The sequence below is a fragment of the Choloepus didactylus genome, chromosome 3 (assembly GCF_015220235.1).
Source record: "Choloepus didactylus isolate mChoDid1 chromosome 3, mChoDid1.pri, whole genome shotgun sequence".
Classification (NCBI taxonomy): domain Eukaryota; kingdom Metazoa; phylum Chordata; class Mammalia; order Pilosa; family Megalonychidae; genus Choloepus; species Choloepus didactylus.
In genome coordinates this window covers 221,256,189-221,544,546 of record NC_051309.1, presented here as the reverse complement: position 1 = coordinate 221,544,546, position 288,358 = coordinate 221,256,189, and the positions used below count along the sequence as shown (strand labels likewise).

Here is a 288,358-nt window from a genome sequence, read left to right as displayed (position 1 = left end):
AAAAGTTGCTTCTTGGAAAAGATCAATAAAATCAACAAAACTTTTGCTAGACTGAAGCTTTCTGTAATGGGCTTCCTAGAGTAATTGTTTTAGAAAAAGATAAAAAGATGAAAAAAAAAAAAAAAAAAGAAGGGCCCTCCTTGCAGATCTAATGGGCTATTGAAATGCTAAGAGATAAGGAGATTAGGGCCATTAAGGAACAATCACGAAAGCATAGAAACCGCCTCTTCAGACAAGGAAACTCGCCCTCTGGATTTGCATATGAGCCTGACTCTGTTTGAGCCCTGCCCTTCTCCATTCCGTGTTCACCAGAACTCCAAAAAGTCTCTGTTTTTATTTTTGGGCTTTTTTTTTTGCTGTTTTTGCTAGCCCTATCTCCTCTTCACTGGGCTAACTGCTCCTGGATTCTCCAGTGTCTGGTCTCAGTCTGTCTCTGTTTGGAGTTTGGATCAGCAATCTGAGGTTTCAATAAGAGCCGCAACTGCAGTTCTCCCTCCTTGTTCCCAGCACTGACGGCCCCTCCTCCCACGGGACTGAGCCTGGCAAGGAGGGGCACGGGTCCCCTGGCCACGAGAACTTACAGATTTTGCTTTTCTCAGCAGTTCCACGTGTTCATGAGTGTTGTATGAAGGATGCCCAAAGTCAAATTGCTCTGCGGTGTCCCATCCACACAGTTCCTGGGTTTCTGCCTACTGCCCTGGAGGAGTAACTAAAACCTACACCTCACCACTCTGCCATCTTGCCCCACCCCTCTGATAGAATGAAAAAGGAAAAAAGCAAGCAGTGTACCCAAATAAACAAAATCAGAAAAAAAGGTGGGGATTACTATTAACCCCATGGAAATTAAAACAATTGTAAGAGAATAGAATAAACAACTATATTCCAACAATTTAGATAATCTGGATGAAATGGACATATTCCTAGAAACACACAAACTACCTACACTGACTCAAGAATAAACAGAAGATCTAAACAGGCCAATAGAAGTAAAGAGATTGAATCATTAATCAAAAGCCTCCAAACAAAGAAAAGAACAGAGTAGATGGCTTCAATGGGGAAAATTTCTAAACATGACAAGAAGAATTAATCCCAATCCTGCTCAGACTCTTCCAAAAAATTGAAAAGGAGGGAACACTTCCTAATTCATTCTATGAGGGTAACACCACCCTAATATAAAAGCCAGATGAAGATACTAAAAGAAAAGAAAATTACAGACTAATATCCCTAATTAATAAACAAAATGCAAGCAAACCAAATTTAAGAGCACATTAAAATAATTACACACCATAATCAAGTGGGATTTGTCCCAGAAATCAAGAGTGGTTCAACATAAGAAAATCAATTAATGTAATTAATAGAATGAAGGAAAAAAAACATGACTATCTCAATTGAAACAGATAAGGTGTTTGACAAGTCTATCAATTTTTATCAATGAAATAGAGAATAAAAAGTGAATAGAAAGAATCAACAACATCAAAAGTTTATTCTTGGAAAAGATCAATAAAATCAACAAAACTTTTGCTAGACTGAAAAAGGAAAAAAGCAAGCAGACACAAATAAAGAAACTAGGAATAGAAAGAAAATTCCTCAACGTGATAAAGAGAACATATGAAAAATCCACAGCTAACATCACATTCAATGGTGAAAGACTGAAAACCTGCCTCCTAAGATCAGGAAAAAGACATGGATGAACACTGTCACCACTTTTACTCAGTATTGAGTTGGAAGTTCTAGCCATGGCAATTAAGCAAGGAAAAGAAACAAAAGGCATCAACATTGGAAAGGAAGAAGTCAAACTTTCTCTATTTACAGATGACATAATCCTATATATAGAAAACCCTGAAAAATCCACAAGAAATCTACAATAGGGCTAATAAATGAATTCATTAAAGTGAGGGGGGGTACAAAATCAACAACAAAAAAATCAGTAGTTCTATAAACCAGTAATGAATGATCAGAAGAAGAAATCAAGAAAAACATTTAATTTACAATAGCAACTAAAAAAATCAAATATCTAGAAATACATTCAACCAAGGATGTAAAGGAATTGTACAGGGAAAACTACAAAGCATTACTTAAATAACAGAAAATCTAAATGTTCATGGAAAGGTTAAATACTGTCAGGATGTCAATTCTGTCCAGCACAATGTACAGATTCAATGACATCTTAATAAAAATTCCAATAGCCTTCTATACACAAATGGAGAATCCAGTCATCAAATTAATATATAAGGATAGGTACCCTGAATAGCCAAAGCCATCTTGAAAAAGAAGAATGAACTTTAAGGACACACATTTCCCACATTTTAAACTTATTACAAAGCTAGACTCATCAAAACAGCATGGGACTGATAAGAGTATAGACATATGGTATCAAATTGAGATTTCAGTAATGAAACCTTCATCAAAACAGCATGGGACTGATAAGAGTATAGACATATGGTATCAAACTGAGATTTCAGTAATGAAACATCACATCTATGACCAACTGAATTTTTTTACAGATGAAACTTCTTTTTTAGAGCAGTTTTATTGAGATATATTCACACACCACATAATCCATTCAATTATACAATCAATGATTCACAAAATCATCATATAGCTGTGCATTCATTGCCAAAATCAACTTTAAAACATTTTCATTACTCCAAAATAAAAAAAAAAAAAAATGAAATGAAAAAGAACACCCCAAACATCCCATACATCTTGTCTCCCTCTATTATTTATATACTTTTTGGTCTTTATTTTATTACTTATATGCCCATACACTGGATAAAGGGAGTGCCAGTAAAAAGGTTTTCACAAGCACATGGCCACACAACAAAAGCTATATACTTATACAAGCATCATCAAGAATCAAGTCTACTAGATAGTAGTTCAACAGATTGAGGTATTTCTTTCTAGCTATTCTAATACACTAGAAACTAAAAAGGAGTATCTATATAATGCATAAGAATAGCCTCCAGAATGACCTCTTGACTGTACTTGAAATCTCTTAGCCACTGCAACTTGTTTCATTTCTTTTCCCCCTTTTAGTAAAGAAGGCTTTCTCAATCCCATGATGCCAGGGCCAGGCTCATCCCTGGGAGTCATGTCCCATGTTGCCAGGGAGATTTACACCCCTGGGAGTCACATCCCATGTAGGGGGGAGGGCAGTGAGTTTATTTGCAGAGTTACTTAGAGAGAGAGGTCAAATCTGAGCAACAAATAAGGTTCTCTGCAGTGACTCTTAGGGTTAACTATGAGTAGGCTTGGTTTCTCCTTTGCAGGAATAATTTTCATAAGGGCAGACCACAAGATCAAGGGCTTGGCTTATTAAATTTGGAGTCCCTAATGCTTGAGAGGATATCAGGAATTCCAGAGGTGGGGAAGCTTAATATTTCCACATTTTCCCCCAGTCCCTCAAGAGGACTTTGAAAATACTTTTTTATTTTCTGTATGGCCAATTGAATTTTGACCAGGATTCTAATCTAACCAATGGGGGAAAAACAGTCTCTTCAACAAACAGCACTGGGAAAACTGGATAACTATATGCGAAAGAATGAAGCGGGGCCACTATTTCACACCATATACAAAAATTAACTCAAAATGGATCAATGACCTAGATATAAGAACCAAAATTAAAAACTCCTAGAACAAAACATAAAGAAGCATCTTTAGGACTTTGTGCTGGGCAATGGTTTCTTACACTTTACACCAAAACACAAACAATAAAAGGAAAAATAGATAAAAGGGACCTCATCAAAGTGAAAAATTTTGTGCATCAAATGACTTTATCATGAAAGTAAAAAGACAACCTATAGAATGGGATAAAAATGGAATTTTTGGAAACCATATATCTGATATGGGTTTAATATCCAGAACATTAACCAAATTAAAAAATGGGCAAAGGACTTGAATAGACATTTATCCAAAGAAGAAATGATAAAGGGAAATAATCACATGAAAATGCTCGACATCATAGCTGGCAGGGAAATGCAAGTCAAAGCCACACTGAGATACCAATACACACCCACTAGAATTGCTTCTTTTAAAAACAAACAAACAGAAAATAAAAAGTGTTGTGTGGGAGAGGATGTGGAGAAATAGGATCATTCATTCCTTGTTGGTAGGAATGTAAAATGGAGCAGCTGCTGTGGAAAACACTTTGAGTGTTCTTCAGACAGCACAGTACACAATTACTATATAGTCTGGCAATCCCACGTATCACTTCCAGGTGTTTAACCCCCCAAATTGGAAGCACACAGATATTCACAATGGCATTACTCACAATTATCAAAAGATGGAAGCAACCCAAGTGTCCAACAGATGAATAGATAAACAAAATGCAGTATATGCATACAATGGAATATTATTCAGCCATAAAAAGGAATGAAGTTCTAATATGTGCAATAACATGGATGAACCTTGAAGACATCATGTTGAATGATATAAGTTAGATGCAAAAGGACAAATATCATATGATCTCACTGATACGAAATAATTAGGAGAAGCAAATTCATAGAGTCAGAAACTAGAACACTGTTACAGGGGCCAGCGTGGGTGTAGGGAATGGGGAGTTAATGCTTAACTGGAACAAAGTTTCTGTGTGGGGTGTTGGAAGAGTTTTTTAATGGATGTTGGTGATGGATGTACAGTGTTGTGAATGTAATTTATATCAGTCAATTATATATTTGAATCTGATTAAAAGGGAACATTTTTTGTTGTATATATGTTATTAGAATAAAAATTTTAAAAGTAAACAATAGGACTGTACTAAACAGTAAACCCTAATTAAACTATTTCTGTATTTAATAGTATAATACTAATATAGTGTTTCATCAATTTTAAGAAAGGCACCACACCAACGCAAAGTGTTAATAAGGAAAATGTATTTGTGAGGGTGGTGTGTGGGAACTCTGTATTTTCTGCATGATTTTTCTATAAACCCACAACTTTCTCAAAAAATCACTGAAACGCCCAGTGATTGGTTGAATAAATTCTGTTGTATTAATAATAATGTAATAAATTCTGTTATATCCACATGTTGGAGGACTAAAAAGCTATTTAAAAAACCTTAGGAAGATCTCTATGATCTGATATGAAAGAATGCTGAGATATATAGTTAAGTGAAAAAAGAACATGCAAAAAAATTGTGTTGTATGCCACTTCATTTTTAAGAAAGGAGTAACAGGAAAACATACCTATATCTTTATATTTTTTAATTCTTGTTTTGAAATAATTTATATTTTGTCCATTTATTTTGGTAAAGGGACACTCAGAAAGTATAAACCAGAGACTAATGAAAATGGTTATCTTTAAGAGGTGGAGTGGAGTGTGTGTGGGGAGAAAACAGGGTGGTATATAGGGGAGGGAGAGATAACTTCTCTGGATATACCTTTTGATATAGTTTTAATTTTTAAAATCATATTGTTTTCCTACAAATTAAAAAAATTAACATTAATTCAGCAAGTACAGGAAAAAAAAAAGTCCTAAAACTGATTGAAAACAGAAATAAAGAGACCTGACTGTACTTCAAGCACACTGAAGGGTGTATTAGTAAAGTTACTATTAAAGTCAGCTTTGAACACAGTGCTTGGTCTATACATGTACATTCATCTAAAGGAAAAAAAAAAAAACAATTGCAAAGAAATCTTGAACTGTCATAGATTTTTTTTGTATTTGTTTTTATTATTGTTATTGCCATTATTATTTGTTGTTTTGTTTGGATACAACCATATAAAATATTTTATCTGTATTTTAGGCTTGATCAAATGAGTAAATAGATTGTATGTGTGTGTGAGCTAGGATTCTCACTGTAAAGAAGGGTGGGTACAGATATGAAATAAAAAAAGGCAAGAACATCCCTGAGGAGCTGGACTGGATTTGAGGTGTCAGTAAAAGCACATGATTTCAAAAATGTGTATTTACCAGTTCTTTCTCCTACAGGAACTTAAAGCGAAAGCAAGCTAATAGCAGTAACCACACCTAGCACCTAGATTTTAGTTTCTAAATCATTCCTCAGTTAAAGGAACATGGGATCCTTGGAAAATGGGGGATTTTAGATGCAGTGAAGATGTAAGACGAGCCTTTAATATCTTGTATTGCCAAAAATGTAGGAAAGAGCTAAAAAAAAAATGATGGGGCATGTCAAAAAGACACAGGAGACAGCTTGAACAGATTCGACTCGTCAAATCTGGGACAATCTGACTACTCAAATAAATAAGTGTAGCACCCAGTGAATGAAAAGCAAGGAATTCAGTGGACGCCACCTCCACGTGGTGGCACTGGGATTGATGGGGAGCAGGATATTTACGCGGTCTCGAAATATTCTTTGAAAATTACTTAACAGTTACAAATGGAGAAGAGACAATATAACTATACGGGAGAGAAAGCACTGATCAAAATTATCATCAATAAGGGGCAAATAGACTTAGTGTCTCTGGATGTGATACCCTGAGAAAGACACAACATCGCTAATGGAGTCTTCCAGGCAAAAATGCATGACCTGAATCTAATTATGTTGAACCATCAGGAAATCCAAAATGAGGGACGTTCTGTAAAATAACTGGCCTTGCCCTCTTCAACAATGTCAATGTCATGAAAGACAGTGAAAGGCCAAGCAACTGTACAGATTAAAGTAGACTAAAGTGACATGGTTGGTAAGTGTAAGATGTGATCCTGAATTGAATCCTGGATGGTGAAAATGCCATAAAGGACATTATTAAAATAATTGAAGACATTTGAATATGAACTGTGGATTAGACAAAAGCATGGAATCAATGCTAAATTTCCTGAATTTGATAACTGTTTAAGAGACTGTCCATGTTCATAACAAATACTCTTTGAACTAATCAGGGGAAGCATGCACAATTTATAAAACCTGCACACAAATGGTTCAGAAAAATCAATACTTATGTGCACATACGTAAGTAGATGGATAGAGATCACAAATGTGGCAAACATTAAAAATTGTTAACTCTGGGTACAGAGCATAGAGAGGTTCTTAGTACCAGTCTTCTAACTTCTATAAATTTGAAGCTATTTCAAAATAAAGTTAGAAGTGAATCCAAATATTCTTTGTGGTGAGTTGCCTGTGGGACAATGCAAATACTGGGTTATTTTTTCCCTGTGGGAACTATTATTTTGTATAATTTCATCTAGTATTTATCATCTGCCCTGTGCCAGGAACTGTGCTAAGTTCCCAGGTCTTTGATCTGCCCTGTTCCTTCACATTTTCTTTTGTCCACTGGAGTTAAAATGGCATTGAACCATTTTTATCTCCTTTTGGGAGTCAAGCTCTCTCCAAGTCCCATTCTCCTCATCTGTGCAATGTGGACAATGAAACTGATGTCCCAGTATTAATCATTCTAAGTATCTCCCCCAAGTTCCTCTAACTCTTGTTTTCTTCTTCTCTGTGCTCTACTCCCTCCCTAAGCTGTACCCAAAGGGCTGTATTCCAGATGTTTCCACGTTAGACCACAGAGGCACAATATGGCCCTGCCTTTCCTGAACGCACCTGGAATCCATTCAAAGAGGTGTACATTGGCAGAAGTCCGCTTCTTACCTCCCCAACCATTGTCCCTTTGGCTCTGGAAATGCCCTAACACCTTTGCAGGTCGGGATCCATAACAATCTCCTAACCACAGGCCAGACATGCTAGTTTTGAACATTGGCACTTTCCATTTCTATTCATCAGTGTTTGCATATGGTTTAGCGAAACCATTACTCAGACGTCACGTTGGACGTTACACCTCTCTCCGTCCACTACAGGGCCGGGCCTGAGCATTGGGAGTTCCTCCATAAGCCTGAGGCTTGTAAAGAAAATAATAAAATGAGACTAAAGCACCGATCAGCAAAAAGCAATTGGAATATTTAATTTTCTTTATTTTTAGTTAAACGGTTAGTCACTGTTTCTGATTAAGAACTTCTGAACAGGAAAAAGGACCTTTAAAAAGAAACATGTTGTATGTTGGCAGAAAATCTTAATTATTAGAATATAAACCCTTGTCAAAAGGAGCAGAAGGCCTGATGTGAGAAAGAGGCCAGGCCGAATGCAGTAACTCACCCTGGAACTCTTTGTCTTGTTCTCTCTGCTCAGTCCGGGGAACAGGGCCTGGAACCTCCTTCTCATATAAATTAGCTGGCTCTGTTGTGTCTAAGGAAAGGCCTATTTGTTTTCCTAGACTGAAGCCAACCCTGAGCTTCATGAAGGCCTTGTGCAAAGGCACAGGGAAGGAGACGACAGGGGTATCTGAGAATCAAGTGATTTTCTCTTATGGATTTGGGAAATGACACCAGATGGAGGACATCTGACCAGCTTGTGGGAATCATGGGGAAAACTTGGTGCTTGGAGTATGCTATTTTCACTCAGGCATCCTTCATTTTTTTTTTTTTTTTTTGTTTTTTTAATATATATATATTTTAATTCAACTTTATTGAGATATATTCACAAACCATACAATCATCTGCAGTGTACAATCAGTTGTTCACAGTACCATTATATAGTTGTGCATTCATCACCACAATCAATTTTTGAACATTTTCATTAAAGTAGAACACCCAAAACATCCCATACCCCTCCCATCCCTCCCTATTATTCATTTACCCTTTTTCCTCGTTTTTCTACTCATCTGTCCCTACAGTGGATAAAGGGAGTAGGAGCCAGAAGTTTTTCACAATCACATGATCACACGATGTAAGCTATATAGTTATATGATTGTCTTCAAGAATCAAGGCTACTGGGTTGTAGTTCAACAGTTTCAGGTGTTTCTTTCTAGCTATTCTAATACACTAAAAACTAAAAAGGGATATCTATATAATGCATAAGAATAACTTCCAGAATGACCTCTTAACTTTGAAATATCTCAGTCACTGAAACTTTATTTTGTTTAATTTCTCTTCCCTCTTTTGGTCCAAAAGTCTTTCTCAAACAATGTACTTTTTTTTTTTTTTAAATTAAATTCAGTTTTATTGAAATATATACACATACCATACAATCATCCATGGTGTACAATCAGCTGTTCGCAGTACCATTATATAGTCATGCATCCATTACCTCAATCTATTTCTGAACATTTTCCTTACATCAGAAAGAATCAGAATCAGAATAAAAAAATAAAAGTGAAGAAGAATACCCAAATCATCCCTCCCATCCCACCCTATTTTTCATTCAGTTTTTGTCCTGATTTTTCTACTCATCCATCCATACACTGGATAAAGGGAGTGCGATCCACAAGCTTTTCACAATCCCACTGTCACCCCTTGTAATCTATATTATTATACACTCGTCTTCAAGAGTCCAGGCTACTGGGCTGGAGTTTGGTAGTTTCAGGTCTTTACTTCCAGCTATTCTAATAGATTAAAACCTAAGAGGTGTTATCTATATAGTGCATAAGAATGTCCACCAGAGTGACCTCTCGACTCCATTTGAAATCTCTCAGCCAACGAAACTTTATTTCATTTTATTTTGCATCCCCATTTTGGTCAAGAAGATATTCTCAATCCCATGACGCTGGGTCCAGATTCATCCCCGGGAGTCAAATCCCACGTTGCCAGGGAGATTTACACCCCTGGGAGTCAGATCCCACATAGCGGGGAGGACAGTGAGATCACCTGCCGAGGTGGCTTAGCTAGAGAGAGAGACAGCCACATCTGAGCAACAAAGAGGCACTCAGGGGGAGACTCTTAGGCACAATTATAAGGCATCCTTCATTTTTTCCAACACTTACTGAAAACCTTCCATATTTCAGATAGGATGTTAGGGGCTGGTGATACTGGGATTGAATAAGGCCAAGGAGATTCCAGATAACTATAGCACAGTATAGCAGGAGCTGTTTTTGAAGTTCCCTGGGAAGATAGGAGAGAGGGAAATTCATTTTGTTTTGACTGTGGTTGTGGGGAAGGCAGAGGAAGTCTTTACAATGGAGGTGATATTTGTGCTGGATCTAAAAGAATGAGCAGAAGTTTGTAGGGCAACAAGGAGGAAGACAGATATTTCAAGCAAGGAAAAAAGTTTTAAAGGTCTGAAAAACTAAAGTATACAAACATGTATGCTGGAGCTTAGGAGTCCATGTAGAGAAAGAACCAGGATAATACAAGAAGGGTGGATTAAAGTGTGATTCTGGAGGGCCTAGTGCACTGCATTAAGGAATTCAGTGATTCTACCTAGGGGTGATAGGAAACCCAAAGTGTTTTAAGTGGTAGAGCTATATGGTCACTAAAGCAGCTATGTAGAGGTGGATTAAAGAGACTGTTAAAAGGTTATATCAATAGTCAAGGTGAGAGGGGGTGAGGCTTTTATTTTTAAATTCATTTTTATTGAGATACAGTCACATGCCATACAATCATCCACAGTGTACAATCAGTTGTTCACAGTACAATCATATAGTTGTGCATTGAACATTTGCATTGCTCCAAAAAAGATAAAAATAAAAATAAAAGTATAAAAGAACACCCAAATCATTCCATCCCCCCATCCCACCCTATTTTTCATTTAATTTTTGTCCCTGTTTTTCTACTCATCTGTCCATATGTTGAATAAAGGGAGTGTGAGCCACAAGGTTTTCACAATCATATAGTCACACCATGTAAGCTACATAGTTACACAATTGTCCTCAAGAATTAAGGCTACTGGGTTGCACTTCAACCATTTCAGGTATTTCCTTCTAGTTATTCCAATACACGGAAGACTAAAAAGGAATATCTATATAGTGCTTAAGAATGCCCTCCAGAGTGACCTCTCAACTCCATTCGAAATCTCTCAGCCACTGAAACGTTATTTTGTTTAATTTTGCTTCCCCCTTTTAGTCAAGAAAATTTTCTCAATCCCACGAGGGGTGAGGTTTTGAGTGAGTGCTGCAGTCCTAAGAGGGACAGAGGTAAATGAGTTCGGAAGGCAAGTCTGGGAATGAATTGTATGTTGAAGATTAAGGATAAAGAGTTAAGATGTTAGCATTTCTTCCTTTTCAAAATCTTGCCATGTGCTCCTCTTCTTTCTCCTCCTTTCCCTTCTACTTCTTCCTCTTCCTGTTTTCCTCTACAATATTCCCTAGAAGTTTCCTGAGAAATGGGCCATGTTCATGAAGAAGCATAGATTTCCAATCTTATTCAAGGTCCAATGATGCCTAATTCACCCTCATTTTCCTCAGATGTCTGAAAGCTCTCAGGATGATGGAGAACTGCTTTGCCCAGTTCTATTGGAATCCAACTTACAAAGAACCTATACCTCATCTGCATGTAGGCTGGTGATGTAGCTAAAATTTATTGGCCAACAAGCAGAATTTTCCAAAGGGTCCTTTTTGCTAGTGCAGATGGCACATATTGAGTCTAGCACATATGAGATGGCGTATGCTCTCTGTGGGCCGAGGTGGGTTGTGTTCACACTTAGGGAGCTCTAATAGCATATACTTCCCATGTGTCAACCTAGTTGGTTCCCTTACACCATTTTCACTTTCTCTGAGAAGATTAGAGCTTGCTATATGACATGAGAGGCTCTTTTTCTATAAGTGACTACTGAGGTGACTGGGTTGAGCAGAGGGTGGAGGCCTAGAATTCTCTTACAAAACTGCAAATAGCAGTTTTGGTTCTAGTAACAGGTTTTGCAACAACAATGACAACATAAAGCACCTGAGTTGGGGGTGAACCATTCATTACTAGTTAATATGCATCATAAAGCAGTCAAAGCAGGATAGCTTAAATGCCACCTAACCCATTAAGCCAGAGCTAGCATTTTGCAAGCAATATGATTAAAGTAAATGTAGAGGGCGTACTGATTTCTCAAACAGAATTAGAAGCTGGTGATGGGTGAGGTATGTGTGGGGGACCAGTATTTTGGAAGTGTGTTTGAGTTGGGGTTGTTTAGGCAAAAACCAATCATAGCCTGAAGTGGAGGACCCTCCCCCTGTCCCGGACCAGGCAAAGGACAGAACTCACCCTCCCCTTGAGCCCAGGCAGAACCAGCAAACACTGAGGTCAGAAAACACTACTCCCTTCCTTGTAGCCAGCAGAAGCACAGAAACCCAGAGAAGGAAATGACTTGACATTCAAGGCATGCAACAGTTTATAAAATTTACAATTCCCATGAAGGGATTGGCCAAGGCAACGTCAACTCTTACCCAACAAAATTCATTCAGCACCTACTATGTGGAAGTGACTGTTCTAGGTGTAGGGATTCTGAGATATACCTGACAGAAAAATATTTAGGGTTCCTCTGGTGGATGTGCAGGTCTTGCCTTGCTTGGGGACACTCAACTGAGAGGCTGAGTGGGAAATTGCTTTCAGCCTTAGCAACGCTTGCCAACTCCTGTGCCTGAGAAGCTGTGACCACTGGGCTGGGGTTGGGTTGCATTTTCTTTCTCATGAAGGTTTCTTATGAACCCACAGCAGTCATGCAGAAGGACTCTGCTCCCATGAAGAGGTCTCTGCTCTCAAGAAGGGGGAGAGGACATTCAATAGTTAAACCTCTTATGAAAAGAAAATTTCATAATACGTGCAGTCAGAGACCCCTCTGGTGCCCGTGTCATTCCTACCCCTATGGTGCACCTCCAATTTCAGCTTGTAGCTGTGGTGGTCAATTCCAATTGAGCCTAGACTCTCTTGGAACTGTGACTTCTGCCTTCTGCCCAGAACTTTCTTGCGTGCCTCCTGGGATCCCCTTAGCCAGCGATGGGCCAGAAGTGAGAGGCAATTAATGTTTCTGAGAACAACTCTCAACTTACAGGGGATGCAAGGAATGGGTGGGCAAATGCTCTGACCTCCCAGCCTGTTAGGTGGGCAGTACTGGGCAGCATTCTGGGCTCTTTTCAGGAGTCCAAGTGGAATCCAGTCCTGTTTTGCTTACAGCAGGGACCACAATAAGACATTCTCATTTGGCATCTTCTCTTTGCCTTCTTCCTCACTTTTTCTTCCTGGGATTATTTCCTCAACAAACCACCTACACCCAAGTTCTTGCCTCGGTTTCAAGCTTTCTGAAGGAAATGAACAGGTAGAGCTACAACATGATGAGGAGTTGGGAGTAGGCTACTTTAACCAGAGAGGCTCCCCTGAGCTGATATGGGAACTGGGATCCTCACTAACCTCCTCAATGAAGACCGGCTCAAGCTGTCATCAGAGCTCCAGGTGTTTTGTCTTGAGGAGACAATTGTGATGGTGACTGTTGGGTTTGGGTTAATGACACTCTCCAGTCCCCACTGAATACCAGTGTCACCCAGTGGACAGTGGGTGTCTCTGGGGACTGTTGCTCTGGCCAGTGATGACCTGTGCTTACCTGATTGGAGAACTTCAGCTTTCCCTCCATACCAAGTTGCTAGAGTGCATATTCCAAAGGACAGGCACATGTCTGACACATGGCTTTATAATTCACATCCAGGATCTGGAGCATCTTAGGATAAGAAACACTGGAAAGGTTGAATCTGAGCTGGCCTTGAAGGCAAGGATGGATGATTTACATAGAAGGAAAATCGAGACATCAGGTAAGCTGGAAACTTAGTCACTGATATAGAGGCAGGAAATACCATGTGTGAATGTGCCCAGAGATGAACCAGCTATCAACTCCAGGCCTTCCCCCTTGTTAGGATGGTGCAGGGTTATTTCATGGAAAGCCTGGGGAAAGATGACCTAACAACAGAAATATCCTTTACTTCTGCAGTTCTTAACCCTTTGTGGTCAATGAAGTCACTGTTTCCAGGGCTTGTCCACCCTGACGCCTGAAGGCCTGACTCTGCGGTTTCAGCAGACTTTAGCAAGGCCAGAACACTTAATCTGCCCCAAATAGGGGCATAAAATCAGCTGGGGCCAGTTTTCACACCACACTTTCCCATGCCCTGGAACAGACAGGCCTTTGGAAACAGTTTCAGGGATTTAAAATTAATTTTCCATCCTGCTGTTCTTCTCTGTTTTTGTTCCAATATGCTCACCCTGGCATCTTTCTGGTGACCTTGCTTAGGGCTTCCGTCCTGGGGTTTTGGAGTCTATGATGAACGACCTCTACTCAGACAAATCAAAATAGGTACATTTGTAAGGTCAGTCTGGTACAAATGCAGCTCATTTTGCACAGTAAGTTATTTCCCACAAATTGCCTGTAAACTGCTTCTCTTGGCTTATTTTTTGTAGGAGGGAGGCACAATCTGCCAAACTACCCATCTGATTGTTGGCCATTTGGTTCTATGGCCCCCAAACCTTACAAATGTCAATTTCCCTGTCCTGCTGCCCCGTTTAGGGACATATGCAAACGTATAAACCTATCATTGGAACTTACCATTGAAAGATTCATTTGTGAATGACAAATCCTCTAATAATCATAAAACAGCCCCCATATCCTCTGTTTTGTGAGCTCCCCTGCCATTTCCTCAGGATACAGCATGACTGTAAGCGGCTGCCTTTGCCCAGTGTCAACCCTGTTTTCCAACATCTGACCTTCCTTTCTGGCAGCCTCAGAGCCAGGTTCCTTGCTGCAGTTTCTTCTTGCTGGAGCATTGCCTGGTGTTTGGAGTTTTGCACAATTTTCATAAAGCAGACTCATTTAAATTGTGACATATTTGCTTTGGCTTAATGGTCCTCTAGTAAATTCTTGACCATTGGAGGGAGGTCAACGTTCTAAGTTTGGGGGAGCTCATTTGTTCAATTTTGCCTCCGTGCTTCTTTTTCTTTATTATATTTTAAAATTGTTTTTTAATATAAAAGAACCACATAGTCAAGGGAAAACAAAACAAAACAAAACTACTTACTACCCAGAGGTAACCACTGGTAAATCTCTTATAAATCCTTCCAGGAATGAAATAAATAATTAAACATGTATATATCCAGTATAAATTGGATTTTATTATATATTCTCTCTGAAATTTGCTTCCCCCCCCCCATTAAAAGTTCATCTTTTCATCTTAGTGGAGGTAAACTACTGAACTTTGTTCCTGCTTTCTTTTCCCATTCCTGTCTCTCGTGAAAATCTCATGAGGCCACAGGGCATAAAATGTGTGTGGAATTAAGAGAGAGCCGACCAGCAGTCAGGATTTAGAAAGAACCGAGTTAAATTTCTCAGCCAAGAGGCTGAGGTTGGGGAAAGTGTTTGGAATTAAGATGTGTTTTGGAGGGACTGAATAAGGATGAGAGAGTGCTGACAATACTCAAGATTGGTCAAGTGGGCACTGAGTGCAATGTCCTGTTTCAATTCTTTTCTTCCCATTAAAGAGTGTCAAAGTTATATCTATGCAGTAGTAGTGTTTACGTGGTACAAGATTAGGCAGTGGATCAAAATATATGAAATATTTTTATTGTCATGATTTCATGTTATTCTGAAAAACACACAGTTTTCAGAAAATGTTTGTCCAATGCCTCACATATATTGTGCACCATGTGTGCGTGATCCTAAATGCCGCCAGTGGATAGCCTCAGTCTCATTTTGCAGTAAAAAGGAATGTGGCACAGAGAGGTTAAGTGACTTGCCCAAAGTCTTGAACCCAGCACGTGGCAGACCCTCTCTCCAAACACAAACCTGCCCCGTTCCTGGGTCCACACATCTCATTGGTTCCCATACCAGCAACATTCTTTTCAGTTAAAAAAAATCTTTGCTAGGGAGAAAAGAAGGTTACTAAAATAAGAAAAACACCATTAGAAAGAAAGGTCAGCTGCACTTCTAAGGTTTTAACTGGGAATAAAGCTCAGTCATGCTGCCTGCTGCCTTTTAAGGACCAGAACCCACCTGAAGCTAGAGACCCTGCAGTAAGAGCCTATTACCCCAGAGAAGCGATGCCTAGAAGCCAGGAAACAAGCTTTGATGCTTGGAGTTTCAGCCTCTCTGTGAAGTTTTGTTTGTTTTGTTTTTTTCTTTTGGTGGGAGATGCTTGTGACATGTTTAAGATTAAAACGGAGGTTGATGAACACAAAAAGAGTTTTATCTTCACAGTCTTGGCGTCTTGACAGTTCCCCCTGCCTGATTTTGATTTATCTGATTCCAGTGTGTGCTTAGCATTTAACTGTTTTGAGTTGTTTGTCAAAGGAACGCGGCCATATTTTAATTTCTAAGGGACAATATATTCCTTTAATGTTATAACTCAAGAAAGAGACCAAGGGATTTTTTTCTCAAAAAAAAAAAAAAAAAAAGTAGTACTTGCATATGCACAAAATCTGTGTGGGCAGGTTGGTTATATGCAAACTGGTTCAGCTTTGGGCTGAGACCAAGTGTCTACCTTTTGGCCAAGGAACAGCTCTCTTTGCTAGAGTGCCGGTGGAATGACAGGGAGCTGTGACAGTCCCTGGTGGTATGCAAACTTCTGAGATCACGGGAGTCCAGTGAAAGCAAAGCAGGTGTCAGGCTGGAGAGCGGATGTGGGCTGACATATCTCAGCAACCCCCAGCCGCTCCAGCACAACAACGGTCAAGCCCAGCAGTGAATAACCTAATCAAGCCGATAAAGAAAACAGAAGCCCTCTGCCCTGTTTGATTTCTTCCCATAATGATATGAAGTGCAGTTTAATGAAGTCAAAGGGTCCCAGCTTCTTGGTGTGGCTAGGACTTTGGAGGCAATGCTGTTGGGTGAGCCTGCGATGGTCATCTACCAGCCAACGGACCCCTTGCAAGCTCAACTCTAGCTGGGGTTTTCTGGGGCAGTTTTCTGGTTGCTGCAGCCCCGCCTGCATTTTGTCTACATAAATTAGACCTTGTGCAGCATATTGGCCTGTCAGGGGACTAGGAAGAAACTGTATATTGTTTCTGGCATCCCTGAGCCCTTCTGCCCCTGACATCTGCTGTGCCTGTGACAGGGAATACATTCTTGACTCATTATCCGAGCAAGTGGAATCCCACCCTGACAGGACCATTAATCAGAATCAAGCAGTCCAGCAAATAAAAAAGAGAGAGAGCGGGCGAGCGGGCGAGTGAGAGAGAGACTAAAGGAAAGAAAAGAGACACTTTCTAACTTTGGCTTTAGTGTCACTCGGGGGTCTGGACAACTAGCAATCTATCTTTCCGAGTGACAGTCCTGATGGATGGCATTATTTATGCTTTTGTGTATTAAAAGACAGCTCTGGCACCGGCTTGTCATTTTCACAGAGGTTTACGAAAAGTCAAAATTTAATTTGGAGGAAAAAGAGGGCAGAGATCAGGGGAGGCTGGTGAGTTGACAGTCTGCAAAGACAAGAAAAGGAACAGAGGGTGTTGGAGTCCGCTGATCCGGTGGACAGAGGTGGACGGCGGTGGGCGCTCCAGCGTGTGTAAGGCGTGTGTAGGTGAAGTCCAGCAAGGCTGCTGTGTCTGTGGAATGGGTCCCTGGGGCTTCGAAATTATATCTGGCATGTGTTGATCATTTTATTACATGACTGTTTGGTCTTTTACTATGAAAAGATACAGATGGGAAATATACTTGAATGCCTGGGAATGTGTTTTTACATGTTCACCTGGAGAAACTTTAAATAGTTATTTTTATCATTAACACATTTCCTGAAATTGGAACTTTATAAGCATAACTGTTGATACTGTTACGGAGTAGTAAAAATCAAGTACTGGATAGCTGGTACAGGTGATTGACTTAACTGCACTGAGTAAGCCACCATGGTGGGTATGGGTGTGCATGGGTGTGAGTATGAGTGTTGGGTGGAGAAGGGAAAGCCATCGAAATGGATAGAGGGTAACTAACTCTGTCACACAAACCCTCAGTGTCAACCCTATGGCCTAGCATGGGACACAGGAAGGAAAAGGATGAAGGACATAACTAAGAAATTACAGCGGTGCATATTTGTAACCTTCATTTATAACTCTAGGCTCTGGGATGATCTTACATTTGACTATTTCCACAAATATCTGCTTTTGAACTCACCAGCCAAAGTGCATCATTTGCTTTAAATAAATGATGTAAGCAAACTTCCACATCCTTGATTTGTTCTCTTTTCTGTCCTTGCCTTGCTGGCATCTTTATCCCTTCTCCCCAAGGATGCCATGCCCCAGGGATGCTATGGGAGCTCTGCTGACATCCCCTGATGAGGCAGCACAGCCCAGCACTGGGCTTATGGGCCATGGAAGGGACTAGCCCGCAGGGCAAGCAGACCCAGCACCAACTCCCAGCTTAACCATCAGTGGCTCTTTCTCTACATCTCCCTCCCTTCCTTGGTCCAACTTGTCAGCCCTGCTTGTATCAGAATCTCCCAAGGATCTGGAGGATCATGGGAGGTTAGGGGATCACTGATACTACCTAAGAATATACAGCTGGTGTGACAGTAGAAGGCAAAGTATTTTGTAAGTTAGACTATTTCAAGTTGGGACCCTCACAGATCCTAATAATAACAATGTTACCATAACAACAGCCTCCAATAGTTAGGAAGGGTCAAGTATTCCTTTTCCAAATAAGCAGGCTGGTCAGAGATACCAAATTCTGGTGTTTGGATTAACAGGCCTTAAACCAACAGTTGGGCAGTCAAGGAGTTCTCCTGGGAGAAGGAGTTGTGTTTTGTGGCAAGGTTTTAGACTTCCTGAGCCACCCTGTCTGTTGGCACTGTCGTTAGAAAATTCTGGGTTCTCATGCCAACTTCACTTTTTAGCCTTTCATGTCTTAGTGTCCTTACCAATAAAATAGTCAATAAAATAATTGCTGCTTTGGGTTGTGAAGACTGACTGTGATAACATAAATTATATAACAACAATGCTGGCACATAGTAGATGCTCAAGGAATGTCTCAAATTTAAAGAATCTGTGGACCTAAAAGGAACACAGTTCTCTTCCATGGTTTTCACCAATGTCTTTAGTTCCCTGTATCTAACTGGGAAAGCATGCCTTTGAAAGAATTGCCTGACTTGAAGAAGGAGCTTGCATTCATCATTATTAAATGTCATATACAGTTATTGACTATCTCAATTTGAAACTAGAAAAATCAAGGATTGGGAGAGCTGGTGAAAAAAGAATGATCTGGTGCCTGGTGGTCAGATTAAAAATTAAATACAAAATGTAGGCTTCCTAAATGTTTTCTCTGTCAGAAAATACCTGATTATGCCATATTTTAGGTCGTACTGAGCAAGACGGTGTGAGGACAACACAAAGCGATAGACTGTGGGGCATGTTCCCCAGTGACCTCGTGGGTGCTCTAATGTCTTGCTTTTCCAGGAAAGAGGCCACTCTCTGAAATCCCTGCAGAAGTTTGGTGCTGGCTATTCTGGGCACAGCAGGGATTTCCCCATCACTGGTATGAACAGTTGCTTTAAGCACACAGGGAAGAGACATAAACTTACACTCAGTGATATGACTTTAAGGCAAGTCAATTAACATTGATGGGCCCCACTTTCCTCATTAGTAACATGGGCAGGTTAATATTTTCTTTAATGGGTCATTAAGTTATGGCTATTGCATGTAGAGTGCCCAGCCCAGCATAGCACTTGGATCCTGGGGCTGGGTCGTCAATAAATGGGTTTACTATTATTGTCATACTCTGCAGATTTTCACAAATGGTTTGGGAAGTGACCCAGGAAAGAATCCTTATGCAGTAACCCTCCCCAACCATAAGTGTCCCTTAAGAAAAGCCTACTATAAAAAGTTTTACCTCTATATATTTTTCCTCAAACTGAGTATTTCGGTTTGAGTATTCTAAAATTTATAGACACTCCCAATGATCATAGCTAAGAAAAGAGGAAACTGGATATTAGGAAAGGAGGGAGAGTATGCAGTGGAAGGAATAGATAATATGAAGAATAGGCATAGAGATTTCCGCAATGCTGCTTTAAGAGAAGAAAAGGCAATGGAAATAAATTCAACCTGGCCTTTGGGACAGCCTTCTTGCACCCACAGTAAGGTGGAAGCTGAGATTGGTTGTGAAGGGAGGGGCAGAGCTGGGTCAGTATGTTCTGCTGTGTTTCGCTATGCTCTGATGGAAACTACGAAGGCTGGATGGAGCAAGGGTCCCGCCTATGAGGAAGTGGGTTAAGAAAGCCTCACTTTTCCCAGCGAAGGAGTCCTCAAGTCCTCCTTCATCTCTAAGTCCATGGTGAGACCCAGGAGAAGGTTAGGACCCAGAAGGAGGGAGTCAAAAACTCCGAGTCATCATAGACAAGGCTCTGAACATCTGGATGGAGAAGCAGCCGCAGGGGGTACATCCTCTTTGTATTCATCTTATCCACTAATTAAAAGACATTTGTATGCTTCTCACAGGAAACATTCCAGTGGGGTGGGGGAGGGAGGGAGAGTAAATGGAAATCAAATACTGAGTAGCCAGTAGCAATAATTAAAGATCTGCAAATTGTTTTTGATAGTCTCTTTAGTGCATTGTCTTCATTATTTTAGCAAACCTAAAAATACACTTAAACGCTCCTATTTATTCTCCTTGTCCCACCCACCCTATTTTTCTCATAACCTTTTAAGCTTCTTATTAGCAAATTCTGCTACAGTGGGGATATTATGACTTTGGGAGGAAATGCTACAGACATTTGCCCCATTTTTCTTTTTCTTTTTTTTTTTTTCCTAGATGGAGTAGATAGGTTACTTTCTGCTTTGAATAGGTGACAGGACTCCCAGTGAATGGACAGATGTGTCCCCAGCTGGCCCTGAATTCCTAACCTGGTTCTTCTCTGGGCTAGTCCAGCCACCTTAGGCAAATTGTTTAACCCTGCCAAGCCATGGTCACTGGTCTAAAAATCCAGTATGTTGTTTTCACGATATATTGAAAAATGCCTGCAAAGTTCTAAGCCCAATGTTTGGCCCTTCCTAGGTGCTTGCTTTATGAATGGTTTCAGTTCTTATTATCACATTCCTATGAGAACAGTGATCAGGTACAAAGGGGAAGTCTCCAGCTGGCACATGTTATTTGTTGGAGAGTGGAGAACTGGAGTTAGAGAATTCCATGTGGAATTGGAATATCAAGCAAACCGTCTCAGGAAGACATTCTACCACAATTTATTTCCATACAACAGGTTATCTCTCTACTTGGTGCCAGAGACACCAGTGAACAGCCTGTTGGGGAGTCACAGACATATGCTCAGTGGCCATCCCTGATCTCTTGTCTACCCCCCACTCTCACCCCACCTCCTCTTCTGTCATATGACAATGTTTCAGTCTGCTTCCATTTCATAACCTGGGGAAGATTTAAGTCTAATGAAAAGAACTGACCAGACCTTAAACCCAGAAACTGGTAACAAGTAGCCCCAGATGCTAATCAAGGCAAGAATTCTCAGTAGCAGGGACCCCTCTCCCTGGGGTAGCTAAATACCACACTCAAACAGCATAGATATTTCTTTCTTCTCTGATGTGAAGTAGGTCATGAGGATTTGCCATCTAACAGCACCAACTGGAGCAGTTTTGCCCTCCTGGAGAGACCAGCCACAATGGAACTTCTTCCCCTCCTCTTTTGGACCCTTTGTACTGTGTAAGTGATACAGCAGTCATTTGCTAACAGTTTCTATTGTGCCCTGAGCCTGCATTCCCATGATACACTGTGTAGCAACTTACTCCTCAAGACCCAGTCTTCACTGGAGAATATAAACACATACACATATAATTCCATTGAGCTAGGCTCAGAAGTGAGTCTGCAAAGAAACCTGCAAAGAAACACCCTCTAAGAAACCCCTTGGGCCTGTTAGCTGCCTCAATATGGCCTCCTTTGGACAGCTAGGAGTGGTGGGGTCATTTGCTACCTTGAGAAAGGAATACTTTCTTGCTTTCAGCTCAGAAATTGTAAGCCCTGGCTATCTTTCTAGGACAAATCTCTGTTAGGCAGGCAGTTTGCCTCAGGTCCCTGAAGTTCATTTGGTGGACTCAGCTGTTTGTGGAACCCAAGGGAGTTATTCATTAACATCAGTAAGAAATGCTTGGCTAACATCTGGCTTGTTGGGGGCTGGGCTTGGTTAACTCTACTTGGAACAACACCAGTATTAGTTCTGCTTGGATTAACTCCAGCACTAATGATGACATAAGACTCTTACTTCATTAGCCTGATGAAGGGAAAATCTTGCATGATCAGCCAGAGCCAAGGAATAGCACCCAGCTCCAAGATGCAGGAGCTGAGCCTAATGAGTGACACAAGCTAACTGGACAAAGGAAACAACCCAAGTATAGAGGCTGGGGCTGAAATGGTGTATTGCAAAGGGCACCTTGACTGAGACAGATGCAGTGGGAATACCTAAGAATTTGAGAAGTTATAGGGGTTGGAGGCACCCTGACCCGAGTCTTATTTCTCAAAGATGGTTGAAACAGACAGAGAGCTACTTTGGTTTTTATATCTCAAATGTTCAAATGCCTACTGGCCTGGGCTCAGGGAATAAAAACATCAGCAGTTTGATTCAGAATCCTTCTCCCCATATCCAAACCCACCACTGGCTTCAAACACATTCATACTTGTAGACACCCAGACTTCAAATATTACTAAGCATGTGCAGAATGTCTTCCTAGGGACCACCAGGATTACAGCAGTGGGTGAGGTAGACATGACCCCCACCCTCACGGAACTCATCCTGCAGTCTTGGGGTGGGGGTGGTACCACGTGAGCAGAAAATTGAAGATACTGAAATACTGCAGATGCAATGGCACTTCACTCAGACTTGGGCAGGAAAAAGAGAGGCAACCAGGAAAATCCCTGAGCCTGGATGAATCAGAATTATTTGAGGGAAGAATATTGCAGCAGGTAAATAAAATAGCTATTCAAAATTCTTTGGGAACTTCTGGGGAAGATGGCAGAGAAGGGAGCTCCAGGATTCAGTCCTCCCATGAGAGCAACTGTTACACAGGCAGGAACTATCTGAAACAACTATTTTGAAACCCAAAGGCCATAAGAACACTGTGCAGCATCCAGGGAAGAATGGGAGGAAAAGGCAGATAAATTAAGGTAAAGAACTAAAAATTGCTCTCTCTGCATGGTGGCTACCAGCACCCATCCTTCACTCTTGCAGCAGCCCACCATGGGGAACACTCCCAGGCCAGCAGCTGGTAACAGAAAGGGACATAAAAATCCTCTTCACCAAGAACAGGGGTGTGCATGGTTGATTGCTGATCTCAGCCTTTGATTATTGAATTCGGATCACTGGTCCCTGGCTCTGAGGGCAGCTACTGTTTCAACCCTCCCTGGACAGGAGCAGAGGTGGTAGAGATTTAAAGATGCAGTGCTTCCTCAGGGCTGCAGGGAACACTTAGCTGAAGGGCTGCATTTGCTGGGCAGGCCAGGGAAGCTCAGCTTTGGGGAGCTTTTTGGAGAAGCTTTTGGCTCCCTTCCTGGTCCTCTCCCCAGGGTACTTTGGAGCTGGTCTGTGCCCCCTTTGTGGGTCCCTGGCCCTGTTTTGGCTGGGAAAGACCAAATTGAGAAAGTCCTCTCTGGGGTAGCCTCCTCCTAGAATTTGCCCTTCAGGCGAAAGCAGCATGAGCCAACGAAAGGAGTGTAGAAAAACTATAGAAGTGGACAGTCTCTGGTACAAAGGCCTACAGATTCAAACACCCAGGAGAAGGAGGTCTGTCTCTAGGGAGACAGAGGGGACAACCAAACTTCTGTAAACAGGGGAACTCCAAAACTACTAACCAGCTCAGGACAAGACAGATGCCCAGAAAGACAGGGAAAACCCTGCACATTGCATGTGTCTTGGACGGACCTACCTGATAGGAGCGCTGAATCTCAAAATAGTTTCTGGTTATCACCAGTTGGTTACAAAACCAAGAAACAAGCATCCCAGGGAGTAAATCCCAGAGTTAACATTTAAAAATGTTAAAATGACAGTGCAACAAAAGAGTACAAAGCAAAAAAAAGAAACAGGAAATGATGGTCCATCTAAATGGAAGAATAAAGGTACAGAAAACCCAACAAACAAGATGAGAATGTGGACATACAGAACAAAGCCTTTAAAAATGATCTTAAAAATGCTCAAGGCAATGAAGGAAAGTACAAAGAAATAAATAAAGGATATCAGGAAAATAATGAATGAGCAATATGAGAGTCTTAGTAAAGAGACTTTACTAAGTCTTTTAAAATGGAACCAAACAGAACTACTGGAGTTGAAGATCACAATAACTGAAATGAAAAATGCCCAGGAGGTTTCAAGAACAGATTGGAACTAAGAGAAAACAATACACTTGAAATGAGCCAGGCTGAGGAACAGAAATGAAAAAGAAATATTAAAAGTGCAAATAGCCTGTGACCGCTATTGAACATCAAGCACACCAATATAAGTGTTAAGGGAGTCCAAGAAAGAGAAGAAAGGGACAAAGGGGCATAAGGAATAGTGAAGGAAATCATGACAGACAATCCCCCAAACTTAGCAAAAAATGAGAATATGCACATCCAAGAAGCTCAGAGAACTAAACAGGATAAACATGAAGAAAAATACACCCAATCATATATTGATCACACTATCAGATGCAAAGGACAAGGAGAGAGTTCTGAAAGCTGTAAGAAAAAAACAAAATGTTATGTACAGGGAAGTCCCAATTATATTATGTGCTGATTTCTCATCAGAAACCATGGAGTCAAGAAGGCAGTGGGCTGAAATACTTAAAATGCTGAAGGAAAACAACTTCCAGCCAAGAATTTTATATCCAGTGAGACTCTCCTTCAAAAATGAGGGAAAGATTAAGACATTCTCAAAAAAAAAAAGCTGAGGGAGTTCATCACCTCTAGACTGGCCCTTCAAGCAATGGCTAAAGGGTGTTTTTCAGACTGAAATCAAAGGACACTGGACAGTGGTTCAAAGCAGCATAAAGAAATAAAGACCTGTGGGAAAGGTAACCATTTGGGTAATTATAAATACCAGTATTGTTTGGTATATACATCCACTTCTTACTTCCTTCAGGTGCTAAAATATAAATGCATAAAAAGTAATGATAAAGCTAAGTTTGGGGACGTAAAGTGTACAAAGATGTAAGTAGTAATAAGTATAGAAAATGGTGAGGGACAGAGGGGTATAGTTATATTTGCATGCTATTGAAGTGAAGTTGGTATCAAACCAAATATAATTGTTACATATTTAGAATGTTAAATTTTAACCACATGGTAACCACAAGGAAAATAGATGAAAAATAAATCCAGATAGAAGTGAGAAGGCACTCAATATGGTACAACACAAAAAAACTTAAATATAAAAGCAGACTTTAATGGACATGAGGAAACAAGAGGTATAAGAATTGCAAAGTCTAAATAATCAAATAGCAGAAAAAAGTCCTGTATTATCAGTAGTGACTTTAAATGTGAAGATTAGGCTCTTCAGTCAAAAGACAGAGATTGGTAGAATGGATAAAAGAGCATGACCCAACTATATGTTGTCCACAGGAGACTCACCTTAAAGTCAAAAAGGCAAGTAGGTTGATGGTGAAAGTGTGGAAGGAAATATACCATGCAATTTGTAACCAAAATAGAATTGGGTGGCTATAATAATATCAGATAAAATAGACTTTAAGTCAAAAACAGTTATATGGTACAAAAATGGTCATTATATACTGATAAAGGGGAAAATTCAACAGGAAGATGGGACAATTAAAAATATATATGCACCTAATAGCAGAGTCCTAATATATATGAAGAAAATGCTGACAGATTTGAAGGGAGAAATTGACGGTTACACAGTGATAGTAGGAGACTGACACACCACATCACTGTCAATAATGGGTATAGTTAGAAGAGCAATAAGGAAGTGCAGGACTTGAATAATGCATTAAACCAACCAGACCTAGTATATAGAATACTGCATCCAAAAGAGAATACACATTCTTCTCTAGTGTACATGGCTCAGTCTCCAGGATAGACCATGTTGCCCACAAAACAAGTCTCAAAAAATTCAAAAATATTGAAATGATCAAAGTATATCCTCCAACCATAGTGGAAGTCAATAACAGGGAGAAAGGAAAAATGCACAAATGTACAAATATGTGGAAATTAAACAATACATTCTTGAGCAACCAATGGGTTAAGGAGAAAGTCAGGAGTGAAATTAGGAAAACTCTTGAGGTGAATGGAAACGAAAATACAATATACTAAAACTTTTGAGATGCAGTGAAGGCAGTACTGAGATGGAAATTTATAGCTGTCAATTAGTACATTAAAAAGAATAAAGACTTCAAATCAGAGACCTAATTTCAAAACTGGAAGAACTAGAAAAAGAATAGCATACTATACCCAAAGTGAGCAGAAGGATGAAAATAACAAAGATTACAGTACAGATAAATGAAAAAGAAAACAAAAGAAAAAGGGAGAGAATCAACAAAACCAAAAATTGGGCTTTTGAAAAGATCAAATAAAATTGATAAATCTTTAGCTCAACAGACAAAGAAAAAAAAAGTAGGATGCAAACAACAAAAATCAGAAATGAATATAAGACATTACTACTGACCCCACAGAAATAAAAAATGATTACAAGGTTATACTATGAACAGCTGTATGCCAATAAATCAGATAACCTAAATGAAATGGACAAATTCTTAGAAACACACACTATCTACATTGACTCAAGAAGAAACAGAACATCTCAACAAACCAATTACTAGTTAAGAGATTGAATCAATAACCAAAAACCTCCCAGCAAAGAATAGCACGGGACCAGATAGCTTCACAGGACATTCTACCAAACATTCCAAGAGGAAGTAATACCAACCCTGCTCAAACTCTTCCAAAAAATTGAAGAAGAGGGGACACTCTTTAATGCATTCTATGAGGCCAACATCACCCTCATATCAAAGCTGGATAAAGATACCCCAAGAAAAGAAAACTACAGAACAATATCTCTTGTGAATATTAGATGCAGAAATCTTCAGAAAAATACTAACAAACTGAATCCAACAGCATATTAAGCAAATTATACACCATGATCAAGTGGGATTTATCCCTGGTATGCAAGGTTGGTTCAACATAAGAAAATCAATTAATGTAATACATCACATAAACAAAACGAAGAGAAAAAACACAAGATCATCTCAATTGATGCAGAAAAGACATTTGACATAACACAGCACCCTTTTTTGATAAAAACAATGAGAAAATTAGGAATAGACAGAAACTTCCTCAACATGATAAATGTTATATATGAAAAGCCCACAGCTAATGTCCTTCATAAGGGTGAAAGACTGAAAGCTCTGCCTCTAAGATCAGGAACAACACAGGGATGCCCACTGTCACCACTGTTATTCAAAATTGTTCGTGGAAGTTCTTTGCAGAGCAAATAGGCAAGAAAAAGATATAAAAGGCATCCATATTGGAAAGGAAGAAATAAAACTTTCCCTATTTGCAGATGATATGATCCTCTATACAGAAACCCTGTAAATCCACAACAAACTCCTCGAATTAATAAATGAACTCAGCAAAGTGGCAGGTACATAATCAACACCTAAAATCAGTAGTGCTTCTATACACAAACAATGAACAACCAGGAGAAGAAATCTAGAAAAAAATTTCACTCACGATAGCAATTAAAAGAATCAAATATCTAAGAATACATCTAACCAAGGATGTAAAATACTTGGGCACAGAAAACTATAAAATATTGTGAAAAGTAATTAAAGGAGACCTAAATAAATGAAGGATATTCTGTGTTCATGGATTAAAGACTAAATTTTGTTAAGATGTCAATACTACCCCAAGCAATTTATAGATTCAATGCAATACCAATCAAAATTCAAATTATCTTCTTTTCAGAAATGGAAAAGTCAGTCATCAAATTTATATGGAAAGGCAAGTGACCCCAAATAGCTAAAGCCATCTTGAAAAAGAAGAACAAAGTTGCAAGACTCACACTTCCTGATCTTAAAACTTATTACAAAGCCACAGTAATCAAAACAGCATGGTATAGGCATAAGGAAACACATATAGACCAATGGAATAGATTGAGAGCTCAGCAATCAACCCTCACATATATGGCCAAATTATTGTTGACAAGGTGGCAAAGTCCACTCCATTGGGAAAGAATACTCTGTTCAACAAATGGTGCTGGGAAAACTGGATGGATCTACATTTGCAATAAAAAGAAGGAACCCTACCTCACACCATATCCAAAATCAACTGAAAATGAGTCAAAGACCTTAGTATCAGAGCTGGAACTATCAAACTCCTAGAAGAAAACATAGAAAAGCATCTTCAGGACCTTCTATTAGGCAATGATTTCTTAGACTTTACACTCAAAGCACAAGCAACAAAAGAAAAAATAGATAAATAGGATCTCATGAAAATCAAAAAGTTTTGCTCCTCAAAGGATTTTGTGGTAAAAATAAAATAAACTACTCAAAGGAGAAAATATTTGGAAACCACATATTCATTAAAGCGTTAACAGCCAGAATATATAATGAAATCCTTCAACTCAACAACAAAAAGACAAACAATCCAATTAAAAATGGGCAAAAATGTGAACAGACATTTCTCCAAAGATAAACAAATTGCCAAAAGCACATGAAAAGATGCTGAACATCATTAGCCATCAGGAAAATGCAAATCAAAACAACAGTGAGGTAGCATTTCACACCCATTCAAATGGCTGCTATTAAAAAAAAAAATTCTGGAGAGGATGTGGTAAAATAGGAACACTCATTCATTGCTGGTGGCAATGTAAAATGGTGCAGCTGCTGTGAAAGACACTTTGGTGGTTCCTCAGAAAGCTAAATATAGGATTACCATATGACCTGACAATCCCAGTATTCAGTAGATTATCCAAAATAATTGAAGGCAGGGACTCAAACTGATATTTTCACACTGATGTCCATAGCAGAATTAGTCCCAATGCTAAAAAGAAGCCAACAACCTAAGTGTCCATCAATTAATGAGTAGATAAACAAAATGTGGTATATTCATACAATGGAATATTATTCAGCCATAAAGAGAAATGAATTCCTGACATAACTGGCAATGTGGATGAACCTTGAAGATATCAGGTTGAGTGAAATAAGCCAAACACAAAATTACAAATACTGTATGATCTCACTGATTTGAAATATTTAGAATAAGCAAACTCATGGAGTTAGAAACTAGAATATAGAGTACCAGGGAATGTGATGGGGCTAGGGAACGGGTGGTTAAGGCCTAAAATGTACAAGGTTTCTATTTGAAATGATGGAAATGTTTTGGTGATGGATGGTGGTGATAGTAGCATGACATTGTGAACGAAATTAACAGCAGTGCAATATATAATCAAATATGTTTGAAAGGGATAAGGTTAGATTGTATATATGGTAACAGAATAAAAATTTAAAAAAATAAAATTCTTTGGAAGAGTGAGCCTGTGTGGCAGAGGAGATGAGAGAACTTTAGTGAGTCTAGAAACAGAAATGGAAATGGTAGGAGGGAGGCTGAAGAAACAGGTAGGAACCTCTTCCAAACCCACTGGCTGTATAGTGAGTTTATCAGCCCCTGGGTCTCAGATGGCACCTTTTAACTCCCTAACTTGGGTGAGAAATTCACTTCAGACTATGGTGAAGTCCTGCCAGCCAAGATTTCTTCCTTCTAAGATTTAAGATATCTCAGTAAACTGTGGCTCTGTGGTTTGAGTTCAGGTTCTTTGGTACTTTCTTTCTTCCCCAGCCTGGGAATGACAAATGCTGAGAACGACAATTGTTGTTTCTGCTGTTGTTCTGACCCAGACATGGCCAGGACACCCATCGATGGCCACCAGTGCGAGAAGACGCCAGCCTGGGGAACACTCCCAGAGCAGGAGTCCCTGGGAAGAAACCAAGGGACCCACTTCAAACAAGAAACCCCTTCCTGGGGTTTGGCTGCCCAGAGTTGTCCAATAATCAGCTCCAACATAATAAAGTTTTATTCATCTCAACTGTTTGCATAACACTTAAGTCAGAGCTGCATGTTTACGCAAATGTAATTGGGCTGCTTTTTAAGCTATGGAAAGAGTCAACAAACATGCTATGACTATCTTGTCTGACTCCATTAAATGCTTCCAGCGCCTCAGAAGGTTCTTTCCCCTTTTGTTTACATATTGTGTTAAGGGAGTGAGTGGTGTTAAATGAATCAAATAGCTCTACCAGTTCAGCATCAGCTCCAGATCTTTAGCAGCCAGCAGATTTCATTAGTGTGGTGAGAGGCTGCAGTCTTATTCCAAAACCAGATATCTAGTTTAGGCAGGATTTGAAGACTACAATTTAATTTCCCTGAACAAACAGAAAGCAGTTTGCTAGTGAAACTTAGTTGAGTTTATTACAGTTGACAATATTAAAATTAAAAGAAAGAATTGTGTTCTTGGCTGGTTCTGCTTTTCACTGACCTGACGAAATAGAAAAGGACAGCAGGCAAAGGCTGGTGGTTTTGCTGTGTTTTTTTTCTTTGTGGCAGAGAGCTGAGGTTTGAGGCCCAACATGATCTGTTTTGTTCCTCCTGCCCTGGGGAGCAGGTAGCCAGAGAGCAAATTCTGGGGCTCCCTGCTCTCCCATTTTACCTGCCCCTTCTTTGCTGATAGTCACTAAATGGGAACTTTTGACTGCCCTGCACCAATCTCTGGTAACAAAAGCAAAAGCCATAAATGATCAGTGAGGTCTCTGCAAATGCAAAATTTAATGAAGACATCAAATGGAAGGATAGTGAGTCCAGTTTTAAATCTGTAAGAAAAATATGTTTCATGAGGTCTGGTTTAGGACGTGAATGGATCTGTTTAGATTTGCATCGGGGGCAAGAGGTTTGAAGGAAGTAATCATTTGTGATTAAGAAAAACAAGGTCAATTCTGAGTTCCCCCTTTAAAGAAGGCCATCTCAGATATCAGTTGGATTTCATAGGATCTTGGAGCCAGTACTGCTCACAAGGGGATAAATGTTGATTGAGTGTCTATATAATAAGTGAATTATATACATCATCTCATATAGTTCTCAAACTCTATGAAGTAGACTGTGTCCCTTCTTAGAGAAGAGGAAAATGGGACTCAAAGATTAAGTTGCCTAAAGACACAGCTAGATATTGGAGTTTAGATGCAATTTGTTTTTGCTTGCAACATTTGTATCCTTTCCACTATACCCCCCAAAAGAACGCAAGAACATGTGATGAGGTTTAATAGATATTTTATTTTATTTTATTTGTATTCTGTGTAAGACCTCCTTTTTTATTTTCTGAGGAGAGACAAAGTCAGAAGGCTGAACACTATGGTCTCTCCTGCCGGGTTGTTCAAAGTGAGTAGATATTCACTCTAGTGGGTTGAACAGTGTCTCCCCTATTTCTCAACCCAAATTCATGTCCACATGGAATCCCAGAATGTGAACTTATGTGGAAATAAGTTCTTGGCAGATAGAGCTAGTAAAGGATCTCAAGATGATATCATCCTGGATTTAGGGTAGGCTAAATCCAGTGACTATTGTCCTGATGAGAACAGGAGAGGACACACAGAGAGAGGAAATGCCATGCAAGGTGGAGGTGGAGACTGGAGTGACACAGCTACAAGCCAAAGGATGCCAGGATGGCCAGCAGCCACCAGAAGCTGGGGGAGAGTCAGGGGATGGTTTGTCCTTCAGAACCTCCAGGAAGAACCAACCTGCTGAACAGCTTAGTGTTGGGCTTCTGGTCTGCTGAACTGTGAGAAAATAGGTCTATGTTGCTTTAAGCTACCAAGTTTGGGGTCACTGAAGGCAGTCCTAGGAAACTAATACATGCTCCCACGGCCCAACGGGCTCACTAAAGATGTTGCTGATACCTAGAGTGACCCTCCCTAATTCCAGATACAGCATTGATTACCCCCTTTCCCAAAGAGAATACACACACACTTGCAACCCCAAAGAAGGTCTAAGCAATTCACTCAGAGACTGCACAGAGTTGGACCAGACACTAAATTGAGCTTCTACGACCTTGTCTATCTTGTTGCTTCAGTGTGGGAAACTGCGAGCTTCACTCCCAGATCAGCAGGTGTCACAGATGAGTGCTCCTTAAGCATTCAACTGAATGCTCCCTCTTCTCTACAGAGAATGTGTCCTCTCCTTGTTTTTTAAGTTTTACCCTCCCAACAAATCCTTTCTGCCCCCCTCATTTTTTTTCTGATATATTACCCCCTCCAGAAATCATCGAGTCCTGTTATTTTCTGTATAAATTGCATGTCTCTGGTGTTTATTTTGAGTACAATGTTTTCCCTCTTCTATGCAGTGTTTCCTGCTTAAAGATGGGAAACATGAGCTTCTTTAGCAGATAGGAGTGGAGATGGGGTGCGTTGACACACTGAGGGACTTTTTCTCTCTAGGTTGTTCAAATATCTAAAAAATCAGTCACATCTCATTCCGCAAGGATGAGTTTATTGCCAAAAAACTACATTGTGTCTGCATAAAGTAACAGTTTTCTTTCTATTAACATAACTTTGACCTTATTATGCTGAAAGAACAATTATCTGCCAACCCCTACCCTACCCACTCCCCTCTCATTATGGATTACAAGTTAAAATCCTTTCCATTAAATTGGCAATCACTTCTCCCAAATTCCTGGATTTCTCCCCTGACTGCAAAAGAGGATATCGAGAAGGGGTTAGGGTGGAATTATCATAATCATTTATATTCATAACTGAGAAAACCCTGGTGGCTACATACTGGTCTACTAACTGTCTCAACTTTCAAATTAACCTGGAATTATAGTCTTCATACTTGGTTTTCCATTTTCATTTCAAAGTAGAACTCGATTTGGATTTTTTTCTGAGCCTACTGGCCTAAGTCTGATGTCATTTTGACCCGGCCTGTTGGATGGTTCCTCCATGTAGATGAGGGTTAGATCCTCCAGGGTTTGCCTCTAGGTTCTGGATTCAAGTGCTGATGTAATCCATTTCTGCTTGTCCTGCCTTATCCACTCCTTCTGCCGCAATTCCTTATAGCTCAGCAGATCTCTTTCTGCTTGAACTGCTTCACTGAAATGATTTATAATCTTCTGTCTCAAGAATTCTGTTTGATCCTCTCAGATCCCAGGAGCAATGGAGCACATTTGTGCCTGACAGTGGTGAACACCCTCACTCTCTCAGTTTTCTTTCATTCTTGTCAGTGAGATGTTGGATTCCAACATGGAAAATCAGAGCCTGGGGTCCCTTACCTAAGGGGCTGTGATGAACTATATCCCTGCCTTCTCTGACCCAACCCATCCTTGTTTGCCCTGGCAGAGCCATGAAAATTCCATGCAGTAAAACTATCAGGGCACTATCAAATATTGCTGTACTAAACAAAAATGTTCCTGTGTCCCCTATGATAAACAGCAAGAAAGATTAATAAAAGAAGCAACTAGTATTTTAAAGAACATTTCCATATTCCCTAAAATCATCTTTGTCCCCTGCGCCAAAAAGTTAGAAAAATATCTAGCTCATGCAAATTGACTGAGTCCCAGAAAAAAACCTTGGCTATGGAGGAACTATTATTGCAGAGATTAAGTTCTCTAAGATCAGGAATAAAGAAGAAGCACAATCCAGCCACCATAATTTTGTCCTGGGAGTCAGGACATAATTTGACATTTTCTTGTGGCAAATAGATAGGAGCTCGAGCTTGCTTCATATAGACTAACCCTGGCTTCCCTTCGGTAGGTTACTGAAGTTTCAATCTGCAGACATGGTTATGAATCATATCCTTGTGACTTATTGAATGTGTGTGTGTGTGTGATCTCAGGCACCTCAACATATTTAAACCTCAGCATCTTCATCAGTAGAATGGGGATATTTGTCCTTATTCAGTTTAATCCAATGAAATAATGTATTTAGAAAGCACTTTTAGAAATGACAATGCACTATATAAATTGAAGGTCATGTTATAAAGGTGACTGAAAACCCATTATCCTGCTCTCATGACAGCCAAAATAATCTGGGACCAGCTATCAGATACAGACATAAATATGTATCTATACTTAGATACGTATCAGATAGAGACCTCTCCCCCAGTTCTCAGCCCAGAGAGTATGACAGAGTGGAAATGGGATGGGGATAGAAAGACACATCTTGGATTTGTTTTCTCTTGTGTATCTCACAATTTGAGTGGTGTATGAGTCAAGATGGGTTAACTGTTGTAATAACCATTTAACAAATACCAGTGGCATCATACAACCAAGGAATCTTTCTCTATCATGTCATAATCCAAAATGGTTTGGAGAGAGGGCAGGAGGCTGCACCACACACATTCAGGGGCCAAGTCTCCTGCCATTATGTGCCTCTGCCATTCTTTAGCCTCAGGATCTTCTACTTGATTCTCTTCATCCAGCTTGCTGACAAGGAAAAGGAAAGAGTGCCTGGAGGACTGTTGAGAGGTTTTAGATGCCTACTTGGAAGTGGTGTCCATTACTCCTAGCCCATCCCATTGTCTGAGCTTAGATACATGGACTCACCTAACCTTAAGTCAAATGGGAAAAGTAGCCTAGCAGTGTCCCAAGTTGGGGAGGAGAAATATGCTGTTGACAAGCCCTAGAAATCTCTCCTCTAGTTTGACTTAGAGACATTTAAACTAGGATCGATTTTCTTGGGTTCACAACTACAGACAATAGGCTAAGTCTAAAAGATATTAGGCATTAAAGCAAATATGTGTGTGTATGTGTGAATGTGCACACATGTTCCATACCCTGTGGATGGGTGAGATTGTCAAGATTTGTGTTTAGGTCAGTTGTTTAAAATTTAATTGCATTTCTAAATCAAAACCACAATGAGATATTATCTCACACCTATAAGAATGGCCACCATTAAACAAACAGAAAACTACAAATGTTGGAGAGGATGTGGAGAAATAGGAACACTTATTCACTGCTGGTGGGAATGTAAAATGATGCAGCTAGTGTGGAAGACAGTTTGGTGGTTCCTTAGAGAACTAAATATTGAGTTGCCCCAAGACCCAGCAATTCTGCTACTCAATATATACTCAGAAGATCTGAAAGCAGGGGCATGAACAGACATTTGCACACCATTGTTCATAGTGGCATTATTTACAATTGCCAAAAGATGGAAGCAGCCCAAGTGTCCATCAACAGATGAATGGATAAACAAAATGTGGTATATGCATACAATGTGGTATATACATATGAAGGAATGTTATGCAGCAGTAAGAAGGAATGAGGTCCTGAAGCATGTGACAACATGGATGAAACTTGAGGACATAACGCTGAGTGAAAGCAGCCAGACACAAAAGGACAATTATTGTATGATTTCACTAATATGAACTGACTAGAATTCAGAGTCTTAAGAAGTAGATTATAGAGATAGACAGAAGCTAGAGAAGGGGGAGCAGTTACCTAATATGCACGGAATTGTTAATGAGGTTGAAGTTAAATGTTTGGGAATGGATAGAAGTGATGGTAGCTTGTTATTGGGATTATAAATAATAGTGCTATATTGTAAGTGAATTTGGTTGCAAGTGGTTGTTTAGTGTCATGTATGTCACTGATTAACAGTACAAATATAAATAAGTTCCTGTATGAACTACTACAAATGTATGACCCTTGCACAAAGAGTTAATAATAGGGGGGCATATGGGGGAAAATTACCTATTACTAGCTATGGACTATAGTTGACAGTAATACCTTGATATCCTTTCATCAGCAGTAACAGGAATACCACGCCAATACTAGGGGTCAATAATGGGGGAGGATAAGGGATATGGGATGTTTTTGGTTTTCTTTTTTTTGTATCTGTCTGGTATTTTTCTTTTTGGAGCAATGAAAATGGTCTAAAACTGAGTGTGATGATGGTGGCATAACTAAGTGATGATAGTATGAGATATTGTTTGTATGCTTTGGATGGAATATATGGTGTGTGAATATATCTCAATAAAATCTTCAGATTAAAAAATTTAATTGCATTTCTTACAAAAACAGGGGCAGCAGTAAAGTGGTTTCAGTATATGGCTTAGTGGCAGACAGTTTGGGTTCAAAGTCCAACACCAATAGCTAGCTGAATGACTTTGACAAAGTTTCCTAACCTACTGGTTTTCAGACATTTTTGACTGTGCACATATATACACATACAATTATATCTATCTATCTATCTATCTATGCATATATTCATATGTATGTGTGTAGACATACAATGTATGTGTGCGCACTATATACATACTGGCTGCTTGGAACTGACTAAATGGATTTAGAATCAGAAATGGTTCAGGACATTCGGTTTGAAAATCATTGACTTATTCTCTCATAGTCTCAGTTTTCTCATCTAAAAAATGGACTTGTAAGGATTAAACAATCGAGTGCTCATAAACGATTTCACCCAGTGATCATTTCATATGTGTTGACAACTATGATTGTTATCGTTGTTGTTTCTGTCATCATTACTTTTTTATATCATTTCAAACTATACTTTGCCAACATTCTTACAACTACTAAGAGGTAGAGGTGAAATTCAAGCAAGAAATTGCTGTACTCTTTCCATTTCAGTACAGTGGAATCATTTCATTATTCCTTCTTTCCTCACTTCATTCAACAAAATAGGAAGCATTTATTTAGTGTAAATTATGTACCAGGCACTGGGACAGCACTGGAATATAAGGATAAATAAATCATGGCTGCCATCCTTAAGAAGCTTGGATATCTAGACCTGTGCTGTTCAATACAGTAGTCACCAGCCATATGCAGCTATTTACATTTACATTTAAATTTAAATTAATTAAAATAAAATGAAATTAATAATTCAGTCCCTCAGACTCTGGGAGTTAAATTTGAGAGCACAGATTATCAGGAGATAGAAAGAGGGTAGAGATTGGGAAAGTGACATTTAAGGAATATAGAATGTTCAATAAGGTTAATTGTAAAGGTTCAGAAATGGGTAGCAAAATACTGTATGATGGTAGCACAATACTACAAATGTAAGTAACAAAGCTAAGTGTGAGTGTGGTTGAAGGAGGAAGGCTAAGGTCATGTATCTCACCAGAAGGAAAGCTAGAGGATAAAAAACTGGGACTGTATAACTTAGTGAAACCTAGAGTGGGTGATGATGGTGGTTAATTGTACAAATACAGGAAAGTTCTTACATGAACTAGGACAAATGTATGTCACTATTACAAGGTGTATGGGAAAAATAATTAATGCAAACTAAAGTCTATAGTTAACAGTAACATAACATTCCTTCATTGATGGTAACAAAGGCGCTATACCAAAGCTAAATATCAATAGTAGGGAATGTAAGGGCTATAGGATTTTTTGGGGGAGGGGGAAGAAATGAGAACGTTCTCATATTGGATGTGGTGGTGAATGTATAACTATATGATTATACCAGGAGCCACTAATTGTATACTTAGAATGGATTGTATGGTGTGTGAATAGAACTGATTAAAAAAAAAAGAATTCAGTCCCTCAGTCACACTGTCACATTTCAAGTGTTCAACAACCACATGTGGCTGGTGGCTACTGTATTTGGCAGCACCGCTCTAGAACATTTCTATCATCACAGAACTTTCTAGGGTATTAAAAAAAAAGCCTTGATAAGATGGACACCCATTACTCAAATTTGGAGGATGAAGAGATAGAGAACTCACATGGAATGGTTTTCATCTTCTAAGGAGACATGAGGACTTCAGAAAAATTTCTCAAACATGACATTTCAGAAATGCCAACCACTAACTAACTAGCTAAATGTTACTTTCAATCTGACTTGTTCTCATCTACCTGGGCAGGCATTACTGCTGCCTTCTTTTCTGCTCTTTGCTGGGGGGAAGCCTACCTAACAATATCTGAGCAGCTATTTGATGGAACCATATTTGTGATAAAACAGAAGGGACTTGCCTAGATTCCAAACACAGACTTCAGTGCCAGCAGGAGTTGGTGCCTCTTCTGGCCCTGCCCAGTTGCTGGCCATAATAAATTCTTGTCCCTGGATCTATGAAAGTCAGACCCAGGGGTAGCTTGGGAGCATCTCCTCCACTGAATTGGAGGTTGGGGAGAGTCTGCATATTTAATTCTGGTGCGGTCCTGGGTGAACCTAGTCCTGGAGGCTTGTGGAGCTTGAAGCATGGCCTTCCTGCCCCTCACTCTGTGTTTACAGCATAACAGGTCCTGGTGGCCTCCTTGGTCCCTGATGATGTAGAAGGGGCACTTCCCAAATCTGGGTTCACTGCATGGCGCAGCCAATAGAAGTCACACTGAACCAGGCTGAGAAGGAAAAGAGGGTTTATTTATGCCAGTGGGAGACAGGGGGAGCTTTTCCAAATCTGCCTCCCTGAAGTGTTTCTTCAATTGGTTTTTATGCAGGTTCAGAGACAGAGAGAGATAATCATTTAATTAACATGCAACAAGAGTGACAGAGGAAAGACTTATCTATATCTGTAAAGTTTGGGGCAATCTCCCAGTGATTCTTTAATTGGCTAAACCCATTAGAGACAAAGAGAGTTAATCATTTTAGTTAACATGTAACAGATATCTGGTTAACCTCAGTAATTTAGTTATTTCCTGTTTTCGTCAGGAACTAGGTAACACCTGTGAAAGGTGCAAGCTTTGCGTTTACATATTTTTGCAGACTTTATGTCTTGCTCTTTTGTGAGACTAGAGGTTTTCACCCCCTGCCTACTTCTCATTTCAAGATTGCATTTAAAAGCTGCTTTAGGTTACATTTTAAGGTTAATTTACAATGTTCTGCTTGCTTACAGTTTTAGCTTATATTTTAAAAGTCACTTTGACAATGAGGAGGATGCCTGCCTGCTCAGCTGAGACTTTGGTCTTCCGCCTCATAACTGCCATTCCCTCCCTTGAGGACTTAGGTTCCACTTTGTGTCTTCACTGGACCCCACTTTTACTGGAACCTTTCTCCCTGGACATGTGGTCCTGACGGCTCCCCAACACCTAGAGCTGCTGAAGCCTGGAAGCCTCTGTCCTGTAATGCTGTGCATCCCCCCTTAACAGTCAGGGAAGAGTTGACTGGATTTAGACTTGATGACTTGACCTGGATGGGATTCACTGTATGCAATATAATGACAAAAGCAAGGATTTGGAAACTGGCCGGGATTCAAAATCACCATCATTTCCTAACGACGGGCTTGAATAAGTTGCTCATTCACTCCCAACATCAGGTCATAAGATCTGTAAAACAAAGATCAAAATATGCATGTGAGTTTGCTAGGATTTAATGAGATAAAATGGATGTGAAAGGACTACACAGAGTTAATGTAGTTTTCTTTTCCCCTCTCCCCTGCTTTCTCTCCTAGAGGCCTACCCATGCTGGCCTTGGCTGTCTCCTCCCCTGAATCAGCCATCCCCACATGCCCTGTGGCCGAGGCCTTGCAGGCACATCCAGAGGCAGTGACGCAAGGCCCCATCTAAGCGGGGGCTGGGGCTGTGTTCTCTGGTGGGGTGGGGTGGAAGCCTTGATCTGGGGAAGGACAGATGGTGGTTGTCTGTATTTAGTACTAAAGGATAACAGCCTTTCCCTTCTGAAGGCATCTTCAGTGGGACCAGGGATCTTGTGTCCTGGGGAAGCAGATCATGGGAAATGAACAGTTCTACTTTATACAATTGGTCTGTTTATTTCCAGCTCAGTGGAGAACAGATCTTTCACATGGGAATGAGGGGCCTAAGGAATTCCCTCCTGCGGAGGAAATAGGATAAAATTGGCAGCTGCCTTCGCAGGGACACAATCCCCCATGCAGGCTTCAACACCTAAGCTTTTTCCTGCATTATGATCTCCACTCACGCTGCTCCTCCAGTCAGGAACATTTTCCTTCCATCCAATCATTGTTTGACAAGTCCTACTCAACATTCCTCTCTCAACTACTAGCACAGCCATCCTGGACACTTCAAAATAAACCTTGCCCCCTGACCATTTCTCTCATTGCACACACTATCTTCATAACATTTATTAAAATATGGAATTGCCATATGTGTTCACTTGCACTATTATATGTTTAATATTTCTCTCTCACCCTGAACTGTAAGCTCCATGGGGATGAGACCATGCTTGATTTTTTTCTCTCCTGCATCTACAGTGTCCAGCCCAGGAACATTATCCCAGGTCTCATGGCATGCCAGTCTTGAAGAGCCAGGAGTGGTCCAAGTGCCCATTGCTTCTCCTTTCCTTCTACCCACAATCTGAACCCTGAGAAAAGATGCAAAAAAATCTTAGACAGAAAGGGCTGGCTGGGTTTGAAGACTGAATGGATGTAGCTGTTTATAGACAAATCTAAAGAAAGGGGATTTCAGGGGGTATAGAATTAATATACCCATGATGAGCTGGGAGGGAAAGTGAGATTAAGAGAGGTGGTGCAGTCACACATCAGGGGGCATGTCAGGGCCAGTGTGTTGAGGGACCTGCTCAATTGGCCTGTGTTTATTAGTGGGGGTCACATCCCTCCAGGCTCAGCCTCTTCGCTGAAACGTGTGAATGACAGCGTGCCTGGTTCAGTCAATCTTTGTTGAATGAATGGCCAAGTTCAAATGGCCTAGAATTAAACTAAAAATAACTATGCAAAAGAAAAAAAAATCCCACCAGGTTAGCTAGGGCAGAACAGAGATTTCACTGTCTTTGATACAAATAGGAGAACTTAGCCTTGGACCACCAGCTTGCTTTCTGAGGAATGGTAGTCTACATGTTCTCTAGTCCTTTCCAACCAAGAATCTACGACTCTTCCAACTATACCCCACATTCATTATAAATATTGCTTCAGTGAGAAAAGGATTCTGAGTTCCAACTTAGGAAGTCTGGATGCATTCCCTCCGTCTTGAACAGAGGAACTGATGGGAGCTACTGCCAAGATCAGTGGCTCCATTTGGGCATAGCCCTGACCCAATCACTCCCTGTGTATTCTGAGGGATAAAGACAGAATTCTGTAGGGGTTGAGGAGGGGTGTAGATGGGAGGGTAAAAGGCAGCTCCAAAGATGAACTCTGCGACTACTTTCCTTCTGAAGAAACAATTGTTTGGTGTTTGCATGTCTGGGATGCTCTTGAGACCCAGGGAAGCAAACATTTCCCCCTTATCCTTTAAGATCTAGTTCAATTCCCTGCCACTTCCTCCTTGATGGTTTTTCTGACCACTCCTAAGCAAGATGTCCTCTCTCTCCTTTGACTTCTCAGCACTTGTGGCACATCGTGTTCTTTCACTGGATCTTAGTTCCACATAACTAAGCTCTTGCCCAGTTGAATTATATTGTCAAGCCTAAAGTGTCATCATTTCCTGGGCCAGAGTGTGTGCCTTTGGAGGCAGGTGCCAAGGCTCTCCAGTAAAGATGCTGTGGGAGACAGAATAAGGGCCCCTGATAATGTCCAGGTCCTAATTTCTGTGAATATGCATTCCCCCATGGCAAAAAAGGATTTTACAGACGTAATTGGGTTAATGAACTTGAGATGGAGAGATTATTCTGGATTATCCAGAGCATCCCAATGAAATCACAGGGTCCTTAGTTAGGAGAGGGAATGTGACTAAAGAAGCAGAGGTTAGAGTGATGTGCTTTAAAGATCTCCATGAGCCAAGGAACGCAGGTGGCCCCGAGAAGCTGGAGAAGGAAACAGATTCTCCCCAGGAGCCTCCGATTGTAGCTCATAAAACCCATTAGGACTACTGACCTCCAGGACCCTATGACAAAAAATTTGCCTTGTTTTAAGTCACTAAGTTTGTGTTCACTCCTTACAGCAGCAAAAGGAAACTAATACAGCCGCATTCAGCAAACACACGGCTGCCCGCATGGAAGCTTTGTGGGACATTCTGCAGGCTGATATAATTTTAACCCTATTTGGAAAACAATGAAATGGCCATGGAAACTTTATGTTCTCTATTAGAAAAATGTGGTTATTTAAGGGGAGCCCCAAAGGCTAACTAAAAATGCAGCCCCCATCCTGGACTAAAAACTATGCAAAGCATGTAGCCCTTGCCATGCAACTGGCTGGAGGAGTACGTTCTGCAGTGGCATGGAGCAGTTTACAAAAAGAGTCTATCTAGCTGTCACACATCTAGGAAGAGGCTGTAGTTTATAATTTAGGTTAAAGTGGGCAAAGTCTCTGCCACTGACATAGCAAGGTTTGTTCCAGCCAAATGTAGCAGCCTCTCCTTTCCTGCTGGACACTCTCCAGAATTTTGATGGAGGCAATCTTGTTATCCCTGTGGAAGTCAAAAGCCAGACTGCCAGAGTGGTGAAGGAATCCAGTGTGCCTGGCTCACGGGTGACATGGTGGTAGTTAAGCAGATTTCCTCCAAGCCAAGGAAGCACAACCCTGCCAGGGAAATCAAATTAAAACAGGAAGGTGGAGAAATGGACTTCATTAAAAGCATACCTGCCACACTATTTCTTCAAGCCAATTTGGCATGGAAACTTGCCTCTACAGCTTTTAATAGGTGTGAACTGATGTTTTATTTAACTGCCCACCTTCTCCTGGCTCCTGAGTCTGCCTAGAAAAATAAAGGTTATAAAATTTATTTCTGATTTCGCTGGCCATGAGTCTAAGCTATTCCCAGAGCTACAGCTTCAGGAAGACATTAGGAAGAATCCTAATTTTACAGAATTAGTTACTTCATTCAGAAACTTCTGAGTCCCTCTGAGTCACATTTGGGAACATCCGAGCTCTGTCTTTTTTTGGGGGAGTGGGGGCAGCTGCTTTGGTTCTTACAGTATTCTTGATTTTTCCCAGTGGTTATTAATCAATTTAAATTTTCTTATTTTTGTTGAGAACGTGTATATAATTTATATCTTTCTATTAAACTTTTATTTTCATCTTATTTTAAAATCTGCTAGTACAGTGTCAAATGATGGGATTTTTTTTTAAAAAAAGTCTTCTGATTTTCGTTAAATCTGTGGATATATCCCCTTTCTCTCTTCCAGTTTTGTATATTTGCATTTTCTTTTTTATTTCCTGACAAATAAGCTAGTGGTTTCTCTATTTTACTGTTGGGATTTTACAAAACTCTAATTCCTTGAGTTTTGTTTCTATCCATGTGAATTCATTTCATACATTTTCCTCAGATTTGTTTACTTGTTCCTCTAACATTTAAAATTAAATGCTGATTACTTTATGTATACCGGTTTTTGTTTAGTAATAAGTTGTTAAGACTATGAATCTTCCTCTGAATACAATTTTGTTTGCATTAAGTTTATGAGGGTTTACTTTATTGTTACTTATTACATTTTCATTATTATTTTCACATTCTTTCTCCTGAAGTTTTTAGTAGAGTTTAAAATGTTTCAGTTTGTGAATTATTTGTACATCTACCATTTATTTCTAGTTTTGTTGCACTGTGGTCAAAAAAGGCACTGAGGAATTTATTTAAATTTTCATTGAATTTTACAATGTCCACTTTTAAAAATATTGTAGCATTTGCACCTAAAGAGTAGGTATATTTTTCTTTATTAGATATAGTTTCAAATATAGTGTTTGAAATGACATAATATGCATCATAAACTGTATTGATTATATCATTCATTTATAGGTACGTCCTATTTAAAATATTAGAGGCTTTTCATATTTGATTTCAGAAAGTATTTAAGTTTTCCACTTCTAACGTGATTCTGTACTTTTTTTTATTTTACTTTATACAGTTTAATTTTATTCTATTTGACATACACAAACAGAGGAGGGTTATATAGTCACTGAGTGTTATAGGATCTTCATAAAATATGACTCAGTCACATTTAATTCTTTAATTTTGATTTTGATTTTGCAAGTCATGAATATTGGAACCTTGGATTCCTTCTGTTTTAGTTGTATATAGTTTTATTTTACTTTTCATTAATCTGGTATATATTTGCTCATCATTTTAGTTTCAGCCATAATAAATATCTTCTTTATAGGTATGTTTTTTTGTAGACTGAAGTTACATCTGGTGTCTAACTCCAATCTGAGACTTTTCTTAAGAATCGGTAAACTTATTGATTTAAATTTGTAGTTATAATAGATATATTTGATGTCATTCTGTTTTCTTATGTTTTTTTTTGTTTGTTATGCTTTCTTTCCTCTTTTCTTTTTATTTTTCCCGTCACCACTTGGTCTCTATATGCTGATATATCTATTGCTATTTGTTAGTATTACTTATTGGGTAAGTTATTTGAGAACTGTACACTATTTCTTCTGGTTGTATCTGACATATTTAACTAATATGCCAAGATTTATCAGTGCTATGTAATCAAATTTGTACAGTAAATAATAGTAATTGATTTTTGCCCATTTGAGATGAAGAAATCACATCCTTTAGATGTCACTGTGTATTGTTTTGTCATTATGGTTTTATCTTATTACTACTTTAAATTATTAAATTATGGTTCAGTTATTATTTTCTATATACATAAATTATATTTTAAGAATTAAATAATTACAGTCTTTTCTTTAACATAATTAACAAAATACTTAGCCTCAACTTTGTGTTTCTGTAGATTGAATGCTTGCCATTAGCTTTTCCCAACTACTCTTTATTCATGATCTCTTTCTTTTGATTAATATCTTAGTTGGTGTGATGGTTAGGTTCATGTATCAGCTTGGCCAGGTGATGGTGTCCAGTCGTCTGCAAGGACGTTTCATGGTTGGTTAATAAACCAGAAGGCTGGTTTATTACATCATCAGTCAATTGATTGCATCTGTGGCTGATTGCATCTATGATCAACTAAGGGAGTGTCTTCCTCAATGAGAGAATTCAATCAGCTGGATTTAATCCAATCAGTTGGAGACTTTTAAGGGAGAAGAGAGAACTTTCATTTCTTCTTCAGCCAGCCAGCCTCTCCTGGGGAGTTCACCGAAGACCTACATTGGAGTTGCCAGCTCGCTGCCTGCCGTACAGAATTTGGACTTGAGCATCCCCACAGTTACATGAGACACTTTTGTAAAATCTCATATTTATAGGTATCTCCTGTTGGTTCTGTTTCCCTAGAGAACCCTGACTAATATAGTTGGTTAGACTTTATCTTCAAGTACGTTTTTCAGGGAGTGCAATGCTTCTATCTTTTGCTTTGTCTTTCTGTTGTCAACACACATGAATAGAAATTGGTTGAATATAAAAATTTTTGGTTCACATTCCCCCACCCCCACTTAAAACTCTATAGACATAGTGCCATTGTCTTCTGGAAAAAATTTTTTTGATGTTTGGTTTTGAGATCAGCCTGATTGTTTTTCTTTGTGTGTTACTTTTGCCTGACTGCCTGTAGCATTTATTCTTTTACTTTTGAAATTCAGAAGAATCATTAGATATGTTTTGGTGTTCACTGATTTTGATGAATTATCGTAAGTTCTTTCAGTCTGTATATTGAAGTATTTACTAACTTTAGGAAACATTTTGTGGTATGGTGAATTACATACCCCAAGGAAAGACAAGTTCTTCATACTAATCTGCATGCCTGTTGGTGTGAATTTATTTGTACATAGGACCTTTTGAAGATGTTATTTTTGTTAAAGTGTGGCCATCTGAACCAGGATTGGTCTTAAATCATATTACGGGAGGCCCTATAAAGACAAGAAAACAGAAGTCAGGGAAAGCCACAATGAGGAGCCAGAAGCCAAAAGTCAGTGAAACCAGAAGAGTGGACATAAGGAGAGAGATATCAAAATGGGCAAGAAGCAGAGACACAAGTCAAGGAATCTCAAAGATTGCAGGGAGCCATCATCAGAGTGCTACCGACTCTGGAAGGAAACAAGGCTGCTCAAGACCTTGATTAGGAACTTCTATCCTCTCAAACTGTGAGATCATAAATGCTTGCTTTTTAAGTCAACCCATTGTATGTTATCTGTCATAGCAGTCAGGAAACGAAGACAGTTTTCTTCTTTTGTGTCACTGAATACTGTTTCTGTCCCATTTGTTTTGTTTTCTTTTTCACTTATCACCCAGATACATGATTTCTGCTAATGATCTTTTTTCAGGTGTTTTGTGCTTTTTCTTTATATCCTACATGCCTTTTTTTGCCAGCCTGCTCTCCATGCCCTGATTCTATTGTTTTATTGTTAATTCTCATCTTTGATGCATCTAATACCATTTAAATACAATGGCATTGTTGTATTAAATTATTTTATTATTTATGGCAGCTCTCTCTCTTAAAAAACTCAGGCTACTTACTAATTATCCCCCTTTTACAATCTCTGTCATAGAGTCTATTTTCTTCAATTTCCTTGAGAATGTGATGCAGTCTAAACTTTACTTACCTTTTTAATTAAATCTTATTCCAAATGATGAATTTCATCTAAAATTTATAACCCATATTCATTTTTATTTTCCATGTATATATTTATCACATCTGGTCTTTTATGTTGGTCTCCCATGTTTGCTTGTTTGTTGTTTTCCCATTCATTATTTTTTAAATAGGGGAACTCTTCTAGGCTTGCAATTTGCCTCATTGAAGTGGGTTCTTCTTGCTTCTGTTTTCAATTTACTTTTACACCATTTTAATTCCCACTTTAAACTTTATTTGGAGAACTGGATGATGGGTTGAAACAATTAGTTCAGTTGTTCAGTGTTCGATGGGGTGGGGAGCTCAAGCCATGGACAGCCAAGGAACTTGGTGTGACGATCGTCTCTCTATAGTAGTTGAAACAACTATGTTAGAGCTGCTTTTGACTCAAACCATGATTCTCCATATTAGGAAGGGTTTGTCTTTGAAGTAGAGTCAGCCCACACCATCATTAGGAAGTCACGTTAGGGAGTAAAAATGCAGCGTAACTATTCAATCTTCCTTTTAACCTAGCTGTTGGCATTACAGATTACATTTGACCTCAGTGAGGACAGAAAATCAAAGGAGGGTGTTTGATTTTTTGCTTATGGCCTGTTCGTATGCCTGGCTTTCATTTTAATAAATTTGGGATTAGAGTCTTTTAAAAATTATTATATAGAATTCATTCACTTTCTCATAACACTGCATAGATCTCTTGGGAAGGGGGGGTGGGTCATTTGTCCTTGATGACTCATTTCAATTTGGACCAACTTGCATTGTATCTTACATTATTTCTTGGGGCTCACATTATAACCTAAGGATCATTCCCTGGGCTCAGCAGTGTTAAAGTATTTCTCCCTATGTTGCTTCTTTTTGGCTCTTTGGGTTAGTGTGTGGAAGGGTAATTTTGTAAGCCGTCACGTATATTACAATACTTTCCAAAAGTTCCCACAGGATTCTGCTCATTACTTTGCTAAGCAGCTATTAACACAGTAATCTCTAGTGCCCTCTCTTTTTCCTGATTTAATATCATGCTTTTTCCTTTTCCTAGAACAACCCCCTTCTCCTCCCTGCCCATCTGAATTTTACGTATCTCACCAGACCCTAAAAGATTCGCACCTACTCCTTGAAATATTTCATGAATATCATATCCATCCTAACCCTTCTTTCTCTAACATTTTATATAATTATTCTGCATACCATTTAACACTTGGATTATACAAAGATGTAATATTTTTCTATGTGCCCTATACTAGATTTTTAATGGCTTTGCATAATGTTTTGCACATAATAGGTTGTCCATAAATTTTTGATGGTTTACAACAACTGGTTTTTAAACAGGAGAAAGAAAACCTGTCTTTTCAGCTCCCACCCCAATAATGACCTCTGCCCAACCCCTTCCTGGTCTGACCACCTGAGAGTCTACAAAATAGTCTTCGTTACTCCAAAGTTTATTTGGTTTTTAAAATTTCTCTAAAATCTCAATTTAAAGGGTCATCGGTAGGCCAACTGTTTAAATATCTTCACCAGCAGTGTAAACAGTGAATCAGATTACCTATTCACTCAGGAGCCCTTTAATTCCTTCTCTGCCTTCATCACTCCCTCCCCCTTTTATCGTTTGCACTCATTTTATCCCTGTAGCGACAAAAGTTAAATGAGACTGAAAAAAATGCACCTGATTAAGGCAGACGAATGGAGCTCAGGGAACTGTCTTCCTAAGCCCAATCAAGTCTTTAAAACAGATCAATTTCATTTTCCATGGATGCCTTGTCACCTGAAGTATGAGTGTCTTTTAAAACCTCATTTGGTTGTGCTTTCTGGTTAAGCTTTAGGTTGCTAGTGCCAGATAGGGAACAGTGGAGAAGAAGGAAGAAGAAGCAAGTTTGTTAGAATATTAAGATTTTCCTGATTTCCTGAACGCCCCTGAAGAAACTCTTGGTAAATCTTTTCCACCGGGTCCTCGAAGGAGGTGACAAGTCATAGCACAATTGATCAGAGGGAGTATGGAGCTGATGAACCTAATTGAGTACTTGATTTGCAACACACACACACACACACACACACACTCACACACACAACAACAGTATAAACCAACTTCGCATTGAGCACTTAAACTTCATTGGCCTGTTGGGTTTGGATCAATTTCTTGAAATTGCTGCTGCTTTGGGGTCTCTTTGGAAAGTTCAGGCACCTGCTCCTCCTGGACAGAAAATCTTTCTGAATTTATACTCCACCTATTTTATCCCTGCCTGTCCCTGTCAAAGACCTGTATTAGGGCCTGGCACTCTTTCAAAAATAGCATGCTTATATTTTGAGCACTTTTTTTTTCAGATGAGGCAAAGAGAATGTGACTGCAAACTGTGGCTGATGGTGTCCATAGGTGGAGGTAAGGCCTGGAGCTTTTGGTAGTATAGCCAGCAGAGAATATCAAAGCCTTATTGGCAATCTCTGTACATGGAAAAACTGCAGGCTTAGTGTCAACCAGTCACAAAACATATACAGATTGTCTAGATGTTTGATTATGTGCTGGAGGAGAGAGGATATATACAAATAAATGGGATACACAGATAGCAGGTCGAAATGAGGTATGACCCATTATATACTTAAGTAACCATGAGTAAATATATGTTCTGGGGGAGAAAACATGTGAAACAAATAGAAACACAGAAAAGTCTTGTTGTTCTTGGTCAATGGCTAGAAGTTTCTGACTTATCATCAGTGGCAGCCCCTCCAGTGGAAAGTGTCACTCACCCTCAGGGGGCTCTGGAGAGATGACAAGGAAGGCTGAAGCTCCCAAGTGACTGATTTCATGAGAAAAAAAGCTGATAATGGCTATTTCAGTGTCAACATTTTATCCTTCCAAGGGAAACTGGTGCCAAGTATCCCGGGCAGGTATAGGTCACTGGGGCTGGTAGGTGATATGTCAGAAGACAGGAAAAAAAAAATCAGATTTCAGCAATTTGGAGCAATAAAGTGTTGCCTCTGCTAATTCCAAAAGAGTGAGTCAAATAGGTCATGTCACAATTACACCCTGGATCTTTGACAATAGCATCAGGGTTACATTAGGTGCTGGTATGTTATTAGAAGACTAGAGGAACTCATCTGAGATTTAGTAGGTGGGTTAGAGGCACTGACTTATAGTGTTCCCATCCTTATGGCTTGATGTCATTGTTACTTCTGTGAATTCTACCCTGTATTGCCAACTACATCATTAATACTCATAATCTCCTCTTTTCCTTTTTCTTCTTTTACCCTTGGATCCATTTGTTTAGAGCAGCAATCTCAGACTATGGTTCCCAGACCATCACCCACAGAAATCACCTGGGAACTTATTGAAAAGCAAATTATCTGGCCCCATCTCAGACCTCTGAGGTGGGAACCCAGCAATCTGTGTTTCAACAAGCCGGGAGATTCTGATGCATGCTAAAGTTTGGAAAACCACAGGCTGGGAAATGAGATTATCCCAGGCAGTGGCAGGTGAGAAGTCTTTGGAAAGTAAGTAGGCCTGAAGGAGAAGATGACAATAAATATTTATCAATTGTCTTTCTTAAGCTCCCTGTGCTAAAGACAGCTAGTTGCCTTAGAAATATTTGTTCTAATTTTTTATCTATATAAGGAAATTTGACATTTTGCTAGGTACATTGTTCCCTAACTGCAGACTAAATTTTTTGGCTTCCCTTGCCGGTATGCATGGCCAATGGGGTGTAAATGGGTTTGTTGCATAGAAAATGTGTTTCTAACTCTGTCCATTGTGCTACTTGGAAATAAATGTGATGGCTGGAATTATGGCAAACTTTCTGGACCAGTGGGTGACATGCTCTGGGTTGGTAGAGCTAGAAGTAGGTAGGAGCTTGATTCCATCCTGACAACTTTGGAACGATCTACTTCCAACTTCTACCTTATTTGAATTATTTATTTTGGGGTCCTTGTTACTTGCAGACAAACCAAATCCTAAATAATGTAATCCTTATTGAATCTGCAAAAACAATATCCCTTCTTGTACTTTTACTTCCCCAGTCCTTAAAAGGAAGGTGATTCCATAGTATTCTGCTAGTTGCCTCATAAAAATTCAGAGCAGTTGGTAGAAAATTGTCTAATTCATCCACATAGTTTGGATTTAGCTTATTGACTGTTAAATGGAGCAGTCTGTAAAAGGTAAAAATAATTTTCTCACAAGTTACTTTTCATACTGCAATGCAGCACAGGTTGCCTTGATGTCTCTGGGAATACCTGGCCTCTTCAGAAGGGATGAGGGTTTTTTTTACCTGTTTTACAGGTGAACACATTGCGCCTAAGGTCAGTGAAGCCACTTTAGTAGATCATGCAATTATCCTGTGAGCTCCTGGAGGCAAAGGACTGGGTATTATTAATACCTGTGGACAATACTCAGACCACAGTAAAGCGTTAATGCATTTTATTGAGTGGGTTGATTAAATGAGGGAGAATCTAGACCAAATGCAGCTGCTTCCTACCCCAGTGGATCCACTTTAGTGAGATAAATCAAGTGGAAATGAATTCTGCGTATTCGGTGATTTTCTGGACTGAGTTTCAGCTTTAACTTAATTTTAATTTGGGGTACTAGAGAAAGTGTAGGGATAAAAGAATAATAGGAAATGTAGAATCTCCAAGAAGGAGTATATTGTAATTTTGTTATTGTGTCAGTTGAAGTTCTCTTTTACAGCCTTAGTTTTGCTTGTGGTAAGCTCTGAAGTGATTTAAGAAAATTTAATCTAAATTTTCTTTGTTTGGCCAGATTCTACTCCCTGTTTATTGTGAGCTGGGTCTCATCGTTAACTCCAAGTTTGCCCCAGTGTTTGTGGAGTTCTGTCTTTAGTGTATTCCTCCCCACACACCCTACTGGCTCTCTAGCATGATTTTTCCTTCATTTGAAGACTCCATTATTAAGACACCTCAATCACCTCACACCCCAAATTTTTAGTACTAATTGATGGTCTAGCTGGGAGGTATCTGGTTTTAAATGCTGGCTTTGTTACCTACTAGCTGTGTGACTTTGGGCAGGGTATTTGACCTCCCTGGATCTCATTTCTTCACCTTTAATATGAGAATAATGATATCTAATTCACAGGATGGTGTGACCATAAAATGACCCATTGGGAAATCTGCTGGTTCCTTAATGCAATCAAACCATGAGTTTTCAAGTTTGACAATTTAGGGCAACACTCTGGGCAGAGAAAGGCTGGGAATGAGAATCTAATTTGTGTCTCTGGAGAGTTACCTTCTTCTTGAGGATTTATCATTAATTTCTACTCCCCATGCCCACTGGTCACTTTTAATGCTTCAGTCTGCGTTCATAGGCTGAAATATACGTAAATGACCAAAAAGAAAAGAAAAAAAGAGATGTGGGGAAATAAGCATAGAGAGTAACATTCAATTAGCTCATAAGGTCTGGCTCATTCATTTTTATTCTTATGCTCATTCAATAAATATTTATTCTGCGTCAATTGGTTGTCAGACACGGTGCTAAGCCCTTGGGTATGGAATTACACAGATGTATGAATCTCTGACCCAATGAAGCTTACAGCCAAGTACTTCCCTGCCTCAATTCCATCCTGTCCTTTGCAGATCTCCTGCAGACCAATGAAGCTTACAGCAAATCCCTGCCTCAATTCCATCCTGTCCTTTGCAGATCTCCTGCTACCCCAAAGCATGTTAAAAGTAAGAGAACGAGGGGCAGGGAAAGTAAACTTTCCTCTCTAAGCTACTTTCAGACTGGTTCTGGTTTCCTTTCTAAAACTTACCCCTCCCCTAGATGCTTGGCATTAAGAACATAATGCTTAAGTTGTAGTTTCTATATAGGATGATGGAAAAGTTTTGGTGATGGATGGTGGTGATGGTAGATCATAACTAACAGCACTGAATTACATATTTGAATGCGATTAAAAGTGGAAATTTTTGATTGAATATGGTTTACAAGATAAAACTAAAAAAACCATAGGACTGGACAACATGAACAGTGAACCCTAATGGAAACCATGGACTATAGTTTACAATTATAATACTCTATTATTTCATCAATTATAAAAAAAATGAACTACACCAATGCAAAATGTTAATAATAGGGGGGATTATAAGGGGTTTCTGTCTTTTCTGCATGATTTTTCTGTAAACTTACAACTTCTCTAACAATAAAAAAACTTCATGGCTGTCAGGGTCATGAGTACAGTATGTTCCCAGTAAAATTTACAGAGGCTGAAAATAAATTCTTGATGAAATCTCCTGTTTTATTGAAAACATATGGTATGGAATTATTTGTTTTTAAGGTTTTAAAATCGTTTTTTTTAGACATCTCAAAATGTGACAAATAGTAGAGTGCAAATTTTCTGTAATATAGAAGAGCAGTGCCAAGCCTCTGTTTCTAGTAATGGCAGAGTGTCTCCTAGTGGACCAACTGTCCCACAAATAGCAACTATGAATTTTGGAAAAAATGTTTAAAAAATAAAGCTATCCACATGCACTGAAGCATGAACAAAATAGATAGAAACCAGAGTGGGGTTCTAAATTATCCTACCAAATCTAAAAGAACTAAACAGATACATCATCTGATGTCCATGGCAGAAAAATAAGTTGGAGTTTGAGTTCTATCAAGTTAACTGCTTACTAAGACAATCTCTGCAACACATCAATCACAATATCCAGACTACAATCTAGAATCACTAAATATGTGAAGATAGGAAAATATGAGCTGCACTCAAGAGAAAAATCAGTCAATAGAGATGAACACCAAGGTGACCAGAAGTTGGAAAATGTAGAAGCAGATTTTAAAGCAGCTGTGCTCAGGGCTATGAGTGAAAGTATGTTTGCAATAAGTGAACAGGTAGAGAATCTCAGTAGAGAAACAGAAACTAGAAAAAGACACAAATGTTATTATCCAAGTAAAAAATTAATATCTGACACAAAAAATTCAGTGGATAGCAATGAGCATACCCAATACCTGGATCTTGGTTTCTAAATACCGTCCTCTCCACGAAGAAACCCAAAGGATCCCAGAGAATCAGGGCTGTTTCTAGGGCTGGTATAGGCAAATACAAGATGAGCTTGGAGAATCTCATAGTACTAGAAAATAAAGGAATGTTCCCAATGACCAAAGCAGGAACAATTTGAGGAGAAAAATAAAGTGGCATTGAATTATAACCTACAATATAAAATAAATAGCATGAGTCCATACCAATATAATAGATGATTGACTAAATAAATAATAAGGTAGAAGAGACAAATCTTCCTTACAGAAGAATTCCAAATAATATTTGTAGATAATATTCCATCCTGGAGTATGGGAAAAATAACTTTGTGGTGGAAAAACCTGGCAAACACTACACGAATCCAGTGATGAACTATAGCATCACCAATGAGCTGTATACCATGAACCTCTGATGTGATGTAATGAGAAGGGCATTTCACCTCTATTGTTTTCTTTCCAAAACCCATCACCTCAATCAAATCATGAGAAAAATAGCAGACAAACCCCAGTTGGGGAACATTCTACAGGCCAACACTCCTAAAGACTGGCAAGGTCATTGACAACAAAGACAGATGAAGAAATTGTCACAGACCTGATGAGGTTAGGGAGTTAAAACAATTAAATTTAATGCAGTGCCCTAGACTGGATCCTGGAACAGAATGAGGATACTAATGGAAAACTTGGTGAAATCCAAATAATACCTGTAGTTTAGTTGACAGTAGTATACAAATGTCAGTTTCTCGGTTTTGACAAGCAGAACACTGGGGGAAATTGGTTGAGAGCCATTGTACAGAGGGAAACTTTCTGTACCACCTTTGCAAATTTTCTGTATTTCTAAAATTATTCCAAAATAAAAGTCAATGAGAAAAAATTCCCTGGAGAGGCATAACAACAGATTGGAGATGAAAGAAGTATCAGTGCATTTGAAGATAGATGAATAGGAATATCCAATCTGAAGAATAAAGTGGAAAAAAATCAACGGAACCTTAGTGATGCACAAACTAATATTTTAAAAGTCTACATAATTGAAATACTAGAAGGGGAACAGAGAGAGTTTGGGGCAGGAAAAAATATTTGAAGAATTAAAGGCCAAAAATTCAACGAATTTTTTAGAAGACATAAATTTACAAGTTCAAGCTCAGTGAACCCCAAGGAGGATAAATACCAAAACAAAAACAAACAAAAAACCCTACACTTTATGGCTGAACTTCTAACAACCAAAGGAAGAGAAAATATTGATGCGTAGTAACATTGCTGGATTATATTAATGTATTATTTTTTTTGGAAATCCCACTGTGGTATTGGAGTAGAAGAGAAAAGAGAGAGAACACAAAATTACTAAGTACATTAACTCAGGCTGTGTCTCTATTGGTATTTGCATATTTACACTTTGTTCTTTCTTGGCCTCCGGTTTACAGCATGCCTCGGAGAAAAAGCTAATTTGCTGCGTAGCAGTAGGTGGTCTATGCTTTCATCAAGTATCCTGAATAAGGTAGGGAAAAAAATCAGAATTCAAAGATGGAAGTTCTCCCATCCCATCTCTCAAGGCTGAGGTCAATGTCCAGGTGTTTTACTGGAGCACTGGAAACCTTCAGCTTATCAGGAGGATTTCATCAGAGCCCTGGGAATTTCTGGAGTGTCTGACAAGCTAACTTCTTTGGAGGCGAACCAGGAAATGTGGGCCCTGGCCATGCTCACTCTTTCCCCAAATCTTAAACCCCTATATTGATATACTAGTCCTTGAGAAATAAAGGGAATCACAGTTCTTATCACTCCACCTTTCCAATATTCTATCTCTAAATGCATTATTTTTCTAGTACTCCTTTCTTCCCATGTCTCCAGAACTGTGAGGCAATAAGTTTCTGTTGTTTCAAGCCACCCAGTGTATGGCACTTTGTTATAGCAAATCTAGGAAACTAACATATGTGCTTAATAACTAATAATAGGGAAGAGGACTGAGAAGGCTGTAAGGGGCAGGGTGGGGTCTAGTACTTAGGGTGAGCCTGGCAGGGTGCAGCAGATCTGGGAGTGTAAACAAAGGGCAAGTGGGATAACCGGAAGGCAATCCTCCCCAGGATGCTGTTCTGTTAAACAAGCAAGGCTTACAGGACGTTGCCGGAGCCTGCTTACCACCACTGGGTATTAGGCCCAAAGCTCCACTTCTTTGAATGTGTATATTATGAATTCCATCCCCCATTCCTGTAAATGACAGATGTGTCAGCTTCTGTGGGTGCCGGCAGTCAGTCTGTGAGGAGGAGAGGAGACCTTTCACCAAGCGGGCACACCCTGCAAGGCTTACATTCACCTCTCCGGGCAGAAAACTTTCCCATCAGATGCTTTCTTCTCTTCCCCCTTGTCTACCACTCCCCTCTCCTGCCCAATCCCTATCTTCCACCTCCCAGACCTGAATGAATGCTTCTTTCAGCAAAGGGATTTTTCCACCTGGTTGACTTGATGAAAGGTTTATGAGTTAATGTTATGTGAAAAAAGAACAAAGTGAAGTTCAGTGTGTGCATGTGTGTGTGTGTGTGTGTGTGTGCATGTGTGTGAGTGTTTGCAGGGGCAGAGGTTGCAGCGGCTAAAAAGAGCTGCTGAAAACTTTATTACAAACTAAGAGACGTTGGAAGCAATAAATCACTCATGCGTCTGCCACGAGGCAACAGATGACAGGGCTGCTTTCAGAAAGAATTGGACACGCATGCATCTCCTCTTTTAACAGTCAGGGGGCCAGGTTCTCCTTGAAGCAGGTCTGAGCACTGGTATAGACCTTTTCCTCTTTCTACTTTTCTTAATTCAAGAATAAGTAAAATTACAAGAAAAGTGTGGATTAAAAGAAAAAAGCTGTTAAATGCACGGAAGGTGGGACTGTTAGAAGGTTAAGAAATTAGACAGCTGATGCAAGCTTCCCAAGTCAGTGTTTTTCAGTTTGTCTGTGTGTGTGTGTGTGTGTGTGTGTGTGTGTGTGTGCACCTCTTGTTCTCAGTCTTCAGGTTTTTTCAATGGGGAAACCAAAAATTCATTGCCCTTATATAGTTCCAGATCCCTTCCAAAAAATGCCTGGCTTTCTAATACTCTTCACCCAGGCCTTGAAATTGCCTATAGTATGTTAAAGAGAATACACCCTGCCTTTTCCTTACCTGCCCTCTCACCTCTTGACGCTGTCCCACCGCTTTGCTTCAGTCTTCCACAGAGACCAATCCCAGGAAAGATTCATTCAGCTCATCCTAGAAGATCATCAGGACCAGTCAGGTTATATTCGGTGCTCCTGTGTACCTCATTCTCCACCAAGTGTCGAAACCTCCCTGGCCATTCCCTGGCACCAAGAATGTAATCCTATACATTGGCTCTGGGCATGGCCTAATCTGCCTTGGGCAGAAATCTACCCTGCTCAACCCCTCCACATCCTAGTGAAGTTTGTCATCAGCAAACCCCTTCTGTGTTCACACTCTTCTCTGTGTTTTCTTGTCTTCATGCTCTAACTCAAATCTGCTTCCCATCAGGACCCCCTGCAGTGCTCTCAGGTGGGGGCTGGGTTTTCTCACAGCCGAGCTTTGAGGTGGAGAACTGTTGACCTTGCCTTCTTCCTCCCCTTCCCAGCTTTCAGGTCATTATTCTTACCTGCTCTTTGAAGTCCACACCTTTCTCCTTTCAGTTACAAACTGCCCTCCTGGATTCTCATTTTCATTTGCTGAAGATTTTAGCACTTTCTTCTCCACCCCCCTCCCACTTCCCCACCCTCAATATCCCTGTTTTCATTCTTGGTGACCTCAACATTGAGGTGGGAAAATTCATCCAATACCTGGGCTCTCAGTTCCTTAACCTCTTTCTCAATAATAACAAATTCTTTTACTTCACTTTAGCCACACACTTCCTTGGTCATAGGTTAGTCTTGATCATCACCAATAAAGTACCACCCCACAATTTTGATTTCTAGTGTCGCTCTCTCTGACTCCCTCTTCCTAACATAATTGCTCTTTCTTCAAGGCAAACTCCTCCAGAAAAAAGTCTTTGACTTAACAAAGATCACCAATTCTTCAACCCTGGTACATTTTCACTATTCTATGTCATACAACCCCAACAACAACTCCATCTCATTCTTTACCCACGTTAGAGGGTCTATCGCTACAGTTACTTCCTTGCATACACCTTCAACTCCCCTGGACAAAACCCCAACCCTGAGTCAATCCCCCTCTCCACCTACTGAAAACACTTTTGATATTGGATGTACTCTTTTTTTGATGTTGAATGGGCCTGAGATTTTTTTTGGCTAAGTTTCTGTAAAGGAAAGGGAAACAGAAAGCTATTGAAGTTTTGGGAATAGGAAAGTGGATCTTTTTCTCACTTAGCTTCTACCAGGTATATTTAAGGAAGTAGGAAAGACTTCAGGGAAAGACCTTCCTTTGGATTTAAGTGTCGCTGAAATATATCAGCTAAAGAAGAGACATAGCTGTAATTGAGAGAAAAGACTATGCTTGGACAAAAGGCTGGGCTAACTCAAGTACTGTCGAGAAAATTTTATTTTTTTTTTATCATTAAAGAGAGAAATATATGTTCATTGAAGAGAAATTGGAAAATAAAGAAAAATATAGAAAAGGTACTAAAAATCATCCATAATTCCATCACTCAGAGATAACCATTGTGTCTCTACAACATGAATTTATATATGCTCACTTATAAATATATATAGTTGTGCTATCATTGAGATTATCTCTGTGACAGTATTATAAAAGTCTAACCAGTTTGTGTCACCATTTTTCTGATGCTCTCTGGAGACATAAAAATTGTAAATCACTCTTAGGTGCCCACGGTGAGTGATTTTAGCTGAAAATCTTAAAGGCTGCAATACAGGGTTTGGTTTGGGAATTTGAAAATGTCATTTGGAGTGACCCAGCCAACCTCAAGGAGAGATGTTTGCAAGGAAATAACCCATCAGTCAAGGAGAAAGTTTACATTCCTGGAAATGGTTCATTCTCCTTATGAAGGGAAATTATTATTGTTATTCTTAACTATCAACCCCGACACTCCCTATAATTATTACAGCATCAACTTGTGCACTACTTAGGGAAAGCATGACTTAGAGACCCTCGGTTTTCAGCCTCACTAAAAGCTAAGTGCAAACCCAGCCTTTTACCAGTTCTTTGTCTTATAGAGCCAATGCGTCTTCTGCTCCTCCCCTGCCTCACTAAAGTAACGTACGACAGCTTCCAAATTGTGTTTGCACATTATATCTCATTTAATTCTCATTGCAGTGCTTTCAATTATGCATTACTTATCCTGGTTTCTGTCTGATAGGATTGCCTGAGAAGATATGCTATATTAAGGGTAAGGGTGAGTCAGTGGCCTTCTTTCATGTCAAGGAAAGCTCCCACCTCCAGTATTATTAAGAATAAAAACAAAATAACAAAAAACAAAGTTCTCAGGCATTGTGGTATATCACCTAGAATTAGGTAGGGTAGGAAGCAGGCTTACTCCCTTCAAGCTTTATCCTTGGCCCTCTGCCAGCTCTCCCTTCCTACCAATTCTCCAACAGAGTCAAGAAGAGCTCTTTTAACCAAAATCTCCACTGTCACTTCACTCCCAACTCCCCGTGCCCTGTGATTAGCAGCAGAGTGAACTGCCAAGCAGAGCTTTTTGCAATCAGCAGACAAAGCCCCTCTCTGATGTTCTTCCTGACAGGCTCTGGTGCCAGCGCTAGCTCTGCCTCCATTTGCCCTGTACCTGATCTATGGGGCGCTGTGCTCCATGATGCATTTTGCAACATAAGCTATTCTCCTGCTCCATGAAGCAAAGCAAAGAATTAAAGACAAGCCTGAAATTAGAGCTACCACAGCACTGGGATACAGAGAATAATAAAATCATAGTTTTTTTTTTTTTTAGCTAGAAGGCGCCATTGAGATCTTTCAACTGCTGATTTTACATGATGGGGACTTGGGGGGCTGGATGGAAGAAGGGGAATGGGGGGGGGAGCTTAGAGCTGGAAATGTCCAGGGTTGGCCTTGATGCTAAGTTTTAGACCATGGAATGGGTGACCAGTAGGCAGAATAAGAGAGGAAGTGTGCTAAGTTTTACTTAGAGTTTTCTAGCTAAAATCTGAGTCTTAAGTTCCCTGTGAAGGTGCTGTGACTTTGAAATGCTATAAATATTTTAGAACTAGAGTCTGAGTCACTCTGTTCCTTGCCCATCACAGACCACTTGGCCACGTGTGTTCATTTAGATCTGGGTAGAAAAGATAAATTTCCCTGAATGTCATAGCATAGCAAACCTGGTTTATTTATTTGTGTTTTTAAGTGAGGCTGGGAAAGAAAGGAAAATACCCTGAGAATGTCTTCAGATATCTGCAAAGACAGTGAGAAAAAAAAATCTGAAGATCATTTTCCCCCTAAAATAAGTCACTTTCAAGGAATGTGAGTTGCAGTGACAGTGGCAACTTTCTTCCAAGATTCCAACTCTCTCTGTGAATGGGGGCCCCCTCTGAGACACCTTACTACCACCTGAGGATTTTATTCCTTTTCTTTTCCTGCTTCTTGAAAAATCAATTGATCACCAAGCTTTAAGAGGCATTAGGACAGTAAGAACCCATAGGGAGTTGTCGAAGCCCTGATTACTTTGCAAACTTCTCTATTTATGTACATTTTTCCCAAGTCCACATGATCCTCAAAGCTATAAACCATAAGCCTAGATGGCAGGGGTGAAGGAGCTCTAGCTCAGACCTCCCTCCTTCTTTCCTTCATTGCGTAGATGTGGAAACTGAGTCTCAGAGACAGCTTTCGAACCCAGGCCAAAGTCCATGCTCCTCACCGCTCCATACCTGCCCTCAAAACACCTGTCTTTAAGGAACTCACAGTTTAATAAGTTAGACTGACACATAAACATGCTATTAGCCCAGGCCTATGTGTAATGCCAAAACAGGTATGCCTTGGGCAATGTGTTAGGGGACTAGGATGATGAACGACCACTGCTGCCTGCGAAAGCCACATGCTCAAAGAAATCCTAAAAGTCACCGTCATTGGGCTCTCTCCCTCCATAGGGAGACAGTATGTAGTGATGGAAAGAAAAATCAGACTAGAAAACCAAAGATCCATGTTCCAGATTCCACTTGCCAGAGCCGGGTAGTTCAAGGCAGGGCCGGGGCCAAGCCTCCATCACCAGCTGGAGGTGGCTTGTTCCCTCACTCCTGGCCCACTGACAGGTCCCCTGATTCTGCAGCCTGATTTCAGGAAGTTGCTCTCAGCTTTCCCTTCTCTCGGGGTAATGAGCTTCAGCCTCACGCGCTTGCTAACACTAACAAACGAGGCCAATGGTGGCTCCGCTGCGATCACCTTTCAATAGCGGGTTGACAAGGAGAACAATGCATTTGTTTGCCTCCATCGAGTCTTCCGGGAGCAGCTGTCATCGTGGCAGTGAGTGTCAAAGAGGTTTCAGGCCTCCTGAGACTGTCAGGATAGCGGAGAGGAGAAAGGCGAGTTCTAACCTGCTGACACGTCCCCGGGTGAAACTTGCAACCACCTTTTCCTTTTCTGAGTTTCAACAGTAATCAACTTTGTTCTAGTTAAAGAGGCTCTTAATTATAACAACTGCACACTGCCAATTAGTGGTGTGTTTTTTTTCCCCTGTAGGAGTGTCACCACCCTATGCAACTATATACATTCATGGCTGCACAATGGAGCGGCAGTACCTATCTGCTTTCTATGTACAGAAATATACATTTGCACCTAAATAGAGCTGTCCTTCTCACCTTCCTCTCCCTGATGATAGTTTCTGGGTTAGACTTGTGCCACTTGGAAGATTCATTCCAGTGGTTTGGAAGGTAGTAAGCATCACGACGTACTTAATGCCAAGCCTCTATTAGCTGGATGACCAGGTGGAAGGGCCAGTGGGGGTCTCAATTATTAGGAAATGCACCCCAAAGCACTGGACTTAACCCACTGACATTAGCAGGCCTCTGCATCTCTCAAGTGGTGGGAACTCTAGGAAGTATGCAAAGCTCTGCAGACAATCCCTGGCAGCGATCTATTCAGGTGAAATTTCAACCCTAGTATTTTATTTATTGGACCACTGCTTAAAGCGGACTCTCTTGTCCTAGGGTCCCTGTTGCCTTGCCATGCTCTGAAGCTCTGAAATGACTGTGATTTTATTCAGCGAGTTGGATATGGTGCCAGGGTCCCAGCTTTCAGACACCATTTCTGTCAGATTCCTATATGAGCTACTTCATTGCAAGACCATTAACTTGAATGTTTCACAATTCCTATCCAGTTGGATGTGACGGTTATAACTCAGGGATGAATTGTTTTAAAAAGAGTGAAATTTAAACCCAGATAAAACACACCCTGAAGTCATTTAATTTAACCCCACACTTTCCCTCCCATCTGCCTTCATAAAAGTCACCAACAAAAACAAGTATTTTTGTTTTGTTTTGTTTTGTTTTGTTTTTGCCCCAGGTTTGATTGAAAGGCATCTCAATATCCATGGATAAGAGATATTGCACTCTAGAAAGAAGAAAAAAAAAAATGCTGTGAGGATTTATGGGAAAGAACTCTTAAAGACTAAATTCTTAAATGACTAAAGAAAAGTCATTTCTATGACCCGACCCCTGCATTTTGCTCAGGATTCTTTTTGGGTGGCATTTAACATGCATTCCACAGTTCAATCTAGAGATTATTTACCCTGCAGGGGAGCCCTAATAACTGTAGCTATTGTGGTTCCATTAGTCAAGAATGAAACTGTCCAAATTTTATCTCTTCTAATAAAACAGTGGGTTTCAAAATCCCTCTCATTTTCCTCCCTCCACCTCACCAAAGAGAGGACTGCCCAAGTAGCATTTTATGTTGTAAGAACCGGAAATTGCAAAACTCCCTACCTCCAGCAACTGAGACACCGGCCAATGGTTCTTTGTTGACTATTTTTTTGAAACAGCATTCAGTTGAGAAGCAGTATACTGGCTCTGTCACCAACTCACTGCAGTGAAGGTATTACGTGAGTTGATATTTAAGTGTTTCCCACCACAAAATTCCAGTACTTCCACCCTCTGACTGGGACGACCCAACCCTTCCTTTAAACTCAATTTCATCTCCTCCATTAAGGTGTTCCAGTGGCGTGTTCCCTTCTCATATAAGGCCCCTTTGTCCCTCCTCTTTGACACATTATTTTCTCCCTTGCCTTATTTGTGAGCATGCGTGTGTGTCTGCCCTACCAGAAGATAAACCCATTGGCCTTGTCACCTAATGGCTCTTCTGAACATGATTTTGAGTGTACGATTTCAAGACTGATCTGATGAAGATGTGGCGTCTGAGGTTCTCTGGCCACTGTCACTCTTACTCTTCACTGTCAGTCTCAATCCATTCTGTTGTCCAAATGATAGCAGCATCTTTCACTATCTCCAGCTTACCACATTTGCATTCATTTATAAAACTGATTGGAAAATGACCGTCAGCAAATCTGAGATTCTAGAATGACTAGTATCATGAACTCAACTGGTACTGCATGTTGACACTGCAGCCATTTTTTGGGGGGAAGGGAAATTATGTAGAAAGAAATAAATTCCATTTATTAAACCTCACAAAAAAATGTCTTGTCATGGGAGTGCAACAGGATTGCATGATGACTTGGAGGCAGGTATGAAAATAATTAGGATTTATGTCTTCTCGGGACTCCAACTTAACTCTCAATAGATCAAGATAAAATTCAAGAAAATCAACTAAAAGAGAGTCCAGTGTATAATGACTTCTGAAAGAAAAAGATATCTGTTTTGCCTTTTGGAACTGCCACCTTCCCCTGGGCCTGATTGGCCACATGGAACCTGGTGGGTGTTTTAACTCCAATGACCTTTTACAAAACCCCAAATTTGCTGTTGGGGGCTTGGAGGTTTGTGCCTGCAGAGAAGCAGATAAACTGAAGTTGTGTTGTGATTTCTAAAATGAGGCCATATTCCTCTGTAGAAAATCTTCACAGTACTTTGCTAGTTGGGATTACTTTTCTTTTTGCAAATGAAATGCCAGTAGATCGGCTGAGAAATCTTGAGGAACAATATCCCCAACCCTACAGAAAAGGGGTTGGAAATCTTTTTCTGTAAAGGACCAGACAGCAAATAATTCAGGCTTTGTGTGCCCACAGTCTCTGTCACATCTACTCAGCTCTGCCAGTGTAGTGTGAAAGCAGCCACAGACCGTATGCAAACAAATGAGCATGGCGGTATTCCAATAAAACTTTATTTACGGACACCGAAATTTGAATTTCATAAAATTTTCATGTGTTGCAATATATTCTTCTGATATTTTTCCAAACCATTTTCAGATGTAAGAGCAATTCTTTGGTTGTTGGCTTTATGAAAAGCAGGCGGCAGGCCTGGTTTGGCCCACGGGCCATAGTTTGCCCATCCCTGCTAAAGAAGAAAACTATTTATTATGGAAATCTGTTTCTCCAAGTACTGGGTGCTTATACAGGCCTCTTCCTGACAGCCGAATTAGGGTGTCTCTTCAAATCTGTGAAATGAAATAAATGGGGGCAGGCCCTCTTACCATCTAGACTGCAGTGTGTGTATACTGGTGTCATTTCACGTATCAGATTCCTGCACAGAAAACACTGTCATGCTATTAATAATCTTTGGAGGAAAACCTTGAAACTTGGCTCACGGAGGGCATGTTGCAAATGGGCTCTAATAGCTTTTATTTCTCATTCTTGTCACCTCAGATCTAATCAACTGTTTTGTCATTTTTAATTCCTATTTGGCAGGATTCTCCTACTTCCCTGGCCTTTTAAATTAAGGTTTAGAGTGAGCCAGGCCCTGGGGCTTTTGGGACTGGGGAGCTGAGGCTTGGTGGATGGTGACCTTCAACCTGGATGGATGTAAGAGTGCGGGAAGGTTCCGGAAGTTTCCTAGAGACCCGAATGAATCCCACTCCCACCCTCCACCTCTCTTCTGGGGCTCCCTCAGGTCTGAAATTCCTTCCTGTAGTGACAGGATCTTTCATTCCTCACTTAGGAATACTGTTTAAAGCTCCTATCGTTCTGTGGTGAACTGTGTCGTCTAGGAAGACGACTGAGGGCTGAACGGGAGGCCTCTAAATGATGTGGCTTTTCCCCATGCAGAGCAACTGAGCTCTAATCCAGCTCCTCCCGACTGGAACATCCAAGTCCATCAGGCCCTGAGCCAGCAAAGGGCCCCCTTGTGACTAGAACCTACTTTCCTTGAAAGGCAGTGAAAAATTGTGAATGGTGAAAAAGAATCCATAAAATAAAAATATAATTAAAATAAAATAGGGACAATTAAAAGTAATTGATAAAGCAACTTAATAAGAATGAAGCACTTGTTGGTATTTATTGTATCCCAGGCATGATGCTGATAAGCATTAGCTCATTTAATATTTACAGTAAGTCAAGGATTTTTGTTTGTTTTGTAGGTCAGGAAAAAGAAAGTCAGAAGGCAGTTTCTCCAAGTCCACAGTTGGTGAGTGGCAAAACCTACAAATGCAGATAAAGCTTGCTTTAGAGTCTGTGATCTTAGCTCCCCATTAACTGGCTGTGCTCCCTTGCTGAATCATTTTATCTCTCTGATTCTCATTTCCTTTAGCTCTGAAATAAAGCTTTGGACAACAAAATCTCTAACCTCACTTCTAAGTCAATATTCTGATTCTGTTATTTTTCTCCCTCCACTTTCAGGAGGGAGGTGACAAAATTAACACTTACGTTCGTATGATGGCTTAGTAAAAAACAAAAATTAAATACCCCAGCTTTATCTTGAAGTCAGTATTATTTAGAACAATCTCTCTACTATCCCTTTTTTTTGTATACAAATCTACAATATAGTCAATCAATAATAATAAGTGTTCATACTCTGCTACACAGAGACAAAATAGGAAACTGGTCCTGATCTTTGCTCACGACCAAGCTTGTAATCTAGCTGAGTAAGAATATTACTCAGAGCTAAGAACTTTTCAATCAAAAATTCAAGATTCTGAATTATTTAAAAAAGCATTATGCTTATTACACCATATTTATTAAGACATAAAAATAGATGCTAGGAAGATTTTTCAGCCAGGGTTGAAGCTCTAGGCACTTAGAAGTTTGGTAGAAACTTGTTTGATTCATGATTTAAACATGGAATATTTCTATTTAATTCTATAACCTAAAGAAGCCAGTTAACTAAAGCTCCCCATTCCTGGAATGTTCCAATAGTGTCAGAGATCAAGGGTATGACAAAATCCAAAGCTCTCCCCTGAACATTTCCAATTTTAAGGATAAGAGACTGGAGCCACTTCTTTCTAGACAGTTACAACCAGAAATCTAGAATTTATTCCAGCAGGGAAATGGGGAATAAGAGGAAGGTGAGACCTCTAAATCAAACCCTGTGATGTTAGCCAGTCAGCTCACAGGGAGAAGCCAACACCCAACCTCCCATAAGACAAAAGCAATGGCGTTTAAAAAAAAAAAAAAAAAAAAAGTCAGGAGTAAGTAGCTGGCGAAGGCAGCTTTCCTTCCATATCTTACAGGCCCTAGTAGAATGACTTGCTCCCAACTTCATTTACATGCCTCATTTTGGTCTTTTTCAAATACTGAGTTTCAAAATATTCTTCAAGAGAAAGCCACGCGAGGACCTTTAAGTTGGGGTTCACAATGATGCATGCCCAGATGCTTTTATTGCAGAACAGAAATATAGGCTTTTTCCCTCTCCTCATTTCCCTCCACCTAAGTATCTCTTTATTCATTACTTTAATTACCTAATCATAAATTTCTTTAGGGGGTTACTTAGAAAATTAGCATCAAAGCTTGGCAGTAAATTCAGGGGCTTTTGGAGACATTCCAAGCTGTTTCACCTGTGATTAATTAGATGGTTTTTTTTTTTTTTTTTTCCTTTAAGTGCCAGAAGGCTGTTGAGGTCTTTAAGCAGTTACATGACTGCTGGCAGTACTGCAATTATGATTGATGCACGCGTCTGGAGTCTGAGGCTGCAGCCCCACTTTTGTTGGTGGTGCGTATGTGTGCGCTCATGGGTGTGTACGTGTGTGAGAGAGAGACAGAGGGACAGAGGCAGACTTGGAAGGCTGAGCTTGGAAAAACTCCAAGGGTTTTGAGAGCACAATGAGGTGCTTCTTAAATATTCTTGTAAGTGCACGTCTAGAAACTCCAGGCCAGCATCTCCTATCAAAATATCTCAGCAATTTCAGAAATGTTGGTTTAGGTGGCCTCTTTGTCTCTATTAGTCACTGAGGTCCTTTGTGGAGTTGTTGCATAAGCTCTTTGTGGGATGCATTGAGAAACGCATTTTCCACAATCCTCTTTCGATATATAGGGCAGAGCAGTGAAACTTGTTGTCAGAGAGCCCTGTTTCTAATATTACACCCCTGTGAAAATCAACGGAGGAGAAAGTGGTCCCTCTGGTTAATTCATCAGGTTTAAAATTATCCCAAAGTACTGGCATAAAGTCAAAGCAACCTCTTGGCATATTTGGAAAAGAAGTTTAATGCTTCTAGTCACAAAGTATATGCTATCAAAGATGCAATATGGAAATTTGGGATTGTTTTAGTGTGTGTCAGTTTATCAGTTTTTCTGCATGTGAAAGAAGATGGAAAGATATCCCTCAAACCATCTGACACAGTCTTGGTAGCAGATAGTTCAAAGTTCTTGCCAACTTTTGCCGAAGTCTGTATAAACTCAGAAACGCCTAAGCCGTTAGAATTGAGGTTATCGTCATCTAGCATGACATCCGTGGCAATGTTTAAACAAGTTAAATTTCTGGTGCTAACCTATCCTCTTGGGATGAAAAGGAATGTTCCCATGGTTTGGTTATAGAGGTCAGTGTGGCCCAGAATGAGGCTTGGCAAATACTTTCCGTGGGGGGCTGGAGAATTAACATTTTAGGCTCACAGGTGTGGAAGCAACTCTGGACAATGGACAAATGAGTGGAAAGGGCTGTGGTTCGATACAAATGGTTTGCTGACCCCCGGCCCAGAGCACTGCCTCAAGGCCCTCCATGTCCATAGCATCTCCTTGAAATATGTGCTTCTTTCCTGTTTCCAGGGCATTTCCCATAATACTGAGCCCACTGGGGCTCAGAGAGCAGAGGTGGGCTCTTGGTTCATTAGAAATGTTGCTGTAGGAGTAGTGTTAGATCTCTAAACTTCAAAGATTCCTCCAGCTCTCCACTCCCCAGGGAGAGCCCAGCCTACTCTCTCCTGAACACTACCTTCCTTTCTTCACCGCTCATGTTGGTTGTTTAAGGTCTAGCACTCCTAAATGGACAGATGGCTCCGGCTGCGGTGCAGCTGCACACGCGGCTCATCAAAGTCATCTTTACCAGCTCCGGTACCTAACTGCCTGCACCTTCCTGCCACTGCATGGAGGGCTCTAATGACCGAGCAAAGGGCCCTCTGTCCCCTGCCTAATTGGCTGAAATGCAGGAGCTAATGTAGGTTGAGAGACCAATTAACTGGGCTTGTTTCTACCAATGCTGCATCTCAACATCAATTATGCTAAACAACACGCTGTATTAAGACATTTCCCTGCCACTATCATTTGCTATGGGACATCTCAGAGCAGGGCGGAGAGGAACTGCTTTTGACTGTCTGCCTGAAGAATCTGTCTCTCTCTGTCATCTCCCGTCCCCTCCCCTCCGCTCTCCACTCCCCCCTCCCCTCCTCATTTCCCCTTCCTCTCTTCTCCTCCCCTCCCCTCCCCATTTCCCCCTCCCCTACTCTCTCTCTCCCTGTGATCACTACAGAGGACTGGCATTTGGGAGCACAGTTTCAGAACTAGGAAAACCACAAAGCAGAGAAATAACTGACAATATTTGATTACCTGATTTGGACCTCAGACCCAGTTTCTAGAACTTGGGATTAAGGTCCAAGAAGCAGGAGAATAGGTTGGAAGGAATGCTGGACTTCCTTCTGTGTGATCTGCCTATTCCATTAAGAAATGGAAAATAACATGGGAGGTTCAAAGCATAAATTCCCCCAAATTAAAAAAAAAAAATCAATAACTAGGAGCATAGCTTTTGGGGGGACCTGATATATCCAAACCGGCAAAGTGGGGATAACTGTATTTTCCTCTACATGTTTAGCTAGTTTTGAATTCCGTTCCTTCCTCATTTCATCTCAGGTTTCTCCCTTGGAATGTACTTCTTGACTTTTACATCAACAGCACGTTGGCCTGTAAGCTGCCCAATTCATTTTTTTAAGCAGTTTTATTGAGATGTATTCACGCACCATACAATCCATCCAATGTGCATAATCTGTGGCTCTCGGTATAATCACAGAGCTGTGCTTTCATCACCACAATCGATTTGAAAACATTCTCGTTGCTCCCAAAAGAAAAAACCCATATGCCTTATTCCCCCCTATTATTGACATTTATTGGTGTGATACCTTTGTTACAATTGATGGAAGAATATTACAGTACTATTGTTAACTGTAGTCCATAGTTTGCATTAGGAGTATTTTTCCCATATATCACCCTATTATTAACACCTTGTAATAGTGACATACATTTGTCCTAGTTCATGAAAAAACATTCTTATAACCACAGTCATCATCTACATCAGGTTAACAGTCCCATGTTTTATCCTCCAGCTTTCCTTCTAGTGACATACACGACCCTAAACTTCCCCTTTCAACCACATTCATACACATAATTCAGTGCTGTTAATGACTACCACCACCTCTATCCATTGAAAAACATTTACAATCAACCTAATTAAAAATTCTGCATGAATTAAGCATCAGCTCCCCATTCTCTACCCCTATTTTATCTCCTGGTAACCTATATTCTAGATTCTAACACTATGAGTTTGCTAATTCTAATTATTTCAAATCAGTGAGATCTTACAATATTTGTTCTTTTGTATCTGGCATTTTTTTTCACTCAACATAATGTCCTCCAGATTCATCCATGTTGAAACATTCATCAGGACTCCATTCCTTTTTATAGCTGCATAATATTCCATCATATATATACACCACATTTTGTTATCCATTCATTGGGTGATGGACACCTGGGTTACTTCCATCTTTTGGCAATTGTGAATAATGATGCCATGGACATCAGTGTGCAAATGTCTGTTCACATCCCTGCTTTAAGTTATTCTGTGGATATACCTAGTGGCAGGATTGCTGGACTAAATGGCAATTCTATACTTAGCTTTCTGAGGAACCATCAAACCATCTTCCACAGTGGCTGTACCATTTTACATTCCCACCAGCAGTAAATGAGTGTTCCTATTTCTCTACATACTCTTCAATACTGGTAATTTCCTGTTTTTTAAATAGTGGTCATACTAGCAGGTGTGAGATAGTCTCTCATTATGGTTTTGATTTGCATTTCCCTAATAGCTAGTGATGTTGAACATCTTTTCATGTGATTTTTAGCCATTTGTATTTCCTCTTCGGAAAAATGTTTACTCAGGGCTTTTGCCCATTTTTTAATTGGGTTGTTTGTCTTTATATTGTTGAGTTGTAGGATTTCTTCATATATTCTGGATATTGAACCCTTATCAGATATATGGTTTCCATATATTTTCTCCCATTGAATAGGCTGCCTTTTTGCTTTCTTGACAAAGTTCCTTAAAGCACAAAAATATTTAATTTTGAGAAGGTCCCATTTATCTAATTTTTCTTTCATTGCTTGTGCATTTGATGTGCAGTCTAAGAAACAATTACCTACCACGAGCTCTTGAAGATGCTTCCCTAAATTTTCTTCTAGGAGTTGTTTTATGATCCTGGCTCTTACTTTTAGGTCTTTGAGCCACTTTGAGTTAATTTTTATATAAGGTGTGAGATAGGGGTCCTCTTTCATTCTTTTGGATATGGATATTGAGTTCTAGCAGTTGTTGAAGAGACCATTCTGTCCCAGTTGGCAGCCTTGTCAAATATCGATTGACCGTAGATGTGGAAGTACATTTCTGAACTCCAAATTCAATTCCATTGGTCAATATATGTATCTTTATGCCAGTACTGTGCTGTTTTGACCACTATAGTTTTGTAGTATATTTTAAAGTCAGGAAGTATGAGTCCTCTAACTTCTTTCTTGTTTTTCAAGATGTTTTTGGCTATTCGGGGATGTTTACCCTTCCAAATAAATTTGTAATTTGCTTTTCCATTTCTGCAAAGTAGGCTATTGGAATTTTGATTGGGATTGTATTGAATCTGTATATTAATTTGGGTAGAATTAACATCTTAATGATATTTAGTCTTCCAATCCATGAACACAGAATGTACTTCCATTTATTTAGGTCTTCTTTGATTACTTTTAGCAATGATTGGTAGTTTTCTGTGTACAGGTCCTTTACATCCTTTGTTAGATTTATTCCTAGATATTTGATTCTTTTAGTTGCTATTGTAAATGGATTTTTTTCCCTTGATTTCCTCCTCAGATTGCTTGTTATTAGTGTATAGAAATATTACTGATATTTGCATGTTGATTTGTAACCTGCCCCTTTGATGAACTCCTTTATTAGCTCTAGTAGCTTTGTTGTTGATTTTTCAGGACTTTCTATAATAGGATCATGTCACTGCAAACACCGAGGGTTTTACTTCTGCCTTTACAATTTGGATGCCTTTTATTTCTTTTGGTTGCTACCTGCTCTAACTAGAACTTCTAGCACAATGTTGAATAACAGGAGTGACAGTGGGCATCCTTGTCTTGTTCCAGATCTTAGAGGGAAAGCTTTCCATCTTTCACCATTGAGTATAATGTTAGATGTGGATTTTTTATATATGCCCTTTATCATGTTGAGTAAGTTTCCTGCTACTCCTATCTTTCAAAGTGTTTATATCAAGAAAGCATACAGGATTTTGCCTTTCTATCAGTCAAGATGGTCAACTGTTTTTCCCCTTCAATTTGTTAATGTGGTGTGTTACATTAATTGATTTTCTTCTGTTGAACCACTCTTGAATATGTGGGATAAAACCTATCTGATCATGGTGTATAATTCTTTCAATGTGCTGTTGGATTCGATTTGCAAGTATGTTGTTGAGGATTTTTGCATCTATATTTGTTAGAGAAATTGGTTTATAATTTTCTTTTCTTGTAGTATCTCTAACAGGCTTTGGTATTAGGGTGATGTTGGCTTCATAGAATGAATTAGGTAGTGTTACCTCCTCTTCAGTTATTTGGAAGAGTTTGAGCAGGAATAGTATTAATTCTTCTTTGAATGATTGGTAGAATTCACTTGTGAAGCCATCTAGTCCTGGGCTTTCCTTTGTTAGGAGGTTCTCAATGACTGATTCAATCTCTTTTTTGTTTGTAATTGGAATGTAGTAGTCTTCTATTTCTTCTAGACTCAGTGTAGTTTGTTTGTGTGTTTCTAGGAATTTGTCCATTTCATCTAAGTTGTCTAATTTGTTGGCATACAATTGCCCACAGCACCCTCTAATGATCCTTTTTATTTCTGTGGGGTCAGTAGCAATGCCCCTGTCCAGTTTGAATGTATTACATTCCCCAAAATGCCATTATCTTTGATGCGATCTTGTGTGGGCAAATGTATTAGTGTTGATTAGATTGTAAGTCTTTGATTGAGTGTTTCCATGGAGATGTGACCCACCCAACTGTAGGTGATAACTCTTATGGATGATTTCCATGGAGGCATGGCCCTGCCCATTCAGCTTGGGCCTTGGTTAATTTACTAGAGCACTATATAAGCTCAGACAGAAGGAGCAAGCTTGCTACAGCCAAGAGGGACACTTTGAAGAATGCACAGGAGCTGAGAGAGGAGCTGGAACTTGAGACATTTTGATTATGGGTGTTGAAAGCAGAGTTTTGCTGACGCTTTGGAGGTACTAGCCCAGAGTTTGCCCCAAGAAGCTGCAGCCTAGTGAGGAACATCCTGGGAGAAGGCCATTTTGAAACCAGAACTCCAGAGCAGGCACCAGCCATGTGCCTTCCCAGCTAAAAGAGATTTTCCAGATGCCATTGGCCATCCTCCAGTAAAGGTACCCGATTGTTGATGCATTACCTTGGACGCTTTATGGTCTTAAGACTGTAACTGTGTAACCAAATAAAATCCCTTTTATAAAAGCCAATCCATTTATGGTATTTTGCAAAAAAGCAGCAATAGCAAAAAAGAACAACCCCCTTTCAGTTCTGATTTTGTTTATTTGCATCTTCTCTCTTTTTTCCTTTGCCAGTCTAGCTAAGAGTTTGTCAATTTTAATGATCGTCTCAAAGAAAACAAGTTTGGTTGTATTGATTCTCTCTGTTGCTTTTTATTCTCAATTTCATTTATTTCTGCTCTAATTTTTATTGTAGCTTTCCTTCTGCTTGCTTTGGGATTAGTTTGCTGTTCTCTTTCTAGTTCCTCCAGGTGTGCAGTTAAGTCTTTGACTTTTGCTCTTCCTTATTTTTTAATGTAGGCATTTAGGGCTATAAATTTCCCTCTCAGCACTGCCTTCACCATATCCCATAAGTTTTGATATGTTGTGTCCTTTTTCATTCATCTCCAGATAACAATTTCTTCTTTAACCCACTGATTGTTTAAGAGTTTGTAGTTTAGCCTTCATATATTTGTGAATTTTCTGATTCTTTACCTGTTATTGATTTCCACCTTCATTCCATTATGGTCAGAGACAGTGCTTTGTATAATATCAATCTTTTAAAATTTATTGAGACTTGTTTTGTGACCAAACCTAAGGTCTATTCTGGAGAATGATCCATGAACACTTTAGAACAGTGTTTATCCTCCTGTTGTGGGGTACAATGTTCTGTACATGTCTATTCTAGTTCATTTATCATATTATTCAAATTCTCTGTTTCCTTATTGATCCTCTGTCTAGATGTTGTATCTATTGATGATACAACAGTGGCGTTTTGAAGTCTCTAACTATTGCTGTAGAGACATCTATTTCTCTTTTCAGTTTTGCTAGTGTTTGTCTCATGTATTTTGAGACAACTTGGTTAGGTTTATAAATATTTATGATTATTATTTCTTCTTGGTGAATTGCCCCTTTTATTAATATATGGTATCCTTCTTTGTCTCTTATAACAGTTTTATATTTAAAGTCTATTTTGTGTGACATTTGTATAGCTACACCATCTCTTTTTTGTTTACTCTTGCATGGAATATCTTTTTCCATCCTTTCACTTTCAACCTATTTTTGTCCTTGGGTTTAAGGTGAGTCTCTTGTAGACAGCATATAGATGGATCATAATTTTTCATCCATTCTGCCAAACTGTGTCTTTTGATTGAGGAGTTTACTCCATTAACATGTGTATTTGTATACTTCATAAGGGTTAAGAAATTTTGGGCCATTACTTCCTCAAATAGTCTTTCTGCCTCTTTTCCCTTCTCTTCTCCTTCTGGGACATCCATGATTCATATGTTTGTGTGCTTTGTGTGGTCATTTAAATCCCCAAGACCTTGCTTGACTTTTTTCTATTCTTTTCGCTATCTATTCTTCTGTTGATAAGATTTCAACTGTCCTGTTTTTTAGCTTTCTGATTCCTTCTTCTGCCTGTTCAAGTCTGATGTTTCATGCCTCCAGTGTATTATGATCTCTTCTATTTTGTCTTTCGTTCCCATCATTTCTGATTTTTTTTAATGTTTTCAGTATATTTCTGCTAATCCAGTGTCTTCTTAATAGCCTTGATCTCTTTAGCCGTATTTTCCTTCATCTTCTTGAATTGATTTAGGAGATTTGTTTGAACATCTTTGATTAGTTGTTCCAAATTCTTTGTCTCCCCTGGAGTTTTAATTTGTTCCTTTGGGCATATCTTCATATTTCCTGGTATTTACTCTGCAGGTCACTTTCTCTCTTTTGCTTAGGGTTTTCTGATTGATTGGCTTTGTGCTAAGACACTTCTTTGACACTTGATTCAACTTGTTATAGCTCTTTAGATAGTTCATGTTTAACTGATCTGATTTTTTCGGCTCTTATTCATCTGATTCTTGCCCTGAACATAAAGAGCAATTTTTGAGACTGTACTATTTGTGCATTTGTTTCACCCTCAGGAGAAAGCTTTCTTTCCCTTGTTCTATCTCCAGGAATGTTGATCTGTTTTATTTGGTTTTATTTTTGCCTCTATAATTTTTTAATCTTCCTTTCATTTTCTCTATCTGCTTTTGCCTGGAGGGTCACCACAGAGAGGAATTTCTAAGTCAGCATTTCCCAATCAAAACAGGGCTGTGAACCCACAAAAGGTTTGTAGATCAGTTCCACCATGCCCTAGGGAAGTATGACCCCAAACTTCTCTTTGACGGCTTCCTGTATGTGTGCTTTCTTGTCTGCCGAGCAGATGGCACTCTTCAGCCAACTCTTCCCTGCAGTCCTAAGGTGTTACTGTGCCTTTAAGTCTCAACTGACTCTGTCTCTGCTAAAGGTGTGGTTGAAACAGAGGCTGCCACCACTTTTGTCTTGGGGGGGTGCATTTGTAACCCTAGCACAGAACTGGGTCCCAGCATCCTGAATTCACTAATCAAAAGCTGCTACTCATGCTCAGCCATGCCTCCCTGCATCCCCTGTTGTTGGAGAAAAGGACTTTTATTTCTAGCCAGGGACTGCCTCCCAGGTAGACCTGCTATGAGAGTGGGGGATGGGCACCAGCCTCCCCAGTGTGGAGAGTTTTACTCATAGCTCCTCACCACAATTTATCAGTCTCTTGCTCTTACTGTTCCTTGGATGATGTATAGTTTTCTTCTCTTCTCCAGAGCCCCTGAAAAGTGGTTCAGACAGTTCCTGGCTGTTTACTAGGTGCCTTGGAGGAAAAACAGAGCTCTGAAGCCCCCTACTCCACCATTTTACCTGAAAGACCCCCAGTTCATTTTAATGCATCCTGATTATGCAGCTCCTGTGTACTGAATATACTGAGGAATCCAACAAAATTTAAGGCACAATATAGTTAATAAGACTGGACTAATTCAGTCATCCACTCATTTAGTCAATCATTCACCCATTTAACAGGCATTTGCTATCATCCATTATATTTCCAGCACTCTGCTTTACTAAAAGCACTATTCCTGCCCATCTAGGTTTGGTGCTAGAGGGGATAGTAATGCTGTGTGAGATGTGCTATTTATGACTGCAAGAGGACACATGCTAAGGGAACACAAAATATACATAAAAGACTAGAGAACAAAAAAATTATGTAATCATATTAAAGCACTAGCGTGTAGGTTTGAATTTGTGAGTGCCATGCCCTCTCCCATTCCCCACAGTGCTTATTTCAAACTTCTACCACTCTCTTTAAAATTTTTGGACTACACTAATTTTGCCTTCCACCTAAGAGAAAACCGAGAATACCATGCTTGATCTCCTTCAATTTTCAGCCATCAAATCAAAATCTATTCTAGTTTGCTAATGCTGCCAGAATGCAAAACACCAGAGATGGATTGGGTTTTATAAACGGGGGTTTATTTGGTTACACGGTTACAGTTTTAAGGCCATAAAGTATCCAAGGTAAGTCATCAGCAATCAGGTACCTTCACTGGAGGATGGCCAATGGTGTCCGGAAAACCTCTTTTAGCTGGGAAGGCACGTGGCTGGCATCTGCTCCAAAGTTCTGGTTTCAAAATGGCTTTCTCCCAGGACGTTCCTCTCTAGGCTGCAGTTCCTCAAAAATGTCACTCTTAGTTGCACTTGGGATATTTGTCCTCTCTCAGCTTCTCCAGAGCAAGAGTCTGCTTTTAATGGCCATTTTCAAACTGTGTCTCATCTGCAGCTCCTGTTTTTTCTTCAAAGTGTCCCTCTTGGCTGTAGCTCCTCTTCAAAATGTCACTCACAGCTGCACTGAGTTCCCTCTGTCCGTCAGCTCATTTATATGGCTCCAGTGACTCAATCTGGAGCCACTCACCTCTATCCTTCCAGTCTTACAGGAGAAGCTGTTCCTCCCCTTGTTTAAGGCATTTTCCCACATAGGTCCTTACTGCATCTGTGATTCCCCTTCTCCTTCCCAAACTTGCAACTATTCTACCTGTATTGTTTCCATGTTCATGTCATAAACTCACAATCAAGTCTCTTGTCCACCTTAAGAATAAAATCTTCCCCTGACCATGCACCACCCCCTCACCCCCCCACCCCAGCCCCGCCTTATTTTCTTACCTTCCCAGCCAGCCCTGTTTCACTTATCTCCATCTTCTACTCACTTGCTCTAGAAACAGCTGAGGTCTGGCTCCTTATCCTCCCCCACCCCCACCCCCCATTCCACAGAAACTGCTCTTGCACAAGGTCTTGACAGCTAAAACTAAGGCACTTTTTGATTTCACCTTTATTGACCTTGACCCAATATTTTACATTACTGAACACCCCCTTCTCTAACTCTCTTCACTTCTCTCCTAACTTTCCTCCTATCTCACTGAACTCTTCTTCTCCTATCCTTTGCTGAATTCTTTCTCTGCCTGCCCCTTAAACATTTTGTTTCCTATGTATGTTTCCTCCTTCATGCTCTTTTCACTTTATACTGCCCCTGGGTGATCCCTTCAAATCACCTGGTGTCAACTTTCCACCCCCTGTTGACTTGTGAAAAGCATCCTAGCCCACACTGTTCTTCAGACCCTCAGACCCATCTACCTGCCTCTAAAGCATTTCAATTTGATTTAAGCTTAAATCATCATTTTCCCACCAAAACTTTTGTCTTCCTTCTGTACACCTTGTCTGGATGAATGGCAATAGCATCTGAAACTGGGATGTCATCATCTCCTCTCCTCTTTTCCTGACCCCAATACCCAGTCATTCACTAAGTCCTGTCAACTCTATCCCTCGAACACGCAATAGGTCTTTCCTCTCCTCTCCTTTCCCACTGCTCCTGCCTCAGTTCAGGTCACATTATTCTTTATTTGGACAAGGTCAATTAGATAACTATCTGATTTCCTTGCCTCTTATATTGTTTCTGGCAATGAAATTCCAGACCCCCTCTTTTTGTCCCTTGCTCCTCACCCAGTGCACTGTGGTGACAAATGTTTAATGACCCACTCTAAGGAAAATAAAAATAAAAATAAATAAATAAATAAATAAAAACAAGAACAAAGAACACCCAGCCCTTATTTGTAGAGTTTGCTGATTTCCATGGTGTAAATATTCCCACCATGGCCAATTTCAAACTATCAATGTGATGTCACTGGAGTTCAGCAGAGTTGTGCACAGTTGGCTCTCCCAAGCTCCTCAAGCATCCTAGGGCTTCAACTAGAGAAATCTACCTTTTCCTGTTACATACGTCATGTCCTAAGTTGCAGCTTATGAAAAGTATAATCAATTGGTCATGGCTGTTTAGCAGGCTTCCAGCTATTATCCATTAGTGATGTCTGCCATGGAAATAAGCCATTGAAGTGGCTGCTGGGCTGCACATTTGCTATAGCTTCTCTAAGTGCTCATTTGAAGAAAAGATTCTTTAAGCAACTAGAAAATATAGAAGAAAGGACCTGTTAGCCTAGAATACAAGGTTCCCTATATCTGGCCTTGCCAATTTCTTCAGCCCCATCTCTTGCTATGTTCCCAGTACCCCAAGGCTTATTTGTACTAGAAATTTGAGGCTCACTGAATATATATGCTTTTTCGCAACTCTATGTCTATACTTGCCCTCATAACTGCTTTGAGGTGTGCCCTTTCACTGTTTTTCCCATCTGGAAGATGTCTACTGTATCAGTAATTGTCTCCAGGAAAAATTTTCCAGATCCACCGAGATTCTCTAAGCAAATGTTCCTTTTAGGAAGGCTTCTTTCCCCCTTAGCTCACCAAACTCTTCCCTAACCTACTCAAAGCCATAGAACCTGAAAGTTAAGAAAGAGGATGCAACATTGTGATAGTTCAGTAGTTTTATCACAAATGCCATGCAATTTGAAAGCATTACTAGGTCTTCTACACAAATGTGTCTGGCTTAAGAATGCCTGGCTGCTCTCGTGGAAACCTTGAGAAGACCTTTTAGCTCCACAAAAGGAGGACACTGGTCTCTGAACACACATGCATATGTAGCAGGACTAAGTGCTGTGCTGTTTCTCTCTTCTGATCAGGAGAGATGTCTATTCTGACATCTCAATCCCTTCTTGTCTGCATGTGCTGGGTTCTGCCAACGGTGGTGAGAGCTAAAGCCCCTACCTAGAGCTCGGGAACCTCCCTTTCCCTCCACAGGGCCCAGGGGAGGTGATAATTGGTAATAAAGTTTGCTTTTGCTTTACACAAATCTGGCAAGTCTGTATTCTCTGCCTAAGGGCACATTTGGAAGAAAAGAATGTGCTCTTAGTTCCATCTTCCGAACTGGAAGATTATTAATTTTTAACCAGAACGTATCATTTATGATCTTCATCTGTAAAATGGCAGTGTTCTTACTTTTTATGGTTGCCATGTGGAAAAATGAGACAATGTCTGTAAGTACTGTCCAAAAATTGGTAGGCAGCAACTGCTTTAAAATGGCAGTTGTAATAATGGGTATAATTAACATTATTATCTTTCAAGATTCAACTCAAATGAAAAATGCCTCCTCCTTTTGTACAACTTCAAAACCCTGTACAAGATCTCTCCATAACTATTATTATTTGAAGTATTAACATTTTTCTAGAGCCTTCTACTTGCCAAAAATGGTGCTAAGTATCCCATGTATAATCTTATTTCATCCTCATTTCAACTATGTGAAGTAAAAGATACTAAGGTCACCCAGTGAATAGGTGGCAAATGTAGAATTTGTGGGGAGAAAGCCAACCATATCCATTACCCATGCTTTTAAGCACCATACATTGCTGCACCCCCTTTTCGTTATGCTTGCCATGCATAAGTCCGCTTCTCCATTATGAGCTAGGAGCTAGGTGATATGAGATCTCTTTTCCCCCTTTATAGTTTTAGCACCTAGGATAAAGCCTGGCATCTTTCAGGGCTCAAAAAAAAAAAAAAAAAAAATGGGTGAGGGAAAAAGTAGACATTTTGTTACAAAGCCAACAAAATTCACATATTGTGTGTTTGCATCTTTATAAAGGATTGATGCCTTCCTCACCTGGTGCCCTTCCCCTCTCTACACAGTCCCGGTTTTTTTCATGGACCCCAATGCAGAGGAAAGAGAACAAGAATTGTGGTCTGGGAAGATGTAAGCCACGTTTCCCTGCCCCTCTCTGGTCAAGAGCAGGGAGCCTTCTGAGAAAACCCCTGGAATCAGCAGAGACCTGGATGGAAGAGGCAGTGCCTGGCTGAAACCCAGTGCACACTGATGAGATGTCGGGGCTCTGTAAATGGCAGATGGGGTGGATCAGCACATGCAATACCCGCTGTTCCACACAGATGACAGGAAGGCATGATATAGGGCTGCTTCGCTCATGGGCTGACCTGCAGCCACCTGCATGGCTGCCCCTGCTTCAACAGCAGCACAGATGGAACTTTTCCATAACTGTGACAGAATGGATTACTCTTCTTTTGCACAAGAATGTGTGTCATTGTCAACATCAAAAACTTCCCTGCTTTGCTCTGGCAGCACCTGCCTTTTTGATTGGATGCCTCTTGAACAACTTACTCACACAAAGCATTTAAATCTGTCTGACTTCAAAAAGTAAGGTGAGACAAGCCACATCGAGTGGTAGAGCACACACCTAACATGATTATGTCTCTTCTTCCGGATGATAATAGAATTATGCAAAAGCGGCCTTGACCTAGTAAAGATTTTCTTGGCAGAATCAAATCTCTGCTCTCCCCTAACTCACAACCTCTCCTCTTCTCCTTATGGCTTTCTAGTCATTTTTCATCCCATTGAGCAAATTCAAGAGTTTCTTGTGCTTAATGTGCAGCAAAACGATGAGAAATGTGGCCAAATTCTTCTAGTAGGTAATTAATGGTGAAAAAACCTCCACCTTCATTTATTAATTCTTTCTGCAATGTTTGTTGATTATCTCCAGTGAGACTGCAGTCAGCATGGGTAGGGAGCTACATTTAACTTACAGGAGTGAGACTTTACAGCTGTCTTCAGACTCCCCTCTTTCTCCACTTCTCTGAGGAGTCTGGATCCTGGGGAAAATAGGACCTGCCAGTGGGCAAGAGTGACAGTCATAGCCATACTCAGTCATAGCTAATTGACAGGGACCAATGTGGAGCCCTTGGAGTGAAGATCCAGAAGATCGTTTCTGAGAACTACTTAGCTCCACTTGGGGAGTGCCCTTTACCTCTGTGCGCATCCTAGATGAAACTCATCTACACCTCACATGCACCTTGTAAGGGAGGAATTGCTGACATCCTTTCTCAGATGGGGATAATGAGATTCAGAGAGATTAGGGTACCTCTCCAAATTCATGCCTGATCAAACAGCACAGCCAGCACTGGAGCCAGGCCTCTCTGCCTCTAAACCCAGTTGTTTTTTCTTCATCCTACGTTTCACACATGGCAGGTGCTTGGACTTTCCTGCCACCCACATAGGAAGACAACATTGTCCTAATGGGGGTAGATTGTGTTATTTGGTTTTGGAGTTATTCATTATTCAGCAGACAAGAACAAAATGAGAAGGAGGTGAGGAGGGAACTTGGGAAATGTTGGGATGACTTAAGAAAGTAGTGAATTCTATTAACTGTGGAACTTTTAGTACTCTACTCTAAATGCAGGGATTAAGAAAGCATATACATTCTGAAGAATACTTCCACAAAAACAATCCTTTTCAGATATTTTGGAGTACCAACCCCTCCGCAGCAGGCTAGGAAGATTTCTTCTGAGTCTCAGATCAAAACTCCATGCATGAAAATGCCCAAACACAAAGCATCTTTGATACAAATAAAATAATGAGCTGTCATTATTTTGAACTGCTTCTGCTCATATCTTTGGCGGGACCAAATTTCAGGACACACGTTCTGACAAAGGCTTTCTAAATTTATTTGTGAATCGCTCAAGTGAGATTTTTTTTTATAAAACTATGAAGTGTGTTCCTTTGGTATGAAATATGCTTATTATTCATTTATTCAACTAATATTTATTCAGCAAGTAACATGTGTGAAGCACTACCCTAAGTGCTGAAAATACAGTAGTGAATGAGACAAACAAGTCTTATGAGGATTCCATCCCAGACGAGTGACACACAATAAACAAGTAAACAAATAACACAACAAGATGATTCCAGATAGGAGGAAGTGCAAAAAATAAAACAGGGCAATGGGTTAAAGAGCCATTGAAAGAGGATTCCACATCAGGGGTAAGAGTGGTCAGGGATATTTATGTTGGAGTGTGAACAATCTTGCATCATCCATTCCAATATCTGAGGGAAGAACTTTCCAGGCATTAGAAAATTTGGTGAAAAAGCTCTAAGTGACAGAGAAGATGAGATCAGGGAGTGGAGGTGTGGAGGCAGCTGATATAAGCTCTTAAATTCATTCTAAACGGGAAAAAATAGAAGAGATTCCAGGACTTATGGGGTTGCAGTAGGCATATGGTTTCCTTTTTTGTTTGTCTGATTGTTTTTGGTAATAAAGAGCCCCTCTTCTGTATGCAGAATGGGGCACAGGAGAGTAAGAGTGCAAAGAGGGAGATCTGTCAGGAGGCCAAGGAGATAGCACAATTATGAATGGAGTGGTAGCAATACAGTGGAAGATGAGTAGTTGAAAGCTGGATGTGTTTTTGAGATAGAAACAATAGTGCTGGCTAATGGATTGGATAGGATAAAGCCTTCACCCTTTGGCCTAAACAATTGGGTACAGGTGGGTAGAATTAACTAAGATGTAGAAAAAATGGAGGAGGGGAAGGTTGGGGCCAAGGAGAAGGTGAAGTCAGTAGTTCTGTCTTGGCCGTGTTACATTTAACATGCCTATTAAACATCCTGGTATTGAAGTTAGACATGTGGAACTCAGGGGGCATGTAAAGGTTGGAGATAGGAATTTTGGAGTCATCAGCACATAGACGATATTTGAAGTCATGAACTCAGATGAGATCTCCAAGGAAGATGATAAACATAGAGAAAAGAAGACAGCTTAGGTCTGAGCTCTAGAACATCCCAAGACTAGAGGGCAGACAATGGGCTCTATCCAATGTACCTGGGAAAGAGTGGCCAGAGGGAAAGGAAGAAAATCAGGAGAGTGAAGTGCATGAAAGTGAAGTAAAGAAGGTGTTTTAAGAAGAAGATAATGATCATCTGTGTAAAATGCAGCTAAGAGGTCAAGTAAAATGAGAACATAAAGTTAACCCTTTTACTGGGCCCCATGGAGCTCCTTGATGACCTTGACAAGAACTGTTTCTATGAAGTGATCTGGATAGAAAGAGCAAGTGGAATGGGTTGAAGAAAGAATGGGGGTAAGAAAATAAATCAGCTTCTAACAATAACTTTGGTTGGAAAAAATATTATAAGAGCTCCCCTCAAAACTCTTAGCCACATGATCAATGCATATCACATGTCTCTGTTGGAAAATAGTAGGGACTTCCAGGAAAGCCTCTCAAGAGAACTGGTCTGGTCTCTAACAGAATGGCAAGTTTTGCTCTAAATGAATTAAGAGTTGCCCACTTTTGGATGGCAAGCTTCTTAGATTTCACCTATATGGCAGTACTGGTTTATTAACTTAGTTGAATGTTGGTTGGAAAACAGTCACTGCCTTGAGTAAATCTGGCTCCTTTTCTACTATAGTAAGTGACTCAGTCTTTCAGTCCTATCCAGACCTCAGCAACTAACAATATAACCACTGACACATAAAGGGGAGGGAACGCTGCTCCAAGACCCTGCTCCCACTATACAGACAGCATCCACTCAGATTTTCCAGTGTCTCCGCCCTGCAGGTTTCATAGAGCATAGCTGCTTACATCCATGATTTAAATGCGGGTGGCAATCAACTCTGCACTGAATAATTCTGTGGAGAGACAAATCCGTTTCAGTGTAGGTTTCTTTGTGGGTATCTATCAAAGGAGATTTCTAAATCAAATCTCTGCACAGATTCCACGAGAGTCAGTTTCTTTGCCTTCTCTGGATCCAGCCATTAGTCCCTCGGTGAAAACTCAAGGCTTATTGAATATGTGTTTCCTAGTTTCACTACCAAAGTAAAGCTTATTTTAAGGCTATTACAGAACCCAGGATAACAGAAATCCAGTGATTGAGTCAGCTGAGAGAGTATTTGCTTGTATTTATTTGTAATTTATGAGATTAGTGTGGCTTTGAGGCACCTCACAGCACATATTGCTGTCTCTCCAATACCTGTGCATTCTATTGCCATTTGCCAGTAGAGTTAACATCAGGTGGGAGCAGATTTCGATCATTCCTCTATGCAGCACTGTGCATATCCCATTGCCTGACTCTCCGAGTCAGCTGACCTTTATTTGCAGGCTCTTTACTTCTAGCTGATTCAAGCACCAAACAAAGGTAAAATTCACATGCAAAATCAATCGACCACTCAGGAGAATTGTTAAAATGTTAAGCTGATTGGTCCGTCTGTTAAAAATAAAGGAACTTTTCTGCTCTGCCAAAAGACAGCCAGATTTAGGCTGACAGCATGAGCTTGGCCTTTCTCGGCTTGCAAACCCACTAGTTGGTCCTCCATTACCAACTCAGCTCAAGGCCATGTGGAGAGATCGACAAGCTGGGAGGTGTCAGAGATCTCTGTAGGAGAAACAGTAAGATTTATTTGGTTGTGTGATAAATTATCTTAGGACTCCTTGTAAGGAAGGTAAAAGAAGGACTTCAACAATATGAGTTATATACATATAGAAGTATAGAACCAAGTAATGACTTCTATGGTATAAACTGTATGTGTTGTGGGAATGGAGACACCACACAACTACCTCTGCCAACGTAAGAATGGCAAGAGTTTCTTTTCCTTCCCAAGTTTCCCAAACTGTCACTCCTCAGGATGCCAGGCAGTTTTGAAATTCCAAATAACTGGGTTCAGTGGAATTCACCAATATCATCACTGTGTTATACATTTAGCTGGTCCCTACAGAGCATTGCTTGTGGCCAAAGTTTATCAAGGTTACTTATGAAAACAGCTCATTTGGTTTTTAGCCAGAATTAATGAGAACTTCGACTTCTGTCACAATGGCTGGTAGGTGCTCTGAGGGCCCTTTCACTCTAGAAAAACTATGTCCTGCATAGGAAATGTGCTTTGAGGCATTGCTGGCTGCACAAGAGGTGGAGAGGTTCTTTATGGACCACACATACCCCAAGCAGACAGAGTAACAAACAAATACAAATCTATATTCCATGTCAGATAGGCAGCAGGATCAGGGTCGAAATGGTGGACAAGCTACAAGAGACACAGTTGACCTAGGACAGGTGACTATTACAAAGCTACCTTTAGGATATCAAGCATTTGGGAGGTCAAAAGCTGAGCCCGGGGTCCTACACTGAATGTGACTCTTCTGTGTGTTTGTGTGTGTGTGTGTGTATGTGTGTGTGTGTGTGTGTTTGTGTGTGTGTGTTGCAAGGTGATGGAGCGGTGATGATATTGAAGTGGTTCCATGTCTGTAGTGCCCTCTGACTGTTGACAGAAGCAGAAGCAAATCCTTTCTGTAGGGAAGTTTCCCAGCTAGATCCACATGATTCCTCAGATTAAGATAAAGAATAAACTCAAAATAAAAGACCGTCAGGTCAAGAGAATGTAAGCAATAGTGAAAGTCAGCAGAAAAAAAGAGCAAAGCTATTTAGATCTCCAAGCATTGAAATATTGAAAATAGTGTTTTATGTATAAATTTCTTTAAAATGATGCAATTTGAAATGTGCACATTCAGAAATACAACATCAGGATTAATTGTGCATATTTGAACAAGAATACAAGTGGAATGTCTAGAAAGTAAACATTTAATTATTGGGTTAAAAATGCCAGAAGTATTAAATAGCAGATTAAAGACAGCTGAAGTGACAACTAGTAAAATGGAAGATAGATTTAAAAAAAAAACAAAAAACTACTACTCAGAATGCTTCACAGAATGGCAAAGAGTATGGAAAAGGTGAGAGTGACGTTAATACAATAGAAGATACATCTAAAATATTACAACTGGAATGCCAGAGATAGATAATAACGTGGAAAAGGGTTACTCTTTAAAGAACAATAGCTGCAAATTTCCAATGGAAAATGTAAATCGGTGGGCATTTTTAGATTTTGGAGGCAACATATGCTACATTTGAGTGTGCTATTCTGACCTATCTACAGAGTCACCTATAAGTTTGTCACTTTCAGGTGGAGACCAGAATGATAGAATATTCTGCAGTAATTCAATTTATGATCTAGTAGATACAATGATATCCAAAATGTCCACATAAAATAGAGATGTTGCAAGGAGCCCATGGTAAGCACAAGTAAGAGAATCAAAGCAAACCTCTATGATTTGTAGTAAAGCTATGTTTTTTGCAGATGACTATTCTCCTTTTGATAAACTGTTTCTTGCTTGTTACTGGGCCTTGGTAGAATATCTAACTGTGGGACTTCAGGTGACCATGGGACCTGAGTTCCCCATCATGAAGTGGGTATTGTTATGTTCCCTTGGTCATACGTTTGCTTGTGTACAGCAGCAATCGAACATAAAGTAGAAATGGTAATTGTACCAGAAGGCAAAATTAAGCTGCATGAGCAGGTTGCACAGACTCTCTCAACCCTAATTCCTGTTGCATTGCATCCTCCCATTCTCCTGGCATTCTTTTGAGGAGTTGACTGAAAAAGAAAAATCTCCATTTGGTTTACATGTGCGTCTGCATGACAGCTTGGTACCCCAAAACTATGCAGATACAGTATTTCATCTCCACTGCCATCAAAGGATGCTGGTGAAGGAAATTCCTCCCAGTAGACAGAACTTCAAGCAGCACATTTGGTTTTTCACTTTGTCTGAATTGAGTGATGGTCAGAAAGAAGGATCCAAAATGACTTACTGGTGGTTGCTAACATTCAGCTGGATTGTGAAGGATTTGGAAGGAGCAAGATTTGGGGATTACTGACAAAGCAGTCTGGGGATGAGGACTGTGGATGGACCTCTCAGAAAAGTCACATGTGAATGCTCACCAAAGGGCATCCACTGCAGAGAAGACTCATATTAATCAGATGGAAAAATGCCTTACTATGTGGATATCAGCCAGCCTCTTTCCCCAGCTGTCCAAATGTTTGCTCAGTGGTCCCAGAGTCAAAGTGGTCTTGGTGGCAGGGATGGAGGCTCAACAATATGGACTTCCTTTTTCCAAGGCTGACTTGGCTAACACTACCTCTAAGTGGTTAATCTACCAAGAGCAGAAATGGATACAGAGACACTGATATGGAAAATTTCCCAGGGAGAATAGTAAACCACCTGCTGGCATGTTGATTTCTTTGGATCTCTTTCATCATGGAGGGAGGAGAGATTCATTCTCCGTGGAATAAACATATATTATTAGAAATGGATTTTCTTTCTTGCTGATAATACTTCCGCCATTCTGTGAGTCCATCTTTGGTGTGCCGGTTTGGATGTATTATGTCCCCCAAAATGCCATGTTCTTTGATGCAGTCTTGTGGGGGGAGACATATTAGTGTTGATTAGGTTGAAATACTTTGATTGGGTTTTTCTATGGAGATGTGACTCAATCAACTGTGGGTGAGACCTCTGATTGGATAATTTCCATGGAGGTGTTACCCTACCCATTCAGGGTGGGTCTTAATTGAAACGCTGGAGTACTATAAAAGTGTTCACAGACAGAAGGAGGTGCTGCAGCCAAGAGAGACACTTTGAAGAATGCACAGTAGCTGAGTGTGAATCTAGAACACAACCTGGGATCAGCAAATGCCAGCCATGTGCCTTCCCAGCTAACAGAGGTTTTCCGGATGCCATTGGCCTTCCTTCGGTGAAGGTGTACTTGTGTTGATGCCTTCACTTGGGCATTGTCATGGCCTTCAGACTGTAACTTTGTAACCAAATAAACCCCCTTTATAAAAGCCAATCCATTTCTAGTATTTTGCATAATCTCAGCATTAGCAAACCAGAATATATGGACTCACAGAATGCCTTATCCATCTTCATGTTATTCAGCACAACATTGGCTTTTGATCAATGAACTCATTTCACAGTAAAAGAAGTACATCAATGAGTACATTCCCATGAATTTAACTGGTGATGATACAAATTCCATTGCTTGGAGACAACTGGACTAATTTAAGTTGAAATGTCTTATTAAAGTCTTAGTTCAGTCTCAGGAAGAAGACTCCTTGAAAAAATGGGGCCCCATATTACAGTACATATATATAAAGAATGTATATGAAGGAATGCATATGAAGTATATAAAGAATCAGAGTCCATTATGTGGTGTTATATTCTCCATGGAAAGAATACTTATGCCCAAGAATCAAGGGGTAGAAATGGGAGTGGCATCTTTCACTATTTTATCTAATAACCTACTAATAGAATTTTTTCTTCTTGTAGGAATTTCTAGTTTTGCTGGTTAGTAGGTCTTCTTTCTCAAGGAGAGAATGCTCTTATTATGGGGCACAGCAATGTTTCCACTGAATTGGAAAATATGACTTGGCCATTTTGGGATCTTTATCCAGTTCACCAACAGGCAGAACAAACGGTTACTCTAAGTAATGCATTGATTGTTCTAATAACCAATGGAAATTTGGGCTGCTGCTACCCAATGGGGACAAGGAAGACTATATGTGGAATCCAGGGAATTCTCTGGGGTTCCCTTAACATTTCCATGTCCAATTAGAGCATTCCAAAAATATGCAGGATTGCTGAGGATACAGACCCTTTAGGAATGAAGTTTTGAGTCACTCCACCATGTAAGGAATCTTGACTAGCTGAGGTTCTGGGTCAAGAAAAGAGAAATATGGAATGGGTAGTGGCAAAGGGAAGTCATAGTTTTCAAGTATGACCTTCAGACTCAATACAAAAATGAGGACCCTTGTAGCTTTGCATGTTTTTATTTTGCTTGTTGTGATGGTTGGGTTCATGTGTCAACTTGGCCAGGTGATGGTACCCAGGTATCTGACCAAGCAAACACTGGCCTAACCATTGCTGTGAGGACATTTGTGGCTGCTTGATAAACCAGAAGGCTGGTTTGTTAAATCATCAGTCAATTGGCTGCACCTGTCACTGATGATGTCAAAGAAGGGTGTGTCTTCCACAATGAGAGAATGCAGTCAGCTGTATTTAATCCCATCAGTTGAAGACTTAAGCAAGACAGAGGAACTTCACTTCTTCTTCAGCTGACCAGTGAAGCATTTCCTGAGGAGTTTTTTGAAGTTACCAGTTCATTTCCTGAGAAGTTCATAGAACACGTTCATAAAAGTTGCTAGTTCGCTGCCTGAGAGTTCATTGAACATCTTCATTGGAGTTGCCAGTTTGCTTCCTGCCCTATGGAATTTGGAATCATGCATACCCAGTTGCATGAGACACTTTTATAAATCTTATGTTTATAGATATCTCTAGTTTACTCTGTTTCCCTAGAGAACCCTAAATAATACACTTGTATATGCTCCTTTGTGTATATTCAGAGGCTAACATTTTCTTCTCTCTCCTCTCCATTACTTTTAATGTAAGTTGTTTGATACTTACTTTATTGTTTAGTCTTTAGGTAAACTATACAATAGAGAAAATATTTAGGATTCTGAATTTAAAAGTAACTAATATAGCCATTGACAGATACAATAACTGCTGTGACTATGTCTCTTCTCTTCTGTAGGAATGGGTGAGAATATCTTTATACTGATGAGGGGACTCTGTGGTGCACACCTTCCAGCAAGTTTCACCATCTCCCCTGCAAATGACTTTCCAAAGAGGTTGTTTATGGCACCCCAGAGGGGAGACTTCCTAGAGAATTTTATGAGCTCCTCAGTGTGTGGTATCCCAGTGAGTTTGGCTGGCACCCCAGTGGGTAGATTCTTAGAGAATTACACCTCACCCAAGTAGGGGCTGTGCCTTTTTTCTCTGGATGCTATTGAGATCTTCTATTTTATTTTAGTTTGAAAAATTTTACTACTATGTGCTTAGGAGTTCTTTTCTTTTTATTTATCAATATTGAGGTTTAAAGAGATTCTTGAATGTATGGGTTTATGTTTAAGAGAATTCTTGGACAGTATATCCTCAAATATTTTTTCCGCCCCTTGCTTTCTCTCATGTATATGGGACTTCAGTTATAGATTAGACCTTATCACCATGTCTCATGCATTTCTTATACAAATTTATGTTTATTTTCATGGTTTTTCTTCTCCATGCTTCACTCTGGATTTTTTATACTAATCTATTTTTTCACTCACTAATCTTGCTTTCTTCTCTGCCCAAAACCATCTATTGCATATATAATTTTGTTTATTGTGTATTGTAATTTTTTTGATAAATTGTCATTTTCTGGTAAATTTCCCCATTGTGTAATTCAGTGTCTTGAAGATATTAATGACAGTTACTTTAATGTCCATGTCTTACATGTGAAACCTAGGTCATTTGTGAGTCATCTCCATTTTCTATTTCTTTTATTCTAGTTTTTGGTCATCTGAGTCTATCTGCAGTTATTCCTGGTATTTTTTTTATTAAATCCTAGATATTATATATGAAATGTACGGAGATTAACTTCCAGCAGAGAAGATTTATTTCTTTACTTGTTGGCAGTTATAGTAGGGTTCGATCACCTTGATACAATCAGGGAATGGGATGAATTCAAGTTGAATTTCAGGCTTTGTGAAAACTATCCTATTTCTTAATTGATTTACCACTAAGGTAGGGCCTTTCAAGGATCTCAGTCGAAAGCAAGGAGTGTCTACTTGAGTCCATCCTTCTTGCCATGCCTTGAATGCCAATTTTCATTTTCCTAGTACCTTGAGACCGCCAAAAACCCTGCTTAGCTTTTCTTATCTAATCCTTTCTTCTTGTCTTCTCAGCCTCTCCCATGAAAATATTAGGAATGAACAAATGTCTCAAGGGAAAAACAGCTTAGAAAGTCATGCTCTTTTTCTAAGTTCCCTTTTATCCAAAACCTGGCCTCTGCAAGTCCTGATGAACTTAGCCCTCAACTCCATTGTTTCCCCCCAGTACAATGAATCTGCTGAAAGTTCTGAAGCTTAAAATCAACTTGAACTCTCGGCGTCACTCATTAAATGGCCACTGCTTTGAGGGTAAAGCAGCAAAGAATTGTGAGTGTCCCTCAATATTATCCTTTTCTCTTGGACCTTAGCCTTTCAAGTTCTCACTGACTTAGGTGCTCTCTGATTACTACAAATAAATATTTTTTAATTTTTAATTTTTTTTAAAGTTTTTAATTTTTTTCTTGGAGTGAGGGTTGGTGTTCCACAGTTACTCTAGCATAGCTGTAAGAAAAAAATAAAAAGAAAAATGTATAATATATATCATGTTCTGAATTGTGTCCTCCAAAAAGAGAGGTTGATGTCCTAACCACCCATCACCTGTACCTATGAATGTGACCTTGCTGGGAAACACTGTCTTTGCCAACAAAATCAAGCTAGGATGAAGTCCTATTGGATGAGGGTGGTTCCTAAATCCAGTGACTGTGTTCTCGTACAAAGAGGAAAATCTTTTTATTACAATTTTATGGAGATACACTATATATATATATACCATATAATCCATCCAAAGTATACAATCAATGGCACACAGTATCATCATATAGTTGTGCATTCATTGCCACAATTTTTGAGCATTTTCATTACTCCAAAATAAAAAAAAAATTAAAAAATATAAGAAGATAAAAAAATAAAAGTAATAAAAAAGAACACTCAAACCACCCCATACTGCTTAGCCCCCATTATATATATATTTCTTTTTGTTATTTTATTGCTCACCTGCCCATACACTGGTTAAAGGGAGTGTCAGTCACCAGTTTTTCACTATCACATGGTCATATGATAAAAGCTATATATTTATACAATTATAATCAAGAATCAAGGATACTGGATTACCATTCAACATATTTAGGCATTTCCTTCTAGCTATTCTAATACACTAGAAATTAAAAAGGAATATCTATATAATGCATAGGAGTAACCTTCAGATTGACCTCTTGACTCTGTTTGAGATCTCTTAGCCACTGAAGCTATATTTATTGTTTCATTTCTCTTCCCCTTTTTGGTCCAGAAGCCTTTCTCAATTCCATGATGCTGGGTCCAGGCTCATCCCCAGGAGTCATGCCCCACATTTCCAGAGAGATTTACACTAAGTCATGTTCCATGTAGGGGGAGGGCAATGAGTTTGCCTGCAGAGTTGACTTAGAGAAAGAATCTACTTCTGAACAGCAAAAGAGGTTCTCTGGGGGAGAATCTCAGGCACAATTATAAGTAGGGTTAGTCTCTCCTTTGCAGGAATAAGTTTCATAAGGGAAAGCCCCAAAATCAAGGGCTTGACTTATTAAATTGGGAGTCCCTAATGCTTGTGAGAATATCAGGAATTCCCCAGGTGAGGAAGTTTAATATTTCAACATTTTTTCCCAGTCCCTTAAGGGGACTTCAGAAATACTTTTTTGTTTTTCTGCCCAAAGTTAAAAGGAAGAAATTTAAACACAGAGTCACAGAGGTGACAGAGACACAGGGAAGAAGGTCATGTGAGAATGGAGGCAGATAAAGTGAGGTGCAGCTATACTCCAAGGAACCTCGAAGATTGTGGACAATCACCAGAAGCTAGGAAGAGGGAAGGAAGGAGTCTTCTCTGAGCCATCAGGGAGAGGTAACGTGGCCCTGCTGACACCTTGACTTTGGACTTCTGAATGCAGAACTGCGAAAGAATAAATTTCTGTAATTATGTCCCCTAGTGTTCCGGTTTGCTAATGCTGCCGTTTTACAAATGCTGCCATTTTGCAAAACACCAGAAATGTATTGGCTTTTATAAAGAGGGTTTATTTGGTTACACAGTTACAGTCTTAAGGCCATAAAGTGTCCAAGGTAAGGCATCAACAAAGGGTACCTTCACTGGAGAAAGGCCATTGGCATCCAGAAAACCTCTGTTAGCTGGGAAGGCATGTGGCTGGCATCCGCTTGCTCCCAGGTTTCATTTCAAAATGGCATTCTCCAAAATGTTGCTCTTGGGTGTTTTGTGCTCTCTTAGCTGCAGCTCCTCTTCAAAATGTCACTCTCAGTTGTTCTGAGGTCCCTCTGTTTGTGATCTCTTTTTATAGGACTCCGGTGAACTAATCAAGACTCACCCTGAATGGGCAGGGCCACATTTCCATGGAAACATTCAATCAAGAGGTCACACCCTAATCAAAGGTGTCACTCACAGTTGGGTGGGTCACATCTCCATGGAAACACTCAATCAGAAGTTTCCAACCTAATCAACACTAATAAGTCTGCCCCCATAAGACTGTGTTAAAGAATATGACTTTTTTCTGGGGGACATAATATATAGAAACCAGCACACTCCAGTCTGTGGCAATTTGTTATGACAGCCCTGGGAAACCAATATATTAATATAAAAACCAGAATGCCCAGTTGCTCTTAAAACAAACACTGAGTGGTGCTAAAGCTTATGTTTAGTATAGAAAAGGAGAGCAAAAGAATAAAATGAGAACATAGAGTCAGAGAAGTCAGAGGAAAACTAGAAGATGTCAAGGGAAGATAGTGTTTCCCAATGGAGAGGATAATTGTGCTGATTTCTGCTGGGGGTTCATATCAGACTAGCACTAAATATTCTACTGCATTTAGTGACCTCAATATAATTGATCAGAGAGCAAGATTAATTAACATGTAGAATAATGGGGTTCACAGCCAGATTGGGGTGGTTTAAATAGAGAATCAGAGATGTGGAAGTAAAGTAGGGAAATGTAGACAACTAGCAAAAGTCTCACTGTGGTGTGCAGGTAAGAGAAGGATTGTATTAGGGAAAAGATGTGCAACTGAAGAATAAATTTAAGATGAGAGATGAATGACCCTTCTTTACTACATTCTTCTCAGCCCATTAGCTGGCCTTTTCCCACTATCTTGCAAGAAGAAATGCTGCTAAGTTATTTGCTTAAGAGCAAGAAAGAGTAAAAGAGATGGTGAGTATTGCCAGATCTAAGAAAAAAAGGAAACAAGGCTTGCTGGGCTATCAAGAGGCTAATTTAGGTTGCTAGAGAAGAGTAAATTAAAGCAGAGGAAAAATTAACTCCAACCATTTCCCTGACCCTAGGAGTGACTGTATTCTATGAAATCAACACCCATCCCCTCCTTCCCCCCACCCCCAAGTATCAGCAGTTAGAAGACAGCTGCCTTGTTTTCCCCTTTCAAAAACAAGAGGAGGGCTGGGACATTTTCCCCAAAGCTTCAGGGATCTGTTAACTGGCTCCCCAGTAAAATTAGAAAGCAGCCTTCCTGATAATGATTGTAGATGGCAAAGCCCATCAGGTTTACCTTGTGACATCCCCAGGGGACTCGCAGTAAGTTTAGCCTGAACTCAGCATCAGCTGCTCAGGTTCCTTTCTTCTCAGCGCGCAATGGCTGGACTCACCCTGTAGTCTTTCAAACCTAATTAGTGTTTGGGCTGTCTCTCCCTCCTCCACTCACTCCCCACCCCATGCCCCGCAGCTTCCATTCCTCTTACCACCACCCTCCCTTACTTTCCAGCACTCCCTAAGCATACAAGTCTAGAGCTATGAGGAAGGTACTTTCAGAGGCTGGGATCTTCTGTTTCTTTGGCATGGAACAAACAATTCTTAAGCTTTCAACTGTGGATTATCTCTCCTCCCAGAAAACATACAACAACTTCATTGGACTCCAACCCCCCTTAACTTTGTTAGAGTCTGAAGTAACTTCAGAATTTTATGGTTAACTAAAGGTGTTTGGTATGTACTGTAGGTCTTAAAAGAAGTTAAATGCCAAATAGCTAAATGCTAGGGAAGGTAGTTTACATTAAAACCAAGCCTCTGGAATTTTTTATTTTTCTGGAAAAACGGGTGTGTGTGTGTGTGTGTGTTTATTCCGTGAAAGCAGTGCTTCTTAAACTTTAATGTGCATATGGGTCTTATTAAAATGCAGATTCTGATTCAGAAAGTCTGGGATGAGGTCTACTTTCAGGCGATGCAGATGCTGCTAGCTTTTGGACCACATTTGAAGTAGCAAATCTTAAAGAGATTTTTACATATTCTCCTCCAACTTTTTCATTTTATCCTATTTGCCCTACTCCTCAACTGGGTTCAAATACTTTCCTACTAGGCTGAACAAAACAATTCATTTGATATGGGGTGTTTTCCCTATTTCTCAAAATAACAAAGCTTAGTTATTGAGTAAAGCAGACCCTTGATTTGTGTTCTGTTTTTCTCTTCCAGCCAAGTACATTGGGTAATACCAAGGATGATGCAAAATCTCATTAGATTTGTCAGTTTATTATTCTTTCTCTAATTTAGTAAATTGAACAACTTACTCTTTAGTTTTTAATTTTTCATGTATTTCTTCATATGTATATAGTTATGAAGTATATTCATTTATTTGTACTGATTTATATGTATACCACAAATTGTAACATATATTATTTCCATTTTCATTCAGATTTTATAATATGCATTATAATTTTTAAAATTTGATCCATGATTGATTTTGTTTTTGTGATCCTTTTTATTTTTGTTCATTTCCAAATATGTTGACATGCTTTGTTTGGTGAAGTCTGAGTATTTTTTTTTTTTTTGGTACTTTTAATTTTATTGCAATGAGTTGTTATGGTATCATTGATTTGTTCACACTTGCCTTGTTGCCTACTGCTTGGGCAATTAAAACATACACATGGGCTGATATAATTTGTGTGCAGTAGAGAATGTGTACTTGCTGCTTGTTGGGTTAGTGTTATATGTATATAACCATTAGATCAGGCTGGTTAACTGTGTAGTTCATATTATTCTATGCAATTGCTAACTTCTGTGTTTGCTGTATCAGTTTCTGAGAAAAGTATATTCAAATCCCTCATAAGATTTATAATTTTGAATTCCTTGATTTTTCTTTGCAATTTTGCCAGTTTGGGTTTTATATATTTTAAGACCATGTTGTAGAATGCAGCTAAGTTCAGAATTGTTATAATTTATGCTAGTAAAGATTAATATTATGATTACAAAGTTATATTATTTTCCTCAGTAACTTTTTGTCCTAAAATCTATTTTATCTGATGTTAATAGTGCCAGACAAGATTTCTTTTGCTCCCCATTTGCCTAGTATGTCTGTCTCTTTATTTTCTTTCAGTTCCAAATTTTGTAAATCATTATTTTCAGTTTGTCTACTATAAATAGCATGTAACTATTTCTTAAATATAATCGGAACATCTCTGTCCTTAACAATATTGATCCACTTACATTTATTGTAATAACACATATTTGCATTTATTACCATTTTGTTTCATGTTACACATATCATTATTTTAATTTTCTTTTCTAAAATAAATCTTGGCTTCTCATGGACTGATTAAATATTTTCAAATACCAGTTTTGTTTTCCTTTACTAATTAGTTTCCCTCAAATAATTTGGAAGTCATATTCTTTTTAGTTTGGACATTATTCTCCAAAAATTTTTACATGCATAACAGATTTAACAAATGTTAAAATTAATCAGCATCTCTACCCTCCTCCTGAACAATATTATAATGTTAGATACTTTTATTTGATAATCCTTCTTTCATATTCCCATTAATACTTCCTAATGTTAGTTCCAATTTGTTTTCACACCTTCTCAAATTATTGCTATTATTATACTCAATAATTTCCAGTTGTTTTCTTATCATTGCTCCTTGTAAATTTCTCCATTTCTTAGGGTTCGTTCTCTTATTACTGAAATATATCATTTACTAGTTCTTCAGTAAATGAAATGCTCTCAATGAAATGCTCTTAATCTTTGTTCACCTGAAATGATCTTTATTTTTGTCTTCCATTCTTGAAGGATAATTTAAATAATAATATGCCCATTTTTAAATCCTATGTTGTTTTTCCCTCAGGATTTTGTTGTTATAGTTCATTATCTTCTTACTTAATTTATCAGTGGTAATTCATTTTAGGAAATCTGGTTTTCTCTCAAGGTATGGATATATCCGGATATATATTTATTTTTATTTATCCTGCTGATTACTAATTGGGCTTCATTGTTAAATCTCAGGATTATGATCTTTTACCAATTTTAATAATTTTAAAGCATTGTTTTTTGCTCCTTCCCCATTTCTGTAACTTGAATTATTTGTGTGTTGGACTTTTTTCATTCCTTCCTCCAAATCCCCTAACCTCTATTCTGCATATTCTATTTGTATGTCTTTCCATTCTGCATTTTAGGTAAATTCCTCAACTCTGAAATATCTAATTTATTTTTGAACTTATCAAATTGGCTATTTCTGAATGTTTTGATTCTCTTTCAAATCTGTGTGTTCATTTCTCAGAGTGTCTTCTATTTTACTATAACTTCTATTCCTATTTTAACCTTTTTCATCATTTTAAACATCTATTTTATGGCCTTTTCTAGGTTGCTCTAATATCTAAAGTCTAGGGTCATGCTTATCTTAGTTGATCTGCCTGCTTTTTGTTAAAATAATATCGTCATACCATTACTATTTTTTTTTTATTGTGGGCTCATTGTCAGGTTTTTGTTTTCATAAGTTTTTACTCTTTTTTTTTCCTATTTCATTTCCTATTTGATTCATGACTTTATGGTAAAAATAAAATTCCTGCAAACAATTGATCATATTTTCTAGCAGTTACCTATCTTAGTGATTTGGAAACAGATTTTTTTTCCCCATTACTTAATCAGTTTTAAATTACTGCTATATTTGAGGTATAAATTTGGATTCTACACGGGCACATATCAATCATTTTCTCCTGATTGATATTGTTCTCTACACAGATTCCTTAGAAAAGATAAATCTTTTTGCTATGTTCCTGGGCAAGTAGGAAGAGTCTGTCTATTGCTTCTTATACAGCTGGGCTGGCTTTTCCTAGGTCTGGTTAAATTGTCTCTCAGGTCTCATCTATATCTACTAGGTCCACTTGGCATTATATCCCAGCCACTGACTAAATGGTACTATACATGAGTCCTATATCTCTTTCATATACCCTCTGTGGCTATGACTTCCCTATTGCTTCTGGCTGGGAGTTTCCATTTCTTTCAAGAATTGCTATATATTATTTTTGTTGTTATAGTTTACCTAGTATTTCTTGAGTGTGTTTTAAAGGAAGAGGATCCATTTGAACTCAGTCATATTGCTGAAACAATAAATGCCAGAAAGACCACATTACAGATAAATCATGTCACTCCATTACTTTTGTTAAAGAGTTTCTTATTGTTCTTAGAATAAAATATAATCTATTTCTGTGGTCTAAACAGCATTTCTCAATCAGGTCTTGCCTATCTTTTCAATCTCAGTTCATATACTACTTCTTTTTTTTAATTCACTAATCTTTATCTCTACTGGCTTCCTTTTTATTTCTTGAATATGCTACATTCCCTTTCCTACAACAATTTTTCCATAGGATCTTTTCCACTATTCCATGTCCCTGATCACCACACTGCCATTAGTCTCTACCACATCACTGTACTTGTTTCCTTCACAGTATTTGACACAATTTGTAATTATCTTGTTCATTTATCTATTCATGAATGTTCTGCTTCCTCAATTCGAGTGTACATTCCACAGGGGCAGAAACTATGAGGCATCTAGCATAATGCCTGACACAGTAACTAGTGAGAAACAAGTGTTGATAAAGCTGGAAGTGATATTCAAAATCTTCCAGGTCAAATTTTTCCCTTTACAACCACTAAAATGACTTGAGAAAGTAGCTGAGGAAGAATAAAGATCTTGATCAAGATCACAAATATTTAATGAGATATCGAAAGCAGGTACTCAGGTATCCTGATATACTTGCCCTATGTTCTTTCTGGTGACCACTCTGGAGGTTATAGATGATGAATGTCAGGGATTTGGGGAGTCCATGGAAAGGTTATACAGAACTTCATGACCTCTCTCCCACTTATGAATTGAATTTTGTGTAGTACATGCAAACATAATTTTCTGGGGGGTGGGGGTAGATCTGTAGCTTTCATCCAATTTGCAAAAGAGTCAGTCTTACTTCCAGGGAAGATGGTGGAGTAGAGACCTCCAAGACTCAGTCCTTCTGCCAAAACAACTATAAATGGGCAGGAATTGTTTTGAACAACTATTTTGAAACTCCAGAAGCCAGAAGAACACTGTATACCATCCAGGGAAGAATGGAAGGAAGAGACTGAAAATTTATATGTGCAACAAATAAACAAAGAAACAGTAAATGATGGCCTATCCAAAGGAAGAGGATAAAAATCCAGAACACACCAAAGAAGATGAGAGTGTGGACATACTGATGAAGCAGAGCCCTAAAATATATGATTCAAACACTGACATATTTGAAGGGAGAGACTGACAAATCTACATTAATAGTAAGAGATTTTAAGGCACCACTCTCAGTTATGGATAGAACATTAACTAAGAAGATCAATAAGGAACTTGAATGATATACTAAAACAACTAGACCAAAAAGACATATGTAGAAAACTGCACCCAATGATGAAAGAATTCACATTCTTCTCAAGTGCACATGGATCATTCTCCAGGATAGACCATACGGTGAATCACAAAACAAGTCTCAATAAATTCAAAAATATTGAAATCAAACATATTCTCTAAACACAATGGAATGAAGCTAGAAATCAATAACAGAGGGAAAAAGGAAAAGTTAACAAATATATGGAAATTAAGCAACCTACTTTTAAGCCATCAATTGACTAAAAAGGAAATAAGATGAGAAATTAGGAAATATCTTGAAGTGAATGAAAATGAAAATATAATATACCCCAAATTTATGGGAGGCAGCAAAGGCAATACTGAGAGGGAAATTTATAGCTATAAATGCTTACATTAAAAAAGAAGAAAATATTCAAATCAGAGACCTAACCTCAAATGGGAAGAGCTAGAAAAAGAAGAGCAAGCTAAACCCAAAGCAAGCAGAAGGAAAGAAATAACAAAGATTAGAGTGGAAATAAATGAAATAGAAAACAAAAAAACAATAGAATCAACCAAACCAACAGTTGTTGCTTTGAAAAGATCAACTGTCAACAAAACTTTACCTAGAATGACAAAGACAAAAGACAGAGGATAAAAATAATGAAAATCATAAATGAAAAGGGACTATTATTACTGACCCCACTGAAATAAAAAGGACTATAAGAGGGTACTATGAACAACAGTATGCCAATAAATTAGATAACATAAATGAAGTAAAAAGTTTCTTAGAAATGCACAAACTACCTAAAGACTCAAGAAGAAACAGAAGATCTCCCTACTAGAATAGAAATAGAGATTGAATCAGTAACCAGAAACATTTCAACAAAGAGAAGCCCGGGACCAGAGGGCTTCACAGGGGAAGTCTACCAAACTTTCTAAGAAAAATTAATTCCAATTCTGCACAAAATTCTTCCAAAATATCAAAGAGGAAAGAATACTCCTTAACTCATTCTAGGAGGCCAACATCACCCTCAGGCCAAAGCTGGATAAAGATGTCACATGAAAAGAAAACTACAGACCAGTATCTCTTACAAATATAGATGCAAAAATCTTCAAAAAATATTAGCAAACTGAATCCAATAGCATATGAAAAGAATTAAACACTATGATCAAGTGGAATTTATCTCTGATATGCAAGGTTGATTCAATGTAAGAAAATCAATTAATGTAATAGACCACGTCAACAGAATGAAGGAAAAAAATGCATGACCATCTCAATCAATGTAGAATGCCTTCGACAAAACACAGCACCATTTCTTGATAAAAACACTTAGAACTCTAGGAATAGAAGGACACTTCCTGATTATGATCAAAGGCATATATGAAACACCCAGAGCTAACATCCTACTTAATGGTGAAACACTGAAATCTTTCCCTCTGAGATCAGGAACAAGGCATGGATGCCCACTGTCACCACTGTTAATCAATATTGTACTGGTAGTTCTTGCCAGAGCAATTAGGCAAGGAAAAAAAAGGCATCTAAATTGGAAAGGAAGAAGTAAAACTTTCCCTATTTGCAGATGATATGATCCTATATACAGAAAATCCTGAATAAAAAAGCACAACAAATATCCTAGAACTAATAAATGAATTCAGCAAAGTGGCAGGGAACAAGATCAACACCGAAAATCAGTAGCATTTATATACACAAACAGTGAACATTTGGGAGAAGAAATCAAGAAATGAATATCATTTGCAAAACCAGGTAAAATAATAGAATATCTAAGAATAAATCTAACCAAGGATGTAAAGGAGTTGTATACAGAAAACACTGCTATGAGAAATTAAAGAAGACCTAAATAAATGGAAGGTTATTCTGTGTTCATGGATTGAAAGACTAAATTTCATTAAGATGTCAACATTAAAAGCAATTTATAGATTCAATCAACCTCATCAAAATTCCAACAACCTTCTTTGCAGAAATGGAAAAGCCAAATAATCAAATTTATATGAAAGGGCAAGGGGCCCCAAATAGCTAAAGTCATATTAGAGAAAAGAATGAAGATGGAGGACTCACACTTCCTTATCTTAAAACTTATTACACAACCACAGTAATCAAAATAGCATGGTAGTGGCACAAGGACAGACTATAGACCAATGGAATAGAATTGAGAACTCAGAAATCAGCCCTAACTTTTATGACCAACTGATTTTTGACAAGGTGGCAAAGACCACTCAATTGGGAAAGAATAAGCTCTTTAACAAATGGTACTGGGAAAGTTAGATCTCCATTTGCAAAAAAAAGAAGGAGGAACCCTACCTCACACCCCCAAATCAACTCAAAATATATCAAAGACCTAAATATAAGAGTTAGCACTGTTAAACACCTAGAAGAAAATGTAGGGAAGCGTCTTCAGGATTTGTGCTGTGCAATGATTTCTTAGACTTTACACCTGAAGCACAAACAGCAAAAGAAAAAAATAGATAAATGGGGCCTCATCAAAATTAAAAGAACCTTCAACTTAATACAAAAAGACAAACAACCCAATTAAAAAATGGGCAAAAGAATTGAACAGACATCACTCCAAAGATACACAAATGGCCAGAAAGCACGTGAAAAGATGCTCAACATCATTAGCCATCAGGGAAATGCAAATCAAAACCACAATGAGATACCATTTCACATCAATTAGAGTAGCTGCTATTTAAAAATACAGAAAATAATAAGTGTTGGAGAAGATGCGGAGAAATAGGAAAACTCATTCATTGCTGGTGGCAAAGTAAAATTTTGCAGCCACTGTGGAAGACAGTTTGTTGATTCCTCAGAAAGCTAAGTATACAACGCCCATATGACCTGGCAATCTTATTACTAGGTACCCAAGAGAATTTAAAACAAGGGCTCAAACACATATTTGCACAGTGATTTTCATAGTGGCATTATTCACAATTGCCAAAAGATGCGAACAACCCAAGTGTCCATCAATCAATGAATGGATAAATAAAATGTGGTATATATACACACAATGGAAAGCTATTCAGTTGTAAAAAGTATTGAAGTCCTGATACATGTGATAATATGGATGACCCTTAAAGACATCATGTTGAGTGAAATAAGCCAGACACAAAAGGACAAATATTGTATGATCTCACTGTTTTGAAAAAAATTGTAATAAGCAAATTAATGGAGTCAGAATCTAAAATATAGGTGCTCAGGGGATGGGGTGGGGATAGGGAATGGGAAGTTAAGGTTTAAAATGTACAAGACTCCTATTTGGAATGATAGAAATGTTTTGGTAATGGATGGGGTGATGGTAGCACAACATTGGGAATGTAATGTACAATACTGAAGTATATACCCTGAAAATGATTTAAAAGGGTAATGTCTGATTGTAAATATGGTAACAGAATAAAAATTTTAAAAATCTGTGGAACTACATACAAAAAGTGAACTTTAAGTTAAACCAAAGACTTTAATTAATAGTACATTTATTAAAATATGCTATTATCAATTATAATAAATGTTCCACACCAATGCAAGGTGTCAGTGGTGGGTGGAGTATGGGAATCATGTATTTTATGCATGATGGTTCTGTGACCCCACAGCTTCTCTAATAAAGGAAAAGTCAAAGACTCAAAACATCTTAAAAACTACTGGCCTGCATATTGTTTGTGACATGTTCAGTTCATTGTATGTTTTTTCTTGTTCTTCATACCTGTTCTTCTGTTAATAAGTATTGAACAATTGCTTTGAATTAAACATCCACTATATTGCTAAAAATCTGGTGTTATGACTCACAATAAAATTTTCCTGTCTATAGGTGATGGGTTTGTTCTAGAATTATGAAATCCCTTTACATATGAGTTTGGGGGTATGCTTCCAATTTCATTTATCAAGACTGGTAATATGAATGGCCAGGCATTGGCTATAGTTGTATACACTCCAACATTCCTTTAGCCAAATTTCTGGTACCCATTCCTCTAAAATATTTTCAAACAGAGTATTTTTCATTCAGATTGCTCTGCTCTGTTGGGAACAAGATCATCCATGGTCTAAGTTTTTACTCTGGAGAATTAAGTTGAGATGCTAAGCAGCTTGGTCAATATGTGTAAAGCAGTAGATTTTGAATATCTATAAGGCTAACACATATTCTCTTTCTCAGGAATATTTTCTTTGTTTCTACCAAGCCTGCAATGTGTGTCAGTTGTACCAAAATGGGAAAGGAGGAATGATACAAAATAGTGATGACTCCTGATCTGTCTTTGGAGTACACTTTTGGTGGTGCATCCTCCCTTCTCTGGGGATGGTGCCTCCACTCAGAGGCACTCCAAGGCTCAGCCATCAGTAGCTGGATTGGGATGGTCAAAGTTGAGCCCATCACATAATTTCTTCTATAAATTAGGATTTGAGGTTCGGAGACAGCCAGTTAAACCTCTGGTGTACCTATAACTTACCTATAAATTTGGAATTCCAGGAAGAAATATAATGAATCTATTGAAAAACAAAAATCAAATCTGTAAAGAGAGAGAAGGATGAAGAGTAACTGGGTCAGCTGAAAATTTAATAAATATGTATACACACACACATACACACAAATAAAAAAGATGTCCATAGTCTCATCCTCAACAGTTGAGTTGATTCCATTACAACAAAACTTAACTAATGCAAGGTGTAATTTCCTGTGGGTGTTTTTGCTTTTCTTTTAGTTTTGTTTCATTTCATTCATTTGGGTATTTGGAAATATAATGTCTATGAGTGCTGGAGTCAAACAAGACAGGTTTAAATGTTGACTATCACTTACTAACTATGTGCATTATTTGAGACATACTTAAACAAAAATTTATTTGTCAAAATTCAAATTTAACTGTGTGCCCTCTTTTTATCTGGTAACTCTATGGTAGTTTCTTCCTTTGTAAAATGGGGATAATAATACCAAATCAGTAAAAATGGTGTTAAAAATGTCAAGGATATTATAAAATCATGTGAAACAATTTATGAGAAACATGACTTATTATTTTCTTTCCTCTTCCTTTCTACCTAGGTTATATCTACAGCACAAGAAGACCTTTTCTTAACGAGCTCATCACAATGAGATGACCATTTGGCAGTAAATATTCCCTGGAAGTGCTGAGCTTTTGATGATTATGTTAACAGAGCAAACCCTAGGTAAAGTCACTTAATTGAAGATGAAGTTGTATATCAGTAGATTGGTTTATTTTGGAACTTGGAGTATAGGAAAATGTTTTATATTCTTATGTGATGTCTCTATTCTTGAATTAGGGAATTTGGAAGACTATATATCAATCATAGATTTCAACCTATCTTCACCCAGGCACCATGTCTCAGAATACTCTAATACTCATTCATATTAAATACCTATGATGTGCCAGGCATACCCCAGTGTCCTAATTACACACACACACATTTTCCAGTTCAAACCAGCATCTTTCCATCTGGCATTTTCACTTCCTACACAAAGAAAGAAAAAAAGGCCAAGCATGAGGGAAAAAAGAGGGCAATATATCCTAGTTTACTATTTGCCTGCTTCAGGACCAAGAATGCAAGTTTGGGGGCTTTTCACTTTTTATCTCCTGTCTCTAAGTCCCTCTCATTTTTATCTTGATTACTTATAATCCCTGATCTGGGCTACCCAGCCATTGCTGAAGAACTTCTTTGACACAGCTCAGAGTAATATGTTCTCTACTCAATGGAAACAGACCAATCAACTTTCCTTGTAGAGGCATTTATCACATATTTCTTTATTTATATTGCCAGATCCTGTGGAATTTGATTGGACTTTCATCTCTTCCCAAACAGTGAGGGCTTGCTGATTAAGCAGTAAGGAGTGGGCACAAAAATGGCATGCTTCCATTTTTATTTTCCTTGTTCAAATTCACCATCTCCAGAGATGCCTTGTAAATAGCAAGTGAGGAGCTTGTGGAGAACATCGACAGGGCTATTTTGGCTTTGAAGATGCAGAGGTATTCTCCCGTGTGGCTTCCTTCGTATTTTCCCTCCTGCTGTCATCTGGATATATCTGGAATGATAGCTTACTACTCTGATTCAACGCTGTTTGCTTCGATAAAGAAAAGCTGCTAGTACTCAACTCTAAAGGCGGCATTCCTGAATGTGACGGTGAGGTTGTATTCTTGGTACCTGGGTCCATTGTGGGAGAATTTAAGTCTGGAGATTTTTGTTGTGTCACAGACTCTAGGTTTATAAACTCATACAGATTTTGAGATGTGGCATCTTTTTTGTAAAAAGAAGTGCTGTAAGGAATGGCACAAAACACAAGATCTGAGGGCAGCAGTTTGAAATCTTTGGGTGGCCGGGTAATCACAAACCTGTAAGGGAAGCCAAAGATGAGTTCTGAGACTGCACAGTAGGGACAGTGTGGTTACAGGCAATAGCCTAAATGACAAGTCATTTTTCTGGTCAAGGAAGAAATGCTTTTGTTTTGTTTTGCCTTGATGGTTTCTGATTAGTAGGAAATATCTCTCTATTTACTAGCGATGGAGCTCACCGAATGGCATGGTACAAGAGAAAAAGTCCTAGGGCCAGAATTAGGAGATCAGCTTTCACCCTTGCTTCTAATACCAACCACCTCTCAGCTTAAGCAAATTCTCTCCCTTCTCTGGGTCTCAGTCTCATTTTTTTTAATAGGAGAGGGGTCGGGCTGTGGTTTGGACTAATTGAACATTAATGGTTTTTCTTGACTCTGGGTTTCTGGGTTTATTTGCTTTTAATCATCATCACACTAACAAATTTAATTGTCAAAATGACACTTAGTCAAGCTTTGCTAAAACCATAAGATTAAAAGCCACTCTGTCCTGGCTTGGGCATAAACCAAGACTTTGGCCACCTGTTTTCATACAGAAGATGGCCTGGACAAAAAAGAGAAACTTTTTTTTTTTTTTAACCAAAGTTCTATCTGACTGTTAAGCAAATAATAAATGTCAATGAGTTTTAAACCAGACCAAGAGCCTGGACCTGCATGGAAAGGTTTTGGAAGGAAACAGGGTGACGTACTATAATATCAGGTTCATAACAAATCCTCTACACATGTGGGTTAAATTAATTCATACTCCAGTGTTCATGTCAGAACTCTGAGGCAGGATAACTTTTCATTACTTTCCTCTTACCTCTCTTCACTGCTGCTCCGAAATACCCATTTCCATGCAACACTGACCCTCCTCCTTGGAATCATCTTCTCATGTTTGTTATCTTCCTACTGAGTCCTCTGCAACCCCTATTCCTTTTTAAACAAGATATACTACTAATGCCACATGCACCCTTTCAAGCAGAGATCTCCTTTGGCTCGTTACCTTTCCTTGAGGGTGCATTTTCTCCCAAACCCCCCTGTCACACAGAGCTAGTCTTCTGGGAGGGAGGGGACAGGGTGGAGTTAGTCTCGCTTCCCAGTGCTGTCTCCAGAACCCCATTCCTCGCCCACCCTCTTGTGGCTAATGCTCTACAACCTCACCACGCTGCTTCCAGCTTCCTGGGTGTCATATGATGGAGATTTAGACCTCCATGGTGATTTGGGCCTTTATTACAGAGAAACACTAGTGGCACCGTCAGCTCAGGCACCTGCACTGTTCCTGTGGCTTGTGTCTCCAGCAGCCAGAGGTAGTTCCTTGACTTCCACCCCCAGTGATCTTTATCTCTAAACTGCTTCCCTGGCTGTGTTCAGCATGTTCTCATTTCCCCACACAGTCCCACCTCTAAAATCTCAAACTTCAACAAACCACTTTCTAACCCCGACTTCCCATCATTCTTTCTCCCTCGTTCCCTTACTCTGAAGACACCAACTTTTTAACTTCATCAAGACTTACAGCCCTTTGTCCTTTTGCTTAGTAGTTGACTATCACTTCTACAAGTGAGTTTTCTGTTCCTCTCAGCAGTTAATCTAAACTTTTATCTCGTTCTCAACTCCCTATAATAGTTCTTTCATCTTCTCTCTCAGCAATGGCTATGTCTGTACTTTGCTGAGAAATCCAATTGCTAAATAAAAGTTTCCTAACCACAGTCCTCACCTATAGATGAATCTGCCTTTGCACTCGTTCTTTTCCTCCTTTTCTCCCATGAGTGGAAAAAACATCTTTTCTTCTCTTGAAGTCCACTTTACTTTCAGTAGTTTGGCTTCCTTACCCCTTTTCCTGACACCTACTCCATCTATCTATTTCCACTCAGTTATTTTAAATTCTACTTCCTTTCCTGAATCCTGTCCCTTCCCACTGAAAATCTGAGTTTGGGCCTTGGTTACTGTGGTTGTCTGTAGATTACACCCTCTATCTTCTCTTCCTGCTCACCACACGTTTCCTCTGTCTTCCTCTCTGCTGTCAAAATGATCTTTCTGTAGGTTGAAATCTGAATGTACCACTCCCCTGATTTATATATGCAAAACAAAGTGGCTGGAAAAGACTCACTCAATGAATACTTACCCAAAAAGTTCTGCAAAAAACAAGTAAATATCTCTAATGAGGACAGTGGCTATCAGCTTTTGAGAGTTGCATAGAACTGAGTGAGAGGAAAGCTACAAAAGAATCCTGATCTAAAAATCTGGGTCTACATTTCATTTTTCTTTGGAGACAGAACCTGCAATCTTCTTGAATGGCCAATATTAATTGGACCCTAATAACATGTCTCATGTTATTTAATTTCCATTCTTCTTTATTTCTATACCTTTATCCATTTCCCCTGCACTCCTCCTTACAACTGTGGATCCGGTGCTTGGACTTATCTTACACAGTGAATAAAGAAGCTTTTGTTCTTATATTTGGATGGGTGCATAGCACTTTCCAAACTAGCATACTTCCCTTTTGTGTTCTGGGTTGCGTTCCTCCTTATCGATCATGCGGTATAAACCAACGCACAGGATTCCGAAATTATCTAATGAGCCACAGAACACTTGCCCAAAGTTGTCTCTTGGCTGGGGAGAGAAGAGAGAAATATATAGCAGCTGGACACCCACATCAAGCAATATCAAGCACTACTGCAGTGTCATTTGCTTTTCCTTCTAGTAGACATTTGGAAGTTCTGAAAGCTGTTTTGTAATATCTTCACGGTGACAGAACCAAGTAGCCTGGTAATTAGGTTTATGATTAGTTTTGAGACTCTAATCCCAGTGATTTTTACAATCATTATGGTCCTTTCAAGAGCTTCAGGTGGGTGTGGCAGGGCAGATTCTTTCTCTTATTGCCACTGTTGTTTGGGTCACCGTTAACAACAGGTTGGAAAATTCAGTTAAGATGCTTAATGAGTTGGGATATTAAGTGATCTCCAGAGAGTCATCTTCACACTCAACTCGAAAACAGATCACAGTCCTGAGGGGTCCTCTTGGCCTTGCTCTCAGGCCATAGCCAACAGGGTCATTGCTGATAGACAACAGGTTCACAGGAACCAGCAAGTCTGTTCAGTTCTGTGATTCATTAGGGTAGAGAGCAAAGTGAGGACAGACATAAGTGGAGAGAGGAAGGAGAGATGAGATGTATTGGTCTTCATAGGCAAGTCCACTATCACCTCCAGTACCAATAGGAAGTCACCAGCAGCAGTTTCCTGGGCTCCTCATCACTCACAAGTCAACCTAGCTGAGGAATCGAGGGCCACAGAAATGCAACAACTGGACCAGACTGAACGTTGTTTGTACCTAGACTCCAAGTGCACAGAACATAGGACTTGCCCCTTTGGGCAACATGTGTAAATACTTGCTTCTCTGAGCCTCTGCTTGTTGATCTATTAAAAGGAACTAGTAATGGTGTCTACCATGCAAGTCACAGATTAAGTAAAAAAAAAAAAAAAAAAAGAAAGAAAGGAAGCAGAATAGGTGCAGGGAAAGTACTCAGTAATATTAGCTACTACAATTATTATTAATACCCTCTTGTCAAGGTGCAAATTCTTTGGGCCTCTCTGAGGCTTCCTGCAGACTTGGATCTTATTATCTGTAGGATAGGGATAACAGCAGCTGCTTTATCTACTTCCTGGGATTGTTGTTAAAAAAAATAAATACATCTCATGGAAAAACGCAATGCAAATTACAAAGTACTAGAGGAAAGTACGTTATTATTAATTGTGTTGTTTTATTATTACTGTTATTATTATTTCTGTGCTATTGGCCATCTAGGAACCCAAATAGGGTAGATCATTTGCAAAAACTCAAGAGAGGTAAGGAAATAGGAAACTCACTTGAATGTCTGATAAAATTGTTTGGGTTAAGGACAGAAGCCCCAGCTTACACCGCGATCTTCCATGAAAGATTGCTGAGTAGTTGTTGGCCACCCCACAGCTCTTATTCTTATCCAAATGCTGTTCCAAGTGAGAACTTATCTCTCCTGTCACCAGCATCTGTAGTAATTCCAGGACACGGTAGTTGTAAAAGGCCTGGAAAGCAATGACAAGCCACGTGAAAAGTTAGAAGAGCAGAAGGTAAACTCTGGAGGTGTGTAGACCTTGAAAACCAGGGAGCGTCCCTGTCGTCTGATGGCGCAGTGTTTCTCATGGTTATTACCATAATCAGCAAAGAGCTGGTGGTTTGCATACAGTGCTAAGTTAGGTAAACTGCAAAGAAAACAACTCTGACCCAATTTCTGCTTCTTCTGAGATTAGACTGTAGGACAAGAAAATGAAAAAGAAAATATGTAATGATAGTGACCAAGGATACCTACCTTCCAAAAATGATCAGAGGAGCATGTCAGATCACAGATGTCTTAATAATTATCAAAATCTGTTTTAAATAATGTGTTTAATAAGGCGTCTCTGGATTTTCCCCTGGGGGGCTATTGATATTATCACATGCACTTGAGTATTCTTGGTATGAATCTACTCATACATTCTGTTTAGTTGTGACCTGCTTGAGGAAAATATTAACTTAGATCAGATTAATATTTGAATCTTCCATCACACACTTCACAAACAGAAGGTGCTAGATAAATAAATGAATGGAATTTTAGAATCTTTGGTGTCAAAGTGAAATCAGAGGTGGACACGTGGGCCAACTTCTTGTTTTGAAATGAGCTTGAGCCTGGACAGTCTTAGCAATTTTTAAACTCCAAGTCCCCATTCAGACTAGACATCAGCATATGTGTAAATACAATTGCAATATTTTATTCCTCATTAGGTTTTCTTAAATCTATTTAATATGTAATATTTTAACATTTCCATCCTATGTTCAGTCTAATTTATAGACTTTTACTCCAGTAGAAATGAGAATGTATATGTTTATAATTATCTACATAAAATCAACAATTCCCTTATAATAACTATTAGGAAAGATTTCAATTGTTATTATTCTAGAAATTTTATCCTTCACTTTCTCCACTCCCAATTCAGAGGCTCATCTTCTGAATCCTGGATTATTAGAACGACCTCTTTACTCGTCTCTCTGCCTTGATTTTCTTCTCATTTCCAAACCCTTTTCCACAGTGCTCCCAGAGTGACTCTCTGGAACACCAATCAGATCATGCCATCCATGTTCTTGTACCGTTAGTGCTGTACCCCTGTTGTCAAGCCGAGTCCGGCCTCCTTACCATGACCCTCAGAGTCTGACACACCCTCTTTTCTGGGCTCATCTTCTCTATGATCTAGTCACTCCAGCACACACTGGGCTGCCCAAAGATGCTCAACCTACACTTTCATTCCTTCACACCTAACCTTGCATATTACATGAACTCTTCCCTTGCCTCCTCTTCATCAGAATGAAGTTTTCCTTTCTTTGTAATCCCATGGCCTCCAACTTTTACTCCACTTCATTCTTCTGTATTTTATAGTTTGTTTTTTTGCATGAAATACACCTAAATTTGAATCTTGGACAGTTGCTTCCTACCTGAGTGCCTTTGAGCAATTCCTGTATTCTTTTTCGGCAATGGTTTTATAATCTTTCAAGCTGACATAATAATCTCCACCTTCTAGCATTGTTTGCAGGATTCAATGAGATATACAACACACATCATAAAATTCCCATCCGTTTAGCATCTGTTGTCATGAAACTGGACCACCTGGAGTGATTTTAATGAGTGACCTTCTGGGAACCAGCCCTACCAAATCAGAATTTGTGGATAGGACTGGGAATGGGAATTTAAAAGCTACCCCGGTGAATCTGATAACATGGTCCTCAGATCACAATCTGAGCCACACTTCCTTACATTAGGTGCTACTTCAAAGAATGGACTTTATCCATTTAATAGTCATGTCCTTAATAGTGCTTTGAACAGAGCAGGTGTTCAAAATTTGTAAGAATATTGACTGCAACAGATAGTTGATTTTAAACAAGTAAACAAGTATTGTCAGTAAATTGTAGAGGCCATTAGGAAAAGTTAACCTAAGAAATAATATGATCTCTATGAAGTCAGAGAAAATGAAGCAAAAAGAATTTTTACAATAATTTTCAGTCTAAAAAATGACTTTAAGTGCCTTTTCTGCTCTAATTTCCAGACTGAAAGCATCTCATTGGTGATGCTTCCCTCCTTTATTTCTTCTTCATCCTATCTTACCACCACCCAGAAGGGTATTTATGAAACTTCTCCCTTGAAACCCAGGAGGGAATGGAGGATGTAAACCTAGGTTGAGCCACAATTCGTTTAAGAACATGTGGCCATAGCAGAGAGGGAGCAAACACAATGCTGCTAGAATAAGTCTTCACTGATTAAAGAAAAGGTGTAAATTCCAGGGTTATCCTGATGTCAATGGCTCTAGGGAATCATGTGCTTTACATATTTAAGTAAGAGACTTAGCTCTTGAATATATCATTGCTTCAGTTTTGACATCAAAAGGATTGCAATTCTAATTTGGGATATAATGGGATCTGCATGTCACCCTTGCTCTGTGAGTTCATCTATTCTTATTAGTCTAGGTTCCATGGTGTTGGCCTTGTTGGACAGCTAGTCTGCCTCCCTACCTCCTTCTTTCCTTCCTTCCTTCCTTCCTTCCTTCCTTCCTTCCTTCCTTCCTTCCTTCCTTTTTTCCTTCTTTTCCTTTTTTCTCTTTTTCAAGAGCATCTGCAAGCTAAATAGTACTTGAAATATATCAGGACTTCTGAACTTGGATGATGATTCTAATATAATTATGTTTACTGGAATTCAGATTTTTAATGATACAAAATTTCACAGCCCAGAGTGTTTTAACTTGTGGCTGCAATGAATTGGAGTCTCTCTCCTAAGCTGGCACATTACCTAACAGTGTAGATACTAACATCCTAGACACTTGCTGCTTTTTGTTATGAGATTCAGAAAAGGCCTTAAAACCAATATTCTTTGAGAAATACTTTTAATTCAGAATGAAGCTAAATGGAAGGAAAACTGCAACTAACCAGCTTCACGTCCTTGAGAATGCCGCATAACTCCTATGGGCCTCAATTTCCTTATAAGTAAGGAGAATGAAGGGATGGGTCTCAGGATCGCTGAGATCAAGTCTGGTTCTGAAATGCCATAATTTTAAAGCCTTATGGGGGTCCTACTTAGGGTCCATGTCCCTGTCCATATTTTAATTTTTTACAGCATTAAACTTAGAGAGGAAGGATTGGGCATGAATCTGAATTATAACTTCGGGTCATGCATCTCCAGCTGGAATAATAGCATGCCAGGGGGTAGTTGAAGCATAGTGTCAACCGTATCAGGAGGTTTGGGGAGGGGGACCCCATATCACAGGGTGGAACACAAAATTTGCAAGAAAATTTAAACAACATCTTAGAGCTCACAGCAGGTGGCTGCCTTTGGGAAGGGTCCTTTGATGCAAAAGCTCAGAAGCTCTCTTAAGGCCTCTGAGTGTGTACATGAGAAGAAGGGGGGTTCTCAAATATTAGGATGAAAATATAGTTCTCCAAGAATGGACTTGTTCTGTTTCAGTTGAAACTGCTGAGGCAGTAGCCCCTTTCCCTGAGGAAGTCTGTTCTGAAGGCATCTGTCCTTCTATATAGCATGAGTGTCAGGGAAACAAACATTTTGATTCCAATTAAAACCTCTGACCATGCCAGGCAAACATTAAACTAATGGACAACAGGAAGCAGATCTCCTGGTGCATTAAGTTGGGCTGCAGGTTGGAAGAGCCAAACCTTGAAGATGTTCCCTGGGCAGGGAAATAATGGGGCAAACAGGGTGTGCAGATGGGGTGAGTGCTGACTGCTGCCTCTGCATGGGATCCTGGCTGGAAATGGTAACTCTGTTTCAGAATAGAGAAAGGGATTCTGTGTATTTTATTTTATGCTTTTCTGTTGGTCATGTACTCTAACTTCTAGGAGATGGTCTTCAAATACTTCTTAGCAATACAAATCTCTCTTCAAATCAAGTCTTACCCAACAGCTCGTACATGGCACTAGGAAAGCAGAGCTGCTCTGATGAAGGGGGAGGTCTACATGGTGGTGATGGTGGGTTGATGGGCTGGAGTGGGGGGGCAGGGCAGGTCCTTTTTCCCTCACCCTGACCAAACCCCAGCAATCCTTCAGCCTTCTGAAAGAAGGGTCCTCTAAGCAGAACTTGAAAAACAGGGCATAATACCCCAATGATGACAGATAGATTCCTGGAGGGGCAGTTGATTGTCATTGTGCACCTGACTCTGGAATGATATAAATTTGGGTCAGAAAATGAACTCGCCATTTATAAATGGTGTTAACTTAGGGGTATTATTTACCCCTCATAATGCATTGAATGGTAACCCCCAGAATTCATGTCCACCCAAGACCTGCGAATACAACCTCATTTGGAAACAGGGTCTTTACGGATGCGATCAAGTTAAGAGCATGTACTGGGTTAGGGTGGTCCCCAAATCCAATGACTTATAACTAGAGGAGAGGAAACACAGGGGGAAGATTGCCCTGTGATGATGGAGGCAGAGACACCAGCAATGCAGCAACACGTCAAGGAACGCCAAGGATTGCTGGCGATCACCAGAGGCCAGAAAGAGGCAAAGGAGAACGCTTCTCTAGAGACTTCAGAGGGAGCGTGACCCTGCTGACACTTCGATTTCAGACTTCTAGCCTCCAGAACGGTGAGAGAATACAGTCTGCTATTTTAAGCCACCCAGTTTGGTGCCTGGGGAAACTAACACACCCTCTCAGCCTCAGTTTATTCATCTGTGCAATGAGGCTAATAGCATTCCCCTAACTGGGTTGAACATAGAATTAAACAAGGCAATGAAGGTGATGCAAAGGGTCCTTGGCACAATGTATGAGCTTGAGAGATGCTGTTATTATTGTTCCCATCACTGACATGGTGAACGATAACCATGCACCCCATAACTGTATCCAGACTTTAGTGGAAAATCAAAACCTTTTCCTTCCTCTCACACCCTTCAGCAAAGAGATGGTCCAATAAGTATGGAGAATAAAATGGTGTGCTCAAGAACATATTCTAGAGCCCCCAGAGTGGCCCAAAGTATTTCTAGTGAAATACGATCAATGCTGTCTTCCTCTCTGAGGCTGTTGCTTGCATTTCATGATCAGGAGGTATGATCAGGAAGCCAGCCAACACCAAGTGGTATCCAGAAGAGAAGAGGCAATGGAATTGGAGGCTTAAGTCTGACCCTGGAGTAAAAAGTCACTTATTCCTTTCTATGTGGCTGGTAAATGGGAAGTCACCCTAATCTTAGAAGGCCAAGTAGAACCAGAGGTACCAGGTAAATGTGTGGAAAGCATTCACAGATTATTTTCAATAGTCTAGTTCAGCTTATCATGGCCAGAGAAAAGATTTGGGGATGAAGCTCTACATACTGTTGAAATGTGCTCATGTTTCCATGCTATCTGCCATTTAGAATTTAAGAGCTGGGCCAAGGCCACCTGGTAGAGGGATTTAGAGATTCAAGACCAAGTCGGCCACCGTAACATAAAGGATGCCTTCCATCCTATTCAGTTGACCAAGGATTCCTGAAGGGTAAGCTGGGGGTCTATTGTGGCTGTGGCCTCATGGGCTACCATATATCAGGCTGCAGTATGTGACCTTCTCTTTCTTCCACAAACTTTACCACGGGCCTCAGAATAGACTCCTAAGACTTTACATAGCTCAGTTCATTTTCCAGCATGACCAGGTCTTCTTCCACTGAGTGAAGCCCATCAATGCATATCTGAAGGTATCCTGGGAGAAAGTGACCCCATTCAAAGGCTGCCCAAGGTCACACTCATTTAGTGAGCGATGACAATTATCTCGGGGCCCGGGCGCCAATGCCCAGTGCAGGACTCCTTTTTGCCAAATTCATGTTTCCCATGCTGGCATAGATTGGGTGCTCATTTAGCCCTTCGCTGCCCATCCTGTTCTTTTGATCTAATCTAAATAGAATTTCCCTGACTTTGTTCCTACCTGTGTGGGCCACTGAAGTTTAAGTTAAGGCCCTGGCTTGATCTAATGCACGAAGCTGCCTGCCATCTAAGAATCTCTGAAGAGAACCACAGGCCCATCTAAATGTATCCTGCAGACATGTTAAGTCCTGTAAAGTTACCTTCTGCCTGGCTTTTCAGTTATTCATTAAAGGCTAGTTAATTGACAAATTGGAGTCAGACAGTGATACAACACTTTCTGATGACAGAAACACTTTCCCAGAAGAATAAACTGACCACTCCTTCCAGTGCCTGTCTACCTGGCTTAGTCAAGGCTGAAGGCTGCTTCACCCCTTAGGAAATTAAGAGTCTTCTTACTCATTGAATGTTAAACTATCACCAAAGTAGTGTCGTGCCCAAGAGAATGCAATGGGGTTTGCGAGATCCTGCCCATGATTTAGGGAAGGAGAGCCCAGGACAACATGATCCCCACAGGATCCAATGGCATTGTCACCAGGGGGTGCATGTGCCCCTGCCACACTCACCTAGAAGTGCAAACCATGCCTTTGAGGCACCCCAGCATTCAGGAATGATGCCTCGTCTATGTGGAATTCCAGAAAGCAAGAATTTATCACACTCTGCTCAGAGCCTGTGCATTTAAGCATCTGCTCATGTAGGAGGCTGCAGAGTAGCAGCTTGCATGGATTTTCTTCGGAGGAGAGTTTCAGTCATTCACAAATGGCTATGCACAGATTTTGAGAAAATTTTAGCTGAATTCCAGTTCCTTGAATGCAGCAGGTATGGTCCCACCTCACTGCCTCTGCCCATCTTCCCTCCACCTGGAATGCTTCTTCCCCAGAGATCTGCATGTGGACTCTCTCCTCTCAGATTCCACCTCAGAGCTGCCTTTCTCCATCTACCCCTTTCCCAAACCCAGCATTTCCTATCTCTGCATTTCCTTGGTCCTTCTGTGACATACCTTCTATGTTCCTTATTTGTAATGTCTGTGTTGGTCTCTGTTCCGATTTGCTAATGCTGCCATTATGCAAAATACTGGAAATGGATAGGCTTTTATAAAGGGGGTTTTTTTGGTTACAAAGTTGCAGTCTCAAGGCCATAAAGTGTCCAAGGCAAGTCATCAACCATTGGGTACCTTCACTGGAGGATGGCCAATGGCATCCAGAAAACCTCTGGATGGGAAGATACGTGGCTGGCGACTGCTCCAGAGTTCTGGTTTCAAAATGACTTTCTCCCAGGATGTTCTTCTCTAGGCTGCAGCTTCTCTCCAAAATGTCACTCTCAATTGCTCTTGGGGTGTTTGTCCTCTCTTAGCTTCTCTGGAGCAAAAATCTGCCTTCAAAGGCCGTCTCCAAAATGTCTCTGTAAATGGCAGTTCCTCTCTCAGCTCCTGTGTATTCTTCAGTGTCCCTCTTGACTGTAGCAAGCTTGCTCCTTCTGTCTGAGCTTATATAGTGCTCCAGTAAACTAAACAAGGCCCATGCTGAATGAGTGGGACCACACCTCCATGGAAGTCATCCAATGAAAGATCTCACCAACAGTTGAGTTATCACATCTCCATAACATCCAATCAAAAGTCTCCAACCCAATCAACACCAATTGGTTTCCTGCCAACACAAGACTGCATCAAAGATAATGGCATTCTGGGTGACATAATACATCCAAACCAGCACAGCCTCCTCCCCTGGAATAAACACATGGGTGGACATTTTTGTCTCTTTCATCACTGCTGTGGCCCCATCACCTAGAACAGTGCCCAACAGAGTGGGTCTCAATGAGTATTTGTTCAGGAAATTCATTCGGGGTGCTTGTAGGGTATCGCTTAGTGGCTGAGGAGGTGCTAAGAGCTAAAGAACCATGTTGTCAAAAGTGCATCCCAAGGGAGGAGGATATGGAGGGAGTTTGACTAAGCCCTGAATGAAACTCACACCACCAAAGGCCATTTTTTCTTCTTGAAACCCCTACCTTTGGTCAGATTAATATCTTCTTGAATCAATTGTGTCCCTTTGTGGCTGATTTCTGACTGAGCCATTGCAGAGATTTTATAGAGTAGAGAAAGAAGTATCCCCTAAGCTCTGACACCAAGATGGCCTGGCTGTTGACATCGACTCGAAGTTAAAAGCTTGGCACTTTGTCGTTGACTCACTCCTTCCTGCAGGGACCAACTGTTTCAGCTCTAAGCACCTCAAATTTTTGATCTTGAAAATGTGAAGATTTTGCTGCCCTTTCCAAGTAGTGGTGAAAAAAGATGAAGTAATATATGTGGAAAATCAAAGAGAACTTAGAACTGTGAGATGCCACACCACCTTCCCCTCCACTCTCGCCTCAGCAAGGGAAGCTTGGCCTTTGGGGCTCCTCAGCTCGGTTGCACTTACCGTGGCCAGGAGGGAATCCAAGAAGGTGCCAGAAAAGACAGCACCTGTGGAAAAGGAAGTGCTGAGATGCAGATTTGTTCCTGAGAGGCCCCCTTCCATTCCACCAAGCTGTTCAATAAAGTGGACGTTGGAAGGATTTTCTGCAAGGCAAAAGAGGCAAAAAGGGGAGGCAGGCAGACAAGCTTAAGAAAAAGGAAACTGCCATACAAGGTAGCAAAGGGTTTGGTGCCAACTTTGGGCCTCTGTGGGCTCTTCCTCTATTTAGTACATCTATTTCCTTTCCAAGTATCTTCCTCCCCTAAAGATGTGTCTGTCTTGGTTACCTTTCATCATCAGGGGACATCCTATGCCTCAAGCTAGGTTTCTGCAGAGAACTATTCTGATTATCACCCTTCTGTAATTTATCTTCCAAACCAGAACACTTTTGGAAGGAAAAGAGGGCACTGTCAATAATTGCACTGAGATAAGAAGCATAAATAGGGACATATGGTCACCCCAGGTACAGTCTTTTTTTCTTAATACTAGACCATAGACGACTTGGTATTTACCTGGGTCCAGAATGAGTTAGAAGAGTACTGCTCAAAATTTAATGTGTGTATGAAATCACCTGGAGATCTTGTTCCAGATTCGGTTTCCCAAGGTCTGGGGTGAAGTCTGAGATTCTACATTTCCAACAGGCTACCAAGTGACGCCGATGCTTCTGATTGCATAGACCACACTGAGAGGCAAGGGCTTATAGAACAGGTCTAATTGAGGACAGGACAGCAGTGGCCAAATTAGCCATCAGCACTGGCCCCAGCCTGCAACTCAGATCTCTGTTGGCAGCCTCTTAAGTGAATAAAACTGGTCATTGTGGGGAGTGGGAGAAGAAACGCTGACTGACTGCTTTTACTCCAAGACCATGTCTTCAAAGATAGAGAGGACATCTTCCACCATAGCAAAGGGCAAACATACTTACTTCCTATTATAAAATATTCTGGCTCCCTAAACCAGTTCCTCTCCCATAAAACAACCCACTGTGGGTGCAGGTATCACCCTGTCGAAACTGTGGCTCAGTCAACCAGCATAAAAGTGATGATTTTCTGTCTACTGTTACTGCTGTGAGTAATAAATAAACTTCTGCTTATTTGTCTATGACCCAGTGTGGATCTTGTGTTTTCTGCCAGCACCCATCAAACTGGAGCAGGCTAACTTATTAGTTTGCAAGGAGGGTAAAATCTCAGCTCCTTCAGAATCCATGACAGTCACGTTACAGATCAGAACAAATCTACAAGGCATACAGTCCAGAACATTGCTTGCTAAGATTGGATTACTCCCTAATTAGGTAAGTTTTGGGGGAAGTGACATACTGGTGGTATTAGCAAGCCATGTTCTCCCAAGAAGAGCAGTATCTTTATAAAAGATGGGCAAGGTATGACTAATGTCAACCCACACTCCTATGCACACCTACTATGTCCCTCTCCTTGCACTGCACCCCTCCACAGACACACACATCCCATGAGCCTTTGTCCAAATCTTGCTGTGTCATCCCCAACCAGCACCTTTGTTTCTCCTAGTCATTTTCCCACAGGCCACTGCACATTCTGTACCAAAGTGCTGGCTGTCAGCCTGCAGCTCCCCTTTCAACATGACCCTTTCTAGCCAGCCAAAGAGCAAGAAATTGAGTGAGCGAGCAGGTGACTTGTTAGGCTAATTTGACAGAGGCTGCCTGGTGCTGGAAGTTCGTTAGTCAGCAAAGCCTTTAAGTCCCCGGAGAGAGATCAGATGCACTTCTGGGCCAGAGAGAAGCTGTCTGATCACCTCCCAAACTCTCCATTGTACGGTCTTATTCCAATCAACTTGCTTAGTGTAGATAGGCCTCAGAGTTGGAGATGGTTAAGAAGGGGAGAAAGATACAAATACAATAAAAATAAAGATCCAGCCAACAGCTTCAAGGTGGTTACAAATAAGCTGTCATGTACTGATCTGGATCAAGGAATCTGAGGTCTTCCAGGCTGCATTCAAAGAGCCTCTGCTCCAGGACCCAGCATGACAAGACTGTCTACCATGCTCAGCACTGTCACTCCCAGATCACGAGGGGTTACCACCTTGTCACCTAGTGGTTCCTCTCTAAGCTCTTGCTTTATTTCTAGGGTGAAAAGATCTGTTTATTTACGTTAGTATATAAGTCCCACTCAGCTTAGACACTCTAAATCAAAACTGCTCCTGAGCATGCTGCTATACTGTGCAGTCAGGTCAACGTATTCTCCCAGGATCCACTTTAGAGGTCATCGTTGAGTTGGCTCAATCTGTGTAAAGGGCACTGTCTCCCTCTTCTTTGGTCTTTTCTCCCTTTTCTCACCAATTACTATTTCAGTAACTAAATCCCAGAGAATCAATACACCCCTAAGATGCACACAGACCCCCTGCCCTGCTTTGTGCACCTGGGGCTCCTCCTATCTAGGAAAGCTTCAGACAAGCTCATTTTCCATCGGGCACTGGTGAGAGATGACAGCTTATTGTGTTATTTCTCCAGGAGGTTATTTCCATTTTAGAAGAGGGTCACTCAGGACTGGGACAAAGATGAGGCAAGGGAGATGAGTGGGACAAAAAATTTAAGGACCCCGGGAATTCTCATTAAATTTCCTCACTCTAGCCCCATCCCTGATATCACCACAGGAAAGGAAGGTGCCTGTCCTAAAATCTCCTGATAGGAGAGAGAACTTGGTGCAGGGAGACCCTTTCTAGTCTTTAAATCCATGCCCCCCCTGCCCCCATGAGAGATTCCCTCTGGATCAGACTGAGCTGGTTGTTGGTTTCTGTCTCCCTGTTCTGGCAGTTGGAGGAGTGGAGAAGGCACATGTTATTCTTGTTTCCTGATACCCAGTGTAACAGACTCTGCTGGGCGATGCCACCTATCAGGGACAAGCCCAGTGTCACATCCAGGCCAAGCACTTAACGCTCTCTGGGCTCTCTCTAGTTCCTTAGTGCTTTGACTGTGGGGTCTAAAAAAATAAAACCTTGGGACGTCAATTATGCATCACAAAGAATTCTCTATTGAATTTTGTCTTCGAAACACAACTTACTCAGTTCAGTTAGTATGGGGATCCTTCGGTATTTTGACTTCCCATGACTGTCAGTTGAGTTCTGTGTAATCCCCTCTGTAGGGACAGACAACAACAAAGAAGGAAAGAGATGACAAATGCAAACAGAGTGGCTTGCAAAACTTGACTAGGACATAAAAAACATCATGTAACTTGGTGCTTTATCTTAGCAATGTTAACTCTTATGCCTAGATCCCAAAACCTTTTCTATTTTTTTTTTGGGGGGGGGTGGTGAAAAATATTTGAGCTTTTGTCAATGTTTCCTTTTGAGAAGTATGTGTCTGGGTAGGAGGGGGAATGTGTGTGTGTGTGTATTTTCTAGAAGACCCCTCAAATGAAGTAATAAAAAGGCAAAGCTCTCCCAAGAGTAGCTTACTGACATTATTACTAAAATATGGTTATTCCCCTGGAGTGGTAGGGTTGGGTAATGGTTTGGTCGGGCAGTGACTGGAACCACGTCGATTTACTTGCAGAACTTTAAGGAACCTGTAAATGAGTAAGTGGGGTTGCTCCATGAGTGCTTTGGTGACGTTCCCACTGGCTCCTGCCTCCTGGTGCTTCTTGTCTCTTCCGACTGCTCTTGGGGCTGATTCCCTGCTCCCGTTTTCTTTCTTCTCAACGAGACTGTCTGCCTCTGTCTCTCTGATTAGAACCTTCCCCTACCCTGGATGCCTTGGGAATTCTTTAAAGCCTGTGATGGGTTGTCACTTGGGGCCCTTGACCGCTGTGCTCAATTTATAGGCAAACTTTCCTCTTGCCTCAGGAGATAAGGCATCTCGACTCCAAAGGAGAGCTCACACACAGGGCTAGCCTGGAACCCAGCTTTCTGACGTGGTGAACAAGGAAGGGTCAAAAAAAAGTGTAACACCACAATGTTGGTCCCCAGGTGAAACAAAAAATAAAGAAAAGGGAAGAGAGAGGTGCAAAGCTAGGGTCCATTAAAAAAAAAAAATGAAAACAGTTAGTAATTAGGCTTTAAAACTGTGGGTTACTGTTCTTGAACTTTTCTGTGAATGCTATGTAATGGGAAAAATATCGGGAAAGTTAAAATTTGACTTGTAATTTCAAATTCTCTGCTGCCTTTGAAGAGGGTGTGTTCTTTGGAGGGTCCTTTGTTTACTGAGCTAGAAAATTGGTAGAAGAGTTGGGGGAGAGTATAGAGTGAATGGAAATGATCAATGTGGATAAAACAGCCCAAGAGAGGCAAAGGGAGGGAGATGGGTGATCTGGACACTGAGGTGGGAAGTGGAGAACAAAGAAAGTCCAAAGAAAGTCCAAAGGGTTGGTTTGTTATTTATTTATTTATTTTTGGAGGATAACACCATGTGCTAGGATGTTTAATACTTCCTCCATCTCCCCCATGAAATACTCAGTAAAATAGCCACTTAATCAAGAGTAGAGCTGAACCCATTTCTAATACTCACTAAAATTCTGGGTCGTGCTTTAAGGTGGATACAGGATCAAAAGAAGCAGCTCCATGTGAAAAGCCCAACACCTCTGGTTTACAGACAGAACGAGCAGAGACCTTAGGAATTTAGTAAATTCCGTTTTAGATGCTGAAAGGGAAGCCCAGAGGGCTAATCCAAATTCAGGCAGCTCTTTCAGAGGTAGGATTGCATCAAAGGTTGACAATCAGATCTCCAGATTCACCAGAATACCTTATACTGTTTTTATCCTAAAAATATCTCTGGAAATTCCACAATGTGGGAAGAAGTTAAGGGATTGAGCTTCCCTTTGCTCCTGGAATTGTGCGAGATGCTTTGTGTGCCCTTCCTGCCTGCCTGCCTGCTTTCCACAGGTATTTTCACTTCCACCTCCATTCCCTGTTCCTATTGCATACCCTGATGCATGCCACGTGTTACAAATACAGAAGAATTCCAGGTAACGATGGGTACTAAGGAAATAAACAAACCTTTATGGGTCGCGGTTGAGTGAGGGAGGTGGAGTTAGATAGGATTCGGAGGGAGGGATCCCTGACAAAGGAACACAGTGCAGAGTGATAACTCAAATCCACCTAGGTGGGTTGAACAGGATAAGAACCTCAACATAAGAAAAACCCCGTATAACAGGATGCAAAAACTCAGACTCCTCACTGGTCTGCAAACCCGACATGGTTTTTCTATAGTTACCTTGGGTCATCATTATAGTGTTTAAAAAAATAGAGAACTGATATTATCCGATAAATATTCGTGGAAGATCTTTCTGGCGGCCATGAGCCGTAGACACGGTAGGGACCTAAGAATGATATAATTGTCACATCAAATTTGTGAATTAAGTAGGTACATCACCTTTGAAGAGGAGGAAACTGAGGCCCAGGATTGACATACCTTGCCCAAAATCGTATGCATAGAATTTCGTCCCCAAATCAGCACCAGCTTCAAAGCTCTTTTCAGTGCACCTCTTTTGCAGCCCTATTAAAATACACAAATTCAATTTATTGGCATTTTCAGTGAATTAATGAGATCAGTTTCCCTCAAAAAGGAAATGCCTCAAATTGGAAACCCTGCTTTGAACCCCACTATCTGCTTCCAGTTCCCTGCTAATAAAGGACTTAAAAAATCCTGAGAGTTCAAGGCAAATGTTCTAATTGTATATAGGCGCCTCGACGTCAGCTGAAAGGACTGCTTAAATATCTGCTTTTGACACTGGCTGAAGGACAGCCGCTGAATTTCTGCCTGTGCTCTATCTTTCCTTGTGGAGCAACGGTTAATTTGAATATGTGTCAGATCCTAGCCTGGATATATTTTACTAATGTCAATATTTTTGCTTTTTAATAGTACACAGTACTATACCTGAAATCTTCCAGGCTGGCAGGGTGCTATTACAAAAGATTGCATAATTGTAGATTACTACTGTACATTTAAATTTCAGTAGCATATTAAGTTGTCAGACTTAATTACTGTTATATGTTTAGATTATGCCACCAATTATTTAGTTCGGTACCTAGGTTTGCCAACCTGTTCTCCTTGTGTCTTGACAGGGCAGTAATTAGAGCATTACTGAAAAATCTAAAATTTTCCGTGGAGATGTCCGGGAGGTCTGGGTTTCACACTGATCCTTTGGAGAGCCTTCACTCTGCTGCTCCACATCCCCACATTGCATGGAATGGCTGCATAGTCCTAGAAGGTCCTAGATGTATGTCAGTTCATTACGGCCATGAAGATATGGGAAAGTCCACTGATCCCATAGAAACCTCACCTTTATTCCAGGGCAACATTTCCTAATCTCAGTTCTAGTGATATTTTGTTCTAGATCCTTCCCACTGGAGCTACCCTGTGATGTCCTGGGCTTTGTCAGATATTTAGCAGCATCCCTGGACTCTACCCACTGGTGGCACAGCCCCAGCTGTGACGACCAGATCTGTCTCCAGACATTGCCAAGTGATCCCTGGTGGGCAAGTTGAGAATAGCTGTTCTAGGGGAGGAGAAAGAAATATGCTCATTGGTTAGTTTTGCTTTGGTGCTTAGTGCAGAAGATGTGCCCTACTTCCCAGTAAAATTCCTTTATTCATATTTTCAATTCCCAGAGTGGAGTGTTCCCATTTTCACTTCCTATGTATGGCGTGAGAGGAGTGACATGAAATGGAAAGAATGATTAAGGGAACCAAATAGGCTTCTTGGAGAACTCCAGGTAAATGCCTATGGTGGTTTTGCTGAGTTATGTTCCTGAGGGATGGTCAAATGTCTCCTATAAAGGGGCTTAAAACATGAACATGGCTTTACAGATGCTACAGGACCAGATGAGCCAACCTGACGACCTTCACTAAGTGGGTCTTCAGAGCTTGTCTCGACCTGGATTTCTACATCACCCAAGGCCTGTGATGACATCCATACAAGGAATGGTACAAGGCTTACACAGTAAGGTTTTCCCTAAACTGTCTTCTTTGTCTTTGGGGAGAGTACCTATTCATAGCAATTAAAATCCTTTTACATTCCTTCAGTTCCTCTTCCTTCTTTCAACCCGTTTCCTTCTCTCCTTTACCTCCTTCTACCAAACTAATGAGCTGCTTGGGACAATCTTCAGCCTGTAACAGAGGACCTTGCACGTCATACAAAATCAACATATTTTGTTGAATGAATGAATAAATAAATGAAAGCGTGAAAATCACTGAATATATAGGAAGCAAGAATTGGAATCCTAGGCTTCTATCTTTCTAGCCTATAGAGAAGGTGAGATTTTAAAAAAATTTAATAGGAAGGACAACTCACACAAACCATTAATTGCATGGCTTATGGTGTTGCTAGTTTATCCCAGGCTCATATCATGTAGGCATTTTATTGATGATATTGCCTATAAACTGAATACTTCTTTTCCTTTTTTTTTTTTTTTGTCCACATACAGAGCGGAAAGCGTGTGTGTGTGTGCGTGCGCGCACACGCACACACACACCAATTTGTGTAGATCCGAGGAGTGGCTCCAATTGCTAAGCTAAGGATTTATGAGGCAGAATTACCACACTGTTTGGACTTTCAGATTTGCTAAGCAGAGCTATGGTTCACACCTCCTTAAAATGGCTTTTTGGGGCACTCTGTATCCACTAAGTACTTTATTGTTAGTTCTGTCTTGCAAAGAAACACTGAAAAGCTGGGTGCCGAGTCGAAGTTAGGTTGCTTAGTCAAGATGTGTCAGATAGCTGGCTCAGTCCACCCAGTAGAGATTAGATAGATTATCGGTTTATTCCCTTGTCCCAAGGACCTTTTATTTTCCTTACCTATCAACAGTGCCTAGCAGTCAGAGAGAGTGATTTTGGTTGCCCTATTTGACTCATGAAAGTATTTAAGTGACAGTCATCATCACAGAAAACTGACAGGCAACTCCTTTGATGTCTGACCTCTCCAAGCTCCATCTAAAGTGGGATAGTTGTAGTCTGCAATTCCCTAAGGGAAGTGGCTGGGTCCAGGGGATTCCAATCATGGTTTACTTTTATGTCTTCAATTGAAAATTAGCTTTAGATACATAATATCCTTCAATAATAGTACCTCCACATTAAGTTGAGTGGCTAGTATTCAAAGTGTAAAGATAGGCCAATATATAAGCCTATTCTCACTTTGGGGATAAGGGAAAGGCACAATTTTGTGGGCACATTTATCTCAGTCACACTTTGAACTATGGACAAACTCCTCTGGAGTCCAGCTTGTTGGCTTATTTGTTTCAATTCAGTAGGGATTTATTAAGCATCTACTAAGTGACAGTAATTGTACCAGGCACCGAGAGAAACGACAAAGGTGAAAAAGACATGATCTCCAGCTTGGAGAGATACCAGCTTCTCTTTCACCAACTCTTTCCAACCTGAAGCTGAAATATGACATTTTTAGTATAGAAATTGGAAGGGACCTTAGAGATAATTTCCTCAAAATTCATATACTGAAATCACCCTGAATATTAAAAGAGAATTATACTTCATTCTCTCAATCATGAAACTAAGAATAGCAACCTGAATGTCTATATGATCCAATAGAATTGATTAAAAATATCTCTTATTGGTTATAATAATGATATCACTTGCTCTGTTCACCAATGTTTAGTAACCACAATAATAATAGCTTTTACAATTCTGTGATTTTTCCTAAAATAGGAAAACAATATTATGTTGTTCCATTTGAAGATGGGTGTCATTCTTTATTGGACTTAGAATTCCAGAGGACTTAACAGTAGGCTACTCCTGTTATGGGATCCTCAAAGCTGAAGAGATCTAGGAGGACATGTGGCACAACCTCTCCTCCTCTCCACAATCTAAGAGCATCAGAGAAGAGCCCGTCCTCCTTCCTTATTCCTCTTCCCGCCAGCGTGGCTGAGCTTACATGGCTCCGAGGGTGTCTGTGCCAAGCAGCTGATCCGCAGGGACCCGATGTTGAGGGTGGCCATGATGGTCTCTGTGTCCACCAGCGTCTGGCTGCTCGAGGGCTTGGATGGGGAGGACAGGACGGCACACATTGAGCATTCCTCTATGTTGACCGCATGGAGATCTCCGGTAAAGAGTGCAGATCCCTAGCGAGAGGAAGCGAGACAGCGGAGGGAAAGCATTATCAGATGGAGGGATTTTATCTCACACCCCAGGGTGTTGGCTCTTTGTTGGGGATGGGATTTGACCCCAAACCTTCACTGACTTGATTTTTTTTGTTTGTTTATCTTTTTTTTTAATTTTTTTATTACACTTTTATTCTGTTCCTGTATATATAATCTAACAATTCCCCTTTTAATCACACTCAGATACATATTTCAGTGCTGTTAATTACATACACAATGTTGTGCCACCATCACCACTATCCATCACCAAAACTTTCTGGTATCAGACACATTTAGCCTTATCTGTCATGCATCTCTTAGTGTGAGTAAGTTCCACAGACCCTTTCCTGAGAGTAAGTTTGGATGACACAAAGGGAAGTGGGGAGGAAGGAGCGTAAGTCCATTTAGATGACTCAAGTGAGAGAAGAGAAATGGAGAACGGGTAACAGTGGCAAGGAATAAGTTCAGAAAAAGAGAGGTTATGGATGTACAGGCATATTTTGCATCCTCACAATTTTGCTAATGGTTGTCCCCACTTTTGCTCCTTGGATGAACCAACAAAGTGGCAGTCGCTTCTTTCCTTTGGCAGAGATACAGCATTAGATATGGTCCCACCTTCAGGAAACTTAGGACTTGATATTGGTAATTCCCAAGACCAGCAGGATCTGGTCATTTTCTTTTCCTTTCTACGGACTAAGCAAAAGCAGGTGATGGGGAAAGGTGCAGGGAACTTTATAGTGGCAAAAAAAAAAAAAAAAATAGCAAATGAAATTTGACTGCTTCTTGAGAGAGCCATTCTTGAAGTTTGAAAAATATTCCCCAAATAGCGCCAGCACTACTTCATGAGAAAGCAAATGCTGTGGTGCATTTCACAGTGCCCATAATGGGCTTTTCTTCCAGGCAAATGGTGGCATATAGACCAGTTAAGGTTCAGGGAAATATATAATTTCAATTGCGATACCACATAAGCATAATGGATCCCTTGTTCAAAAATGTAAGCCCAATTCCTCCTCCTCATGTATCAACAAGGGATCATGTGGGATCATGTAGGATCATGTGCTCTAGTAGAAAAGGCAAGAAAGAGCACAAATCTGGCCAATGTTAGCCTAGATTCATCCTCAAAGCCAGAATCAGACTCAGAAATACTGCAGAGAATCTCGTATTTGTACAAGGTCATAAAACATGGTGATTTGAGAATAGACTCGGGAGCCACCATGCTTGGACTTAAATCTTAGTTCTGTTGCTTTCTGGCTGGGTGATCTCGGGCAGGTTACTATCTCCATGTCTAAATCTTAACTTTTTAAATACCTACCCCATGGGCTTATTTCGAGGGTTAAATGGGTCACTCTATATAAAATGCTTAGACTAGTTTCCAATATGCAGTAAGCACTATATAACAGCAAGCTCTCTTGATTATAGTTATTATTACTATTTTTACAAGTACTGTTACTTTCATTATCATTTTAAATGTGTGCTATCTCTTAGGCGACACTTACAGGCAGAATGTATATCTGCGGAAAATTCCGGAGAAATTGCCATTCTCTCTGCAGATAATCCAGAGATCCAATGAACACGATGTCCTTCAGCTCCTTCAGGGTGTAGTTGCTAGCTCTCAAGGGCATTACAAAATTCCGAAGCCCCATCAGGGTCGAGTGAGCATCTCCAAAGACACACGCTACGATGTGATTCCGAAACTCGTGTTTCGTCTTGTCAGTTCGTTTCTAAGCATAAACATGCCAGAATCAGGTCATTTTCAGAAATAAGATTAGGTTCCTCAATGAGGACTCCCTCCTCCTACCCCATCTCTTCCAAGTATATCCAAAGCTGTCCCTTCGTAAGGTTCATAGGATTTTGTAATTTGCTTATAAAAATGGAACTTATACATAAGTGAGGTGATTAGACTGTTTATCTTTTTGTGGAGTTCCTTGTTACACTTTATTTTTTTAGTTTTCTGTTAGTCTGGAATGCATCAGTTAAAACTCAGGTCAACATCACTTCTCTGGGTCTGAAATCACTGGACAAAATGGAGGAAATCTCTCTTATTTTCATTATATGCTTTTAGTCTTACATGTAGTATAAAAAGATTCATTGAAAACTTGAGACAGTCCAAATTCTGGTAAGCTTAAGTCTCCCAGTAAGCCCTGAATTTTACATCAAGTTGGACAACAGGCACTGAACCATATGAAATTGTTATTTTTGTGGGTTGCAGAGGATTGAATATTGGCAATTTCATATGGTTCACACCAACACGTTGAACTGCTATAGTAGACTCTTTCTAGAATCAAGGAAACTCATCATGCAAAGTGTCCAAAGTAAGTGTCAAGGCTGTAAAAATTTCATTTGATCCCCAGTGTTTGAAGGTCTTATACTGACTATTAGTAGTGTTGTCAATGGTAAACATCTCCCCAATATTTCCAAGTTGTAAACAAAATAATATACACCCCAAATGTTTAGATTAGGTTTCTCCCACATTCATGGGGACTTATAAAAGTAATATTCCTGTAGGAAATTTATTTTAAGCCTGTATCTAATTTCTTTCAGGGAATGAGCTGGTATCTCATTTTATGATAATGGGGCATATTAGAAAAATACTGGTCTTGGAATCAATTTTATATTCTGGTTCTATCAATTGTCAAATATATGATTTTGAATAAATTACTTAACACCTCTGTGACCCTCAATTGCTTTATGTTTAAAATGGTTAAAAAAAAAACATAACAAAAGGTAATTTCATTGTTGAAATTCAGTAATACTTCGAAAGTACACTTGTTCAATAACTATTAATAACTTCTAACAAAATCTGAATCTTATCAAACTTCCTAGGCTTCCAAAGGAGACGTGCAAGCTGGTAGAGAAGAAGGAAAATGTATTGAAAAGCATTTCACGTTTGAGTGTGTTCTATGTTCCTGGCACACAAAGACTCAAGACATTTCAAATGGGTATTTCATTCTTTCTTAGGTCGGTCCTTTGCTTGTGTCTAGGAAGCATGGGGTGGATGAAATCTAACAGGATAGATGGTAACATCAGCCTCCTAAACAATTAGTTTGTCAAATTAGCACAGACTGGGAAATACTCTTTCCAAGGGAGCTTTCTCTGGGAGGGGAAATAAAGCTACTTGTCTGGAGGGCCTCTCTAGGAAGTGATTTGAATCTTAACCAAATCTATTAAATAATTGTCTCCAGCTAATCTGATTAGTTTTAACTTGAATAATGAAGCCTCTAAAGGTATTTAGTGTAGCATGCCTGAAGTCCAACAATTGCTCTTCTGAGTAGAACTAAACAATTAGAAGCAAGATACATGGCATAGTCCATTAATGGGTACAGCTAGAGAGGCAATTTCTCCAAGAAACTGGCACAAAACATTCTCCCAATTGAAAAAGATAGTGGTGGTGGAGGGAGTTGAGAGGAGGATGTACTATTTATTCTAAGCAACTAAACCAAGAGCAAAGGTTCCCCAGATTTTTCAATCTGGCCATTTCTCCTATAAGGCTACAAGTTGGAAAACCCTTAGAATTTTTAAAACTAGAAGGCCTTTCTAAAGACTCAGTCAGCATTTTGAACTATATTCCACATCAAGGATCATAAGGGAAATATCTATCATAGCAACTTGTCTGTGCGCATAATAAATATGGCCTAATGAAATGTCTGATATTTCTCTTCCTTGATCTCTCGGATGCTTCAATGTGCAACCGACTTCCCAACCTTTCCAAAGCTTTGCCTCCCACTGAAAACATGTTTGGCTTCCTGCTCAACGGATGTTTATTTTACTTAGTTTAGAATAAGCCATATTTGCTAAAATGGTGAGTTTTAGCAACCCTAATAGTCTTTCAGTTGATATGACAGCTCTGACAACTTTGTGCTTCTGATCAAATGATTGATCGTGCTTTTACAAAATTTGGAATGTATTCTGTCAGGACACTGGCACTGAGCCTCAAGGATGTTGTTTGTGTGTGTGTGTGTGTGTGTGTGTGTATGTGTGTGTGTAACAGAAAAAGTGAATTAAACTACTTTTGGAAAGCAAGAAATATATATTTATAGAATTATCAATTAAACATAGGTGAAAAAACAATATAGGGTACATACAAAATACAAGCAATCATTTTATTAGTTAAATTTAATAGCTACTGCCAGTAAGATAGACCCCTAAGATTATACTTGAGTTTCCAGCTCTGGAAAATGAAAATAGATGGGGATGCAGAAAGACAGTGCCAAAGGCTTTTTACATTTTAGTTTCAGGCACTTCAGTGAGCTGAGTTGATTTGTCAGTCCTTGAGAAGGCAGACACAGAACTCAGGTACTTGTACCTACAATGAGATATTTATTTACCTACAGGTTGCCTGTAGAAGTCCTGGTCTTGGCTACTGTGAAATACGAGTACAGCTATTTGGAATAAAAACCACTCTGGAAAAATCTACGCTTTGAAACCAATAAGTTAGGGTATTGCTTATTTACATTAAAAAGGAAAGACGGCAAAGTTCTTATAAACTGTAGGTTTCCCTGGTGCATTTAAATTAATTAGATTTACTAGTAAAACAGCAGAGTTTCAGGAGAATATTATTCTGAGTAACTGAGTCAGCTAAACTGTTAATGGAGGAAAGAAGTAGCCCAAGGCACCTAATTGTTTTAACCTCAGCATATTACCTACAAAGTCCTTGTCAAGTGTCACATCTGCTACCCTGCATATCATTCACTGTGCTGGTGAGGCATGTTTTTCCTTCAAAATTCACAGTTCACCAAAGACAAAGGGCAGGTGCTCACGACTAGGGGGAGGTCGTCCTTGACCCCAAGAGAACCTTAATTTTATCTGAGATTTGATGCAAAATCGCTTACCAGAATCACCTTTTCCAAAGACACGGATTTGCACCAGTGATATGTCCCGCTGCTATCGAGTTGGTCAGTCTCTTCTCTCTCATCCGGTAAAGCCCTAAACAGGGAGAATGGAGAGTTAGTCTGAGAACATTTGGGGCTCCAGTGGGACAAGATCGTGAGGCTCTTTATAGCCTTGGGTCCAAAGTGGAGAGTAACCTAGTTAGGAAAATCACCTCAGGTCTGTGAGACTCCAGAATAAATGTTTATGTCCGATGAACACCAAGAGCTAAATGTTCACACCATATCACAGCTGAAGACATAGTAAACACTTGTGGCACAAACCCCATCAGTTGCTCTTTTTTACCTTAGATTAGATGCATTTTGAGGGTAGTTATGTATGCTCTTAAATTTGCCACCGTCACGAGGTCACCATTGCTCGGGGAAGATCATGAAAGGTTTTGGGCAGCTTTGTACAGAATTTAAAAGGCTGTGGGAGTTGGAATCATGGGAGACATGTCTCTCCTTAGACTGCTTTCCTCACCTCTTCTTTCTTTCTTCTCTTTGTGTATGGAAAGATCCTTACTTATTAAAGGCATTCTTGCATTCTTTGCAGTTTCTATCACTGGCCTGCATTTGACTGTACTTTGCTTTATCTTGTTCTAGGTCTTCACAAAGCCCCCATTTGATCACCCCACACTGCAGCAACATACAATGCTTGCAGTATAATATATTTAGTTACTGAAAAGAATTAGACGGTCTTTTGAAAAATCCCATCACATCCTAGGGAAGTCATATTTACTTGTTAGAAAGTCAAGGAAACCCTTCTAGAATTACAGATAGTGTAGGGTTGGAAAGGACCTATAAAACCCAGGAGAATTCTGTAGCTGAGGCTACAGAAACAAACAAACAAAAAAACTTCAAAATCCTGATAGCTTAACACAACACAGGTTATTTCTCACCTATCCTACTTATTTTACTCAGGAGAGCAGGTGGCACTGCTCCCACAGCCACTCAGAGCCTTAAGCTGACAGAAGCTTAACCATTTTATGGCCACAAAACCTGGAGCTTGTGTCTTCCTCAATCATCAAGGCAGGGGAAGAGAAAGAGACCAGAGAATCAAGCCCAGCCTTTTAACCACCTTGGCCCGGCACGACACACCTCATTTCTGCTCACATTTCATTGACTAGAACTAGTCACATCCCTGATAATTTTAAGGGGTTGGGGAACATGGAAAGCAATTGAATTATATGATAAGCTTTTCTGTCTCTGGTAGACTTTAAAGATCACCTCCCTCATTTTATAGAGAAAAAAAAAAAAAAGCCAAAGAGCTAACAAACTGTGAAGCTGACACTTGAACATAATGCTAAGGCTGAGATTACTGGTGCTTGCAATAGCCGGTTCTTTTTTCCTTGCTGAGTACATGAGCAGGTAGATAGAGCCACAACTACTTCTGTCCAGTGAACTGTGAGAAACGATGGTTGCAGTGGTGAGAAGTCCCTGAGGACATGAGTGACTATGTGGAGGAGAACACACTTGCCTCTGTGATCCATGTTGGATGTGGACCATGAATGAGAAATAAACTTTGTTGTGTTAAGCCTGAGATTTCAGGCTTCTTACCACAGCATAAGCCCATCCTGTCTTGACCAACACAAATAACATTTTCCAAAATACATGTTCCACAGAATACTAGTAACTGGAGGAGTCCTGAGGAAATGTTTTCTGTAGTCAACTAAAAGCATTTGAGAAAAATGCCCGCTCTTGGAGAGTCACACAGCACTGTAGCATATGAAAGTTTCTAAAAGGTCGTGCACGAAAGAAAACCTTGAAAATTGAATAATCCAATATTTCCTAGACTTATTTGAGCACAAAACTTCTACTACTTATCTAGCTAGTTACTTAAAATTATCTGTTACTATCCCTTGAAACGCCTTTTGGGACATACTGTGTTCTGTCACACTTTAAGGTTAGCCCTGGTAATCGTGGCTCATGAAAACACTCTCCTGTGAGTATTTGCCGTATGTCCTGGGAGAAATACAAACCTATTGCTCTCTCATGCTGACAGGTTAGGGGTTTTCTGGATGAATTAATATAGTTTGTTGTATAACACGTGGCTCAAAGACACAGACTCCAACATAATGACAAGCAGTTGTGCTCTCCTCCACCAGCTTAGCTTCTAAAATGTTGTCCTAATGATTTACCAGACAAAGGAACTTACTCAAACTTAGATTGGAGTGTCAGACCTAAACTAATGGCATAGACCCTCACAAACTGAGGTGGAGGGATGAGGCACCAGAGGAGGGGCTGGAAAAGCAGAGAGAATGATTGCTCAGACTGGCAAAGACACAGAGCATTCCTTTATTCTCCCTCCACTTAAGACCTACCCAGAAACTTGGTGGGTTCTAGCCACTCACCCAGACAGAAGATGTTGAATGTCAGCCATGGGTTCAGCTTGACTAACATAGGTTACATTCTCCACTCAAATTAACACACTTTTTGGTGGTTTAAATACCCATGAGTCATGAACCCCAACTCTGAGAGTTCCAGAGGCTCCCTTAATAGTATAAGGCAGGACCATGGTGATGGCTTTATGCCAAGCTTATTAAAGACCCTCTCCAGGGAATGTACCTGGGGTCTGAGTCTGGTTTTGATTTTTATCAGGATTTAGAGAACAGTCTATTTTACTTATTCATAGAACCCTTCTCTCCACGTTTAGCTTCCTTTGTATTTCTCAAAATACAAAGGGTTAGGGTTAGGGTTATTATCTAAATAATACTACCTAAATAATAATAGGGTTAGGGTTATTACCTAAAGGCCCTAAGAAGCCTTTGTATTTCTCAAAATATATAAAATGTATGCATGTGTTTATATATGTATACATATATATGTGTATATATGTGTGTTTTTCCTTTTTTTTTTGCACCCAAGTTGGTGTCTTTCATGGACACCTTGAAAGTAATTTGGAAGTAGCCACCTTACCTTTAGAGAATGGCTTCCTGCCCTCTTGCTTCAGCTTGCATGTCTATGGCTAGTAGTGACTTTTCTTCAGGTCACTTTCTTTAGCTTTTTCCCGCCTCCCTCCTTCTCCCCTTCCCTACAGTGATGAATGAAGAGTTCTTGGTTTGGTGATTAAATAATGCTCTTTTGGCAAATGGAAGCTGATCTTCTCACAAGCACATTTTAACTTGACTCAGAATAGCAAATCAATCACTGTACACATTTCTATCGTAATAAAAAGCATGATCTATGCAACCAGCTGTCACAGACCACATCTTTCTTCATCCTGATGTTGTGGAAAACAGAAATGCCTTAGAGGAAACACCTGTTGGAGACCCGCACAAAAGAAAAGGCTTGGAGGAGACCCACTTCATCATAAAGGCATCCATCTGGTGTCCTCGCCAAAGCAAGACCTAATGCAGTTTAGATCATCATCCCTTAAATAAAGCTCCCTTCTGCCATATGCTTTGCAAATGACATGATCCATGCAGAAATATATGCTCCAAAAGATACACATAAATCATCCTTGAGAATGCTCAGAACTAGCAGTCTTAGATCTGGGAGCCAAGGAACAGAGCGTCAAGGCTGATGGTGTTGGAGAAAAAAGGGAACCAGGGCATCATCCAGGACATTCAGGGCAAAGAGATGCCACACCCTGACCACAGGGGCAGTCTCTTGGGTGAGGGAGTTTTGTGTGTGGGAGAGGCTGTCAAGAATTGTGGTGAGACTTATTGGGATAGCATCCAGAGGGCATGTTTGGAATGACGGTGGGGTGGTTGGTTCACTGGGTCATGAGATATACTTCCTATTGCCAAAGCAACAGTGTGGTACTCCTGCCTGGGAGCCTCCAGGGAGGCACTGAATCTTGAAATGTCTTCAGTCCGGTTTCTCCAACTTCCTTCCTCCTTTGGAAGTTGATAGGTAGAGTGTGCTGGATGAGAGCAGTTTTGGCAGCCAGTCTGCTTGTGGGTGTACAGAGCAGCACCTTTCTTTTCTGATGACTGCCATTCTTCTGGCTGCTTTGACCTGTCTTGAAGCCAATGTCTTCTGAACAAGTGCTTGATCACACTATAGCCAAGGAGCCAAGGAAGGCAGGCTTTCCTCTCTGCTCTTTGGAATCACTCTGCAGAGAATTTGTATTCTCCCATGTGTATAGCAATTTATCCTATATAAATTCCATTACTTAAGGGAAAATATAACTGAAGGACCCTGTGCCTTTGATTTCCAGTGGTGGTGCCTGATGAAAGCAAGACCTAACCATGTAGGAAAACCTCCATTAAGAACATAAATTAGGTTTCATAGTGTCAGGCCAAGAAGCATGGTTTCCAAGACCATACGTATGTTGCTATTTTTGATTTCATCTTAAAGACTTAACCCAAATTGATCTTGATGGTGATCTTCCAATGGATGAGATTGTCCACCATTCACAATATCTATTAGAAAGCTCAGAAAGCACCTACATTTCTTCTCTTCTTCACATCTCCATTTTTGGATGTGTTAAGGAATCCTGGCCTTGGGTCCATTCCATTTGAAACCTCTTTAAGACTCTGTAGGAGGCTTGTAAGTTTTTAGCACAGTGCTGTCTGGTCTGATGCAGGAAAATATATTTTTTGCTCAAGACTTGAGTTAAATGGAAATGAGTTTCATAATGTCCCAGGCTGAGTGTTGGGAAGGAAACGAGAAATGTGTCTGTGTCTAGGTGTTTCAGTGTCCTTCTAGGTGTGATCTTTGGAAAATCCATTGCCACTGTCTCTTGAAGGTAGTTCCCACCAAAAATGGAGGGAAAGCCCTCAGTCCCTGGCTGCTTTGGTGATGCCAACAATTCTGTACCTTAAAGGCTATAGCCACTTTCCTTCCAGTAATTTTATACGTAGCACCAAGGCATTTAAATCCATACCTGACCTCAAAATACTCATTTATTGTCAATTCTGATTATCCTGTTATGTGTTTGGGATAAAGACTATCACCCTGATATTTGGAATATGGTAGCAGGTTGCATAATCAGTGCTTCTTTACTCTATCCTGCTTCACATTGAGTCTCCTCTGTCTCTCTGTCTCTCACACACAAATGAGTGTGCGTGCATGCATATGCACACACATACATGCATACAGACTAGACATATACTACGGTCAAATCTCAGAATATGAGCCTAATGTTTATCACCACATTGTGATTTCATTTCCATAGGTTTCACCTGGTTGCCATTTACTCATTACATTATTTTTACCTTAGAGGGAAATTTCAGGTCTAATCAAATGGATGCTTTTTTACAGTCCACTTCCTCCTAGGACCTTGTGTCTGAGCCAGCTGTGAGGCTTCCTGTGATGTGGGAAATGTTCAGGACCAAGCAATCCAGCAACCAGTGGAAGAATCTCAGGATGGTTAAGAGCGCAATTCACATTCCCTGTTGGAAGGGCCTCTGTGCTCACTTCCTTCCCCCTCCCACCCCTGCATTAAAAACATGTACCAGGCTCTGCACCTTCCCTGTAGCTTGACTGGATATCCTTTCTGATACTCATTTACTGGATAAAACTTGCCATGAAATCTCAGGGGACATAACAAAAGTCGACAGCAGCTGACTATCTCCAATGCACCCTGTCCTCTTAGCTGTTCTTCTGGAAAAATCTTAGGAAACTATTTGGGAAGGAGAGAAATAATGAATCCATTTGTCTGCTAGCTAGAGTGACCAAGCATCCTGGTTTGTCGAGGACTGGAGTTCCAGTGCCAAGACTGGTCACTCCACTGCCAGTATGGGGACAATTCTCCTTGCTAATTTAGAAAGCTCCTGGGGGAGGGAAGAAGAAGGAATGAATAACAAAACACCTGAAACACTATGTCCAGAAAACCTTCTACACCTCTATGTTTAAAGATGAGTTTGGTTGATGTTCAATGGAAGAAAGGATACTTGGGTGGCCATAGCCCAACTATTGCATATTGGGTTCTAGTAAATTATATTTTCCAACCTTGCTCTGGGGTTCCTGGTATCTCCTGATTCTTTCGTATAAATAAAGTCTTCATAAAGTTAGTGTGGAATTATAAACTCTAATAGTAAAGACTGTAGGTATGATAAAAGCCATCTGCAAATGACATTTTAAAAAGGAGATGCATTAAAATTCAGGACACCATTGTACTCGGTGTAATCTTATTTCAGCCTACATTAGAAGAATGTAAACTGTGTTCTAAGGTAAACCAAATCAGAGTGTTCTATTCGCCTTTAACTGCTGCTTTACAGATGGTTTATATCAAATCCATGGCCTCTGTTTCCAATGTTTATGATTTAAAATCTTCGCAAAGACATTTTCCACTCTCTTGCTTAGAAGTTAGATCTGAGGTCAGAGTGGCCCCAGCCCAGGTGAAGGTGAGAAGAAGATGGTATTTCTATTAGATAAACTTATCTGCATCTGAGCTCACATTTGAGCATTTCCCTGCTAAGCTTTGCTTTATTTGTGATGAGTAGAAACCGACAGCTTTTCTGCAGAGCATTCTCTTATGAAAACACGGATGAAGGCATCTCAGAACTTAAATTGTTACCAGACGGAAGATCAAGAGCAAAGATAAAAAAGACAATTCCCTTCCACCTCACCCTTCCTCGGCCCATGATCCATTTTAGTCCCTCTATATTTAAGGGCATTGCATTTGAGATTTCCTACCATGTGCATACAAATGCAACATGATCCAGAGATGCGTTTGATAAAGCCCTAGGCTGTGCACTGGCAGAAGAGCCTGTGGCTTGAAGCAGCCTCAAATCCCAGAGCAACAATCGTCTCAGCCAATCTTTTCAGCAGCTCACTTTCAAGAGGTTGTATTTTTAGGTGCTCTTTCCAGCACCTGCCCCCTCTCCTTGCAGCACTTTCTAAATATCAAAATGTCAAAGTAAACAGACAGCTTGGTCTAAGTGAAAGTGTTTTTTAATCCCCGCAGACAGTTCTGAGACACAGTTTTTCTGTCCAATGGACAATTAAGTCAGTTACTCTGATACTTTAAATCCTAAAATACATTACTGTGAACAAATAAAAATTCAAGGAAATGGCTTTTTTTTTTCTTTTTACTTCTTTGATGATGTATGGAGGTGTGAAGTAGGAGCAAGAAATTACTGAAAACTGCCTCACTTTTCATTGTATTGATGCATTTCCGAAGGTTTTATGGGATTGAGACTGGGTCAGAGATTAATGTGACATAAATGCTTTCCTTATGCAGTGAGGTGAGAGGCTTGGCTTCAGCAATTACTAACAATAATATCTCCCCCAAAGAAATTAGGATTGGGCAAAAATCGCATCCATCAGCATGTTGCATGTATGTGTGTGTGGATGAGGGTAGGGGTTCAAATTAGAAGGTATAAACTGTGTAGAGGGAATTAAAATAATTCCAGGGTACAGGCAAACGATTGCATGTTTTCCCTAGACATAGAAAGTTATTTGTGAAGTCTTCTTATCCATATGTCTTAGTTTCTCTGAAATCCCTGTGGCTGAATATCTACATGATGACAATTATTAGTGTCCTGGTGAGATCAGATTTGGAAGAACATTTGAAAAATCTAATGATGTGCTGAGGGCCACAGACTTTTAGAAGCCCCGCACATCTGGAAGCCATCACTGGAAGAAAGCCTGTTCAAGAAAGGCCTCTGCGTGTTGTTTTCCTTAGCCCCACCGACCTGTCAAGAAGCGGTGGGGGTAATGGAGATGGAGGCCATGAAGTCCCGGCTCTCCGTCTGCCCTATGTGTTCCATGATGGCTATTTTTAAAGAGTGGTGTGCCTTGATTAAAGGTGAAAAAGAATTAGGGGTCTCTGGTGGGAGGGAAAAGGTTGCAGTTAGTATGCTTTAGCAGGAAGAATGGTTCAAGTTCGGTTGTATTAGGGATGAAAGGGAAGGTCAGGGTTTTTCCTGGGAGAGGAGTCAGGGTGAGATCTCCTTAACAAGGCCAGGTGATCATGAGCACATGTTTACTTAGATATTCCCTAAGCCTTAGCGTTTTTCATTAAAATGAATGAGAACAAAGGGGACAAAGAAGTAGAATATTCCCCTTGCTCTGTTTACCTCTAGACTGAAGATAAGTTTCTGTGGATCATCAAGTCCTCAACTTTCCTTACCATATAGGTGGCACGCCTATCTGGTTTCCTTGAAACTGGGGCTCATTGCAAGAGAAACCACCTGGGTGCCCACCTCTTCCTCCTCCTACTTACCCTCCAGGGGGAGCTTAAGGAGGTCACTTACTTCCTTTGCATTGTTGTTTACTCAGTTATAGACATTTAGATGAGAGAGAAAAAACTTGCTACACACTGTCTGGGAGCTTTCCCATAATTTAAAAATCACCACCAAAACTGAACGCAACTTTTGACAATAAAATTCCTTCTGCAGTCTAACCCGAAGGCCTGCTGCACCATGCCTGCTGATGAATGGGTTTTAACTCGGAACTTTCTTGCCATGTCTCACAGCAGGGACTAGGCTGCCCGATGGACCACCATTAGCCATCCCACAGGCAGAAACGCATGCAGCGTCCTCCTCACTGCTCTTGTGAACCAAATGGAAGATCCAGAATAGTGCATTGTCAAAATTTGGAGCCCAGCAGCTCTGGCTAGTATGGATTAGAATAAACTGACAGCTGTATAGACTATCAATATCAAATAAATAATATTAGTCTTTCTGGTGATCAATTCCTTGACTATTTTGCAAGTAAAATGCTTTCTTATCATCCCTGTCTCTTCCATATCAAAATCTCCATGGATATAGATTCCCAGTAGTGTCAGAGTCTCTTTACTCTGTGAAAGAGTGAAGAACTCGCTTGTTTTGTGAAATTTTCTCCCAGTCTCTTCCATTTGACTATCGTAGAGCAACTGACCCTTTTTCATTCAGGTTCTAGGGCAACAGTCTAACAGTAAGCACACCAAATTTCAGGTTTCTTAATGATACTCTTATTCTACTCTGTTATCCCTTTATCTTCTGTATTATTTTTTGGTTTCAGTGGAAAATTGAAGTTAGGTAATTGTAGTTCAATTGCTCTTTATGTGGGCATTTTCCATCCACTCCTGCTATTCCTAGCTTTCCAACACCTCTTTAAACTAAAACTGTTAGGAATAGTGTGGAACATGATCATTGCCTTTGTCAAATTATCATAAAGCTAATCTTTACCTGTTATTTCCAGACATCTGATACTGGTCAACTTAACTCTCTAGAACAGGGTCAATACTTTTTTCTGTAACGGACAGTTATTTCCAGATAGTTAAGATTTGTGAGACAAGAGGCATGATTGAGGATATTATGTAGGTGCTTAGATAACAAGAAAGAAAATACATTGTAACAATTTTTTATGACAACTAACAAAATATTTATAGTAATAAAGCATTTTGTTGTAATATAGGTTTACTAATGAAAATGAAAGAACTTTTTATTTTACAGGATAGCATTTTGCTTAGTTGGCATTCAAGGTTAGTGTTTTTATCATCAAAAACAATTGTAAATTTCATATGTTAATGCTAATCTGTGATGATATTTAACATGCTTCATCTTTGAAAATATCTTTTCACACAGGTAGACATTGCCAAATACTAACAGCACTCCATGAGCATATGATTCTAATTGACAGTATTTATCCCTTAGAAGACATTTATGGAATTCTAATAGATTATATCTTGATAGTTACCATTTTAGCATGTCATTCAATTGTTGATTAATCACTTCTAATTTAAGGTTGGGTGAAAGCTCCCCAATTGCATAGAAATTTCCTTGCATCAAGGTCCAAACAAATGCTGCTGGAATTGTAGTTTGAGATCAGAAAATATATCCACTTATATCCATTCAAATGTCTATGGAAATAGAGATCTTACTTCTTGTTTTAACTTTTTTGACAGCATGAGAAGTGTATACAGAAGCGTGACATTGTATGCTATTCGCACAATATTGTCATTGTAATGACTATGCAGTAGAGTAAATTCACACATTAGCATGATTTTGCCTTTTAATTTTATGTTGAATTCATTAAGAGAAATTATCAAACCTGCAGCAAATGTTCAATAATAACGGTTGAGGGCAGTTGTTCTCATTCAGAAAAATTTCAATCTTGACCTTGAGCTCAAAAATGTCAAGAAAACTTTACCACTTCTAAGCTCTCAAACTTCTAAGTGGTAGGGCAAGTCAGGATATTCAGTTTCTATTTCTTAAAGAAATTCATAGAACTAAATATGGTGAAGTCCACAAGATCAAATGAACTGCTCTGTTGACACTGCTAGTCCAATAACTCATCATAGATTTAAACATTTTCCACAAAGTATCTGCTGATGAAAAACACAACAAATAACCATAATCTCTAAGCCTCTTGGATTTCCAATGCTTTGTAAATTTTCCAACTGGTCCTTTTTCTTCTCCACACATATTTTAAAGACCATCAGTTGTAATACATCTTAGAAGATTCCACTTCAGAATCTATTGAATTAGTGTTTTCTCAACTCTTTGAAAATATTCTCATCTGTAGTTCTGTACAGACTATTTACAGAGGCTGGTTATACTCCAAAACTCAGCATTGACTTCCCAAATAAGTAACAACTGATCAGGATCAGTAACATCTATTGACTCATTAAGAGCCAATAGAGACCATACAAAATCATTTTTTGTTTTAATTGACTATTGGTATTGCTCCCAGTGTCCTCAAATCTTCAAGCAACTGTTTTCATTGAAAGGCTACTAGTATTAAACAATTTTGTTTTCCTCTGGGCACATTTCTCTGGCTGCTGTAATCAAACACAATTCAATTAACTCATCATCATGAAATGGCTTTATTTGTTTGACTAACAAATGAGTCACTCAGAAACACATTTTGGTTTCAAATTCTGCTGTTATGAGGTATCCTTTATAAATTTTATAATTTTTATGACCATTACTTGACTGTGAGAAATGCTTAGTCTGATAATGTTAATGTATATTACATCCTTTGAGCACATCTATGCTATCATGGCAGAATAAACACAATGCTTTGCCATTGCAAGCCATACAAAAACAGGTGGTGGGCCAGATTTGGCCTGTAGTCCACAGTTTTATGACCCCTTATCTAGTACACAGCCAAGGGCCTGACACCATTATAAAAGAGCATTTGAGCAGTCCTAGTACCTATAACAAAATCCTCTTGACACTTTTGAATGGTACATTTTTGTACACATCATATATAATTCTAAACATTTGATTTTCTGATTTGCAAGTTAAAAGTGGCAAATTATAGTTGAAGAGAGGAACTGCTGGAAAGAGACAGTTTTACATCAGTTTAAGGGACTCTTGGGTAGACTCTTGAGATGTAAACTGCTAGAGTGTTGGAATTATTTCACAGCATACACACAGAGCCTCATGGAAAAGGCAGAGGTCTTATTGGTTCAAGACATTTAAGGAAATCTCTGCAATCATTAGTTTATTCCAAAGCTAAGTGAGCAGAGAATTTCTTGGTAATACATGACATGAGCTGATTTCCAGAGTTGCCACATTATATAATTAAAAATTTCTCATCTTCAACAAGAAATTATGAGACATGCAAAGAAACAAGAATGTACAATCCATATGCAGGGGAAAAATCAGACAATAAAAATTGTCCCAGAGGAAGACTACACATTGGATTACTAGACAAAACTTTTAAAACAGATGATATAAATATATTTAAAGAACTAAGGGAAGCCATATATAAAGAACTGAAAGAAGAAAATTATGAGAAAATTTCACCAAATGAAACATATCAATGAAGAGACAATATAAAAAAACTAAATGAAAATTCTGGAGTTGAAAAATACAACTGAAATTAAAAATTCACTAAGAGGCTCAACAGCAGATTTGAGCTGACAGAAGTAAAAACAAAACAAAACAAAACAAAACAAAAAAACAGCAAATTTGATTATAGGTCCATGGAGATTATCCAGTCCAAGTAACAGAAAGGAAAAAAGAATGAAGAGAAATGAGCAAATGCTCACAGACCATTAAGTATACCATCATACGATAATGGAAGTACCAGAAAGATCAGGGTAAGAGGATCCCTTGTGCATGATGAGCTTCTTCTCTCTCGCTGATTCCAAGAGTCTCTGTATTTGACATTCAACAGTTTGATTATGATGTGTTTAGTTGTGAGCCCTTTCAGATGATCCTACTTGGAGTTTGTTGAGCTTTTTGGATGTGTAGATTAAGGTTTTTTACTAAATTTGGAAAAATCTTAGCCATGATTTATTCAAATATTCTTTCTTTCCCTTTCTCCTTTTCCTGTCTTGTGGAACTCCTAGATGTGTCACTTACAGATGTGTACTACAAGAAATACTAAAGGGAGTCCATCACGATGTGAACAATAACTCAAATCCACATGAAGAAATAAAGAGCACCAGTAAAGGCAATTACATAGATAAATACAAAATAGAGCATATATGTATTTTTGTTTCTAATTCTAGTCTTCTCTTACTTAAAAGGAAAATGTATGAAATACTAATTATAAAGCTATGTTGATGTATTTATAATGTATAAAGATGCAATTTGTGTTACAGCAATACCACAAAGGGGGGAAGAGGAACTGGAACCATACAGAAACAAAGTTTTTATACACTGTTGAAAATAAGTTGGTATTAACCAAGACTATATTGTTATAAGTTAAGATGTTAATTGTAATATACAGGGAAGAAAATAACTTACAAATAATAAAATAAATAACAAGGGAATTAAAATAGTGTTCTAGAAAATATCAATTTAATACAAAAGAAGGCAGTAAAGGAGTAGAGAAACAAAAAAAGCTGAGATGTATAGAAAACAAAATAGCAAACGGCAGACTTCAATAGATAACTATGAATAATTACATTAAATTGAAATGGATTATACTCTAATCAAAGGCAGAGATTGGAAGAATGGTTACAAATATATATCCTGTTTACAGGTTAGATTCAAAGACACAAATAGGTTGAAAGTAAAAGGATGAAAAATGATATACCATGCAAAGAGCAATAAAAGTAGAAATGGAATGGTGATGCTAAAAGCAGACAAAATATACTTTAAGATCAAAATTATTCCTAGAGACAAGAATGGCATTTTATAATAATAAAAAGGTCACTCTTTCAGGAAGATGTGTGTAAACAAATATGCACCAAATGGCACAGCCCCAAATACAAGAGGCAATACTGACAGAACTAAAGGAAGAAACTGACAGTTTAACAACAACAGTTTGGTGCTTCAAAACCTCAATTCCAATAATGGATAGAACAACTAAGTACGAGATCAGTATGTAAATAGAAGACTTGAAAAACACTTATAACTGGACCTAGCAAACAACTTTAGAACACTTCTGCCCCAAACAACAGAAAACACATTCATCTCAAGCACAATGAAACATTCTTGTGGATAGACCATAAGCTTGGCCATAAAACAAACCTCAATATATTTAAAAGGATTGAAATTCTTCAGAGTTTGTTCTCTAACCACAATCAACAACAAAAAAGAAATTTGGGAAATGCACAAATATGTGGAAACTAAATAGAACATTCTAAATAACCAATGGGTCAAAGAAGAAAACCCAAGAGAAGTTAGAAAATATGATGATATTAATGAAAATAAAAACACAACATATCAAAACCCATACAATGTGGGGGGACTTCTGGGGAAGACATTGGAGTAGGGAGCTCTAGGATTCAGTCTTCCCAACAAAACAGCTATTAAACATGCAGGACCTGTCTGAAACAACTATTTTGGAACTCCTGAGGCCAGAAGAACACTGTACAGCTTCCAGAGAAGAGCAGGAGGAAAAGGCTGATTGATTATGGTGCTAAAATGCAAATGCATAAAAAACAATGATAAATATATGTTTTTTATTACATGGAAATACAATATACAAAGATACAAGTGGTAACAAGTACAGAAACTGGTGGGGGGACAGAGAGGTATAGGAGAGGTATAAGTTAAGTTGGTATCAAAAAATATGATTGTGGTTTAATTAAGAGGTTAAATTTTAACCCCATGGAAATCACAAGGAAACAGATGAAAAATATACCCATATAAATGTGAGAAGGCACAATATGGTACAACACACACACAAAATAACTAAAAAAGCTTTAATGGAAGTTAGGGGCAAAAAAAGGCATAAGACTTTAAAAGGCTAAATAGGAAAATGGCAGAAGAAAGTCCTGTGTTACTAGTGGTGACTTTAAATGTAAATGGATTAAACTCTCCAGTTAAAAGTCAGAAAACAGCAGAATGGATATAAAAGCATGACCCAATTGTATGCTGTCTGCAAGAGACTCACCTTAAAGTCAAAGACACAATAAGGTTGAGGGTGAAAGAGTGGGAGAAAATATACCATGCAAGTAGTAACCAAAAGAGAGCTGGAGTGGCTATGCCAATATCAGACAAAATAGACTTTAAGTTACAAGGAACAGAGATAGTCATTATATATTGATAAAAGAGAACAATTCAACAGGAAGATGTAACAATTATAAATATATAAGTACCTAATAGCAGAGCCCCAAAATATATGAAGTAAATACTGACAGATTTGAAGGGATAAATTAATGGTTCCACATTAAGAGTAGGAGACTTTATAACACCACTCTCAGTGGATAGGACATCAAGTAAGAAGACCAATAAGGAAACACATGATTTGAATGATGCACAAAACCTATGTATCTAACAAAGATATATAGAACACCGTACCAATGAAAACAGAATGCACGTTCTTCTCAAGTGCACATGGATCATTCTCCAAAATGGACCATATGTTGGGTCACAAAACAAGTTTCAGTAAATTCAAAAATATTAAAAGCATACAATATATGTCCTCTGACCACAATGGAATGAAGTTAGAAATCAATAACAGAGGGAGAAAGAGAAAGTTCCCAAGTATGTGGAAATTAAACAATGTACTAAAATAACCAATGGGAATCAGCAGTGAAACTAGGAAATCTCTTGAGGCTAATGAAAATGAAAACACTATGTACCAAAACTTATGTATTGTAGGGAAGGCAGTGCTGAGAGGGAAATTTATAGCTCTAATTGCTTACATTAAAATAGAATAAAGACTTCAAATCAGTGACCTACCTCAAAACTAGAAGACCCAGAAAAAGAAGAGAAAACTATACCCAAAGTGAGCAGAAGGAAGGAAACAACAAAGATTAGTGAGGAGATAAATGAAATAGAAAACAAAAAAAGCTAGTAGAGAGAATCAGCAAAACAAAAGTTAGTTATTTGAAAAGCTGACAAAGAACAAGAAAGAGAAGATACAAGTAATGAAAAACAGAAATGGAAAACCCACTGAAATAAAAGGGATTATAAGATGATACTATGAACAACTGTATGGCAATAAATTAGATAACCTAGATCAAGTCAACAAATTTTTAGAAACACACAAGCTACCCACAATGACTGAAGAAGAAATAGAAGCTCCCAACAAACCATTTACCAATAAAGAGATTGAATCAGTTATCAAAAACCTACCAACATAGAAAAGCCCAGGACAGGAAGGCTTCACAGTGGAATTCTACCGAACAATTCAAGAAGACATAGCTCCAATTCTGCTCAAACTCCTCTGAAAAAATTGAAGAGGAAGGGACACTCCTTAGTTCATTCTACAAGACCAACATCACTCTCATACCAAAGACAGACAAAGATGCCACAAGAAAAGAAAACTACAGACCAATATCTCTTATGAATATACATGCAGAAATCCTTGACAAAATACCAGCACACTGAATCCAAAAGCATATAAAAAGAATTATACACTATGTTCAAGTGGGATTTATCACCAGTATGCCAGGTGGTTCAACATAAGAAAATCAATTAATATAATACACCACATAAAGAGAATGAAGGAAAAAAAATGATCATTTCAATTGATGCAGAGAAGAAACTTGACAAAATCCAGCATTCTTTCTTGATAAAAACACTTTGAACACTGGGAATAGAAGGAAACTTCCTTAACATGGTTAAAGGCATACATGAAAAACCCACAGCAAACATCATAGTCAATGTTGAAAGACTGAAATCTCTGCCTCTAAGATCAGGAATAAGACAAGGATACCCACTGTCACCACTGTTATTCAACATCGTACTGGAACTTATTGCCAGAGCAATTAGGCAAGAGAAAGAAATAAAGGCATTCAAATTGGAAAGGAAGAAGTAAAATTTCCCTATTTACAGATGATATGCTCCTATATGCAGAAAATCCTTAAAATACCACAACTCAGCTCCTAGAACTCATAAATGAATTCAACAAAGTGGTGAGGAACAAAAGCAACACCCAAATATCAACTCAAAATGGATCAAAGACCTAAATATAAGAGCAAGAGCTCTCAAATTCCTAGAAAAAAAACAGAGGGAAGCATCTTCAGGACCCTGGGTTAAGCTGCAGTTTCTTATGTCCGAAGCACATGCAACAAAAGAAAAAAAATAGATAAATGGGACCTCATCAGAATTAAACTTTTGCACCTCAGAGGACTTTATCATGCAAGTATAACAACTGACACAATGGGAGAGATATTTGGAAACCACATATCCGATAAAATATTAATATCCAGAATATAAAAAGAAATCTTTCAACACAACAACAAAAAGACAAACAACCTTATTAAAATATAGGCAGAAGACTTGAACATACATCTCTCCAAAAATACACAAATTGCCAGAAAGCACATGAAAAGATGCTCAAAATCATTAGCCATCAGGGAAATGCAAATCAAAACCACAATGAGATACCATTTCCCTACCCATTAGAGTGGCTGTTATTTAAAAAAAGAAACTAGAAACAAAAAACAGAAAATAACAAGTTTGGAGAGGATGTGGAGAAATAGGAACACTGATTCATTGCCGGTGGCAATGTAAAATGCTGCAGCTACTGTGGAAGGCTGTTTGGCGATTCCTCAGAAAGTTAAGTATAGAACTCCCATATGATTTGGCAATCTCATTACTAGGATATACCCAAAAGAAATGAAAGTAGGAACTCAAACAGATAATTGCACACCAATGTTCATTGTGGCATTATTCACAATTGCCAAAAGACAGAAACAACCCAAACGTCCATCAACCAATGAATGCCTAAAGAAAATGTAGTATATACATATAATGGAATATTATTCAGCCACAAAAAAGAATCAAATCCTGATGCATGTGACAACATGAACCCTGAAGACATCTTATTGAGTGAAATAAGCCAGACACAAGAGGACAAATATTGTATCATCTCATTTTTTTGAAACAATTAGAATAAGCGATCTCATAAAGTCAGAATCTAGAATACAGGTTACCAGGGGACAGCATAGGGATAGGGAACTGAAAGTTAAGGCTTAAAGTGTATAGCGTTCCTATTTGGAATGATGGAAGTGTTTTGATAATGGATGGTGGTGATGGTAGCACAACAGTGTGAATACAATTAACTGCATTGATACGGGACATCTATGGAAAACCAACAACTAACATCATATTTAATGAAAAAGGACTGAAGCCTCCCCCGCTACAATAAGGTATAAGAGAAAGATGTCCACTCTCATAAATTCTGTTCAACATTATACTAGGGTTCTAGCCAGGGCAATTAAGCAAGTAAATGAAAAGAAAAAGAAAAAGAAAAACTCATTCATATAGGAAAGGAAAAAGTAAAACTTCATATGCAATGATCTTGCACATGAAAAATCCCAAGGAATTCACAGAAATTCTATTAGAACCAATAAACGAATTCAGTAAAGTTGCACAATGTAAGATCAATATACAAAATAAACTGTGTTCCTATACACTAGCAGTGAGCAATCTAAAAATGAAATTAAGAAAACAACTGCATATACAATGGCATCATAAAGGATTAAAATACTTGGAAAAAAATTTAACAAAAGAAGTACAAGACTTATACACTATGAAACACTGTTGAAAGAAATATAAATAAGATCTAAATAAATGGAAAGATATCCCTTAATCATGGATTGGAAGGCTTAATACTGTTAAGCTGGCAATGCTCTCCAAATTGATCTAAAGCTTCAACTCAACCTCAATCAAAATCTCAGCTTTTTTTTTTTCCGTAGAAATTGACAAGCTTATCCTAAAATTCATATGGAAAGTCAAAGCACCTACAATGGGTACCATGCACAAAAATCTGAATTTGACCCTTATGGAACATCTATACTAAAATTTACTCAAAACAGATACAAATCCTAAATGTAAGAGCTAAAACTATGAAACTCTTAGAAGATGCAAATCTTTGAAACCTTAGATTAGGCAATGGTTTCTTATATATAACACCAAAAAGTACAGACAACAAAAGAACAATTAGATAACTTCAACACTGTGAAAATTAACACTTTTATGCTTCATAGGACCCCATCAGAAAAGTGAAAAGACAGTCCATGCAATGTGAGAAAATATTTGCAAATCATATATTTGATAAAGGACCTTATCGGTAATATAAAGAAATCTTACAACTGAACAATAAAAAAGACAAATTAAAAGATGGGCAAAATATCTGAATAGAAAATATACAAATAGCTAACACTCTCATGCAAATAAAAACAAAATGAGATTCCTCTTCGCATCCACTAGAATAGCTATAATCAAGGAAACAGATAAGTGTCAGCAAGGATGTGGAACCATTGGGACACTCATAGATTGCTAGTGGGATTGTAAAGCAGTGTAATCACTTTGCAGACAGTTTGGCAGTTCCTCAAAATGCTAAACATATAGTTACCACAAGGCTCAGCAATTATATTCCTAGGTATATCCAAGAAAATTGAAAACATGTGTCCACACAAAAGCCTGAACACAAATATTCATAGTAGCATTATCCATAATATCCAAAAATTGAAAATAACTCAAAAATTTATCAACTCATGAATGGATAAACAAAATGTGGTATGTCCATGCAATGGAATATTACTTGGCAATAAAAAGGAATGAAATGCCGATACATGCTACAATATGGATGGGCCTTGAAAATATTATGCTAAGTGAAAGGAGACAGACAGAAAAGGCTACATATTATATGATTCCCTTTTTATGAAATGTCCAGAACAGGAAAATTCATATAAACTAGATTAGTGGTAACGGAGGCTATTTGGAGGGACAAATGGTGAGTGACTGCTAATGAGCATGGAATTTCTTTTGAGGGTGGTGATGAAATGTTCTGAATTTAAGCACAATTTTGTGAATACACTAAAAAACATTGAATTATACATTTTAAAATAGTGAATATTAAGTAATCTCAATAAAGCTGTTATTTAAAAATAAAAAAAGGCAGCCACCAGAAGGCATAAAGCATAATAGTATTCTACAATTTATTTTCCCATAGAATCAAATTCCTCTCTGGAGTTCTACTGAATATAAGTGCACTGTGTTCTATACCACTACATAACCCCTGACATTCATTATAATAATTGAGCAATCTAGCAGAGGTTAAATTACAGTTGATGTGTTCTTCATAAAGAGTGAGGAAAGTGTAAACTATGTTTCTAAGGTGTTTTCCATTTAAATTATGAAAAAATAGACATTTAGATAAATAAATGCCAAAGTTACTCAGAAAGCTTTTTCCAAGGTTTCTGATTTTTTGAGGTTGAAATGTATCTTGTAATTATTCTGAGTATCTCATAAAACATTGACATTTATGGAAGACTAGGGACTATTGGAATTTCCTTTCTAAGGTTTGCAGGAAGAGAACTTTCATCTGTTAGACTGAGCTCCATGAGACCAGGGATTATGTGTGCAGTGTGTAGTACAGTGTCTGGCACACTGGAGGCATGATGGATATTTGTTGACTTCCGTATTAGAGTCTGAATAACTGATGTAAACCATTAATTGTATCCTTAAACCTGGAAAAATGCATTACTACACATGGCAAGGAACATAAACAGCCTAGTCCATCTACCCTGCTACTAAAAAATTCAAGCTCAAAAATAAAATTCAATTTGATTATAGCTTTTAGCTTCTGTGATTATGGGAAAATTCTTATCTGTTTGTAGGTACATAGTTGTTACCGTGTTGCTCTGCACTGCCTCAAAAGAACTTGGAAATGAGAGGTGAGAATTAAGGTAGTGAAATGCATATTATAAATTTCACTGGATGCACAGGAGTATAAACAAAGAGGTTATTTATAGCCTCAAGATTTCAGAAAAAAGATACCCATGCTAGGAGGTGATACATCTATTTTTTTGTTTTAATTTTTGATGTACATACAATCACAGTACATCTATTTATTTTTGTGACTTGATAGCTCATTTCTTTTATGGCTGAGTAAAATTCCATTGTATTGATGTACTACAGTTTGTTACCTATTCACCTACTAAAGGATATCTTCTTGACCCCAGTGTTTGGTTATAATGAATAAGCTGCAAATAAATGTTCCTGTGTAGGTTTTTATGTGGGCATAATGTTTTCAAATCATTTTGGTAAATAACTAGGAGTACAATTGTTGGATTGCTTTGTAAGATTGTTTAGCATTTAAGAAATCGACAAAATATCTTACAAACTGGCTGCATCATTTTGCATTCCCACCATCAAAGAGTGATAATTGTTTTTGCTTTGAATCCTTGCCAGCAATTGGTATTATTGCCAGTTATTTGGATTTTAGGCACACAAATAAGTGTAAGTGGTATCCCATTGTTTATTTGCTACCAGCCTGTGACTTGTCTTTTCATTATCTTAACAATGTCTTTGCAGAGCAGGAGTTTCTAATTTTAATAAATTCTAACTTATCAATTATATCATTTTCTTTCTTTCATAGGTTGTGCTTTTGGTATTTGTTCTAGTTTGCTAAGGCTGCCAGAAAGCAAAACACCAGAAATGGATTGGCTTTTATGTAAGAGGGTTTATTTGGTTACAAAGTTACAGTCTTAAGGCCATAAAATGTCCATCAACAAAGGGTACCTTCACTGGAGGATGGCCAATCATGTCTGGAAGATCTCTATTAGCTGGGAAGGCACATGGCTGGCATCTGCTCCAGAGTTCTGGTTTCAAAATGGCTTTCTCCCAGGACGTTCCTCTTTAGGCTGCAGTTCCTCAAAAATGTCACTCTCAGTTGTTCTTGGAATGTTAGTCCTCTCTTAGCTTCTCCAGAGCAAGAGTCTGCTTTCAATGGCTGTCTTCAAACTGTCTCTCATCTGCAGCTACTCTCTCAGCTTCTATGCATTCTTCAAAGTGTCCCTCTTGGCTGTAGCAAGCTCGCTGCATCTGTCTGAGCATATATAGTGCTCTAGTAAACTAATCAAGGCCCATGCTGAATAGGTGGGGTCACACCTCCATGGAAATTATCCAACCAGAGTTATCACCCACAGTTAGGTGGGGCACATTTCCACGGAAACAACCTAATCCAAAAGTTCCAAATTAATCCCCACTAATATGACTGCCCCACAAGATTGCATCAAAGAATATGGCTTTTTCTGGGGGATGTAATACATTCAAACCAGCACAATATTTTATCTAAAAACTCATCACCAAACACAAGGTCACTATAATTTCTATGTTATAGTCTTAGATTTATAGTTTTGAATTTTACATTTTGATCTATAATCCTATTAATTTGAATTAATTTTTTGAAAGGTATAACATCCATGTTTAGGTTTTGTTTTTTTTTTTTTTTTCCATATGGATCTCCAATGGTGCCCTAACCACTTGTAGAAAGGTTATCTTTTCTTCATTGAATTGCCATTGCAATTCAAACATCAGTTGACTAGATTTTTGTGGATCTATTTCTGAGTTCTGTATTATGTTCCATTGATTGATGTGTCTAATTGTCTAATTGTTCACCACTAATATAATATTTTGACTACTGTAGTTTTATATTGTCTTGAAATCAAGGAGTCTGAGTCATCCAACTTTATTTTTCATTTCCAGTAGTGCATTGGCTATCTAGGTCTTTTGCCTGTCTATAAAACTTTATTGATTTGTCAATATCAACAAAATTGGTAGCTGGTGTTTGATTGGCAGTGCATATATTTATAAGTCAAGTGAGGAAATTTTGACATCTTAACAATATTGAGTTTTCCAATTCATTAACATGGAATATCTCTCCATTTATTCAGATCTTTAATTTCTTTCATCAGAGTTTTATAATTTTATGCATATAGATGCTGAACATATTTTGTAAGAATTATACCTAAGAATTTTTTTTTGATGCTATTGTAAATTGTTTTTTAAAATTTCAAATCACAACTGTTAATTTCTGGTGTATAGGAGAGCAATGACTTTTGTATATTAACCTTGCTTCCTACAACCTTGCTATAATGGCTTATTACTTACAGGAGTTTTGTCATTTTGGGTGGGGGGATTTCTACATAGACAATAATGTCTTCTGTGAACAAATACAATTTTATTTCTTTGCCAATCTGTATAAATTTTCTATTCCTTTTCTTGTCATATTGTGCTCATTAAGACTTTCAATATGATGTTGAATTGGAGTGTTGAGGTAGGACATCTTTGCCTTGTTTCTTATCTTAGGGGGAAAGCATCCACTTACTGACCATTAATTATGATATGACCTGTAGATTTTTTGGTAGATATTCTTTATTGAGTTAAGGAAATTTGTCTACTCCAAGTTTGCTGAGTTTTTAGTCATGAATAGATGCTGAGTTTTGTTAAATGTTTTTTTGGCATCAATTGATATGATCATAGGATTTACCTTCTTTAGCTTGTTGATATGGTGGATTACATTGATTTTTTTGAATGTTGAACCAATCATACATACCTGGAATAAATCCCCTTGGTTGAGTTGTGTAATTCTTTTTATACATTGTTGGATTCAGTTTGCTAAAATTGATCATCTATTTCTCTTTGTGTGACTTTTTGGTAGTTTGTGTCTTTAAAGGAATTCATCCATTTATCTAAGTTATCAAATTTCTTTGCATAGAGTGCTTCCTAGAATTATCTTATTATCCTTTAATATACATGGGATCAATAGTGATGACCCCTCTTTTAGTTAGCCTGACCAGAAGTTTATCAATTTTATTCATCTTTTCAAAGAAGAGATTTGGGCTTTGTTAATTTCTCTACAGCTTACATTCTCAATTTCAATGATTTTTGTTCCAATTTTTATTATTTTCTTTTCCTCTGCTTCCTTTAGGTTTATATTGCTCTTCTTTTCCTAGTTTCCTATGATGGAAACTTAGGTTACTGATTTTAGATTCTCCTTCTTTACTAACATGCATTTAATGCTATAAATTTCCCTGTAAGTACTGATTTCAATGCATTCCACAAATTTTGATAAGTTGTATTTTAATATTTTAGTTGAAAATATTTCTTTTTTCTTGAAACTTTTTTAACCCATGTGTCATTTAGAAATGTGTTAATTTCCAAAGATTTGGGGGGTTTTCAGCAATATTTCACTTTTTAATTTCTAGTTTAACTTCATTGTGTTCCCAAAGCACACTTTTTAGGGTTTCAATTCTTTTAAAACTGTTCATGTGTGTTTTGTGGCCCAGAATGTAGTCTATCTTGGTGAATATTCATGCAAACTTGAGAGAATGTGTATCTGCTGTCACTGGATAAAGTATCTTTAAATATTAATTAGATCAAGTTGTTTAATAGTGCTGCTCAGGTCAACTATATCCTTACTGATTTTCTGCCTGCTTATTCTGTCAATTACAGAAAGAGAATGTTGAAATTTTCTACTATAATAATGGATTGTGTCTATTTCTTTTTGTAATCATATCCATTTTGCCTCATGTATTTTTATTCTCTGTTGTTAGGTGCATATATGTTAAAGAATGTTATGTCTTCTTGGATAATTGACCCCTTAGCCAGGATGTAATGCCTTTCCTTTCCCTGAAATTTCTCATGTTCTGAAGTCTGCTTCCTCTTAAATTAACATAGCTACTGCAGCTTTCTTTGGTTAGTGTTACCATGGTATATCTTTCTCCATCCCTTTTCTTGTAACCTGAGACTTAATAGTTAAAGTGGGCTTCTTGCACACAGAATGTAGTTGGTTCCTGTTTTCTTTTTATATCCACTCTGACAATCTCTGTCTTTCAATTGGTGTATTAAGACCATACACATATAAAGTAAATATTAACATAGTTGTATTAACATCCACCATATTTGTAACTATTTTCTATTTGTTGCACTTGATCTTTGTTTCATCCCCCCCTCCCCTTTATTTCTGCCTTCTCTGGTTTTAAACAAACATTTATATATTCTATTTTGTCTTCTCTCCTAGCATAATAATGATGACAGTTTTAAAAAGTTTATAGTGGTTGCCCTAGAGTTGGTAATATATGTTTATGACTAATCTAAATCCACTTTCAAATAACAATAAGCATCCTTCATGGACAGTGCAGTTACCTTCTAAAAGTTTTCCTAATTCCTCCCTCCCATTACTGATGATATTGCTGCCATTCATTTTAGTTATCCACATGCCATAATCACCCAACACATTGTTACTATTATTATTTAAAACAGTTATATTTTAGATCAAACAATAATAATAAATGGTTTTATTTTACCTTCATTTAATCCTTCTCTGATGCTCTTGCTTTATTTATTTAGATCCAAGTTTCTGATCTATAGCATTTTTCTTCTCCCTGAAGCATTTCTTTGAATATTTCTTAGAGGGAAAGTCTGTTGGTGATGAATTCCCTGTTTTTACTTGTCTGAGAAAGTCTTCATTTCTCCTTCACTTGTAAAGGATAATTTCACTGTATAGGATTCTAGGTTGGTGGTCTTATTTCTCCCAACACTTTGAATATTTTATTCCACTCCTCTTGCTTACATTGTCTCTGAGTAGAAGTCAGAGACTTCTTATACTTGTTCCTTTACTCATATGGTGGAATTTTTTTCTGGCTTCTTTCAAGACTTTCTCCTGGTCTTTCAATTTGAAGTTTGAATACTCTATGCCTCGGTGTAGTTTTTTTATTGTTTATTTGTTTGGTGTTTTCTGAGCTTCCTGGATCTATGATTTGGTGTCTGTCATTAATTTTGTCAGGTTCTCTGCCATTATTACTTCAAATACTTTTTCTGCTTTGTTCTCCCTTTCTTCTCTTTTGGACATTATAATTATGCATATAACACATCTTTTGAATTGTTCCATATTACTGGATATTCCATTCTTTCTCTTCTTTTTCCTCTTTCATATCAGTTTGGAAAATTTCTAGTGACATATTTTCAAGCTCCCTTTTTCTTGCTCAACTCCTCCCAGTCTTCATGTGAGCCATAAAAAATGCATTTTTCACTTTTATTTCTAGCATTTGTTTTTGATTGTTTCTAGAGTTTCCATCTCTCCACTCATATTACCTATGTGCTCTCATTTTTTGTCTACTTTTTCCTTTAGAACCCTTAACATATTAATCATACTTATTTTAAATTTCCTGTGTTTATTCCAAAGGTAGTATCACATCTGAGTCTGGTGCTGATGCTTCCTTTGTCTCTTCATACTGTGTTTTTTTCTTGTTTGTTTCTTTTTTGCCTTTAAGCATGCCTTATAATTTTTTGTTAAGAATTATACATTGTGGAGGGATGCCATCAACATAGTGACATAAACAACCAGAGAAAACCTCTCCCTAGAGATTCAGTGAAAAAAGGACAATTCCCACTTGTTCAGAATCCTGGAAGAAGGTATAATCTGGAGAAGGAACCCACAAAGGCTCAATCAAAGAAAGAAAATATCAAGTACAAAACCTCCATTCTGGACCAGCTTGTCCTCTCCCCTTCCCCTCATTTGGTCCCATGCACCTCAGGAAATGCCCAGACACAGCAGCCAGGATCCCTCCAACCTCCCCCTGGGGAAACAGACTGTAAAATCTCTCACTGCAGTGAGACAGATCCCCACCTATATCGAGACACAGAGATCCAAGCCCACAGGGGCCCACAGCAGGACTCAAACCACTGGGGAGGGTAAAATACAAAAAGGCAGCAAGGAAGAGCTTCCAACATGGAGGATCAGGGAGGGAACTACAAAATCTTCCCTAAAAGCTGCAAGAAGCCAGGCAAAAACTGCCTGAATCACTGTTTGGGGACCCAGAGGACAAAGGAGGACATTTCAAGGCCCAGGTCAGTGAGGGACAAAGAATCAGAAAATGTGGACAGAGACTGTGTTTCCAGCCCTGGGTCCTGGTGCCCTTCTCCCACCCTTAGAGAAATAGCAGCTGGAGGCCTGATCCTTGCCTGGGGGTGGGCTGCAGATTGGGGAAGCTGGGGGTGTCCTCCACTGCGAGTAAAGTGGGGGACACAGCTCCACATTGGGCCAGATTTGGCTGGCAAAGAGAGGGCACAGGAACCCCAGTTTCTACCCCACCTGGTCAGATGCTCCCTGGGGTCCAGGAGGTAATTCAGCCCAACTCAGTCAGGCACAGCTGGGGCTCCAGGAGGTGAACAGCTTCTGAGGACAAATAAGTCACTGAACAGTGACATCTGCTGGGCAGACTGGAAAGTGCAGGGGAACTGCAGGGTTTTTCAGAGCCTCTCCAGACCCTATCCCAGACCCATTGGAGCTAGTCTACAACCATTCTTGGGTAACTGGCCCTGTTTTGGCTGATAACTGTGGATGAACAAACTGTCAAAACAGTGCCCTAATGCAAACCCAGATGATAACTAAACCCTAGACAAGAGAGATAAACTGACCTTCTGAATAGATTCATCAAGATATTCAGATGACCAGAAATCAGCAAAAAAATCACAAGGCATACTAAAACTCAAGAAGAAATGGCTTAGTCAGAAGAACAGATCAAAAAGTTGGAAGAAATACAGAATCAGGGAAAACAAGGATGTTCAAACAAATCTCCTGAATCAATTTGAATAAATAAAGGAAAAAGAGATAAAGGATATTAACCAGACACTAGAAGAGCATAAAGAAAAATTTGAAAGAATACATAGAAAACTAACAGGTACTGTGGAAATAAAAGACACTGTAGATGAAATTAAAAATATGCTGGAGACATACAACAGAAGATTTGAAGAGGCAGAAGAAATAATCATCAAGTTAGAAGACATATAAATCAAATTTGAACATACAAAAGGACGAATGCAGAAAAAGATGGAAAAATTTGAGCAAGGTCTCAGGGAAATGATTGACAACACAAAGCCCACAAATATGCACATCATGGGTGTCCCAGAAGGAGAAGAGAAGGGAAAAGGGCCAGGAAGAATATTTGAAAAAATAATGGCTGAAAACTTTCCAGCCCTTATCAAAGACATAACTATGCAAATATAAGAAGCCCAACATACTCCAAACAGAATAAATACAAATAGATGCACTCCAAGACACATAGTAGTCAGACTGTCAAATGCTGAAGAGAAGGAGAAAATTCTGAAAGCAGCAAGAGAAGTGATTCACCACATACAAGGGAAGCCAAACAAGACTAGTTCTGATTTCTCATCAGACTCCATGGAAGGAAGAAGTCAGTAGTATGATATATTTAAGATATTGAAGGAGAAAAATTGCCGGCCAAGAATTGTCTATCTGGCAAAGCTGTTCTTCAGACATGAGGGAGAGTTTAAAATATTCACTGATAAGCAGAAGCAGAGAGAGTTTGTTAATAAGAGACCAGCCCTGCAAGAACTACTAAAAAGAGTCCTAACAGATGAAAAGAAAAGACAGGAGAGAGAGGTCTGGAGGAGGGTAGAGAATTGAAGAAGTTCAGTAAGGGTAACTTAAAGGACAAAAAGAAAGAGAAAAAATAGATCTGACAAATAAAAATCAAAGTATAGGATGGTTGAATCAAGAACTGCCTTTAGAGTAATAACTAATAATTAAATTTCCTAATCAAAAGACACTGACTGGCAGAATGGATTAAAAATATGATCCTTCTCAATGCTATTTGCAGGAGACTCATATTAAACCTAAAGATGCAAATAGGTTGAAAGTGAAAGGAGGGAAAAGATATTCCACACAAGTACTCATCAAAAGAAAGCTGGGGTAGCTATACTAATATTAGACAAAATAGACTTTAAATGCAAAAATGTTATAAGAGATAAAGAAGGACACTATATAGTAATAAAAGGGGGCAATTCAACAAGAAGAAGTAACAGTCATAAATATCTATGCTCCTAATCAAGGTGAGCCAAAGTACATGAGTCAAACACTAGCAAACCAAAGGGAGTAATAGAAAACTCGACCACATTACTGGGAGACTTCAAGACATCACTCTCTCCAAGAGATAGAACAACTAAATAGAGTATCAATAAAGAAACAGAGAACCTAAATAATATGATAAATGAACTAGACCTAACTAGAACACTGCATCCCAAAACAGCAGGACACACATTCTTCTTAAGTGCCCATGGAACATTCTCAGGATAGACCATATGCTGGGGTACAAAATAGGTCTTAATAATTTTAAAAATATTGAAATTATACAAAGTACTTTCTCTGATCATAATGGAATGAAGCTGGAAATCAATAACTGAGAACCAGAAAATATACAAATATATAGAGGTTAAACAACATGCTCTTAAACAATCAGTGAGTCACAGAAGAAATTGCAAGAGAAATCAGTAAGTATCTCGAGATGAATGAGAATGACAACACAATGTATCAAAACTTACATGATGCAGTGAAGACAGTGCTGACAGGGAAATTTATAGCCCAAATGTCAACATTAAAAAGGAGGAAAGAGCTAAAATCAATGACCTAACTGAACAACTGAAGAAATGGGAGAAAGAACAGCAAACTAATCCCAAAATAAGCAGAAGGGAAGAAATACCAAAGATTAGAGCAGAAATTAATGAAATGGAGAATGTTTGAGATCAATAAAATCGATAAGCCCTTAGCTAGACTGACAAAGACAAATAGTAAAAGAAGAGAAAAGGTGCAAATAAATAAAATCAGAAATGAAAGGGGGGCATTACCACAGATCCCAAAGAAATTTAAAAAAGAATCATAAATGGTTACTATGAACAACTGTAGGCCAATAATCTACACAACTTAGAGTGAAATGGGCAACTTCCTACAAACACACTAACAGCCTATACTGACTCGAGAAGAAATAGAAGACCTCAACAAACAAATCACAAGTAAAGAGATCAAATCAGTCATCAAAAACCTACAATCAAAAAAGGCTCAGGACCTGAATGATTCACAGGCAAGTTTTACCAAGCATTCCAGGAAGAACTAATACCATTCCTACTCAAACACTTCCAAAAAATTCAAGAAGAGGGAACACTACCTAACTCATTCTATGAAGCAAAATTACCCTAATACTAAAGCCAGATAAAGATACTATAAGAAAAGAAAACTTCAGATTAATTTCTCTAATAAATATAGATGCAAAAATCTTTGACAAAATACTCAAAAATAGAATCCAACAGCATATTAAAAAAAATTAGAAACCATGATCAAGTGGATTTAATTCTTGGTATGCAAAGGTGGTTCATTACAAGAAAATCAGTTAATGTAATACACCACATTGACAAATTAAAAGGGAAAACCCACATGATCATTTCAATTGATGCAGAAAAGGCATTTGACAAAATGCAGCATCCGTTCATGATAAAACACTTCAAAAGGTAGGAATTTAACTTCCTCAACATAATAAAGGGAACATATGAAAAACCCACAGCTAACATCATGCTCAATGGGAGAGACCGAAAGCTTTCCTTCTAAGATGGGGAATAAGACAAGGATGCCCACTGTCACCACTGCTATTCAATATTGTGCTGGAAGTTCTGGCTAAAGCAATGAGGCAAGAAAAAGAAATGAAAGGCATTCACATTAGAAAGCAATAAGTAAAACTGTCACTATTTGTAGATGACATGATCCCATATTTAGAAAATCCAGAAAAAAATGAAGGTAAAATTACTTGAGCTAATAAGTGAGTTCAGCAAAGTGGTGAGATACATACAAGACTAACCAAAAATCAGTAATGATTCTATATTCTAATAATGACCTATCCAAGGAGGTAATCAAGAAAAAAATTCCATTTACAATAGCACCTAAAAGAAGCAAATATCTAGGAATAAACCTAACCAAGGATATAAAGGACTTTTACACAGAAAACTATAAAACATTGCTAAGAGAAATCAAAGAAGACCTGAATAAATGAAAAAGACATTTCGTGTTCATGGATTGGAAGGCTAAATGTCATTAAGATGGAAATTCTACCCAAACTGATCTACAGAATCAATGTAATGCCAACCAAAATTCCAACAAATTACTTTGCAGATATGGAGAAGCTAATTATCAATTTTATTTGGAATGGTCAGGGGCCTTGAATAGGCAAAAACATCTTGAAAAAGAATGAAGTGGGAGGTGTCTCACATCCTGACTTTAAAGCATATTATAAAGTCACAGTGGTCTAAATAGCATGGTATTGGCATAAAAATAGACATATTGATGAATGGAATCAAATTGAGTATTCAGAAGTAGAAGCTCAGATCTATGGTCAATTGATTTTTGATCAGGTTCCCAAGTGCACTCAACTGGGACAGAACAGTTTCTTCAATAAATGGGGCTGGGAGAACTGGATATCCATATCAAAAAGAATGAAAGAGGACCCCAATCTCACACCCTATACAAAAATTAACTCAGAATGGATCAAAGACTTAAGTATAAGAACCAGTAACATAAAACTAGAAGAAAATGTAGGGAAACATCTTCAAGACCTACCTTTAGGCAGTAATTTCTTAGACTTTACACCCAAAGCACAAGCAACAAAACAAAAAATAGATAAAAGGGAACTCATCAAAACTGAATAATCAGTGTTTCAAAGGACTTTCTCAAAGGGGTGAAAAGGCAACTGACTCAATGGGAAAAAACTATTTGGAAACCACATATCTGATAAGGGTTTGATATCCAGTATATATAAAGAAATCCTACAAGTCAACAACAAAAAGACAAACAACCCAATTAAAAATTGAGCAAAGGACATGAATAGGCATTTCTCCAAAAAAGGAAATACAGATTGCTACGAGGCACATAAAATGATGCTCAGCTTCATTAGCTATTAGGGAAATGCAAATCAAACCCACAGTGAGATACCATCTCACACCTACAAGAAAGGCCGCTATCAAACAAACAGGCAATTATAAGTGTTAAGATGTGGAGAAATTGGAACACTTATTCACTGCTGGTGGAATGTAAAATGGAGAAGCCACTATGGAGGACAATTTGGCAGTTCCTCAGGAGCTAATTATAGAATAGCCTTATGACCCAGCAATCTTGCTACTTGGTATATACCCAGAAGATCTGAAAGCAGGGACATGAACAGACATTTGCACACCGATGTTCATAGCAGCATTGTTCACAATTGCCAAAAGACGGAAACAACCCAAGTGTCCATCAACAGATGAATGGATAAACAAAATGTGGTATACACATATGATGGAATACCATTCAGCTGTAATAAGGAATGAAGTCCTGAAGCATGTGACAACTTCGATGAACCTTGAGGACATTATATTAATTGAAATAAGTCAGACATAAAGGACAAATATTTTATGATCTCACTGATATGAAATAATTATAATATGTAATCTCATAGGCATAAAATACAGAATATAGGTTACAAGGGTATAGAATGGGGAGTGGTTGCTTAGTATGTGCAGAATGTTTAACTAGGCTGAACTTAAGCATTTGGAAATAGTCAGAGGTGATGGTAGCACATTATTTTGACAATAATTAACAGTGCTCAGTGGTGTGTGAGTTTGGTGGAAAGGGAAGTTTAGAGTCATCTATGCCACCAGAAGGAAAGTTGGAGGTTAAAACATGGGAATGTGTAACAGTGAAACTTGTGGACACTGTCCAGATTTAACTGTACAAATATAAAATGTTCTTTGATGAACTACAGCAGATGTTTGACAGTATTATAAGGAGTCAGTAATAAAGGGTGTGCCAGTTTGAATGTATTATGTCCCCCTAAATGCCATTATCTTTGATGTAATCTTGTGTGGGTGGAAATAACAGTGCTAATTAGATTGTAATTCTTTGAGTGTTTCCATTGAGATGCACCCCACCCAACTGTGGGTGATGACTCTGATTCTATAATTTCCACAGAGGTGTTGGCCTGCCCATTGGGTGGGACTGAATTAAATTACTGGAGCACTATATAAGATCAGACAGAAGGAGCAAGCTGCTACAGCCAAGAGGGGCGCTTTGAAGAAAGCAAAGGAGCTGCAGTTTGAAGACAGCCATTGAAAGCAGACTCTTGCTCCAGAGAAGCTGAGAGAGGACAAATATTCCAAGTGCAACTAAGAGTGACATTTTTGAGGACTAAGAGTGACATTTTTGAGGATCTGCAGCCTAGAGAGGAATGTCCTGGGAGAAAGCCATTTTGAAACCAGAACTTTGGAGCAGATGCCAGCCACGTGCCTTCCCAGCTAACAAAGGTTTTCCAGACACCATTGGCCATCCTCCAGTGAAGGTACCCAACTGTCGATGCATTACCTTGGACAATTTATGGCCTTGAGACTGTAACTGTGTAACCAAATAAACCCCCTTTTATAAAAGCCAATCCATTTCTGGTGTTTTGCATTCTGGCAGCATTAGCAAACTAGAACAGAGGGGTATATGGAAAAATGTACCTATCACAAACTATGGACTATACTTAAAAGTAATATTTTAATACTCTTTCATCAACAGCAACAAATGTACCATAGCAATACTATGAGTCAATAATATGGTAGGATAAGGAGTCTGGGAGGATTAGGGTTTTCTTTTATATTTTTCTTTCTTTTCTGGAATAACGAAAATGTTCTAAATTTGATCATGGGGCTGTTTGCACAACTATGTGATGATACTGTGAGCCAGTGACTATATACTTCAGATGTTTTCTATGCTGTGTGAATATCTCAATAAAATTGCATTAAAATTATATGTGACATATTGGATAATATCAAGTGAGGTAACTAAGCCTTTAGTGTGAGCTTTTATCTTAATCTGGCTAGGAGTTGTGATGTGTTTAGTGCTTGCTGTAGCTATAGTTTCCACAAGCTTCAAATTTCTCTAGTGTCCGCGTTTTTGTCTCCTCTCATATCTTTGGGTTTCCCTAAGAACTCCTTCTTAAGTAGTCTCTTCCTTCAGTACTGGTCTGTAATCCACTCATTATACTGGAGCTCTGAATGGGTGCTGGGAAAGTGTCAGGGGAGGAAGCATTCTATACTCTTATAATTAAATTTTGGTGTTTTAGTGGACCTATGCCTTAGGTCTATGTCTTTACAAGTATATCTTAGGTTTTTCCACCACTCAGGTGAGATAGGATAGAGTGGGAGAAAGGCCCTTCCCCCAAGTGGGATAAGGTAAAGTCTTTTCACTGGGAGAGTAGGTCTTTATTATGGAGAACACTCCAGGTGTGTTTCAAAATGGTTACTTTCCCCTGACCTGCCAGAGCCAATGGAGGGGATTTTTGCAACTCTTCATTGGGAGAACCTGATGGGGTTCCTGGAGGTAAAACCCCCAAATGTGGGAGTGTACTTCTAAGCTTGCAGCACCCAGGGGGTTCTCACTGTCTCGCTAGTGGGTGTGCAGCTTCCAGCAATGCATCAAAATTACCATTTTAGTGTTTCTACCAGTGTGTGGCCCCTGGGCCTCCACTCCAGGTCAGGGGACCTCTGCTGTTACTTTCTGGGTTTGTTCGTTCTCTCTCGAGGTTTTGGAGGGATGGTTGGCCCTGCAACCTCAGTTCTCTCATGCACCAAGAAAAATCTTTGATTTTCCATTTCTTCAGTTGTTTCTTGTTGCATGGACTAGAGTGATGACCTCCAAGCTCTTTACATGTCAGAGCTGAAACTGGAAATTTGGCAATGGCTTTCCTTCTTCTCTGTACTACATGTTTCAGAGACTGGGTCTTCCAGGCAACTTGGTTTTCAGATACGGTTCACATCTCGGCACATGCCGTCCACCTATTTTACCTGGGAACTCCTCTTTCAGTAATTAAATACACTTTCTTTATGGGTTGTTATGATGTGATTTACGACATGAGTGTAATTGTCAGAATTACTGTGGGTAATTAAAATATGAAGTGAATGCTGCTAGAGGCTTCAGTCACTCTCAGTGCCCTCATTAAAAACCCAGAGCTGACCAAATTATAAAAAGACTGGTTTGCACAAGTTCCTGGCAAAACCTAATTATGAAACTTATCCTTATTCTATCAGAGCTCACTCCATTAGTCATGCAAATTCTGAAAATGATTAAGTTATTTTACGTGCTGGAATTGTGGAGTTAATAACAAAGAGGTGGGCAGCAGTAATTTTTAGATATTACTATGAAACTTCATTATATCAGGCTGCTCTGGGTCAAATGTGCATCTCTCCTGACCCCACTCCCTGACATACTACACACACACACACACACACACACACATCGTTAAGATAGTTTAATGAATGGTTTAATGGTTTTAATGAAAATATGGTGCCTTTTCAATGAGAACTAAATTGAGGACAAGGAGGATTTATAAACTCTGCATGAAGTATCATTTTGGAACCAGTGAGAGAAAGAGGTGTGTGCTTACCCTGAGCAGAATCCTTGACAAAGCACCTAAAGAAAAAATTAGTTATTATGAGGCTGTTTCAAGATATGGCAGCTGGAACAGGAGCAAGTATGAACGTAAAGCTCAAAGGAGTTTTAGGGGATTGTGTGTCATCTTGTCCCCAATTTTACAGAGAGGAAATTTAGCCTAGAGAAATCATGTGACTGCCAGTTAAGTAAGAGAATTGGCTCAAACTTGGCACCACGCTGTGATAGAAGGAGTGATGGGGAAATCAGTGAGCATCAGGGTTTTCTCAGGATGGGACTGGATGAGAAAGTACTGAAGGCAGGTCCAGATGTCATTTCCAAGATATAGAAAAAAAAAAGTATTTCGTTGGTTGTTTAGCATGGCGAATCATGGCCTCATCTGAGAGAAGACAGCCACTACGCGGACGCAAAGACACCGGGATGTGATTTCAAAGGAGGCTAAGAACTTTGAAGAGTCGACCAGTGTATCTCTGGGGAAGCAAAATCAAGTAAATACAATTTAAATGCAAAAGTATGAAAGAAGGAAGAGAAAAAGAGGAATGCATTCTTTATAGATAGATGCAACATTTACAGGTTACAGCTGAGGTACCTTTTAGCCTATTTGGCTCATCGTTGCCAGTTTTGTGGGGGAAGGGCAACTTCTGCAAATATTCCTGTTGGGATTGGGGGAAAAAGTGCAAAAGTGAGAGAGAGAATAAGAATGAGAGAAAAGGGGGTTTGGGGGAGGAAAGAAGAGAGAGACAAAATTAACATTTCTTATGGGATACAGAAATTCCAGCCCTGCATAACTGATCAACTGCCTTGACCAAGTCATTCTCTATCTGAAATTTGCTTTTTTAGACACTCTCTTGGGTTAAAGGCAATAAGCTTTCTGTGCTGCCAAAGTGAGACCTCAAAGGAAAGACAGCAAAGCCGCGAACTTTGCCTGGAATAGAGCCGTCCTCCTCAGTGCTGCCTGCATCCGGTGTGTCTGGTGAATGTCTCCATTTATGTGAGTTTATCCAGAAGGCATCCTCACTCACATGCAACAAATGACCAAACAGAAACTCCTATGGAAGGTTCCTGGGAAGGTGAAACAAGAGAAGAAGAGACAGGAGACATGGAAGCCAGAGGTACACCATGAGGGTGTGGGTTTGGCTCTGGGAAGGATGCCGAAGCTCGGGTGATGGTGTACAGATCGCCCCCCATGAAGGTAACAGTTTTAAGAGACAGCAGAGGGAGGACTTGATATTAAGGGATCTGGGGTTGAGGGCAAGGGTAATAGTGAGGGATAAACTCACAAAAATGCACAGCTTTATAGGACCAAAGACAAAGAGTCTGGTTGCAGCTTGGTGCTTCAAATATCTACCTTTGACAGATGTAGGGACCATTAAATTGTAAAAGTGTGTGTAATATATGATTTGACTTTCCACAGAAACACCATGTGGTAAACAGGAAAAATATTACTCGCACTTTCTGATGATGATAAATTGTGACATGCCTCAAGTTAGTGAGCAATGAATTTGGATTCCAGGCTCCCAGACTTTGTGGTCTGGTCCATTATTGGTTCCTCTACGATATGCTGGTACTTTAAGAAAATACTCAAAATGGATATAGTGGTGGGTAGGGAAGGTAAAAAAAGAACACTAGCCCATCCCTCCTCCTTGCTCTTAAAAAGTTGGTTGGCTTTTCAGTGGGTCAGTTTTCTCTCCTCAGAGGGTGGCGGCAAAGCCTGGGGACTCTGCCGAGGAGCTCGTGCAAGCTCCCTGGCCCAGCAGGGGACAGTACACAGCTTCAAAGGCACATTTCACTTCCACGTGTGCATGGCCTTGGGGACCTGCATTCCTGCCACCTGCATGAGGTGCTGAAAACCTCCATGGGGCTCCTTTTCTTCCTTTCATGTCACCTCCAAGGACTCAGAGCAACAGTTCAGATTGCACAGACTTCTTTGTGCTCCCCCACAGGATGCTGTGCATTAGTCATTCACTCAAATAACATTAAATCTTTTGGTGTGTCTCTCTTCTACCTTTATTTTTTTTTTTTTTTTCTTTTCAAATTCCTCAGTCTTTGAGGAAGAAACTTACATGATGCATTCGCCCCCAAACATAGAGGGGCCTCGGCAAGAGGCACTCAGAGAAAATGAGTCTGAAATCCGCGTGTGTTTTTCACTGGAGCCAAGTACAGCTGCCTCATCTCTTGCTTCTTGCAACCCAAACAGGGCGGTTGCCAGTCAGGGATTCCAACCAGCTGGTGGAATTGGCCTGAACAATCTGACAAAAGGGATCCCTCTGCTCCACAACAGCAACCCCACCTCTTCCTCTCTCCTTTTTGCTTGAGAACGTGCAGTTTTGCACTTGTCCTTCATACAAATAACTAGAGGGTGGGAATTATTCAGAAAGCTCATGTTCGACACCCCATCTGTTCATTCTTGACAGCAATATATAATGTAAGGCTATAAAAACTTGAAAAATAATGCAACATAAAAAGGGATTGACTCTGCTCCAAGAGGCCATAAATGGTAACAAATACCACTGGATGATTTATTTCATGCTGTAATCTTTACAGTAAGTCATCTTTCAGACATTTCCTTGTGACAGGTTTTAATAATATTAATGCCCAGAGCAATCCAAATCATCGCCGATAGACGTATTTATCAAGCTGCCAATCCGAGTAAATGAAATTCTATAAGCAATAATGTAACATGTTTAAAGGGAGCTAATAAAACAAGTCAGCAGAGAAATATGACTTCAAAGTATTCTCTTCCTCTAATCCACTCCTGGATGGTCCACAGCCAAAATGCAAATCTTTCCGTACTTGATTTATTGCTCCAAAAATACCAGTGACCTTTTCTGAAGCTTCTGTATATTCCCTCGGCCACACATTCATAAAGCCTGCAGTGCATCCTGCCAGAGCAGCTGAAAACTGGGGTGCGCAGAATTTATTGTTATGTTTGTCTTGTTTTTACACAGGTATTTGATTGGTGGTTGCAGTGAATGACACCTAAGCTTTCAAGTCTTATTAAAATGTAACAAATATCTGAGCCATAAAAAAACAAGTGTACAATCTTGAGAAAATGACCGGAGTGCTGAGTGAAGTCCTGATGACTTACCCATTACCAGGTAAATTTCATTTGCTGGAAAGTCTGCTTGCATTTCCCTTCAGTCGGGCTTGCTTTGCTTTTTAATAAGTATTTGTTATTCATGCAGATCACAGTAGGCCAGCTGTTGAGGCACTTGGCATTTCAAATGCAGCTCAGCTTCTGCCTCCTGCAGGAAGCCTTCCTTATTAATTTCACTAATTTTCTGACCCTTAGCACAACACCTTACCCAACATGATTTCCCAAGTAATGAATCCAAGAAAGCCCATCAAAGGCACTCACCAAATATTAGATGGAAAAATACAGCACATTTATTTATTCCACTCAGAATTATTAGAAGGAATTATGCAGAGCATTTAATTATCCCACTCATTCTACAATTAATTGCTGGCTCATTTTCTTTCTTGTATATCTGACATATGTTTTTGAGGTTGGATTTATCATTTAGTGGGCACCCCAAATGTCTGCTAAAACATGTGTACCCTGTAGGGGCATGTGCTGGTTTGAAGCTGTTATGGACCCCAGAAGAGCCATGATCTTTTATTCCAATCCTGTGGCATGGGACTTTTGATTGAATGTTTCCATAGAGACGTGACCCACCCAACTGTAGGTGGGACCTTTTGATTAAATTATTTCCATGGAGGTGCCAACCTGCCCATTCAGGGTGGGTCTTGATTAGTTTACTGGAGTTCTTTAAGAGAGCTCACAGAGAGAAGGAGCTGAGAGAATCTGAGAGAGACATTTTGGAGAGAAGATAAGGGATGTATTCCAGAGTTTGCCCCTGAGAGAAGCTAAGAGCCAACACAGACAGAGACACTTAGAGATGCTAGGAGATGCAGACAGAAGGATGTTTGGAGATGCTAAGAGTTGAAGCCCAGAGTTTGCCCCAGAGAAGCTAAGAGAGGACCCATAGATGCTTAGATGCACAGGAGCTGAGAGAGAGAAGCTAAGGCAGACAGAAGCCCAGAGACATTTTGGAGAAAGCCATTTTGAAACCAGAACCTGGGAGCAAAGGACCAGCAGACACCAGCCACGTGCCTTCCTAGCTAGCTGACAGAGGTGTTCTGGACATCACTGGCTTCTCTTCAGTGAAGGTATTCTCTTGTTTATGCCTTGGTTTGGACACTTTTATGGCCTTAGGACTGTAACTTTGTAACCTAGTAAACCCCCTTTATAAAAGCCAAACCAATTCTAGTATTTTGCGTAATGACAGCTTTAGCAAACTGGAATAGGGCATGATTATATATATATATATATATATATATATATATATATATATATATATTTAAAAGTATTTAAAAGTATTTATTCTTTATGATTGTGGGTCTTGCTGTTATTTAGTATTTAGAGTGGATCCTTTGCTCCCTTGAGAACTATCTCCTTCCTTACCCTCAGGGTTTGGCCCCAATGGCCAGATTTGCTCCCTAGGCCTCCACTTCCCTGGATATGACTGGACGAGTCAGGGAAACCTTACTCAAGCTGAGCCAAATAGACACTGTCCTCTATAGTGAGAAACGGTGATATGGGGACGCAGGCCACCTATCTTATGGTACTGGAGCTGGTGTGTGGCTTTAGGATGGAGCTGCCATCTCCCGCTGCCCAGCCCAGGGGATGGAACCAGGACCAGAGTCCACAGTGCAGCTGAGAGAGTGGGGCCATGGCATGGGCAAATTGCCCCTCCTTGGTCCCAATCCCCGCTAAAAGGAATGACACTTTTCATCTTTTACTTTGTGTTACAGGTTGCATTGTGTTCTCCAAAAAACATATGCTGAAGTTCTAACCCCCATTTCCTCAGAATGTGACCTCATTTGAAAACAGGGTCATTGCCAATAGAAGTAGGTGGAGAAGGGGACCCCCTAAATCCAGTGTGACCAGCGTGGGACAAGACGGACATGAGGAGACAAGGGCACAGACTGAGTTAAGCTGCCACGGGTCAAAGAATGCCCAAGGCCACCAGAAGCTAGGAGAAGGCAAGGAAAGGTTCCTCCTTGGAAGCTTCCAGGGACACGTGGCTCCCAGCTGATGACACCCAGTTCAGATTTCTGGCCTCCAGGACCATGAGAGAAAGAACATTTCTGCTTGTTATAAGCCACCCACTGTGTGGTGCTTTGTTCCAGCAGCCCTAGAAAATGAATACAGTCTGCTTGCTCCACGATTCCTTATTAGAAGTTTTCTTTTTTTTCTTTACTTTAAATGAGTTTCCATGTGGGTTTCCATTACTTGCAACCAATCAGGCATTAATTATATTTTGGTGATAAATCAGCTTTATGAAAGGCCATGTGACAGACATATTTTTGCTTGAAAGGGGGTCATTCCTCATAAAACGAGAAGCCTGGGACCTTTTTGGATGTTAATGAGAGCCTTTTGTATCTTGGTCATCTGGGGTATTGTGATTTGGGTCTTGGAGTAGCCTGGGAATGTAGGAAGAATTTTCTAGGCAAATATGGGAAGGGGAACACATTCAAGGCATACGCAGAGGCTAACGCATGCAAAGAAGCAGAGTGTGTATTGGGGGCGGTGAGATGATCCAATGCCATTTGAGTCCGGAGGACGTGGTGGGAGGCATGGCTGTGATAAAGGACTGTGATAAGGTTTTGATTTCATTCCTAAGAGCACTGAAAAGCCACAGTAAGGGAGTAATATTGTCAAATTTTCATTTTTAATATACCGCTCAAGAAGGGATAAAAGCTGACGTTGGAGAGTCCAATTTGGAGGTTATTGCACAGCAGTGTTCTAGAAAGAGAAGCTGGTGACTTGGATTGGGATTAGAAATGAAGATGGAGAGGGCAGGAAGACCCAAGAGATATTCAGGGGTAAAGCAGAGAAAGCAGGAGGATTGATTGAATTTCACTGGATTCTTTTAACCCTTGCCAAGGCTGCTAGCTCAGGCATTAGCAGTTTCATAGAATGGCTAGGTTCACTGTTTTGCTTTTCATTTTTGCTGCTTTAGAGTTCCTGAGTACAGTTTATAATAGAGGTTGGGTGGAAATCAGGTCCTTTCAGGAAAGTTTTAATTTTTTGGTTTTATTCCTTAACTTGGTATTGTGAAAGCAACTTTTCCTATGTTTCGATTTCTTTTCTTCCCTTCTCATACCCTTTCTATTTCAGTGACACCCACTCCTGCCATTCAAATCTAGTGATTCTCAGTGCAGAAGCAAACTGTCCAGGGGTGGCCTTACGTCAAGGTTAAGGTACAGTTTGAATAAGCCTTCTGTTCCCTGACATTTTTATATCCATGATTACGTACCTCTTCTCCCAATTTTGATTACTGTTTTATTCCTTCTCTATTCTTCTGTTTGTTTTTGGTTGATTCTTATGCAAGATTCAGTGGCTGAAGTAGTAAAATGAAGGAGCATAGATGAGGGGTCAGGGGAAGAAGGAAGAGAATCTGGGGCAGCTCCACAGATCTGGAGGTGCAGTGAAAATGTCTGGTGAATAAAGAGTGATTCATTAGGAACTACTTTTCTTTAACCACAGTCACCCCCCAAAAGAAGTTTCTAGATGAGAAGGTAGACCTTGAAAGACCCTCTTGAAGGAGGAATGTAATCAGGGTAGATAGAGATGATCAGTTTGTGAAGACTCTAAAACAGCGTTTCTTCTTTGTTTTTCTTCCTGGGTCCACTTAACCCTAAACATTTAGAGAAGTCACCTGACACAGGCCTTTGACTTTGGAAATCAGATTAAAGTCCAAGTCACCAGGATGGTTTCTGCCTGTTTTGTTCTTTACTTGCGTTCACCCAAATCCCTACAGATTAGGGCAAAGGAAACAACAGAAAAGAAAAGCAGAATTCACATAGAGAGTTAAGAATTTATGCTATTGGGTTTGCTGGTTTCTGTTTTCTTTTACCCCAGCCCAGAGCTTGTTCCTGGTTGAGCTTAAGGGATACGAGATGGAAATCAATTACTTTGGGCTGGGTGTGGGGGGCTGTGGGCAAAGAGGTGCTGAGAAATATTCCTGAAAGACTGAGCTCACAGGCCAAGCAGATCCTGGGCATGATCCTTTCCAGATCTCTTTCACCTCTGAGTCATATCTATGCGTCTTAAAACTGGTTTTTGGTGCTGATGCACAGAAGAGTTTCTTAAACGAGTAAGACAGAAATCAAGCGAAAGAAAAGGGAACCCATTATCCAGGGTCCTGGCAGCTGAAAACCTACTCTGTGGGCAAATGCTTCTTTAAGCCAAGGATATTGAAGAGGCCCAAGAATGTACAAATTTACAAGAACACTCAGATTCACCCCAAAAAGGACGAAATCCAGGAACCATGTTTGGCTGGTTTTAAAATCAACCAGAATATTGCAGTTGAAGGAAAACCTACAAACCTGGCCAATCAGTAATGATCATATTTTTAATAATTTACTTTAAGAACTAGTAATTTTAATGTGTTCTTTATTGTAATAAATGCAGATATAAATGTATCAATCATAGTGAGTGCATTCAATAAATAAAAACTGATCCATTTTATGTTGGAAGATTATTTGCCTTGCTTTCAATAACTGAGAAGAATCAGATACCATGACAAAGTCATGCCACCGGATTAAGGCACTACTTTGTATCAAACTCTTTTAAGTTTGCCAATCTTGTATTAGCTGTAATATGTACTGATATATATGATTTATATACACATATATAAAGATATCTATGTGACATAAAGATACACACACTCACACACAAACATACATATGATTATTTTACTGATACTTATATGGCAAAACAAAAATCTTTTCCAAAAGACAAATTTATTTGAAGTGTTTGCCTTTGTAATTCTAAAAAGTATGTAATAAAAGTCTTCCATTATCTGACCTCACCACTTTAGGAGAATTTTGAGACTGAAAATTGCAGCTTATTTCACACTCAGCAATTTCTTTATGATTTTTTAACTAGCTTTGCCCCACTGGCACCTTAAAAGCAGATGAGCTATTGTAATAACACCGACATTTGATTATGAGGACACCGGAAAGCTGAGAGGCGGCCTTGGCTGCGCTGATGCCGGATCGGGGGTGGGGTCTACAGCCTCCGGAGGGGGCGTGGCCTTGGATGATAGGCCGGCCTGGGAGAAGGTCCAGCAGGTCTGACACCCCAGGGACAGCATGTGGCTTCTCGCCTTCTTGTCTGAGGACAGGGCTGTGCTCCCACTGTAATCCCGGGAATAGAGGAAACTCCGGGTTTTAAAATGAAAATAAATTAAAGGGCTATTTCGTATCATTACGTGAAGATTCCCCATAGGGTCCCATAGAAAAAGCTACTCCCGTAGAGCACAACGCAGAATAACATTAAGAAAAAAGATTTCATTTCCATGTGTTTTAAGGAACATGACTATTGTTTAAAGAGAGGCTTGTAAATTTTTTAAAAAATGGTGACTACTAGGCTTTTCCTGAGTCTTTGAGGAGAACAGAGTAGGTTTCTAGGGAGCCAGGTTATTTAGTTTACTTTTTAGCACTATCTGCAGCTATATTTCAGAGTGAAATAAGTAAAATATCTGTTCCATTTCATTTGGTAGCAGCAAAGATCTCAGGGAAAAAAAATAAATAAGAAATATGTGATCCCCATGGTGTAATCCCGGGGTATAGAAACTCACTTCTCTTAAATACCTCCCTGTAGCATAATTGACTTTTCATGTGCATTTTAATAATGATATTTCAGCAGGCTGCAAGAGAATTTTTTTCTTTGGTTGTTGTTGTAAATTATGGTTTGGGAAAAAAAAAATGTTATAAATCTAATTACATTTTCACTTATATTAACAAGTCAGCACAATCTACCAGCATGTTTACCAAGCAATTCCAATATTTACAGCTGACCTAATTGGTTGTGGGGTGGAAGCAATGAACAATATTTTATTGTCCTGATAGCTGCACATGTGCTGAAGACAGCTGCTGAGTTGTAAAGCTACCCAGCAACTCTGAAGTTTTGTCTGCCTTGTGTTTGCCTTCTTTGCTCGGCTATAGGACAGGATAGGGAAGGGAAACAGGGGGGCAAAAGGGAAGTGGGATCTGGAGAGAGGAAGGGAGGAGTTTGTTAAAGGTATGTTTTCTTAACCCTCTCTTGGTAAGAAAGATTTTTCCAATTGTTTCAGTTTGCTAAAGCTGCCAAAATGCAAAATACCAGAAATGGATTGACTTTTATAAAGGGGGTTTATTAGGTTACAAATTTATAGTTCTAAGGCCATATAAGTTTCCAAATTAAGGCATCAACAAGAATATACCTTCTCTGAATGAAGGCTGGTGGCATCTGGGGTTCCTCTGTCACGTGGGAAGGCACATGTGACATCTGCTGATCCTTCTCGCCCCGGGTTCTGGTTTCAATATGGCTTTCTCCAAAATGTCTCTGGATGTTGTCTCTCTAAGTGTTTCTGAGTTCTCTTCAAAATGTCTCTGCCTTTTATCCTCTCATAGAGAATGCCAGTAAGCTAATGAAGACCCACCTTGAATGGGCAGGATCACATCTCCATGGAAATAATCTAATCAAAAGGTCCCATCCACAATTAAGTCTGTACCCACAAGATTGGATTAAAAGAACATGGCTTTTGTGGGGTACATAACAGAATCAAACCAGCACAACAATTATTTAGGGACCATTATCGACTCAAAAATAACCTGTTCTTGGCAGCTTAGAGGCAAAGGTATAGATAATTGCATGAAAGCCAGTAATATATTTGGAAAATACTCTTACATTTAATGCTAAGCTGAGGAGGACTTTCACTGTCAGAACCAGCAAGGTCTTTAGGAGAAAAGCATAGGTCTCACCTAAGCCCCAAATCCTTATATTCTCTTATTCTTAGAGAAAGGGCTAGGGAAAAACAAAACAAAAAATACTTCTTTCTAGTGCAGAGCTAAGGGTCTTACCAGGCAAAGACCACATTGCTTCTTGGGGAGTCTGGAACTGTATCCACCTCTCATGTCACTAAAGTTGAGCAGCCAAGGGCTGCAGCTTTGCCACTCCTCAGATTTGACTTGAAATGGCTTTCATCTCTAAGTCCTCTCTTCTTTCCTACTCCATAGCATCAGTTAATACAAATATAGAATGCTAATAAAATTTTATCAGAAAGCTGCTTTGTGGGTGACTCTACAGATCAATGCTTCAATTATTTTGAGGGACAGTCCTGTTGTCTGTGTAGAAATAATTGCATTGAGTGCTTCCTCTGGGCTAAGCATGATGCTAAGGTCTTTGATCCCTGATGAAAGACTACTCATGGAAGAGTTAATATTTTAAGGTTCAAATTGTAGATGTCATTGGGGCTAGGAAGTAGGTGGGGACTCTGAGCCCCTAAGAAAGGGGACAGAGAGCACAGAATTAAAGTCTGCAGCATTTGCTCCTTCATGAATTTCCCTAGAAACTTTATGTCTTTTCCCTAAACTTGAATAGAGTTTTTACTTAGAAACAGTGACTAAGTTTCCCTCATCTTCACCTTGTCTTATCGAGTTGGTCATTTATATATGAATGTAAACACGCAAGCTCTCTCTCATCCCTGACTTTGAGGCAATCATAAGTGAGATGAAAAATGAAAACATGGAAATACTAATTACTCAGTGTAAGTAAATATGCACAGTCAGTAAATGATCAGTCATCTCACTTTATTTTCATCCCCTTTCTTACCATCAAGCCAAATCTATGGAAATATATATATCCACAATTCCTAGGATTAGTTGACTTCATTTCTCTTAAGACCTGTCCTTGGATTCATAAAGTAGTTTAAGAAATGCCTTTGCTTCTCCTTTACTGTACTGTTAAGCTAGTCAGAGACAGGGTGAAGAAAACAAGAATAATGGGAGAGATACATTGACATTCCTACAGCCCTTCTCTGATGTTTTTATGAAGCCTGAGTCTATTTTTTTTTCAGTTTTATTGAGATATATTCACATACCATATAATCATCCATAACTGTTCATAGTACCATCATATAGTAATGCCTTCATCACCCCAAATTATTTTCCTTATACCAGAAAGAATAAGAATAAAAAATAAAAGTAAAATAGAACACCTAAATCATCCCCCCCCATCCCACTCCGTTTTTCATTTCATTTTTGTCCCATTTTTCTACGCATCCATATATACACTGGATAAAGGGAGTGTGATCCACAAGGTTTTCACAATCACACTGTCACCCATTGTAAGCTACATTGTTATACAATCGTCTTCAAGAGTCAAGGCTACTGGGTTGGAGTTTGATAGTTTCAAGTATTTACTTCTGGCTATTCCAATACATTAAAACCTAAAAAGTGTTATCTATATAGTGCATAAGAATGTCCACCAGAATGACCTCGTGACTTCATTTGAAATCTCTCAGCCACTGAAGCTTTATTTTGTTTCACATCCCCGTTTTGGTAAAGAAGATGTTCTCAATCCCACAATGCTGGGTCCAGATTCATTCCCAGAAGCCATATCATGCATTGCCAGGGAGATTTATACCCCTGGGAGTCAGATCCCACGTAGGGGGAGGGCAGTGAGTTCATCTGCCTAGGTGGTGGCTTAGCTACAGAGAGAGGCCCACATCTGAGCAACAAAGAGGCACTCAGGGGGAGACTCACAGATACAATTATAAGCAGGTTTAGCCTCTCCTTTGCAGTAACAAGCTTTATAGGGGCAAGCCCCAAGATAGAGGGCTCGGCATACCAAACCATCAGTCCTCAGTGTTTGTGAGAACATCAGCAACAATCCAGGTGAGGAAGTCCAACACTTCTGCATTTTCCCCCAGCTCCTCAGAGGGGCCCTGCATATATATTTTTATTCTCTGCCCAAATTATTATTGGGATGTGTCACTATTTCACTCTAACCTGTACCAACCTACCATATCTCACTTCCTATTCAAAGTTTCATGTAATTATGGTATTTGAACAAATTGACTGTAGAAGTTATATTCTTTAGAAAATATAGATGCTGCACCAAAAAAATGTTTCTTCCCTTGGTCTCACATGGAAGTTGAAGTTTTAACACACAGTCAGTTTCAACCTTTACCCTTTGGCCTGATTTGCCCTAGTCTTAACCAGATCTGCTTCACTTATATCTCTAATTGAAGTCTGGGATCTTTTTCAGCTTTTTTTTTTTTTTTAACAGTTGTTGTATGCGCTAATACTGACATTCATATCTTCCGAGCTCTAGCTCTGAGTTTCAGGTGTCTCATGGATACCCAATATTTGAGTCTATTTTGTCTTCTATTTTTAAGCAACAATAATACAAATATTATTTGTTAATTTAAAGAAGTCATTCATCTGATACATACTTGATGGATTATTACTCTATATGTGGTATTTTGCAGGGTTGTGGCACATCACTTCTCCAAAATCTCATTTTTGCCTCTAGATATAGATAAGAGCCGAAAAACAAACAGGTACCTAGAGAACCTAGAGGAAAGCACCCATTCATTCTTTCTAAATTATTATTCCTCTATTCTTTGCAACCCAAATTCTTTCATCTGTCTTGAGAACACAGGCTCATTATAATTAAAAAATACATATTTCAATAGAGTCAGAAAATCAAATACAGATTACCAGTGCCAGTAAACGTTATGTCATTTGGGACGATGGAAAAGTTCTGTTAACGGATGGTTAACAAACAGTGGTGATGGAAGCACGACATTGTGAATGTAATTATCACCACTCAGTTGTATATTTGAAAGTGGTTACAAATGGGGAATTTTAGTTTGTATATGTTACCAGAATAAAAAAACAATAGAACTGTACAACACAAAGAGTGAACCCTAATGTAAATTATGGACTACAGCTAATAGTATAATTATAATAACATTATTTTATCAATTGTAACAAAGGTACCACACTAATATAAAATGTTAATAATAAGGAAAAGTACATGTATGTGGGGGAATTTGGGGAACTTTGTACTTTCTGTATGATTTTTCAGTCAGCATACAACTTTTCTAATTAAAAAATGGAAAATACAAAAAAATAAAAATATGCTCTGTATCTCTATCTCTGTCTATGTCTGTCTCTATATCTATCTCTATTCCTATCTTTATAATTAGGTAGGGATACATTTTGTCTTATTGTTTACTTTGGTCTTTGTACTGCAATTTGATGAAGATACTTATCAAACATCATGAAAGATAACACACCACTACTAAGTGAGTCTTGTGAATCCAAGTGACACCATCAATTAAAATGAGGAAAGCATCTTTAGGGTTCTGAAATCTTGGATAGGAAAACATAGGACTAGGAACAAAAGTGCTATGTGCACTCTTGAAAAGAGGAAGAACTGGAAGATGGCATGCTGGCCATGTAGTATTAGTTAGGTCAATGAGTACTTCTAGAAAACAATTTGATATGCTTCAGTAAGAGTAGACTCAATAAGCATATATGATTGAAAGAAGCAAACGGTGCTTTGCATTTGCCAGTTATGGACTACGTCATATTCAAATAGGACATTCTAAGCTTGCCTAGAAGGAAAGCAGTTTTAAAAGCTTAATATAAAAAAAGAGAAAGGAATGCCTGCTCAGATGTTATCATAAGACCAGTTTCTGTAGAAAGCTCAGCTATGACATGGAAAGGACATGGATATGACATATCCAATCCTCTGCCTCTGGAGGGATCTGGAAGTGGGTGAATTCAGACAGTAGGAGTTCAGACATCACTGAGGCTAAGAGGCAATGCAACTGAGAGTGAAATGGAAGAGGACAGTGTGCATGTGTGGTGGAGGGCACTGTACCTGCAAGTGAGGGGCCACAGGGACCAACACCTCAGGAGCCAGGCCGGGATATATAGTAGGTAGGGCTGTGAGTGGGTGCGCCAGAAAAGAAGCCAACACTGTCTCCCATTTGGAGGGATTTCCCCAGGTCCTCTGGGTCAATCACTTCTTATTCCAACAAGCTTTTAGTCTGGCAGAGGATATCCTGGCAGTCTTTCCAGATAGACTGTGATTTACTCAGAAACTGAAGATTGCCAGAGGTGCTGGAAGGCCCTGGGAATCAGCCCAGGAAGAAACTGGAATTGCCATGGAAGAGAACATTCTGGAGAGACAAGCTATATATAAGTGGACTTGGAAATGGCAAAGTGATGGCACCAGGGGTAGATCTTCAGTAAAACCTTGCAGATAATGGCACTGATGGTCTATGGTCAGTGGGAGGTAGGCAGTGAACAAACCTTGGAAAGTCTTGAACTGCACACCTCCTCCCTCCAAATGTGAAATAAACTGGGAAAGCATGGACATCTAAGAGCCAGAGAGATCGGACACAGGAAGAATAATAGTATCAGCATGAACCATTTTCCCTTGCTGTTCTTTTACTGTGTGTTAGGCATAGCATAAGAACTTAGTATGTTTCTTCTCATTCCATTCTCACTACATTTCAATTATGTAGGTGTGCTGGTTTGGATGTATTATGTCCCTCCAAATGCCATTATCTTTGACGCAGTCTTGTGTGGGCAACTGTTGATTGGGTTGGTGACTTTTGATTGGATGTATCTGTGGAGATGTGATCACTCAACTGTGGGCGAGATCTTTCATTGGATGATTTCCATGGAGGTGTGGCCCCGCCCATTCAGCATGGGCCTTAATTAGTTTGCTGGAGCACTATCCAAGCTCAGACAGAAGGAGTGAGCTTGCTACAGCCAAGAGGGACACTTTGAAAAATGCACAGGAGCTGAGAGAGGAGCTTCAGCTTACAGAGACATTTTGGAGACAGCCTTTGAAAGCAGACTTTTGCTCCAGAGAAGCTATGAGAGGACAAATGCCCCAAGAGCAACTAAGAGTGACATTTTTGAGGAGCTGAAGCCTAGGGAGGAACGTCCTGGGAGAAAGCCATTTTGAAACTAGAACTCTGGAGCAAATGGCAGCCAAGTGCCTTCCCAGCTAACAGAGGTTTTCTGGACACCATTGGCCATCCCCAGTGAAGGTACCCAATTGTCATTGCATTACCTTGGACACTTTATGGCCTTAAGACTGTAACTGTGTAACCAAATAAACCCCCTTTTATAAAAGCCAATCCGTTTCTGGTGTTTTGCATTCTGGCAGCATTAGCAAACTAGAACAGTAGGTTTCACCATTGTCTCCAATCTACAGATGAGGAAACTGAAGCTTAAAGTAAAGAAAGATGGTGATATAGGGCTCATGCCTGCTAGAAGGGTTGCTGGTCAGGGCTGATATTTTTGGTCCCCATGGCCTTTAAAGAGCTGAGGCTGAGTTGGACATGGGAAAAGAGAGAAAAAATAACAACAGGTAGAGTGTGGAGATGAGGTTGATATTATGATATCATTATGAGCATCACTAAGACATAGTGGGAAAGGAAGTTATGGAGAAAAGCATTTAGAGTTCAATACAGTCTTTAAGAGTTGAATGAAAAAGACTCAGGGGGAGAATTTCCAGGGAAGAGCTATATCCCAAAGATGAGCATTCCATTAAAAATGATTTCCTCTCCTGACCCAGATCTAGCATACACTGATTAGACATTTCAGCTTTTCTTTGTTTCACAGATTAAATATCTATGATATCTACTTGAGTTTATAAATATTCACTTTTTAAAATAATGAGCGAGTTAGCTTGATCATGGAGTTATCAGTCAGTCACAACACAGTATGAAGTAGTTGTATCTAATTCTTTTCTTCTCTAATGTCTAGTTAAAATCAGTTTTACTAAAGAGGTACATTTTGATGAAGAAGAGACAGAGGATTGTAAATAACTGTGGAACAAGAAAAGAAGCAGGACTCTTATAACTTAGACCCCAAAGTATGGTGGCCATAGTACAGAAATTGGAAGCTCAAGCCAAGACTTTCCAGCAGTGGATGAGATGCACATTTTTATCATAAAATTTTGCATCGGGCTAAATTTATCCCCCTGAAGAGAAAGAGGAAATAATCATATTCTTTGTCTTACATTGCATGGCCCCTTGTTTTAAGGACACAGGTGAATGCAGATAGTGTTTATTTACTCATTCAACAAAAATATTTTTTTAACTACCATCTGTTAGACTTTTGTGGGCTAGCCTGAGAACCTACTGCTATTTATAACATTGTTTATCCTATGGGAAGACACACAAGAGATGCAAAATAAATGAAATGACTGGGCTATAACTATTGTGTGAGTTAGAAGCTGTCTGCATTGCTTCAGGAACTGAGAATAGAAAATAGTTTTTGGACTTAACTGAAAAACCCACTGGTGGCCTGAAGACTGTATCTCTAAAAGCATCAAGCCTTTTGTCAGCAAAGCTATAAATAATATTGTTTTTGTTTTTGTTTTTGTTTTTTTGGTATGTGAATGTAATACTATTAACACGCCAAAAAATGAACCACAAACAACACATACCTCACATTTTACACTTTGTCCACTAATGCACACTTGTCTCTATTAAGCCATCCAGCTAGTTTTACCACTCACTGTTAGCTAAGATATATATGTGCCAATTTGCCACCTGGAGTTATCTTTGCTCTGGAAAAAATCTTACACTGTAGTACTAAGTGGGAGCAGTATATGTCATTGATCCCATTAACACTATCCTTAAATCAACTGAGCTGACCAACTCCATTGATGAGATATCAAGAAACTAACCCACAAATGGCACTTATCTTTGAAGTAGACACCACCGTTGAAGAGACTCAGCAGTTGATCTTAATAAGGTTTTTTTTTCCCCCTCTTTCCTTTTAAGTTTATTTATTTATTTTTTAGCTCTGATCTTCATGTGAATTTTGCTTTTGGTTTTTTCAAGTGAAGAATTACCAGTGCATTAAGATCATCTATAGAGATAGTCTGGATGGATTTACTATCTCTCATTCTCTTTGGGGCTTTTAAAGCATATTCAGAGATACCCAACCAGTTACAGGGCTGATAGGGCCAGTCTGTAGATGGATCAGGACTTCTGAAGGACCATGTCTCCTTGCTTCAGACTACTTCCTTTTTCACCAGAGATAAGGAAGAATTAAAGACAGAGGGGGAAATACCAATAAGTTAAATTATTTTGTTTTTATCACTGTGCTAAAGAAAAGTGGGAAATGTCAGTGTCAGTTAAAAGGATAAACTGACACTTAAGGATTTTCTGTGATTTTTGATTATGTTGGCTTGCCACTCCTCTATTATCTCAGAGAAGACATGAGAAAGAATAAATGAAAGCATAAGCATGGTTGGTGTACTTTATGTGCTGTCACTTATGTTGTCTTTATCACCCTCAAAACAGCCTTCCTATTGGAATCATGTTTCTGTAACTTTGCATTAAGACAAACATGATGTGTACATACATACACACATGCATGCCCAATACCAAATCACCCAAGATGTGTGCTTTGAAATTTAAGATGTCATTGTCACAACTCTACTATGCATTCTCACCTCTAGTACCCCCTACCTGGTCCAAGTCACATCCTTCACAACAGTTGAGTTTCCCACTCTCTCTTACCTTTCCAAGTGTTTTAAGGTCCACCTCCCTAGGAAGCTTCCATGGCCATTCCACCCAGCCCTCCCTGACCTTCTCCTTCTCTGACTGCCTGTCAGAGTCATCAGTGCGGCACTTGGAGGAATGCTGCCTCACTGAGCATCTGATTTATTTTATATGAATGAGTCTTGTTTACCCAACAAGATTGCATGGGGGTTGAAACATGATTCCCACATCCACAAAAGCATCAAGCATAGTGCCTACTTGGCACATAGAAGACACAGAATAAATACCTATAAAACAATCATGCTAAAAGAAAAGGCAAATATCTGCATTTCCCAAAGCTAGGCTGTAGTTGCTGTGTTGTGGGAAGGAGTGAGGCAGAATATGAACCCCTGAAATTCCATAGCACCTTTCCTCCAAACAGTGTTATCTCATGTGGTTTGATAATACCCTGGAATGGAATGCAAGGAAGGGAAGAGGATAAATCCCCAGCACTTTTATATTCCTCTTAGAAAGTGCTTGCATAAATGGATGGCACCTTTGGGGGCTTGGATATTTGACAGCTGCCCTCCACCATGGGGAAGATGCAACAGAACTTCATTAACCAGACCCAACTACCTAGAATCCTCAAACAGAATGCTTCTGTGTGCTTTATAAGGAAGAGGTAAATTACAGCCAAAACAAGATCAAGTATTTATTTCAAATATCCACATCCTTGAAAGGCTCTGCCCTGACTACTTATTCAGCTCAATTCCATACATCTTCCTGGATGTGAGAATTGATCGTTGTGATAAAAAGTAACAATTAATGAGTACTTACTATCTACCAGAAATCAAGCTAAGTGCTTTAGATACCCATCCTTATTCAATCCTCACAAAAATAGCTTGGAAGTATTTATTGGTATTGTTGTCATTTAAGACACCAAAACTGAGACTCCCTTGAAGTAAAGCAATGTGCCAGGGTCACACAGCTTTAAGCCAGTGTTTGAACTTAGATTGTGTGATGCCAGAGCCTAATGGCTATGTTCTGCTGATAATGGAATACTTATCCGTAGACAATCACAATTAGTAATCATTAAAGAAGGTCTTCCTGCTATAAGTTATGAAATATTGCCAAAATATTATATTGTGATTTTCAATAAAATTTAGAGTGAGTAGAACTTTTAGATCAAAGCTATGTCTAAAACCATTTAAGCAGATTACCCTCTTTCTCCAACTCAACATTCTGCTAAACAGGTTTAATTGTATGGAGTGTAGGGCAAAGAAAGTGTGGGAGGAAGCCCTTGTTGACCCTATTTTGCACATGGCAATCTCATCATTAATTTGTTGGAAATAAGGCATGAATTAACAATAGAAAAAAACATTCAGGAAGAGTTGAAATTTGGCCCTAATCCACTTTTATAGAGTACCTCAAAGGTGATCTGAAAGAAAATTGAGTATATATGATTTTCAGTCACCTTTGATTATCATGGGAATAGATGATTTAAACAACAGTTACAGTGGGGGTTGGTTCATTTGCTTAGCTTAATGACATGGGGGAGGTAGGGATTTCTTCAATCCAGTAAAACAAATCCATTGGTCATTACAGGAGATGATAAAGCAGGTATTCTGATTTGAGTCAAATTTTTATTGCCCAGTAAGTCTCAGGAAACCATACGGGACCAGGGTTCTCTTACCTATTGGTTATGCTTGTGACCATAGTCGTGCTTGACTGTGCCCTTCCGTAATATTCCTGTGCTGTTATATTAGAGGTGAATTCCCTTGTGCTGCTTTTCACTTTCACTACCACTGATGACCCTGCAATGGAAAAGCAATTTTCGTGAGTTGGCATGATGTCTCCTTCACAAGGGATTTTTGACCATTCCCATTGTCCTAGACTGTTCTAGTCCCTTGAGCAAGCAGGGAGAGGTTTGGGATCCCTAGCTACAGACTCATTCTAGGAGGATGACTTGTGGAAAAGTCTTTAATTTCCTTCAACAGGATTAGAGAGTAGGTGGACAATGTGAGGATTTCAATTCCATACATTATGCTTAAAATAAGAACCTGTTGAGTTGCTGCTACACCTTTCTAATATATATCACCCCTCCCATTTCACCCAAGAGTGCTGCCTCTGGGGAACATTTCTGCTAAAAGCAGACTGCTCTCCTCTACAGATCCTGCCCTGGTTTCAATTCATTCTCCTTGGACATCTGGTCCTTTTATTTATTTTTCTTTCATGGCTTCCTTTAAATGAAAATTTAACTTTAGAAGAATCTTGATCTTACACAGAATATGTCCTAAAATCTTTGTGAACTCCCAAATTTGAAAATAATTCTAGAGCATATAATTTTCTCACCTGCAAAATAGTGCTAATACCACAACATCAAAGTATAATGGTGAGGATGAATGAAAGAATGTTTGAAATTAGTAGATAAAATAACCAATAAACTGATTTCAGAGGGAAAAAAGTGACACATCAGCCATTACTTCTTCTTGCACCCATATGTTGGTGTTTGATCATGTCATTCTTCCTCATGAACCTAGAGTCAACCCAAGAATTCTTCTCCACCCAGTGAGCCAAAAAGCCATTTTTAATCAATAAGAGTTGGCATTTGGTATTGTGATAGCAAATAGCATTCTAAATGATGCTTTTGAAGTTAAATGCTTGTGTTTCACTCTTCAAGGACCCTGCATTATTTGCTTGCCTGAATCTGATTGCTGGGTGATCAGAAATGGGGAGATTGAGAAGTTACCAAGGAGATGGAAAAGTCAAAAGGTAGCCATCACTGCTATTCCTTTTCCCCAGCCCACCCACGTGGAGAAAAGACACTTGACCTTCCCTTTATCTCAACTTAAGAATCATCTCTGCGCTTGAAATAGTTTGAATGGGGAGCTCACAAGTCTTTAAACCCACCTATCACCTCATTTTCAACATTGGCTGACAGAAAGCCATGCAAACATGTTAGCGTGCCTCTTATTTTGATGTAATTCTTTCTGAACTATTTTAATTCATAAGACACATCAATTAAATCAAAACACGCTTTGGATATAAGATTTGTCAGCTTAAGTCAGCAGTCTCTGCATCACACAGGTGTCCTAAGAGCTTGGCTTGGAGTAAAATTGCTTCCCACCTCTAATCCCCAGTAATCTTCACAGGGGTTGGCCGCGGTTGACTGACAGTTTCTTATTTTGTGGTTACTTTTTGCCCTTGGGGGAATGGCTTGGGAAGGGAACATCTGAAGAAAAATCTGAGCAAGGACTAGTTGTGTTACCAACTGTCTGCCTTGAAAGGCTTGCCAGATTAGTAAATGTGATGGAAGTTGAATTATGGAATGTAAAAGACAACGTGCCCAAACTGGCTTAGGAGCAATGGAGCTTTTGAGAGATTGCCTCACTCTCCAGCCCACATTTGCCAGCCATTAAAAATAAGGATGGAGAGTGGGGTAAGTGGGTGAGGTGAATGCTATGTATGAAACACTCAACAGTTATGCTGAAGCTTTGAACCTTCCCTTGTGTCTTTCTTAATTAAACTTCTGCTCAGGAGGACTGTGGGAAGATGGCAGAGTAGACAAGCTTCAAGAATTAGCCCTTACCAGTCAACTATTAAACAGGCAGGAACTGTCTGAATCAACTATTTTGAAACTCCAGGGTCTTGTACAACACTGTGCAGCATCAGGGAAGAGCAGGAGAAAAAAGTCTGATAAAATTATGGTGAATACCAATGAAGTGCTCTCTAGACACCATGGCTACCAGTGCCCATACCCCACTCTCATGTCAGGTAGCAGATGGGTCTGGCTCATGGCATAGCTTGCTGGTGCCAGAAAGGAACATAAACATCCATTTCCCCAAGATCCAGGGTGGGCATGGCCCAACTGCTGCTCATGGCTTTTGCTTGGTGACTTTGGGTTGCTGAGGGCCCAGCTCTGAGGGTGGCCGTTGTTCTAATTCACCCTGGACAAAGGCATGGGGGAGCCTTAAAGACAGTTCACTTCCTCAGAGCTGTGAAGGTCAGCTGAAGGGCTGCATGTGCTGAGCAGGTCAAGAAAGTACAGCTTTGGTGAGTGGTGGAGAAGCTCCTGGCACCTTTCCTGGCCTCTCCATCAGCCCTCCAAGGCAGTTTGGAGCCAAGCAGTGGTCCTTTTGTTGGTCTCTGACCTTGTTCCATCCGGGAAAGAATGACTTGGGAAACTCGTCTCAGGCATGCCCACCTTCCAGAATTTGCCTTCTAGGCACAAGCAGCATCACACATAGAAAACAGTGTAAGAAGCAATTGAAGCAGATGGCCTGAGGCAAAGGCTTGTGGGCTTTAAGACTGGCAGTGAAACACACAAGATAGGGAGAAGGTCTGTGTGTTGGAAAATAGAGGTAGCATTCAAACTCCTATAAATAAGGGAAATCTAATCCACCAGCAAGCACACTCCCCGGGCAAGACACAGGCCCAGAAAAGACAGGGAGGGCCCTGCACTTTCCTTGGGTGGACCTTCCTGACAGGAGGGCTGACACTCAAGAAAAGCTTTTTCGTATCACCAGCTCGAGAAACAGACATCCCAGGGAATAAATCCCACACTTAACATTTTAAAATATTAAAATGTAAAGCATACCCAAAAGATTACAAGGCAAACAAAGAAATACGAAATGATGGCTCATCCAAAAGAAGAGGATAAAAATCTAGAAAACACCTACAAAAAAGATCAGACAGTAGATACCTTGAACAAAAATCCTAAAAAATGATCTATAATATTCTCAAGGATCTGAAGGAAAATACAGAGAGAACTAAAGGATATCAGGAAAACAATTAACAAACAATATGAGAATCTCAAGAAAAATATAGAAATTTTTTTAAAAAACCAAACATAACTAATGGAGTTGAAGACCACAATAACCAAAATGAAAAATTCCCAGGCAGTCCATTTGCAAAGAATGGAGGTGGAACTCTACCTCACACCATATGCAAAAGCCAACTCAAAATGAATCAAATTCCTAAATGCAAGAGCTAGAACTATCAAACTCCTAGAAAAAATATAGGGAAGTATCTTCAGGATAATGTGCTAGGCAATGATTTCTTAGACTTTATAGCCAAAGGAAAAAAAAAAAGGAGATAACTGTAACTCATCAAAATAAAGAAATGTTGTGCCTCAAAGGATTTTATCATGAAAGTAAAACAATAACCTGCACAGCAAGATGAAATATTTGGAAATCACATATCCAATAAGGGTTTAATATCCAGAATGTATGAAGAAATCCTTCAACTCAACAACAAAAGATGAACAACCCAATTAAAAATGGGCAAAAGATGTGAATAGACATTTCTCCAAAGAAGATATACAAATGGTCAGAAAGCACATGAAAAGATGCTCAACATCATTAGCTATCTGGGAAATGCAAATCAAAACCACAATGAGATACCATTTCACACCCACTAGAATGGCTACTAGTAAACAAAATGGAAACTTATAAGTGTTTGAGAGGATGTGGAGAAATAGGAACACTCAGTCATTCCTGGTGTCGATTTAAAATAGTGTACCTGCTGTGGAAGATACTTCGGCAGTTCCTCAGAAAGTTAAGCATACACTTAACATTTGACCCAGCAATTTCACTTCTAGATATATATATCCCAAACAACTGAAAGCAGGAACACAAACAGATATTTTCACACCAAAGTTCCTAGCAGCATTATTCACAATTTCCAAAAAATGGAAGCAACCCAAGTGTTCCAGTTTGCTAAAGCTACCATTATGCAAAATACCAGAAATGGATTGGCTTTTATTAAGGGGATTTATTAGGTTACAAATTTAAAGTGCTAAGACCATTAAAGTGTCCAAACCAAGGCATCAACAAGAGGATACCTTCACTGAAGAATGGCCAATGGCATCCAGAACGCTCTGCCAGCTGGGAAGGCACGTGGCTGGCATCTGCTGATCCTTTGCTCTGGGATTCTGGTTTCAAAATGGCTTTCTCCAAAATGTCTCTGGGCGTCTGTCTCTCTTAGCTCCTCTCTCAGCTCCTGTGCATCTTTGCTTGTTCTCCCAGGGTGTTTCTCTCTAAGCATCTGGGAGTCCTCTCTTATCTTCTCTGGGGCAAATTCTGGGCTTCACCTCTTAGCTTAGCATCTCCAAACACCCTTCTGTCTGCATCTCCAAGAGTCTGGCTCCGTGTCAGCTCCTGAGCTCTCTTAAGAACTCTAGTAAACTAATCAAGACCCATGTTGAATAGGCAGGGTAACACCTCAATAGAAATAATCTAATCAAAAGTTCTCACTCATAATAAGTCTGTACCCACAAGATTGGATTAAAAGAACATGGCTTTTGTGGGGGGCATAATAGACTCAAACCAGCACACACCAGGCATCCATCACCTCATGAATGGATTAACAAAATGTGGTATATACACACAATGGAAAAAGGAATGAACTCTTGGTATATGCGATACAGATGAACCTTGAATACATCACGTTGAGTGAAATAAGCCAGCCACAAAAGGACAGATATTGGATGTACTCACTGATTTGAAAACAATTAGAATAAGCAAACTCATAGAGTCCAAATCTAGAATACAGGTTAGTAGGTGGCAGGGTGATGGTAGGAAATAGAAAGTTAAAGCTTAAAAGGTTCAGAGTTTCTATTTGGTAGGATGGAAAAGTTTCAGAAGTAAGTGGTGGTGATGGTAGCAAAATATTGTGAACATAATTAACAGCACTGAATTATATATGCAAATGTGGTTAAAAGGGGAAATTTCAGTTTGCATATATGACACTAGAGTAAACATTTAAAAAAAATCCATGGAACTGCACAACACAGTGAACCTAAGTTAAACCATGGACTATAGTTAATAATACAGTTATAAAAATATGCTTTCATTAATTGTAAGAAATGTGCCACAAAATGCAAGGTGTTAATAGTAGGGTGGCATATGGGAATCCTATATTCTATATATGAGTGTTCGGTAAACACTTTGAGAAAAATCTAGTGACCACAATAAAGATTTTTATAATTTTAGAAGTTTTCATAATGATGAAAGTATGTGCATGTTCAAAGGTGGGAGTTGGGAAATGCAGCCTGTATAGGGTTTCATGATGTCCTGTCTAGGCTTTGCCAAAGTCTGAACGTGAAGGATGACCTGGCCCAGATGATCTCTTACGGTCCCTTCCAACTCCAAATTCTATAATTCTAATAACCTTGAAGGAGGAAATCTAAAAATATTCTCCATACTTTTCTCCCTAATTTCAATGCTCTTTGAATATTCTCTAAAAGGCTGACCCTACTGCATGCTCTGAAACCATAAAGACATCAAGGAGTACTTTAAAATAAGTGTAACCTACAACTCCTCTACCATACTACTTATTTGGATGTCGATGAGAAAAAAAAAATCATGATTTTTTTGGGGTTATCTACCTATGTATAATATGATAATTAGCATATATATAGTACTTACTATGTGCCAGGCACTGGTCTTAATGCTTTTATTTTAATGTACTCAATTTTTGTGATCTTTATGTATTAATACTCTCATTTAGGCCTCTTAAGAACCCAAGAGGTAGCAATATTATCAACATTTTATAGACTCTGAAGCACAGTGACAGCTTTAATAAAATGCCTGACATCCCACAGCTAAGAAGTGACCCACTTGGCAGCCATGCTCTGAAGCACTGTTACCATGCTGCCTCCCTCAAATGTCAGATTATGAACTCAAGTGGTGAAACTCTGATGTGGTTCTAGATCGGAAAAACAGAAGTTATCAAAAGAAGACCTCTATGATTAGAAATCATAGAACATTGCAATTGAAAAGGGCCACAGAGATCATCAGGGCTCCCCTTTTTGGAGATGATAAGACTAAGACCCCAAAGGCATCTTCCCAAGCCAAACATGCCTTCCCTAAACCACAGCTAGCCAGTGCCATAGCTGTGATCAGAATTCAAGTGTTCTAAATTTTCATCAAGGAATACTGGGAGGGAGAAGTTAGTGACACCAAGCAGGATTAATGAGTTCAATAAAGTGATAATTATTTAAAGGGAGTGGGCTGGAGATACAAGAAAATGCCAAAAATTCTACCTGAAAATGTGTGTGATTCCCTAAGTTTTCTATTTAGTCATTTCAGATTCTCTGGGGGAATTTCTAGATCTTATCATGACTTTTAAATCTACAGAGTCAAGCAGCCCCCTTCTAAAATGACATCCTCATTGGCACAATTTGGCTAGAACTCAAGCATATATCTGGGCAGATTCAGGCTCCCAAACAAATCTGCTCTTAAACTAGTGGCCCAATGAGCATTTTATGATACTCTGCTGCCACCATCTGGCCAACAGAAGGCAAAACCAGTTGACTCGCCCACTAAAAAAATCTCTGTACCAGATTAATAGAGTTCTCCTGGAGAACGGGGGATAGGGTTGGTAGCATGGTGATTGAGGACCAGTGTGGGACAAAAAAAATGAATGATTCTAATATTAAAAGGAAAGGAAGATTCCGAGGAGTCTGATAACTATACATTGAAGCTAAAAATTTAGATTGCAAATTGAAAGTGTCACTAATTTGTTCCCTAGATACTGTAAAATAAATGTCCTGGAAGTGAGTAAAAAAAAATATATATATATATATATTCTATATAATTCTTGCATTCTATAACATATCTATTAATAGAATTAATATCTATAATTCTTCTATATATATATATATAGAAGAAGGGCTTGTATATTTATATAAAAATCATTCTATCTTTATCCTAGAGCAACTTCCTGCTTTAAAATATTTATTTATAGCAGAAATTTAAGTCAGCTAAGTAAAGGAGTGAGTAATCATTTTTATAAAGAATTTTTGTCTTGCAAAATGACTGATAGCAGGGGATGTATGTGAATGTATAATTTATTTGAGAAAAGTTTGATTTGCACACTGTGATTACAGGATATGTTTGCTTCATGAAGCCGTGTTAAATTTGCATGTAGGCTAGCATGATGATATGTGTGGTAAAATGATACCTTTTAATATATTATTTTTTCTTTCTCGTTCACTCCTCCTTTAATGGGACTATTCTATTTAGTCATCTTCATCCAGTGCTTCAAAGATTCATATTGTTATAGAATGCAAAAAAAAAAAAATAATAAAGTTCAATGTTCAGCTTTTGAATCCTAAAATGAGGCCTCAAAGCCCATGTAAGAAAATATTTTTCAGAGGCACGTATTCCAAAGCAAAAGCCTAGAGAGAACAGGATTTCAGGAAATTATGTAGGAGCAGTTTCTTGTCGTGCTCAGAAAGCATTTTGGACTTTCAAGAGGAAATTGAAAGATTTTGAGAAAATAAGGATAGAGTTAAATAGAGTCTATAAATAGGGTTACAGAATGGCAGCATAAGTTCTGCGGACCTGCTCGTCAGAAAAACAACCATAACTGGCAAAAATTATGTATATAATTTCAAGGGCATACCGCATATAAAGAGACATTTATTTAAGAACATAATCTCTGTTAGAACAGCAAATCTGTGGCATGTGACCCATGACCAGCTTCCCCCCTCCAACCCTAAATAAGTGTGAGGGGAGCTCCATTCTGGGTGAATGTGGCCAAGAATACAGGACTGTCCTCTCCCCCTCTGAGCAATTATCACCACCACCACCCAGCTCCGTATTGCAGAAGGTACATTTCAGGTGAAAGCAGTTAAGAGATCAGAGGTTGCCTTCCTCCACAGGGTCCTCATTTGTAGGGAAGGGAATCTGTCCAGGCACAGAAGGCTGAGAACCCTGAAGTGCCATTCCCCCTCCCCACAGCTCACTTGTGGACAGAGGCTCCCCACTGGGAGAGGCAAGCCGAGAAGTCCAGAGGCTCCCCAGCACCTTGATCATAAAGCAGGACTGTCACCCCAAGAGATTTCTGCCTAGGGAGAAAGGCTGGCATAAGAACTGAGAGCTCTGAAGCTTTTTCCCAAGGGAACTGGCTTTGTTTGGATCAGAATGTAGAGAAGTTTAAGTCTAAGGATGCTCTCAAAGACAGTGGAGATATTCCTGGTAAGCAATTAGGAGAAGGCTGGAAGTTCCATAAGAGCAACAAGGTAAACCATAGGCTGCTAGTTTACCTGAGAGAAACAGGTAAGGCGACAGCTAAGAGGTGCTCTCTGGGTTCAGAACAAGTCTCAACGGCTGGTCTCAAACATGACTTCTGCAAGGGGGCCCAATCTTAACTGGGTCAGATTGTACTGGAGCAGTATGTGCCTAGTCATTACCAAAAATAATACAGCAGGCAATGTGGAGCCTGAGAATTGCGTGTGATAATAACAGAAGCAGGCAGATGCCTTAGTGGAGAGAGAAGGGAACCAGTTAAAGAGAGCTTTGCTAAAACCACTGTCATCCCAGAGTGACTGTTTATGCCCAAGTTTGCACCCTCTGATGAGTGACATCAGATATCAGATGTTCACATTGTGAAGGAAACAGACTTCACTAAAATAGTCCAGCCAAGTCACTAACCAAATAAACAAACAAGCAATAGCAACAACAAGCTTCACTGTCCAGGTTGCTACAATGCATTATCTAAAATGTCTAGGTTTCATCAAAAAATTATGAGATGCACAAAGAAATAGGAAAACATGACCCATATACACAAGGAAAAAAGCAGGCAATGGAAACTGTCTGTGAGAAGGTCCAGATGTCAGATTTAGCAGACAGCCTTCAAAGCAGCCTTAGAAATATGTTCAAAGAGCTAAAGGAAACCATAATTAAAGAAGTAAAGGAGAGCATGAGGAAAATGTCTCTTCAAAAACAGAATTTAAATAAACAGATAGAAATTTACTAAAAATAATAGCTAAATGGAGAGTCAGAGTGTAAATGTACACTAACTGAAATAAAAATAAAAAACACTAGAGTATCTTGTGGTAGATATAAAAGTTTACCCTCCTCCCCCATTCCCACCACACATGGTCCACGTCCTAATTCCCAGAACTTGTGAGTATGTTACATTGTATGGCAAGGGAGATTTAAGATTGCAGATAGAATGAAAGGTGCTAATCACCTAACCTTAAAATAAAGAGATTGTTCTGGAATATCTGGTGGTCCCAATGTAATCATAAGGGTCATGTACATGTATGTGGAAGAGAGAGGTATAAATGTCAGAGTTCAGAAAAAGAGATGTGATGATAATTTCAAACATAAGTTGTTATAGGGGCAATAGTACACTAATGCAGAGCTCAATGGTGGATCTGAACTGAGCGAAGAAAGAATCGGTGAACTTGAAGATAGAGATTACGCAATCTGAAGAACGGAGAAAAAAAAAGAATGAAGTAACATGAACAAATTCTCAGAAAAAAAAATGTGTGTGGTAGTTTGAAGCTGTATGTTCCCCAGACAGCATGCTCTGAAGCTAATCCATTCCTGTGGTGGAACCATTGTAAGTCGGATCTCTTGGTAAACAGGACCTTAAGTTGAGATGTGACCCACCTCATTCAAGGAAGGTCTTAATCCTCTTACTGGAGCCCTTTATGAGATGATAAAAGACAGAGAGAAGACACAGAAAAAAAGCCCTAGAGAAGCTCAGAGAGAAAAGCTAGAGAAGCTGAGAGACAAGGACACACATAGAAGCTCAGAGAAGAAGCCACTGAAGCCAGAATCTGGAAGTAATGAAGCCTGGGAGAGAAGGGAGAGACCAGCAGACATTACCATGTGCCTAGCCATGTGAGAGAAGAGCTGAGGATCATCAGTAGCTGGTCTTCTGGGAGAAGGTATCGTCCTGTTGATGCCTTGATTTGGACCCTTTACACAGCCTCAGAACCGTTCACTTTAAATTAATACATCCCCATTGTAAAAGCCAGCCCTTGTTATATTGCATTTTGTCAGGTTTAGCATGCTAAAACAATATAGGAAACCATTAAGGGCATCAACATACCTGCAATGGAAATACTAATAGAAAGGGCAAAAAATAAAGGAGCAGAAAAAACATTCTAAGAAATAGTGGCTGAAAACCTCCCAAATTTGATGAAAAGCATTAATTTACATATATTTTTTCTAGGGCTGCTGTAACAAATTACCACAAATTTGGTGGCTTAAAACAACAAGCATGTTTCTTACAGTTCTGGAGGTCATAAGTCTGAAATAGATTTCACTGGACTGAATTCAAGGCATTGACAGAGTCACTCTCTATCAACAGGTTCTAGGAGAGAATAAATACCTCACCTTTTCCAGGTTCCAGAGGCGTCCTGTATTACTTGGCTTGTGGCCCGTTCCCTTAACTTCAAATCAAGTAACATAACATTTTATTTCTCTGACCCTGCTTGTCTCTATTTCCATGACCTTTGCTCTTATGTGTGTAGTCAAATCTTCCCCTGCTTCTCTCTTATAAGGACATTTATTATTATATTTAGGCCCCAACAAAATAATCTCTCCATATCAAGCTCCACAATTTATTCATTTTTGCAAAGCACATTTTACCATATGTTAACATTCACAGCCTCCTTGGATTAAGACTTGGATTTATTTGGAGGCTATTGTCTACTGCACTGCACATCCAAAGATCTTAATGAACTAAAAGTAGAATAAACATCAAGAGATCTACACACAGACACAACATAGTAACAATGCTGAAAGCCAAACACAAGAAGAAAATCTTGAAGGCAGCAAGAGAAAACTGACAGGTCACAAGGGAAGCTAAATAATACTAACAACTGAGTTTTCATCAGAAACAATGGATCCCAGGAGGCTGTGGGACATCCTTCAAATTGCTGAAATAAAAAGAATTCTATATCCAGCAAAATTATCTTTCAAACATGAAAAAAAGAACACCAACTGAAAATGGCTGGGTAAGGACTTTCTTATAGTTCTTCCACACATTGAAGCCAAGAAAAGACTGACAAAAAAATGTCAGAATCAAAATTTTCAGAATTCTGGAAACTAACCAAAAGTTTGTAGCAACCCAGAAACATTTAGTCAAGCAAAATGCCCTGTGTTGGTAAGGACAGTGAGCTCTGTGGTGTTTTGTCTTACCCAAGCCCCATCTCCTGCTCTCCAGCTCAGCAGTGACAGTGAAATATAACAGCTCACATTCCCAGTTCCATAGGAGCAGAACAGAACTGGAATTATTTTAAAACCTAATTTTCAAAGAATACCCATGATTTGACCGTTCTGGTGGTTTTCTGGAAGGCCATACTTGAATGACTTTTTTTTTTTAATATATATAATTAAATTTGGTTTTATTGAGATATATTCACATACCATACAGTCATCCATGGGGTAAAATCAACTGTTCACAGTACCATCATATAGTTGTGCATTCATCACCCCAACCTATTTTTGAACATTTTCCTTACACCAGAAAGAATAAGAATAAAGAATATAAGTAAATAAGAATACCCAAATCATCCCCCCATCCCACTCTATTTTCATTTAGTTTTTGTTCCCATTTTTCTACTCATCCATCCATACAGTGGATAAAGGGAGTGTGATCCACAAGGCTTTCACAATCACACTGTCACCTCTTGTAATCTACATTGTTATACAATCATCTTCAAGAGTCCAGACTACTGGGTTGCAGTTTGATAGTTTCAGGTATTTACTTCTGGCTATTCCAATACATTAAAACCTAAAAAGGGTTATCTATATAGTGTGTAAGAATGTCCACCAGAGTGACCTCTTGACTCCATTTGGAATCTCTCAGCCAGTAAAACTTTACTCCGTTTCATTTCACATCCCCTTTTTGGTCAAGAAGATATTCTCAATCTCATGATGGCAGGTCCAGATTCATCCCCAGGAGGAATGACTTGCTTTTATTTGACCTTACTCAACTTGCTTAGTGCTAAAAGTCTCTCCCCAAGGGGATCTTCCAAATGTTTTAACACTAGAGCTGCTTGAAGCAATGAAAAAACATTAGGCAAACAATAAATATAATAACAGCTTAAAAAGGAATAAGATAGACATAGGGGCTTTGAAAAGCTTCAATGTATTACTGAGAATCTAGAAAACCACAACAGTTCAGCTGTGTGCACACAGCTGTGTGCAGCTGTGCACATGATCCAGAAATATCTGAAGGCTGTAAGCTTTCCTTTCTGACTGAGCTTGAGGTTCTGTGCAAGTAGGAAATGAAAGCTAAGTCAGAGGTGTCAACAGCCTTAGCAAATATCAAAGGCATGCACTCACACAAACACAGAGCCTCTTGGCATAGATAGGGAGGCTTATTGGTTCCAGGTGTTTAAGGAAATCTTCATCCAGTCATTAGCTGACCACTAAGGTAACAGAGTAGAGACACATGACAAAGATGGAGACCTTGCAGATTTAGTTCAGAAAATTCATTAAACAAATGACTACTAAAAACAAGAAGCAACAACATATCCTAAGGCTTGGAGAAATCTGATTTCCGTAATTGCCATATGTGCCAGTTTGGATGTATTATGTCCCCCAAAACACCATGTTCTTTAATGCAATCTTGTGGGGGCAGGCGTATTAGTGTTGATTAGTTGGAATCTTTGGATTAGGTTGTTTCCATGGAGATGTGACCCACTCAACTCTGGGTAATACCTTTGATTAGATTATTTCCATTATTTCCATTGGCTTTTATAAAGGGGGTTTATTTGGTTACAAAGTTACAGTCTGAAGGCCATAAAGTGTCCAAGGTAAGGCATCAGCAATAGGGTACCTTCACTGAAGGATGGCTGATGTTGTCTGAAAACCTCTCTTAGCTGGCAAGGCATGTGGCTGGTGTCTGCTTGCTCCCAGGATGCGTTTCAAAATGGCATTCTCCAAAATGTCAGTGTCAGCTTTTAATGGCCATCTTCAAAATGTGTCTCTTACTTGCAGCTCCTTTTCAAAATGTCAGTCTCAGTTGCTGTCAGGTATGTCTGTTTGTGAGTTCTTTATATAGGACTCCAATGTTTCAATTAAGACCCACCCTAAATGGGTGGGGTAACACCTCCATGGAAATGATCCAATCAAAGGTGTCACCCACAGTTGATTGAGTCAAATTTCCATGGAAGCACTCAAAGGATTCCAACCTAATCAGCACTAATATGTCTGTCCCACAAAATTGCATTAAAGAACACGGCATTTTGTGGGACATAATACATCCAAACTGGCACACCATGAAATATATTTTAACACAAAAGAGGACAGTAAAGGAGGAACTGAGAAACAAAGATACAAGACACAGAAAAAAATTATCAAAATTATATACATAAATCTTACCTTATTACTGATTACATTTTATGTAAATGGAATAAACTCTCTAATTAAAAGGAAAAGTAGAGGGAAAAAAAAAACATGACCCAAATATATGTTGTATACAAGAAACAAATGGCAATCAAAAGGGAGCTGGAGTGATTATACTAATGCCATACAAAATAGACTTTAACACAAAAATTGTCAGCAGAGTTAAAGAATATATTATGATAAAATGGTAGATATTACAAGTATATATGAATCTAGCAACAGAAACCCAAAATACATGAAACAAAAACTGATGGAATTGAAGAAATACACAGTTCAATAATAATTGGCGACTTTAACACTCTGCTTTCAACAATGCATAGAACAAATAGGAGATCAGCAAACAAACAGAAGACTTTAACAACACCACAAACCAAATAGACCTAACACACGTCTATAGAACACTGCACCTGAAAATAGCAAAATGCTTATTCTTCTCAAGCATACATGGAACATTCTCCAGGAGAAACCACGTCAGGCTGTAAAACAAGTCTTAGTATATTTAAAAGGATGTAAAAGAATGTTCTCCAACCACAATGGAATAAAAAGAGAAATTAAAAACATGGAAATTAGGAAAATTCACAAATAAGTGGACATAAAACAACACCCTCCTAAATAACCAATGAATAATAATAATAATAATAAAGAAATTGCAAGGGAAAATGGAAGCTATTGTGAGATGAATGAAAATGAAAACACAAACTACTAAAATTTATGGAATGCACCTAAAGCAGTGCTTAAAGGAAAATTAATAGACACCTATAATTGAAAAATAAGCAAGATCCAAAATCAACACTAACCTTACATCTTAAGATAATGGAAAAAGAAAAGTAAACTAAAAACAAAACAAGCAAAAAGGAGGAAATAATTTTTAAAAATTAGAGTGGAAATGAATCAATTAAAGAGTAGGAAAACAATAGAGAAAAATCAACTAAAGTGAAAGCTGGTTCTTTGAAAACATCAACAAAATTGACAAACATTTAGCAAGACTGGGCACAATAGAAAGAGAAAATATTCATAATTCTAAATTCTGGAATGAAAAAGGGACATTACCACCAACCTGACAAAAATAAAAAGGATTATAAAGGAATACTATAAAACAGCTGTATATCAACAAATTAGATAGCATAGATTAAATGGACCAGTCCCCAGAAAGACAAAAAAAGAAGAAATAGAATGAGATGGGGCAAGATGGTGGAGTGGTGAGGTGTAGGCTTTAGTTACTCCTCCAGGGCAGTAGGTAGAAAGTCAGGAACCATGTGGACTGGACATCACAGAGCAATTTGACTTTGGGCATACTTCATACAATACTCATGCACATGTGGAACAGCTGAGATCAGTGAAATCTGTAAGTTCTGGTGGCCAGGGGATCCATGCCCCTCCCTGTGAGGCTCAGTCCCGTGGGAGGAGGGGCCTTCAATGCTGGAAATGAGGTGGGAGAACTGCAGTTGTGGCTCTTATCAGAAACTCATTCTACTGATCCAAACTCCAAACACAAACTGAGACCAGACACTGGAGAATCTGGGAGCAGTCAGACCAGCAGAGAGGATAACAAAAACAGCAAGGAAAACCCAAAAATAAAAGTGAGACGTTTTGGAGTTCTGGTGAACATAGAATGGAGAAGGGCAGGACTCAGGCTGAGTCAGGCTCATATGCAAATCCAGAAGGCAAGTTTCTTTGTCCGAAGAGCCAGTTTCTCTGCTCCCTTGATTGTTCCTTATTGGCCCTAATCTCCTTGCCTCTTAGCATTTCAATAGCCCAATAGATCTGCAAGGAGGGCCCTTCCTTTTTTTCTCTCTCTCTTTTTCTAAAACAATTACTCTAAGAAGCCCATTACAGAAAGCCTCAAAGACTTGAAATTTGGGCCCAGACAAGAGCAGAGCTAAGAGCTCTGAGACACAAGGCAATAAGTCCAGTGGCTGAGAAAATTCGCTAAACATCACAACTTCCCAAGAAAAGGGAGACGTCCCCTTACAGCCATCTTCCTTTTGGGCAGGGAACGCTACTGCCCAGTGCCAGCTCCACAGCCCAGAGCTGCCCCAAACAACCCAGTGTGACCAGAAGTGTTTCCGACAACACATGCATACACCGCAAAATCAGGTGTGGACATTAGGCTTTCCCACACCCCCAGCTAATTGTCCCAGAGTTGGAAAGGCAGACGGTGTGAAAAGGGGGAAATTAACACGCCCCATTCAGCCATCCTTTCAGCAGACTGGGAATGCCCCTACACAGCCCTGCAGCCCAGAACCACTGTGAGGGGACGATGCTCACCTGTGACAAAGCACAGTCATCCCTCAGCAGAGGACCTAGGAGTGCACAGCTTGGAAGAGAGACCCACTCACAAGTCCCAGGGACCATACACCAATACCAAGGACTTGTGGGTAAGCAGCAGAGACAAACTGTGGCAAGACTGAACTGAAGGATTAGAATATTGCAACAGTTTTAAATCTCCAGGAACACCAGGGAGATTAGAGATAAGGGTTTTAATAGGTCTACAAATCCTAAAATAACCCTATCAAGTTAAGCAAATGCCAAGAGGCCAAAAACAACAGAAAATTTTACAGCATATGAAAAAAGCAGGCAATATGGATAACCCAAGCCCAAGCAGCCAAATCAAAAGATCAGAGGAGACACAGTACTTGGAGCAATTAATCAAAGAACTAAAGATGAACAATGAGACCATGGCATGGGATATAAAGGACATGAGGAAGACCCTAGAAGAGCATAAAGAAGAAATTGCAAGAGTAAATAAAAAAATAGATGATCTTATGGATATAAAAGAAACTGTTGACCAAATTAAAAAGATTCTGGACACTCATAGTACAAGACTAGATGAAGCTGAACAGCAAATCAGTGACTTGGAGGATGACAGAATGGAAATGAAAGAATAAAAGAAAGAATGGGGAAAAAATTGAAAAAAATCGAAACAGACCTCAGGGATATGATAGATAATATAAAACATCCAAATGTAAGACTCATTGGGGTTCCAGAAGGGGAAGAGAAGGGTAAAGGTCTAGGAAGAGTATTCAAAGAAATTGTTGGGGAAAACTTCCCAAATCTTCTAAACACCATAAATACACAAATCATAAATGTCCAGTGAACCCCAAATAGAATAAATTCAAATAAACCCACTCTGAGACATAGTCTGATCACACTGTCAAATATGGAAGAGAAGGAGCAAGTTCTGAAAGCAGTAAGAGAAAAGCAATTAACCACATACAAAGGAAACAGCATAAGACTAAGTAGTGACTACTCAGCAGCCACTATGGTGGCAAGAAGGCAGTGGCATGACATATTTAAAATTCTGAGAGAGAAAAATTGCCAACTAAGAATTCTTTATCCAGCAAAGCTCTCTTTCAAATTTGAGGGAGAGCTTAACTTTTTCACAGACAAACAAATGCTGAGAGAATTTGCTAACAAGAGACCTACCCTACTTAAGATACTAAAGGGAGCCCTACTGACAGAGAAACAAAGAAAGGAGAGAGAAATATGGAGAAAGATTCAGTACTAAAGAGATTCAGTATGGGTACATTGAAGGACATTAAGAGAGAAAAAACATATATGACAAACATAAACCAAAGGATAAGATGGCTGATTCAAGAAATGCCTACATAGTAATAATGTTGAATGTAAATGGATTAAACTCCCACCAATTAAAAGATATAGATTGACAGAATGGATAAAAAAATGAATCATCAATATGTTACATACAAGAGACTCATCTTAGACACAGGGACACAAAGAAATTGAAAGGGAAAGGATGGAAAAAATATTTCATGCAAGCTACAGCCAAAAGAAAGCAGGAGTAGCAATATTAATCTCAGATAAAATAGACTTTAAATGCAGGGATGTTAGGAGAGACAAGAAGGCCACTACATACTAATAAAAGGGGCAATTCAACAAGAAGAAATAACAACCATAAATGTTTATGCACCCAATCAAGGTGCCACAAAATACATGAGACAAACACTGGCAAAACTAAAAGAAGCAATTGATGTTTCCACAATAATTGTGGGAGACTTCAACACATCACTGTCTCCTATAGATAGATCAACCAGACAGAAGAGCAATAAGGAAATTGAAAACCCAAGCAATTCCACTCCTAGGTATATAGCCAAAAAAAAAAAAAAAAAAAAAAAAAGAAGTGAGAACATATTCTCACAAAAATTGTACACGAATTTTCATAGCAAGATTATTCATAATAGTCAAATGGTGAAAACAACCCAGACGTCCATCAACTGATGAATGAATAAACAAGTGAGGTATTTTCGCTCAAAGAAATATTATTCAGCCATAAAAAAGGTACTTGATGATACATGCTACAATATGGATGAGCCTTGAAAACTTATGCCCAAGTAAAAGGATCCAGCTACCAAAGGCCACTTGTTGTATGATTCCATTTATATGCAACGTCAGAATAAGCAAATCCATAGAGACAGAAAGGTTAGTGGTTGCCAGGGATGTGGGTTAGGACGTGAGAGTGACTGCTAATAGGAATGGGATTTCTTTTTTGGGTGACAAAATGTTGCAGAATCGATTGCGGTGATGTTTGTACAACTCCGAATATCCTAGAAACCATTGAATTATGCACGATAAATGGGTGAATTTCATGGTATGTGAATTACATCTCAATAAAGCTGTCATAAAACAAAAGAACATCCTCCACCCCACCACCCACACATACCTAGTGCTTCAGGTTGTGAGAAGTTGCTATACAAGAAAACTCTGATAATTCTGTGATGTGTAAGGGGAGAAAATGGGAGGGTGCCTCCCTTTTCATGTGGGCTCTTGGTGAAGTTCACCAAGAAGAGTGTCCGTTAACAATGCAGGAAGACTACAGAAGAAGAGATAAATTTTAAGCAAGAAGGAGGCAGGAGAAGTCACTCCCCTAGGTTCCCAGATCCTGACATACATGGAGGAAATTTAGAAATCTCAATTAGCAGAGGGATTAAAATAACAGATGGAATGAAAAGACTAGGTGTAGGGATAAGGAGGGCTTTGCAGACGTCACAATGGCTAGAGGCAATGGCAGGCACGACAGATCTCAGAAACAGATGACAGAAGGTGACTCAAATCCAGGAGGGACCGATTCATTGGCTGCTGGTTCACTGGTCCCAGGAGCTGACACTTACAGACCAAAGGGAATGAGTCACTTCAGTAGGGGTCAGTAGAATCTTGTATGAAAGGAGAACAATCATGACGTTAAGAAAGTTTAAGCCTGCAATTAAATAGCATCCTGCATTTAAACAGAAGGAGAGGAGAAGAACAGCATCCTTAAGAGCTAAGAATAGCCCTGATAGGAAATTAAAACTTTGAGTTGATTGATTTTAAGTCCTCAAACATTGGAGGTTTAACCAAAGAATCTGAAAGTACCCAGAAGAAACTAAGTTTTAAACCAAAAGGGACTAAATTGTCATGAATGCATGAAATTAATTTTCCTTTTCCTGTTAGTAACTGGAAAGGGTTTTGGCAAGCCATCGAGTTCAATTAGAGAAAATAGAGAAAACTACATTTCTGCATCGCTGTGTCAGAATGAGTAAATTTTAAACCACTTACAATCCATTAAGAAAGAGTTCTGATGAATGGTCACCAGGTAGCCTTCTCATGGTTAACCCAGAAGTTAGATGCAGGATGAATTTACAGTCTGAGGCTAGGAAAACCATTGTGACATAGTAAAAAACAACCAGCCAAAAGTCAGATTGCTTGGGGTTGAGTTTGGCAATGCTGCCACTGACCATTAAGTAACGTTGCACAACATTACTTAATCTTTTTTGGAAACTGTTTGCCTGGCCTTGAACTAATTAACCCTCAGGTTTCTTCCAGCTCTAAAAGACTGATTCTTGGGTATTGTATGACCAGTGGAGAAATGTCTGCCCCATGTTGGCCAAGTTCAAATAGGCCGAGAGAGAATCCTCTTCTCTTAACCTTGGCCGGGACCCTAGAAGCTGGGCTCAGGACAGCCAGATACTAAGTGCAGTTACCTATATTATTCTGGCGGTGGTTCTTGATTTTGCAGGCACATTTTCCAATTAGCTCAGGAATATTCACATCAGCATGACAGGTGGAACAGTAAAATAAGGCTCTGAACAATGAAAGCAAATCAAGAATGAATTATGTGAGGCTTAACACTGCAGAGGCAAGGCGCTGACTCAGTCTGCCTGCCATTAAGTTGTATTTGCTTTAGTGCTTCCCCCCATAAAGTAATAAAAAAAAATTACCTTTTGACTTCCTTTGAAGATTCAGCAATAAAGAACCCTATTGTGTTCTTACACAGCTTAACTTGTGCAGATGGATTTAGTATCAGACCACTGGAAGCAGAAAATAAAAATACAGTAATTTGTTTCTCTGATTTTAGTGGCAATATTCGATTTTTCATTCTGTCATTACCAACAGATTCTCTAAGTTGCCTTCCTTCTATTGCCAAGCATGATGGAAAATGTGATTTCACCAAAGCTGATCCTTTGTTTGATTACTGCTAAATTGGCTAAGTGGACCCAGGTAACAAATGATTTCAGGGCTCCCTGCACAGCTGAGCTGAGGGTAAGCTCCTCACTGGCTTGTGTCTTTCATCTGTGATGTTCAAACCAACTCGGATACATAAAGCCTTACTAACTTAGTCTATCAAATGCCAAGGAGGCCAAGGAAAAGAGAGCACACACGTGCCTGTCTTCTTGTGGTTCTAGTGGTGTTTATCCTTAGGCCACTTGCCATTTAAAATAGTTATATCAAAAAGGTCACTTCCCTTAATAAATATTCCCCAATTAATCAGCCTGAATCACAATTTCCTTTTACCTGCCTATTCAACTTGGGGAGGTATATATTTCTCTTGACTTGATTTTTTTTCCTATCTTGATTGCAAGTTCCTTGAGAAGGAACCACATGAGTTGTTCATGTTACTTGAACATTTCAATTCTTTATTTCCTTATGGTTTGTAGGTTTGAAAATGCCACCTTGTAAATTTCACCCATACTACTCCTTGATGCATGCCCCAATATCACTTGTTGAGTTCCCCACTTTTCAATATAGGTTTGTGAGGATTCCCCCATCTTGATTCCCTTTACTTCACTGCCAGTAGGGTAAAACTCTGTATCTCTCCTCTCATCTTTTGTGCACGATGAAAACATTCCTTCCTTCCTTTTAAACTTTGAACTTCACCTCAGAAAGAGGCCATATCTTAATTTTGATGTTTTATTTTTGTTGGGAGGATACTACAAAGTAACTTGCAAGTGTTGGAGAATCTTGATGAAAATAAAAGGGCTTGAAATAGTAGCCAAAAGTAAAAAGACGCTGAATATCTGTGTTTCTGTGATTATGACCCTAGGCATTGGATGGCATTTTCTGAGCACATGTTAATTGCTACCAGAGAGTAGAATGATGATGTTCTAGTTGGCTAATGCTGCCAGAATGCAAAACACCAGAGACGGATTGGCTTTTATAAAAGGGGGTTTATTTGGTTACATAGTTACAGTCTTAAGGCTATAAAGTATCCAAGGTAAGGCATCAACAATCGGGTACCTTCACTGGAGGATGGCCAGTGACATTCGGAAAACCTCTGTTGGCTGGGAAGGCACGTGGCTGGCGTCTGCTCCAAGTTCTAGCTTCAAAATAGCTTTCTCCCAGGATGTTCCTCTCTAGGCCACAGCTTCTCTTCAAAATGTCACTCTCAGTTGCTCTTGGGGTATTTGTCCTCTCTTAGCTTCTCTGGAGTGAGAGTCTGCTTTCAACAGCCATCTTCAAACTGTCTGTCATCTGTAGCTTCTGTGCGTTCTTCAAAGTGTCCCTCTTGGCTGCAGCAAGCTCACTTCTTCTGTCTGATCTTATATAGTGCTCCAGTAATTTAATTCAGACCCACCCTGAATGGGAGGGCCAACACCTCCATGGACATTATCCAATCAGAGTCATCACCCACAGTTGGGTGGGGCACATCTCCATGGAAACACTCAAAGAATTACAGTCTAATTAACACTGATAGGTCTGCCCACACAAGATTATATCAAAGATAATGGTATTTGGGGGGACATAATACATTCAAACTGGCACAGATGGTTTTTCACTTTGAAAGAGAAAGGACATGGATTGAGTGCCCCCAAGGTCACTGATGGATGTTCACTGGCTGGCAAGCATATGCATAGTTGTGCCTTACATAGCTCCTTTTTTTGGTAAAGGGGTGTTTTCTGAGCTCATGTTAAGTATTTAACTATGAAGACACTTTTATGATAATATTTATGGTTTCCTTTGAGAGAAAAGGTGATCCTTTTTTGAGGATTTTCTAAAACTGCAATTGTTGCTCAATTTCCATCATGAATCACAACCAGTTGCTCTATTAGGGAATCTTTGCCACTGAGACAAACCCAGAATATTATCTGGCTGGGGTCAAAGTCAACTTCATCTGTAAGCACGTGACAAATTATTACCTAGACAATTCCTTGCGATGTTCCAAGGCTTTGGCAATTCTTAGAGTCTATTTAAGTGTATAAATTAGAGGTAGAAACAAAAGGTGAGAAAAAGATTAGTTTGCCCCAGTTTTTCAATATGGTCATCTGAAACCCAGTCATCAAAATGTCTTATATGCTTCTACCAGTGCTGGCTGCGGTGCATTTAGCACACAGTGGTGATCAGAATCACAGCCTCTAGAATTAGACCCCCTGAGTTCAGGTCCTAGCTTTGCCATTTGCGAGTGCTTTGAGCTTCAGAAAATTATTTAACCTTTCTGCACCTCAGCTTCCTTTTCTGTAAAATGGGATTAATAATAATAATAATCTCACAGTGTTGTTGTGCTGATTGGTGAGTTAACGTACACCAAGTATACCTATAACTATGCAGATCGTGGAGTAATGATTATATAAAAAATCGCTGTTATCAATATCTCTATCAATTCAGGGTTTAATTCCCTGGATTCACCTGACTTTTCAGTGATATCAAGGTTAAATCTCTCTTGATGCAGGTTCCATTTTCATTGGGTGTAGATATATCCTAGGCAGTAAACAGCACTGGGACCACCTGGAGCTATGCAAAAATCAGTTGCTTAATAAATATATATATTTCTGGTCTATGATGTCCCAACAATCATCTTAATAAAGTTCAGAGGAATCTAGGATGGATGTCGGAGTTGGAATGGATCTTGGCTCTCATAGTCCAGTGGGCTCCAAATGTCAATGAGTTAACTGAATATACCAAAGGGACTTAAGAAAAAATTCTTAGGCCACACCTTTGGAGGTTTTGATTTTGCAAAATCGTAAGTGAGATTTAAGAATTTATATGCTTTTAAAGTTTGCAAGTAATTCTGATGCCTATCCCAGGTCATCAAAAGCTAAAAATGTTAAAATTTGATCAAATTTTGGGCAAATCTGAAACCCAAACTGCCTGGCTTAATATTCTAGGGTGCTGTCTTTTTCATTATGATCTATTTCCAGTAGAAAGTCCATTTGCTCATTCCTGGTAATGTCAGTTTTGGAGCTCATTTTACAGATGATGAAAACTGAAGTCCAGACAGATGACTTCTCCAAAGTCACAGGGCTAGCAAATCATAATCAGGATTAGAATCTAGACTTTTGCTTCCAATTTATTGGAGCTAGTTTTCCATTAAAAAAAATGCACATAAGTCTGTATAATAGTTTTGCTTGCCCACCATCCTATTTAAGACTCCATTTATTTTTATTCATCAGTACTTTTTATCTCAATATTACTGTAGCTGATTCTTTTTCTCTTTTTCTCCTTTTTTCCACTTGTGTTTAATAGACATTCAGTTTGTCCTGGATTTTGTTTCTGTTGCAATGATAACTTCTGTTACTTCTCTTATAAGCCACTACTGTTGCTCAGGAAATATTGACAGTCTGGTAAAATGTTACCTCTTTGCTTTATCTACACCATCAGTAACAGGCTTTGTCCAGTAGGTCAGTCAAATTCTCATTTTGCCACATTTTGGGGATTAGTTTGTAAGTGTAGAGTTTCTGAGAGTTTTTTTTTTTTTTAATCATAAATAATTCGATTGCATAGCACTGTTTCATGGTGAAGACTAATGAGATCTGGTAATAAGGTAAAGAGGAACAGATCTGAGAAGGTGACAACTTCTTCTCCCCCTGGCACCTGACAGAGATTTGGGGCAGGGCCGTGGGAGCAGAGCAAAGCACCTGTCCATCTGCTAGGGTCACCCTCCCAGCCTGATCATTAGAGACCACATTGAATGCACCGCAGCAGTGGGTGAAGGGACACTGGGTGGCTGGCTAAGCAAATGGCAGTGATCTTGTTGTGGCTGGAGCTTTGGAAACACCTTAATCATAAAGATTCTCCTCACACGATGAAGAGAAGAGAAGCCTCTTTGGTACCTGTAACTGTGCATGCCGGCTTTGTGTTCAATGGCTATCAGCATGAGATTCATCTTCACAAAGCAGAGCCTGGGAAGGAAGAAAAGTAGTTGTGAGAAGGGAGAAAAGAGCTGAGTGTAAGTTCACATGAACATAGCTAACACCTTGTGCTCTGTGCCTGGGAGAAAAACTGCCCCTCAGTAGAGGAAGAGCCTCCCAAATAAGGAATTTTTGCTTCTAGGCGAATCCATCCTGAAGTAATTGGTAGTCATTGTGACAAATGGGACAGACATGAAATTGTCCTGCACAGAATGTAGACTTCAAAGATTCAAAGACTTTGACTCATTCATTTTTATATCCTCAGTGTTTCTCATGGCCAATAATGAACCCTCAATGAACACTGTTGAAAAAATGTTGTTGCATGAAGAAGGAAGGAAAGAATTTTCCTTGACTTACTGGGCAACTTCAGGGAAATTCATTCCAGCAAAATCATCAGAGAGGCGCTGAGTCAGAATTTTGTTCTTCAGGCCATTAAAGAAATGTTTCTGCCAAGTCTGTTTAGGGGTCACCTGGAATACACAACCGTGTCACAAGGAGCAGAATGACGTGGGATATGGGATGTTGTAGTTCAAGTAGTGCATTCTGCTAAGCAGCAAACCAGTTCCCATTGCAGTTGGGTTATAGAAAAGAGATTTATCCCAGAGCTTAACTAGGGTAATGTTAAAGAAAGAACTAAAAGTCTAACATACATCTCAACTCTTCCCTCTAGAGAGTTCAGAATGGGATGGAAACATCATGACTTAGTTCCTTCCCAGATAGTAGCTGGTATCCTTGCTGCAAATAAGCATTATGCCTTGCCCACTCCTAATTTCAGCAAAGTACACTGGTTTTTGAATCAGAAACAATAAGATGGGAAGGACAGTGCAAAATCTAAGTCATCTCTGTATGGAAGTGGCTATTCAAGATTGTTTTTGAAACATGTTAGTTTTCTACTGACGATATACCTCCAAGAAAAAATATGCATGGATTCTGCTCAGTATCAGAAAGCCTTCATAAGTTAAATGAACTGGTAAAGTCGTCTGATATGTGGAAATTAGAATGTAAAAATCAAATACAGGGATAGGTTTGTAGAGAAAAGGAAGGTATGAAGAGAGATAGACATGTCTCAAAGAGATGAAGTAAAGCCTGAGGGTATTTTGCTTAGGAAACTCGTCTCTGACAGTTGTGTAATATCTTGTGAAATTCGTTGTGCTTTGTTTGTGTCCTCCTTGTCCACCCCCACTGGCTGTTTTGAGAATCACCACCACACTACTCTGCTATGGCAAGATAGCCTCCTAATGACTCAGAATTTCAGGGGAAAGCCTGGAAGTTCTACAGTTCTGGAGCACTGCAGCTGTGGAGTTATGCTATTTCAAGCAAAGAGGCTCCTCCAAGTTTCAGGTGCCTCTCCTTAAATTTCTTTAACGAGGAAGTCTCACCTCTCTGGGCAGTCCAAACCACTAGGTAAGTCCCATTACTTAAAAAAAAAAAAAAAAAAAAAAAAATTGAGTGCTTCTAATTAAGTCTTTCCAGTTTAGAAAGATGGTAAAAAATTATAACCACAGATGGAGAAGATCTCTGAAACAAACAAACAAAAAAAAATGTCAGAAAGGAAAATAAGAGGACAAAATGGATTTTTGATAGTAGCAAGCCAGTTGGGTTGAATCTACTCTCAAGTTTAAGCTTAAGACAAGGCTCTGTCCCTAGAACCAGCCAGTAATACTCTTTGGATAAAATATCTCCCCATATAAAACACATGGCATTGATCCAAAGCTGTTTAAATTGAGTACTCTGAAGTTCTATAAATCATAACTCAATATTTCTAAAAAATTATGTTATGGGATTAAAAATTCCCATTTTATAGATACAGAAATTAAGAGTCAGAGGGAATAAATCCTTAACCCAAGAAGACTGAGACATAAGACCCTGGAGTCCTGGCCATTAAACCTAGGTGAATAGTTTATTTAAATTTCCAGAACCAAAAATAGCGTTAAAAATCTTGCCCTGATTCAGAGTTTAGGATTTTCTCATAAGCTTTCCCCTAGGTCATACCCGGTAAGTAAAGGTTAAAGCATGTTTCTATAGCAGCATCAGGGCTGATTTCCTAGAACCTAATGGCCATTCCTTCTTATTTGCAGAAGGAAAGACAGAATACTGTGTGTTTCCGATGTTAGTATATTGTTGTCCACAACATCTCTCACCTCCTTTGCTTTTCCTTAATGGTATCAAGGAAGGAACAGGAAAAGATGTACGAGTTTTCACTAAACAGAAGAACTGCAGAGCAAGGAGAGGCCAAGGGGGACATGGAGGGAAAGAAGAGGCAAATGTAGATTTAGAAATAAATGGAAAGAAAGGTCACTCTCTGGAGATGCGTTGGACAGCAGACACCAAGGCCCTGCTGCAGGTTAACATGCCCTTTCTGGAGAATTTCATGTGAATGGTGTTTGGGCCACTTTTGGTGTGTCAGTGTTTTATGAATTCTGTTCTGAAGGTTAACTCCCAACATCTGATATCCTAAGTTTCAAGGACCTTGTGATAGTGGAACAAGATGCTACAGCTGTTCAGTCCACTAGCTGCTTTAGTCCTTTATTTTGTCTCGAGTTAACAAAGACCTGATGTGGGAAATGGCAGGCAGATAACTATATGCCTATCAGAGGCATAGGACATAGTGGTAAGAGTCTGGGCCAGACAATTCTAGCTCTGCTACTCACTAACTTAATACATGAGCAAGTTAGTTAGTGTCACTGACCCATTGTTGGGATATTACCTTGCAATGTTATTGAGAGGAAAGGCATATGTATTTAAATTGCATAGCACATAGTAGGCGCTCAATATGAGGTTGCTATTATTATTGCTATTACTGAATAATATGTCCTTAAAATAACCTAGAAAATGAGATTTTAATTATGATTTGTGTTGTTATTTCAGTGTTATTATTATTTTTGCCCTTTTTACCTTGTATTTAAATTAAATTTACATGTACAAATTCTCCACCAAGGATACAATCGCTATTTACCTGTCAACTTTCATTTATGAGTGCATTTATAGCCATGACATCTGGCACTTCAGGTAAGAACTAGAGTTATGATTTCTCCTTTGTGGATGAATACTCTTAGGCAAGACTAAAGCGAGTGACTTCTTTAACATCAATGCAATACCTGGAACATCAGGCTAGATCTCTCTGAAACCCTTACTACATCCAATAGAAGTCAAATCTCCTTTGTTGGGGTCTTCTTGCTTTCCTCAAATTTATTTTTTCTATTTCTGATTCTAAAAGATGAGGACACGGGGTTAGAGCCAAGATACAATGTTGACTTACAAGGTTACCTTTTTGTTGTGCTCAATAAATAGAGAGGTAAGAAAGGTGCATAAGCCTGGCACCAAGCAGCCCTGGGCAATGAACCCCAATTTCAGCTCAGCAAAGCAGATGATGTTGTCCCCAGCATTGCAGTTCCAGCTGGGAATCTTTGGCAGGTAAACCTGTTTCATGATGGAAAGTAAACCAAGTGTTAGAAATAGCACACCTCAAGAAATTTCTTCCTCCATGCATATCTTTCATTCAATGAATCATTCTCCACTCTTGGGCATGATAATAGTGCTCAGATCAATGGAAATGATAAGAACAAATTCAGCATTTGAAAGCTATATGTGGTCAATGGCTCCCATTTTTTAAAACAGTAATAGCTGTAAAATCAGGTCAAACGTCTGAAACCTCTAATTCTGCACCAAATTCATATTCTTAAGTGATTAACGAGCTTAACGAAATTCCAAAATTTCACCTACAATTGGCAAAAGGTTTTCATTTGTAGACCCATTTGAAAGCGTAAAGATTCGTCTAACTCCGGGGACTAAAAGAAGAGACTGGATGGGCTGGGGTATTACAATACCTTGTTATGGGATTGAAGTATCTGTATGATGATTCTGGTCTGAGGGTAATAGTTCTTGATAGAAAGAACCCTACATAAAGAACAAATATGCTCATCAGTGGTGTATCATGTACAAATGGCTTTGTAATATAATTCCATTCAAAGTTAAATTGATGTGTGGCTAAGTAGAAAACTTAGCATATTTTAAAGTTGTTTTTTATTTTTATGTTGTTTTCTAAAAATGTTCTGTTTAATAGCACACCTTGTTTTAGTGCCTTAGTAAACCAAATCTGTGGAAAAGTCAGCTCTTGGTATTAGGTGGCTGTAATTTTTCCAGAACCACCTCTTTAAGAGGAAATAAGTGGTTTCATGTGTTTTAGCCTTCACACGTAAACAATTAAATTACAGGAAAAAAACAGATTTTATTGCAGTCTATTGCTTGATATAGCTCATATGCTGCATAATCCAACTTTCTCATTTTACAAAGGAAGAAACTGAGATGTATCTCACATTTACTGTATCATGCACGACACAAGTTCTGAGCTGTTTTTTGCAGTATGTAGAGTCACCTTCAGCTCCATATATTGTTTTTCTCTGGGGACCAGAAATCCAGCTGGGCTCAACGCAATGTCATTGCCATTATAATCACAGTTTAGATTTCTGTTGCTACAAATCCTGCTCACAGACATTCTGCAGTTAAAGATGGTAACATTGACTCTAGTCATCTCGACAATGCTGGACAATGGTCACCAGCACATCACACATGGCATGTACAATCTTTCATCTAAACTACTGGGGGGTGGGGGAGGCCCCATAAATAAAGTCTACTAACAGGTTTCACAAAAGGCATCTCCATTTTTGAGGGAGAGGACATTATTACTACTATTATTTTAGTTATAGTGGTGCTATTTGAGCAGTTGTCAGCTATTTATATGCTTATTTTTGAATTTATATAGCTACTATCCATAGAAAACATCAGGGAGGAAAGTTGGGAAAAGCATATATATATATATATATATATATATGCAAGATCCTTCATTCTCACCTTCCTTGATTCATCTGCCCAATCTCTGGACAGACATGGGTGGAAGTCTGGTTTATGATGAACCTAGTTCTATAATAGACGACATCTTCTCCTAGTTAGTCTTATGCACCAGACTTTATTTTAAAAGAGGTAGAAAAAGAGCATTAAAGCATACAAGACACATGCCAGCTTCTTACCTCATGATGTTTGAAGTGTCTTCAGCATGTGAGTCACTGCACAAAGGGTTGGCTATAATCAGGCATGCTTCAGCAGACTCCACCTACTCTTCAAGATTAAACAGCGGCCATTATGTTAATTACACATGCAGCACCAGTGTCCCCCTTATGAGTTATCTTATGGTTTGGTCACAAAATTGTCAACAAGAAAAAGAACCTGGACATAGACCCAGGACACACTTGAGAAGGAGGCTTACAGTCCAGCAAATGCTCTGGGGGCTGGGAGGGCTGCCACTCACACATCTTAGAGAACAGGGACCCTAACGCTGATGTAAGACTGATTGAAAATGTGGAAGGTACAAAGCGCTTAGCTCTTGTCTATTATTGATCACCATCATTTCATGGCTGGTGATAAACAATAAACCTTTTTGAACATCTGACTCTGTATTTATTTTGCCTTTCAGCACAGCAAAGAATGGAGGAACTGGGAGTCTGCTTGCCCCCAAGTAAGCAGTCATTCAATATTTGTGGATTCTGAATCATAAGGTTCTAGAAAATTGTTGAAGCTGCTCTTATAGTACCAGGTTGCAGAAATATAAAGATTATGCTGTCATTTTCTGTTTCAATTTTTTATGTTAACTGTATAGATCTTTACATTAAATGGAAACCTCTTGGTTTATGTGATTCTGAGAAACATAAAAATGACAGGAAGCTGGCTTTAATCTTAACTCAGACTGTCGAGAGGGGTGGTGGGTTGTTCATCATTTGTATTCCCAATTGTATTAGGATTCCATTTGCCTTCCTGTTTCTCCTATCAGAAGGCACATCAGTGTGTTTGGGAAAAGTTATTAAAGCTGATGGGCTCCTAGAAGTAGGCTTTCTGTTAAGAATCCTATGTAGATGGTAAGATCAAATGCATGTTTGTTACCCTTAACTTTTTCAGATCCCTTAGACTGATAAAATAAAGCTGTTTTAGATAGAGACTCTAGTTAAAGAAATAAATTTAAGGTGTAGTTAGACAGTGGAGTCTGCTTGAATATTTGTCAAGGAGGATGTGGGGTTTACTAACTGCATTTCCACTATGATCAATTTTTAAAGTTGAGGAAGTGATTTTTACCCTGAATGTAAGTGTCTGGAGTAGCATCTTTTAAAAGAGCAATGTATCTTATCATCATAATTGTTGCAGCTTAGGAGAGCTATAAGGTGAAAAACAACTAAATCTTACCGCAACTCGCCTCAGATCCTCCCACTTGAGTGCAGATCCAGAAACAAAACTTGTATAAGCCATGTAGCACTTAAATATGGTTTCCAATTCCAAAGAAGGAGGGACCCTGGGCAACACAACATCATGGCAAAGATGGAAACATATGAATTGACTTTGGTTATGGAGACTGTTGTACTCATTCAGTGCATTTGATGCTCAGAAGGAGTCAGAAGAGAGAGGGAAGAATGGAACATTGCATTACTATATGAAGTAGACTTGGTTTGCTGTGCTGATTTTGCTTGCCCATCATCCATTCACCATTTTTGTTCCCCTGGTAACTGACCCCTAATTTCCTCTGGGAAACCATGCAAGCTGCATCATCAATCCATGTGGTTTGGGGCCCGATGAAGGGATGCCCTTGTAGCTCAGATCTAATCGATCAGCATGCCCCAACCACTTGTGCACAGGGGTTAGTTCAAGGACAGGCATGTGACCCAACCAGTACCAATGGCAGGCAATATTCAGAGGTTTTCTAGGATTCTTGAGAGGGATACATGTTTAGTTTTGTTTTTTAATTCAGTTTTATTGAGATATATTCACACACCATATAGTCATCCATGGTGTACAATCAACTGTTCACAGTACCATCATATAGTTGTGCATTCATCACCCCGATCTATTTTTGAACATTTTCCTTACACCAGAAAGAATCAGAATCAGGATAAAAAATAAAAGCAAAAAAAAAAGAACACCCAAATTACCCCCTCATCCCACCCTATTTTTCATGTCGTTTTTGTCCCAATTTTTCTTCTCATCCATCCATACACTGGATAAAGAGAGTGCGATCCACAAAGTTTTCACAATCACACTGTCACCTCTTGTAATCTACACTGTTATACAATCGTCTTCAAGAGTCAAGGCTATTGGGTTGGAGTTTATAGTTTCAGGTATTTACTTGTAGCTATTTCAATACATTGAAACCCAAAAAGTAGTATGTATATAGTGCATAAGAATGCCCACCAGAGTGACCTCTCGACTCCATTTGAAATCTCAGCCACTGAAGCTTTATTTTGTTTCATTTCGCATCCCCCTTTTGGTCAAGAAGATATTCTCAATCCGACGATGCCAGGTCCAGATTCACCCCCAGGAGTCATATCCTGTGTTGCCAGGAAGATTTACACCCCTGGGAGTCGGGTCCCACATAGGGGGAGGGCATACATGCTCTTTTTATCAGCTTGTCTGGGAGTAGTAAAGCTCTGAGCATGGAAATGCTGGGAAGGCCTGCCTCGCAAGGCATTTTGAACTTAACATTTCTTAAAAAGATCTTAATCTCCTCCCCCACTCCACTATCAAAACCAGCACCCAAATCTGGTCCTCCCTCAGCTTCTCCACCTCAATAAATGGCAACACCCCCTTCCAGTTGTTCAAGCGCTAAACCCCACACCACATTCAATCCATCAGAAAATCCTGACACCTTTACAAACATGTGCTGGCTCACCTCTCCCATAGTTACTAAGCCACCCTCACCTTTCACCTGGAACACTGCATCCCTTCTTCTCTCCTCACTTCTAACCTGTTTACAATGTGGTAGGCCAGAGATGAGCCAGCTGGACTGCTGGCTTTCTCCCCGTGTTCAACCTAGGGGAACTGAAGACCTTCAGACACTGTGAGAAACCTTGGGTGAGGGCAGTGTTGTCAACTGATATGTGACACTTAGTGGCTTTGGCCTGGGGCAGGAGGTGCCCAGCATCGGTAGGGCAGGAAAGGAGCCCATGGGTTTCTGTTCTTTCTCTTCTCTGCCATCTCCTTGGGACACAGAATGCTGCCCCACACACAACAGCTGAGATGCAGTCCAAGTGTCTGGGTGGGCTTCTGAGCAAAAGCACAGCAGGGCAAAAGTCCTCTGAGAGTGAAGAGCTAAGAAACACAGATAGGGATGGCGCAGACTTGAGCAGTGGCTCTCTCTATCCACACCTCTTTCCTTGCAAACTCCAGGGCTGGTGAATTACAATTTAAGGAGAAATCTCCCCAAAGCAGTTTCTCCCTAGGGCATTAAGGCTGCAGCCTGGAACTGAGGAGTGGCTGGGTGAGGAAGGAGTGGTTAATGGTGGTTTTCTGGTGCCCAGAGCTTACAACTCACCCAGCCTCATCACTCCTACTCCTTCATGTCTTGAGGGATGGGTAGGACTTAGGTCTGTCCTGCCTTCACTCCCACTGCTTGGCAGAATAACCCTAAGCGAAATGGGCCAAATAGCAAGACCATTACAGTGCACAGCTATTCCAAAAGAAAAGCAGCAAAGTAGACAATGGATTCATTCAGAAACTGTGTATTAGCAGAGAAAAAAATAATTTTAAAAAACATAGAGAAAGTTTTTTAAAAAGTAAAAAGGGAAGATAATAGCAATATGAAACAAAAATATAAAATAATATAAAAGGAACAGAGAAGGAATATTATATATAATCATAAAATAGCTGAAGATAAAAAAGGCTAAATATGGATGTAGCTGTGGAATGCATTAAGTGAAAAGGAAAAATCAGTTTAAAGAAGTCTCCCAAAAGGAATAAGGGAAGTATAAAGAAACAGAAAATATAAAAGAAAATATAAGAGATATAAAGATAAAAACTAGAAAGACTAAAGTTGGATAATAAAAGTGTCAGAGAGACAAAAAAACTACATACAAGAGAAAATATTTGAATAAATATTACATTTTTTTTCAGTTGGGAAAAGATAAAACATTTCACATTGAAAAGAACCTAAGAGTTCCAAAAAAGGAAAATAAGGAAAATTCGTCACTTATAAATAGTATAGTGAATTGGAGAAAATCAAACATGAAGAGAAAAGCACCTTGAGAAAAAGAAAACACTACCTATAAAATAAGAAGAATACATTTGACATCATAATTTTTAATACCAACTCTGGATGCAAGAAGACAAGTGTTATTTTTAATGTGCTATATTAAAAGAACTTTAAACTTAGTATTTTAGATACATCAAAGTTTCATTCAAATATAAAATGTTCCCAGGCACACAAGATAGCAGAAGACTCACAATGTAAATGATCTTGAATTAAACACTTAAACAAAGAAACAAAAAATCATGGCAATGCCATGAAGAATATAAAGTGCAAGTGATTCTATTTTTTTTTTTTTTTTTTTTTTGGTCATAAAAAGAGCTAATTTCAAAGAAAGAGAAAAATTAAAATAACTAAAAAAATATATAGATAATATCAATATGATGAAGGATGGGATTGGGAAGACTGAAGGAGAGCATGGTAAATTAAAGAAAATAAGAAAAGAATTCAAATAAATACAAAATGGGTAGAAGTGAATTAATGAACTAAGATGGCAGAAACAGAACTAAAGATATTAATAATTACCATAAATATAAATGACACAAGAGCATTAAGTCAGACATTGTAAGGTTTAACTTTTTAAAAATCAGATAAATGTATTTTACAAGAGCACATGTAAAGTATAAGGCCCCAAAATGGTTGAAAGTAAAATTATGGAAAAATACAAATCACACTAATGCTAAAAAAAATATTATTAGTGATTAAATTCATGATAAAATTAAATTTCTAAAAAAGGCATAGCATTTTGAAACAACTATGTACTTAATTAAATAGCCTTTAAATACACAAAGCAAATTTTGACAAAACTAGATAGAAAAATTGACAAATCTGCCACTATAGTGGGATATTATAACACCTGTCTCAATTACTGATAGATAAAGCAGAAAAAATAATCATCACAAATATGACCTACAAAAGTTTGACATTTATAAAAAAATTTAGAGTATCTCATTTTTTCAATTTATGAAGCCAATAAGGAAAGCCTCAACAAATTTCTTGAAAAAGTTCTTGAACATATTACAATATCTGATCACAATGCAATTAAATTAGAAGTTAATAACCAAAAGATAAATAGGCTCTTCATATTTTAAAATTTAAAATAATAGACTGTTTAAATCTCATGGGCTAAAATATATTATAGTGGAATTTATAAATTTCTTAGAATTATGTTACAAACACAAATATCCAAGTGCTTGGGTACAAAAAAGAGAGAGCTTTAAGAGAAATTCATACCCTTTAACACATATTGCAAAAAGACCCGAAGAAGAAGAAGAAAAAGACAATAAAACTAAGAGTGAAAAGAATGAAATACAAAGCAAAGATACAACAGAGAAGACTAACAAAGCAAAAGTTGGTTCTTTGTGGGGCAGGGTGGGGGAGGTAGCTAACAAAATAAGCAAAGTTGTAAAATTGATGGATAGAAAGAGATGGCAAAAATGATATATTGAATGAAAAGGATGAAATACCTGTAGATAAAGTGGAAACTAAAAATTATAATGTGAGAATTCAACATACAACTAAATGACAATAACACTGAAAATTTAGACAAAATAGGCAAATTCCTAAAAATGTGTCTTACCAGAATTAATTCTAGAAAAAACAAAAAGCCTGAACAGTCCTATGACTATTAGAGAAAATGAAGCTGTACTTTAAAATCTCTCAAAACAAAATAGAAACAAAAAATGTACACAGCACACACACACACACAAACACAAACACACACAACCAAACACAAACATTCCAACTGGTTCTAAATGGTTTTACAGATAACTTCCCTCCAACATCCAAGCAACAAATAATCCCATTTTTATAAAGAGACTTTCAGAGACATTTAAAAGAGGGCATAGTTTCCAACTAATTCTACACAGTCAAAATAACCAGGATATCAAACTATTTATGTAATTTATTACATTAACAAATTGAAGAAAAACTATAGGATCATCTCAGATGCTGATACAAATTGATAAAATTCAATCTCTCTTCACAGTTAAAAATAACAAAAACTCCTGGTATATTATGAATGGAAGAGAATATTGTTAACCCAAAAAGAGTATCTTTATTTTTTAAAAAAGACATTTTCATAAATGGGGAAATGTTAGAAGTGTTTTCTTTAAAAGGAGAAATGAGAGAAAAAATCACTGTTACCACTTTTGTTCACCATTATATCTAATGCTGAAGCAAGTAAAATAAGAAAAAAATAATAAACTAAAGACATTAGGATTGGAAAGAAGGAATAAAGCTATATTTTAAATAATATGATTATTTACATAGGAAAAAAACTAGTTGTACCAAAATTTTTAAAAAATAATACAAGAATATAGTAATTTTGATGAACATAAGATTAATATAAAAAGTCAATTATGCTTTTCCTATAGGAATAGCACACACCTAGAAAACACAATTAAAATGAAGACACTATTTCCAGTAACACCATAAAACATTAAGTACCTAGAAATACATAGAAAAAAGTAAGTAAGATCTCTACATGGGAAATTACAAAATATTAATGAGTCTTAAAGAAATGGATAACCATAGTAGACTCAGTAACATAAAAATGTCAGTTCTGAATCTAAAGTTTCAATTAGATTCCCATCAAATTTCAACAGGATTTTCCATAATTTGAAAATGTATGGAAATGTAAAGGGCCAAGAAGAGCCTGCCAACTATTGAAAAAGAAAATCTGGGGGAGAAAACTTATCTTAGGACATATGAGGAAAAATTATGAAGTTCTATTAATTTGATGCAGTGGTTGATAAATTGGGTGATTTTTTTGAATGACTGATAAATGGAATAGAATAGAAAGCAAAGAGTAGACCTATTCATAGCCCTACCAGCATGTCAGACCAGTAAAGAGAAATGGGTTTAACAGAGTTGAAAAAATAATTACCTAAATGGATAAAGGAGAAATGTTATGTTTTTGTCAAGCCATATAAAAAACAACTCTAGATGAGTTAGAGACTTAAGTGACAAAACAAACAAACAAACAAAAAACAAAAACAAAAACAAAAAAACCCTCTTAGTAGGAAATGCAGAAAATGTGGGTAAAATTCTTTTAACATTGGGATAGAGAAAGACTTCCTAAACAAACAAACAAACAAAATAGTAAAAATATCTGAAAGTATTGAAAATTTGAATACAATAAAATAAAAAGCTTTTGAATATTAAGATATTTAATACTCAGTGAAAAGATAAGCTGCAAACTGCAAGAAGACATTTGCAATTGACACAATTGATGAAGAGTTAGTGTCAATAATATATTAAGCACTCCTATGATTATATAATTAAAAAACCATAAACAAAGAAATAGAAAGAAATAGGCAAAATATAGCAACAACATTTCAAAGAAAGAGGAAATACATGTGGCAAATAAACATGAAGAAATCTCTACATCTTTAGTGATAAGGGACATACAAATTTAAGAAAATACGTTGAGATTCTATTTTATACCCATTCCATTACAAAGATGAAAAAAATATGACAATATCAAGTGCTGGAAAGAATGTAGATATGTAGACTCCTATACATTGCGGATAGGTTTGCATAATGGTACAACCACTTGGATAAATGTTTGACGTTATCTCATAAAATTGAGCCTTCACATATTTCACACTATTCAACACAAAGACAGACACAGAAAAACTCTTGTGCATGTATATGAGGAGCCATATGAAAGCATGTTAATAACAATTTCCAATAGCAAAAATATAGAAAGAACCCAAGTCACATCAAAAGAAGTGTAGATGATTAAAAAGTTCAGTTGCCACCCCAGTCAAGACAGAAGAGTGAAAAGCTTTAGGGCTCCAGCCTTCCGACAGAAGCGTTGAACAATCAGCAATAACTGGCAGAACCATTCTTTTCAAAGCTCCAGAAAACAGTTAAAGGACTGTAGTAACAGGGCAAGCCCTAAATCAAGGAGAAGTTTACTTAAAAGCAGTAGGATCTGTGGCTCCCGAGCTGGCCCCCCTTTCCTAGCCCCTCAGTAACTTGGCATGGAGCCAGCCCACACTCCCAGAGTAGGTTCCGGGTCCCAGTTCAAGAGAGAGAGTACAGTAAACCTCATGCACACGTTGGGAGCATGCCATGGGACTCACTGTCACAGAACCTGCCCCGCATGTAGAAGGTGGCTCACAGAGCTCTCCTACAGGACACTGTTAGAGAACAGTGGGCCAGGGATTGCCAGCTGTAAGACATACAGTGCACTGCCCAGGACCACAGAAAACTGTTTTCTGGGGAAGAGGGGCATTTGTATCTGTTTAAATGGGGGAATTCCTAGGGCCTAATGTGCATACCCAAGAAAAGACACATGTGCAGAAAGGACCAGGGAGACCCCTATACTTTGTTCTGGAGCTATACTCAACTCTTAGTATGGATAAGCCTTGAAGGAGAGCACTTCACAGATCAATCTGCAAAAAGTGGGAAAGGTGTTGTTTTTGGTTGTTTCTTTTTTTGGTTATCTTCAGGTATTCAGGAAAATCTCTGTCATTACACTAGTGGGATACAATCTTAAGAAACGTATTGTCAGAATCTAAATTCCAGCCACAGTACATTAAAATAGCAGAATATCTAGGTTTCAGCAAAAGATTACAAAACATACAATGAAACAGGAAGCAATGGCCCAGGCAAAGGAGAAGTTTAAAGCATTATAAACCACCCGTGAGGAGGATCAGACCTGAGACACTCCAGGAACAGACTTTTAAAAAATGGTCCAATGAGCTAAAGGAAAACATGGACAAGGAATTTAAAGAAATCAGGAAAATAGTAGATGAAAACAAAGAGAATATCAATATGGAGACAGATATTACGGAAAGGAACCAAACAGAGCTGAAGACCACAGTAACAAAAATAAAAAGTTCCCTAGAGGGGCTCAACAGCAGGTTGGAGTTGGCAGAGAAAGAATTAATGAACTTGAAGATAAGACAACTGGAAGCACCCAGTCTGAGGAGCAGAAAGACGAAAGAATGAAGAAAAGTGAACAGAGCTTGAAGAATCTGTGGGACACCATCAAGTGTACCAATGTATGCATCTTGGGAGTCCAAAAAGAAGAAAGAGAGAAAGGGGCAGAGAGAATATTCAAGGAAACAATGGCTGAAATCATCCCAAATTAAAAAACACAAAAAAAGAGACACAAATATACACATCCAACAGGCTCAGTGGACTACAAACAAGATAAATCCAAATAGACCCACACCGCACCATGATATAATGAAACAGTCAAGTGCCAAAGAAAAGGGACTATTCTGAAAGCCACAAGAAAGAATCAGCATGTCACATACCAGGGAGCCTCAATAAGATTAAGTGCCAATTTCTCATTGGAAGCCAAGGAAGCAAGAAAGCAGTGGGAAGCCTGCCTGTATTTAAAGTAATGAAAGCTGATAGCTGCCAACTAAGAATCCTATAGCTGGAAAAGGTGCCTTTCAAACATGAGAGCGGGATTAAGCCCTTCTCAGAGGAACAAAAGCTAGAGAGTCCATAACCACTAGACTGGCCCTACATGGAATGCTAAAGGAAGTTCTGCAGATTGAAAGGAAAGGACACTAGGCAAATTGAACGAATCCACATGAAGAAATAAAGGCTTCCAGTAAAGATAATGGCATGGGTAAGTGTATTTTTTAAAGGAACTCAACTTTTTACTTCCTGCAGGGTCTAGAAGGCAAATGCATAAAATGTAATGATAAATCAATGTACTTTTTTACTCGTAATATACAAGCATACAAGCATGTACTTTGTGACAAGAACTAAACAAAGGTGAGGGGAAGAAGGGGTATGGGGACATAACGTATGTATGCTATTGAAGTTAAGTTGGTATCAAATTAAACAAGATTGTTTAATTTGTCTTGTGTTTTATTAAAACATCAGCTAGAAAATTCTGGTTACAATTTTTAAATTACATGATACAGCTTTGTTTATTGCAACTAAATTAAATAATTGTGAAAGTATTTCCAAATATTCATTTTCAAAAAAGTTATTCTATTGCATGGGTTTTGCGCTTTGTTTTTAGGCTGTTACTTGTTTTGTTAATATGTTTATCCCTTTGCTTATATTATTTTTATCATATATTATGTAAGGAGTTTATACCAGTTATATAAAAGGACTAGAAGAAATGTCAAATCTACTACTTTCCCATTTTGTGGTTTTATTCACATTATTTATCTCATTTCCATCTTAGATTTATTTGCAGAAATCTTTTTAAGCCATCTATCCAACGTGTGAGGGTAGGTTTATTAAAATGAATGAAATCAATCATAAATTTTCTTAATGGGCATATGCATTTTCAGTATTTTAAAATACTCTGAAATCATCATTCCTTCTGATGGAAGTGCCCTATTTCTTCAAACACTGCATTCGGTGTGTGCCATGTGGTCATTGGCATTTGTGCACCAAATGAGCATGAATCCATTTAGCAAATATTGGTAGAACTAAGAACTTCTGCTTGCAGGAATGGTGACTTCAGCCAACATATTTCTGTGCATAGCTAACAAAGCCATTGAATAAAGCATCACAGATATAAAAACGCAATGAAAAACTACCAGGCTCAAATCTAGAAGAAATCCAGAACTCAGAGATCAAGTCCACTTTTTTCCTCCCCTGAACATATTTAGTAGTTCAGTAGCAACACTTACCAAAGTGAGCTTAAACTTTGGTGGTCTCACAGCGCAAGGGGGAACAAAAATGTCCAGCTCCCCCATCCACAAGGTGAAAGGTTTGATAACCCCTCCCAACTGTAAACTGGGAAAATAAAGGTATACAAGTGTAGAAGAAGGATAAAACTAAATAAAGTAGTTTTCAAATGGATTGTCAGCCTGAGTTTGTTACCCAGGTACCTCAAGGCTTGAACTTCAATTAAGGTGATCTGGAAGAAGTGCTCCATTGTATTGGCAAAGGTAAAAGAATATCTTCTCTGGCTGCAAATTATTTCTACAAATAATTTTTCAAACTCATCAGCATATAATATAAAGTAATAAGGTACACATGGAAAACAAGAACTATGTGTGAGATCCAGCAGAAGCAACACTGTTGTGGTTTGAAGCTGTGTATACCCCAGAGAAACATGTTCTTAAAGTTAATCCATTCGTGTGAGTGTGGACCCATTGTAAGGACCTTTTGATGTGGTTACTTCAGTCAAGGTGTGACCCACCTCACTCAGGATGGGTCTTAATCATATTACTAGAGTCCTTTATAAGCAGCATGAAGTCAGACAGGAGGGAGAGACAGTCACAGGGAACAGCCAGAAGCTGAAATTCAAAGGAACTCGGAAGAGAACTGAGAGGCCAAGAGAAGCTGCCCTGTGCCTTGCCATGTGATGGAGGAGCCAAGGACCAAGGCCACCAGCAGCCAGCCCTAGAACGCCAGTCTTCAGGAAGAAAGCATCGCCTTGATGATGCCTTGATTTGGCCTTTCTCAAGCCCATGAGCTCATAAATTCCCATTGTTTAAGCTAACCCACTGCATGGTATTTGCTTGCACAACCAAGGAGAACTAAAACAAACAGAATAAAACCATAGACAAGAGTTGAACTGTTTAACATAGACTACCATACAATTTTGCTCATTTTATTTAAATAAATGAAAGGCAAGCCTCAAAATGCAAAAAAAAAAAAAAAAAGTATAAAAACTGATGGATTGTCCTTGATGTGAGAAGAACTACCTTCTCTTAGAAGGTAGGATGCTTGTGATGTGTGTGTTCTCATAATGCAACCAGACTTCATGGGTGCCCAGGCAAGAACGGTCCTTGGGCTGTGAAAAAATGAAGTGGCTTTTCAGTGTCCTCTTTCACATCAGCTGCTTTGAGAGACTATGCAATGATGAAAAGATGATTTCCCTTTGTTTATTTCATTCTCTCAGTGCCATAGTTCCTGTTGCTGTAGTAATTTATTTCTTTAGTTCTTTTTTTTAAGGTGAAAAGTCATTCCTTACACTGTTTTCAAGCTGAACTGAGCCAGTCTCATTCTGAAAAAGAAATGCTGTGCCCAAGTGAACTAAGTAGCTATCTTTTAAATTTTTTCCAGTTAAAAATATATCAATGATTTTTGGACAGTTTTTTCTTGGCCAGAAAGCAGTGTCTGAACACTTGAAAAAAAAAAAACTGATGGAGCAGATTTGTTAAAGAACCAAATATAAATCCTATAAGTAAATATTACAATAATTGGAATTAAAACTCAAGGGAGGCGGGGCAAGATGGCGGACTGGTGAGCTGTATGTTTTAGTTACTCCTCCAGTAAAGTAGGTAGAAAGCCAAGAACTGCGTGAACTGGACACCACAGAGCAATCTGACTTTGGGCATACTTCATACAACACTCATGAAAATGTGGAACTGCTGAGATCAGCAAAATCTGTAAGTTTTTGTGGCCAGGGGACCCGCACCCCTCCCTGCCAGGCTCAGTCCCGTGGGAGAAGGGGCTGTCAGCTCTGGGAAGGAGAAGGGAGAACTGCAGTGGCAGCTCTTATCGGAAACTCATTCTACTGATCCAAACTCCAACCATAGATAGACTCAGACCAGACACCAGAGAATCTGAGAGCAGCCAGCCCAGCAGAGAGGAGACAGGCATAGAAAAAAACAGCACGAAAAACCCCAAAATAAAAGCGGAGGATTTTTGGAGTTCTGGTGAACATAGAAAGGGGAAGGGCAGAGCTCAGGCCCTGAGGTTCATATGCAAATCCCAAAGAAAAGCTGATCTCTCTGCCCTGTGGACCTTTCCTTAATGACCCTAATTGCTTTGTCTCTTAGCATTTTAATAACCCATTAGATCTGTGAGGAGGGTCCTTTTTTTTTTTTAATCCTTTTTTCTTTTTCTAAAACAATTACTCTAAGAAGCCCAATACAGAAAGGTTCAAAGACTTGCAATTTGGGCAGGTCAAGACAAGAGCAGAACTAAGAGAGCTCTGAGAAAAAAGGCAATAATCCAGTGGCTGAGAATATTCACTAAACACCACAACTTCCCAAGAAAAGGGGGGTGTCCACTCAGAGCCATCATCCTGGTGGACAGGAAACACTCCTGCCCGTCGCCAGCCCCATAGCCCAGAGCTGCCCCAGACAACCCAGTGTGACAGAAGTGCTTCAAATAACAGGCACACACCACAAAACTGGCCGTGGACATTAGCCTTCCCTGCAACCTCAGCTGATTGTCCCAGAGTTGGGAAGGTGGAGCAGTGTGAATTAACAAAGCCCCATTCAGCCATCAGTTCAGCAGACTGGGAGCCTCCCTACACAGCCCAGCAGCCCAGAACCGCCCTGGGGGGACGGCACTCACCTGTGACATAGCACAGTCATCCCTCAACAGAGGACCAGGGGGTGCACGGCCTGGAAGAGGGACCAACTTGCAAGTCTCAGGAGCCATACTCCAATACCAAGGACTTGTGGGTCAGTGGCAGAGACAAACTGTGGCAGGACTGAACTGAAGGATTAGACTATTGCAGCAGCTTTAAAACTCCAGGATCACAAGGGAGATTTGATTATTAGAGCCACCCCCCTCCCTGAATGCCCAGAAACATGCCCCATATACAGGGCGGGCAACACCAACTACACACGCAAGCTTGGTACAGCAATTGGACCCCACAAGACTCACTCCCCCACTCACCAAAAAGGCAAAGCAGGGGAGAACTGGCTTGTGGAGAACAGGTGGCTTGTGGACGCCACCTGCTGGTTGGTTAGAGAAAGTGTACTCCACAAAGCTGTAGATCTGATAAATTAGAGATAAGGACTTCAATTGGTCTTCAAATCCTAAAAGAACCCTATCAAGTTCAGCAAATGCCAAGAGGCCAAAAACAACAGAAAATTCTAAAGCATATGAAAAAACCAGATGATATAGATAACCCAAGCCCAAACACCCAAATCAAAAGATCAGAAGAGACACAGCACCTAGAGCAGCTACTCAAAGAACTAAAGATGAACAATGAAACCATAGTACGGGATACAAAGGATATCAAGAAGACCCTAGAAGAGCATAAAGAAGACATTGCAAGACTAAATAAAAAAATGGATGATCTTATGGAAATTAAAGAAACTGTTGACCAAATTAAAAAGATTCTGGACACTCATAGTACAAGACTAGAGGAAGTTGAACAACGAATCAGTGACCTGGAAGATAACAGAATGGAAAATGAAAGCATAAGAGAAAGAATGGGGAAAAAAATTGAAAAAATCGAAACGGACCTCAGGGATATGATAGGTAAAATAAAACATCCGAATATAAGACTCATTGGTTTCCAGAAGGGGAAGAAAAGGGTGAAGGTCTAGGAAGAGTATTCAAAGAAATTGTTGGGGAAAACTTCCCAAATCTTCTAAACAACATAAATACACAAATCATAAATGCTCAGCGAACTCCAAATAGAATAAATCCAAATAAACCCACTCTGAGACATATTCTGATCACACTGTCAAACACAGAAGAGAAGGAGCAAGTTCTGAAAGCAGCAAGAGAAAAGCAATTCACCACATACAAAGGAAACAGCATAAGAATAAGTAGTGACTACTCAGCAGCCACCATGGAGGCGAGAAGGCAGTGGCATGATATATTCAAAATTCTGAGAGAGAAAAATTTCCAACCAAGAATTCTTTATTCAGCAGAGCTCTCCTTCAAATTTGAGGGAGAGCTTAAATTTTTCACAGACAAACAAATGCTGAGAGAATTTACTAACAAGAGACCTGCCCTACTGGAGATACTAAAGGTAGCCCTACAGACAGAGAAACAAAGGACAGAGAGACTTGGAGAAAGGTTCAGTACTAAAGAGATTCAGTATGGGTACAATAAAGGTTATTAATAGAGAGAGGGGAAAAATATATATGACAAACATAAACCAAAGGATAAGATGGCTGATCCAAGAAATGCCTTCACAGTTATAACGTTGAATGTAAATGGATTAAACTCCCCAATTAAAAGATATAGATTCGCAGAATGGATCAAAAAAAATGAACCATCAATATGTTGCATACAAGAGACTCATCTTAGACACAGGCACACAAAGAAATTGAAAGTGAAAGGATGGAAAAAAATATTTCATGCAAGCTACAGCCAAAAGAAAGCAGGTGTAGCAATATTAATCTCAGATAAAATAGACTTTAAATGCAGGGATGTGTTGAGAGACAAAGAAGGCCACTACATACTAATAAAAGGGGCAATTCAACAAGAAGAAATAACAATCATAAATGTCTATGCACCCAATCAAGGTGCCACAAAATACATGAGAGAAACACTGGCAAAACTAAAGGAAGCAATGCATGTTTCCACAATAATTGTGGGAGACTTCAACACATCACTCTCTCCTATAGATAGATCAACCAAACAGAAGACCAATAAGGAAATTGAAAACCTAAACAATCTAATAAATGAATTAGATTTAACAGACATATACAGAACATTACATCCCAAATCACCAGGATACACATACTTCTCTAGTGCTCATGGAACTTTCTCCAGAATAGATCATATGCTGGGACATAAAACAAGCCTCAATAAATTTAAAAAGATTGAAATTATTCAAAGCACATTCTCTGACCACAATGGAATACAATTAGAAGTCAATAACCATCAGAGACTTAGAAAATTCACAAATACCTGGAGGTTAAACAACACACTCCTAAACAATCAGTGGGTTAAAGAAGAAATAGCAAGAGAAATTGCTAAATATATAGAGATGAATGAAAATGAGAACACTACATACCAAAACCTATGGGATGCAGCAAAAGCAGTGCTGAGGGGGAAATTTATAGCACTAAATGCATATATTAAAAAGGAAGAAAGAGCCAAAATCAAAGAACTAATGGATCAACTGAAGAAGCTAGAAAATGAACAGCAAACCAATCCTAAACCAAGTAGAAGAAAAGAAATAACAAGGATTAAAGCAGAAATAAATGACATAGAGAACAAAAAAACAATAGAGAGGATAAATGTCACCAAAAGTTGGTTCTTTGAGAAGATCAACAAGATTGACAAGCCCCTAGCTTGACTGACAAAATCAAAACGAGAGAAGACCCATATAAACAAAATAATGAATGAAAAAGGTGACATAACTGGAGATCCTGAGGAAATTAAAAAAAGTATTAGAGGATACTATGAACAACTGTATGGCAACAAACTGGATAATGTAGAGGAAATGGACAACTTCCTGGAAACATATGAACAACATAGACTGACCAGAGGAGAAATAGAAGACCTCAACTAACCCATCACAAGCAAAGAGATCCAATCAGTCATCAAAAATCTTCCCACAAATAAATGCCCAGGGCCAGATGGCTTCACAGGGGAATTCTACCAAACTTTCCAGAAAGAACTGACACCAATCTTACTCAAACTCTTTCAAAACATTGAAGAAAATGGAACACTACCTAACTCATTTTATGAAGCTAACATCAATCTAATACCAAAACCAGGCAAAGATGCTACAAAAGAGGAAAACTACCGGCCAATCTCCCTAATGCATATAGATGCAAAAATCCTCAACAAAATACTTGCAAATCGAATCCAAAGACACTTTAAAAAAATCATACACCATGACCAAGTGGGGTTCATTCCAGGCATGCAAGGATGGTTCAACATAAGAAAATCAATCAATGTATTACAACACATTAACAAGTCAAAAGGGAAAAATCAATTGATCATCTCAATAGATGCTGAAAAAGCATTTGACAAAATCCAACATCTGTTTTTGATAAAAACACTTCAAAAGGTAGGAATTGAAGGAAACTTCCTCAATATGATAAAGAGCATATATGAAAAACCCACAGCCAGCATAGTACTCAATGGTGAGAGACTGAAAGCCTTCCCTCTAAGATCAGGAACAAGACAAGGATGCCCGCTGTCACCACTGTTATTCAACATTGTGCTGGAAGTGCTAGCCAGGGCAATCTGGCAAGACAAAGAAATAAAAGGCATCCAAATTGGAAAAGAAGAAGTAAAACTGTCATTGTTTGCAGATGATATGATCTTACATCTGGAAAACCCTGAGAAATCGACGATACAGCTACTAGAGCTAATAAACACAATTAGGAAAGTAGCGGGATACAAGATTAATGCACATAAGTCAGTAATGTTTCTATATGCTAGAAATGAACAAACTGAAGAGACACTCAAGAAAAAGATACCATTTTCAAAAAAATTTTTGGAAACCATGTATCTGACAAAAGACTGATATCTTGCATATATAAAGAAATCCTACAACTCAATGACAATAGTACAGACAGCCCAATTATAAAATCGGCAAAAGATATGAAAAGACAGTTCTCTGAAGAGGAAATACAAATGGCCAAGAAACACATGAAAAAATGTTCAGCTTCACTAGCTATTAGAGAGATGCAAATTAAGCCCACAATGAGATACCATCTAACACCAATTAGAATGGCTGCCATTAAACAAACAGGAAACTACAAATGCTGGAGGGGATGTGGAAAAACTGGAACTCTTATTCATTGTTGGTGGGACTGTATAATGGTCCAGCCACTCTGGAAGTCAGTCTGGCAGTTCCTTAGAAAACTAGATATAGAGTTACCATTCGATCCAGCGATTGCACTTCTCGGTATATACCCAGAACATCGGAAAGCAGTGACACGAACAGGTATCTGCACACCAATGTTCATAGCAGCATTATTCACAATTGCCAAGAGATGGAAACAACCCAAGTGTCCTTCAACAGATGAGTGGATAAATAAAATGTGGTATATACACACGATGGAATACTACACGGCAGTAAGAAGGAATGATCTCGTGAAACATATGACAACATGGATGAACCTTGAAGACATAATGCTGAGCGAAATAAGCCAGGCACAAAAAGAGAAATATTATATGCTACCACTAATATGAACTTTGAAAAATGTAAAACAAATGGCTTATAATGAGAATGTAGGGGAACTTGCAATAGAGAGCAATTAAGGAAGGGGGAACAATAATCCAAGAAGAACAGATAAGCTATTTAACGTTCTGGGGATGCCCAGGAATGACTATGGTCTGTTAATTTCTGATGGATATAGTAGGAACAAGTTCACAGAAATGAACTTTCTATATTAGGTAACTTTCTTGGGGTAAAGTAGGAACAGGTTGGAAGTAAAGCAGTTATCTTAGGTTAGTTGTCTTTTTCTTACTCCCTTGTTATGGTCTCTTTGAAACGTTCTTTTATTGTATTTTTTTTTCATACAGTTGATTTAAAAAAGAAAAAAAAATTTAAAAAAAAAGGGGAAAAAAAATAAGTAGTGCCCCCTTGAAGAGCCTGTGGAGAATGCAGGGGTATTCGCCTACCCCACCTCCATGGTTGCTAACATGACCACGGACATAGGGGACTGGTGGTTTGATGGGTTGAGCCCTCTACCATAGGTTTTACCCTTGGGAAGACGGTTGCTGCAAAGGAGAGGCTAGGCCTCCCTATATTTGTGCCTAAGAGCCTCCTCCCGATTGCCTCTTTGTTGCTCAGATGTGGCCCTCTCTCTCTAGCTAAGCCAACTTGAAAGGTGAAATCACTGCCCTCCCCCCTACGTGGGATCAGACACCCAGGGGAGTGAATCTCCCTGGCAACGTGGAATATGACTCCCGGGGAGGAATGTAGACCTGGCATCGTGGGACGGAGAACATCTTCTTGACCAAAAGGGGGATGTGAAAGGAAATGAAATAAGCTTGAGTGGCAGAGAGATTTCAAAAGGAGCTGAGAGGTCATTCTGGTGGGCACTCTTATGCACAATTTAGACAACCCTTTTTAGGTTCTAAAGAATTGGGGTAGCTGGTGGTGGATACCTGAAACTATCAAACTACAACCCAGAACCCATGAATCTCGAAGACAATTGTATAAAAATGTAGCTTATGAGGGGTGACAATGGGATTGGGAAAGCCATAAGGACCACACTCCACTTTGTCTAGTTTATGGATGGATGAGTAGCAAAATAGGGGAAGGAAACATACAAACAGACAAAGGTACCCAGTGTTCTTTTTTACTTTAATTGTTCTTTTTCATTTTAATATTATTCTTGTTATTTTTGTGTGTGTGCTAATGAAGGTGTCAGGGATTGATTTAGGTGATGAATGTGCAACTATGTAATGGTATTGTGAACAATCGAATGTACGATTTGTTTTGTATGACTGCGTGGTATGTGAATATATCTCAATAAAATGAAGATTAAAAAAAAAAAAAAAGAGTTAAATCCACTTACCATTTCCAATGTGCCAAGCACTGTTATAAGCAATAAACATTTCCAAAAAAAAAAAAAAAAAAAAAAAAAACTCAATAGATGGGATTATAAGAGCAGATTAATACAGATCATGAGAGAATTAGGGACCTGAAAGGTGGTCAGAATAAAGTATCCAGAATGCACATAGAAATACAAAAAGAGGGAAATGTAAAAGAGAAGTTAAGAAATATAATTGGTACAGTAGAAAGGCCTAACATGTTTATAATTGGGGTTCCAGAAGAGAAAAAGATAGAAAATAGTGACATGGGCAGATCTGAAGAGGTAATTGGGGATCTTCCAAAAATTGTTTAAGAACCACTCCAGAGGTTCTGAAAGCTCTATGACTCCTAAGCATGATAAAGTAACAGAAACTCAAACCTAGACTCGTCACAGTGAAACTGTAGTATACTTTCTTGTTAAGTAAAACATACGATCTTTTAAGAAGATAGCTCTTTAAAGAAAATAGTCCAACAGACATCTTCACAACAACAACTAAAGCTGGAAGTTAGTGGAATGATACCTTCATCATTCTTGTAAAAATTGCCAGATCAGAACTCTATATAAGTGATAATATCTTTTGAGAATACAGACAAAAATAGACATCTTTATGTATTAGAAAAAAACAGAGAGTTTGTCACTGACAGAACTGTATTCAATGAAAATTTAAAGGTTGTACTCTTTGGCAGAAGGAAAATGGTTGCAGCAGGAAGGAAGGTCAGAGATATAAGAAGAAATACAAAGGAAAAGGAATTAAATAAAAAGGTGGATTTAATAAACACTGTTTGATTTGGTCTATTTTGTATATTAAATAAAGGGAACATATACACACACACACACACACACACACACACACACACACACACACACACACTTGCAATCTTATATCATATATTCCTGTACCTGGCTAAGGAAAAGAATACCAATTCAGGATAAAAATGAGCAAGATAACTTAATAGCTATTTCATAGAAGAGGAAATACATGTGGCTTATAACCTTTGAAAGATGCCCAACCTTATCAGCCATAAGAAAATGCACATCAAAATCGCAGTAAGATACCACTGTCTTAAAATGCCACCCACTAGAATGGTGAAATTAAAAGGACTGATATTTCCAGTCTCAAGTAGGATGTTAAGTAGGATGTAAAGTTAAATGCCCAAGTGATAGTAAGGATGTAGAACAACAGGAACTTCATGGCTGCTGGGGACACTGTAGATTGGTAAAGCCATTTTAGACAATTGTCAGGTCTATTATAAGAAGATATTTGTACTTTATGACTCTGCAAGTCTATTCTTGGGTACCAGAAATATATATATGTATGAATTTATATTATTTTATATATATATATATATATATATATATATATATATATATGAATTTGTATAGCTGCATTCTTCATAACAGTCAAATAGTGAGGGAAAATGTCCACCAACAGTAAAGTAAATTGTGGTATAACTTTAAAATTGACTATTCTGTTAGACAGCAATGAAAATGAATAAGCACAGTATCTCCAGTCACAACAGGGATAAAACTCACCAACATAATACTGATGGAAGTAAATTCCTATCCCTTTTATATAAAGTTTAAAAACAAGAAAAAATTAAACTATATTCTAACTAAATATAGAATATAGCGTAATTTTTAAATGTAAAATATAAAGTCAGAATCATAATTACCTCTAGGGACTAAGGATGGGGCTGCAATTTGAAGGATTATGCAGAAGTCCTGGAAATGATATAATTCTTGATTTGGGTAGTGGTTATATGGATGTACATTTTATAATCATTCATTTTAAGGCTTTTTAAAATTCTGTATAATTTTCTTTATGAGTTATATATTGGGATAAAAAAATTTAAACCATGGTGATTAATTATTGCCTTGCTATTTTAAAAATAAATAGAAATGCTAATATATTTTTCCTGTATTCAAATGACTTGTGAGCAGCTCTTGGACATTTTCTTCTCAATGTGTTTCCCACTTAATTATTTAAAATGTTGAAGAATTTATAAAACATATATTGCTATGAGTTTGATACAGCTATTAGAAAAATACATAATGGTGGGCATATTATAAAAATGAGGCAATCATTAAGTCTTGAAAAACAAAATAATTTTGAGGAAATGTATTGTTACCATAATTCACTACTTAAATCTAAGGTAAACAATATTTATCAACCACAATGATATAAACACTGCTGCTTTAACTACCAATTTTAAGATATTGTAACAGCGCAAAGAGGTGGAGGATGTGGGGTACTGAATAATTCTCACATGCAATATCAGGTGGTCAGTAAATACTGCCTAAAATTGAGACATAAAAAAAGCAGTAAAACATAGATTTACATTAAGAAGATACATAAAATTTAAAAGAGTTGAGAATAGTTCTTTCTGAGCAGCAGGACTAGGGAAAGAGACAAGGGGCAAGCATTTCATGGGAAGTATATTGCTATTTGCTTTGTAAATTATATTCATATATTACTTTCTTAGTGGTGCTTTCCCCTGGATGTTCCCCCACTGCTGGATTAGGTGTCCCCTCTCTGTTATCACAACATTCATATGCCTTCCTCATTTTTTCTCTACGTTTTGAATTTCACATTTCAAGTGAGTGTGTGTGTGCATCACTTGCATTTATACTGATAAATTTGAGAACAGATGTCCTTATTCAATTCTAGAAAGTTCTTATCTTTTAATGGTGAAAAAAATAGCATATATACAAGGAGTATAAAACATGCATGTGGCATAAAAATGATAATAAATCCAACACTTATATACCCACTCATGAACAATAATAAAACAAACTACCTAAGGCACAAAACATTATCATATCAAACATTTTCATAGTTCCTTATTGTATAGTCTCTCAGCCTACTAATCTGTCTCTTCCAGAATTTCTGAGAGCTTTGTAGTATTTCTTTAAATATTTCTTTCCACTTAATTTAGCCAGGGTTAGTTTGTTGAATGAAAATAAGTATCCTGACTTAGAGAAATGTAAATTAATACTTTACATTTATGATGTTTCGTACCATAATGCCTTAGAAATTGTTTTGTAAAAAAAAGAAACATGATAATTTCAGTACTAGTTGTCCATTTTTGCATAACAAATGGACAACTAGTACTGAAGTGAGTTAAAATTTCTCACAATTTAGTTTGGCTGGGCTCAGTTGGGTGATTCTTCTGCTCCATGTAGTTTTGTTGGTGTCATTTATGCGACTGCATTTAGCTGAGAGCCCAAGTGAGATGGGACATCCAAGATGGCATCATGTATTTGTTTGTTGCCCCAACTGGGACTGCTGGAGCAGCCGGCTGCTGGATGGGTCTTCCTTTCCATTGGAGTGGTTGAACTTTCATAATGGGGCTCAGGGCTCCAAGCAAATGAAAGCAGAAGCTGTCAGGCCACTTTAGGGGTGGACTCAGGTGATAGCACACTATCACTTGTGCATATTTTCTTGGTTTAAATGACTCAAAATGCCAGCCTAGATTCGACAGATGGGAGAATAGAATCCACTTTTGGTGGGAGGAGCAGAATATACTTGATTGGAAGGAATTGCTCATAGCCATATTTAAAAACAATTTACCTCATTCTGTCTTATGCCCACAAGAATTTGTAAACATTCCCTGTACAAAATACCCTCACTCTGTTTCCCTAAAGTCTTCTTTCTTTTTAGCACCAGCTCATAGTATTGTATCTTGTCATCTAAAACTGATGGAGACATGGATGAAGCTTCTCAGGCACAGCTCCTCCTGCTCTGAAGACCTGTGAACTTTATCAACAAGTTGTTACTCCCACCCCAACACCCAACATATGATGATGAGACTGGGGAAGAAAAACGTCAATAGACTCTCCCATTCAAAACTAGGAGGTAACAGAAGGCACATAGAAATCACTGGTCCTTGGAAATTATTAAATCTGTCTGGTCACGTTATTATGAGGGTCCCTACTCCAGAATCAGAGAATTTGATTAGAGCCCAGTTCTGTCCTCCTGAGGTAGCCCCCTAATCCACTGCTCTTTTGACCCTTGTTTCTACTCTCTGGGCTCTCAACACCATCTTCTGAGTCATCGTTGTTTTCCCTAATAAATGGCCTGTGTTTGTACTTGAGTAACTTTCTCAGCCTGATTCCTTTCTGGGAGCTCTGTCCATTTTCCCCCAAGCAGGCAATACTTTTACCAGTAAAATTTTCTATAAAGCATTGAGAACTTTCCATAAATCTTGTTTGGGTTCATGCCATGGTCAAAAAGTCATAACCATAATTCCTTGGGAGACAGAGCACTCCTTATTTTGAAAATGTCAAGCTGCTGGGGTCAATTTCCTTAAGCTTCTTAGAAGCCTCTTTACCTAACTGACAGCATGTACAAGTTGCCACCTTGAATCTCTCTGCAGTCTTAAAAAGGGGTCTTACAGTTGCCTCTCCCATTTAGTCTTGACCCCGAGGTCATATTTTTCAAGTAGCACCCTGTATTTCATTTATTTCTTTTTAACTGTAGTCACTTTTCTCTTGTACACTTTTTTGACCAGCTGGAGAGACTGTCCTGGAGCCTTCTTGATGTCCTTTAAGTTCTGCTTAATAACTAAAGAGTTCCTTCTACAGCTCATCTTTCTTGCAATCACTTATCACACTTCATTAAAATACACCAAATGACACTTTCAACATTCTTCTGGAACTCTCCTTAGCCAGCTTCAAAAATTCAGTTGCTACCTTTTCTATCTTCTATGTTATTTGCAATCCAAAATTCTGTGGATTGCTCTTCATCTAGTACCTCCTAGAAATTTCCTCACTGCTTCTGTGGCCTCAACTAACAGTTTCCACACAGCCTTTCTAGAGACTGCCTGTCACAAGTTCAATGTTGTGCTTTGGCTTTTGTTATGACAGCATCCCATTGCCTGTACCAAGATTTTTTTTTTAATTGGTTATTTATTTCTGCAAAACAAACCATTCCAGAACTTAGTGGCTTAAAACAACAATAATTTAATATTTCTCATTGTTTCTGTGGGCTGGCTGGCTCAGCCAGGTGATATTTCTGCTCTGGATGGAGTTGACGGGGGCCATTCATTCAGCAGAATCCATCTGGGAGTTTGACTAGAGACTTAAATGCCCAAAATGGCTTAACCCACATGCATGGTGTTTCAGCTATGTGACTGGAGTAGATGAGAGCTGGATGGGCTTCTCTCTGGCACAGTAGTCTGGCTTTTTTACTTGATGGCTCAAGGCTCCATCAGAGTGAAAGCTGAAATTGCCACACCTCTTAAGGTAGGGCTGGAACCTGGCAAAGTGTCCCATCTGCTGCATTCTATTCATCAAATCAAGTCACAAGGCCAGCCCAAGTTCAAGGGAGGAGAAGGAGACTTCACCTTTTAATGGGAGTAGTAGCTTGATGTACAGGAAGTGAAATAAATGTTAGTGGTCATATTTAAAGAAAACCTACCACCATTTCAGATTTTGATAATTACTTTGAAGGAAATACATGGAGTGATGAGATAGAAGGAAATTAAAGGACTATAGCTTAGACGGGTTGGTTAGGGAAGGTATTTCTGAGTGCTGAAGGATGAGAATAAACTGGTTTATGAAAATACAGGAAAAGAGCTTCCAGGCAAAAAGAACCAATAGACTACCCAGAAATTCTGGAGAGACAAAATGTTAACTTTGGGTAAGACTGTGATGATGGAGATGAAATGCAAGAAACAGAATTAGTACTTATTTAGGAAACAAATTGTCAATATTGGTGATGGTGTATGTGGGGTATGAGGGATTGACGAATATCAGGGCATAAAGTTATGCCTACTTTTCTGTTTTAAGGCACTGCATTGATGTGCCATTTACTGAGAAAGAAAATGCTGTTTTCCTTTCCTCTTGTACTTTCACTTGTTTGCTTATTTGGTGTTTTCGTTTCCTAGCTGCTTAAGCAAATACCATTAAATGGGTTGGCTTAAAAAATGAGAATTTATTAGCCTACGGTTTCAAGGCATCATCAAGGCAATGCTTTCTCCTCAAAGACTGTGGCATTTGGGGCTCACGCTGGAGCAGACTCTCTCTCCACACACATAGGTGGGCTGGTTCTCTTGGCCACAAAAGACGTCTTCAGTCCATATTCCGGTTTGCTAATGCTGCCAGAATGCAAAACACCAGAAATGGACTGGCTTTTATAAAGGGGATTTATTTGGTTACAATGTTACAGTCTTAAGGCCATAAAGTGTCCAGGTAATGTGTCGACAACTGGGTACCTTCATTGGAGGATGGCCGATGGCATCTGGAAAACCTCTGTTAGCTGGGAAGGCATGTGGCTGGTGTTTGCTTGCTCCTAGGTTACATTTCAAAATGGTACTCTCCAAAATGTCTGCATCACCTTCCAATGGCCATCTTCAAACTATCTCTCATCTGCAGCTCTTCTCTCAGCTCCTGTGCGTTCTTCAAAGTGTCCCTCTTGGCTGTAGCAAGCTGCACCTTCTGTCTGAGCTTATTTAGTGCTCTAGTAAACTAATCGTGCTGAATGGATGGGGCCAGGCTTCCGTGGAAATTACCCAGTCAGAGTCATCACCTACAGCTGGGTGAGTCACATCTCCATGGAAACACTCAATCAAAGAATTACAGTCCAGTCAACACTAATAAGTCTGCCCACACAAAATTGCATCAAAGATAATGGCGTTGTGGGGGACATAATGCATTCAAACCAGCACAGTCCAGATGTCAGCTTCCATGGTTCTGCCCTTGAAGTGACTTTTCCTTAAATTTGCCCCCTCTCTGTCCGTTTTAGTCCAGACTGTAGTAGTTTCATTCATACAGTTTACACCAAAACTTCATTTTGCATGCAGTTCACAGGTGCCCAATCCATCAGACAAAAGAACTCTCGACAGATCCTTCCTGGATAGCTGCATCTCCAGTCCTGACTTGCACTGAAATCGCTGACTGGATCCATGTTCAGTTAAACCTTCACACAGAGCATGATTCTCTGGGGACTTGCTTTCCAGAAGCTCAGAATTTTCCAGACCAATCATTTCTGGTTTCTTTGTGCTTAGGAATTCAGTTTTCAGTTTATTCTCTTCTTCTCGCATTTTACTATAAGCTGCAAGGAGAAACCAGGCTGCACTTTCCCCACATAGCTTGGGAATCTCCTCAGCTAAATATCCAAGCTCATTGCTCTCAAGTTCTGCCTTACATCCAACATGAGACCTCAATTTCTCCACGTTCAGCCACTGTAAAACAAGGTTCACCTTTCTTCCATTTTGCAATAACACATGCAACATTTCTGCCTAAGGCCTCATCAGAAGTACGTTTAGCGTCCCTATTTCTACCAACAGTCTCTTCAAAACAATCTAGGTCTTTTCTATAAAGCAGCATACAATTCTTCCAGCCTCTACCCATTACCCAGTTCCAAAGCTGTTTCCACACATTTTTTTGGTGTTTGCAATAGCAGCACCTCCCCTCTCCTGGAAGCAAAATCTCTTTTATTTTCCTAGGCTGCTTGACCAAATACCATGAAATGTGTTGGCTTAAACAATGAGAATTTACTACCTTGCAGTTTTGAGGACAAAAGAAAACCCAAATCAAGCCATCATCAAGGCAATGCAATGCTTCCTCCCTGAAGACTGTGCCATTCTGGGGCTGGCAGCTGGACGTTCTTGGCTCCTCTGCCACATGGCAAAGCACATGGTGATGTCCCCTCTCTTCTGGGTTCTGCTGATGCAGCTTCTTGCTTCCTGTAGCTTTCTCTCTCTCATGTCTGACTTCATTCTGTTATGTTATTACTCTAGTAATGGAATTAAGCCCCTTCTTGACTGGACTGGGCCACACACACCTTAACTGTTGTAAACTCACACAAAAAGTCCTACATACCATGGGTTCGCACCCATAGGAATGAATTAAATTTAAGAACATGCTTTATTGGGATACAGACAGCTTCAGATCACTACACCTTGTGAGATGGAATGACAGACACAAGATCATGAGTTCACTTTTGGAAATGTTGAGTGTGAGAAGACTTTGAAACACAGGGATGGAAATATCCAGTAGGCAATTAATTGTGTGGGTAAGGATCCATAGAGAAAGTCTGGTAGGAGATACATATTTTGGGTCATCAGAGTAGAGATGCAAATGACAAGGTTTTGGATGGAATACTTTCAACATTGTGTACCACTTAAAAAACATCATTCATTATTGTGAGAAGTACATATAATAACCTACATTAGTCCATGAAAATTCAGCAGCAGAGAAAATATGTCACTTTCCATACATCTAATAAGATCCTCAATCATATAATTAGCTCTTATCACTAGTTTTAGTATTTTGGCTTTTTAGAATTTTCTTTTATATAAATTATTCAAATAATGCAAAGACTACCAAAAAGTCAGAGATATCAATGATGCCAAAACAGAGCTGTTGACTGTCCATCAAAAGCAGCATAAAGTAACTCAAAATGCTTACAAGTTATCTGATAAATGAAAGCCCAAATTTATGGTGGAAACACATATAATAATGTAAAAGAACAGAATGTTCAACTGTAAAAGGCACAATGATTGAGGAAATCCTGTATACAATCCTGTAAAAGATCAAAAGTCATTTCAAATCAGGCTGCCTAATCTGATATATAATATTTGGACAACAGAGTAACATTTGTGGAGGATGTAGAAGTTACTTTCTTACACATCACACAAAATTAATTCCAGAGAGATTAAATATTAAAAATCAGCAAATTAAAATGCAAAAATGCAAGATAAATATTTATGTAATTCTACAGCAGAGAGTCCTGAGAATGTCAGAAAAGCAAGAAGTCAGAAGGAAAGCATTAATGGATTCAAGTACACACAAATCATATGGTTCTGTATTAAAACACAAACAAAATTAAAAGGTAAACAGGGAGAAAAATATTTATAGTATATGATACAAAAGGACTAATATCAAATATATTAAGAGTGTAATAGACAACCATCCTACTAGAAAAGAGGATAAAAGAAATAAAGAGGACTTTTGAAAAGGAAAGCAAACAGTCAAAACATACAATTGTTCAACCACACTTGTAATCAAAGTGACAAATTGCAAAATAAAACAAGAAGAGACAATTTTGCCTACCTAAAAAATCTCTATGAACTATATATTTCCTAGGTTTGAAAAAATATTTGACTTAGACTTTGTTGGTAGAAAGGTAAACTGCATAGAACCAAAACACCATAACAACAAATCCTTTGCATCTATCTGAACTTCACATTTTCAATTCTAAGAATCAATGGCTAGAATGATAATTATGAAGTGATTATATGCGTACAAAATTATGGTCACATGTAAGTGTGGAGTAACCTAAAGACTGAATGACAGGAAATCACTTAAATAATATTAGTACATATACAGAAAACATTTCACAAGATGTGTTCTAAAATATTTGCAGAACTTAACTCGGGCTATGAGATTGCTTTTCTTTTTCTTCTTATTTCCCAATTTTTCTATAGCACTTTCAGGGGCAATTTTTTCATTAAAATATTCACATGTAATATTAATTTAGAGCCCATGAGCCATACAGATACTTACTCTCCCAGGAAAACAATATCTGTATTAATTTCCCCTGACTTAAGGCGGAGAAAATTCCTCAGGAAAGCAGTCACACTGTCAACAGTAATGTTCCCACAGACCACGATGAACCTAGGAGCAAGAACATGTGACATGGATCGTTTGAGGAACAGAAGTATCTCCCTGTCAAGATTTAGAGATGGGCAAGTCACCTAAACTTAGTTTTAAATAAATGTATTTGAAATACCCAGATTTAAAAAAATGGAAAGCGTAGGGACTCCATCTCTAACATATAAAAGTAGTAACATGTTCTTATACTGTCTAGCCCATCTCAAGTAAGGTATGAGCCCAAACATTTGGATTACACACAGCTTTTCAAATATACAACGATCATCACCATTCTTGCTAGATTTTATATAGTGACCTATAACTTATAATGGACATGCACATGTGTTATTTCACTTGATTCTTCATTTGATTCTTGGCTGGCTGAAATACTGTTGCTTTTTTTATAATTGAGGAAAGGAGGCTCAGAATGGTCAAATGATTTTCCCATAATCAAATACCATGGCTGAGAAGTTGTTAAATTCTAGGTTGTTTCTATTTATCTTCCACAACTAAAATTATCTAGTCATCACAAAACAAGTGAGTCCAGTGGAGAGACTCCTGGTACAGGTACGGAAATTTAAGTATATAGTTTTTACCATGAAAAGTGGCTGTCAATTTCCTTAGGTTTAATTTAGTTAAGGAGCTTACTTTTGTCCTATTAGATAGTTAAGGAAACTTAAAGTATGATTTTCTTGTAAATTAATCTTAAGCTTTTCAGACTTTATTGGCTTAAATCAGCCAATATGTTTCCCATATGCCTCACTTGAGATGAGTTGCATCAGACTCTAGCTTACCTAGTCTATTAATTTTTTTTAACTCTCCTCTTTACACTCATAGGTTAATCAGTGTTCACCAACTGTGTTGAGACCACTCTAAGAGAGCTTATCTCCATTGTGTCTCTTTCATATGCAGTAGAGAAGGATGGAATAGAAATGAATCATAGCAAATTTAAGATCTCCGATCCATTCTTTTCTTCTTATATATGAAAAAAAATTATGAGAACTGAGGTAACATGAATACATTGAGAAGTAGGAAAGAAAACAACTCCATTTCCCTTCTGTAAACAAATGGCCACGCCATGGACAGAACAGATCATCTAGGAAGCACTGTAGAAGAGAGTAGCAACTAATTCTCATTGCAGCAAATCTCTTCCTTTAACTGAGCCCAGATGGTTTAGAGGAGTTTTGACTAAGACAACTGAATTGAATTAAATTACTTTAAATTTGAACCATTGCTTTTATTTGATTCATTACATGAAGTTAGCCATAAGTTAACTACAGGATGAAAATAAGACAATTGTTAATGGATATAAGGGGGCAGTTAGGGATAAGGAATATGGAACTGCTGCCACCATCAATAATATTTATTGACAGTGAATTGCAACATTATCTGTCATTTTAATTGATTTCCTGCAGTTATGAACACCTATATAGTAGTTTGTATCAAGTACCAAATATTTTCTTGTGTTTATTCTAGCAAAACCTCTTTAATGGATGAAGGGTTTTGCCAAGAATTTCATTTTAGGTTCTATAGCTAGGTCAGGCAATAATATTAGGCATTTAGAATTAGATGCTTGATTGCTAGAATATTTCAATATCTCAAAACGAAAAAAAAAAAAATACTTGAAAAACTACTTACTTCTTTCCTTTGACTACCCTGTAGGAATTGGTGTATTTCCTCTTGTTAGCAAAAAGTTCCACAATTTCAGGGACATAGTTCGCAAATAGTATCTAAAATGATTAGCAAATAAAGCCTTAGCTCTCAGTATTTTGAAGAATACTCCAAAATTCTGAGATTATAGGAAGGAAGAAAGTACATAAAACTTTCTGTCACCTAGGAGGGACATAACTATGAATTATATTTTAAAAGAGAGACCATTTGATTCCTTATTCCACTCTTTGGATTTGGTTCAAATCTAATAAAACACTTTTCAGCATTCAAAACAATGAAAACAAAGACAAGCAATAAAGAAAGTTCTTACGAGCTCTGCCCATCTCACTTCTAGCTCCCCTCTCAATTCTGTGACATTATGCTATTTGGGACCTTGGAAAAACAAAGCCTAAGGGTCAGGGTGCAAGGTAAAATGATTGAAATGAGGGATTGTAACAATGTGGACAGGGAATATCAGAAAAATAAAGACTCTGTCATGGTTTTTAAGGAATTGAAATTAAAGTCACTAAAAGAAAAAGGGTCTTCACTTTTCCTTGCTACACTCCTAAACCAAGCATGGATGCTCTCTTATCCGAAGTATGGTGCTGGTTTGGTGGTAACTAACTCATTTGGGCTGGAGGGAACAAAAATCTCTTCGCGTCAAATCTCAGAGGCCACCTTTTTAGAACAAAGACTACTCTGATGGTAAATGATGAAGGAAGATAAGGTTTTCCTAACAAGGAAAACATGCTTTCCTTTGTCTACTGTTTTCCATCCCTGGTCACCAAGCCATTGCCTTATGGCGCTCTGGGGCTGCAGTATGGAAAATATGGGACCCATGTATCTTCCTCTTTTCGTTAGACACCTGCTCTGAATAAAGCAACATCCACTCTTCAACCTGTTTTGCCTCATTTCCAGCCACTAACCATTTTTTTTTGTTTATGTAGCTATATTCAAAAGATATCAAAATATGGTTCACCAAACTCCCAAGCGTGAAGAACATGATGAAGGTCCGCCCCAGGTTTGTCTTGGCTACCACGTCTCCAAAGCCCACAGTTGACGTTGTTGCCATCACCAGGTAAATGGAGTCAAAATAAGATATATTCTGTGAATTTTTACCTCTAAGCCAGGGATCACCAGAATTTTCCACCTGTCCCAAAATAAGAGACATAGGAAAGGCCATTGAATGGAATCTAAGGGAAGGTTTATAAGGAATGGGAAAAATATTGGATTAATTTCACTTAGTTCAATCCCAGTGAAATGGATATTAAGTGAGTTTTAGGATGCTGTGAAGGGCATACAAATTGTGGGTAGAGAATGTGAAGTCCTGGCTTCCTGAACTGTGAATACTGCAGAAATTTGGAGGACATGTAGCTTGTGCCCAGCCTTGGGAAGTTTCCACCGGGAAATGGCAGCTCCTACCTCTTGCTTTTTATGTGGGTGCATCAGCCTGGAACCACATGACCCTCAGACTGATAATATTATTCATTCTCATTATTCTTACTAGATCAGAATTATTATTAAGGAAAGAAGCACTTGAATGAGCACTTTATTTCAGTGAGCTTAAGTATATCAAGACTAGTGCCCAAGGAAAAGTAAAAGAACATGTTTTCCAAGCTATTTTCCCCCGTCCCCAAAAAACTTTTGAGGAATCTTTTGAGGAATTTTTTGTTTTTTTAAACTTCTGGAAAATTTTTCCCTCTAATTTTCCCTTTAAGACTTCACATTTTAAGTAAACTAAATTTATCAGATTATCTTTTTCTGATCTTAAAGAAATTGAGTAACTTAGGCAATGACTCTATACTTACATATGCATGCACATATATAATTTTCCTTTGCTTACCATTTTAGAAAAAATTTCCTCGTGATTCACATATTTTTCAGATATTTTCCATTTCCATTTATCACAAAAATGATAAAATGATAGAGCTCCTTGGAGAAATTAGAATTTTGTTGTTGTTGTTGTTGCAAAGAACTGGAGTGGAAATTAGAAATCATCTCACATGCTCAGGTATTTGATGACTTTTTAAAAGTGATGTGTCAGAGGCTGACTCTTCATTAAGTTTGATGAATAGGTTAAGAGTGGAGACAGTATAAGACCTCACTCCAAAATGAGGAAGAGACTGTATGCCCATACTTAATTCTCATGGCTGTTAAATCCCATGATTTTGTTGCAAAGTCTACTTAGCTGCTTCCCCTGACCTCTTTTTTCCTAGACTAATACATCATAAGAAAATCAAGTTAAGTCATACAGACTTAAATCACTAATACATTTTATTTTACTTTTTTTTTTCAGGAGTATGTGTTGGTTGGGACAATTTCCTCTGCGCTAAAACTCCGTAACATCTTTTACATCTCAGCGCAGGGATTCAATCATATTCTAACAAAAAATAATATTGTACGAACTGAAATTAAATTTACTTTAACCTAGAAGTCTCCTTCAGAATCATTTAAATAACCTGTTAAAGTGTAACTCACTCTCTCTGGGCATACTGCTTAGTGTTTCAAGTATTCCTTGCCCCAACCTTCGTGGTTTATGGCACCAGGGAGACAACAGCCTTCTGGCTCATCAGTCCATTCTGCTCTCCCTCTTAGCTATGTTAGCACCAAACCGTTAGACCCAGAATGGAAATTAAAGTTAAGAAAAAGGATTATGGACCAGTGATCAGACACTGAATTACCATGTTTTTGAACTCTACATTTCACCACTGAATTATGTTCGTAACTCAATATTTCAGCTTTAGAAAGATCTATTAACTCTATGCTATGAAGGAAGACAATCTAAGGACAGTCTCCCATCTCTTCTTATATTCCCATTCAGCATTTGTAATAGATATATTATTTTTACATTGTACATGGACATTCTAGTCTTTGTCTATGATTCCTTCTATTTCATCTTAGCTCTGTTTCAAATTCATTCAGTCGGTACCACAACTACTTTTCATGGTGTCTCTAATCTTGAGTTCCTAGCTTTGAGTCATCTCCTGTTTGGTTGGGTTTCATCATTAAGATATGTGTTTAAAAGGGGCATGTGCGTGCTATTTTCCCTTGTATGCTTAGAACAACTGGGTAGGTTACACTTTCTTCACCCAAACTTTGCTGCACTAACATCATTTTGTATTGACTGATGCTGCAGAGAAACATGAGATGATTTGTTTTTTTACTTCTTGCTTAGACCTTGCTATGTTCTGGTTGGATTCTCTCCTTATGCTTGAAGCTCAGTAACTGCTCCAAACTATGGTCTTGTAATTAATAATTTAGAGTCATTTTCCCTGGGATATAGTATGCCCTTTAACCTAAGTTTCAAGACATTCTTTCTTTTAAAACTCTTTTCTGGTGCCATTTTTGTGTACTGTCTTTCAGGATCACTCAGCTGATGAATCAACGTTGTTCATTTTCTTGTTTCTTCTCTTCAATCATAGAGGATCTTTTTTTTTTTCTATTTCAGTGTTTCTTTTCCTCAATCCTGTACATCCTGTACATCATATTTCTCACCATGTGTTTGTTACATGTATTATATTTTTCTTTCTTCTTTTTTTCTATTTCTTTCAGCTCCTGTTTCAACTCCTGCTATTGTTTAATAAGGACTTCTTCAAAACCTTATATATCTTGTTTGAATGACTATTTTCAATTTTTTTAAAAGTCTTGTTTGCAGTTTTACAAATATGGAGGGCTTTTTCTTAACTTTCCTTTGTTTCCTTCAGTAAATTATCTCAAAATTGTTCTTTTAACTGTTGCATTATATAAATATTGTTATACTCTGTTCTTACTATTCTGGCAGAATTTAAGCATGGGCCCCATATTGATTCCTTTCTGGTTAATACTCATCTTTAAAGGTGTCAACTTTTAGCTGAAAGACAGTGTAAGGATGGAAAGGTGGTGAATGGGACAACCATGTTTTGATTTTGTGTGTCTTTTAAAATATCCTTTCAACAAATCTGCTATTTTCTTAACTCCCAGATACAGCTCTTGTGGAATTTTGACATTCCAGAAGTTAGTGTAGCCCATTAAATTGCAAGCTGTCTGATTTTGCTTCTCCTTCTTTCTCTGCATGCATCCTCTCTGGCCACTTTCTCCCCGGGGAGATTGGATGCCCAGCAGGAACACATGCTCACATGCCCAGAGGGGCCAAGCAAGGGACTTTCAGGGTCCAAGTGTGTCTGGTGGAAACCGAGTCAACCAGAGAGCACATGTTATTTGCAGGAGGAGCTACTCTTCAGCTGCAACCGTCGATGGCCCTGGGAAAGCAGGGCTGACAGAAACTTCTATTTCCCAAAGAATCCAGAAATCCAGGTTTTTATGTGAACTCTCCACAAAAGCAAGCAACTGACAGAAAAATAGAAGACAGAAAATAAAACCATATTTGGGTCAACTATGATAAGCCTGTAGGCCATATTCATCCCTTGTTGGAACTGCTTTGAAGACCACAACATATCATCTAGTGTTTGTCCTTTCACATTCTTTTGTCTACAGTTCTGTGGTTGCAGCTGATCTCTCCAGGAACACTGAGTACTTCTCCCATGGTGGCCCCACACCATAAGGTCCAATCCCTAGATCCAGAGATCTCTGTTATGGTGTGACACTTGTTTTCAGGGACATGTCCCTTTTGGCTTGAGTGCTGAGGACATATGTGTCTGGCTTCAGATTTCCTGAAGGTTTGTATCATAAAGTGCATTTCATGTTTAACATTTTTCTTGATGAGTTGAAAATGGCAAGTTTAAATTTTTTGTTTTATTTTTGACTGTTTCAGTTTTTGATTAATTTTGAGAGAAGGAATCAAGTAAAAATGATTTCCACCATATTTTGTTTTGTTTCGCTTTGTTTTTTTTGTAAAGGCCTCTAAAGGCTTCCAACATCCCACTTCAATTTCAGCATTTTCTAATGACTGCTCCTCAACCGTCCTCAAGCAATAAAGTCCAGGTATTTCTTTCTTATTGTCAAAATCCGTTTTCTATATTTCTCATTGTGTGAGATGAGAACTAGATTTTCTATAGGCAAAGGAGCAGCTCCTTACATATTGATTTCAGGAAAACAAAGAGAGCCCCAAGGCACCCTTTGCAAATCAGCAACAACTTTCCAACAACTCTCCAGCTTTGATAAGTCTGAAATTCTCCATTCAGCTTTATTTCTTTGACTTTAAGGCTTTTTAATGCTAAAACCACAGTAAGGTAATAGTGATCAATTAATCTATTGCTCACCTCTTTGAAGAGTGAGCTTATCAGGGTGATTTTGGAGAAGATTTTGAAAGTTGGAAGAGAGAACATAGGTATCTTAAGTGTAGGAGATACATATTTATGGGGAATTTGAGGTGAGGAAAAGCCCACAAAAGAGAATTAATAAGATAAGCCTCATATTACAGTGTTGGAGAGAGGGGGCCAGGAGGAGCAACCATATCGTTTCAAAGAAAGGATGAGCATGCTGACATAAATGCTAGGGAGCAGGATGGGATGCTCACCAGGTGAATGATTCCTGCAGCTGTGAACCAGGTGCTGAGGATTATTGATAACAGCTTGGAAAACTTCACTGAATTACTAGAGGAAGGAAGAAAAGAGAGGTTGGGCCTCTTCTGACAGATTCTGGAACACCACAAACAACCCATTCTCTCTATTCTTGCAACTCAAAGTGTGTTTCATGGATTAGCAGTGGTGGCATCACCTGGGAGCATGCTATAAATGCAGCATCCCAGCCTTCCCCCACCATTTATTGACCAAGAATCTACATTCTCACAAGATCCTCAGATCAATTCATATATACATTAGAGTTTGAGAAACACAGCTCTAAAACATACCCAGTCACACACACTGTTCACAAAGTTTGGACTTTGGCTGTGATATTGTTAGCCTGGTATTAGACTGCTCTTAAAAATGGACCATATATGGGTCATGCTAAAATGCATTTAACAGACAGTTGCATTGTATAAAGTATAGTCCAAAATATATTATCCGTTAAAGTTCCCAGGAATCCAAGGAGTGGGCTTGCAAAATGAAATTCTGTGCAGATCACAGAAATGTGGAGTCGTGTTGCTAAACTCAAAACAGGATCCCCAAGTGACAAGGATCAGAAAATCTCTCACCTCGTAAATAAAGCCCTAGCATTTTGGTGAAGTCTCTATGGTTTTTAGGCAGGGCCGCTTGTCTATAAGGACAGCTTTTCTCATCTGAGCTCTCTATAGTGCATAAATACTTTATAGTCATGTGTGATACTTGTAATATTTGATTCTTCTAGTGAGAACATAGAGGCATAGGGATTTTGAAGTGGATGACATTAAACCCACATGCCATAAAAATTTTAGAAATGTTGGCTGTCCAAAGGTAGTTTGGATATCTTGCTCCTGCTGGGTAACTCTCATGCTCAGAGGGAAGAAAATTTCTTATTCTACCTAACCAGGAAAGACATGACTCATCAAAAGCAGAGCTGTAGAACCAAAGTCTGTGGATTGCTCTGATTTGTTTGTTTGGGGGGCTCAGAATTGAAACCTTAATCAATTTACAGATTTGTAGCTTTATAAAATAAAGAACAAACAAACTCCTTAAAATGATCCCAAATTTTTCAGCCAGTGCTCCATAAAATATGGAGAAAGTGAGTGAGTCATATTTTGGGGGCTGAGGCATTGCATGATTTTTGCACTGAAATTCTCATGGGAAATGAGTTAAGTTTAAAAGCTTGGTCAACATTTTCATTTCCTGATCCAAACTAATGAGTAAGTAGTTCTCCCAGCAGGGCTGGCATTTACCTGGTTTTGATGGCTTGTAGAATTTGCAGGATTTGAGGGAGTTCCAGAAGCCGCAGTGCTCTTAGGAACCTTAAACCTGCAAAGCAAAGGAAAGGAGAAGGCTGCCAGAAGAAGAAGGCCACTCCAAGGAGAAGTTGGAATTGTAATACAATTAAGATTGGGTACATGCTTTTTTTCTCTAAAGCTCGAACATCATCACTTGTAATGTTGTGGGCTTAAGAGCATGACTCGAGTTCAAATTCTGGCCCTGATACTAAATTGCAGCCAAATTTTAAGGCAATCTCCTTAGCTTTTCTCTTTCCTGATGTGTAAAATGGGAATTAGAACCGTACCTAGCTCATAGGGCTATGATAGTAAGATAAAGCATGTATAAGGATGCCTCACATATAAAAAGTACTATGTATATTTTACCTTACTGAACTCTTTAAAATTGAGAGCAAATTCCCATACACTCCTTAAACTCCTTATCATAGAATCTCTATGAAATCCCTGTTAATGTCTGTATGCTTTTTTTTAACTTTATGCTTTTTGATAATAATGATAGCAAGGAATAGGATTGGGATTTACATTGTAGATGATAATTACGTTGTTGTCCAGGCAGTATCAACACATCCAATTTAAAGCAAAGTAACTAATTAAATCAAACAACTCTCTAGCATGTCATGGGATATCTGGATATGATGATTTGTAGCTTTTAAAGACCAAAGGAAGCTTGTATTTAATTTCCCGCAATCCATATGAGCATCCCAGATAAAGATGCTATAGGGGGATGGATGTTTGAGATGCTGTCCTCTCAGGCTGTGGGTACAGCTACTGAGCACCTACTGTGTGTCAGATACATTGTTAGGTGCTGACATCAGACATTTGTTTCTGAAAATGTATTTCAATATCATACAACTACAGTGAGAAATTTCATAAATGACAGTCTAGCATTAAAGAAAAATGAAGCATATTTATACATGTGTAATGCTAAGTATTTTTTTAAAGATTGCTACTGATTCCCACAACAAACTTACCTAGCCAGTTACTCTTCAAATAATAAGAAATAAAAGTTGGTGGGATAGTAAAGATGTCTACAATTGAATTCATCTCCAACCAGAACTTGATCTTGTCATCAGCTGCCACAAACTGAAATGGAAAAAGAGGACCAAAATTCTTTTACTCGCAAGAATTTTAAGGTGAGCCCAAGAGATCACATTACTCAACTAAACTGCATTCATCAACTGAAGTTTAATGTCATTATATTTCATATATGTATACATATATATACACATACATATTTATATAGATATAGGGATATAGATATGGTACCTTTACTGGATGTTCAATTAATGAACATGTATAAATTTTACTTACCTAATTGTAACTTCCATACTAAAGAATAAGCACTTCAACCTTCCTGCTGTTCCTAGAGCTTTTTGATATATAGATATAAATATATAGGTAAAACCCCTATTTCTGAGCAATGAAGATGCTCTCCAGTAGAAAAGGTTCTGCTCTCCAGAAGGTTGGCCAGCCAAGGCCTGTGTTTATGAGCTTCTCTATTTAGATCAAGAAAACTAGCAATTTCAGAAAGGAGAATCTTCTCTAAAAAAGGAGGTTCTGATGGTCAGTGTGGTCAGAATAAGGTTTAAAGAAAGGTCACAGAAATACATATCATTTATATGTGTATGTATATACATATACACACACACATATTTGTCTTTAAATACATACATCTCTAATATATAATGCATATATACTTAAATGCAATCTCTCATAAACAAGGGATGGATAATACATTGAAATCTAGATTTAGGATTGGTACTTAATAAATGCTTGTAGAACAAGAGAAATATTTAATAAAGAGTGTAACAAAAATGAAACAAAACACGAATGATTTTTTTTTCTAGTTATATGGCATATATGCTATCAGAGGAGCCAATGACATCTCCAGAGGTTGTTATTAGAGTTGTGCTGAATTGTGGTTATTAGTAAAGCTTCCTTGGTGGTAGGTGGGAAGCCAATAAAGCATAAGTTGTAACAAAACTATGCTATTTAATTAAGGAATCATTTTTATAGCTATTGGAATTTTTGGCCTGGTTTACAGTTTGAAGTATAGAGAATTTTCCACTCTCAATATACAACAATTTTGGGCACAGATTATCTTTAGAATTTGAAACATAGACAGATTGTGTATCTAAGGCACAAACAACTCTTCAGTTGCACTTGTAGGGTTTGGGTGTTTGCTCCCATTTTCAGTAGGTACTTACTCTCAACCCAAAATAGAAGCTAAAGAAAGCATTGAAAATCAAGTCAATAGGGATGGTTTTGTCTTCATATGAAGAACAGCTTCCAACAGGGCTGGAAAAGAAAGGTGAACATTTTACAAGCTGTGACTATGTAGGACCAAATAAAGGGAAAAGGTGGGCAGTTTTCTATTTATTCACCATGAATCCAGACACTTAATTTCAGATCTCAAGGAAATGTCTTTCCTTTTGGAAGTGGGGGTATGCATGAAGAAAGCCATCAGACTGATGTGAAGCTGAAAGTCATTGGAAAATTACCAGCTCTCCCTTTCATACAGTTCACTGATTTTTTTTCTACCTTATCTATGGGGATTCTGAGGCACAGAGACTAAATGGCTCTCCTTGGTTTACAGGGCCATCTCTCCAGCAAGGCCATTTTGGCTTCTGTACCATTCCAATAGAAAGCTGCTCCAGGTCAACTGGACTGATCTGAACCAAATTCAAATAAAATTTCCTAAAATATCTGTTAAGAATTCGCAATTCATTCAGAGTGAATTCTGTTAGGAATCCACTTATTTACTTAGGTTCCCTAAAGTTGCCTGACATTAGTAGCTTTGTAGTGCCTATTTGATTTCAGCTGGAAATCCTGTATGATTCCTAGAGGATTGACATGGAGTTAGGCTAAGATTGGGTTGTGTCCAAGAAACTGTCTTAACTTTGGGGTGTAAGAAAGGAATGCATTTAAGGTAGAGCAGACTAATATCTGTTCCTCCATCTCAGGGGAGAAGAGCTAGGATTTTCCCTTTCTTAAGACCATCCAAAGTTGTTTGAAACTGTGGGAAATCCTGAAACTACTGCAGAACTTCTGCTCAACAACTAAGGAATCCAAAAGGCTACGTGAGTGACCCAAGTGAGGAGACAAAAGCTGGAGGCCTGGATTCCCAGAGACTCTGGAATGGATCTGTGTACACTACTCCAACCCCTAGGATGGCAGGATGCAGGGAAACTCATGTATTTTTTTTAAAACAGAGTTGAGCTTAGTGCTTCCTGGGGGGAACTAAACACTTATCCTTTTTATACCTTTTATAAGTTTTTTCTTCCCTCCTTCCCTCCCTTCCTCCCTCACCTACTCCCTTTCTTCCTTCCTTCCTTCCATGAAAATAAGTAAAGCTTTATTCCTTAGGAGAATATTCCATATTAGCTGGACAACCTACTGTTAAAGAAGAAAAGGGTGATATGGGGATTTTACTCACTGATAAGAGTTGATGAAATAGATTATGAGAGACCCAATGCTTAGTACGAAGACAAGGATCATCTAAAAATAAAGGGACAAATGTTCAAATCCATTTTATTGACATGGAATATAAATGAATAAATACACAACCAAATGATATTTTCTATTTTTAGCTTTCTATATACATGCAGTCTTTTTTCCACATATCCGTTCATGTTAGCAAGCATTCATTCATTCAAGAAAAAATTATTGAGCCTTTACTGGGTGTTTAATAAGTGAACACATCCTAATTTTACATACCTAAACAAAACTGCCATACACAAATAATGTGTCCTTCCTGCTGCTCCTAGAGCTTTCTGATCTCAAGAACTCCTATCATTTATTCACTCATTCACTCTTCAAACATTTATTAAATGCCATAAGTTATATGTTACACATTTTATTACATGCTAGAAAATGAGAGCTATAGGACATAGACCCTGGATTTGAATGTTCATGGTATTAAAGTCTTCAGAAAAAGTCTTCAACATGTCTGCATAAAGGATGCTCAGAAATTTTACAGGAGCAATAGTACTATAAATGAGAAGAAGAAGTAAATGAGTGTTTTTAACATGCTAATGGAGCTTATGGAGTATAATTACAAAACTGTCCATTCAAAGCCTCAACTCATTTGATTGTTTTTCTGTCCCTGGATGAAATCTTGAATGGGATCCACAACTTTCAGGTCAAATTTAGATAACAAAAATTCCACTAGTTATTTTAAGTTTCCTAGCAACTTGGTGTAGTATTAATAATGCAGCTCTGAATTTTATTTATAGTTACAATTTTTCTTCCTTCTACCACAGGTATTTCTTGGACAGGCTGCCTGTATTGGAAATGGATTAGTCTCTTCTCCATTAACCGTTTTTGGGTTTTTATTTCTACTCTCCCAGTAACTAAGCTATCTCTGACCTTCCTAGAACTGTAGATCACTTAGTTTGGGGAGTGAATGAAAAGGAGAAGAAAGAATAGGAGAGTTCTTACTTAACTGGTATTTTATTACTATGTTCTCGCCCTGGGGCTTTCAGGACATGTCAGGTGCTAAATGCTTACTTTCATGGGTTGTTTCATTGCTCTTTGGAGACCCCAATTCGATTCAGATTCAAATTCAACAAATATTTCGTTAGTACCTATTGTGATCCAAGTACTATTCTAACGATGGGATACCTCAGCAAACAACATATACAAAGAGCTCTGCCTCAAGGAGCTCACAGTTGAGACAACAAAGGAAGATAATTAATATGTAAATAATATTAGAAGACCAGTGCTAGGAAAATAAAGGAGAGCAAAGTAAGGGAATCAGACATGCAAGGGGGGAATGCAGAGAAGTTTCAGTTTTGATGATATTTAGGTGTTAAGTGTTTCATTTGTGGCTACCTTGAATTGAGTGAAAGCAATTGTCCCATTGGTCTCTTTCAACTCTTTTCTCAGCTTACTTCACACTTGTACTTCCTGCTGGAAAGCTTACTCCTTCACATACCTACTTAAGCAGGCCGTAGAAAACTCATGTATGGCTTTTATCTGGTCCCTTTATCCAGAGGCACCCAACTATTCTCCCTAACAACACTGGAAAGGCAGGTTATCTCCAGTGCAGCAACCTCTCTGGTGTACAACAGTTAGCCCAACAGTCTCTTGTCAGAAATAAGCCTGGTGTAAGTGGTCCATGACCCCAAAGTTCCAACAGATACAAATTAAGATTCCTCTTTTAATCATCTTCTCTGGGGTTTGAGAGGAAAGCACTCCTACAACTCTGCTAAAAGCACAGCTTGCTCCAAAAATCCTCTTCAACTTCTAATGCAACCCTAATTTATGTTATTGAGTAGGAGGGTAAAATTTCAGCTGGTTTTCTTCCTTCCAGCCTACCGACAAACAGGAGCTCTCAGCTCCTACTTAAAGTTCCATTTTAGCATCTATTATAAGTATTGATGGAAATATTACTAAGTTTGAGGGTTTCGTGGAGCTATCCTGTTAGACATGCAGTCTGGAGCTCAGGAGAGATGACATATATTGAGATAATATCAGAATATTGATAGTTATTAGTAAAGTTTTCATGAAATATTTTTCCCTCTTTATATGTGATTATAATTTTTTCTCTCTTACTAAACTCCATAAGAGATCCTTCAAGTATAAATCACATAGCAATGGACTTCTGAAAAGATGGTAATGTGTCATATGTTTAAAAACACCCAAACCGCAGAACTGACAAAAAATAAACGAAGAAAATTCTATCTTGTTTGAAACTAAGAACAATCCCACCATGTCATAAGCCAAAATAATATTATATTACAAATAGAAATAACATATATAACAAAGAGCAACATTTATAACAAACCAAAGAAGGCACTGGGAGCCAACAACTGTGAACACTGTTCAGTGAGACACTAGAAAGTAGACATAATTCCAAAAGGACCTGTAATTTTCCCTCAGGTTGGAGAGGCAAAATCTGGAGGTGGCTGACTGGGGTGGGTACAAATAGCTCTGCCTGAGCCCCGGAGGAGATATGTTGAAGCTGGAACCATAAAGCCAGGAAGGGCCTAGAGGAGAGGCTGAGGGCCCGCAGTCACTGAGGAGAAACCTCTCGTCCAAGCAGCAACACTCCATGTTCTCAGAAGCACCTTGGAAAGTAGTCAGAGGAAAGCAAACTGAAGAATGTGAGATCTCAACCCAAGAGCACCCCATTTGCAGAGTGGCTGGCCAAGGCATTTGCCTATTTTGTCTTTAATGCACAGTAAATTGGGACTCTGATGTCCACAGTAAGACTCGATATTTCCCTGTTTAGGTAGTGGAGAGTTGTGGGTGTCTTTCGAAGACATACAGTGACCAACACAGTTAAAAGAGGACTCTATGGATATTATAAACTTTCATTTATGAATATAAGCTGATAACAGAAAATTGTCAGTTGTGGTAAGTGACAGAAAACAGGAGATCCTAGGGCAGAAAACAGAGAAAATGGCCTCCAAATGAAAGAATTAACACAGAATATGTGACTAAACTTTAAAAAATTACAGTAGCATTCCTAGTGAAATTTGAGAGGATATTACAACAATTATAAAAATGCCACCTGCAATTAGAAGGAGCAAGAAGAGAACAAGATAGAGATCTTGGGGCTGGGGAGAATGTGATTGACAAAATTAAAAAAAAAAAAGAAAAAAACGAAAAACAGCAGAGGTTAAGAATAGCAGAATGGATATTTATCAAAGCAAAATAGAACAAATAAAGGAATTCTCCAAGACCGCAAAGCAAAAAATAAAGATGAAAATCATGATAGAAAAAGCACAGAGGTTAGATGCAAGAGATACAACTATAACTGGCATTGTAGAAAGATAAAAGAACATTTTTACCAAAAAGAGCTAAATAAAATAGCAAAAAATATTCTGCTTTGAAGACATAAAATACTCTGACTTGAAGACAAACCTGGGTCTATATTGAAAAGGTCCACCAAGAGCGGACGCTGAAAAAAGACATACATACAGGCACATCGTGGTGACCTTTCAGATTTTGGAAAAAAGTCATAACCTCTTCTATATTGGAAAAATTTAAAACCAGCTTATCTGTAAATTACAGAGACTAAGACTAGCTTTGTAATTCTCACTTCTAACTTGTATCAGACATGATCCAAGAGGGAAAGTAGAAAGTATGCCAATGATTTAATCAAGAGAATTTAATTGCAAAAATCTGTTAAACAAGACTGGAGGATTGGAAAGGCAAATGGGAATGTGGCCATAAAACAGAAGCAGCAGCTGCAAGAAACTATACCCAAATGGCTGGGGTTTCAATAAAAAAGGTTACAATTATTAAGATGTAGTAACTTGAAGGAGGTGCTCCTTGGAGTTGGGGATCCAACCATGAGGAGGGGTTGCCTCATGCCTGACAATGGGATCTCTGAGGAGATGTGATGAGCCTGGTGCTGGGAATGTTGAGAAGACCTGAAAACAGGACTCCTGGTGCTACTGGAGTGAAAAGCCTTTGATTAGGTGAGATGGAAAAGGACAGGTACAGAACTCAGAAGGTACAAAGAAGATACAGAACTCCAGCCTCCCTGTCTCCTCCTGTACCCCTGTTAGGATAGCCTAGCTGTGAGGAGCTGGCAAAAGAGAACAATGGCTGCTGAGTCCTGGCCCCACACCACCAAGCAGAGGAGAGAAGGGTGTATTTGTAGCTGACAGATGAGAGCTTCATGACTAGGATGTAGCCATAAGAGTTAGAAGGCACTGGGATACCATTTACAGGGATATTAGGAAAGAGGATTGTAAAAATCAGCCGAGAATTTTAAACCCAACCAAATTGCTGATCACTTGTGAGAACAAGGACAAAACAATTTGGGACATTCAAGGGTGCGAAAAATATGCTACCCACACTTCCTCTTGCAAATAAATGTGGGAAATAATCAGGCAAAAAAAAAAAAAAAAAAAAAAAAAAAAAGAAAGAAAGAAAGAAGAGAAAATTTAGGAACTTCAGAAATGGAAAATTAAATAATGGCCATTTCTGTAATTTTACTTTTAAAGCAAATATTAATGCAATCTTATCAGATGTATGATGTTAAAATTAAAAAAAGATAACAAGAACCGTACAATAATAGCACTCTGGAACTACACATTCAACTTATTGTAACAATTTCTGGAAGGAAGGAGGGGTGATATGGAGGAAAACCATACCAATTGTTTAATGCAAGAGAAGGATATATATATATGTAAATATATAGTGGAAAGTTTGTTCTGATTTTGATTTATCTAATGCCTATGATATTCTACTAAAAACGAAATTATCCAAGTCAGAAGAAGGGAAAAAAAACAATAAAGTAACAGAAATAATAAACAAGAAATATTAGCTTGTGCTGAATAGTTTATACATATCATATAATTTTCCTTACAACATTCTTAAGGTTATTGTAATTCCAATTCTAAATGTGAATAAAATCCAATTTAGAAAACTTGAACTTTCCTGAGATGACAGTAGAAAGCAGAAGAGCCATTGTGTGAACAAATGTCTGTCTAAATCCAAAACTTGAAGCTCACATTCACCAAGTGAAACATATAATAAAACATACCTCTTGGGTAACAAAAAAATTAAGCAAAGTGGCAGGGTATGAGATAAACATGCAAAAATCAGTGGTGTTCCTATATACTGGTAATGAACAAGATGAGGAGGAAATAAAAAAAAAATTCCATGTACAATAGCAACCGAAATAATCTAATATCTAGGAGTAAATTTCACCAATGACGTAAAGAACTTGCATATAGAAAACTACAAAACATTGCTAAAAGATAACAAAGAAGATCTAAATAAATGGAAGGACATTCCGTGTTCATGGATTGGAAAACTAAATGTTAAGATGCCAATCCCACCAAAATGATACACAGATTCAATGCACTCCCAATCCAAATTCCAACAGACTACTTTGCAGAAATGGAAAAGCCAATTATCAAATCTATTTGGAAGGATAAGGGGCCCTGAATAGGCAAAAAATCTTGAAAAAGAAGGCAAAGTTCAAGGACTCAAACTTCCTGACTTCAAAGCATACTGGCATAAGGACAGATATATCAACCAATGGAATCAAATTGAGAGTTCAGAAGTAGACCCTCACTCCCATGTCTAATTGATTTTTGACAAGGCTGCCAAGTCCACTCAATTGGAAAAGAATAGTCTCTTCAACCAATCGTGCTGGGAGAACTGGATATGCATATGCAAAAGAATGAAAAAGGACCCCTATCTCAGACCATATACAAAAGTTAACTGAAGATGGATGAAAGACCTAAACAAAAGAGCCAAAATAAACTCCTAGAAGAAAATTTATGGAAGTATGTTCAGGATCTTCTGTTAGGCAATGGTTTCTTAGGAATCACACCAGAAGCACAAGCAACAAAAGAAAAAAATAGATAAATGAGGCCTCCTCAGCATTAAAAACTTTTGTGCATCAAAGGAATTTGACACGAAAGTGAAAAGTCAACCTACTCAATGGGAGAAAATATTTGGAGACAATATATCCTATAAAGGTTTACTATACAAAGAAATCCTACAACTCAACAATAAAAAAGATAAACATCCCAATTAATAAATGGGCAAAAGACTTGAATAGACATCTCTCCCAAGAGGATATAAAACAGCTGAAAAGCACACGAAAAGATCAGTCTCACTAGCTATTAGGGAAATGCAGATCAAAACCACAATTAGATACCATTTCACACCCACTAGAATGGCTACTATTAGAATATTAGAAAAACAGAAAATTACAAGTGTTGAAGAGGATGTGGAAAAAGAGGAACATTCATTCACTGCTGGTGGGAATATAAAATTGTGCAGCTGCAAAGTTACCTTATGATCTGGCAATCCCACTAGAAGGTATATACCCAGAAAAATTGAAAACAGGGACTCAATCACATATTTGCACACTGATGTTGACAGTGGCATTATTCACAGTTGCCAAAAGATGGAAGCAACCCAAATGTCCATCAACTGAGGAACATATATATATATATACACACATATATATATTATCTATCTATCTATCTATCTATCTATCTATCTATCTATCTATAATGGAAAATTATTCAGTTGTATAAAGGAATGAAGTCCTGATGCACGCAACAACATGGATGAGCCTTGAGGACATTATGCTGAGTGAAATAAGCCAGACACAAAAGGACAAATACTTATGATCTCACTGATATGAAGTAATTATAATAAGCAAACTCTTAGAGTTAGAATCTAGAATCTAGTTTACCACGGGATAGACTGGGGGTAGAGAACGGGGAGCTGATCTTGATTTCTGCAGAATATCTACTTAGGATGATTGTAAAGGTTTGGAAAAGGAAGGTGGTCATGGTAGCACATTGTTGTGAGTGTAATTAACAGTGCTGAATTATGCATGTCAAAGTGGTTGAAAGGGGACGTTTTGGGTCATGTATGTTACTAGAATGAAAGTTAGAAGATGAAACATGGGACTATATAATACAGTGCAACCTGTTGTGGATGATGGATGGCGTTAATAGCACAAGTGTAAGAATATTCTTTCATTAATTATAACAAATGTACAATTTTAATATAAGGTGTCAATAATAGGGTGGTAGATGGGAATCAAAGACACCTCATTTAAACTGTTGGCTATAGCTAATTGTAATATTGTAATATTCTTTCATCAATTGTAGAAAAGGATCCACACTAATGCAAGATATCAACAATAGGAGGGTATATGGGAACACTGTGGTTTTTACATGACTTTTCTGAAAACCTACAACTTCTCTAGTTAAAAAAATAATAATAATTTAAAAATTATGTTAAGTGAAAGAAACGAGACACAAAGTACTACACATTGTATGATTCAATTTATATAAAAAGTAAATATAAATAAATGTTAGAGACAGAAATAGATTAGTGGTTATGTAGGGCTTGGGAAGGATAAAGGAATTGAGTGGTGACTGCTGAGGAGTGTGGGGTTTCTCTTTTTGGAGTAACGAAAATGTTCTAAAATTGTGGTGACAAACGCACAACTCTGTGAATATACTAAAAGTCATTGATTGTGCACTTTGCATGGATTGTATGTTATGTGACTATATCTCAATAAAATTGCTTTTAAAAAAATAGCACCTGGGTTTTCTCAGAACAACACAAACGTTAAACTCCCCAAACTAGCACAGAATTATGTGACAAACATCCTCTTTGGAAAGTCCCTACTAAGACACTCGGCCCTGAAAAGCCAATGAAACGTCTAGTTAAGCATATCTGGCTTCAGTTGAAAATAAAGGCTCACTTACCCTTAACCCACTCCTCTAAGAGTAGCAGGTCCCTGCTTAATCAACAGAACCTAGCCAACTTTCTTATTTCTATTTATGAAAATGCCTGCTAACTCCCTGGCCTCCAAATTGCTTTTGCTTTTGCAAGTGAACGGTTTCCTTGCTGCAACAAGCCTGGGGTCCTGAATAAAATTCTGTAAACTGTAACCTGACTCTGATTTGTGTTTGATACCTGTCATTCTGCCTCTCAAGTAAAATAAGGAACTAGGACTGTATGGAGCTCCTAATTGTCTACTAACACCCATTCTCCCCTCCCATTTGCTTGTTTAAGCCAATGATAATTTGATATTCTGTTATGCAGCAAAACTCATTAACTATCACAAAGACCAGTAAAACTGGTCAGCAGAAATTGAGAAATAAAGGGATTTTTTTTTGCATTTAAGTACAGACTTTGTTGTTCTTATTTTAATGATTTTTATACTCACTTTAATGCAATTTTATTGAGATATATTCGTATACCATATAATCCATCCAAAGTATACAATCTATGGCTCACAGTATTATCATATAGTTGTGTATTAATCACCACAGTCAATTTTAGAACATTTTCATTACTCCAAAATAAAGAAAAAATAAAATAAAAAAGAACACTCACAACATCCCATGCCTCTTATCCCCCCATTCTCTCTGTATATTTTTTTCTTTATTTTGTTACTCATCTGCCCATACACTGGATAGAGGGAGTGATGTCACAAAGTTTTCACAATCACATGGTCACATAATAAATGCTATATAATTATACAATCACCATCAAAAATCCAGTCTACTAGATTACAGTTCAACATATTCATATATTTCCTTCTAGCTATTCTAATAACCTAGAAACTAAAAAGGAATACCTACATAATGCATAAGAATAATCTCCAGAATTCCTTCTCAATTCTATTTGAAATCTCTTGATCAGTAAAACTTTATTTTGTTTCATTTCTCTTCCCCGTTTTGGTCAAAAAGGCTTTCTCAATCCCATGATGCCAGGTCCAGGTTCATACCTGGGAGTCAAGTCCCTTGTTGTCGGGGAGACTTCCCTGCCTTGGAGTCATGTCCCACATAGCGGGGAAGGGCAATGAGTTCACTTGCAGAGCTGGCTTAGAGAGAGAGGCCACATCTGAGCAACAAAAGATGTTCTCTAGGGGTGACTCTTAGGCCCAATTATAAATAGGCTCAGCCTGTACTTTGCAGGAATGTTTCTTAAGGGCAAGCACTAAGATCAAGGGCTTGACTTATTAAATTGAGAGTCCCTAATGTTTGTGAGAAAATCAGAAACTCCCCAGGTGTGGAAATATATTTCCACAATTTTCCCCAGTCCCTTAAAAGGATTTGCAAATACTTCTTTGTTTTCTGCCCAAAATACTCTGGGATGTATCAGGGTATTACATTAACCTGTACAGAATAACAAGACCTCATTCCCTATTCTAGGTTCCATTTAATTATGTTGTTTAAATAAACTGACCATACAGGTTAAATTAGATAGTGTGCCAGAAAGAATATAAATTTTGTACTAAATAAGCATCTCTTAAATATCAGTTAGAACTCAGGACTAACTGCTGTAAGAGCTTACAATCTACAAACTTTTTACAAGCCTCATTGAACACTCCTCACTCCTACCTCAAGGATTGCCCAATCTCTGTCCACATTCTATGCTTTCAAATTCAATTCTCAGCACTTTTTCATTATAGTAATTTTATATTAGTGAGGCCTGACAATATTTGTCCTTTTGTTTATGGCTTATTTCACTCAACATGATGTCCTCAAATTTAATTCACATGGTTGCATGCCTCACAACTTCATCCCTTCTTGCAACCATTCAATATTCCACAGTTCACCTAAAGGGATTCTTAAATCAATAAAAGAGCAAGAATCCAGCTACATGACACTTGCAAGAGATATACTTAAGAGGAAATGAGACAGAAATGTTGAAAGAGAACTGAATCAAAGATATAAGTAGAAGTAAAAAGAAAGCAGGAGAGTTAATGTTAGCCCCTAAATACTATATCCTGAAAATTTTCAATCAAAAAAAACTCTAAACGTGACAAAAAGGGATATTTCATATTGATAAATGGTACAATCAACCAAGATGTAATAGGTAATTTTATATACTGATTGACATCATCTAGGACTACACAATTTAGAATCCACTGGAAATCTGAGAAACATTCAAAAAACCTAAAATATCATAAATGAAGATTTTGACATGCCCCTTCCAAGTAGTCAGCAAATAAATATATGAAAAAATATAAAATAAATATTGCTTCTGTATCCAACAGATAATACATACTTTCAAAAGTCCACGTAATAGCAATAAAAATTGATTATGTCTTAGACAACAAAGAATTTCTCCATAGATTCCATAAAGTAGAAGTCATAAAGGCAGTGAAATTCTTGGACCATAAATTTCTACCCAAGTAGATAAGATAGCCACTCTACCCTCTGTTAAACCCCTGGGAAAATAAAAGCATACAAAATTCCCCTATATATATCAAGTTCCAAATAAGAAATCAAAATTGAAATTTAAAGCAATTAAAATTAAAGAAAAATTAAGCATTAGTAAAAGTAAGAACATTACTTATCAAAATGTATGAGAAACAGCCAAAGAAGTACTTAGAAAATTTTTATAAATCAAACTCAAGCTAAGCAAACAAAACACACTAGTTAAATAAAAAAAGAGGATATTGAAATTAAGAAGGACAAATGATTATAAACAATTATATATTTATATATCTAAAATATGAAACACATATCAATTATAAATGCACACATACAGGCATACATTTATGTATACATGTATGGGGACTTATAAGTAACCTAATTTTTCATAAACTTAATTACATATACAAATTTCCAACAAGGTTAAATGAGAGGAAAAGGAGGGACATGGTCACTTATGAGAGGAGAAGAAGGGTGTAAATTAGGAATAGAGAGAGGGGAAAAATGTTTTCAGTTACCAAATGTGGAATATAATCTTTGGCCAATCAGGGAGACTTTCAAGGTTACATTCTTCCTAATACAGTAGCTCCTTTTCCTTGAAAAAACATCCTATGTCTTTGAAAACAATCACTGAAAACCGAGTTGGCTATATTATTTATTGTCTCAAAACAAATATTTTTAAGAAGGACAGAGACTATCAACAATTACACAGATCTTGGCATATGGTCATCCTAATTACAGCATATAATGTCATGTTGATTCAGTAACTGCTGCTTAACACTTCTAACAATAAAAATGGAATAAAGAGATGGTGGAACATTTGAAATCTCTATGAAGATGCAAAGAACTAAAAGGGATCTAAATTTCCTGAGACCATATGCCTCTAAGTATTTTAAAAAGTTTCTTCTGAATTGAATTATCATTAAAATTGTTATTAAGACACAATTGATCAAAACAAATTAAATATATTACCAACTAATAATTATTAAACATGAAAAGTAAAATTTCATAGAGAATGCATCCAAGAGATGGATTTTTTTTTTTTGTTAATATATGTATCTATGGATATTACTTATTGCTAGAATGGCACAGTGTTCAGTATCAATGTTAGTCATTTTATATGTTTACAGATACAAGCACTGGGATACCATGTTTACAAAAATATTAACAGTTAATACTTTAATATGCTAATTATGTGCTAGGCTTATATAATATATGTTTTGCACATATTAACTCTTAAAATCATTAAAATTTTAATTCATTCTCATTTTATTAATCATCAAAATAAATCATCTGTGCATCCTGAAGACACAGGATCAGTGAACCAACCTGAATTTGGATCTAACTTTGCCTCCAACTGGCCCCTTTAACCATTCACTTTAACACTCTCCATAAAGAGCTGTCACAAGGAATAACATACTTTATGATTTCAAAATTTAGACTTTATAGATACAACTTATAGGAGGAGAAAGAATTGTCTGAAGTGGCCCAAACATCTAAGGAAAATATATCTGACAATATTGTTACTGAGAATTTGAGAGATTTGAAAAAAGAAAATTAGAGCATTGGTTTGCCTCTGTGGACAGGGGTAAGGAAGTAACATATATTTTCCTAATATGTAACCTTCATACTGTTTTCGTTTCCTAGGCTCCTCAAGCAAATACCGTGAAATGAGTTGGCTTGAACAATGGGAATTTATTAGCTTATGGTTTTGAAGCTAAAAGAAAGTCCAAGTGAAGTCATCATCGAGGCGATGCTTTCTCCCTGTAGACTGTGGTGTGGGGCTGGCTGCCAACCATTCTTGGCTCCTTTGCCACATGGCAAGGCACATGGAAACATCTCCTGGTTTCTCCCTTGTCTTCCAGGTTTCGTTGATTTCAGCTTCTTGCTTCTTGACTTTTCTTTTTGTCTGAATTTCATTCTCTTGTAAAGGACTCCAGCAGTAGGATTAAGTCCCATCCTGATTGAGGTAGACACACCTTAACTGAAGTAGTCTCATCCAAATGTCCTACTTACAATGGGTTCTCACCCACAGGAATGGGTTAACTTTAAGTCATGTTTTCTTGAGGTACATAGAGCCTCAAACCATCACAGATACTATTTGAATTTTGTACCATTTGTATATATCTTCTATTTAAAAAGATAATTATATTTAAATAACCTGTATGAACATTCTGTGGTATTTCCTACTAGTTCCTTCCTTATTCATATGATAAAAATCTCTAAACTAAAACATAATCTCATACTATATCAAAATAAGTTCTTGATGGATTAAATGTGGAGCATGAAATCATGAAATGAGGCAAAAAAAAAATGTAGATGAACAAACAACTCCTCTCAGGGTGGTAGAAATTGGTTTTTCCATGCATAAACAATGGATATTAAGAAACTGACCTCTCCTAGTATGTTCTTCTATATTTTAATTTTTCACCTAGAAACAGCATTACATTGGAAAATTGAGCAAAAAATAAAAACTGCAAGAATTTTTAGAATATTTAATAAATTTCCTGAACATTATTTCTGAAATATTTTCATTTACAAATGAATGGTAATGCCTCTTTTGTCCATCATTTAATTGTTCTGTGGTCTAAGGTTGACAACTGCTGCTGTCACTAAGGGCTTATTTATTTACAGAAAGGATTACACATTTGTAGAGAGGATTTAAGGCTGAATACAAAGACATCAAATGCTAGATTATCTGAAAAAACTGGAGCCAGAGAAGACAATAAAACCGAATTGGACATAAAAGATGCCTAGAATGATGCCAAAAATAGATACACTCTCTAAAGGTAAGCCATAAATCTGGTTCTCAACAAATGTTCTGGCCAAGAAAACAAAACAGAAACACAGTCAGTTACACAAATCATAGCATCCAAAAAATAAGAATAATAAGAAGAAAGAAGTAAAGAACAGAATAATTTCTCAGAAGTAGGATTATGATTGGAATGAAAGTCAGAAGAAAATTTCTTCAACCAGTTCTTATGAAAAAACACCACGTGATATGCTAAAAGAAACCTACAGATTTGCTACAGAGTTGCTCAGTTCATTGCATGTTCAAACTAGAAGAATCTCTAATTGGCATCCTGTTTCCAAGAGAATCTTTTCTTTCCATTTGATTGTTAAACTCCTCTTCGACCTTCTCTTTCTTTCCTCCTTCTCCTAGTCATTTCTTCCTCCCCTTCCTTTTCTTGTTTTTCTTACAGGGGAGGTTTGTCCATGTATTTGCCCCCAATGTGATCAGGACATTAGTCTGTAGATTTCTCTTTTTGTTTGCTCTCCTGTGGGTTTTTATATAGTTACTTTGACTTCATTGAAAAATAAAACTAATTGCTTTCTTTGATTCCTTTTCTATGCTCTGGAATTGTTAAAATAATATTGGAGATAATCTACTCCTTGAAGATTTCGTAGACTTCATCTTGAAATTGATGAGTTTTCTCAAAGCAGGAGGGTGCCTGAAGGGTGATGATGATGATGAGATACAACTCTTAGACCACTTCCCTTTTACTTCTAGATATTGGTTCCAAGCTTTCTTTCCCTTAAGGTCAGTTTTAGTAATTTACAAGGTCCTAAGGAATCATCCAGATTTTCAAGTTTAATTGCTTTTACATCTTTCAATTTCGTTTTTATTTGAACTTATTTCCTTATTCTGATATCCTATTTTATATATTGTAAGTTTTCCCTTTTTTCCTTCTTTTGGCCAGTGAACAATTTCTCTATCTTATTGTTTGTTGCAAATAATCACCTGTTTTATAATTCATTAATTTCTTGGTTAATCTTTGTTAATTTATTCTGCTTAGGTTAAATCTGTTTTCTTTCTCTAACTCTATGAGTTTGATACTTAATTCATTTATATTATTTCTTGTTTATAAAAATAAGTATATAATGCTATGCATGAAACTCAGAGCAGCTTCATTCAGTCTTATAGGAGCAAGGAATATATGTGGCATTTACCTTACCTTTACTCTATAAATATTGTGTAATTCCCATTTTGATTTCTTTCTGACTCAGTAGTCATTTAAGGGAGTTTTGTTGTTTTTTTTTAATGTTCAGGTGCAAAGGTCTTTGTTTTCAATTACTTTATTTTCTGCTTATTTATTACTTTCTCATGTTACTTAATCTTGTTAACATTATCTGTATTTCATATGTTATAATTGGGATTGTTTTTGGTGCTCTAGTATATGCTAATTTTTCACAACTTGTCCATAGACACTTGGAAGTTAAATTTCTGGATACAAGGAATGGAGCTCAATAATTTCAATCAGCTCCTTATATATTAAGCTACTTTGGTCTTTATGCTTATTATTATTATTTTTCTATATATTCAGTATGTCTTGATCTGAAATAAGTATACTAAAATCTCCTCGTACTAATGTGTTTTTTCTATTTCTACCTTTATTTTTTGTAATTTTCCATTTATTAATTATCTTGAAGTTGTATTTCTGGTATTGCGATATTCATGTCATTATAGCTTGGTTGACATTTGTCACATTCATCAGAAAAGTTACTTGGCTTCATTTAACATTTTTATCCTGAATTCAAACCTACCTGATATTAAAATTATGCTCCCAATTCCTATTGTCATTTGCCTGGTATGCCTTTGACAATTCCTTTATTTTCAACCTTTAGTGCCTTTTGAATTCTAAAATATGTTTGGACCATGTCAACCCCGTGCTTGAAAGCCCTCGGTGATTTCCCTTTGCATTGGCATAAAGTTATTCCGTTAGAAAAACCTGCCTCCTCGCTGTGAAGGGCAAGGCGTGGTGGTTCTCCAGTGCCTTCTCACCCATCGCTCTCCCCTGCTCTTCTGCCCTTAGCACGTGGATCTCTTTTAGGTACTTGCAGTAACCTGAGCTCTGCACGGCTACCAAGTTCTTTCCTCTATCTGGTTCCCCCATTCCTTTAGTTTCTGCTTGTTTAATTTCTGTTTTTTCCTGTCTCAATTCAGAGCTCACCATTTCAGAGAGGTCTTCTCTATCTGATCACAGTACCTAAAGTTGATACTCCATAACCCCTCATGCCCCCAAGTTGCAGACCCATCACCCATCTTTCTATCTTAGCATTGTTCCTATCTGAATTGACCTTATTTATTTATAGACATATTTGTGCTCTCTGCTCCACTAGTGCAGGGCATGTGCAGCACCCTGTCCCCTAAGCACAACACCACATCCTATAAGGGCAAGGCACATGCAGCACCCCAACCCCTAAGTGCAGCACCCCACCCCCTAAGACTCTCCTCTGTAGTTTTCACCAGGGGATCATCACTGCCTAAAAGAGTATACCTTGCATGTAGTGGGCCAACAGTAAGTATCTGATTACAGAAGGAAGGAAGGAAGGAAATTAGAAAGGAAGGAAGAAGGAAGGAGATAGAAGGAAGGAAATCTGTAAACCATTTTGTTCTTTTCTCACCCTTTTGTTAAAAAAAAAAACAAATAAACAAAAAAGACGCTTGTTTTGGGCTGGGCTCCTACTGAGAGAGTCTTAGTGTTACCTCATGATGCTGGAGTTACTCTAATCTAACCTTTATTTCATGTTTCCTGGCTTTCAAACTACGTAACTCTCTGCTGTAACAAATTAAAAGAACAAGCCTTCCATCATGAAAGAAGCAATTGGTTCATAATCAATGAGCATCCCACAAACTACACTCCAAAGTACAATGCCATATGGTATATGGATTTATTATAATGTGGTATGGATGTTATACACTCACTTCTGCCTCACCCCGACTCCCTCTAATATTGTACTCCCAGTGTTATCCTCACACAAACAAACATGATTTGAGCAGTTAGTGATCCTAACAAAGAAATCCCTGATGTAGTCAAAGAGAATCATGCTATCCTTCTCCACCAGGTCATGCTCACAGGGAATTCAGGGGAAGAGATCAAGATTAAATGTCGCTACCTCCGAGTCCCCATCTCGCTGTGTCTCCCGTTCTCCATCCGTTATCCAGGCAGAAAAGGGAGAGGCACATTCCCAGAGGATATAACATTCCCCACAGCTTTTACAAAAGCATTTTTACTTACACACTCGCAAGCAAGCTTTAAAATTTAATCTATACTGAATGAAATCAGATTAACTAGAAAAGAGCTATGTTTTTGCTAATTTCAGGAAGCAGAAGCAGAGGACAAGCTCTAGCTCAGCACATCTACTTCCACCACACGCCATCTGATGGCAGCCTACCCCACGCTGCAGATTCCAGCTTTTGTTATGTTTCAAGTCAAGCAATGTTACCGAAACAATGGTCAGTGCATTGTTCATTTGGAGGGCATCTGCTATTTCCAGACAATGGGATACAAATATTTTCGTGACATAATCTGTTCTCTCCAGGACCTCACAGTGAACTGGGGAGAGACAGGCATATGCACAGATAATTTCAGTAACATATGGAAAGTATTCAGTGGCCATTACAGAAGCTTAGAGGAGGGGCTCTTAGCCAAAAATGGAGTTATGGTAAGATTTCTACAAGGAAATGATGCCTAAATGGAGTTTTAATAAGCCAGAGATACCTAGGGAAAAAACGGGAAATGAAAAATGTCATGGAGGGGCAAAAAAACGAGTTTGTATAATGAAGAAAAGAGGTGAGTGGCATCAAAGGAGGGAAAATAGCTCCAAATATCTGGACAGATTAATTCATTCACCATCAGATTCCTTGGCTCATCTCTTCTGTACCAGACACCCATCTAAATACAGGAAGAACAAAATATACAAAACCTCTGCCCCAACGAACTTACTTTCCAGTGGAGAGGATGACAATAAATATATAATATCAGGTCAAGTAATTATACTCTCTCTAAAGAAAAGCAAAGCATGATAACAGACAGAAAGTGGTCCATACAGGGAGAAGGGGATTGGAAGGTAGTGATTATTTTAGAGAAGGTTGCCATGGAACCCCAGATGATAAAACTCCAGATGATATCTGGATGATAAAATTCTGTGCACTGACCACAATGACTCTCCTGGCCAAAGTTAGTTAGCAAGCTAGCAATGAAAATTGACTTACCAGCACCTGCCCGACAAAGGTCTGTGCCGAGAGCAACATTTCTATACGGTCACGAAAGACTCCTTGGAAGTGGAATCTTTTTAAAGGTTTTTTCGAGGTTTTCTTTTGCAAGAATAGTTCCTAGAAGCAAGAGATGAATTGAGAGGAGGTGGATCTCATGAAAGAATCTGTTTTATTTATGTTGACGGAGACTGCTGCTGTGGTGTCAGCCAGCAATCACTCCCACCCTAGTCCAACCCAGGAATCCCAGATTTGCTTCTAAAGTATTTCATAAAATGAATTTTACCAGGTTTGCATTTTTCTGCACAGCGTTCTGATTCCAACTATGTGGACTTCATCCATGACTTCCTCACATATGCTCAGTCCCAGACCCTACAAACTGACATTGTTTTAATCACCAGGATTGGGGGCAGCACGCTTCTTTCTTCTTGGGTAATAGGCGTCTTAACATTTTCTATCAAGATGCGCAGATGAATAAAAAGATGGCAAACTGACTTTTAGGTGATTCAGTATCTCCTTTGTTAAGAGGGAAAGAAGGAGGAAGAAATTTTATCTGGTATTGTCATATCCTCTTGAAATTATAATCCTCCCTCACATTTACAAAAAGTCTTTATTTATATTATTAAATCAGAAATTTATAACAATACCATGAGGTAGACAAAGAAATTAAGTGACTTCCCAAGATCAGTCTCATATGACAAGGACAAAGTCACTAACTAGGACTGACTTACCCAAGCTGAATGGGCCCTTTGCCTTTTGAAAAGCTGTTTTAATATGGATCCCAAGTTTGGAAATGATGTAATTTTTACACTCATATTTTGTTAATGATAGGAAGAGAAGACTCATTAAATGACTCTTTGATAAGTGTTCATATCCTGATCAATGATTTGGCCTCTGATTTGTGTTACTCATCATATGCATTATTGAGTTGTTGCCTGAGAATTTTTTATTGAAATAGTCAATATGACCCTAACATGGAACACTTTTTTATTATAAAAATTGGAGGTGCCTTCTGTGGGACAACAAATTGGCCCTAAGACAAAATAAAATTGTATTTATGAATGTAGTAAATCTTTTTTTAATCATATTTTTTATTGTAGAGTATAACATATATACATAGAAGTTATAACTTTCCAAGTGCAATTTAACAAGTAGAGAGCAAATTTACTCTCCAAAAGCAATTTAGCAAGTGCAAATTTCAAAGAATACTATTCCACAGAATTTCAAAGAATTTCAAAAATTCAAAGAATTTCAAGAATTCCACAGCATTTCAAAGAATATTATTCCACAAAGAATATTGTTCCACAGTTTCAGTTACTTCTTTATTGTGAAATAGAACATATATACAAAAAGATAATATTTTTCAAACTATGATTTAACAAGTAATTATATAGGAAATTTCCAAATTCGTTCTATAGCTGCTTGTTAAATTGTAATTTGAAAACTATCACCTTTGTGTAGTAAATCTTTTAAAAATGTACATGAACAAGGAAAATTCTGTTTCTCCAAATAAATTTTTTTAAAGAACTTTTCACAGTACCTAGATTTATGACATATTTGCATTTGGCCAACTTTCCCAAAGACTTGGAGAAAACTGTAGCAATCTCAATTTAATTAAATATAACAACTTTCTGAGAAGCCATTCAGCTTCCTTCAAGCTCTCCTTGAGATTGGAAAGCAGAGTAGTATAGTGTTCTGGTTGTCCAGAACCCTTTTCTTAACATTTTGTAACGTTTACTGGCTATATGAAATTAAAAGTCAATAGGGCTGACGAACAGACATGGATTACACCTTAAGTAACAAACGAAAAACATGGCAAACATGATGGACAAAAGTGGTCTCATATTTCTGGAATCACACAAAAATGAATATAATGGGGAAGAAGTCACATTTTCTGTAGCAGAAGAATAAGGAGATTTAAAAAAATCAACAAATTCAGTTGTGCATTAAATTGATAAAAGAAAGGGTGAAAGCAAATGGCTACCCATTTGTTTACTTTGGCAGTGTTGTTAAATCAGTACCAGAATAATCTTCTGGAAGTGTTTTCCTAGAAATAATTATTAATAGAGTGAACTCATTTAGCAGCAAAATCTATGAGCTTCAATATTGGGGATTTTTTTTTTAAATATGGAAACCTGAATCCCATCTTATTGCCATCTTATTAAGATTATTGCCAATAATCTTAAAAAAAGCAAACTAGTTATTATAAATTCTATTATTTTATGTCAATGTTTAGGGTTAAAAAGAATGTTTGGAACAAATTTTCAATATTAGTTATGATAAATCACACTTAAATATGTCTTCTGCTGTGTAAATTAATATAATCCATGAGAGAAGAAAACAAAGTTTGGAAAACAAAAATGGAGACAAACCAGCCATGTGTACACAAGGCATGATAAAGCTCTGACTTCAACTAGTGGCCATGGTGTATTATTTGAGAGTTTTATTTCAAGCTCTTAATCAAGTCTTATCTGGCTAAGAGATCATTATTCTCTTCATCCTCACTGATCAGATGTTCTTAACAATACTAACCCTTGCAATGCTCACTGGTGACGTTGCAGTATGAATGTATATTTGCATTTGTGGTTGGGTGGCTGGTGCACTGGTACATGGATGCCAGTGTGTAGGCATCAGCATGTTGTGCTTTCATGGTTTTCCTGTGATATAGGCAAGTGCAGATGCATCGTGCATAACGAGCTATGAAAAGTAAGAATGAAATTGATATCTTGCTCCCTTTCACTTCCCTCATAGGACAGACAACAATTGCCATTTTAAAATTCAAAATAGAGGTGCAGACATAATATCCGTGGATGGGGTTCTCAGAACAGTGACCTCTGTTCCCGTTTGTTATCATGAAACCTTGTTCCTATGAGTAGGGGTGAAAGAGGAGGCCTGGCCTGGACCTGGGGGCTCTGGAATGGAGGCCTGGGATCCTGTTTACCACCCAAGCTGAGCCAACCTCTTCCTGAGGCCCCAGATTGGAGCTGGCTTCTGCTAGCCCACGAAAACCGAGTGAGGCCCAACTTGTTTTTCAAACACAAACGCATGCCAAACCTCTCTCTGATCTTCACACAGTGGGGTCCCAAATATGGAAACTGACCAACAGAATTCCTGTTCCTTCGAAGTTTTGACATTTTTCAAAGTGCATCCAGAGTATCCTGAAAAGGTATAAGATGAGGAGTCCACTGAAAAAGGTCACGAAGGAGGAGAGAATAAACGCAGCTTGGATTTCGGATGGGCAGGGCATTTTTCCCAATCCTTTCCCAATTTCTTTCTGTGGCTGAGCTCAGAACACGAGAAGTGGAATGGCTGGGCTTTTGTGATGTCGTGATCACCCGTAACGATTCCGGGAGTTAGAGCTCGTTGCATTGCAGGGTCCTAACCTGGGGTGTACTGACCTGTGGTTGCAGCAACAAGGACCTCCTAGCTGTCCCTGTGCTGACTCATGAGTGACAAACCAATGAGCAGAAGTAGAAGGCTGGGGTCCACAACACAGGTGGTCGGAAGATGAGAGCTCCAGATCTGAATCTGTGGCTGACTTTCTCTGTGAACTTGAGGAAATCATATCCTCTGTGGCCATGGCCAGCTGGCTGTCTATCTGGTTTCCTCAGTCAGATGACTTCGGAACGACTATTTTTAATTAAATTGCACTCAGCGCTCTGTGTGTCAGCGCATTGTTTCTTCACCTGAGAAGATGTCATGGTCCCAGTAATCTTGGAAGGACAGATGAGAGAAGTACTACAAGATTTCTCTTAATCCTTTAAAAAAAGACATACTATAGGTTGCAAGTATTGCAGAAGGCAATTTTACTCATGTATCATTGGTCAACTGGTATGTGGCATATGATCTGTCTTCTGATCTCTTCTTTATGGGTCTGTCCCCTTTTTGGCTTTTATTACTGCCCTGTCAGCAAATCCTTTGGTCCACAAAGGTAAGGTTCAGAAAAAAGAGAATGATTTCTTTTATTTTCTCCGATGTTTTCGGAGGTGTAAGAAATCGCATGTCTTGCAGCACGTGCAGGTGAAAGTCAAAATGTCAGAGCCCATTGGAGGGCTTGACTCACCCCAGTGATTGCAAAAATGACTTGACATGAGGTTACAAGACTTTTGTTGCCCTCTGGAGCTTGCCATGACTCTGCTCTGGGTGGCAGACTATTTCTAGAAGACAATGATTGCCCAGAACCACTGCCACAAACATTATTCTTTTAAGCTTACCTATAATTTCCACAAAATCCTATCATTGATCTAGCTGACTGGTGTACAGTATGCTTTAGTTTCCCAGGCTGCTCAAGCACATACTGTGAAATGGGTTGGGTTCAACAATGAGGATTTATTCCATCACGGTTTTGATGCTAAAACAGAGTGCAAATCAAGGTGTTCTGGAGCTGGTTACCAGCGATCCTTGGTCCTCAGCCCCTCTGTCACATGGCGAGGTACTTGGCAGTCTCTCCTGGTCTCTCCCTTCTCTTCCGGTTCAATTGATATTCTTGCTTCCTGTGACTTTCTTTCTCTCTGTGTGGCTGAATTTCATTCTCTTATAAAGGACTCCAGTAACAGGATTAAGACCCATCCTGATCAAGGTGGTTAACACCTTAACTGAAGTAGCCTCTTTAAAAGGTCCTACTTATGATGGGTTCACACCCACAGGACTGCTTTAGATTTAAGACCATGTTTATGCTTTTTCATGCTACATGCAACTCCAAACCACCACCTGGTAGCACTGTAAAGAACTCTGGTCTAAGAGTCAGGAACCCTGAGTTCCAGCCCTAGTAAGCTTTCTGCATGATGCCTAAGAAGCCCCTTTTCTTTTCATGGTTCGGTTTTAAGTTGAAGATAATAATTGAATTATTGTCGGGATTCAATAAGATAATGTGAGTGTATTTGGAAAAGTATAAAACTCAATACAAAAAAAATAAACTAGTAATTTCAGTTCCTTTTCTGAACATTTGTTATTCAGAGAGGAAGAGAAAGGAAAGAAGGAAGGGGTAGGAAGAAAGCAAGAAGGAAGGAAGGAAGAAGGGAAAGAAGAAAGGGAAGGAAAGAAGGAAGTGATCACTTTGTTTATCATACACACATACACAAAGGCCCATAGCTATTGGGAAAATAAAGTAAGAGTTTCCAAGTCGAAGTTCTTCTACAACATTTATCTAATGTGCTTTCTCCTAATAGCTAGTTATTAAGCTATCATCAATGAGTTTTTTTTTTCATTTTCCTAACTTTCGCTATTTAATATTGTCAAAGTATAAATGATTCTTTCGAAGATCTTGTCTGAGTATCATTTCCTCTTCCCAGAGGGTGTCCCATGAGAACAAAAAGATTCAATTAAATTTCAACAATCAAGTAGTTTGTGCCTCTACTACTCTTTTATCATGATAATAAATTATTAGCTTCTTTCTGTGAGTCTAAAAATGTGCAGGTAGTTCCAAGGTCAGTCTCTCCAGTTTCATTTTAAATGTAAGGTGACCAAATTTCCTGGATTTTCCAGGACAGTCTCCATATCAGTACTGAAAGTCCCATTCAATGGGAAAACCCTCAGTCCTGGAAAACTGGACATCCTGGGTCCCCCTGGCTCCTTCCACACTGAGCCCAGCCATACTGCCTCTTCTTAACTACTAGAACATGCAAAAGTTTCTTTCTTTAGAACTTTCCATGCCATGCTGTTCCTTCTATTAGTCCATTCACCGACTTCTCTGATAGCTGCTGTTTTGTCATCTTCGAGGTCTCTGTTTAAAGGTTACTTCCTCTTGACCATCTTTTGGAAAGGAGGTCCCATCACAGACCCCATTGTTCTCTCTTACATCATCCTACCTTTTCCTTATCATAATTGTAGAACTTATCATAATTACTAACTATATATTGGATGCCTGGTTTATTTTTTATTCCTCTCTCCCCACAAGACTCTTATTTCTACAAGGGCAGGGACCACACCCTGTTTTAGCCATCACTGAGTTCCCTTTGTCTAATACTGAACCTGACATGCTGGGTAGATCTTATGCATTTCAAACCTATTTGGTGATTGAATAAATGAATACAAGACCCTCAGATATATTTAGTAGGAGAATGAAATACTGGATCTACATGGATCTTAAACCAGGTTATCTGCACTTCTCTACTCCTTATCTCCCACCTTCACTGCACCTTGTTTTCATCAAGGAAGTGTGTATTATACTGTATGTATGTGTGTGCATGTGTATGTGTGTGTGCTGAGCACTTACTATGTGCCGGGGTTGTTGGGAGTACAGCATCAACAGAACAAACCCTGTCCATTCCTTCACAGAGCATACGGTCAACCGAGGAGAATATTTACAATTAGAAACTGCAAAAGTGTTCTGAAGACAACCTATGTGGTAGGGGGTGGTCCCTCATCTAGAATATGGTGCAGCCAGGAAGGCTGCCCGAGGATGTCTTGTCTGAAGGAGGGGTTGGGAAGGCTGGGGAATAAGGCTGAGAAAGTGTCCTGAGAAAAGGCAGGGAAGAGAATGGCAATTCTGAAGGTGAGACAAGAGGGTGGTTGGGTGGAAACCAAGGGAAGGCTGACTGTACGAAGGGAACCAGATTATACAAAGCCTTTATTCCATTTTAAGATGACTATATAAAATTTTATACTAAATGATGGAAGGTTCTAGAAAAGGGAGTTAAGCAATTGAATTGAATTTCAGGTGCAATAGGGTCACTGTGGCTGCTATACAGAGGAGATAGTGGAGTGTCTAGAGTCAAAGGAAAGTAGGGGGCCCCTTCAGATCCTGCTGACCAGTCCAGGGGAGATGTGGTGGTGGATGGAGAGAAGAGGGCATGTAACAGTGATTTTCAGGAAGTGAAGTTGGCCTGTGGGAGACGGGGCAAAGCAGTGAAAGCTAACACCAAGTTTCTGGCTGGTGCATCTGGGTGATGGCTGGGGCCATTCGCTGCTGTGCTTTTAGAACTAGGCCCAAGACACTAAGACTGTGCCACTAAAGTGGTTTTATTTTTCCAGTTCAGATGGATTTTTTTCATATGTCAGTAATTTGATTAGAAGAATAGCTTCACTTTTTACACATCTTCCTTATTTACCTCTGGGCACTCAAATTCTCTGGAAAAAGTGTATTTTAAAATGAGATTGAATATATGTTTCATTTTAGAAATTTACTCTCTGCAAGAAATGTGCTGTGTCTGAGAAGGGAAAGTAAGAGCTTTGTTGTTTTCAGTGTATATAGCAGCATGCATGCATGTGTGTGTGTGTGTGTGTGTGCTTAAAATGCTTCTGAAAGTAATAAATTATATTGTAATATTGCTTGTTAATGATTGTCCCCAATCCACCCTTGGTATTTAATGACAGAACCCTACCCTTTCTATCATTATCAGCAGTTACTTTTATTTTATACCCCCAAAGAATAGACACACCATTAGCCAAACACACCAGTTAAGAAATATTAGGTATTGGTTCACACAGTTAGTCAATGGCAGAACCAGTTCTAAAATCAAGACTGAAGATGGGTTTAACTCCACAGAGCACTCATGACCTGGAGAAAGCACATTGCAACAAGTTGTATTTGAAGTAGACATCTCCTGGTTGACTTACTATCTCTCTCCTTTTAGCCACGTTACTTAAACATAAGATCCTCCATCTCTAAGGTGTTTTACAAGAGACTATTCCACTCACCAAGACTTTGCCATTCACCACCCTACGATTTCTTTTTTGGTTTCGCTCCTCTCTGTTCATGGATAGGAGATACAGTATTGTAAACTACATTTGGAAAAAGCTTGCTTTTGAGGGAATGTGTTTTATTTTCTATTTAGATCCATGCTCTGTTGAAAATCACCATTTTAAAAGGGCACTGCAGTTTTTCTTCACTCTAAGTTGTTTTCTGTTTATTCTAAGTGGACTAACCACAGCAAAATGTTCCACTCTGATAGAAATTCTAATCCAATAGCAGAATGTAGACAGTCTACTCTGTTTCACTTTGACCGTGGGTCTGTTTTTAGAACTAACAACTCTGACAGAGGCTGATAATATAAATGATGTCAACATAAGTAAAATCCATACAGAAACCTGGAGTTTTGTTTTCAGTCGTCAAATTTTTGTTATACTTCTGAACTGTAAGTCTTTGGGCACATTTGTCATGGTCCCAAATCATAGTTTTCTCATCAGTAAAATGAGGACACTTGGACAGGTCTTTGAGAGCCCTCCCAGCCATGACACACTATGAATCTTTGATTCCATAATCCCAGATGATTTCTCCACAGGACCATAAGCATCTTTCCATATTCCAGTGTCTGACCTCATTCTCCAAATAGATTCTTTTTTTCAAAAAAAAAGAACAAAAATGAAGAAGCAGCATTTTTGAAGGGCTTTTTAATTGAAAGGTGTCCCCTTTGGTAAATTAACTTGGTATCCCTTTTGATTTCTTTGCAGATCTCAAGGAATTACTTTTCTGCATAGAGGGAACATAGAGTATTTACTCTTGGTGATCCGATCAAAAATATGCTCACTGCTTTCCCAAGGAGACCAGGTCTTCCCCTTTCTTTGCCCAGGATTCCATTTCTTCTTCCCACTTACCTTGCTTTCTGCGATATCACAGAGCTGTGCCTCACTTTTAGTGTTTGAACTCGGCATATGTGTACCCATACATATAAAATATATGCAGGTATTACTTCGGTGAATTGCTACATGCAAAGTGAAGAACTTCTTCAATCTCATTAAATTTCTGATTTGTGATTCCTAATTATGCTACTAAATATTTGGAGGTAGTCTTCATAAAGCACGGAATAAACTATAAAAACAAAGTGAAGGCATGAGACTTCTCCATTTGGCCAGTAGATGGCAGTACTTCATAGGGAATAAGCAAGTAGCAGGGTTTTAAATAAAATGTGTTTTCTTTTTTCTTCTGTATCTTCTTTCTTTACTATTTATTTATTTATTATTTATTTTTATTTATTTATTATTTTTTTAATTAAGAGTGGAAACCCCCATCTGGAAGAGAAGCAGAAGGGGGAAATGAAAAATAGAAAGTAAGAGAGGAGGAGTGGGGCACCCAATTCTATAAAATACAGGACTCCCATACTCTTTCACCCTCACCCCAAAACCCATTTCCTGTGACTTTTCTCCTTTTGAAAGACTAGAAGAATAAATTATGCTGTTGATATGAGCCTGAAGTTTGGTGGTGGTGGTGGTTGTTCTAATATAATCTCTACAGATCCTTGAGAGTCCTAAAAATCTTTTCACAAGAATGAATAATGCAGTCTCCTTCAGTAGTCAGGCCAGCTGAACATCAAGCTGGTGGTTTCCTAAGAATGTGTAATGCCCACCAGCAGAAGTGGTGTGATGGGGACAAACAGCCCTGGCTCTCCTTTGGCAGCTCCAACCCGCGATTCCAGCCATGGTTCCAAGGTAATAATTACTCCGCCATCCTTTCGCCCATCCTCTCCATGGCTCCTGTTGCGAATCACTGGTTTACCTTTCACAGGCTAAGGCAATCGTGGACTCTTCCCAGCCAGTGGCATCATCCCTCCAGGTTCTATGTGAGTGTGGATTCCAAAACCTCAATTACAATTCACTGGGCATTGGAGCCTCTGGCTCTTCACAGCCAACTTGAAGCTTACGGGGGATGACTCAGTTGTCACCAACAGCACATTCTTCCCCGTGCCAGCATGTTGAACCCGCACGATCACGCAGTCACTCCTCTCCACACCCACCTCTCCCCAACTCACCCCTCAACCCATCTCCTTGCCTGCTTTGAGCTTTGGTGGGAGATAAACCATCCATCTTTGGTTTAGGACAGCCCAAAAGTTTTCCAATTATCTCAAGAAAGAATGCAACTCCCGCAAATACAAAATAACTTTCTAACACCCAAATTTATTTTAATCCACGTATTTTAAAGAAAATCTAAACATATTGTAAAAGGTGCATGCATAAGACAAATAAAGAGTCCTGAAACTGGCTACTGTCTTCCAGACAGCCCTTCACTCATTCTCTAGCCCTGTTCTTTCTCCCATCAAAGGGTAACGTCACCCTCTTTATTGGTATTTGTGGCCCTCTTCATCAGTAGTATGCTTTTAACTGCATTTGTCTAAAAAGTGCCACTATATGCCCTGCCCTTGATGTGGAACTTGGATGTAATTGTCACACTAATACATGTATTATGATTGTTTTTTCTTTGTCCTTGAAGTAAGGGACTTTTGGATATATGTAAAAAAAAAAATATGTAGAGTTGGGGCACAAGGATTATAGCTCTTTAAATCCGTTTAGGCTTTGCCTCACTCATTCCTTTTACAAATGAAGAAATTGAGCTCCAAGCACAGGAATTTGTCCTTTAGTATGTGAAAGGAGAGTTACCGCCAACTCATCAAAACGTATAGTAATTTGGAGAAAAAAGAAAACTCAGTGATGGCTAGTAGTTGTCAAGGATTAATGGTGAACTTATTTGATAAAAATCTTTGAGCCTGCTGAGTGTTTTAAAGTATCTTTTAATCTCACTTCTAACAAGCATTTCACTTGGGAGACAAAAAAAAAAAAAGAACTACAGAAGAGATACTGATCAAATTCTCGTTAAGAGAGAGAATGAAAGGGAAACGGATAGTGGTTTGGTGGCAACAGTTTATTTGTTTGTGGAGACAGCCACACTCCACAGAATGGCCTTCTTGGAGCTAGTGACCCACTTCCCCTCCTAACTTAAGGACCCTCTGTAAACAGTAGCACCTGGGCGTGCTGGGTTTCTGCAGTTTCTCTACCAAAGCAAAGCTGCTCTTTGCAAATGTTGCCACTAGAGAGCAACACTGACCAACTTTTACCCTGAGAGGGATTTTCTTTTCTTTCTCTCCCCCCTCCCTCCCTGCCCCCCTTCCTTCCTTCCTTCCTTCCTTCCTTCCTTCCTTCCTTCCTTCCTTCCTTCCTTCCTTCCTTCTTTCATTGGACTCCTTTGCCCTGGGATATGCCTACATAAATGATTCCTTTAGAAATTTCTCCTTTGCAATTCCTGCATAGGGTGGGAGAAAACAAACAAACAAACAAACAAAAAAACAAAAATGGACAGCTAATTCACTGCATGAGATAAAGGAGAGCCTTGGACCATCTCTTAGTTTGCCAATGTCTCGGCTTAGTGCAATGAAATTGGAAGACATGTGTTTGGGGCTGTGCACACGAATCTCATCAGTTGGTCTGGGAATGGTTGTCAGAATGCCTTTCCTCTCTGGATATTTACGTGTCAGAGACCTGTAACTTATGTTTGCCAAGCCAATCCTTGCCCTGGATTAGTAAATGTAATGAAGAACCAAATTAATGCATGACATTATTGCATCTCCATCCAATATGCCATCTTTACCCTGGGCTTTTCTTGCTGCAAAGAACTCCTTATTTCTTGGACAAAAGGCAATCATAGACAATCATGGACAGTCTTAGACAATCAGGGTCCACCACAGAAGTCAGCATATAGGCGAGTCTTAAAACTTTTCCTTATTTACTGTGACCATGCAAAACAAAGCACAAAGGTGGAAGAGATTAACCAGTTTCCCCCAGAAAGACAAAAGGCACCCAGATAACCACCTCATTAACCTTACTACTAGGGGAAACAGCGGCGCCTGGGAGACAGGCTTCCCGGCTCCGCTTTCCTGTTTGCTGAGAGTTTCTGGTTTGAAAAGCATACATTTCTACCTAATGGGCAATCTGTCACTTGCACTCTAATAGCAATCACCTGCTCCTCAAATAATCATTAAGCAAATTGACAGCACACAATAGCTGGACTTCTCGGCTTTACTACTGTCAGGCTGAAAACAAGCAGACAAAACAAAAGCAACCAAGCGAACCAGTGCATGTTGTTTAGAAGCTCATTATTACAGTGAATGGTGGTCTCCATAGACTGGTTCCAACATTAGAACACCGAGAGGTCTTCTGTGGTCTCAGCAAAGGACCCTGAACCCTCAGGAGATGGGTTTAAATCCTGACTTTCCTACTTACCAGTACTGGGGGAAAAAAAAAATAAAACAAAACACAGTCCCCTGGAACATAAAGTACCTACCCTGTCTGCCTCCTGAGGAAAGCACTTTGTAAATTTAAAGGTTAAATTTAACACCTAGGACACTCAACATTAATAGCTGTCATTTACTCAGAATAGGGCACATGCTAAACATTTTATGCAGATAGTTTTACTGAGTCTTCCCGGCACTGCTTAATATAAATTTCCCCATGTTACAGAATTTTTTTTTCTAAATTGAGATCCAGAGAAATTCAGCGATTTGCCCAGGGTCTCAGGGATAGTAAGGGATGACTTTGATTCAAAGCCCAGTCTAGCCGACTCCAGCGACAGTTTTCTCACCATCAGGGGACTTCGCTCTACAGTCTGGTCTGTCACAAGCTGCTGTCTTTATCTTGGGCAGTGAAATCTTTAGCATCTGAGGCTGCTTCCCTGCAGGGAGGTTAAACCTCAGTCCTTCTTTGAGGCCACAGGGTTCATTACACGGGGACACTCGATGTTAATGAAGGATCTTTAATGGCCTGATATAATATCCTGGCTGCCTCCACTGTTCTGATTTGGAAATCATTGTTGTATCTAAGGGGAGCTCTTCAGTCTGATGAGGAAAAAAGGTGTCAGGGGCTGGAGAAAAGGGAAGGCAGAGCACACGAAAGACAAGAAGCCAGCCACCATACCTAATTAGCAGCCCTCTGCATCCAGCCCTGAGTAGAACTCTCCTAAGGCGCAGCCAGAATAAGAGGTTGCGGTGCTTTGAAGAAGCTGCTGTGCCCTAGGAGACAAGGAGTGCACTCGGGGAGGTCAGCTAGCAGTTCTGCAGTTTGAGGTCTGAATCCTGGAAACTATGTTCAGAGCCTGAAAATACCCCCACAAGTCTGAAAGGCACTGTGGAGGGGATGTGATCTATAAAGCACGATTTGCCATTGAGCGCTTGGTGTGCATGTCTGGATTTAAGTTAACCCTTCCGTATATGTTTTTAAGGTGCAGGTTTTTTGATTAGGGTGAGGTTGGGGGTGAGGGCTAAATTCTTATGGATTGCTTTTATTTTGAAATTAGTCAGCTGAGATTTGCAGCTCTTTTGTACCCTCTAGAGCATCTTGCAAAATCAGCTTACATGCTAGAGCAGGCATTTAGTGGAGGAGATAGTCGTGGAGAGAGGGCAGGCACACATAGAGCGGTGGAAAGCTGTGAAGGAGCATGTAGTATTTCATTATAGCCTCTGAGGTGTGGCTTTAAAGAGGGAAATTAGATCAGATAGAGTTTTTAAGGGGGAAACAGTACTTATTACTAGGTAGAATATGGAGGATGAAATAAAGATGAGAAAATGTCATGAAATGCAAGAATGAAAGTATATGCAAGGGAAAGAAGGAAGCAGAAATAACATCTTTGGATCCAGCCATTCTAGCACATCTCCCGTACAAAACCATCCTGGATGGTGGGTGTTTTGACGGCTTATTTACTTAGGGATGTGAGCTAACTTGTCCGAGATCACACGAGATCACAGACTCAGTCTGGGGTAGAGCTCCCAACGTTTTCATCCCAAAGCATGTTTTGTTTCCTTTAAACCACATCTCCCTTTAATTTGAGTGCTTGATTCTTTAAAACAGAAATGAGATTTACAGATAAATGTCTAAGAAATGAGAGAGGGAGGGAGGGAGGGGAGAGAGAGAGAGATTGAGAGAGAGAGAGAGAAGGTAGGGACAGAGGGAGGGAAGGAGGGAAGGTGGGAGGGAGGGTGAAAGAAAAATGGCATAACTTAGGCTAAGACACTTCAAATGGAGTTGGAGAGCTGTGCATATAGAAAGGCCCTTATGCTACCCCAAAATCCCCAAACTGGCTGTTATAATCAAAACATAAGCCTCTAACAAAACCATTCCCTTTATGAAAAAATAAAACTTATTTCTAAGACCTTTGCCCTAACCTTCTCCTTTTTGTTATTTCCTCTTTCTCCCTTTGAAAACCCTTTCTGACAGCACCAACTGGGATGCAGTTTAGGTCTTTCCCCCCAATTGCAATTCTAAGACCCCAAATAAATGCTTTTGTCATTTCTCCGTGGACTAAAGGAAGGGAGAAACTAAAATCCAGAAGAAAATTTACATGGTATTTATCTGATCTGGCATGGGAAAAGATTTTCTAAGCATAAAGGGAATGAAGAAATCACAAATGAAAAATGAATCTCTTTGATTATATAGAAATTAATTTTTTAAAATTCATTAAACATAATAAAATTAAAACCAAGTAATACGTTTACAATAATTAGTCCAAATTTAGATACCTCTTATAAAAATAAAATGAAATTGATAAGAAACACTGACCACTACTAGAAAAATGAAAGGGAGCACAAATGGGGTGGGATGGGGGGATGATTTGGGTGTTCTTTTTTCACTTTTATTTTTTATTCTTGTTCTGATTCTTTCTGATGTAAGGAAAATGTTCAGAGATAGATTGTGATGATGAACGCATAACTATGTTATCATACTGTAGACAGTGGATTGTATACCATGGATGATAGTATGGTGTGTGAATGTATTTCAATAAAACTGAATTTAACTAAAAAAAAAAAAATGAAAGCATGAACATCCAGTGAAGACAAACAAAAAACTAATAAATATTTGAAAAACATCTGAAAATTCAAATAGAAGGATTTTTCTTTTTGTATTTATGGAAATAAGAAACTTAAAAGCCTAAATATTATTCATTTTGCCACAAGTAAATGTGTTACCTCATCTACTGCCTAAAGAAAATGTGAATGCTGAAAAGTTTCAAAAATATTTCCTTTGAGTCAATAATTCATTTTTAAGTATCAATCCTTATGAAATTGTCAGAATTTGAAAAAACACATCAAAATGATCATTTTAAATGAAAAATAATGCAAAGTACCTGATCACTAATGATAAAAAAAGAATAAAGACCTCCATTGGTAGGTTACTATTCTATTATTCTCAATGTGGGAAATTAATTCTCACAAACTAACATTAAGTTAAAAAAAGCAAAATTTAATATACAGTAATATCCCTATAATTTTTGAATATATGTTAGGAAAAGAAAGACTGAGAGAAAAGGTAATGCAGAAAGCAGGGTCACTTGTTATCTTTGTTTTTTTTCCACATTGTATATTTTCCATATTCACTCTAATGAATATATACTTGTGCCAGTTTGAATGTATTATGTCCCCCAAACGCCATTATCTTTGATGTAATCTTGTGGGGCAGATTGATCTCTTTGATTAGGGTGTGACCTTTTGACTGGATGTTTCCATGGAGATGTTTCCATGGAGATGTGACCCACCCAACTTGTAGGTGATAACTGATGAGATATTTCCATGGAGGCATGGCCCCACCCATTCAGGGTGGGCCTTGATCAGTGGAGCCATATAAATGAGCTGACGGGCAGAGGGAACTCAGTGCAGCTGTGAGTGATGTTTTGAAGAGGAGCTACATCCAAGAGGGACACTTTGAAGAAAGCACAGGGGGCAGATGAGAGACAGTTTGAAGATGGCCATTGAAAACAGACTCTTGCTCCAGAGAAGCTAAGAGAGGACAAATACCCCAAGTGCAACTAAGAGTGACATTTTTGAGGAACTGCAGCCTAGAGAGGAATGTCCTGGGAGAAAGCCATTTTGAAACCAGAACTTTGGAGCAGACGCCAGCCACGCACCTTCCCAGCTAACAGAGGTTTTCCGGACACCATTGGCCATCCTCCAGTGAAGGTACCCGATTGTTGATGTGTTACCTTGGACACTTTATGGCCTTGAGATTGAAACTGTGTAACCAAATAAACCCCTTTTATAAAAGCCAATCCATCTTTGGTGTTTTGCATTCTGGCAGCATTAGCAAACTAGAAAAATACTACTTCATAAATAATGCTTTAAATAAAGAAATCAGTAAGTCTGTAGTTGTTCCTCCATTCATCATTTGTTGACTAAGTCATTATTGAGCAGTCAGTATTTGATGCTGGAGACTTGGCCCACAATGGTCAGCAGAGAATCTGGTCCTAAGGGGCATTTAAGCAAATGGTCCCTTAAATCAAGTGTAAAATTAATAATGGAAACAAGGAGCATGAATGAAGAGCACAGGTTTCCATGAGAACTCAGAACACAGCAACTGACCCAGACCACTTGGGAGGCTGGTTCTGGACTCTGGTTGCACATGAGCATCTCCTGGGATGCAGAGTGGAAGCAGATGTCTCAGGGCCACGTGGGACCACATAAGGCTCTGCACGTCCTGCTGAGAAGCAGGAGTTTTACCCTGGCAGCCTTGGGAAGTCTTTGCCGAGCTTGAGTAGAGACTCAGCATCAGCTTTGCATTTTCTAGATCTCTCTCTGCAGTGGGAGAAGAGATTGGTGGGGAACCAGAATGGAAAATGACTGTTAACATCCAAGCCAGGGAATGTGGCTGCTTGGAAATAAATGGTGGTAGTAGAAACAGAGAAAAGTGGATGGGTTTGAGAATATTTAGGAGGTAAAATTGTGAGGACATGGTCATGGATTGCATATAGAAATGGTGATATGCACACTAGTATTTAATGTGTGAACTCTAATTGAAATTTATTTAATAGCCTTAATTAAAGACTTATTCATGGCTGGTGAGTTTTATAATAATTGAAAAAAGATCTTTAAAATATTCCCTTAACCAAAGCAAATTTATACCAGGAAAATAATAAGTCTACATCAAAGTCTTTGACTTACTCAAGCCCCAACCATGTATGCGACAATGAATGCAGAGCGTGTCTACATCACCAGTTAGAAGTCTGGGATTCCAGCAGCACTGGACCATGAGGATGGCAAGGCTGAGCTACGTCCTGACATTCCTGCCCAATGGTTCCAAAGATAACAGGTATTTGCTAGGGAAGGAAAGAAGAACATTACTATTAGAGTGTCAGTCTGTACTTTATTTCATGCCAGGAATAATAGAATTTGATTCTTCAAGTAAACACTTTCAATGCCATTTTCCCTTTCACTTAATGTATTAAATTACATCTTTCTCCTTCTAGTATCATTGTTGAAAAAACCAGATAGATCCTGGCATATGTTAATGTTTCAAGGTAAAGCAAAACATTTTTTCTGGATAATGTAAGGAATCAAAGATGTGCTTGCATAAAACCAGTAGAGATGCTCCAAGAACTCTCCTTTCAGTCTTTCCTCTAATTTTTTCCACTAAGAAGCTGGTTCTGTTGTGTCTGCAGAGCTTTTGTCAGACAATCGAACAGGTAACTATTGAGCAACTGTTTTATGTCCAACATTATGCTTGGGATGGAATTAGGAGCACAGAATATTTAACTAAGTTAATTGGAAGAGGATAACACAGGCATAGGATAATTTTTAAAATAGACTATAGCTAATCAAGTGCCTTACTGGAAATCAAAACCTGTTAAAAATGCAAACAATAGAGTAGGCTATTGGCATTTGTGCATAACATTCAAGCTTTCAATTATTTGGAACACGTAGTGATTGAAAATTTTGCAGGTGTCCTGAATTTTAACTTAATATTCTGGAAAGGGCTAAGATGTTGAATCTCTGTGGATGAACTTAACTGGCTGTCCAGCACCTCAATCTCAACACAACTCTGTTCACTATTCAGCATTATATATTCATTACTTTTCCTTAGTTTTTTTAAACATATTTTTTTTTTGAAAAGGATCTTGAAAAGAAAGTCAACATCTAGTTTTGGGTAAAAGTTAAGTGGTTTC

General features: G+C 38.7%; 1 protein-coding gene across 1 annotated transcript; it reads right to left on the bottom strand.

Moving 5' to 3' along the window:
* Positions 1-104,009: 104,009 nt before the first annotated feature.
* KCNU1 (potassium calcium-activated channel subfamily U member 1) lies at positions 104,010-274,309 on the bottom strand. Its single transcript, XM_037831539.1, is given in 29 exon segments — positions 104,010-104,397; positions 106,861-106,985; positions 108,239-108,433; positions 116,684-116,823; positions 119,749-119,795; positions 121,824-121,845; positions 125,568-125,754; positions 127,269-127,493; positions 130,602-130,695; positions 183,966-184,086; positions 203,409-203,509; positions 203,646-203,735; positions 207,753-207,821; positions 208,188-208,300; positions 211,098-211,250; positions 211,658-211,727; positions 212,858-212,940; positions 214,062-214,167; positions 241,548-241,658; positions 243,273-243,364; positions 244,264-244,434; positions 248,740-248,815; positions 250,018-250,093; positions 251,034-251,145; positions 252,270-252,360; positions 253,499-253,560; positions 270,730-270,849; positions 273,830-274,043; positions 274,128-274,309. Coding segments are annotated over 29 exon segments (3,636 nt in total).
* Positions 274,310-288,358: the final 14,049 nt, after the last annotated feature.